This window comes from Sebastes fasciatus, chromosome 21 (genome assembly GCF_043250625.1).
Source record: "Sebastes fasciatus isolate fSebFas1 chromosome 21, fSebFas1.pri, whole genome shotgun sequence".
NCBI lineage: Eukaryota > Metazoa > Chordata > Actinopteri > Perciformes > Sebastidae > Sebastes > Sebastes fasciatus.
This window is the reverse complement of record NC_133815.1, coordinates 5876047-6159415: the sequence shown is the minus strand read 5'-3', so window position 1 is coordinate 6159415 and position 283369 is coordinate 5876047. Positions and strand designations below refer to the sequence as shown.

The 283369-nt window shown below is 40.0% G+C and overlaps 1 protein-coding gene and 1 long non-coding RNA gene across 7 annotated transcripts; both read left to right on the top strand.

The window, feature by feature from the left end:
- Window positions 1-144627: 144627 nt before the first annotated feature.
- On the top strand, window positions 144628-256164 carry LOC141759679 (RALY RNA binding protein like). 6 transcript variants are annotated; one of them, XM_074621953.1, is made up of 10 exons: window positions 144628-145057; window positions 196415-196688; window positions 214425-214469; window positions 240467-240542; window positions 241638-241685; window positions 243747-243922; window positions 249514-249630; window positions 251869-252038; window positions 253809-253847; window positions 256127-256164. In XM_074621953.1, the coding sequence occupies exons 2-9, from the start codon at window positions 196433-196435 to the stop codon at window positions 253839-253841; spliced, it is 921 nt and encodes a 306-aa protein (XP_074478054.1). In that variant the 5' UTR covers window positions 144628-145057; window positions 196415-196432; the 3' UTR covers window positions 253842-253847; window positions 256127-256164. The 6 variants fall into 6 exon arrangements, with proteins under 6 accessions (XP_074478054.1, XP_074478053.1, XP_074478055.1 ...); XM_074621952.1 differs by having other exon boundaries at window positions 144628-145751; XM_074621954.1 differs by having other exon boundaries at window positions 144629-145751; window positions 251872-252038.
- A 3320-nt stretch (window positions 256165-259484) lies between these two features.
- On the top strand, window positions 259485-264302 carry LOC141759705 (uncharacterized). The gene is made up of 5 exons (XR_012592177.1): window positions 259485-259695; window positions 259819-259859; window positions 259983-260269; window positions 260844-263115; window positions 264288-264302. It is a non-coding gene; the product is annotated as an uncharacterized LOC141759705 (long non-coding RNA).
- The last annotated feature ends 19067 nt before the right edge of the window (window positions 264303-283369 follow it).

Below are 283369 nucleotides of genomic sequence, written 5' to 3'. Positions count from 1 at the left end.
GTGAGGTGAAGCTCTGCTCCTGGCCGGAGGAGGAGCCGCTGCTGCCAGGGTGCAGAGCTCTCCACCTCCCGCCAGAGCTCCAACTGCAGTTCGAAGGTGGCAGCAAAGCCAGACCTGGGTGTGTCTGTAGCTGGCCGGTCGCTGCAGTCTCAGCTGAAGGAGTTTCTGGTCAACCTGCATGATTTCTCTGGAACCCGACCCGGTGGCACAGATGACAAGCATTAAGAATAACTAGAAATAGCCAGTCTTGTCGCTGATAGTCTGGTTTACCTATGTTGGTCATATAGAGGCATCAGTATTACATTAAGACTGTTTCATAACCAGTGAAAAGTTCCTCACAGTTACTTTAATAAACATATTGAGTTTTCTCCTTGGACTGAAAACTGTGACGTCAAACCTTTTGCCTCCCTCGTCCCTGTTATGTGAGCCATCACAGGCTAATTTGTAAACACCGGTATGCAGTGTGAGTCTCCATCAGGTTACATAAATTCTGCATATTCACATTTTGCAAACATCTTACCTCCTGCTGCCATCTGGAGCTGCCAGTGTTCAGGGTGCTTTGTGCAGATTTACAGGTAGTCATGAGTGCTGAACTGAGAAACTGTCAACAGAATTATCAGAAAAGGTGGCTGCAGGTGAACCGCCAAATATAATGAGCGCTGCAGCGGAGGAAACGACTTTTTAAAAAGAGCGTGGGGAGGTTTCATGCCAATATGCTAATTAAGATATTTTTTCATAGTTCTTGAATGGACTTCATGTGTAATCTTCCACTACATGGCATGCTGTTTTACTACCTCTGTCACTCTGCCCTGATTATTTCTAAGGCAGCCTGCCAGGCTGCAGGAAGACTGAGGAAACCTTTTAGCAGAAAACAACAATGGCTGAACTCACCTCTAAAAAAGTACTCATATTTTCACGCCAGGGTACGCTGACAGAAAAATAAAAAACAGAGCAAAAACAAGAACATTCTTGTATACGAGATATTAAAGTGTGAGGGATTTGAAAAACAAGAATGACAGTGTTGCAGACTCATAAACTAGGGCCGCCCCCTCTTAGTCGATTAGTCGACTAATCAGTCATTTTGGTCTTAGTCGACTAAGATTTCTTTAGTCTATAAGTAATTTTTTATGTTTTTTTCATGCTGAATGACTTATTTATAAGAAACTTATGAGCACATCTCTGGTAAAGACAAGATTTAAAGTGGTGCTTTTGTGGGATTCTTTGTGGAGAAACTCAGTTTTACAGATCTGTCGATTAAATCAACTAATAGATTAGTCAATAAAATCGTATCAAGTATTAGTCGACTAAGGATTTCTTTGGTCGAGGACAGCCCTGCTATAATCATGTAAAATTCTACACGTAGCAACTTTAAAATGTATATTTTTGCAATGATAAGTTATCAGTCCTTTGCAAATAAAAAGCATGTCCATAAAAGACATTGGCATGTACAACTATTTTACCATTATGTAAGGCATAATCCATGACGTTTAAATATACTGACGTTATGCACACCAGTAGTGGGAAGACGTATGAATTGCATGACATTTTAAGGACATTTTACGTGTTATGATAACCCATTTTAGGCTTTTCATTTAACACCACAGGATTAATGTGAAGCGGCAAGTCGTTACTGTAAAACGGTTCGAGATTAGGTTTAGGAAAAACGTCATGGTTGGGCTTACGTAAACAACGTAACAAGAAAGGAAAACACATCACATACGTCACTAACTTTAAAATAACACAACAACACAAAGGGAAAGTGATTGAAAGTCCTGTTTTTTGTTGTACCCATTATCTCCCTCTCCCACTCAGCCACCATAAACAGTCTCTCTCACTCTTTATTCTATACGTCACTAGCTCTGAGTGTACCATATTTACGTGGATGCATTGTTATTGCACTCAGTACAGACCACATGGTGTGAAATGTGAGGCAAAAACAGCATTGTTATTGCACACAAAATGACTTACAAATTGCTGTGTCATTCATACGCCATTTGGCTGGCTATAGAGCAGTGTTTCATGTGAGCTGGATGAGACAGGAAGAAGCAAAATGCAAAACAATGCAGGTTTCAAAATACTTTCAAAATTGGCTTTGCAGATGTTTTACGGAGGAAGGAAATACATTCTATGTATTTGTTAGACATCAAAGATAAACACAATGTGTTTTGGTGGTAAACACTGTATGTTTCTCACCAGAATTGGTTTGTTTACTACAAACACCCTCCACAGGGTACCTTAAGTTCCCTTTAAATATAGCTTTGAATATTAATCAGTGGGCGACCTCCGGGTCTGAAAAGTGAAGGCGATGCTTAAACCTGCATTATTTCTAACAGCCAGCAGGGGGCGACTCCTCTGGTTGTATAGAAGTCTGATTGTATAGAAGTCTATGAGAAAATGACCCTACCTCTCACTTGATTTATTACCTCAGTAAACATTGTAAACATGAGTTTATGGTCTCAATCGCTAGTTTCAAGTCTTCTTCAATACAGCATGCTGTTCATTTAGTAAATTATGGTCCCATTTACAGTCAAATAGACCATAAAGCAGAGGATGCTTTAGGGCGTGGCTACCTTGTGATTGACAGGTCGCTACCACGGCGTTGTACGGTTTAGAAATTGTCCTGTGTTTTCGTCTAACAACTTTCACAGTATGTTTTTAGTTCATGAAAGTTAAAAGCTAAAAATGTCTTATTCACCGTTTGGTTGCACGTAGCTCCACCCTCTTGTGTCACTTCTGGTTGCAAAAAACCAAGATGGCGACGGCCAAAACGGCTTCAAAACAGCAGTCCACAAACCAACAGTGACCACGTCCACTTCTTATGTACAGTTTATGATATTAGTTTATGATATATGACGATAAGGATGCATCATAACTGCACTGTTGTCTAAAATTGACTCATCTGAATCCAGCGTTCTCCATGACCACGATATAAAGGACACAATCTCCTCTTCTGACATGTAATTAATTCGCTGTAATGGTATTAAACATGTCATATACAACCGTGTGTCTAATGCGCTGAATTTAAATTCTGTGACACATTGCTGCGTCTGGTAGCATAAAATCTTTCAACACAGAGCTTCTCTGTTTCTCTGCAGGAGTTTTTCTCTTCACCTGAAGCAAAGCTCATTTCCCTGGAAAATTGGCTCTACCACTCAGCTCCCCACTCCCTCATTCTCTCCGCCTGCCTCTCTAAATTCAGCCGTTATTGTAGTGCCTTAAGCACTAATCCAATTAGCTATATGAAGCAAATGGAGCTATCTCTCATTTTAGCTTGTCACCTGCGTGTGGTGGAGGGGAGGGGAAGCAACGTGTTTTATGGGGATTGGGACTTGAGGGAATAGATGATACCTAGCATGCAAATTTTTTTCCCAGCCTGCAGACGGGGAGTTTTGACATTAAAGTGAACCATCATCAGAAAATGACTTGGCAGTTGTATTAGAGAGGAGAAGTGTAGTAAAATCACAACATGGCTCCACCACCTGCATTTGCTCGTGGCTTGAATTTTTGTGGTCGCCCTTCAACACTTGACTGCTCGGTGATTAAACCTCAACATTTCACTCCGCTGACTTGTTTGACCCTCGTCTGTGGCCTCAGGTGGACGGTCAGATTCTTGGCCCCGTGCCGATCTATTAGACACTGTAAACATATCTTCGGCTACAAAGCACTTGCCCCAGGTCGCCCTTGGCAGTCAGACATCCACGCAGAAGCCATATTTCTCAGAGTGCTTCACTTAATGCCAGATGGTGTCAGCGCTCACAATGCCTGGAAACAGTGTGGGTGGTGAATTCAGAATGTACCTGCAGCGATAATTTAAAAATGAGTAAATGGATGGGCTGACTACCACTTTACAGTTTGGAGGCACACACTGAGAAACAACTGTTTTAGGTCAGTAAAGTGGTAGAATGTGTTTGGGTTTATTACGGCATAAATCAGCTTCTCCAGGGCGGCTTGTGACCGCGTCATTTGGATGAAGAAGGTAATAAACTACATAAAGTTGTAGGTAATGAGATTTGAGTGACTCATATCTTGCTGAAACACTTTTTATATGGCTGTCACAATCTGAAAAAAGTTATAAACTCTGATAGATAGTATGGTATCTATTACTATCTATAGTATAGATAGTAAAAGACTCTACATTTGAAGATTTTCTCTATGTTAAGGCCTTTACACACCAGGGTCGTGACAAATAAACAACACGAAAATGTGAAATATTGCCTGCGAGGGCTTTTATTGTGAAAGGTAAGAACGGAAGAAGTGGATCTTGTCTGCAGGTCGTGCATGAGATGGTTAAAGTTAGACATTAACCTTGAATAGTTAAGGTTAGTTAAAGGGTAGTTAAGATCTCGCAAGAGTTTTTGCAAGTGACCTTGATCTGCGCTGCCTTTGTCAAGGTTGAAAGGAGCCGTCTTGGTTCGGACTACGGAGCCTCCGTGTTGTTTCATAAATACAGGTGCAACACAACCCGTTCAACTTGATTGGATTATGCCTTTATTCGTGGTGCGAAAGCTCAGAAAAATCAACCCTGTTCCGAAAGAAAAGGATGCTAAACCGCTTTTTTGATGCATAATATTTGAATTCTGTGTGAAAGCTTTCATGACAAATACAACAGTTCAAAAAATATATATCGACGTGCGAATCAATCAACTGAAAGTTCACCGAAGTTGAACTGCATTTCGAATGCAAAGATGCAAATTTGTTGTGTTTTTTGCGCCTTCGCTCGTATAGAATGGAAGTAAAGGGGAGGCAAATGTTAAACTTTGAATAATAAATTAGTTTTGAGTTTTGATTTTTTCTTCTAAATCATAATCATTAAACACCCAACGCTCGGCACACAGCTTTTTTTGTGTTTGTTTTGTGAAACCTCATTAAGAAACAGTGTTAGCTAACACTCAGTGAGACCAGAAGCGGCCACAAATTTCAGTCATATGTCCCTGTAAAAAATAGATGCCAGGAGCTCGGTGACATAGTTTATATTCAGTGTTACTCAGCCGAACTTGTTGTGTGCATCTTTGAGGTTTAATTCCAATATAGCATTTGGCCAGTGGCCAGTCGGGAGGCTGCAGTCCATCAAGACCAGAACCTTCAAGACGCCGCAAGAACAGTTTCTTCCCGTCTGCAGCATCAACAAGACCTGGGACCCGGGACCCCCAGAGACACTGACTCTCGACCCCCCCCATGGACACTACACATTACATTAACATCAAGTCTCCACATCTAACTCAACATGTTACATTAACGCACAATTGTTTTTTCTTGGACTATCATCTCTGTAGGTTGCACACTCCTACTTAATACTGTACACCTTATTTCATTTACAAAACAGACATTTTACATATGTTTATATATTTTTTATTGTAAATTTTTCTGTTAACTATTCTTGACTTTTGTAGTACTTGTTTTCTCTTAGTATGTTTTAGTGTTTACACAATACTGGAATTTCTTTGATACAAAACCTTGAGAAATATTGATACCATTTTCGATACCACAGGGAAAAATGTACACAACATTGAGGACATAAAATGTTATATTTTTATTAAAAGATAAATAGCTGTGTATGCTGTCGGAGAGAGGAGAGAGCAGAAAGCAGCTGCTACCTGAGTATCGATGATGCGGAAAATGAGTATTGAAAATATTGATATGCATCTTATCTTAGATATTTTTGACAACACTAGTGTGCTTATTGAAATGCATCAAGATATCAAGGCAAATTCCTTGTATCTGAAAACTTGGCGACAGACTAAAAAATGAATTCTGATGGCGCCATTTTGCACCTCGCAAATTTCCTTCTCCTCCGTGAGCGATCCACTGATTGTTGTGGTTCCACTGAAGAGGAAAATTGAGTTGATTTTAGTCCAACATTTTGCTGATTTAAATGCTAGTAAAAAAAAAACCCCCACAAAAAACACTTTTCATTTTTATGCTTGTAAATGCATAATTACTGCCAAAATTGCCAAATGAAGCAAAGTATAGCCTTGACTTTGATAATCATTTTGGCAGTCAATATGCTTAAAAAACTTCAAAATAAAAATACAAACGGGGCTGTGAAAAATGTTTCAGTTAATATTACATGAAAACAAAATGGACTGTTTGCATCTTTATGCATTTTTTATAGAAACACCAGAAACAGAGGACATCTGGTCAGCTTCTGACCAAAGCTGCCATATGTTCTTTGGAAAAGTGACAGTCTTTTTTCCCATTGCAACACGTAAAAACACCTCAACTCTGCAGGGCCTACCTGAGAATGGACTGAGCTCCATTGTAGGTGACAAAACAGATGTATTTCCATGTCAAACTCTTCCCTAATGCAGGTTTTCTGCTCCCTCTCCACTCTCTGGTATTTTTGCATGAAGGGCTGCTGAGACATTTGTAGCTTTGTGCTGTTCTGACTGTCACCGAAATCCTTGTACAGCAGTGGCAGACCTTGCCTGTAGTGCTGCCTGCCTGTTTGACACCCCGGTGCCCTGTCAGGACGACAGCTCTGCTTTTTGCCCTGTGAGCGTTTGTAACCGTATATAGCTGCTGGTGGGTTGGAACATGATGAAATGGACGCACAGGGAGCAAATACCTGCTGGTGGTTCAGTCTGTTTTAACACGGCTACATGACTGTAAGGTGTTCTGGAGAGGTCAGGTGAGGCTGCCTCCTCACTTTTCCTGATAGCATTTTTAAAAGTTTATAATACTCAGACAAGCACTGTGAAAGTTTATCTTCCACTTATTAGATAGATAGTTTGGTTTCTACTACTATGGCACGTAGAAAGAACATTCAAATGTACACTAGAGCAGTTCCCAACCGTTTTCCTTAAGGTCCTGACGCACCAAGCCAACGGTCTGCCGTCGGTGAGCGTCTGTCGGCCTAGTTTTTGGGGTGTGTCCCGAACTGTCGGCTCTAGTCTGCCTGTGTCAAAGTTTGTTTTGCCAATTCAGCATGTTGAATCGACGGCGGAGCCCATTGGTGAAAGAAATCACTCTGATTGGCTGTTAAGATTAAGCGAATCAGTGCACGAGAAGAGAAATGGAAGTGAGGAAAGCAAGCAAACGAGTAAATTCAAGAAGGCTCTTCCTATTTTTCATCTTCATCCCATCTGATCATTCCAAACACGGATATTTTCACAACGACAGGGCCGTCTGGAAGGAAGCTAAATGGTGAGTTAGAGTGGTGCCAAAATGGTCGGCAGACGCTGCTTTGTTTCATGTACGTATCATAACAACGGCTTGTATATCTGCCGTCCTCGGCCTTCCAGTTTCCCTTTTTGAATGACGAATACAGTCTACAGCGACCTGCTGGTGTGGAGAATTATTTAATTTCATGCAGGCGCAGAACGTACATGGTAAGTAGCCGTCGGCTGTAGTCTTTGCGATGTGTTCAAATGCAACTTGTTGGCCATGACAAAGGCAACGTGAGGCGACGCAACAGTCGGCCTTCACTGTCTATAGTTCTTTGATGTCGGCTTGGTGTGTCTGGCCCTAAAATCAAGAAGACCTTGCGACCCATCGTGAAGCTTTAGCGACCCCTAGTTGGGGTTGGGACCCCCAGGTTGGGAACCAGTTCTCTAGAGCAAAACACCTGTTTGATAATGACAACGAAGCTGAGTGTTGGCTTGTAGCCTTCACCAGACTGAGCATTAATTAGAACAGCAGAAACAAACAGTGAAGAGACAAAAAAGACAAATTGTCATAAGTGACTTATGAAAAAGCTGTCAGCTATCAAACCTCTATCAGAGGCTGCGTTCACAGACGGCAGCAGATGCTACTGCTGAGTCCCTTCATCAGTAGAAACCACGCAATTTGTTTGCAGATCACAAACTCAACTGTAGTGCCGTGTCGGGCTTCAAAACGAACGCTTTCACTTCAAAGAGAGTGTTTCCTGTTTTATTCTGTGACATTTTTTCCTGTCGTGTCAAGGAGAGGCCGGGCCCACCAGCTGTACGCAGGACAAACGCCAATCTCCGTGATGTCTCTGGAGGGAGAGGGGATGAAACAGAAACGACTAATTGAGACTAAGTCCACCCCCCGCCTGTGCAGAGCTGCCATTCTCTTGGCTGAAGACACTTACTGTCGGTAATTACAGTGCTGGAGAGCACCAGTCTCTCAAGCTAATGTGCAATCACAGGTTGGAACCTGACATTAAAGACAATCTTACCATATTTGGTTCACATAAGCATCCGTGTAGATATAGCTGTGTTCCTGCTGCCTCCCTGCAATCACTCATTTGGGCCCCATACTGGAAATAAAAACAACCGCTTTCACACCAAATCTGCTAAACACTACATTATCTGGCACCAGCATGACTGTATACTCAAAGACATGGCTCTAAATATTTGATAGCTGTCTCATAATGTATGAATCTGGCAGCAGAAGGTATGCCGTCCATGGCAGCGAGCGCTAAATTATTTAGCATGAGTTGACTCGTAGTGCAACAATGATTTTAACAGATGGCTAAATCAGGCTGGGATCATACAGTAAGTGCTCCCGCATGCAAAGTCATTTTTGTTGCGCCATTCCCTTTTTTTTTTGGTGCCTTTAACCCATTTTTCCTCCTTCATTCATAATGAAACAGGACTGACTGTTTATTTAGCAACCACACGCCAAACACTCAATGCTGTGACCATCAACGCAGCAGCCTTACACGACTAACAGCCCAAAAATGTTTATGAGGTTTTGTATGCAGCGAGGCACGGCTCAGTGGGGGGTGGGAGGGATATGGATCCCTTGAGCTCTCTAAACAGTCTCTGGTGCTTTGTAGAGCATATTATTCTGGGATTTCACTGATGCTTGTCCTCTGTAAAGGCGAGCTCACTAACAGTACGGTCTATAACAATACAAATCTGTGACAAAGCCCACGTCAGGCTAAATGTCTGAAATGTTTTTTCCTCCAACTCCAATATTGTCTCCTATAATGTCACAGGAAAAGAAAACCATATTCTTCTTATTTTTCTTTGCATTTATAACTGTGATTCTTTATTCATCTTGATGGACAAGAAGTGGTGACAAACATCTATTTTGGATAGGGCTGCCAATCGATTAAAAACACATTTTTTATCTGTTCAAAATGTACATTAAAGGGCGATTTTTCAAGTATTTAATACTCTTATCAACATGGGAGTGGGAAAATATGCTGCTTTATGCAAATGTATGTATATATTTGTTATTGGAAATAAATTAACGACACAGACAATGACAAATATTGTCCAGAAACCCTCACAGGTACTGCATCATGGTTAACTCAAGCCCAACAGGCAACAACAGCTGTCAGTGTGTCAGTGTGCTGACTTGACTATGACTTGCCCCAAACTGCATGTGATTATCATAAAGTGGGCATGTCTGTAAAGGGGAGACTCGTGCGTACCCATAGAACCCATTTTCATTCACATATCTTGAGGTCACGGTCAAGGGACCCCTTTGAAAATGACAATGACAGTTTTTCCCCAACAAAATGTAGTGTAACTTTAGAATGTTATTTAACCTCCTTCGCGACAAGTATGACATGTTTGGTAGTATGACGTGGTTGGTACCAATGGATTTCTTAGGTTTTCTAGTTTCATATGAGGCTTATATCTTCACTCTAGTTTTAAAACTGAGCCCACTACAACCTAATAATTTCAAGTTACCCTTTGCTTAAGTGTAACTGTGAGAATGTAGTGATTACAAGCAGTCAAGAGTTCAACAACTGTGTTCAACAAGAGATCAAACTTGACAAGAGTAGCACAACGCTGGTCAAAACCTGCACTGTAGCAGCAAGTTTTCAAAGATTTCCAATTTCAATAACCTCGGGTTGTTTTAAAACTGCCTTTAATATCTTTGGCTCAAAAGAAACTTTAAGGTCTATAGTTATTCGTGAAGTTTGAATTTCTTTGTTCAGTTTTCAGTCTAGTTTTTGTCCATGAAGCCTCAGCCAGATGTAAGTTAAAAATAAAACTTTTATTCCACAGATGTTAAATACTAAAGCTGATTGAACTCTGTGCTCTGTACCACAGAAGCAGCTGGTTGATTGTGAATGTAGATTAGGTTGTGGACAGTTGTTTCCTAAAAGTTTTGTGCATACCAGAGGGAAAATGGTTTCAAAAAATGAATCGCTTCAATGAGCAGCTGAACTTCTGCTATATTAAAAGATACACTGACAAATGGGAGCTCATAATGACTGGCTGAGCTTTTGTAAGAAGTAAGATGTAAGACTAGGGCTGCCAAGAGTTTCATTTTTTTTGTGCAGATTTAGGTGAACCAACGGGGGATTGTTTGTCTCTCTAGATATACTGGGGAAAGTTTCATTTTCAAAAGAGTTTCATTTCCAAGCGCTGAGCTACTGATTACATTGGATAACAGTAATGGGCCATGGCAAAAAGATAAAAAAAGAGAAAGTGGTAGCAGAAGGCCTTCTACATGCAGATACTGTAAAGTTCGACCTTCATCCCGTAGCGGGAGCGCCGTGTTGACTGCTGGCACGAGCAGCAGTCGATTCAGCAGCCAAGTTGCTGCAAAAACAAACAATTTGAGTCAGTTGGAGCTGGTGGGCTCTCCGTGGTTCACTGTGGGCTCAGGGGGCAGACACACCGGGCTTTGGTGGCCCAAGTTCTTGGAAATTTCGTTAAAGATATTGACAAGTCAGCAGCAAAAGAAGCTGATTGTCAGTGCATTGGTTCCCCCAAAGCTAGGCAACTAAAACTAATTGGTTAAGGTTTGGTGAAAAAAATACTAGATGGGATAAAAAACAAAGTACTGTATCATGCATTCAGCTCAGTCAGTCATTCTCCTCCCTCTCTCTCTCTCAGCTATCTAATAGAGACAAAAACTACCCCCAAATATATCTAGAAGTAACCTTTTAGTCTGTCTACGCTAAAGACAAAAATGTAACTTCACTTTTGGTTTCAGAAATAAGTTTCAGAATGCCCTGCGTCAGGCTGGCTAAATTCAATTCAAAATCATCATTTAAATCTCAAAATCCATGAAGTGCTAAAAGGTTCAACGGCCATTGAATGCAACATAAAATCACTAAGTGAACAGTTAAGGCCCCTTTAAGACCCCAGAGAGGGCCTAAGATGTTAATAATAATAATATGAATAATGATAATATTTTAAAAATCAATTTGCCAATCAGCATCTAAACTAAATATTTGGGAGGAAATAAACCCTTCAAACCTGCCTATTCAGTTTGTATTGGAATGTGTAAGGTAAAAATAATAAGGAACTTTGTCAACCAATCAGAATTTTGCTCCCTCTGTTGCTAGGAAGAAAATGTTCTGCTTTCAGCTCTGTGATTGGAACTGTGTACAGAGGGCTTAAAATTACAGTAAAAATTGACCAATCATATTCACTCTTTTAATGGGTGGGCTTTGTCATCGCTTACTTTATGACAACTCCTGATTGGCATTGAGAGTGGACCCTGGACCAAATAGAGAGTTCTGATTTAGGACGTTTATTTAAGTTTTCAAGTCATGAAAATCATCAAAGGGTAAGTTAAATGTGGGAAAACTGTTATCAGGCAGAATTACAGGTGTTGTTTCGCACACCGTTTCCTTTTCAATATGTGTTTTCCCTACCTAAACCAAGTCCCCAGGAAGTGCAAGTTTTAGAAATACAGTAATGTGGTACATGGAGTTGGGACACAGTTTAGGTTCTGTACTCAAGCGAAACACTAAATCCCAGAGAGGTTGTGCCTTCTGGAGAAGGAGAGCAGAGAGATATTTAAATAGGCCAAACAGCAGGTGCACCAAATCATCAATAATGAGCTTCAATTAGCAGAACTACCTCTCCTGCCAGGAGGGCAGGACCCTGAGCCTCCTGTCACAACCCACCACATTCATCCCTCCACTGGCATGCTTTTCTTCTTCTTTTTTATCATTAAAAGGTGCAACATAAATAAGGTTTATTACTTCAATTAGTTTATCGGTTTTTACTGTGACCCTATCAGGCATTTCCTGTGTGTAAGGGTCAATAATAAGACAGAAAAATGGTGTATTCTCTCTAGTATGACCACCAAATGACGAGCAATACATGTGTGTATATGTCACTTTACCACACACAGAGATTGAGCTGGAATATTTTTAGGCTGCAAGCTTTTAAATTAGAGCCGGTCCGTCCAGCTGTGATGACTGAGAGAGTGAAATGCCCACAAGCATGTAGATATGGCACATTGTATCAGCGTCTAGTGTTGGATGATCATTTTGTTGAACATGAGTAATTATCACGTTCAACATGACTAATTTAATTGTGCATGAATTAGCGTGGTCCTCCTCCGGCATTAAACACCATCGATGTTCATTTATTTGAAGCTAAATTCTCCAATGTTTTCAGAAAAGATCTTTTTCTCAAACTCAGGTTGGGGATTGTTTTATATCCAAGTCTTTCTGGTTCTTAAATACATCTTTTTCACAGCAGACGTTTTGAGCTGACATTGCAGTAAAAGCACATAACGTTAACAATGGCTCAGCCCAGGGATTTCTATTACAACCTCATAATCCACGATGGCACTTACCTTATAGGCAAATCAGATAAAAACTACGGCTGAGTTCTGTGCAGCAGGTGCCATCATCTCTTTGACCTTTGTTTAATAGATGTTGTAACTTGTAAGACTGAAATCAACCACAAAAAATTAACTAGATTTGTTGGGAAAAAGGTGTTCTGCCATGAAAAGAAATGTTAATATGTTATGACGTGAGAAACGTTTGCACATATTGACCTTTCTGATGCAGAAAGGTTGAATTTCAAACCACTGAGGCTAAAACCCCATCCAGAAAGTTCTGGCATTAGAGACTCACAAAGTCAAAAAAAAGCTGAGGCTGCAATATACCTTTTCAAAATCACTCACTATTTACTATATAGTGCATTATTTTTACTGTCCGACATTTCATTTTGAGTATTGGAAATCAGTGTGGAATTTATGAACTATATAGTACCCTCAAAAATTCCCATAAAGCAACGGAATAAAGTACTTGCTAACAGTTCCACTATGCAATGCATCTCACTGTAATCAGTGTTGCAGCACTGCGTAGGTCAGTGATGACGCAAAATTATGATCATCATCAATAACTGAAATCTCAAATTACTGCTTCTCTAGAGTAGTATTTATTATTAGGGCTGTCCTTGCCCAAAGAAATGATTCATTATTCAATAAGTTGATTTAATCGACAGATAGGGCTGGGCGATATGGTCAAAATCGCCTATCGCAATATTGGTCATTTTCATATCTCGATAACAATATATATCACAGTATGGCATGTTTTCTGGTAATTCAATAAATAAATAGACAAATGAATAGTTTCTCATTTTAAGGATTTGAGTGCAAACTGAACATAACTGTTTTAAGTGATATTATAGAGAAAATAAATAATATAGGCCTACCTATATCGATAGAAATGATATAGTAAAATATAAACAATAGACATTTTTATATTGTTTTATTACCCGACCCTATCGACAGATTATTAAAACCGAGTTTCTCCACAAAGAATCACACAAACGCACCACTTTAAATCTTGTATTTAACAGAGATGTGCTCATAAGTTGCTTAGGCTAAGTATTTAGGCTTTATACTTATTTATAGGAGTACTAAAAAGACTTAATGCCACACAACAGTCTTTTTCCGGTGTCTTTACATAAAGCATTTAAGCAGCGGTGGGATAGAAATGTTCAGTAGTTGTAACTGACTCACTATCTCATTTAGGATAAACTAGCAGAATGTAATACAGTGCTTCTAACAACAATTCATTCTAAAGCTTCATCACAACGTATCTGTCCTCAGCGTGATTACTCGTCTATGAAAACACACAGAGAAAAGAGATGAAGATGTGGGTTGAAAGAGGTGAAATGAATGTCGGCCTCAACGTTATATCAGCCATCTTAGTCCAAATGTCAGCCAGGCTCTTTTTTTTTTTTCCTGATAAAGAAACTGAGTTATCAAACTGCTTCTTACTGCTGCTGCCATGGTGACAGGAAGGTGTATAGAAGAGGTGAATCAGAGGCAAGCGATAACGCTCGGAAATAGATGTTACCGCTACACGCTTCGCTGTCGTGTTATGAAATAACATTTACCCGGAGCCGACGTGGCTTTTAAAATGTTTCTGTATTTGTTAGAAAAAGATTAGAGGAGAGACGGCAATCTGAGTTTGTAATTTGTAAGAACACATTAGCCTTTTTTGCAGCCAGTATCCTGTCATGTTCAAAGGCTTTACATTGTGTGTTGCACATCGCATGTCTCTTCAAAAGCAACCTGTTTTCTTCATGTTGACCAAATTGCATTTGTTTAGTTTATCCAATGGGATTTGAGAGGATTTCACAATATCCAGGAATGGCAAAACTGTCTAAACCCACAGCAGAGCATTTAATCCTTTCAGTGGAAACACAAAAAAGAAACAATGCCTTCATTCTCAGGTTTATAGAAAAATACAACAGGAAAATCCCTGCTGTTTCTTACTTTAGAGGGTTTTTCTTGCAGCTTTGCTACAGATTAGGGCTGTCAATAGCTTAAAATATTGAATCGCAATTAAATTAATCTCATGATTGTCCATAGTTAATCGCGATCAAACGCAAATTAATTCGACATTTTCTATCTGTTCAAAATGTACCTTAAAGGGAGATTTGTCAAGTATTTAATACTCTTATCAACATGGGAGTGGGCAAATATGCTTGTTTTATGCAAATGTATGTATATATTTATTATTGGAAATCAATTAACAACACAAAACAATGACAAATATTGTCCAGAAACCCTCACATGTACTGCATTTAACATAACAAATATGCTCAAATCATAACATGGCAAACTCAACAGCTGTCAGTGTGTCAGTGTGCTGACTTGACTATGACTTGCCCCAAACTGCATGTGATTATCATAAAGTGGGCAAGTCTGTTAAAGAAAGTAGTGGCGTTAAAACAAATTTGCGTTAACGCGTTATTATCGCGTTAACTTTGAAAGCCCTAGTAGAGATATAGAGAGAGGATAGAACTCTTTCTTTAGCTCCATCTCACAAAATTGCTCTTTTTCCCTCTTTATGTTCAGTGATTATAACAATATTCAATGACAGACATGTATTTCAAACTTTTATAATAAACTGGAATGATGCAATTTTAGCAAATACTCCCCAAGCACTGCAATAACTGATGCAAATATTACACTATGTACAGAATAAGTTCTATACTAACATATTCACAAGACATCATTCAGAAAGCTGCGAAATCAAAAGACTTTCAGCCATCACAGCTAGAAAACTTCTACCTAAAGGTGTCATTCTCACTGCGTCCTTCACTATTTTCCCATCATTTGCATAAGAATGAAACTCACTTTTATGAATTATGTCATCAAAGTTTTTCACTTTAACATTAAAGTCTTTAAAAAAAGGTTCTGTAGGCTGGAGATTGCATCAAGATTACCTCTAAAACAATGACAGTTTAATTAACTTTTCCAGGCAAGAGGCAAGTTAAACACTGATGATACAATCGCACATGGATTTGCTGCAGTGGGCGGATTGTTATGTGAAATATTCGGACACAAATGCTTGACACTCTAATCACCACACTGTTTCCAGTTGAGTAATTGTGTTTGTTAAGTGCTGGCCGAACAACAAAGGCGTTATTTCATCATGTATGCTCTCTCCTCGCACTCACGCCTTCCTACACTCTTGTTGTTAACGTTCACATACAAGCACCCATAATCATGCCCGTCAGTGCCAAATAAAGTTTACAGCGGCTCCCTTTGCGGTTTTGACAGGAATTCAGTATAAACAGTGCCCTCATTCCTTCCTCTTCACTAAGTTATCCCGCCTGACAATTTACTTTTGCTTGAACCTACAACTTCAGCTTAGGAAATAAAGCGGTAAACATGTTAACATAAGAGGGGAGAGCATGGATTTGATTTATAACACAGAGAAAAATGTGTGTGTAGCCTGAGGAAAAATACATATTCTTTAATGATTGTTGAAAGTGTGTGTCTCAGCTGGATAAGGCACATACTGTACAATGCTACGTGGGATGAATCTAGCCTGGGACCATTGTCACATGCTGTCTGCATCTTTTCTCCACACTTTTGTGTTGCTGTTGAAGCGTCGGCTTACAGAAAACAGACTTTGTCACCGTCCTTTAGTGGAATCTCCATGGAGATAGTTCTGGTTTAATTGGTCCAGGTTTTAAAATATGTCTCAATGTAATTGCTGCCTCTATTTTTGGAGCTCACAGCATTGAGATAATAAAAGAAATACAACAGAAACTAAGTCCCAGTTGGAGCTGCTTTCTATTAATTGTCACTAGATATGCAGACCTAAATCACAAACTAGATTGTCAGTGTCTCCCAAAACAATTAAACAACATCTGACTGTAACATATGAGCATTTTTATGATCTGTCAGCTCTATGGTTATGGTCTGGTTATGGTCTGGTAAACCAATATGCACTGTTGTTATGAGACAGTTAAATTCACATCGCTAACTATGGCTAATTACCGAGCATAAAATGCCCCACAAAAGAGGAATGGGTTGCAGACAGTTATGAGACAAGAGTCGATGGCCTTGTTGATGTATTGTTACTTTGTCACATCAGCAACCAAGGTAGCTTATGTGACTTATCTGGCTAGTGTGTTGGTATAGTTAGTTTGCCAGCTACAGTAGTTCACCAGCTAGTCCTGTGAGTAGCAATGGTGGAAGAAGTATATAGATGTTTTACTTTAAGTCAGACTCAGATTGCAGGAGTTTTGGGCCGGTTTATTAGTGTAGGTGCCTTAAAGCCCCCCTCCAGTGTATTTTGGCATTTCTATGATATTTCGTATTTATCTGAGTTGTTTCCTGACTAAGTTGATGCCACACAGTTTGCCTTTTTTTATGATAAATAACTTAATTTTGTACTCAAACTTAAGAAAAGAAGGTTGTTGCTAAAATGGGAATATGACGTATGACTGTAGTAGAAGTTGCAGGTCAGACGTCATCCTCCAAGACTGCACAGGTGCACTCATGCTTGTTTGAGTCTGAGCAGCAAACCGATAAATCTGTTTATCTGTCTGTCAGTTTGTCTTTCTAGTTAGGTGTAATTAGCTAGCCCAACTTGTTGCATTAGCTAACTGAGAGTTTTCATTTAATTTTTTAGGTTCCTCCACCTTACTTTAGCGTGTATATTTTCACTATGACATTTGTGTGTGCCGAGAACGGGTACAATCAACGCAGTGGATTAGTCTACGTAAAATCCCACCTGCAGAATGAGCCCAACACACTGACTGTCTTTTTCACTCGCTCTCTTCTTTACTGTCTTTGCTGGAGATAAATTACCAGTTTGCCGGCCTCAGGTCCGGAAGACGGGGAGCACACAACTTTCAGACATAGAGAAAACAAGAAAAAGTCCTGTTAGAGAAATAAACGAGTCACAGTGTCGGTGCTGGGAGGTGGCTAGCTTGTGATTGAGGTTGTTACCACGGCGTTGTCCATGTTTTTGTCTTACAACTTTAAGCCTTTCACAGTGTGTTTTCAGTTCATGTAAGGTAATTATAACATTTTGGTCGCCTAAAAATGTTTTATTCAATGGCAAAGTACTCGAAACCACTTCAGACTCTCAAGGTGAAAACAAGTCTGCGTCGCTGTCGCGGCTGGTAAAAAAATGTGTGGATGAATTTTGCTGTGCTACTTTCCAGTCTGACCAGACATCAACTATGTCACTTCTGCCTTTGCTACCTCGACCTACAAATGAAATGACAGATGATGTGTTTTTTTGTAAAGGAAAGTCTCATTCAGTAGATTATCAAGTGTAACTAGGGCATTGTTTCTGGGATGAGATGTTGCTGTTGAATTCTTTAAATGTCATTTTAAAATGTTTTCAATTCACCTTAATTGTATAGCAGCGGCACGAGAACTGTGAGACGGATATTTGAAAACCTGGGCAAATAAAACCAAAACTATGTGCATAGATATAAATCACTAGAGGTAACTGACAAAATGTGTTTTCTGTTTTTTGTTTTAGAATACATAGAATTTTTTAAATATCAAAGGCAACAATACCCATAAAATTAGGGCTACCCCCTCTTAGTTCATTAATCAACCAATATTTCATCTGTAGGGATGCACCAATCCGACTTTTTCAGTCCCGATAGCGATACCTGGGCTTTGGGTATCGGCCGATACCGAGTACCGATCCGATACCAGCTGATAATCTGTATGCCTCACTGTGTGGAAGTGAAACACACGAATGCAGAGTTGATCGGTGTCTTATTTATTCTGCATTAGTGAACACATGCTGCATAATGATGGAGAAGGAAGCAGACCATGATGAAATCTATCCTCTCCCTCAGTCGTTGCTGCATATTCATCTTCCCTCTCAGCCAGTAAACCAGGATGCTTTCATTGTTCTCAGATGCCGATAGACAGTCGAGACCTTCGGCCGGCTGTAATACATTTTGGAACGGACCACAGGTTTAAAAGCTGTGCTCTAAACCCGAGGCATGAATTCAATGAGTGAGTAAATGCAGAATCTTTTATTCGTGTCATATATTGATGCACTGCCATACAGCCCATTGATCTGATACAATGAGACCACATTAACAAACAGCAAAAGTACATTAAACACAGCTCGCTCTGCAGCAACCTTGGTCCACAAGTGATTATAAACGTGTCATGAGGAAAGAAAGAAAGAAAAGGCCTTTTCTCTATACAACGTTTTCTCTTATGAATGGCAATTAGATATTCGCCAAGGCTCTTTTCATCTTAAACAATAACATGACCTTGACGAGCCTCACATTTAAAAAAGGTTTGTCATGTTTCAGACGTGGCTGTTGAAAATGGCAAAGGTCGGCTGTTCTTGTAGCTGATTTGTTCGGTCGCGTTAGCAGGCCGTGACTGCCTCTTCACAGATCAAAGGTGTGCGACTCCTGTCTCTGCGAGGACATCGTAAGAACACAGCATCCAGCAGACTAATCCAATTAAGTGTGTTTGTTCAGGTCGTGATGTGACCGAGCCTCAACAGCGATGAAAGGTGTGCCGTCGCTTTGCAGCTGCAGGGGGCGCCGGAGCCTGATTACACCGACCACCGCCGTATCCTCGGTCCACGCACGGCCTGCCAAATCTGAGTTTATGAGCATATTTACAGTGAGCGCACAAGCAGCTCAATTATTCAGCATGCGGAAGAGATGTAATGACTTTCTCCTGTTATTAATGACCCACGCCTAGGCTTATTTATGAAAGGATACTTGTGTTTATTAGGCAGAAGATGAAGGAGCATGAGATTGAAGATGTTCGCCTTTATAGTGATTCAGGCTTAATTAAAAAGTTTTGTGAAGTCCAAACAAATAGATTGCCTCTTTACACTTCCTCCAGCTTACATAAAAGCTATTTTCATTTCAATTTTAAAATGCTAGATTGCCTAATTTCAATAATTTATGAAATATATTACTTCGCCGTAAACCAATAATTTGATCAGTCGGTATCAAAATCAGTTCCTACATTAACTTGCATGCAGACGCAACTAACTTTTAGAAGAAAATAACTCCTATTTATGTAAAACAGTGACCTCCCTTTGAGTAATAAAAGGAGTATAACACGCCATATGCAAAAGTGATTCCCAGTCCTTCTCAGTAAAATAAAATGCAACCTTGAAACCGAGGTGTCCTTGTGTTAAACCGGGGGATGTTGAAAGGTAGCATGTTCAAAACTGCATTAATGAATAGAGTGGTGCGATGAAAGCAAAGTTTTCCTCAAGGCCCGAATCCCCGTGCGACTCTGGAAATATTATTTCATCTCGCAAAATTGTCTGGTTGCATTTGAATAACTTAGAGCCCACATTAGTGGCTGCTTATAATTCCTGTCGGCGAAATAAACCTTTTCTCCCTTTTTAATTTAAGGTGAAAGCATTCTAATGAAGTTGAAATGATGGTTCTCGCAGGACTTGTAGAGCTGGTTGGGATTCACTTTGTCTCCTTTAGATGGTCACTAAACATCCCGGTGGAAATGTTAATTAAGGAGTCACATGGCCTCAGATATTGCAGCAACAAATCCACACACACTCACACAAGCTGCTCTCTAGAAATGATCTGCTGAATCAGAAGATATGGTGCTGTAAGCTGAGGCCAGTGAATGAGGCTCATTTATCAATACGTATCGAGCCGTGGCTCTAAACTGGATACGTTGCTGAGTATCTGAAGGATCGCCCAGTCATCAGCCTGCTTGTTAAACATGTATGCATTTATGTACCAGCTTCATAGAACTGACGGTGTGTGTGACGGGGAATATTTGATAAGCAAACACCATCTCTGCATCGACGGTGCTGTGATCTGTACGTTTCAAGGGTCTCAGGGTTTTGCAAAATGTTCTGAATTTTAAACGTTGTAAGCAATACTAGAGAGCACTTATCGAGCACATGCCTCTGCCAAGGCTGCACAAAGTTGGTGATGTTTAGACATTTTTAAAGGGGCACTCCACTGATTTTACATCGGAGTTACTTGAAAGCCCGGTACGTCTCATACAAACACTAAAGAGTGCCTTGTTTCAGACGCTGAGGGCCGTGACAAAACATCTGTATTTATGGGAATGAGACCGGGCTAGAATATCAGTCTACTTGTCAAAAGGACTGCCGCTCAGCCTGTGAACAGTTGTATAATGTCTTCTCTGGTTAGTAGCATGACATCAACTGAATTTAATGAAGTTGTGGGCTATTTACTAACACAAAAGCACAGGGCACAACCTCTTATACATCCATGGTCTGTGGGTCTATTGGACATCGATTTTTGGAGGTCATTGATATGAAAAAGTTTGAGATTGCTCTCAAAATCCATCGCTCACTTTGTGCCCCTCTGGGAAGCAGCCGGGCAAAATAATTTAATAAATAAATAAGTAAGTAAATAGTTAATAATAGTATACATATTCATAATATTTTTATTAACACAGGCCATTTTGGTAGAGACTTTAGAATTATGAAAATAGAATAGAAATCATTTTGTTTTACTTTTGTACGGCACTTTGTATGCAGACGTTTTACTGGCGTGCGGTAGTCGCTTTCAGTCCAAAATGGCAGAAGTGTAGCTTTGCTGCTGGTCGCTGATGGAACGGGTGTTCAGCTTCAGTGTCAGAGTAGCCAGGGATGGTGGCACGTCTAATTGCACAAATCTCCTCCCCTCTGGGTTTTCATTCTGAGACGAGATTCTGTAGAAACCCAGCCCAGGCTTGTCTTCTCTTTCGGTTTGTACATCCAATTGAACAACAATTATATCGAACATTTGGGCACACCGTGTTGTAAAAGCTAAACTGTTGTTGGTCGTTGTTGACAGTGGAAGGCAGCTTTGTTTTGCCCTGCAGGTGGGCGTTCCCATAGGGACGTAAGTCACATGAGAACTATGAATAGGTGCTGCCCTGGCCTGACTAAACGACAAAGCTCATGCTCACCGACTGTCTCCTCTCTGTGTCAGAAATATCACCTGAATAATCTCTTTTTTGTTGCTAGAATTTGATAAATTAAATCTTCCAATTCTCTCAGGTGCTGTCCTGAACGTCCCGCTGTGCACTCAGTCATATACAAATTGAAGCGGGTACACAGCTTGATGTGTGATTACCAGCACACACAGGAGATTGCTGCAATCAAACATCTCGAGGAGACTCGCTGCAGCTGACCCACCAGGTTACCGTTTTGGTCTGTGCATCAGACGGCCCAGTGAATAGCAAACGCTCACTCCTGCACCAATAATGTGTGATCCATGGAGCTAACCTCACCGGGGTGAAGCATCAAACCCCGCAAAGTCAATTTCTCTCTGCTCATTAAATCACCCGTGGTACAATCAGCAGCAGGGTGTTGGAAAATAAACATCCTGCTGATAGTGTGTGATAGAAGGTGTTCGCAGGCTCCTGGGGAAGGGATTTTCTGACCGAGGAAATGTATGTTGGCTCTTTACTGTCACGGGGGGAAAACTCTCGGTGAGGATTGTGATTTTAAAAGTATTTAGGAAGGTTGTTGTTGTTTTTGATCAACAAAATCCCATCAAACCTATTTAAATATCTCATAAAAGCATGATTAGATTAGATTTTTCAGACGTCACAATGCAGTTTTCATATACAAATGTTATTACTACATAAACCTTCTTAGAAATACTTGATTAATTAGTAACAAATGCATATTTTGGTTGCATTTGATTAAACTTACTAAAAATAGAGCGCACACTCTCAGTTCGTGTTGCCACCACTTAGTATTTCTCTAAATGTTTCTAATAAAGTCGCCTGAAGATGTGTGCTTTCCTTTAACATTTCAAGCATAAAACAACTAATATTTTGGTGCTGGTTCCATTACGGATCCTTCCTTGAGCCGGAAACTCAATTAAGATACGATTTCCACATCAATTTTCTCTCAGAATGCTTCCTCAAGAAAAACGCCACAGGCAACTAATCTCGGCGTAATAGCAATATATCTGTTTTCATGATTAATATGCATAAAAAAAATCACATATATTTCCATTTCCCAGTTACCAGACGTTACGTTTTGATAGGTCAAATATCTAATAGGTTTTGTACAGGCAATCAAGCTGAAGGCTTCATTTCCTTTTCTTGGCAATTTGTACGAAAGGAGTAAATTTACATCCACAAACTCCCAAACATATTAAGAAGAAGAGATTGGACACAACTCTGATTTAATGGAGCTGGCAACAGAAATAACTTGATGACAAATGCCTTTAATAGCAAGTATGCATGTTACTGCTTTGTTAAAATGAGAAATCAGCGTTGTTATTAACGTGCATGTACAAATAATCTGCACTACTTGTTAAATACCAGATAACTGTTACAACTCATTTGTTTATAGACTTAGATAACATCAGGATTATTGTACAGTGAGGGAAAGACAACCGCCAAACACAAGGATTATCTCATTAATTACACTGCAAATGAAATGTCATTATTACTGTAGTTGTTTGATTAGAAATGTGTAGATGAGATATGATGAAGAGGAGCGTAGGAGTATAATCCAATCGTTCTCTGTATTCACAAATATTTGACATTTTATTTTATTTCAGCGGTTATTATCAATCACTGGGTTAATGTGTTAAGAGAATAAAACACACTTGGGAAATCACTATAATTAATATAGCCTGGGCCTATACTATTAATATACAGATTGCTACACGTTACTGTCTTGCATATTTAATATTAATTGAAAAACAACTTTCTCTTTTCATGCTGCCCTTGTGACCAGGTCTGTCATGTCAATGCAAATCATTTCAAATTGTATATATACAGTATATAGCCCAATATCACCAGGCTTTACAATCTGTTAGGGGTGGGGAAAAAATCATTGCACCTATGTATCAATTTTTTTTTTTTTTACGATTTTGAAATTGATTTTTTTTAAAATGCCAAAATCTATATATTTGCTTCCTTTGAGTCTATGTGGAGGTAGAAGGAAGTTACCGCTTTTCTTGTTGTAGTCTGAGTAACGTGACATCATATCCGTTCCGTATCCGTCAACCAAAAAAACACAGCAGTTAGACGCAGCGAGCCGAAATGAGGAAGTAGAAAACGGCGGAGGGTCCGCGTGGATACGACCTGCACCCTCACATGTTAAATCCAAAGAGGTAAACACTACACATCCAGTAAAGTATGGAAACACTTTGGGTTTCACACATTGCCAGGAAAAGCAGAGCTAGACATCACGGATAAAGCTACATGCTAACTCTGTTAGGGACAGGAAACGTTATCGTATTGAGGTAACGTGCGGTCAAGCCAGCCGTCCCTCTCATCTCTGTGGTCAAATCGGCCAACGCATGGGGATCCTGGGGAGTTACCCACTTTGCCCAGTTGGTAATCCAGCCTCGGTCATTATGGCTGCACACTGTCAGTTGCAGCTGCATTTCTTGTAGGTTTCTAGCAGGAAATAGAAATTAGCTGCCATGTTAAATTATTTTCTACAGAATATTATTATAAACTTAATACCATACCACGGGTGTTTCAGATATATATAATTAAATAAGGATCTTGTTAAATAAAAAGAGAAGTTCAGTGATAGATGCTGATTAAGCTAACAGGCTTCAAACTAAGGCGTAAAAGTGGACAGATCTCACAGTAACCATAATAAATGAATCCACAACTACCGACCATGAATAGAATAACGCAGTAGTTTGAGTGTAGACTCATTATTATAGCAATTACTTTAAACTAGACAATAATTGATGAAGACTTATTATAAGGAGATTGATTCTGCAGTTACTTCCATTAACAGTGAAATGATTTAAAGGGTTACCCATAAACCAATAATTACATTATAATTTTACGACTTTTGATGACGGCCTAATAGTGTGCTTGCTCAAGGACGCTTTGCGGAGAAAACCTGTGACATCCTATGTCATTATTCTGTGAATTTAAAATGTAAAACAGTCACCTTTCTTCTCCCCTTATTGTAATTATTTGGCCGTGGGCCAGAGACCGTTATCCCGGTGAAGCTTTGTTGATTTGTTGTGCTATGACCCACTCCACTTTCCTCAGCTTCAAAACCTCATTACGGACCTCAGCTTCCTCTGTTTACAATAAAGCGTTTTCTCTTGATGGGCTCAGCACACAGCATGAATCTCCTGGACGGACAAAGCCCCCTGGCACGGATTGAAGTGAGCGAGCAGCGGAGCCGGCGAAGCAGCAGACGGTGGCTAAGCCTCGCTGCTGAGTGAACAAAATAGTTTCATTTAGTTCCGGTTCATGTGAACGGGGGAAAGACGCAAACACAATGAGTCCGTTCAGAATCAACCGCTTGGTGTGTTGCGTCGCAGCAGCGTAGCTTGCTTTGTTTATTTACAGTCATGCATCATGCTGTTGCCATTGTAGGTGGGTTTGCTTTCATGCTTCCAAATCAATTCCCACGCGGTAAATCTGAAACCTGGTAGAGACATCCATGTCCCCCTCAAAATGAATTATAGTTTGGCGTTCTTCTGACTTTTATCAATTCAATTTACACTTTGGTGTTTGACTAAATACCTGCAAAACTAATGATATTCCCTTCAGCCATACTGTACTTTACGTTTAGTGGCAATTAGCAAATGTTATCCGGTTAACATGCCAAACTAAGATGGTGAACATGGTAAACATTATACTTGCTTAACATCAGCATGTTAGCATTGCCATTGTGATTATGTTGAGGCAATCATAGCTCAAAGCACCGCTATACCTAAGTACAGACTCACAGAGCTGCTAGCGTGCCTGCCGACTCTTAAGGTGGGCATACACTGTACGATTTCAGTCCGTTTCTGTCCCGAATTTTGAGCCGCACGTTTCATTTTAGAGTCGGACCGAATTTCAGCTTCGTCGGCCGTCGATTGCCGTGCGGTGTACCGGTTGGACCGAGAACCGATAAACTCCTCCCAATCAGCTGTCGGACAGTCAGATGAATTTTTGGTCGGCCGTCCACAAGCTCTCGCACAGTTGAAGCAGAACCACGAGCCGATTCCCCAACGTCAGTGCCTCATTTCTGCTTTTCATACATTAATCAGAGCGTAGATATCAAGATAACAATGTACAATAGATATAGTACAATATAGCTGGCTTACCTCCAATTATCTCTCCAAAATGGGCAAACCATACTTTCCACATCCTCCTAACCAACTGTGAGTCCATATAGGCTGGCGCCTCTTTTTTTAGACGTTTCAGCAAACAGAATGGCACAGATGATCAAGGCAGCACGTTTCTGCCTTGTTAGCACTGTGACCCGTACAGACCTCTGCTAGCAAACAAACTTTACCTGCCTTGGAGCTTTCAAACAAATCTTTATTGACCACTGTCAACAACCGTATCTCTTAATATTATCTTTTATGCATGGCTGCAGTGTTAATTCTACATTTTTTTCATGTATTTTAAAAGCCATATATGAGTAAAGTATAAGTAAATCAGGTTTGTGCATCCTTAAAGGAAAACATCAGATTCATAAAGGGAGCTTTGGCAGATGTACCCTGGGGCTGCAACACATTCACAAATTTACCACAAAACTGAGCGCCAAACCACATCAATTTGTGAAAAAACACATTTTATCAGTAAGACTTTAGAGATCTCCCGTGCTTTTGAATACATCAGAGGGTCTTGAAGATGTGGTGGTGTGGATTTGATTCAGTGTTATTCAGTGTTAAACTGCTCTACTCCTGGTGCACAGATGGTAGCAGCAGGCTGACCTCACCCCATATCCACACAGGTTCATTTTTCCAAGTGTTAATTATGCAGGGAAAGGTTTGCTGAGCACACAAGCTTGTTCACAGCATGGCTATGGTTTCTCCCTGATAAGGTTACACATATTCACACATGGGAGCTGCCCAGTACAACCACAGTCTTCTGCTTAATGCCCAGTAGTGCAGCACAGGGCCAGGTGTCTTAAGGGCACTTTGACTGTAACGCACTCAACCCCACCAACCAGATTCTCCCGATTGGTCGGCGAACTGGTAGGATTTGAACTCCTGACATTACAGACACATCTCTTTGGGCTACAACTGTCCCTAATGTGAGCTTTTTGTTTTCCTAAAGGGCTGGAAGAGGAGTTATTATTAGGAAGACCTCATTCACCTCCTCCCGCTCCTCATCATGTTATCCTTAGCTGAACAAAAAGACATCACATACAGAATGATAGAGTGCTCATTAAACGCTAACAAGCGCAGCCAGAGGGCAAAAGAACCACGGCAAGAATTCACACACTGCATTTCTCCGTTCTGCGTTGCTATTTTAATGTAATGTATGCAAGATGTGGCCCCATTACAAACATTCATCTGTCACATGAGGAGAACTCTCGGATTAGCCAAGAGAGAGCTGCTCAGGGAGGATGCCGAAGTGGTAAAGGAATTTAAAGCTTGTTTAGATTTCAAAACAAAACCGTAAACTATTCATGAATTATACTTGACGTGTCAAAAAGGTCTTAGCATAACACAAATCCAAGCAGAGGAAGAATATCACTGCAGAAAATGCATGTATTTTGTCTTGAAAAATGTTCCAATGAAGTTTGGCATCTTTTCAGACATCATCCACATTCTTATATCTAGGTTTGCATATTTACCATTGAGAGAAAACCACAAGGTCCAATATAGTAGTTGTTCTGGAGCTTTCAGTGATATCGCATAACTTTAATCCACAGATGGTGTTTGCTTTAAAGACTGTCCTTAATGTGCTTAAGAAAAAATGAGCTGTCACCTTGGTGCCGAGTTCAGCGAGGTGAGCACGAACAACGTCTTCCCCTCAGCTCAGCTGTCACCTTGATCGCTGAATACATGATTAAATGCTAAAAGACTGAGGCTAAAGCTCACATGTCCTCATCAGCTGATGATCCATGTAGAAACATGAAGTTATATAATGATGTGCAACTTGACCTCCGAAGTAATGCTCCGTTATACTGTGGGTGGTTAGTAAGTTAGCTGGATATGCTACTGAGTGCAGTTTAAGCCATTCCTTACACTTTTTCTTTTGTATTTGGTTTTTGACTTAAAGACACTACCCTTTAAATGCTGAGTATCGCTCTTATTCAGCCTCATTCACACCGTGGAAAAATCTAGAGCCTGCCAAGTAGGGATGTTACGATACCAGAAATATAGTGGTCGATACCAATGCCAGTGAAATTCCACGATTCTCGATACCAATTCAATACCACAGAAGTGAAGTGGTAGGAAGTGAAACAGGTCATGAATCCCTCTGTATTATGTATTTTATATTGTAGTGAAACATCTCCTTCAAACAACTGGATTTATTAAAGTTTCACACCACAAACTACATTTTACAAGATTACATTTGAACACATCCTGACGTTAGAATTTACCTTAGCCTAATATAATTTTTACTGAATAGAGCCTAAACGCACCATAATTATATCAATGATACCTCCCTTGTTGAAATCGGCAGGATGAGAGCTAGTTAACAATAGCTGTTAGCAGCCAGTAAGCAGCACAGTCCTGCACCGAGCTAACAGCTAACGTTAACCGGCTCTCGTCCTGCCGATTTCAACATCGATTTGTTTTCATGTTGCGTTATCAGGGAAAAATAGGGCGCGTCGACAATGAGTTTACTGCATCCAAATGCAATTTATATCATCAACGGAACGCCGTTAGTCTCGAGACCTGACGGTACCTACGGTACCTGCAGTAGCCTACCGTAGACAAATGAGAACCGTCACGTTTTCAGACATTTGGCATCGACTTGGTATCTATCAGTTCTTGTAACATCCCTACTGCCTAGTCGGTTGCTAAACTATGATTGCCAGTTGCTAAGCTATGGTTGTCGGTTGCTAAACTATAAATGGAGGACCACAATTTGGGTGAGAGGTTAGAGACCTGTCACTTGAGGACTAAAGTTCAAAATTAGTTTCATGTGCTCTGATACTCAGCAAAAAGATTGGAAACAAGAGTGGAGATTAGGAAAAAAAGAGATTAGGTTGGATAATCCCATAGAAAATCACAAATAGTGTTTAGAAACTGATACTCATTCAACAGAAGTATTTTTTCTATTATTTTTTCTTGACACCTCTGTTTTTCAGTTTGTATTATTCAGGGGATTTGCTGCTTTCTTTAGTGTCTAAATCTGAGTCCCATGGAATAGACGACACCTTGGACTAAGAGAGAAAGATAGACAGACAGAGAAAGAAGGGGTCAGAAAGCTAAATGGCCCAGCCTCCAGTATTGGTCCAGTAATGGAATATAATTGGAGAATAAATGGAGCAAGTCAGTGGGCGATGGACAGAAGGAAAAAGACAGGTTAGTGAAGTCAGGTAAAGCTGCTGTTGGAGAGACAACCTTCATAAGAGAGGTGAAGTGACAGAAATGGCAAAAACGTAAGGTGCAATAGATAGAGAAAGTGCCATTTGTGATGATGTGCAAGTACAGAAAAAATTTATAATTTGGGGAATATCAGCATGTAGTATCCTTGCTGTATTTCACAGATTTTTCCCTACACCATATGCCCTGTATAATACAATACATGACAAAGTAAAAGTCTTTTGTAAAGCAACCAGCAGCCATTAAACCCGCAGCTCCCAGCAGAGACTTTAGCTTGAGAAAATGTGCACAGTCTTATTTCCAGATGCTGTAGTTAGGCTCATATAAAGAGATTCCCGACTCCAAATTCATAGCACAGCGTCAAACTGAGATTTGTATTTCATTAGTTAGATGCTGTGTAGCTGCTGAGCAGCTTTTTATCTGACAATGTACAATTCACACTTTGCCCTTGAGACTATTTGAAAAATCACTTCTATTTCTGCTCCACAGGAACACTGCACCAGAGAAAAAGATCCAGTGATCTCAAGATATTTTCTTTTTTGAGTAAACATGGTTCCAGGTAAGATGTTCTGCATGATACGAGGGGCTTTTAGTAACTGGCAAGATGTTTGCAGTCCCATGAGTCAAGCAGATAACATGAAATATTTCTGGAGAAATGTTCTTGAAGAAATTGTTATTGTGCAGATTGATGATGCACCAAAGTTTGAGGGCACAAACTTTGCCAGTAAACAGTTTTTGCTATAAAGCCACTATGATTACACACGCATTACATGAAAACAAACACAACAACTAAGAGTTTACAGACATGCAAGCGGCTCTGTGAGGCGGCACTTAAAGAGAGATAAGACTCATCCTCTTGGGATCGTCTGAACCAATTTTCCTGGCAATCCATCCAATAGTTGCTGAGATATTTCAGTCTGGACAAAAGCGATGGATCAGACTAACAGACATCCCTAGAACCGTGACACTAGCTTGGCTAATTACAACCAGACTGTAAATCATTAAAAAGTTAGTGGTTGTGTTGAAAAAGAACTATCAAAGTGCATTAATTGAGTTTAAGCATTGCACTGAAAACCTGGTTGTACTGAAGATTCTGCAGCCCACCTAAAAACCACAAAGGAAAACTAATATGTGCATTGGCTGCTCTGCTATAGCCTTTACATGAAGGACTTCAAAGTGGGTACCAGAGAGATGTGAGAGTTGAAAGACAGAGCGCTGATATAGAGAATGGGGAGCAGAAGGCAATTTAACTATGAACTCACCCTGAAAGAACCTTCAGTCTGTCAATCAGCCGACCCACCGCCTTCAGAGAGCCTCCGCTGGCAACACTGAAAGTGTAATGCTTAGCGTCCCACTCCAGACCTCTAATAAGATCTCTGGGCAATCTGATTGAATTATTCTGATGGTTTTCAGTAGGTTGGTGCCTCGGGCCCTGACACCCCTCACTGATAAAGCCTGGCTATGAAAGAAAATAAGCTTAAGTGATGGATGTACAAATACAATCTGAGGATGGTCTATCTACACAGGATTGTGGGGGGTCCTCAATGAACGGCCAGACCGGTGGGGGTTCCCAAATTAGGATTAACCTTGCAATGTGTTCTTTTCGCCCTCTATTTTCTATCTATCCTTATGGATTTATTAAAAAAGTGTTACTGTAATATTCTTCATCTCTGCCGCCAGGTGTTCAACCTTTGAACTGCCTTTTATTGTAGCGTCTAACTAGCATTGATAATGAGTCTCTGAAGACCAGAGCGAAAGACATAAAAGTTAGTGTTGCTTGATAAACACTGAATAGCAGCCATCTGCCGGCTGCCTCTGGATGCTTTTTTGGAGGCTGAAAATCGTAAGGAGCTTTAAAAATGCAAATGAACAGAGGCTCACAAACAAACTTAATCAACAACTAATAACGCAGCTGTTTCAAAGACTGAGTATGCGAGCCAGAAATAGGTTTTCGCCTTTTTAATTGGATCAAATTAATGATTTAGCTGAGCATTAGCTGACTCAAGGCACTCATTGTGACTAATCTTTATCAAGCTATGCACTGATGGATATGGAAATGGTAGTATATGAATGAATAGATGAAATACGTAGATGCATATTTAGATGGGATGCATTTTCATGTTTAGTCTTGGCATGTCTTATGGTTTATAATTCCATTTGATTTATGGCTGAGGCAATGTGCAGTTCCCTGGCTACTATATTAGGACCTATGAGCTAATTGAGAGCTGTGAATCATTATTTGCTTGCAAAGCAGCGATGGTGTCGGAGACGTCTCCCTGCTGCTTTGGCAAACACAGCAGAATTGATCCGTGATCATTTTAGACCTTATATTTAATAATAATTCATATACACCATACATAGCAAAACAACAGTATTTTGGGATGTTAGTCCATCAGTTTGTCATTGAGCCTGCACAACTATAAGGTATGGAATTTGGTTGCAATATTCATGGTCTCCAGAGGAGGATTTTTGGTCATTTTCTTGACATCTTGACCTTTTTCTTGAGCAACACTTTGGTCCATGACAAGTTATCTCAAGTATCAATGGCCGCATTTCATGAAATTTGCTGTGAATATCAATGGTCCCCAGACGATGAATTGAGACTGAGATGAGACTGAATGGAAGAACAGGCCCACATCTTCACTTCATCAATATCCAAGAACCACTAGCATGGCTGCAGCATCCGAAATCACATACTATGCACTAGATACCCAATATGTGTATTCTTTGTATCGTTCAACATACTTTTGTGTGAATAAACAGTAGCATGTATCTTTTCAGACGCACTGAGCAGTAATTTACTCCTCCTTGCCTGTTGGAGACGTGTAACCATGGTAACCCGTGCCAACCTCATGTGAACAAAACGACGATTTGTGAGAATCAAAGTCTGAATTCATTTAAAACATATATTACGCCTTGCAAAATGGAATATTATACTTAACACTTACATCGAAGCGTTATTGCCGTTACAGAGCTGTCTGTCAACATCTGTTATGAACGTTGTCGTCACTACGGCATTGTTTTGTGGGATATTTATGCCCCTGTAGTGTCCACTGTTGGCATACTGTAATTTTTGTACCAGAAATAGTATGCAATTTGCGTACTATTAGTTTCATACTAATGTTTCGGATATACAAAAAAATCTCACATACTGTTTTAGCGTACTAAATAGCATGTTAGTGTAGAATTTCGGATGCAACGTTGTTAATCTCAGTGAGGCACTTTCAAAGTTATTTATTTACCACATTTTTCCCGAGCACATTCATGATGAGTTTATTCAACCAAATTTTGATGAGATGGAGACTGAAAGACACCGCTGTCAATATCTCTCACTCTCACTCTCTTTCTCACTGGAGGTGATTTACTTTTCAAGGTAGAAGTACTGAAAATGTTTGTTTCTGGAGACCCTGCTTTTCAGTCTTTCATTTTTCAAAGCTGGAATAAATGAATGTAAAATTGACACAATTTCTCCATTTTATTGGGGGTAGAGGCAGAATTCTCAGAGGCAGATACAGTATATGAAATCCCCAAAGCAAACTGTGGCCTATTACCAGATACCACATCACGTTCTCATCCCATCTCTTCACATACTGTCCCTTGGCGTCACTTTATTTTTTGGCATCAAAACCACTGTAGTTAGGTTTAGCAAAGAAATACATGGTTGTACATCTGTACAGTGAAAATGACACTTAACGTTGTGAACACGGGATACGAATGAACAGCTGATTGTAACGTGACGCACGGGACACAAACATCAGTTTTCCGGATGAAAGCCATGTGTTTGTTGGACCCATTCACCGCCCCTCCCGCCCACCCTGATGTGTGTCTTGATTGGTTTGAATTAAAGTTAATGAACCGTCTGGTGGGTTCCATACTGGCGCTGAAGGCTGCCTTGTGCGACTGTACCAAAAGAAAGCCTCGGTATTTGACGCCCTGGGAATGAGAATGGGCTGGATACCACTAGTGCTAAGTGGGAAAAAATGTTTTATTTTATAAAATTTGGGTGAACTGACCCTTTACAATCACTACAATATAGTAAACATTGAAGAAATAAACAAAAAAAGTTATTAACAACTTGTGATAACCTTTTAATTTTGAACTTGACATCAATTATTTTACCCATTAACTGAGTAATTACTACGGCATGACATGTCGTATCACCCAGCCTTTCTCCATTGATTGCCTTCCCATATGCTGCGCTTTATAAAAGAGTGAATGTGTGAGCAATTTCATTCACCTTCAACATCAGTCGCTCCATTTTCAACTCCTTTGGATTTGGTTTCAGTCAGAGAAACTTCAGAGGCACAAATCCGGTGTTTGATCATATGCAGCCAGGGGCCGTTACTTTGGTGATAATGGGATTGGATCATGGGATTGGACACATTCCTACAGAATACAGTTCATTCAAGGATTAGGAGCTGTAATATCTGTGCATTCATCGCTCACCTGCGATGCTGGAATTGATTAGGTGTTGTGAAGTTTGAAAAGAGCAAATCTCCATTTTGGCGAGATCCATCAGAGGATTTAGACATTTCCACGCGGTTATCAGTCGCTAACGAGCAAACTGGAGACTGTAATTGCTTTTCAGATTGCCTCTTTGAGCACTGGCTGACCCAATTAGTTTTGGGATTGTGTTTGTTACAGTATCACTGTCTAACTCGTCTGTATGAATATTTCAAACTCACATTGGCAGTCAATTACATCTGTATTTGTAACGTGTCAGCCAGCATGATTAGTTAATTATGTTTGCACTCTCTAACGATGGCACTGCCAAGTGTCTCTCAGCTGAGTCTCCAGCTCTCAAGTTACACTTCTGGCACATACACACACCTTTGGTTTCCAATGTTTAAGCATGGAGAAGGGGAAATCAATAGTAAAAATGATTTACATTTTAACATGTGGACTGTGGCGAAATGAAAAACCAAATGAAAGGAAAAGCAGAAAAAAGATATTACACTTATGAAGATTCGTCTGAAGATTGAGTATCTAATCCGTATCGATTATTGGTCATAATTAAGCCTGTAAGCCTCCGGCCATCATCATTTTTGGAAATTACATCGATACGCAAAATGACCATCATAAGCCATAATCATCAGTCCCTCAGTGTGCAGATAGTCATGTACCAATTAGGTTAACAGTGTTAGAGTGTGGTAGCTGATGAAAAGATAGAGGCCTCGCTGCATGAATCAGAAATGAAATGTTTCCAATCAGCAGCCATTAACGAATAATCTCTACTCTCTACTCTCTTATCGGTCAGTTTTTAGAAGTTTAGTCAGATAATTCTTAATCCTGCATATAAAAGCATATAATCATTGAGGAAGAAGCACAGTTTTATACTCTTTGACGTGAACATTTTAAGTCAGTTTAGACAAAATGATTTCCATGAATAAAATACAAACAAGTTGATAAAAAATAACAATATAAAACACCAATGAATTGAACATGTAAAAAAGATTGATGAAAAAGTTATTCCTAATTTTTTCTGCGTTCTCCTACGGATGTCCAGCTACACGTTTCAATATATGCTCGTTACATGCATACACTCTTTTCAAAATAAACTTCTGTCTTCAAAGGAAACATCTTGGTTAGGTTTAGGCAACAAAGATCGTGGTTTGGGTTAAAGTAACCACGTAAGTGGCGTAACTGAAGTACAGAAGTTACGTGACAAATAAAACAACATTGACTCCGGTCCGGTCCAGTCCGTTTTTTTTGCCACCCATTTAACCCGACTAGGGAGGACCCTATGCGGACTTGTCGCTGTTTATACTTCCTGGTTCATGATTACGTGGATTACATTGATTTAGTGGGTTATATACAAATTACAGTACATTACTTTTCCTACGAACAGTGTATGAAAACAGCTGTAATAGTGACATGTTCTTCCATTTTGATCAGATGTACATTAATCCGCTGCTGAAAATAGTCCCCCAAAAATGCACTATTTACATCTGTTTCCGTAATGTTTGCTAAAAAATAAAGGACCCAGCTGTTTTAGATAATTATTTAGACCCATTTAAATATGAAACTGTATATTTTGTGACCCAGTTTAAAGATTTATGCTTTCAGTGGGATCAAATAAGCTTAGGGCTGAGTGCCACAGACGGGGTAACAAAGTTGGAAATGATTAAGAAATGGTCTAACGCATTTTTGAATAAAGCCTTTTCAACTCTTTATTTTGTATTAATGAAGATGCCATAACTTACAGCAAAATTAACTATACTGTGTTGAACTATGTAGTGTGCAATCAAGATATTTGAAGTGGCTCAAATCCACAGAAATTATCTTGTCAATTCTGAATATTCTGTTTAATGCAGCCACGTTCGCTGAAGCTGCTTACAAACCTATTAGAATGAGTAACATGACCGGTGTATTCAACCGCATGGTGCTCTACCAAGGATAACACAAACATGGGAGTGTAGAGTCTTCACTGAAACACTTGACTGGCTCCATGCTAACTTACTGCTACGTCAACAGGAAACCAAGCAAGACAGCAACAGCCACGCAGTTTGACTGACAACATGCATCTAAGAGCTGCAGCGCAGAGACGCGACTACCTAACCGAAAAATCTAGCATGTTAACCATTGAGGTGTTTTTTGATGCGGCAGAGTGGGTACTTACTTAGGAAGAACCATTTCCCTAAATGGACATGTTTGAAATTAACATTTAATTTCACTACACATAAAGATGTTTTCAAACCTGTGTGTTTCAGGACAGATGAGAGCGCAGACCATCAGAACGACAGTGGGAACAACTGATCCCTGCAGAACCAGCTTGGAGCTGACCCAGATGAGACGCTCCACTGTAATCAGGCCCCGGAGGTAATCTAGCCAGGACATTATCTGCTTCGCTGCTCCTCTGCAGCATCTGGACGCCTCTGCCACCTGCTCAGGAAGGCCTCACGCCTCTCCTCTGCCTCTTTTTCACATTGTTTGTTTTCCTTCTCGCCCTGATTTGCTAAACATTACATTTAGCCGTGTCAGATGTGTTCTCAAGAATCATGGATCAATTCTGTTATTTTGGGGCATTTTTGTCTTGATTTATTCTACATACCAGGTGCCATTTCTTGGATTACAAATATATTTTTTAACAAGATCTTTTTTGACTTGACATTGTTGAGGTGATCTATCAGTGTCATTGTAGATTCAGTGATTTATTAAAGACTATAGTGAGAATACATGCAGAGTATTGCAAGCAAGAATGCTTTATTTTTAATAATTACTTGCCGTTTAAGCAACAAAAACATGAAAACAGGCATTTGCCTCAATACAGGCTACAAAAATGAGTGATGAAAGCATTTTTCAAGATCTTTTATTGCCTTATCTGCAAAATAACAGACTGTATGACAAATAACAAATAATTGCTCAGAAAACTGATGAGTTTTTGAGGGAAAAATATATAACTAGAGTACACCAGCCGCAACGCCAAATCAGGCCTTGGGGCACTTCATACCCCCCCTACTTCCGGCGCCCTTGCTCGGACCACACCCATCTTCAAACTCTGTCTTCTTTTTGATCTTAACTACACACCTGTAAAGTTTCATGACTGCATCTTGCACGGTTGTGACGCTATTGCGGTCACAAAATCTGTCCGCAGACAGACACCTGGCAAAGTACTCAAAACCTGTGGTAGTTGCCATGGTGACACACTCAGAAGGTGACAGCAAGCCTCACAAGGTGATAACAATACCTGCTGTCATTGCTGGTAATTAAAGGTTCTTCAAACACTCCAGCCCACATCGCGAAGACAACATCTTCTCATCTTCTTCAACATCAATATGAAACATTAGTACGACAATGTCTAACTTGACACTTTGACCTCTCTAAGGTGTCTCCTGACTTTACTTTAAGTTTTATAAAACTGTTCTTACTTTAACTACTCTGAAGCTTTGTTTCATCAATCAAGTGTATTAACACCCGGTTTAGCAAATGAGGACACTGACAGTGAAGTTAAAGGCTATCGCTAATTAGCATCATCGGTCATGACACCGGAGTAATCAATGCTTTCTTCTAAATCAATCCTTGTTTGTCCGACTCTAATTTTAGCTCACCGTCTCTAATCTGTTCGCGAAAGTAATTGCACGAAGATATTACTCAACAAGTCACCTCCAAGCTTTTGCAAACTCCTTTATATCTTTTTAATTATAAAAAGCATGCTGAACAAATGAGTGCAGGGCTTGTTTTGAATTTTCAAGTCTTGCAGGGCAGTAGTCTGAATTTTAAATATACTGTGGTTATGAGTCCAAATCGCCTCGAACACATAACCAACACATCAGACAATTTGGACCAGACACCACAAATTAATTATCTAAAATGTTTTAGTTATTTGGATTCGTCATGCTTTATTAGTTCAGTTTGGACTTTCTAAATATCAGTTTTAAAGCCTTTTCCACACTGCCAGGAATAACTCTCTGGAGGGGAAATATTAAATATGTTTTTTTTGTTTGGCTTTTTATAGTCAAAATTTCAAATACTGGATCTAAAGTAACCAACAGCCATGCGAATGCTTGATAATGTCAACGTGCTCACAGCACAGTGGCAATGCTAACATGCTGATGTTGAGCAGTGAACTCCGTGCTTTCAGTGATAGCTGCGGCCTTATATATCCCTGACTGTTTTACTTAAAACCAGGGGTTCTCAAACTGTTTTGGGCCAGGGACCCCTTAAAGGGGAGAACATTTTCCAAGGACTCCCTCATAATTGTAACACAGACTAAACATGATTTTCTTACTACCATTTTTACTCTTAGATAGCATTGGAACTAGGGATGTTAATAATTAACTGTTAACCGATTAACACTATCGGTTAAACGGTTGAAAGAAATATAAAAAAGCTGAGCAAAACTCAGAGGAGCGGCTTGTCACTTAAAGGAGAAAAGCTGATCCACCTTAAGTGAGTCTGAGCTGACATTACAGATACAGGAAGTCGGCTCGGGTCTTGTGGAGTTAAAGCATTTATTCACCGACAAAAACACTGCTACTGCTACATTCACAGCTATAACGCCACCGACACACGCGGTCTGTCGGACACTCCCTAGCGTTACGCTGCGCCAACATCTGAAGACACATGACACATTTAGGTCTCCCGTCGCTGTCGCTCGATATAATCGTCATCATATTTTCTCAATTTAGCTAGTTTGGTCTTAACTTGATGATGTTGACTGACTCAAATACTTCTCCATGCACGAAGTGACTGATTCATGACAGATTGACGTGATGTGTCACAATCATATCAGAGTTACTATTGACCCAGAGCTAACGTGGGTTGCAGTAATAGGACACAATTTGCTTGTCTTATTGGCGCAAATGGTTCCTCTCTGTAGACATGTACTTTTTAATGATACAGCTATAGCTAATTATTTTGCAGACCCCACTTTGGGAATCACTGCTGTAAACACTTACAATTAGCTCCAGATTCATAACATTGCTCGCTTCAGTTGAACAGCTCTATATTTATCAATCTCTGATAAATACAAGGACATAAAAACATGTGCCCATTTATGACAAATTCGACATTTCAGAGAAAGCCAAGCGACGACATGTTTCTGTAATGTCACCATTACTTCTGCTTCCTGTCGGCTTCAGGTGGCAGACACAACGTCAGCATGCACACAGACAGGGAGCAGTCAGCGTCAGCCCGAAAATCTGTCAAAACAACAACCGCCTTCAAAACAAGTCAGTCATACTTATGGATAACTTGGGAAAGAATAAACAGCCCCGATTGTTATTTGCTGAAATATTTATAGCCGCTGCAGCTCGAGCAGTGAGTTCTGCAGTGCTTCCTGACAGATCCGTACTATTTCCACGTCTGTCAACACTACAGAGTGTGAAAAGTGACTGCTGCTGTCATCCGCATCAATGCCAGCCCGCTCTCCCGTGAGACCCATCGCAAGCCTTTCACGCTAATAAAGATTTTCCGAGGGCAAATATGATAAACTGAGGAGTGTAGGTACAGTACGCGGGAAAATGCTTGTGCACTCCAAGCGAGGCAAATCATTCCCCCAAAATGACATTCAGACTGATCTTGCAGGGGATGCTGCTGTAATACACTGTGAAATTGATTCCATGAAGTGAATCATGATCTAATCTCGTCTACCAAAACAAGGTGGCTTGTTCCACGGATAAAACACCTAGACGGAAACAAAACCACAAGCTGTGCCATTCCATTTCTCACAGTGTTGCAGAGCTCGTTTAAAGATATCACAGAAAACAGTCTGAAAGAGTTTCCTGCTCTGTTTTAAATGACCAAAGTTTGACTTCCTGTTCAGATATGTAATGGTGCGATTATTAATGAGATCTATTTTTAAATGTAGACACAACTGATCAATTCTACAAGTATTGCAATTTGATATTACGATTTATTGTGATTTTTGTTAACTTTTTTAACATTAGTCCATGGGAAAAAGTTGAATCATACACTTCTAGGGACTTTGGTAAAATATCTAAATTAATACAGTAAAAATGTTTGATTTTCAGCATGCATGTAGTCAGAGATGTCCTGAAGTCAAATATATCAGTCATTGTCAGGCATTATTTATTACATTTATTACATCAATTAATTTCAAATCATTTCCCTCACAAATTGGTATTTCTATTTAATTTATAAGGGGCATGTGATGTTTTATACTTCTTGTGAATACAACCCAATCAATCTTATTTCCATATATGTATTTTGTATATACTCTTTGTTGAAGTCACACGTGTGTATACTTCCGCTAACTTCTCCAAGTGCATCTCTAGCTCTCCCGTCAGCTCCGTTCTCTCTTATACATCCATGGTCAGCTCCATCGAGGCCGTTTGAGTGCATTTAACATAAATGTCGGTATATGGGTGCTCTACAGTTGTAGCGTCAGCCCATTTGACCACGGAGATGGAAATGGCGGCTGGCTTGACCGCACGTTACCTCAATACGATAACGTTTCCTGTCCATGACAGAGTTAGCAAGCAGCTTTAGCCATCATGTCTAGCTCTGCTTCTCGTGGTGATGTGTGAAACCCAAAGTGTTTCCATACTTTACTGGATGTGTAGTGTTTACCACTTTGGATTTAAAATGTGAGGGTGCAGGTCGTATCTACGCAGACCCTCCGCCGTTTTCTGCTCTGTCGAATCTGCCGGTTTCTGCTCGCTACGGCCGGCTACTGTTTGTTTTGAATGACGAATACAGAATGGATATGACGTCACGTTACTCAGACTACAACAATAAAAGCAGTAACTTCCTTTTACCTCCGCATAGACTCAAATATATCGATTCTGGCATTAAAAGTTTTATTTTAAAATCGTAAAAAAAAAAAAAATCACGCTACATAAATACCTCTAAACTGCTCTTTGTTTTGTAAACCTCCAACCTCCAAATAAAGCATCATCTTCAGTCATTAAAAACATGTCTCTTCTAGGAGCTGGTTGTAATCACAACATGCCGCTCATCTTTTGAAAAGCATCGAATGACTAAAGCTCACATCATGAATGTCTAATCCGATCGGTCAATGACATGCCCGCAGAGTATCTTCTCCCACTGAGCTGTGATCACACAAGTGACTCACCCACTGCCGTCAAATACACTCAAAAAATAAATAAGACCAATCACTCTGAGGCATTTTGAGGAGCATTCGAGAGTCCAAATATAGCAACAAACAATCTTTGTATAGTTTGTTGGCTCGAAACTTCATATCAGTGCAGGGGAAACATTCATCACTATTACATGAGACCTGGCCGACCCGGCTGTCAGGAGGCGATGACGTTTGACTGATCTCTGTGCACTGTTGGCTCCGCTGCCTGTGTTTATCCAGCTGTTCAATAGCCTCATAGTTCTTCATTTGTCATGTTGGGACAGGGGGAAGGGGGTGTGGGTGGTGGCTTTGAACTCAGGTCGGTCAGGTCGATGTACCCACGAGCCTACCTGCTGTCTAACTACATTAATCCAGGGAAGTTAACGGAGAATTCTTTCGTTGTTGGATCTTTACATTTTTACTTCTCACTAGTTTTACCATCACTCCAATGTGACATGATAACATTTTAATCTTGTGATATAACTACAACAGGGCAGGAAATAGAGGTCTTGCTGGTATCCGAGACCCAATCTGGGTTCGACTTGGTTCAAAAAACGACGTCAATGTATCGGCGATGTTCTCTCAGACAACAATGGCTCATTTCAACAGAATATTAGACATTGAGACAAACGGTTCCACATAATTGGCAGTAAAAAGCCCTCCAGACAGGCGCTATTCTTCAGATATGGGTTTAATTGTCCAGAATATGATTGCTAAGTGAGAGATCCCCTCACTTATCAAATTAATGGCTTTGAAAAGTGGGACAGTGGAGTACTTAGTGCTTATTAAAGTGGAATGGGTCATGCCAAAGGTAAGCTGTTTATCTGTAGAAGGAGAGCATGGAGCAGAGGAGGAACGCCTCATGGAGGGAATGAAAAGAAATAAAAAGAGTTTTTCCTCCACAATCCAACCCCTCATTAAGATGTGATCGGAGAGCCGGGGAGAGCTATTATAATACAAAATGGGAGTTTGATGCCAAAATAATTTTAAATTTGGATGTGTTGGGGAGAAACGGGAACATCGCTGGTGATAAACACGCAGACACACAGAGAGATACATGGAATTGGGTAGACCCGCGTGTATTTCTTGCATAAACGATCCATACCTCCTCATGTTTTATTCATAGACGAGTAAAGGTAGTGTATGGCCACACATGAGCTATCACATTTGTCAGTGCTCATTTACAGCTCTCCTGTGTGAGCCTGGCTGGGACCAGATAACAGTGAAACCGCCTGGAGGGCAGACACAACACCCCAAAGAGTAATACAGACCCGTCATAACACCCAGCAAGAAACATGGTAATGCAGGTAAACTCAAAACTCTTATCAAAATGCCGTACAGCTTTCAACACGGTGAGTGAGCGGTGTGGACTGGCTGCCAGCTGGCCTGATAACGGCCGAGACATCTCAGGTCCAAGTGTGCCGTTTTTACCAATACTGGTAGGAAGAAAAATGAAGATATTAGTGCCTTTTAGTGCATTGATTTTCAATAAAAATCTCTCATGACAGGAACCTGAGGTTGTTATTCTGAAAAATATTCCCCCATTGGCTCTTGGTCTTGTAGTTTAAAGGACTGGTCGTACTCCAGACTACAATTTATGCCCCAAAACAGCTGTCTGACCCACTTTATACCCAAAATGCTACATTAAAATGCCTTAATATACAAAACAAAACAAGATCATACCTCAAATGTTCTAAAATGAAAGGATCACATGAACTACACTGTTTATACACAAAAACAAACAAGAGTTTTTCCTACATAATGTGTGCTGCTGTTGAATGTAGCTTAGCTTCTACTGCTAGTTCCCAACTAGTGACTGCCTGCTTGCATGCATGACGGCTACACCGTTGCGCTCCACTCCTCTCTCTCTGTATACAGATTAGGGGTTGGGTCTCACTGCCTGTCTCTTACCACATCCATGTCATACACACACATAACACGTAAAAAGCGTCTCAAGTGGAGCTATTTCTGACTGTATCGGTTTATGATGGGCGTATCCATTTTTGACCGAATCCCCTCAAAATTTCGGATTCATAGTTTTGTATCGATGTAGCCGTATCTAAGACTATTGTATTGATTTCCGAAATGTATCGGTTAATCTTTACACCCCTAGAAAAAAACAACGTGATCTCACAGAAATACGTAAAATGACCACGACCTCATAACAGCTCATTACGTGGTGGTATGTAATGTGTTAAAATTACGTGCCGCCACCGCAGGAAACAATTTAGGTTTAGTCAAAAACTTGGTTAGGTTTAGGAAAGAAAAGATAATGTTTGGGGTTAAAATAATGTAACTTTCGTAGCCTACGTAATTAAAAATAAGTCAACATTGACTTTTGGTTTAACACGGGGCATGAACACCGGTCTCCTGGGTGAAAGTCCCGTGTTTGACCCATCCACCCATCCACCCATCCACCCTGACCTCCTCCCTACGTGGACTCTGATTAAAACGTGTTTCTGTATTTCTGTACCCTATGTATTAGTGTGTCCACCACGACAAAGGGTCCTGATTCACTTTCCATTGTTATTGTTTCCATGGTGTCAGGGTTATTGAACTAAACTAAAGCTGAAACTAAAACAAAAATAAGCATTGAAAAATATTTTTACTAAACTGAAATTAAATAAAAACTATATCCTTTAAGAAAAATAAATAAAACTAAACTGAAACCTTATTGCCTGGGTAAAAAACGAATAAAAATAAAATAAAATTGAACCTAAATTAATTTCAGTTTTGGTTGTTTAGCTGTAATATATCACTACCAAAAGAAGGAAACAACATGAATTTCCATCAACTCTCGTGACATTAAACCACAGAAATGGAACAGACTGAAGCTAAGATAAAACTGGCAAACGCACTAACTAAAACTAAACTAAAATTAAATTGAAAAGTCAAAAATATAATAAAATAAGTACTAATTGAAAATTCAAAACTATTATAACCTTGCGTGGTGCCAGCACTTAATACGATGTTAACAGGTCGTGGTCATTTCAAGTGTTTTTATGAGATCAGTCTGGTAAAAATGTAAAAAAAAAAAACGATGGGGGCAGCTCTTATGTGCAGGGTTAATGTGATTGTTCATTTTTCCCTTTGGGTCACACTAAAGGGGCACTTGAGTTGACCAGGGTGTCTTTAGGACAAACCGGAAGGGCACTAATGGTGACCAGAGGGGCATTAGGCTGCCCACATTCCTCTACGGCGAGACATGTGGGCGAAAATGAGGTTTCTAAAAATGGGACACTCTGGCACTCAGAGCAATAAGGGCACAGGCGGTCAGGTTTTTACTTGACAGTGCAATTTCCCTATTTTCACACTTTTTCCGACCCCTGAAGGTAATCACAGATCAAAATGCTCTGGCATTAGCACAGACAACACTTAGAGTTTGACCAGCTTACAGAGTGGAGGACTCAAGCTAAATATTTTGGAATAAAATTCCTTGTAATACATTTGCATTCTCTCACCCTCATGCCCTGACAATGATTTAAAGCAGCCGCTAATCTCTTTCTAATATTAACCATATGTTAAGAGAGATAACTGTTTGGCAGGATGGTCATTTGGAATCTGTAATGCTCAGGGCACATTTTGCCCAGTGGGCTGTCCCGGAGTCATCTATCTTAGAAGAATTCTGCCTCTGAAGCTGTTTGCAGACCCCTCAGTGTCAAAACTTTAATGGATGCAAGGATTTGGTTTCCTCTCGCCCCAGTCCTATTTGGGTGCAGAGCATCAACAGCGAAGGCAGGGAGTGTAAACCAGACAGCGAGAGGTTTCCTGTAGTGATGCAGCAAGATGAACAAAACCAAACCAATCTATTCCTCGCTTTTCTCTGTTTTTCTTTTTCATACATACTTTACTGCAGCTGTGGCTGAATAACTAAATACGTCAAATACGTGGCATGTAACTATGTACATTTACTCGAGTACTGTGATTAAGTACAATTTTGACATACTTTACTTGAGTTGCACTTATAGTTACAACATACTTTTTAGATAAAAGGGCAGTCAAAGTTAACGCATTACTTGGGATTTTTAATTAACCTCTTAAAAATCCAATGGGCCAGCGTCGGAGCCGGCCGCTATTCAATGTTTCTGAGGTTGTAGCGGGCTCAGTTTTAAAGCTAGATTGAAGATACAGGCATCATATGAAACTAGAAAACCTACCATTTGTACCATGTCATACTAACTTGTCACAAAGGAGGATAAATAACACGCAAAACTTATGCTAAATTGTGGCGAAGAAAAACTGGCATGGCCAATTTCAAAGGGGTCCGTTGACCTCTGACTCTAAGATATCTGATTTGTTTTGGTACCCAGGAGTCTCCCCTTTACAGGCATGGCCACTTTATGATTGCCATGCCATGCCGTGTTATGATTTGAGCACATTTCTTTATGTTAAATGCAGTACCTGTGAGGGTTTCTGGACAATATTTGTTCTTGTTTTGTGTTGTTGATTGATTTCCAATAATAAATACATACATACGTTTGCATAAAGCATATGCCCACTCCCATGTTGAGTAGGAGTATTAAATATTTGACAAATTTCCCTTTAAGGTGCATTTTGAACAGATCAAAAAATGTGTGATTAAGCACCTCATTGTCCCGAATTTGCCGAAAGCTTTTAATTCATGGCGGTTTTGCTGCAGCAGCATCACTCTGTATGGATATGACTTTGCAGGCCACAGATATGAGTAAGATAAAAAGCGAGAGGTGATGCGATTATCTAAGCAGCCGCTCACAGGTTCAGAAAAAAATCTATTATCTGAGTGAACAGGGAAATGAACCCAGCAGTATCTCCTCATATTTCTTTTTTGCCTTCTCCTTTCAGGTGCATGTAAGGGCATCTGGTTCGTTAGCTGTCCCTCAGCACTTTGTCAAACCGACAGTTCAGGGATTGAGTGAGTCCACTGCATATCGGTAAGATTAATTTACATTCACACGGTAGCACTTTGACCAATTAGGCTCCAACAAACACACTAAAAGAAGCTCGCGACGCACTTTTACGGTGAATAAAATTTCGGAAAGTCGTCACTCCGGATTGATGCTTCCTCTTTAGATCATGTCTCTGACAATCAGCTCTTAGTCTATAGAGAGGACACATTCAGTGGGAGGGAAAAGGATGGAGGGGGATGAATTATATTCACAGTGTAACGGAGGAGGGAACACTGTCACACTAGGATAACAAAGGCAAAAAACAAATCTGACATGCTAGTTTGCTTTGGGGCGTCTCGAGATGTCCCAGATGCTGCATCGATTGTCTTCTATTGTGTCACAGTACATAGGATAACATAACCAACTGTCATTTGGTACACTCATTTTCTCATGTCTGCTGCATTTTGGGCATTATTAGGATGGTATTGTGTAGTCTCATCATGGCACACAAAGCCCAAGAAGCTCTTTGTTAGTGGAAATTATGCGTTAAATGAAAAGAGACACCTTCCATTTTTTTTTAGAGTTTTTTGGATCACCCTCATTTATATTTGATTTGAGCAACAGTGTTGTGTTGATAACATGTTATTTTTTTCCAAGCAAAAAATAATACTGATTCAGGAGTGTATTTCAGTACATAAGAAGAAGTCAGTCAGGTTATGTTTCCTATAGAGATGTATATATATATACGAGGTAAGCCTTCAAACACAAAAGATGTTTTACTCTGAAACGTATGTTGTTAATTCATTATAAACACGTTGTTAGAGTTACAAGGCGCTCAAATAGAAGTCACGTATTTATTTAATTCGAATAACGTGGAGATAAAAAAAGAATTAGTCAAAGTGCCACTTTACGCCTCAAACCATCTGCCTGCGACTGCTGCCTTCTGGATATATAAACCTATTAGTTATGTAGTGAGGACTACTTTTAAATGCTCACTTATACAGGAGTTGCGTTAACTGATTTTTTTTTTAACAATGAAGGAAACGTCCGTCATTTTGGAGGCCTTGGAACGCATCTACACCAAGGCCTATGGAAAGGAGGCTGGGTCACACGTCATCAACGCGTCATATCTTCTGGGTACAACACATGCACAGTAAAATCTGGTCTGCACTCGCCGAAAATGAGCCAATCACCACGCATGACCGCGGTTTCAGTTACACTGCGCATGTGTTATACCACATACCCCAAGACCCATGTCTGCCCGTGACCCAGCCTCCTTCAATAGGCCTTGGTCTACGCCTGATTTGGTTTGAAAGCTCAATGCTGTTCTGGAGCCAGATTGGTTTTGAATTGCATTTGTCGCGCCTGGTGGTTGTCCTGTGTAGTTTATCTTGTTTACCCTGGAAACAGGAAGAGCTTCACTTCCTCTCCAGATCCAAGGCCTATTCAAGGAGGCTGGGACACGCGTCACATCTTCGGGGGTATAACACATGCACAGTAAAATCTGGTCTGCCGAAATTGAGCCAATCGCAACGCACGATCGCAGCTTCAGTTACACTACCCCATATCCCAAGACCAATGTACGCCTGTGACCCAGCCTACTTTCCATAGGCCTTGTCCAGATCTTACCTGAGGCAGCCATATGTTACTGCTGGCCACAATCTAATGCCATCCTCTCTTTCCCAGTTTATACATGGAATCATCTGTAAGTAGCATCGTTTATTAGCATAAAAGTGATACAGATCCATCGTTATTTGTTTGAAATTGTATTGTGTTTAGCCAGGAATGGTTGACTTCATTCTTTGTTATTTAGAACAGTAAAAACAGACTTACCTTGTACTTTGACTATAACAGCTTACAGAGTGCTCCAGGGATGACGTATTTTTGCAGGCCAACTAGGAAGTTAGCATCGCCCTGGTTCCCTCGACAAGAAGCCAATGAGATTGTTCCATTGGGTTTTGGATTATTGCAGAAAATAAGCTCTGTAACAAACAAACGTTTATGATACTTACATGTTTTGTTCTGTAAGATAATCTTCACCAATGAACACCAGCTTTATGATTTTTGAAGTGTTTGTAAGGATGGAGTAGAGAAGCGTGCCCAAAAGAAAAACCCACATTTCTGGTCGGAAGGAGAAACACACCTACATGGGAGCAACATGACTTCAGTTGAAAAAGGAGGGAAATTTAAGTAAATTAAAGGACGTAGCCATAGGACATACGTCTTGGGTGCATTTTACGTTATTTGGAGTATACACAGCTGCATTTAAACGGGAATATTAGTAGTATATTCATTCATTTTCAGCTATGTAAACAGCTTAGTAGGAATATTGTCTCTCTCTGAATAAGGGCAAAAACTTGAATGCATGTAAACGTAGTCAGTAAATCAAATAACTTAAATAACATATTTACACAAGGGAAATGAGGATATATTATGATATATTATTATCTAGTTCAAATGTAAGTCCATTCACAGTTTTCAATCCCCTTTCAAAGGTCACCTCCACCAGCTCTTTAATCACAGGTGAGATTCCCTCTATCTCTATTTTAGTGCAGCTCTAATCTCAGCTGCCATCAGTTTAGGAAGCTGAGCAGGAAACTGCATTGCAGCTCACATGAATTTTATTTTGTTGTCGTGTGGCTCACAGCCAGCCTTAAATGACACCTCCACACTTTCAGATCCCAACAGCTGGTCCCCACTGTTTTTTTTTGCCTCCATCTGACCGTTTACTGTCGAGAGAAGAAAGAGGAGGCAGAGTGGATGGGGAGGATGTGACAGATTTAAACCTCAGCCAGATTCACACCCCGTGTGTCGACCATATCGCCAGCAGAATGTTGATAGAAAAGAGTGGCTTCTGGAGATGGCGATGATTGTCGTCCACCACTTTGGTTATTCCTTCGCCTTTGATATTGCGCCACCAGCAGGTCATGTGAAATATCTCAATATTTTCAAGATGGATTGGCAGAAATTTCGATACACAAAGTCAAGGATTTATTTTAATGGGTTTGATCTGCTTCAATCCATATGTTTTGGCATTTAGCCTTTCAAAATCAACACTTTCACTGCGGTCAAAAAGCTCTCCGGCTTGGAAGGAAGACCCACACCTGTATTAACAGGGCGGTCTAGCAGCAAACTAACAGTACCATAAATCACATTTATATAACCACAATAGCACAAGATCATATTTTTTTTCCATTTTTGATGACATCATAAAATATGACAACAGTAAAAAAAAAGACATTCGGTACAGCCCTAGTATTGACTGTCATTGTATAGCCTTTTCTACAGCATCTGTGACTCTGCAGGCAAGAATGACAGACACAATATCCCCTTTACAGCTCTTTATTACACGGCTGTGTTGAATACTCGATTCTGATTGGTCAATCACGGCGTTCTGCGGTCTCTAATTTCTTTATAACAGACCGTTGCTATGGGCGCAGCTCTGATGTCGGACTCTGGCGGACCGTTTTTGCGTCAAAATATTGATTTCTTAAGTAAGTAGTCGTGTAATAAGCGGGATAATGTACAGCTTGCGGGTCATTGTTGTGAAAGAATCCCTTACTTATTATGTAGAGGTAGCTAGCAAATGTCTTTTCTATGGCTGTCAAAGTTAATGTAATAATAACGTGTTAAAGCTAATCTACTAACGTTGTCTAATGTTGCGGCATCACTAACCAAATCTGAAAGCAGCGTAACTCATTTAGTTCATAGCTGATTGAATTTCAAAATGATTATTTGCCAAACAGGTTTACAAAGTGACTTTGTGTTATCAAATTTATGTGCATATTCTTTGAACCTTTAGCGAGCCACTCAGAAACGAGTAGGGAGCTACTCGTCGGAGACCCCTGAGCTACAAGCTCGATAACTGCCCCTCGGAGTGACAGCCAGAAGCTGTTGCTGTTTTGGAGCTGTAGCGTCGTTCTCCTCCTCGATGCACCTCGCCACCCACCGGTGTTGTGGAGCTGTGTGTGTATCCAGGTGCTTCTTCAAATTTGAAGTAGACTTCTTTGCAGCTGATGGACGCTTATCCCCTCAGGCACAATTTACATTTCATTGTGATGTTCTTGTACTCTAACGCGTTACACCCAACACTAGTCACATACAAAACACACATTTAGATCTTCTTTAAAACTGAGGTGGTTCTCCTTGGGGGAAAGAAAAGTATTTACCTAACTTAAGTGTCCATGCCACTTCATACAACAAAGTTTGCTCCAGGAAAAGCATCAGACAGGCCTTGAGGGCAGTGAGCCAGGGGCTAATGAGGGAGTGTCTCAATATCTGCAGTTCCAATTGAGCTGACATCACTTTCCGATCGAATGACTTTTGAGACAGCCTTTTGTGGAAGCTTCCGAATATCCATGAGACAGCAGAGCTGCCCATCAAAATCATACTGGAGAGAGAAATCAAAGTCAACTCTTGGCCTAAGCTTGTCTCTCATTAGGTCAAATTGCATCATGCGCTGACCGAGGCCGTGCTGTCAGCATCCTATTCAAAGCTACAGTATGTCTTCCACTGTGTGCACTCGGAAAATGAATATCTGGCCCGTCAACTGAGACAAGAAAGTGACCGTGAAGAAATTATTAATTTAATTTACTGAAATCTTTTGTTTTTTAGAAAATAACTAACAAGGACATGATAAGGATTAGAAGTTAGTCAACGTACAGTAAGTTGTGTCCAACAAACTCTACCTATATTTGCACATATTGTATTTAAATATCCTGTTCATGAACATTTTGTAGATGGAGAAGAAGAAGAAGCCACTGAAGCTCTAATTTTTTATCTCTCATGCCACTGCTATAAATTGTGGTTGTATTTTCAGGTGCAAGCAGTGTTCTATAAAATATACTAGATTGGAAGATTGAGAGATACAATACGTCTCCATTTCTGCCTCTCAAAATTGGGAAGAAGATTAGTCTCCGCTGTCTGTTGCAGTCGTGGAAGATAGATGCAGCAGGATGGAGGAGCAGCTTTGATGATTTCTGAAGTTCACAATAGCATACGGTTATATAATCCTCACACCATTCAGACTATACTCTTAACCTTAGTGTCCAAGGATCTTCAGTTGCTTTCACATAAAAAAGCCTGAATATCTAATCCTTCAACGTCGCCCGCCGCCATTCAGTAGCAGTTTCATAAGACTCATTGTGTGTCGCTCTCAAGAAATCCATCGCAACCTTCACTGGAACACGTGCAACTAGATAATAATGTTTCAGTGGGGACTGAGAATAAGCTATAGGACATCGTTTCTTGGAAAATTTCTAGTTATACCCCATCAATAGACACCTGGGGAAAGTGGGTAGTGGCGGACACTTTCATCCCACTTTGAAGTAGTGGTTTGTGATTGGCACCCTGAGCTCTGCTGGTTTTTATTCTGGCCCTTTAATCAGGCATTCACACACCTGGTATGCGAAGGGAATGACATTAACTAGGTTATGTGAAAGGGAAACAACAGGGCGTAAAGGTGGAAAATTAAGGCCTTTGTACTTTAATGACAATTTTTTTCTTGATCTTAAAGGAAACAAATGAGGTTAAGAGAGTATGTGAAGGTGTAAGGAGTTTGAATTAGACAAACACGGCGCTAAGAGAATTCAAATGAACTTTCATGAGATAAAATAAATATTGGCCTTTATTGATGAAAACACATTACACAAGATCGGACTAAGAGCCGAGGGCCCTATTTTAATGATTATATGCTATTTTAGCATATCATTATTAAATAATGTTTATAATAAAGTAATTTTTGATAGATTTTGAGGTAAATGTTGGGGTACATTGGCAGTAATTCCAAAGAAATTGTGAACCAGTAAAATATGTGGTGTTTTATATAATATTTATATATATTTATAATATTTTATTAATATAGGTGTTACCAAATATTTCTGTAATTTTAGTCAAACTTATTTTACATGAAATTTGATTTTATTATCTGTAGAAAAACACAGGTTGAATGATTAAGAATGCAGCTTTGCAGTTAGTTGGAGTCCTCCTCACTGCGTTCATTAATGATGCGCAGTTCAGTAGCTCCCACCGGCCCATTATGAGAGCCAATCCGCCCACCCAACATGTATAAATATGTGATACTCAAACAACCGAACCCGACCCGCAAACCGCCACCAACTTTATGCATTATAGTAGCACAATTGTCAGGATTGAGATGAGACACAAGAAGGGCAGTGAGAGAGAGAGAGAGACAGAGAGAGGGGAAGAGAAGGTGGAAGGTCAGAAAAATAAAGAGAGATTTTGGTAAAGTTATTGTCTTTTTTTCGACAATATTGCATCTTCGATATCGTCACCATTAATGTTTAATGATGTCTGTGCCGTCTCGTCATCTTCTCGTCTTAGTCATGGAAAAAAAAGGTTGTTGACGAACATATTTCGTAATAGTTTTTGTTAACGAAAGCAACACTGAACTGGACCTGTTTGAGTATTAATTGAATACCCATGCACTATATTTAAATACCATAATAAAAAAGGGAGTTGTGCCACATTGGAGCTTAAGAAAGATCATACACATCCACAAAAACAAACACCAGAGGTCAACATTAGATATTTACTTAGAACCTTACACTACCATGATTGCACGGTTCTAGTGGTAATAAGACCTGTGATGTTGGCGATGGAGCTACAAATGAACAGATGTACAAACTAACATGACACAGCCAGGAATAATAAGCTGCAAAAGCTGCTTTGATTAAAGGAACAAACAAACAAGTCACAAACAAAACAGGAAAATAAAGAGCTTTTGATAGCGTCGGACAATTTGGTGATGAAAGCTGAAATTCATTGGGGTTTTTGAAACGTCATATTCTATCAGTGGTACAAGGTTATTTTTTGTCTTTTACCTGAATTGATGCGTTAGATATATTTTAAAAAATTTCATCTTATTTGATGAATGAAAGGGAATGAGTTACTAAACCGTCAGAAAGCTCTGCAGACGGGGGACAGTACGTCTGTGTTAGTGTTTTATAGTCTCCTAACATTTGCAGTTACTCAGACATAAATAGAAGGACATGTCCTTCTGTGGGGGCCGCTCATCCCTTCAGGGAGCAGCCAGGTAAGAGTATAGAACATGACAGCCAATCACATGATGACAGGCCTCAACATAAATCTCTCAAAACCCTTCACCAACTTATATTTATATCTGACCTATAAAACCAGTGGCAGTCTCTCCTGAGAACTTAACTTGCACAGCACTCTATATTCTACTTTAAAAGATTGCAGAGACTTTTTTTCAACCTATCCCACCAATCAATATCTAATAGTCAAAGGTGATCTGCATCATCCAACACCACAGATAGTCCATTATGAATAAATGGCACAAACTACAGTAAAGCTGAGCTGAACTTTGCTCGCTTTCAGTGCAAGTTATGCTCAAAGTGTCACAGTAAGAGAGATAATGTATATTGTATATTAGCACTAAACACAAAGTAAAGTTGAGGGTGACGGGGTTGTTGCTAATTTTGCAGGCCCTCTCAGATGGCTCGGCCACGTTCGCTGCATGGGAACAGGCAGACTCCCCAAGGACCTTCTTTACGGACAACTCGTACTCGGCACCAGACCCATTGGCCGCCCTCGGAGACGTCTGTAAGCGCGACCTCCATGCCACCTCCATCAATATGGACACTTGGGAAGAAGCCAGAGCAGACGGACCCAAGTGGAGAAGACTGGTGAATGAAGGCTGCGAAAGAGCCGAGGAGGAACGACAGAACCGATTGGAAAGAGATGAGGCAAAGGAGGAGAGTTTATGCCAGCAATCCCCAAGCCACAGACTACATACTGTATGCAGCAAGTGCAGCAAGGGTTGCCGCTCAAGGATTGGACTCCACAGCCACTCAAGGAAGTGCAACCCCCACCAACCGATGTGAACCATTGTCTATAAGACAGACGGAGGCCGAGATATCACTCAAAACCATAAAAGTCAACCTCATGGTGGCGCTAGAGGGAAGGTTAAGAGATCACTAAAGTTAAAACAATGAGTTGTCTGGGAACCATTAATGTTTGATCAAAATGTCATGGCAGTCCCTCTGATAGTTGTTGATATATTTCAGTCTGAACCACCTGACATTGCCATCCCTAGTAGCCCTTGGAAGGAAGCGTATTTTGTCGCGGATTACGCTTGTCTTTATCGTGTCACAAATACGCTTGTAATGATCTGTGGAAGGCCGCAGCAAGTGACGTGATACAACGCAGTAAATAACATAACAAACATACTCATTTTAAGACAAATCATGATGTTTTTTATTAAACCTAACCAAGTTGTTTTGTTGCCTAAACCTAGCAAAGTAGTGTCGTTGCATTTTTTGTTTTGTGTTGTTTCAATTGACAACGTTAACCACACGTTTAAAACTGTTTAAAACTGTTTAAAACTGTTTAAAACTGTTTAAAACTGCGACCGTAATCCAGGAAAAAATACTTTTCCCTCGAAACGTAATTGAGAATGCAGTATTTCACATGATAGAAATGTAGGATATCACCGGCTTTATCCTTTAAGATACAGCATGTTATGCTAAAGCACCAGCCCTCCCAGTAGACAGAATCATCTTTTGGACACTTCTTCTCTTGTCGCATATTGGACCAAATTCCCCAACAATCAGCGTGTTTTATTAACCAAAGGCTGCGTAAACCAACATGTACAGTGTGTAGACTATACTGTGGATAATCTGCAATGAATTATCCAATGCACACACAATGATACAAGGCCAAAAATATTAATGGTAGATGGAGGCACACTCTAATGATATGATAATTAATCCTCCAAGAGCTTATAATTGAATTTCCTTCATTTCTAATAATAATAGATAAACCTTCCTTTGTCAGGTACTAGTAATTTATCACACCATATCATTTGTAATTTCACGGAAACACTTTCACCTGTTTGATTGAGTGTGTACGTACTGTAATGTAAGCATTTTATCAGTCATTTAATTGGTTTATTTCGACAGTAGCGAGACATAATATGCAATCTATTACTATAGGCACGTAGATTATGAAAAGCCTTGAGATTTAACTGCAGAGGCTCCGTTTGATTTAAGAACCACAAGTTGCTGCAAATGCCTGTTCACAGCAGGAAAAGAGAAGTAAGCCATTTTCAGCTTACAAAGATTTACGTCACCCTCGCTGTTATCTGCTTCAAATTTATTATTTTTTTCAAAAGCGCTCACTCAATGTAAAAAAAAAGACACCTTTAGCGAAATAAATTGAGCATAAGCCGAGCTAGAAACTCGGTGAAAAGTGACACGAGAAGGTCTCAAAGCTTTGATTTTTGCTCCGTAGAGACACTTTTTAGATGTACACTTCTAGACTGTAACCTTCTGTGGGTGCACTCAGGAGTGGTGATGTATCATCTTTTCTCCAAAAACCGTACTCATTACTGTCAGGCTCCCTTTGACTTCGTTTTAATATAAAGACAGGTGAAATCAGAGCTGTCTCATTCATCATTGTTGTGTGTACTTTTACCTGAAAGTGTCTCATCAAACTATCTCGAGTGCTTAAAATAATACGCCTTTTGCTTCAACGTGTTGAAGCAGGTGTTAGTAAGGCTGATATTTGTTTAAAATGCATAAATTAGCATTAACACAAGTCCTGAGGAACAGATTATTCCACATGACTGACACTTAATATACTTTTTTCAATTGTAACACCATCGAGGTCAAATTGCAGCACATACTCAGGTGATGAAACCATTGCCTTTTTAAATTTACACTGCTATAAAAACACTAAGTGGGTACTCAATCACAGGGGCTCATTTTAAACCTGCAGAACTGATGAATCCACATAAATGTCTGCCAACACACACATATACTGTTTATGGATCCTGTGGGGAATCTCTCTTTTTTATGATGAGCAATTTAGGCTTGTAATATTGACAAAAGTGCATTTACATCTCTGGGCATGATATCTTTATTTCAATCCTCCATTAATCCATCCATTTACTTGCTGCTTAGCAAAAGGGGAAACTGGTCTTTTTCCAGCTTCTTGTTAAATTTCCGGAGGCCAGCTGGGAGACGTTTTGTGCTGGGTCTGCCTTGGGGTTTTCTCCAAGTCAGCCAAGACGCCTCGGGGGAATCCTTACACGATTTAGAGGAGCAGCATTTTGAGTCAAAAGCCCTCCTGGGTCATTGAGCTCCTCGCACATTTATGAGTGAGTCAAGCTGCCATATGGATAAACCTCATTTTGCCCTCTTGTATCTAATTTTTTTCCTTTCTGCTTCAAGCCTCATGATCACAAACCGACCTGCGCTTTGTGACTAATCTGGAATGATTACAGCCACCGCACACAATCCTTTTTTTTTTTTTTTCCTTACATGATTCATGACACATGTAATGAAATACTGTCCAATGAGGCCAAAGGGACAACACCATATTCACACCATGTGTCGTGTCGCAGTCTTTGGATCTCAGCGGGGCTTTAATATCCTGTCAGTGTACTTCACAAAGAAGAAAGGGAACAAAGCACATTCCTGTCAAGACTATAACAGCTAACTTAACATTTGCTGTATAATATCTTTGAAGGAATAGTTCCACATTTTAGGGGAAATGCTCTTATTCGCTTTCTTGTCAAGAGTCAGATGAGATCGATGCCACTCTTAGACATGAGAGTGGTATCTAGTTTCTCATCATCACATTTCTAAAAGTAAACTATTTCTTTAAAGCGTCTTTGCTGCATGCAGATTAGCAAATATAATTAAAAACAGAATTAAAAGATCAACACCTAAAAGCACCGTGTGCCACGAATTTGAAGATGGCTCTTACTCTGAGGACATAATCCTAGCAAAAAGCAGTGATGTAGGTTACCGAAATAAGCTAATCAATTAGGTTATAAATAATGTGAATGTTGGCACTAGCTGAGTCAAAGTTAGCTGTGCTATGTTTGAAAATAACTTAAAGGGTTAGTTCTGATTTTTTGAATTGGGGTTGTATGCAAACCCTGTGTTATGCGGGGTAAAATGACTGTTTTCGTCAATGGAGTCTGGTGGCTTTGAAGAAGGCGATATATTGGCTTTAGTTCCCTGTGGGAAAGGGCTGTACGGGAGCAGCTGAAAAACGCATTTTAGTCACCAAAAGAAAGGCCCACCTAAAAAAAAAATTAATATCAGTTTGTACACTATATTTTAGCTTTTTCTGATGGGGAACTGAAGCCGTTACCTATGCTCTCTTCAAAGCCACCAGACTCCATTATCAAAAACAGTAATTTTACCTCGCAGAGCACGGGAGTTGCTGGTCTACCGCTGCATGGATCGGTTAGTTTGTTCATGTTACTGTGTGACTTTTGGATCCAAACTAACGTGGCGTCCACAGCAGTACATTGCTTGGCTTCGGTGGCGGTGTCTGTTTCTCCAAACTAGGAGCGCACCGACTACCATCTAAGTTACTGTATGTAATACACTGACTATAAGGATGTTTATAGACTTTATATGTAGCAGCGTCATCATGCAGAAACTTACTGGAACATTTTATTTATCAGGGCCTGGGAAAATAGCATTTTGAGACTAAAACATACGCACTTTGACCAAAAGTTGAATGTTCAAATTTTAATACAGAAGGAACACCACTGGGAAGCTGCAGAATTATATAAAAACCTTTAAATAATATATATAACTAATGGACCCGCCCTTTAATTGGCTTGCAGAGGTGGATCTAGAACCCAGTATTCCCACAGAAAACCTGATAATACTATTATAGCCCTTTTCCCAACCCACACAGCACATACTGCATATATTATAGACAGCATTAACAAACTCCCTTGGTCCTTATTTTATCTCTTAAAGGCTGGTCTATTCTTCCGTGAACAGGACGAAATCTAAATTTTTTTCCCTCTTGAATCTGAGGCTTTGCCATCAGGCAGAGTCTCGTCCTGGCGAACCATGACAAAGGATTTCCCAGGGAGACAGAGCAGCGTGATCCTTTAACAGTTCTAATGGACACCTGAAGAGATATGAATGATATTCACGTGAAATGGTGGAATTAATTCAAGTGCTGCTTGTTAACAAAAGGTTGTCATGTGCTAGAAACCATATATATCTTCAATACCAGTTGATTGACAGTCTGACTATCTCCCAGGAGATAATTAGATCAGTCCTGTATGTGCGTGAGTGTGCTTCTCTGTGTCTGTCCATGGCTAATCTCGCATACTGCTGCACTGAACTGCATAATATTTTGGGTGCTCATTCATGGCAGCATGCTCAGGGACCTCTCATGGATGCACTTCATCAAACCACCTTTTATTGCCTGTTTGATGCTGCCATTGAATGACTGCTGTCTCCTTACTCGCAAATTTACAAACAGATGTTATTTGGATAGACTGACCACATATTGGGAATCTAAATGATTACTTTCTCACATGAAAACATATTAAAACTTAATAAACTGACATATTAACAGCTTTTAGCACAAATACACAATAAATACACAATAAATACACAAATAAAATGGTAATCTGCATGAGAAATAAAGAAAAACAAAAACAAATTTGACCCGGACAGACGTGATCACTATAAGCCGTTTCCACTGTATGCAATTTCGAACACAGCCACAGTCGAGGAAAACAGTTTTATGTTTTGCATGGTGTGTTTGGCTATCAGCTATCAGCTAACAGCTAGCTGAACTACACACACTGCTGGCTGCTGAGCCGCTCCAGAGACACAGTGGGGGAAAACAGTTTGCTGCTCAGTCGACTCGAAGCCTAAATAAATGCTTCAAGTTGTGGTTATGCCCGTGAGACGGAGTTGACTGTGGACTTACATCATCATCAGTCAATGCATTCAACATACTATGTGAGGAGAACAACTTCCCTCACAACATACCGCAGCCTCTGCCATCCACTCAGAAACTGGATACGTGATGATGCTACCGAGACAAAGAAACATGGGTTCATGTCATTTGGGGCCAGCTGAATCCTGAACTGTTCCCCGTTCTTTAATACATAATGTAAGCAAAGCAGCTGCGAGAAAAAGGTCTGGTGTGTCATGGGAAAAGTTGACAAAAACACTAGAGCTTCACGCCAGACTGAGAGAATATCTGTATCCACACAGTAAAACAAACTGTTGTCGTTGCTGTTGCTGCATACAAAGGGCTTCCTGTTTGTGTTGGAAAAATGAAAAGCAGCAACTGATTCTTTGATGAAAAAAGCTGTCAACAAAACTTCTATTTTCTCTCTGTTTTTCTGCACTTCTTTGCCAGTTTTGATTTTTGTTTTTTTCCTAAGCCACAGCTGATGCAATTGCAAGGAAAATTTGCTTCAAGGCAACAGGCAATATTTATTTAAAAAAACAAGCGCTGTATAGCTTCACATTTCATGTGTTTTTTTTATGGTTGCAACAACTTCACGATCGGAATAACTTTTATTCTGACAAAACTGTGTGTGTGTATGTAAAAGTTGGTCATTAAGTACAATTATCTCAGTTTGATACGATTTGAATGAATGATGCATTTTATTTGTATGCTTTTGTGGGAGCCTTTGGCAATAAGAGGGCCTCAAGGCTAGTTTATTGATATAGCACATTTCTGCAACAAGGGAATTCAAAGCGCTTTACATAAAACATCCAAAGCATTGAGACAAAGTGCAAAAGAAATACATAATAAAAGGACAATTAAATACTATTCAAAACACTCATTAAAAAAGCTAAGATAATAGAAAAATAAATACAAGCTAAAATAGAATAAGACAGGTTTATTATACAAGAATAAAGAGAATTTAATAATTATTTGATTTAATAAAAGGCAGCACCAAATAGAAAGGTCTTCAGCCTTGATTTAAAAGAAGTGAGTGTTGCAGCAGACCTGCAGTTTTCTGTGAGTTTGTTCCAGATTTATGGAGTATAAAAACTGAGTGTTTCTTCTCCATGTTTAGTTTTGACTCTGGGGACAGACCTGTCCCAGACGATCTGAGAGGTCTGGATGATTCATAATGTAGCAGAAGTTCAGAAGTGTGTTTTGGCCGTAAACCATTCAGTGCTGTATAAACCAACGGTAGTATTTTATAAACAGAAACAGAAATATCAATTCCGACAGACAGGAAGTCAGTGTAAAGACCTCAGAACTGGAGTGATGTGATCAATTTTCCTGGTTTTAGTGAGGACCTCTGAATAAGCTGCAGCTGTCTAATCGATATTTTAGGGAGACCTGTAAAGACACGGTTACTAGGGTTGGGCATAGGGACGCACCGATACCACTTTTATTCAGAACGAGTACAGGTACAAGTACTTACATTTGGGTACTCGCCGATACCGAGTACTGATACGAGTATTTCTCTGTGCCAAAAGACCCTTGTTAACTGCCAGCTGGAGGGTGTGAGCGACACACGGCAAGCTGTGGAGTCCCGCACACGAGGCGGTGCGCCGCAACCGGCTCTAGGTCGGCTTGGAAAGGCTCGGGGCGTAGGTGCTTCCCGGGTCCGTGGCCAAAGTTTCACCGGGGCGGACTGTCCTCAGTGCGCCCCAACCGCGTCGGTCCCCCCAGGGCGGGGCTCTGCCCACGTAAAAGGCGCCACGGGTCTGCGGCGATATCTGCAACCAACCCGACCCGTCTTGAAACACGGAACAAGGAGTCTAACGCACGCGCGAGTCAGAGAGTGCAAGCAAAACACCGTGGCGCATTGAAAGTGAGGGCCGCTGCGTGCCGGCTGAGGTGGGATCCCGGCCCCGCGGGATCGAGCGCACCACCGGCCCGTCTTGCTCGCACCGTCGGGGAGTAGGAGCGTGAGCGCGTGCGATAGGACCCAAAAGATGGTGATGAGTGGTTAACGTCACGCTGCCGTAAAGTGGTATCGGTGCTATTGTATCGGAGCCGTTTTGCGAGTACGAGTACTGGAGCACAGTATCGGACCCGATACCCGATACTGGTATTGGGTATCGGGTATCGAGTCCGATACTGTGCATCCCTAGTTGGGCGATATTGAAATTTCCCTACTGACGATATTGCTTTCAGAAAAAAAACAATAATGATATTATCGTCAAAAAAAAGCTGAAGAGAGATGCACGTAGGTATAAATATCTATGGACTGGAGACACATACATTGCAATACATAAGTGGCCACAATGTATAGACAGTTAGCGCTATTTTACACAATGACATGCTCAGATCAATAAATCAGATCAATCAGCTGATTGAAGGCTGAATGCTCACCGTGGGAGGAGTTTCGGTCCGGCTATATAATGTTTTATTTTCTAATTGGAAAACACACACACACACACACACAGCGAGCTGGGAGGAAATCTGCACAACTGGAGGCACGCAAGAAAATCAGTTCTCTTACCTTTCACCTACAAATCTCTTGATTGTGAGCCTTCACACCACAGAGTTGATTTAAAGGTGCTTCTAATTGCTTTTAAATCACTTCTCAGTCCGATCACATTAATGACCTCCTCCCAGTTAATGTCCCTAACGGATCTCTGTGTTCACCTGAACTCTCACTCTTCCTCGCTGCAGGGCGTAAAGCTTTTGGTGATGCTGCAGTTACTTCATGTGCCCCCAGACTCTGAATCAGCCTCCCTGCAGATCTGAGCACTTGTCTTTAAACTTTTAAAAGGAAAAAAAAAACTTCTGTATCCAACTTTTCTTCGACTCAGGATCTTTCACTGCACCTTTCCTCACCTCTATGTTTTATTATTGTCATTTTTATGTCTTTCAAAACGTCTTGTTTGTCTAGTAGTCTCACATATTCCAGCGCCTAACCTTCAAACTGCGTGGATCGATAGTTTTATATCAACAAAAAGTCTTACTTTTCTTCCTTAAATATCTTTACTTTGCTGAAATTGCAAGAATTATATGTAAATATCACACAGAGTTGTATTCAGAGCTCTTGAGAAGGGAAAAGGAAACTGTGTTTTTTAGACTCTTCCAGTCTCAGTAGGGGTTGTAGTAAGTGGGATATGACAAAAATGGTGTTTGACATTGGAACATGAAAAAACCTGGAAATGATATAAATAAAGAAGAGTGTAGGGGCAGAGTGTAGCAGTAGAAACAGACCCTCGATGATCTACGGTAGAACATCAGACACATTTAACACTCCTGACCGGATTTTCTCGCCATCCGTTCCCTAATGTGACACTCTCGAGATGACGCCACATGTGATGTACGAGCAGCACCGTAACCTCTGTCTTCTCCTACCTGATACCCCCCTCCTGGGTGTCAAAGCCATGTTCTTCAAGCAGCCATCTCTTCCCATCCCCCCAACCTCACAATATTCACTGGCCTTTAGGTTACCATGGTAACAGGCGGAGGAGTTAATATGAGGGCAGTCATTGATTTGATTTGCTGAAGATTAATATAGACATAGCATAAACTCCACGGGGGATAAAAGGAGGAACCTGATATGAAGTAGCTGAGATGATGGAGGCGGAGCGGACTGAACTCCCTTACTGTCACCAAGATGACAAATATTGGCTTATAATTGAATAAATCTCTGAACAGCATATGTTCAATATTTGATAGCATAAAAATAGATTTCTCTCTATGTTTAATACCAGGAGATGAGGGAGGAGGTGTAGCTGTTTATATTACTGGCTTTAATTAAGAAGCTGTAAAATGGGTTTTTAGTTCACTGAAAATTACCTTGTTGTAATATTTATACGCAATTATTTACTTGTAATTGTTACCTTGAAATAAGTATTATGGTTGCCAGGGAATACAATGCAAATATAACCTTTTCACCACTCTGACAACACAAAGTGTATGTTGCATTAAACGCTTCAAATTAATAGAAAACAGTTTGCCAGCCGACAGTGAAAACAATATCCAATATCCTCCAAAAAAAACCAATATATCCAGTTATATTGGGACCATGCATCAGAATGATTCATTTTAGGGACATTTTTGGCTTTTAATTTTTTGAATCATTTCTCTGTGTTAATGCATACGGCATACATTTTGGCAAAGATGTGATTTTTTTTCTTTTTTTCATATTTTGGAAGTTCAACCTCAGCCCCTATAAAACCACAATTTTTGATCCCACTGTCATTATAGCACAAATCATGCATTATATTACATCAGGCTTTCAATAATAGCCCTGGCTTCAAAACTGTAGTTTTTACTATTTTCCACCAGACTGAACCATTTATCATGTTTGTCCTATGGGACCATTACATGCTATTTTTCTGGTTTCCCGGGGCGTTGCTGCTGTATTATGGAGCGCTGCAGTATCTGATGCAATGCATCAGTGTTGTTGCTAATCATTGACATATGCCAGACTGTGAAAAAGAAAAAAATCCCTTTAATATTTAGTTTAATGAAAATAATATATATTTTTGTAATTTTTTTCAAAAAAACAAAACAAAACATAAAACAGTGGCATTATTTAAACAAATGATCAGGACAGTTTTGATCAGGACTGAATGTGATTAAAAGATTTAACTGAAAGTGGAAAATAATATTGATATACATAAATTTGATGCCAGTTTTTTGACGCAGACATTTTTGTCCTCTAAGGAAATCAGAGCAACTTTTTTAAGGAGAGGCACAAGGGTTAAGGTAAGGGAAAGAACGTGGTTGTGAACTCCAGAAGGGGTGCACCTGTCCGACTTTTTCAGCGATACCTGGGCTTTGAGTATCGGTCGATACAGAGTACCGATCTGATACCAGTGTTTGATTAATAAACTGTACGCCTCACTGTGTGGAAGTGACTGGGACTATTTATATGTAAGGCAACATCAGGCTTGACTTAAACATTGCTTCCTTAACTTTGTAAAACAAAATGTAATAAATAAATACACTAGATATAAATTTACTGAATTGTTATTTATTATTAAAATAATAAATCGCACACCATCAACTTGGTAAACAATCTTCAAAATGAACAGCAATTACACCTCAGGATTAAACCTTTTATAATGCAGCAACAAATTGGTCAATACTTAAACAGGAAATAAAATATCAGTATATAATGTATATAATATATAAACATAGAATTAAATTGAATAGATCGACCCCATCGTCACCGATATCTGATCCAGTTATTTGAGTCAGTATTGGTCCGATATCTGATCTGGTATCGGTATCAGTGCATCCCTTAACTTCAGTCTCTTGAATGAAAGTCTGACACACTCAAGACAGATCACACTCGTACTTTCTGCCTCATTACTATGCAGACATCATCCTTGGGATCCTGGGGTGAAAAATACACTGCTAAATCTATGGCTGCATGAATTGATCTATAAAGTTGCATTTGAGGGAGAACAAACTCCAAAACAAAACATCTGAATTAGATTCAGTGTTTCTAAAGCACTTTTTGATTACATGTTTTGCGCTGCCTATAGGATGATGTGACCCCTTCTTAAATCCGGCTTCAAAGAGCTCAATCCCAAAAACTTCCCAAAATCCCCAAAAGCTTTGAATTACCATAGAAATGACAAATCATCGCTGAAATCTCCTGCAGCTTTTCCACCCAACAGTCCCGAGCACATGAAGTGAATGTTAGAGTGATTTCGCCTACGGTCACAGTCTGATCATGCCTACGAGGCAGCCGTCTTCAAAGGAAATCGCAGCTGAAGTTTAGGTAATTAGAAAGAAGAGCTATCTACAGCAGGCATCATCATACAGTACGCGCTGTTGAAAGCCTGCGTTGTCTCATCTCCTCTCTCCTTCTCCTCTCGGTAACACATATCAAAGGGAATTTCAAGGGTGATTAAAAGTTAAACTGGATCCTTAAAGGGGAATGCCAGGACTCTTCAGCTTCATCTGTTTCACTGCTGTGCCCCCGACGACAGCTCGGTTCATTAGTGCAAGATGTATGGCCTCCGATAGCCAGAGATGAGAGAGAATACACACACACAAACTGTACATGTGATCCGAGCTAACAGTTATTTAACGTCAGCGCACTGCTCTATTAGGACCCAGCATAATTCTGCTTTTTAGGTGGAATGTAACGTTTACTCAAGTATTGTACTTAAAGTGGCAGTAGGCAGTATATTTTTGGCATCATTGGGCAAAAATTCCATAATAACCTTTCGGCATATTGTAATTCAAGTGTTCTGAGAGATAACTAGACTTCTGCACCTCCTCATGGGTCTGTTTTCAGGCTTAAATCACAGGTCATTTTATTGAAAGAGCGTTCCTATTGGCTGTGCTTCGGTCATATGACCGGAACTTGGCGTTCCTTCAACAGATTTCACAATGGCGGCGGCGTCACAAACTTTCTGATTTTACAGCTAAACCGTGCACTACAAGATGATTCTGAAAACATTTGAGGAGAGAAATAGGCATTAACGTAACATAATATTGATTCATATTTGATCAGCGCTGCCTAGTTTGACCATTTGGTTGGAGTTCACAAGTGATTGACAGCTGGCTCTCATAGATGGCAGCTGGACAGCAGATCCCAGATCATCTCTTACTGCTTGTTTTTCTCCGGTATGTGAAATCTTGCAGATGCCGTTAGGAGCACCGGAGGACACAGAGGCACATGATTTTTTTCAGGTTACCTGTTTCATGTACTACTATCAGGATATAGCGAACTTTTTATAAAAATATTTTTTTCCCTATTTGCTCCAATCTCGCCTACTACATCTTTAAGTACAACTTTGAGGCGACTACATTGTCGCAGGGGTCATACACTCTATCATACACTTTACTTTGGATAATATTTAAATTGATACATTAAAATGTTTAATTTTCAGCATGTATGTATTCAGAGATGTCCTGAAGTCAAATATATCAGTCATTGTCAGGAATTATTTATTAAATTTTTTCCAGCAACCGAAAAATCAAAGAATAGATATTTCAGTTAGCATGCAGCTTTAGCTGTGATGTCTAGCTCTGCTTTTCCTGCAATGTGTGAAAACCAAAGTGTTTCCATACTTTACTGTATGTGTAGTGTTCACCACTTTGGATTTAAAATGTGAGGTTTCAAGTCGTATCCACGCCACCCCTCCGCTGTTTTGTTCTTCCTCGTTGTGGCCGGCTGCTGTTTGTTTTGGTTGACGGATACGGATTCATTCTACTTCCACATAGACTCAAATGAAGCAAATATATTGATTCTGGCATTAAAAAAATTGTTTTCAAAGTCGTAAAAAAAAGAATCACGATCCATAGGTGAATCAATTTGTTTCCCACCCCTAGGAGGAATATAGTGTTTTTCAGAATAAGGGAAAAAACAGAATATTTTGTTCATGTAAACGTAGTCAGCGTTGGATAAAAAAGTGGAATAAATCCACAAAAAGCTTCTGCTTATTCATGTGAAAACACAATAGTCTTGCTTTACAAGTTTCTGTACTTTGCTGGCGTTATTTTGCTCTCATTTGCACACCACCAAAACAATTTGCCCTTCAATTCCACTGCCGGGCAGGACGCTCAAAAATGCTTCTGTTTCCATCAGTAAAGTGCACTCAATACCACATTCTGGAGGTAATTTCCCCAAGGATGTGATTCTCCTTCCCTCTTCCTCTCGCTCTCAAACACACACACACACACATACATGCACACACTCTCTACATGCATGCATGCATGCTTATGAGCTTTATTTATCTTTGTGCTGAGCAAACATCCCGCTGTGTCTCACTTGTTTCTCGTGTCATGATGATGAAAGGCACCTGCTGTTCTCAGCAGAAACCCCTCTCCACCCTATGTTACTGACATCCTGCCTGCATTATTCACAAGGCGAGTGGTAATTCAGTCACTTCTCGGAGAGTCTCAACTTTCGTGACGTGGGCTGGAGGGAAATGCAGGACAGCCAAGTGGATCCGTGCCCTTACGTAACCTTTCGCAGAGAGAAAATGGGGCAATAATGTGGATGGCTTCCTACTCACTTTATGTTCACCTTATAGAATATAACAATTACTCTCCCCCTTGCTGCCTGAGATAAATCTTCTTCAGGCCGTATAAAATGTTTTTCCAATAATTTTATTAGGCGCCCTGTAACTTAATTACTTTGTTGTGATGCAGTGCAGAAATAGCAGCACAGAACGTAGACTCACCAGTTTCAGTGTGAGATTCACTGTGTGGCTGTTTATTTGTGTCAGAATCTGTCGAGGAAAGAAGTGCAGAGGTGCTTATGAAGGATCTCCACAGCAGCTCACTCCTGAATCCCCATTTAATGAATGTGTTTTTATGTAGCCAGCAATGTAATATTTAATTTTCTGGTCTTAAATGGTTGCTAATGTTGCTGGTGTGACCCTAGTTACTGTATCTCTTGGCCCTGAAAACCCATTTCCTCCATTTCCTCCATCATCTTACAACGTTTTCTACCAAATACTTTTGGTTGTTTCACAGGAGATGTTTCTGTGAGTGTGCAGCTCTCTTCTTGCTGTGTGTTTGTGACGGCAGCATCTGTGGGATTCATATAATTTATACAGCTCTGTATTTGACTTGGTGATGTTTTATTCTGCTGTTCATCTATAAGAAGCTTCAGGCTATTTCATTTATGTGGTTTAATAATGTTTGTTAGACTTTTAGTTTGTTGTTGCTCATTTTTTGTTTAATAGTTTGAGTTTTCTTTTCTTTTTATGGTTAATTCTAGTGAAGCTACACTGATGAAGGTGGTTGTATATTTATAATTGATAGATTTGCACTTGCACAGGCAGCAAAAAGAACCAATTTTCATTCACATATCTTGAGATCAGAGATCAAGAGACCCCTTTGAAAATGGCCATGCCAGTTTTTCCTCGCCAAAATTTAGCGCAAGTTTGGAGCGTTATTTAGCCTCCTTTGCTACAAGCTAGTATGACATGATTGGTAACAATACATTCCTTAGGTTTTCTAGTTTCAGATGATGATGTATTTTCACTCTAGCTTTAAAACCGAGGAACCTCCGACAATCGGTGGCCCGTAGGATTTTTAAGAGGTTAATCAAAAATCGCATTGCGTTAAAAAAATTAGTGGCGTTAAAACAAATTTTGACTTGACACCCCTACTAATATATTTTTAAACCCCTATTAATAGTTTCGTTATAGTGAAACACTTTTAATTGTTGCTCTGTTAAGTCGTTCATTCATTTTAGTTCCTCTCTGTGTGTATAAACTTGTGTGTAACAGGGGAGTGTGGTGTGTGAATCCAGAGAGATGTGTTTTACTGTCCTCAGGCCTTGACTAAAGAAGAGAAACGTATAATTACCCACAGCCCAGAGTGACTGGAGTGTGTTGAATTCAGGGTTATACCGGTGCAGCGAAGCTTAACTGCCTTTATTACACGGCTTTGTAGAATACTCGATTCTGATTGGTCAATCACGCCGTTCTACTCTCTGTTATTTCTTTATAGCAGACTGTTGCTATGTATAACAGATCGTTGCTATGAGCGCAGTTCTGATGTCGGACTCCGACGGACCGTTTGTGGGTCAAATGATTGATTTCTTCAGTAAGTAGCCGTGTAATAAGCGTGATAATGTACAGCTAGAGGGTCATTGTTGTGGAAGAATCCCCTTCAGGGCGATGCCGCATCTCTTACATGGTAGCCAGTAAGAGAAGAGAATCTGTGCAGTTGTTTTGTTCGTTGCTCTTCAATATGTTGTTATTAATACTACATACTATATTGAGTTTGTACAAGTGCTCTCTCCTACACAAATCTAATTTTAAAGACTTCTCAAATAGCTAGCATTTAGGGATTTATTATTTTTTTATTTGTTTGTTTTTTCATTTTTTTACTGCTGCGTGTAGTTGATGGATGCTGACAGTTTTTACACGTATTTACTTTTGTAATTTTTTTCCCATATGAACGCACCACATACTCCCTCATCCTACCTGTACTATTTCTATGTGTACCGGTATAAAAGTTAGATTAGTATGTAATTGGGGCACAGTTGAAGATTGTACTCAGCCTGGTTTCTCGGTTTGTTTGACTGTTAGCAGATGTTAGACAGATCACACAAAGTCAGTTTATTCTTTCCAGTTATGAGTCTACAACCTCTTCATAAGACAGAAATAAGAAAATCAGTTTTGATGTCAGAGTCACATCTTTTCAAATTCACTCTCCACAAAGCTGCACACTCGTACCGCAGTGGACTGGGGGATTGAAACAGACTCTTTTGTTTCACACTGTGAATGCTGAGTGACAGACCGAGCACAGCAAAGAAATAGTGAAACTAACGTTCAGAGATGTTCCTCTTTGACATTTAAATAAGGTGTCAAGGACTGAAGAGAGGTTCATCTGTCCTTCTGTCATCAGGGGGTCGGGCTGATATTAGATATCTCTCTTATGTTTAGCAGTCAAATAGTGGGATGTGTGCATCGTTGACATGTGTCCACTTTAAAGTCAATCAAGAGCCTTACAAAACATTTTGTGCAATAATCTCCACCTCCTCAAAAATAATGTGATAGTGCTTAAAATCTTGAGTGTCAAATAAATCTAAACAGCGACCTTATTTTTCCTTAGTTGACATGCGACACGTAGTACATGACAAGCGAGTGGTTTTTGATTTGCACTCATGTTGTAGGTCCATGTTACCACTTATTGTCATAACAGCGGTGATGCATGCAGCCTAATGTGTTTTTCTGCTGTATTTGATGAGATTCTCAGCATGCTGCAAAATGACTCTCCCACCACCTCCGCACCTACCTTTCACTCACTGCTATGCTTTTTCCTCACCAAGAAAAAAAAAACTGCTTTTTTTCTCATTTAAATGTATGCAAAAATGGCTTAAAGGCATGCACCAGCAGACACAGTTTGCCACCGGTGGAAATGCAGGTGGAGATGAGAGAGCAGCTAATGTGTAATTCTGTCCTCTGAGGCTTGCCTTAGGGAAGAGACAAAATCAGACTTCCCTGGCAAAACAAGTCCATGAAAAATATCTATCTATCTATCTATCTATCTATCTATCTATCGAGCTATCGAGCTATCGAGCTATCTGATTAGCATATTTGATAGAAAAGGTATTCATTCAGTGTGAAGGACACACTGTTTGTGTCCTTGATTAAAGTGATACTCTGCCCTAAATCTATCAAACACGCCCCCTCACAGGCTTTAAACGTGGCTGTGAAAAGTTAGTAGTTTTGTCCTTCACACTGCACGGCCATCTCTGGTTCTGAATTAACATTAGTTTCAATGCATTATAATGTTTACTAGTTTTTACGGTGAGAAAAAAAAGCAGCCTGATCTCACAGAAATACAGTACGTGAAATGACCACAACCTCTTATGGGGCCGTTCACATGCCGTGTTTTTTTGCACCCTCAAATCCATTGTTGTCGTCCAGAAAGCGAGAGCGACGCTATCGTGGTGCACAAGTGTTCCCAAGCGCTTATTTTTGACGGCGCGACGGATGCGCCCCGAGATAAAAATTGATTTTCAACTTTTGGAACGCAGCAACGCGCACCGCATGACGTGACGAGGAACAACCAATCACAGTCATCAGATATCTTTTCTTTCTTCCGTAAATATCATTCTACGGTTAATATGGAGGAGAAGTTAATTATTGTAGTGCAGGGCTACCCAGAGCTTTATGATCTGTCCCACAAGCTTTTTTACTGGCTTCACCCTCTCCGTCCAAAGATGTCACAACATCCGGTTGAAAGGTAAAGGCCAAATTGAGATGGAGAAATAGAGCAGTAAAGCTACTGTGAGGGATTTACGGTGCTGTTAATCCATTTCTTTGTTTTGACTGTTTAGTTTAGTCAGTGAGGCTTTTACTGCGAAATTACTACAACTTCATCATCATTGCAGCGCACAGGTTTTGGCGGCAACAGGAGCACAACCCCCCCAAGCACCTTGGATAAAAAGATGAAAGCGGCACGGCTGGTGTTTTCCATGTGAACGGCCCCTAACAGCGCTTCACGTGGCGGTGGCATGAAATGTGTTCAAATTACGTGGCTATGGAAACAATGCCAATGGAAAGTCAATTAGAATCCTAATGTTAAATTCTCTCCTTGGTGGCGGCAAATCATTTTAACACATTCAGTGCCACCCACCGCACAGTGTTAAGAGATGTTAAGAGGTTGTGGTAATTTCACATATTTCTCTGAGCTCACGTTGGAAAATTAGCAAAATATCAACAGAAGCAAACTACTACTGCAGAAAATCCACATTTCCGCACTTTGTTTACATAGAGTCAGGCTGCAGCTTTCAAATATTATCGTTGGTAATTAAGTTGCTGATTATCTTTTTGATTCTGTGATTATTGGTTTGGGTCAGAACATTTCCCAAAGCCCAAGTTGATGTTTTCAGTCCAAACAGTCCAAAATAAACATAAGAAAATAAATGCAATGGAGACAGCCAATGCATGGACCTCGACTACAAGCTCGACTGGGCCGTGTGGGAGAATGGAGATGGTTGATGTTTGTGCATTTGTTTTAATAAAAATATGTGTTTGAGCATATCCAAACAGTGGAGAAGAAGGTTTTACTCACTCGCTTTGTTGCTTAAATCTGGAAATGTGACTTCATGACAGGCTAGTGAACCAGTATATTGAACAGGAAAATATATTAGTAATATTAGAATAAACACTATTCTATTTGAAATGCTGTAATAATCGTTTCACAACAAATATTTAAAGTTGTGTGACTGCAGTGTGAATGCTGCTGATTTGGTTTGCAAGCCAACATTAGAGAGAACTATAGTCCGCCTTTTTTTTAAATCATGCTCCCATGGTGTAGTTTGTTTATATTTGCATTTGTAATACGTCATCCCTGCAGCAATCTATTTCTGGTAGATTCTAGTAGAGTAGCCGCTTTGTGTGGTACGGTGGAAAACGTGGTTCCAGGTGACAGTAGTTCCACTGCAAGTATTTATTTAACATAAAAAATGAAATGCTAAAAAAAAACAATAAAATATGCAAAGGCCGGACCCCTCCATTATAGTAGTGGGATATCACAGCAGGCAGAAGACGCCTGCTCCATGTACAGGGGATAGAGTCACCAAGTTGTTTCAGTGTTGTTCACTTCTCCAGACTCCTCATCAATGCTCACAGATTCCCCCGTGAAGAAATTCACATGCAGCGTGGGTGTTATTATTACTGCGTGTTGAAAGCATGTGCTTCAATCGCTTTTCGAGTTCAGCAGTTGAAGCGTGCTACGGCCCAGCAGCACACATATTCATCATGAGAAAAATGGAAAGAAACGAGTGGAAAATAACCAGAATTATCCTTGAACACCCCAGCCACGTAGTAATGCCTAAGTGCAAAGTTTCTCAGCAGTCATTGGTGAAACTTCTGAATATTTATGACAAGCAGCAGCAGCAGCAGCAGGTGGAGGAGGATATGTGACATTTTTGTGACATTAACTTAAAGCTGAAATCTGTAATTATATCTTTTATGTCATAAAAGATATGACAATTATGTCAATCTGTATGCAGCGTGGTGAAGCAGTAAAACAGTGCATTTGCTATGGTTGGAGATGATCTCCCTGCCGCCGAGATCAGGTTTGTCAGGTCCCACCTTTCTGGTTGACATTATCACTGCTGTCTCACCTCATCACTTCAATATGGATTATATTACAGTTTACATTGCCTAGTTGCTCACTGAAAGTAATGATTTATTAAATAATTCAGTTTCACTTTAGCACATGCAAGTAATACTAATAAACATGCAATTGTTATATTGACATTGTTAGACATTATTATAATATAATGTGTTAAAAAAAGAGTATGTTGTGGTCTACTATAAGCACATGCATTACAATAAATAGTTAACATCTTGTTATGACAATGAGTTTGTAAGTGCACTCATGCATGCCTGTGTAAAAAAACATGAAGGCAGCGGCCCTACAGTAACATTAATTAACTGATCTTCACTAGAAAATATATTAAAATGACAAACAAATAACACATACCTCCTTGTAGAAATGGATAGTTTTCATAAGTAGTAAAAAAAAACACCCAGTTATTCACTTCAACACACTCTGATTTTGATGCCACACTTAACCTAACGACGTGGTTTTGTGCCTAAACCTGACGTTCAATTTTTAACCTAACGGCGTAGTTTTGTTGCCTAAACCTAACGTTAAATTGTTTAACCTAACGATGTAGTTTTGTTGCCTAAACTTAACGTTAAATTGTTTAACCTAACGTTAAATTGTTCAACCTAACAATGTAGTTTTGTTGCCTAAACCTAACATTAAATTGTTTAACCTAACGATGTAGTTTTGTTGCCTAAACCTAACGTTAAATTGTTCAACCTAACAATGTAGTTTTGTTGCCTAAACTTAAAGTTAAATTGTTTAACCTAACGATGTATTTTTGTTGCCAAGACCTAACGTTAAATTGTTAAACCTAATGGCGTAGTTTTGTTGCCAAAACCTGACGTTAAATTGTTTTACCTAATGGCGTAGTTTTGTTGCCTAAACCTAATGTTAAATTGTTTTACCTAACGACGTAGTTTCTTTGACTAAACCTGTCGTTAAATTGTTAAACTTAACGATGTAGTTTTATTGCCTAAACCTAATGTTATATTGTTTAACCTAACAATGTAGTTTTGTTGCCTAAACCTAATGTTATATTGTTTAACCTAACAATGTAGTTGTGTTGCCTAAACCTAACATTAAATTGTTTAACCTAACGATGTAGTTTTATTGCCTAAACCTAATGTTATATTGTTTAACCTAACAATGTAGTTTTGTTGCCTAAACCTAACATTAAATTGTTTAACCTAACGACGTAGTTTCGTTGCCTAAACCTAATGTAAAATTGTTTAACCTAACGACACCCAGTTATTCACTTCAACACACTCTGATTTTACTGCTAGACTCATTTTCTATTGGTCTCATTTTAATCTCCAGCTCAGGGGAAATGCCACTGTTGAACTTAACGTTAGCTAACAATAGGATCTGTGCTAGTTCAATGAAACCAAGTGTATGATTACAGTATATATTATATAGTATTAAATAAGGGTGTGTAGGTTCTTTCCAAACTTATTTCCAACATATAAGGCAATGCAGTGGAAGAGATTTCAGTCCCCCAGCACACATTTATCCTGCCTCAACCTACTTTAATGCTGCTGTCAATTCATTTTCGGGCCAAATCAGTATGTTGCAACACAAAACCCTACTATCTCTCAGCTGACTAGTTACCCGACAATTCGGAAAGCTGCAAAGATTTCTCTCTCTGAGTTTCTCTCAGGGGTAGAGTCAAAAGGGCAGAGCTAGTTCAGTGAGATTGTATTAAAAGTGGAACTTTTACAATAGTCTCATCTGTATGTAGCCATGTATCATTTGTTCACACCTATTGCAATTGAATCGACTAGCAGAGAATGAGCAACGTTATTGCCTGGCCTAGTTCCTCCAGAGGCATGCTAATGGAACTATTTGGCAGCTCGCCTCCGGAGGCAGGAGGGATGGACTTGTTTCACTTGATGTCAGTGTGGGGATCTGGAGGAGAGAAGAGAATTACAGGGTGGCATTGCTTCAATTGGCAGGAAGGGAGCAAAAAGAAAAGATACCATGCAATGTTTCTTTGACCGCCAGACAGAGAGGCGAGCGCAGATTATTTTGGGGATTGTTTCACTTCAATTGTTTTGGTGGTTTAAGGTTATACCACCGTGCAGGACCTGTTAGATCCCTTCCCCTTGACCAAAAAGACATAAACACCTCAATTTAGCTCCAACTCCACCATCTGTTGGGGATGTGTCGGTGAGGAAATTTTCCCACCTGTTAATAAACTTGTGACAACATTTTACAAGACAAGACGGCGCTCTGCGGTTGAGCTTTCACTGTGAGGTGGCAGGTTTCCACCTGGAGGCGCTGCGCCGCGCACACCGGCTGTGATCGCTCCGTCCTCTGCACGGTGATTGCCTCATCCACATTATGGTTCCCTTATAGCGTTCGGTTTAAATCCTAAGTATTGCCAAATAATAATAATAATAAAGTAAGGCGCTTTTGCTTTTCGCTTTGACAACAAATTCTCCGCCATCTTCTCGTCTGTCAATTCTCTCTCGTCCCGTGATAAGTGTGTTAAATGTGACTCCTGCTACTCTGAGCTGAGACACCGTACGGAGCAGACACTTTCACTTTCAGTTTATAGCGTCCCTCGTTCGACTATGTATTGATAACACGCCACTGATAGACCAAAATGAACTAAATGGGTTTTATTTCTATAAAAAAAAGCAAAACGACGGCAAGAAATGTAATCAACCGTGTAACACCGCTAACACAGACTACCGCGGCGAGCCTACCATCTGTTACAGGTGAGCCAGGAGTGTATATATTCACGTGTCCCGTCCCAGCACGGAAACGCTGCTGATTTGTACAGTAATTAAAACATTGAGCGCTAATTTCTCACACATATGGCGCTGGCTTGTTGTTAGTGCCACTTGGTGTCTTCTCTGGAGCAAACAGCTGTGGGTGCTGATTACCAGGAACGGCCTTGAAATGCCTTGCCAGGACGTTTTTTATTTCCCCCTGCGTGGCTGTCACCTTGTTGCTCGGTTGTCTCCATGTTGCCCTGTGGAGTGTTGTTTTCACCAGCTACTTTGTCAATCCGTCTTAATTTCAGTAAAATGCACAGAATTTGCAATGCCCTCCAGTTTATGATGTCCTAAATGAGCCAAGACTAATGCCCGTTCATAAGACTATTGCTGGACACAAGGGTATTACGTTGGCTCGGTGGTGAGACCCGCATGACTATGACTGGCTGTGACAGCCATGATGTGAATATTAATACATAACCTGTCTGTCTTCCCGACAGCACTGGCACTGTCTCTGGATTTAGCTGCATATATTTTCATTTAAAGTGCACCTCCTGGATGTGTGTTTCCAAGTACTATTCTCAATGGTACAAGCTTGTAATGGCATTATAATCTCTAAGAAGACTGGTAGTGCTCCAATAGCTCTCCTCTTTGGCAAGCATGAGACCGGAGTGAGCTGAGCGCTGATGCTTGGCAGTAGATGCCTGCAGCTCAACCATCTATCAGCTCAGCTTAGGTGGTTTCCTCTGGTCAGCACTGTGGCGCAGACACAAACTGCCCTGACGGGAAATTCAGGGACCTATCACTCTTATACATGTTAAGTTTTATTACCCGAAAGGAAGCATTGTCCTGAAATGGCCTGATATTCTTCTTAGAAAAGCGACATGGTGAATGTTTGAACACGGCAATATCTGTCGGTACACTTGTGAATACATCTGTTGTCTTTGTGAATTGACAGCGCTGCAGAACTGCTTGTGATTCAGGTCCCCCTTTTTTTGAAGAGGTCGAAAAAAGTCATAGTACAGTGTGTCGAAAAGAAGTCAGAAATAAGTGATAGTATAGAATGTGAAAAAAGTCACAATAAAGTCATAGTATGTTGAAAAAAGTCTTAACAAAATCAAAGTATAGAATGTCAAAAAAAGTCATAATATGTCGAAAAAAGTCATTAAATAAGTCTAAGTATAGTATGTTGAAAAAAGTCGTAAAAAAAGTCAAAGTATTTATGTTGATAAAAGTTGTAAAAAAGTCATAGTATAGTATATCAAAAAAAGACAAAAAAGTCATAGTATATAGTATGTCAAAAAGTCATAAAAAGTCAAAATATAGTATGTCGAAAAATGTCACAAAAGTCATAGTCTAGTATGTTGAAAAAAGTCATTAAAAAGTCATAGTATAGTTTGTCGGCCTGATATTCCTCTTAGAAAAGCGACATTGTGAACACTTGAACACAGCAATATCTGTCGGTACACTTGTGAATACAACTGTCGCCTTTGTGAAATGACAGCGCTGCAGAACCGCTTGTGATTCCGGTCCCCTTTTTTGAAGAGGGTTAACACAATTTGTGTGAACTTCTGAGTGACGTAGTATCATATCATCAAAACAGACATTTCCTTTTAATGGTTTGACAATCAATCCCAGCTCCGACTGTCAATGCGCCAGAGTAAAAATGCCAAGTTCATTACTAACAGCTGCCACAGCCTGAAGAAAACTAAGCCTTGATATCAGAGGGAGCCGAGATAAGAGCGGAGGATTACTAGCCTGTCGACACGCTGAGGAGAAATCAGACGGCCCAGTGAAGCTGTCTGTGGCATCAAAGGTCGTCCTTATTAAAGATTATTATGAAAAGGTTTGAAGATACTGTCAGATGAGTGGATTACTGTGAAAATAAAGTCCAAAATGGCAAACAGGAGGCAGGTAGGTGCGGGAAGGTCAGGTTGTCTGGCTGATCAACCGGGGCGAGAGGGTTTCATCTCGGGTGCACACGCTGTCAAAGGTGCCCCAACGGTGCTCCTAAGTATATTTGTCACTGATGATTAGGGATTGCCGGATATGGAGCCGGGTTTATGAATGCCAATACTGACTGCTTAAGGTGCTTCATCACTGTTTACTTAGAATCCAATTTATTATCGACCTGCAATAGGAAAGTCAGCAAAATTGTCCACTTACACGGAAAGTGCTGCATCAGAGAAAGTTTAATGGTCGCTCTAATGCCTGCAGCCAGAAAGTGGCTCTATCATCGAGTATTGATCAAGATGGACTAAATATAGAGAACTAGTAACGTTGCTTAAATCTGAGCCTATTTCAGCGACAGATGATCAAACTCCACGGGATATATCATCCCCTTTTGTGAGTTATAAAATTGCCATTTGGAGGATTTTTTTATAAAGATCTGGCAGGTTTTTATCTGATTCGTTCAGTTAGAAGATTTTCCTGCAGGTGAGTGAAGAGAAGAACAAAGTTAATCCGTTATGATGTTAGCCCGTTTGAGCAAACCACTGATTCAAATCAGAGTCCTAACAGTATTTTCCACTCTACCTCCTTAGGATGCCTCCGAAATGCAAAAGAGGACTGGAGGAGTGTTGCATGGCGGCTTTGTAGAGATTATCTGGGCTGTAAAAGGTGATAGAGGATATTTTTTCCCCCTCGTCTTCCTCCTGTACGGTGCTGTGCTGCGGCTACAAATTGGAGCATCTGTAATGGGATGCAGAACAGTGACAAATGGCTTCTTTTACAGTATATAGGCTCATCCCTCTGACTTTGCCTCTGCCCTTGACATTTACTGTAAGGGAACGATGTTCAACACAGTTTGACTTATAATGGCAAGAGTGTTAAAACACTTAGAGTATTCCTCTTTCCCTCGACGTCGAGCTAAACATCTCAATCAGGAGTATGCTGACACAGAGCTGTCGGGGTGAAGGAATATCCCCTGCGGCGATAATGATCGGCTCAACAGCGGGATAGGCGGTATTATTGATATTGTTACATCAGAACTGGAGAGCATTTCTTCATTTAAAGAATAGTAAAGAACATTGAATGCTTTTCTCGATGGAAAAGATGTTTTCGCTCTTCTCCTGACTGGCTTCGGCAAGAGTTTGATTGGCAGATCCAATCACCTGCCAAGTAGTGCCCTTTTCATCGTGTCCAACGATGGCTTCTAAGATGGTTCTATGTAACAAACCATCCGGCAGGTCAGGTTAACTTGACCTAACAGGAAGAGACTGAATTTGGTGACATTTCAATTTGTCGGGTTGATTTTTTTTCCATTTTGTTTCATGCATGCAATCATAATCTCTTTAGGCTAGAAGGAATATAATCTGTTGAATACTGCTGCAGAAGGATTTTCAAATGTGATGCCTTATTGTAGTAGTATCTGGATCTGAAAGAAGAAATAATGTAGTTTATAAACTCTATTTATAAACAACAGTTTATACTGTAACCATTGATGGGACTACATTACACTCTGCAGCATGATTTGCACGGTAATTATTTTACTTCACTATACATGTTTTTTTCATTATTTAACCTGTTAAGCCTTATCCCTCAGAAAAGAACGCCTAAAATACCTACCCAGAATGAATCAGGACTTGCTCCTCAACTATAAAGCTTAGCTGCATAAATCTGGTCTCATTTGAAAGGTTAGAAGCTACGGAATAAGAATAAATATATATAGAATAAAAAATGTAAACTCAACTATATTACCATGGAGATCACAATAATTTCAAAGGCAATGTCACCATTATAATAAGATCCCATATATAATGATGCAACTGAATGTATTCTACTACTCTATTACTATAACTGGGACTGTAGATTTGATGAAAATACACAAAAATACACTATTTATGATACAGTTTAGTGTGTGCAATGGCCTTATTGTTTAGCTCTGCGAGGTTGGGGACGAAGCAGGTGGAACAGTACAGTAGAATGGGCTGAATAATGCAAGTAAGAGTCTTTGGTGGCTCATTTTTTGGATGTCATTAGTGCGCTGGTTGAAGCTGACTCTATTGTTCCAGTGTCCCTCTGAGGTATTTGAAACTGTCAACCATTTCAACTATTTGGTTATTGATGGGGATGGGATGCTAAGGTGAGGGGATGGGGCAGTTATTGGTTTAATATTGTTTTAACAGGTGTTTTCTTTGTATTTATTGGTGTGATGAAACAACGTTGACTTCTGTTGTGTTGTTTATAAAGAATATTAAGTGTTTATTTAACTGCTTTGGCATTTTAATTATCCCCTGACTAAATAAAAAGGTTTTACCAGAATTCGTTTTCCTTGCTGTGCATAAGAGAGACTAAAAATATCCTGTTCTGTACAGATTGTATTTACACCCAGCTGAGATCCCATCACAACACAAACCAGCCGATCCGATAGCGTCCTGATTGCAATGTGTATTTACACCTCGCATTAAAATGTGTTTCTCCCTACACATATAGAATATATGAATATATATAAGTCAAGCTGTACTGTCTGACTGAGACTGTCATGTAAACATGTACAATATCAACTTTAACCAGGTTATCTTGATTCTATTAAAGTTAAATTGGAGTAAATTAAACATGATTAATGCAGCCAATTTACTGATCACTTTGGCATCATGTGAGCACTTCAGTCTGGTTTCTTTAGGTGTTTTGATTCTTTGCCACAAAGCCTCAGTTTCCCTCTTGTATTCTTCTTTCTTTTTATCATGTAAGCAATCGCACATCCTCCCAAAAAACACCTTGATTATCAGGCGACTGATATGAGTTTATTGCCGGGTTGGGGTTCCTGTGAACCACATTAATCCTTTAATCAAGCTATTACCTTAATTGGGGTACAGTAATGCTGGCGTGTACACTGTAATAAAGTCATTTTCTGCTAAGGGAGCATAGAATTGGCTCTCCTACTTGCCGCTTGCTACAAAACTTCAAGGAGGATAAGCACTTTTTGAGCAACTCTCTGCAGCACTCCACAGTATTTGCACATTATTCAGCTGTTCAAATAGCCTGTTGAATGATTTTTGTGATACCCTGGGGAGGCCCTGCGGTCGGGTGTTCATGTATTCTGTACATAAAAAGAGCAGTTTCTTTTAATTGTCTCTAAGTTGGCCATTTGGCTGACCCGAAGGAAGACGTGGGTTGTAGAGTCCTTGTGGCAGTGCTGACGGGGGTGGTTTCCATGTATCGCAGGCTGCAGCACTTTCGCTTTTATGAAAAATGAAAAGAAGAAGATCACATTTGTGGACGTTTATAGTAGGACTGCAGCTAACGATTATTATCATTGTTGATATATATCATTAAATATGATTATATTATAGATACTGGCATCACATGAAACTATAAAACCTAAAGAATCCATTGGTACCAACCATGTCATACTAGCTTCTCGCGAAGGAGGTTAAATAACGCTCCAAACTTGCGCTCAATTTTGGAGAGGAAAAACTGGCATGTCCATTTTCAAAGGGGTCTCTTGACCTCTGACCTCAAGATATGTGAATGAAAATGGGTTCTATGGGTACCCATGAGTCTCCCCTTTACAGACATGCCCACTTTATGATAATCACATGCAGTTTGGGGCAAGTCATAGTCAAGTCAGCACACTGACACACTGACAGCTGTTGTTGCCTGTTGGTCTGCAGTTTGCCATGTTATGATTTGAGCACATATTTTTATGCTAAATGCAGTACCTGTGAGGGTTTATAGACAATATGTGTCATTGTTTTGTATTGTTAATTGATTTCCAATAATAAATATATACATACATTTACATAAAGCAGCATATTTGCCCACTCCCATGTTGGTAAGAGTATTAAATACTTGACAAATCTCCCTTTAAGGTACATTTTGAAGAGATTAAAAAATGTGCGATAAATTTGCAATTAATCGCGATTAAATATTTTAATCAATTGACAGCCCTAATATCTGTCCGCCCTGTGATTAACAACAACAAGGTTGATTACAAGAACAAATGCAGTTGATAACTGGCTTCCATTATTTACATGGAATTTGCATTGATCTACTTCATGAGCTATATTTACCAGTTACTGATGATGATCAGAACCAGATACCCGTCAGATATGAAGCAGTCAAATGATACTTCCTGACTTTATGAGTCAACTTTTATTCCCTCTATTCAACAACTGACACACACAATGGATTATGGGATATGGAGGATAACACCAGTGGTTCCCCATGGGGGACTTGTTGGGATATAGTGTTCTACTGTCAGCGTGCAGTATTTTTAACTCCACCGTCTTGACTCGTCCGAGGAAGTGAAGGCACAAACATTGGAGTCTCTCCAATCTGTACTATCCATCACGTACTTTGCTAACTTTTTGGGGCTTAAAATTAGTCTTTTAATGTCAGTATATCTTTGTGTAAGTAGTCAGTGAACTGCAAAGCAATCAAGCGACTGTTGGACATTACCGTCCTTAGAGTTCCACTCTCTGGCTAACGGGCCTGAAAAGTGTCAGTTGCACTTTTTCTTTTCTGTTGTTCTTTTCTACAGTAATCCTTGAGATTCATCAAGTCGCGTTCCCACAGTGGATACAAGAACCAGCAGGCCTTGAACATCTTCGCTTTCTGTCCTCCCCCCCATCTCCATATCGCTGCCTCTGTCTCTTTTCCTCCGTCTTCCCTCAGTTTGGAGAAATGTATTCCCGTGGTGGCTTCTGCTGCTTCAAATGCGCTGACTTCAGCATCTGATCTGAGAACAACTCTTGTGATCAGGCAGGATTCGTGCTTGTCAGGATCGCCTACTGCTTCAGTACCCCTTTCTTTCTACCCCCTCTTATTTTTTATCACATCCTCTTTCTTCTCTCCCTCAGCATAATTTCCTTTTATTCTCAAGCCGCTCGCCTGCAGTCTGCTCTGTCTGCCTCTCCTTCTTCTGCCTTATTATTACTTCTGAGCTTTATAACATCAGCTTTACAACTTTTCATGACGGTCCACTCTTATGAAAAATCATCCAGCTTGAATTTCCTCTCAGGCTATACAGAAAATATGTACCAGTCATCCTACAGTGTAGAAGCGATTCGTCATATTCTCGCAGCCTTTCATTGCAACTGTATGTACAGACAAATAAATGATTGTGTTTTGTTCTGTCAAGGGTTTGGGGCCAAAGATATTTCAGCTAATCAATTTTAATAATGTCCACATTTCCAATAACTTTCTGAGCTACACAGAAGTCGTGTCACAAACCAGAGCAAGGATTCATACAGCAGGCGAATGCAGATATTAAAAGAAAGATAAATGAACCCAGAGAGGATAAAGTGAAAGACATCAGGCTGTGTAACCCAGATCTTTTTGGGCATCACAGTGGCTAAGTGGTTGGGCTGTCACCTCGCATCAAGAACGACTAGTGCTTGTCGCCACGCTGCTTTCTGTGTCACATATTCTCCATGTCGCTCCCGGTTCTCCAGTTTTCCTCCTAGACTCTGCAGACATGAAATTCAGGGCGACTGAAGATCCTAAATTAATTTTATAGTTAAGAATGGTACTGCTGCAAGTTGGTTCCCTCCTTTAATCCAGTATTTGCCGGGATAGGAACATGAACATGCTCCAGTACACCTCAAGACTAAACAGTGCATGATGGAACCACTTCCATTTAAATGTTCCAATTCTTTCAGCAGCCTTGACACAGCTTTGTTGAGAACGAGGCCTATTTAAGGAGGCCTGGACACGGGTCTTGGGGTATGGGTATATTTGGCTGTTGTACCCCAAAGATATGACGCGTTGATGACGCGTGACCCAGCCTCTTTCAATAGGCTTTGGTTGAGAAGAGGATGTTTGTGCAGATGATGGAAGGGCAAAGGGTTTGTCGTATGGGTCCTTTATTCAGCCTTATCTTCAGAGTTACATATATAATTCTGCTAATTTACAACAGTTAAATGCATTTTTAGAGAAGTGTACTGTCACCTGAAATCTGCCAAGATGCAACATGTACAGTATATACAGATCTGCAAACATTTACTGACAACTATAGGGCTGTCAAAGTTGCCGCGATAATAACGTCTTAATGCAAATTCATTTTAACTCCACTAATTTCTTTAACGCATTAACCCAACTTGCGATTTTTAGGTTGTAACAGGCTCAGTTTTAAAGCTAGAGTGAAGATACTGGTATCATATGAAACTAGAAAACCTAAGGTCCATTGGTACTAACCATGTCATACCAGCTTGTCGCAAATGAAACTAAATACAATCCAAACTTGCGGTAAATTTTGGCGAGTCATGCAGTCATACCTTCATTTGCATAAAGCAGCATATTTGTCCACTCCCATGTTGATAAGAGTATTAAATACTTGACGAATTTCCCTTCAAGGTACATTTTGAACAGATAAAAAAGGGCAATTCAGTTGCAATTAATCGTGATTAACTATGGACAATCATGCGATTAATCGCAATCAAATATTTCAATCGTTTGACAGCCCTAGTTGTACCCAATGATATGACGCGACATGACACTTCCTCTGTTTTAGCCTCCTTGACTGGACTCAAGTTTCAAAATCCTGCACTTTGTACACCAACCATCCACCCTGACGATCTCTTTAGATGCAGCACAAAATCGTAGCGCTTTCTTCTGTTAAATCATACAATGCAGCTGAACATTAATCCAGGCAGCAGTTATGTTTCCATAACTGACATATCAACGGAGATACGGAGTGCAGCAGCAATCATTTCAGCTCCCCGTACAAACCCCTTAATCATTCGACGCTAGGTTTTCCTTTGCTGACTTTCTATTCCAGCGACCAACATCTATGTTCACCCTCTGTAGTTTATTTTGTACTTAACATTTGTATTTTTGATTTGATTTTGATTATTTTTGGGTCGTTGTCTTTGCAATGATATTTGACAATTCCATTTTGAGAGTTTAACAGCAGCTGAGGTTAAAAGGTGAAGTGTGTCTGACGTGCAATGTCATTTGGGTTGTTTGTTTGGGTTTTGGAGTGCTATCAGAGCAATCCTAAAATGGTTTCCGTCTAAATTTTGAGATTTTCTAAAACATTAAAAAAATCCGCTCCTTGCCTCAGGCAAAAATCATACAAACCTTGATACCAGCAACAGATAAAGTTAAACATATATGCTGCCAACATATACCAACACACTGTATACCTGCATTTAAACCGAGAGAAAGACATAATACTATCCAGAATCACATCAAGATTTTGAACCCTAACTTTCATTAAGGTAATCTGCATTTATTATAACTAAATCTCATTAATGGATATATGATTAAGATGATTTTATGCTCACATTTCTCACCACGTGAATATGACTATTAATGTAGTCAACTTTTTTTGTCAACTCAAGTGCTATAAGCTGCTTGTGGCCTGATCTCCCAGATGGAGGGCGGCTCTTACAGTGCTGTATAAACTCTGAGAAATCAATAGGGTTTTTGAGTCGTATTATTCTGCTCGGTACAAACTGAACCTCCAGCAGAGAAGAATAGCATGGGATACTTTCTAAATGAGCCTTGAGCTTTTTACAATTACCCCAAAGGCAGCTGCAGAATTAATTCAGCCTACAGAACTTTGAAATTACTGCTGCAAGTTTTAATTTAAATAAAGATTTTAGGGAGTTTTTGAAAAAGTTTTCCTCCTTCCCTTCTACATATATCCAGTAAATTATTGTCCTTTAAAGAAACAGTGCGGTTATCTCAAATGTTTTTACTCTGCAGCTCAAACCTCCCTCAGGTTGTTTCCTGTGATTGGGTTCATGGGAGGCCACATATTGAATCGTAACCCCTGTATCGTGATACATATCGTATTGCCAGACTCTTGCCAACACACAGCCCTATTAATAATATTAAATTTGGTTTGTATGGTTGTTTCTGAGAGAGAAAATATTGATCAATTCTAAAACTTTGATTAATGCTAAAACATAACCTGTTAAATCCTGATCCATTTAATTCAGATATCATGCCGCAGAGTAAAAGCACATTCACAGTAATTGAATGTATTTTATGGCACAAGGCACCAGCCAAAATAATGTCATCCTCCTCCGCCCTCAACTGCCACAGTAACTATATTCACAGTTTTTAAACATCAACTCCCTCTCCGGTCTGGACGTGCTCCAGAAATGAGCTGTATGAATGGAAGAGAGATTTTTGTGGATGCACAGGATGTTTCAGGTTTTATGCCCAAATGAGCTTGTTTTACATAACAGCCTTTATTCTGCACTTGTAATGCACACTCATCGTTTGTAAAATGCTCAGTGAGTGCTCTCTTCCAGTCACCTTCACCATCATTTCCTATTTAGTCCCTACATTTTTATTAACAGGGACCAGACTGCAATGTTATCCCTGCTTTGTCTTCGGTCCCATTCTGTTATGCCAAGCTTTATTGTACATTTACACGAGCCAGAGAACACGCACAAGCCACAACTATGATGTGCCATTTTATATAATTTCTGTTTTAATAAATTAAGAGTATTTTTCTGTGTAGTTTCTGTTCTATGTGAATATCTGATGTTATTGATTATTCGTGCTGGACTAGCTAACCTTAAAGATACTAATGTATTGTTAGAGTTGACCTAATTATGTGCACACCTACCTGCTTGACTGCACCTGTGTCAATTATCCAGCGCTACCCTGATTGCAATTGCCTGGCAGCTGACACCAGCCGTGGTGTGTCTGTGAGCTGCCTTGGCGCTAAGCCTTTTTAGTAAAGGCTTTTTCATTTTTAGAAATTTTTTTTGGTTATTGTTTATTGATCCTAAAGGTCCTGACACAACAAGCCGTCGGACAGTTTGGGGCCGTCGTTGAACGTCCGTCAGCCTAGTTTTTGCGGTGTGTCCCGCACCGTCGGTTCTAGTCTGCCCATGTTGGAGGTTTTTCGGCCAATTCTGCATGATGAATCGGCAGCGGAACTCGTCGGTGAGAGAAACCACTCTGATTGGCGGTTCAGCTTAAACAAATCAGTGCACGAGAAGAGAAACGGAAGTGAGGAAAGCAAACCAATGAGTAAAGTCATCTTCATCACATCTGATCATTCCAGTACACGGATATTTTCACAACGACATGGCCATCTGGAATGAAGCTAAGTGGTGAGTGAGAGTGGTGTGAAAATGGTCGCAAATGCCACTTTGATTCATGTACGTATCATAACAACGGCTTGTATATCCGCCGTCCTCGGTCTTCTGGTTTCCATTTTTCAATGACGAATACAGACTACCGCCGCCTGCTGGTGTGGAGAGTTATTTCCGATCACGCAGGTGCAGAACGTACGTGGTAGTTGGCCGTTAGCTGTAGTCTTTGCGGTGTGTTCGAGTGCAACTTGTCGGCCAAAACAAAGGCGATGTGAGGCAACGCAACAAGCGGCCTTCATCGCCGCTAGTTCTCTGATGTTGGGTTGGTATGTCTGGGGCTTAAAGCTAAGTGCATGTCTAACCTTTCTCTTCTTTGGTCTCATGATATGTCCTTGGATCCAAAAAACACCTGTTTTTTTTTTTTATACCTGCATTTGTGTAGTAACACTCCTCGGCTAATTTCCCTGCTTTGGTGTCCTCTATAAGCATTCTGTGCCGTTAGACAACAATCCATTTTAAATAAAAACTGTAGTCTTTGTCATTGTAATAGTGGAGAAACTAAAGTGGTTTGCTTTCAAACCCCGTCCCTTGAGGTGTTTTACTTTCAACATGGCACTCCGTTGCTACCCAACCCATTTTCAAATCCTGGTGATAGTCTGATTTTATGGGTTAGAGACCCGGAACGATGACATTTTGAGAGCATGTAGTTTCCTTAAATTGATGCACGGTGTTTCCTAATTACACAGGATATCAGGGCAGGGAAGGACACGGGGAGGGATCATTTATAGACATTAAAAATGATGGCTTATCAGGTATAGAGACGCACATAAATTAGGTTTGATTGGTAAAGGTCATATGAGCTTACCATTAAAGTTATAATCCTTAATATCCTTATGAAATTAAACCCTATACTACGTGGTGGCGGTGTTTCAACAATGTCATATGTGTACATTTTGTAATTAACTCTCTATAGCTGTAGTACTTTTCATTATAAGTGGTGGAGTCCGCCATAATCAGGGTGAAAATTGCCTACCTACACACAAGGGAAACCATGCATGCAGTTTTAATTTGACCTCAGTGATATCAGCCTCACTGTTTACTGTTGTTACAGCTACAGCGATGTCAAAACTCTATTAACTGCAAACTGAACATTTCCTGCCGTTGCTGCTTCACATTAAAAGAGTTGAACTGGCCAAAAACGGGGTGACCTTTATTGTGAAGCAGTCACAGTTGAGGTTGGCCAATTATTGACTGAGTTTTTAAAATAACATGGAGTATGTTTGGCTGAGCTGAAAACAGATACAGCAGCTGCTCTTCTGCTGTGTTTCTGACCAAGTAGCTGCTCAAGAATTCTGGGACCTGTAGTTGGTTATTAACCCGCCGCTTGCTGTTACCACGGTAACCACAGGTGATAACCAGGACTAAAAATCTTAGGAATTACAACCTTATCACATTTGGAGTCATATGCAAGTTGTCATTACCAAAATACATTAAGCGGCCTAAATGTCATATAAGAAATAAAGTCCACATTTTATGAAGATCATGTGATATGACTGAAAGCTCCAGAACTAGCAATGTTCCCAACAACTAATTTCCCTGAAGTTTAAGTGGAAGTTTAAACTTAGACTAGTGGACTAGTCCAAAAGTAAAAAAAACACTCAGAAAACAGTCAACATTAAGTGCAATTTAATATGTAATGTTAAACATTGTCAGGAAAAATTTTGCGTATATTATAAGAGCCATTTCAAATCATTAATCACATTTTTTAATAACCAAATCATATTTTAAATGCTGCTGAAATCAATGTTTTCAGTGTTCGCTCCGGTCGTCCGGTTAGGAATGTGCCCAAGAACCCATTGTGAGGTGTAATATTTGATGAAACTTATACCTTTAGTATCTTAGCGTACAAGTTTGATTTATCAACCTAGCTAGTGTTAGCCCGCTTTGTTGGTTCATAGCACGCTAAGTCGCTAGCATGTTTTCTGGTAATTCAAAAAATGAATAGTCTATATGAAATAACCACATAGTTTTGTATACTCCTGTGTGAATTAAATACTTTGAGTATTTTCTCATTTAATTAAGAACTTTAGCGCAAAATGATTATAGTTAGTATGTGCTTGTTATTATCAATTTAACTGATGTAATATGTAGTCTCGATGTATGATTTCATCACGATATGATTCCATTGAAAGACGATAAATTATCATATTGAATTATCGCCCTAGTCTGTAGCATACGTGCTAGCAGGCTAGGTAGCTAGTCCTCAGTGTACCGATGCTGCAGGAGGAGCAGCATCTCAACACAACAATATGTTATTTAAATGTGTACATTACAATAATAATAATTAACCGACTAGTATTCCTGGAGTAGAGTAGCGAGGGTAGCAACTTTTAATCGACTAATCGCGCACATCTCTATGCAGAACAGTGACTGTACTGAATGTCCTTTGTGGTGAGGTGTTCTTTCCTCAGTTGTGATCTTTACAGCTACAGAGTGGCTGAGGTTTGGTTAAGGTTAGGGAAGATTCACGCTGTTGGTTAAATGTCAACACTCACTTATTTATGAGACTCACATAATGTTTTGATAAAGTGGAACAACTGAAGCTGCAGCCTCATTTTCCAGACTCTCACGTAAAGGTGGAGTCTGCGATTCCAATCCAGTGCACTTTAAAATTCAGCAAATAGAGACGTTAAATCTGGTAAATGCTAACGGTCTGAAAGAGCACTGACTGGAGGCGTGTATTTGTTTGGCTGTTGAGTTCAAATATCAACAGAATCTCAAACTCCACCTTTAAGGACTATTTATCTCGCTGCTGTTTCACCTGTAGGCGACTATCTTTGCATCTTTGTGTTTGTTTCTGCCGTCGCCCACAGCTGTCCTTTCATTTGTAACTTGCCGGCCTCGAATAAGAGATTACACGCCGCTGATTAATTGAAACAATGGAGAACATTTCTTACACAACGTGAGACCGTTCTGCTTTGTGCTCTTTTCCCAATAAACCACAAAGACATGTTCAAAGCACAAAAGGCTGTCTTGGGGGGGGGGGGGAAGAACAAGCGAACTGTATTTCCTCCCCACAGGCTGTTCAATACAATGTGTAATGGAAGATCAGAGTCTGGCCTACCGGGGGATTACTGCAACCTCTGGCTGAACCACACACAAGCAAATGCAACTGAAGCCTTTGTGGTTTACAAAAGACAAAATCCATGTTGTGCTGGTTCCTGACATAGAGTCATGGATGACACATGATTATGGCCTTTTATTATTTCAATCCTAAATGTGATTTGAGAGCTTTAAGCACTGTTGCAGCTTTGAAAACTCACTGAGGCTGATGCGTACTCTAACTGAGAAATTAGCGTCTTAATAGCCAAAGATAGCGGCGAATATTTAAATATTTCATTCAGTTGAACTAAAGTTGATTTCTTAAAGGTTTTTGAGGTCATTCTTGCAGTCGTACCTTCTCTTTCTTACACTAAAAGCCAAGGATTTTTCACACGAGTTAAAGAAAATTGTGTCTTTAATTGATTTTTTCTTAACATCGAAGCAGCGCGGTATCTTCTCTTTTATTCTGCCTCAGGTTCACTGGACGCCATTAACCTTCGATTGGACATTAACACACATCGCCGACCTCAAGGGAGCTCAGGAGGATCTCCAAAAGATTGATTTCATTATGTGTGTTTTTTTTAGCTGAAGTGTACTTTAACTTATCAAAAAAAAAAGAAGTTAGTCTAACTGCTTCCTCACCTTTTTCAACTCCTCCACCTTATGAACCGTGAAAACTCCAAAACACCAGACAGTATAGAGATGTATGAGGCTTTTTAAAAGGGCTAATTAGCCCTGAATTAGACTGATGCACTAACAAATACTTGTGGTGCACATCCACAAATTGCAAGGAAAAGTTTGTTTACAGAGGAAATCATTTAGAGGAGAATATTGTTTCGTTTCAACTCCGTTTGAAGGACTACATGATTTATGTAAAGCAGCAATCACCATGCATTGGAGAGTGCCAAATCCTCGACCGTGGTGGATGTGACCTTTCATACTAATTCAAAGCTATTCATTATAGAAAGAAAAAAACAACAACTTGCATCTAAACAAGACAGACTGATTTCCATATGCAACACTTAACCATTTATCATTTAATTGTGATCGGAGGATTCCTCGTCAGTGGAAATTAATAAAGGCTCTCAGGAAGCCCGGCAAAGTCAAGAGAATTCCTTTGCATAATCAAATATGCTAATTAGAAGGAAAGTGGAATTAATCCGCAGCCGTAGACCGAGCCCCTAGATTAGTGCAGGAGAACAATAGGGTGGGAGATGCCAGAGAGTTCCATTGTACGGTTGCCGCTTATTGACGCGAGCCATTTTTGTTCTTTATGGAAATGTTTGCATCTGAAAAAACAGCCGTTAAACACAAACCTGTATGTTCTGTTTGTTCCTACTTTAAAGCCTAGGAATAAAATATTTCATCAACTTTCTTTATTCAGGAAATAACTGCTGTGTCTGCTGATTTGGGGCTTTCATAACTGACAGTTTGGCAGCAATAAATCAATCAGATAATAGGAAGACTTTTGCAGCCGCTAAACCTGTAATTCTCAAAGCACCCGTAACTGCGCTGCCAAGCAAATAGAGTCAAGGTGCTCATGTGCTATTTGCATGTATTTAAATTAGGTAATATGTAGGGTTGTGAATCAATTAAAATATGTCCATGTTGTTGTCCATAGTTAATCGTGATTAATCGCAAATTAATCACCTATTTTTAATCTGTTCAAAATGTACCTTAAAGGGAGATTTGTCAAGTATTTAATACTCTTATCAACATGGGAGTGGGCAAATATGCTGCTTTATGTAAATGTATGAATATATTTATTATTGGAAATCAAATAACAACATAAAACAATGACACATATTGTCCAGAAGCCCTCACAGGTACTGCATTTAGCATAAAAATATGCTCAGATCCTAACATGGCAAACTGCAGCCAAACAGGCAACAACAGCTGTCAGTGTGTCAGTGTGCTGACTTGACTATGACTTGCTCCAAACTGCATGTGATTATCATAAAGTGGGCATGTCTGTAAGGGGGAGACTCGTGGGTACCCATAAAACCCATTTTCATTCACATATCTTGAGGTCAGATGTCAAGGGACCTCTTTGACTACGGCCATGCCAGTTTTTCCTCGTAAATTTGGAGCATTATTTAGCCTCCTTCATGACAAGCTAGTATAACATGGTTGGTACCAATGGATTCCTTAGATTTAGTTTCATATGATACCAGTAGCTTCACTCTAGCTTTAACTTTACATGTGAAACAATCCGGTCGTTCCCGTCGTCTCTCAACTCCAACTCCGGTCTCGCATCTCAAGTTGCTAATCAGACAGTCCGGATATCCGCTGGCTACACTGGAACCCCAGAAGTATAGCCCCTTGACCCCAGAGGTTTATCCATCTATCCAGACTGATAGTCGATGGGTTCTGAGATAGCAGTGAAATTATTAGTGTCTTCAGAGAGTTGGTGGTAACTGAAGCACACTGAAAGACTATATGGGATATTAAATCCCATATACGGTTTCTGTCTGTCACGTTTAAATTCCTTCCCTGAAGTTTTGATGAATGCCTCCACACCTCGTCGGTCAGGACCTACCTGACCCTCACACTCTGAAAATGTCATTTTTTCTTTTTCTCTCTGCCTCTTTGTTCTGCTACTGTGTTCCTGTTTATACTATACATGGATGATTGCAATCAGACACAAAAAAGGGCAAATTGCACTCAGCTGCAAAACTTTACGGGCGTGTTTGCGCTGTAATATCGTTAGCGTAGTATCTCTTGTGAATCAGCCCTTGGGTCGGGACAGATAGAGTTTGCAAGGGTGCTATCAGCTGCCGCCATCCATTCTTTGTGTGATGGAAAAACAAGCTGCATTTATGTTTATTGTGGTTTTGTTTGTTTATCAATCAATTAATATGTATTGTTATGGTGAATTTCCCATTCCATTAATCATTTTGTTGCATGTTTGCAACATTATATATGCTATTATAGGCATTGTAAAATGATGTGATTGGATAGAGGTGACTTGAATACGTAAACTATCTAAATAAAATGTGTATTAATTGTATTGTTTAGGCCGCAGGAGTTGCTTTACATAGTTAACTCACAATGCAAATGGCCTACTGGTAAATATCATAATGAGATTCAAGCTATTTATTTATTAACTGGCATGATACTTTGCATAATAACCCAGATAGCTTAGTCACCAATGGCAGAACTGGTTTCAGGTACTATACACTTTTTAAGAAGTGGAACTGCAAACTACCCTCAAGCTAGATTCTTGTGTATTCTCCTTGGAGATTTTAAAGCCTTAATATGTGATATATAATTGTTTTTAATAACTGTATTTGTTGCCTGGGAGCTGTTTGTGTTGTTGTCTCAGGTTTTTGAAAAGAGATTTCAGATGCAAAAAAAGTTTAAATATTATTTGCTCATATACAGAAAACATTTGGGTTGTTTTGCTGCATATTGAATTTTACTATAGTTTAATACTCCAAACTGCATGTTGAGATGGGAGTGTTTGTAGTCGGTGGTTAAATGTTTCTAGTCACTTGATAAATACGGGCTCAGAATACCCAAACGTGTAGAAAGTTCCACTATTTAAAACAGTTCAAATGTGTAGAAATGAATTCGGTGTATGCGCAAAATGCTATAATTCAGCACGCCCTCCGCTCAGCTAAGAATGTAACCATAGGGAGATAAACACTCTTATGAATCATCTCACACACACACACACACACACTTATGCAGACAGACATTAATGCGGAGAGGTCAAATTAATCGTCATCTAAATTACCAAAGGGCGCTCCTTTTTCTTCTCCAAAAGCTGTTTCCTATTCTAGCCCACAGTGTTGAAGCGATCTCCGTGATGATTTCTTATCAACATGCGCAAGTTCCTCGACCTTTGAATGCGGGAGAATAACCCACACACCCAAAGAGAATAATGATGATTAACTGCAGGCATTTCTGTAATTAATGAAAATTACCAGAGAATCCATAATTAATGTGGAAGAGCGAGAAAGTCGTTGCCAACTCTTGATGTGTGATTAGAAGTGAGAAAGGGCCACTTATCTGTGGATAAATTAACTTTTTTGAGAAAATGTAACTCAGTCATGTAATTCAGCACCTCTTTTATTTCCATTTGGTGGCAGAGGTGAATGTCAGATTCTAGAAAACAGAAAAAGTCTTTTTAGATACATAACTTTTATACAATTCCACATAAAAATATTAAGGTCATGAGCCCACATTTAAAAACACCAGTATATGTATTCATTCTGCAGCTTTAATTAAAAAGATTAATTTACAGTTAACCCATACACTAGTCTATAGACATTCACACAGAGGCGAGGGTCCTTTCTGTTTGCAGAGCTGTCGTTATCACATTTAACTGTGACCGGCTCAGCTGTTTCAGAGCTATGAGACTAGTGATGTAGCGAGTTAATATAACCACGTCCGCTGATCTAGTCCCGAGTAACAAACTAACACATTAACATAACATCTAACATTACACTGACATACAGTAAACCTCCGCTAATGAATGCACTTTGATACGGACTGAATATAACGTCACACATCGTACTTTATTTGATATAATTTACTTCACAGAAGAGCTGTTTTTCTTTCTTTTTCTTTCTTTAGGAGTAAGTCTTTGCCAGCTCTTGATATGTGATTAGAAGTGAGAAAGGGCCCCTCAGTCATGTAATTCATCATCTGGTGGCAGAGGTGAATGTCAGATTCTAGAAAACAGAAAAGGTCTTTTCAGATACATCATTTTTATACAATTCCACATAAATGTATTAAGGTAAGTTTTAAGGCAATCAATTAAAATATTTAATCGCAATTAATCGCAAATTAATCACACATTTTGTATCTGTTCAAAATCTACCTTAAAGGGAGATTTGTCAAGTATTTAATACTCTCATCAACATGGGCGTGAACAAATATGCTGCTTTATGCAAATGTATGTATATATTTATTATTGGAAATCAATTAACAACACAAAACAATGACAAATATTGTCCAGAAACCCTCACAGGTACTGCATTTAGCATAAAATATATGCTCAAATCATAACATGGCAAACTCAACAGCTGTCAGTGTGTCAGTGTGCTGACTTGACTATGACTTGCCCCAAAACTGCGTGTGATTATCAAAAAGTGGGCATGTCTGTAAAGGGGAGACTCGTGGGTACCCATAGAACCCATTTTCATTTACATATATTGAGGTCAGAGGTCAAGGGACCCCTTTGAAAATGGCATGACAGTTTTTCCTCGCCAAAATATAGCGTAAGCTTGGAGCTCTAGATCTTCACTCTAGCATTAAAATTGATCCCGCTACAACCTAAAACTTGTTTTAATGCATTAAAGAAATTAGTGGCGTTAAAACCAATTTGCGTTATTATCAATTTAACTTTGACAGCCCTAGTTTTAAATACATTAGTATATGCATTAATTCTGCAGCTGTAATATAAAAGACTAACTTACAGTTAGCCCATACACTAGTCTAAAGACATCAAAAATCATCCCACACACAGAGTCGGGGGTCAATGGGATTTCTGAGAGCTCTTGACAAAAGAAAAACAGACTTTGCATGTTTCCACTTCTCTGAGCGATGACCTGCATTGTAATGACTTGCTGATTGTTTGCGTCTCCCCCTTTTTCCGTTTGATTTGACACTCTCCTGTTTGTACCTTTGTCTCCCTGTCGACAGGATCCGTTTCCACTCCACGGGCGTTTGAGGAGATCCCGACCAATCAGGGGAGCGACGACAGCTAAAATCACGGCGAGGTGAGGAGGCTGAGGCCGGCAGAACTTTGATTGACTTGATATTGTTTCCTCTCAGACTGAACACTTGGTTGCAGGGGCTAACTGTCAGGATTACAAGGTAGGAGAAAAAAAAAAAGGGAAAAGAAAACGCTCTGAGGAACCAGTTCAGTAAATTAAATGGATTTACGGAAAGCAGGGAGGCCTCGCAGAATGATTTTCAATAAGGAGGAGATGGATGAATGTGGTGAATGGCAAACGGCTGTCGGATCCATTTGTTTTGAACCCTTTCTGTGAAATTAAATCCTCAACTGATTATGAGAGAATGGTATTACATGGTTGAGGAGGCAGGAATAGAAATATGAAACAATTCCAAAATGTAGAGGAGCGCAAGTGTTTTCTCTTACCCGCTGGAAATAACGCTCCGTGCTGATGCTACCCTGTGTGCAGAATTGGCTCTCGCTGATAGAAATCATCCAAGAAATGGCTTCCATGATTGCAGCTAATGTTTGCATTCAGCTGTTGGCCAGTTTGGATGTAATCTCTGCTGCTCATTTATGCATTTCTTGAGTCTAGATTAAAAATTCCTGCGAGAGATATCATGCACCTGCATTCTGGAGAGTTGTAAGGTTGACCAGGTGTTTGTTTGACTTACAGAACGTTTAAAAGGTATCGTGTAATTGCTTTCTTATCAGCAAAATCTGGTGTTATTTTGACAAAGCCGCCAATAGACTTGTTATTTTCAGACGGTGTTCTTCTGTGGCGGCGCTGGCAGCATCTCAGAGCTCCAAATCCTGGCCAGGAGGCTGGTGTGTACATAGACGGTATTCAGTGCTAATCTGATTAGGGCGAGGAGATAGGGATGCCTGGACTATATGTCATCTGAGTACAGCATCACCGCTATTGATTAACTGAGCAAACATCAGATGGAGACTCCAAACATTTACACAGAAATGCACACACACACACACACACACACACACACACACACACACACACACACACGCACACGCACACGCACAAGCAGCTATTCTGGGCTACGGCAGATGGTGGTCAGATAGACTCCCATACAGTATAGGGGTTCATTTTCGAAGGGCATCTTCCTGTGTATTTCCTGCCAAACGGGCACCGTGTGTCCACTCTACCAACCGGCTGCTGGTGATAATACATTGGAACTGAGACAGATGTCTCTCATCAAACAACCAGCTCACTCATAATGGGGTGAAAATTAGCACCCTGGACGACTGTAACAAGCCATGATTGTGAGGGCGAGTGTCTCAAATCCAAAACCAGATCATAAACCTGTCAGCGGGCTGACAATAGCGGATCAAATTTTGATCAATGAGTCCCAGATTTCGAAAGGCATCCTGCCATCACACCTCATTGATCACGTCAACTCGGTTTTCTGATTAAAATCCATGTCGCTTTGCGGAGAAGCATCCATCTGTTGCTGCTGCGAGGAGCCATGTGTGTTTGGACAAAGTTTGTTGTGTGTGCAAACACTGTCACGCTTATTTGTCCATGTGAGCCGCGAGAGAGCGTCGACTGGGATTACAGAACAGAATAGACAAATAGGAAGTAATCTGTCGGGGAGGGGGGAACAAATTCCTGCCCGGGGGCCAAATGTCCTGACTGTGTGTGCTTTATGTGTGTAACAATTAGGATTCACATCCCCTCGTAATTACCAAATGTTGTTGACTCCCAGATATTACATGGCTTCAAAGTTGTTCCAGATGATTAGCAACGTGTGCACATCAGAGAGGTTGGGACAGACAAAAGTGAACCATTCCGTGCAGATCTCTTGCTGTATGTCAGTGGCTTGACTTTATGGATCGCAGTGACAGACGGTCAGTTTGTTCACCAGTGTGGTCCAGGCTGAAATATTTCTATAACTGTTACATGTATGAAATCTTGTACAGACTTTCATGGCCCCAGAGGATGAGTCCTACCGACTTTGGTGATACCCTGACTTTCGCTCTGGGGTCACCATGAAGTTGACATGGATTTTAGTGAAATGCCTCGACAACTATTTGATGCATTGCAATGAAATTTGGTACAGAAGTCCATTTTCTCCAGAGTAAATCCTAATGACTTTGGTGATCATCTAGAGCAGTGGTTCTCAATTACAATTTTAAAAGGTCCAGTTACTGAAACTTCCTCACAGCAAATATCTGAAACTCATAATGTCTAAATTGCATCTGATACCCTACCCCTATGTCTATCAAATGAAATCAGCAACGTAGATATTATTTCAATAACACTTAAAGCCGTTTCACACCAAGCATGGATTTTAGTCCGAAAAATTCACACAGAAATTTATAAAAAAAATATATTTTGTGGGTTCCTATGAATGCTTGCACACTCCTGCATAACATCTGGAGACATTCATGCTCCCTGGAGGATGAACTGTAATGACCTTTGGGTGACTTTTCATCTAGAGCCACCAGCATGTCAGAATTTGGTTTATTCTGACCAAATACCTACAAAACTACATTCCCATCAGCCTCACCTGTAATTTGTGTTAGGTATAATTAGTAAATGTTAGCATGCCAACACTAAGGTCAACCCGGTAGACATTTTATCTGCTAAACCTTAGCATTGTTATCGTTGTCATTGTGAACATGCTGATGTTAGCGTCTAGCTCAAAACACCACTGTGCCAAAATCCACTATCACAGAGCTGCTAGCATGGCTGTAGACTCTAAGTCTGGTTGACTTACATTTTAGATTTCCATCTGTCTGCAATCATCATTTTAATTGCAGTTAAGTATTGGACCAAAATCTTCAACCTCTTCTATCTCCTCTATTCCCATTCCATTTGCTACTTCATATGTTCAAGGTTTGTTTATACATGCTGTTAATATTCAGTAGTTGTGGTATTTGAGCGAGGCGAGGAATTGCAATTGAAGCGCTCACTAGACGTGTTGGGAGCTGCTCGTGGGAATATGGTCAGGGTTATGGCGTGGCAAAGAGAAATCGGGGAATGAAGAGTAAAGGTTAGAGTGAGTTGAGACTCTTCAGACTCTGCAGGGAATACTGATCTCATCACGTGAGCATTTAAAACCATTATGGAAAAGCTGTTTTAAAGCCTCAGCTGCGTAGATAACCTTGATGCTTACTCCTGTACATCCTCCTGCAGTACAGCTACATGGACTCTGTTTCTTCTTGTTTGCAGAAAAATGAGGATATCAAATAAAGTTTTAATGATCCTGCATTTCTGAGTCAGCGAAGATGGATGCACTGTAGATAAAGAAGTGGTGGAAGGAGCCAGGGCTGTATGGAAGAGTGACTATCAGATAGAGATTCACTTTCTCCTCTAAGGGAGGGGAAGTGGCCATTAGTCAGGGAAGTAATCTAATCAATGTTGTTGTGCACAACAGTGCAGACAGCCGCAACGCATCACCGAGCGCTATTATTCTTAGTCGTGTTCTCATTGAGGGAGAAAACGCCAGCTCCCGACCGCCCAAATCTCCTTCCTCCGTGTGTGCAGGTCCTGCAGCGGGAGGCTGGTCGCATGCGGCGCTACAGATAGGAGGAGAGAGGCAGGAAGGAGCTCTACTGACCGTTAATATCATATCCCCGTTAATGCATTTGAAACAGTAATATAAATGTAGCAGGTAGCAGTATATTATCAGCATCCCCTCCTGTACTCAACCGTCATTTTCCCGCTGTGCCGGTTTATGTTCCGCTGCCCCTCGCATGTGGTGATAATCTCTGACTGGGCTGCAGGAGAGATAGGTGAGAGATGAAAGAGCAGAGGAGTGGTGTGCGGCGCTTTGATGGCCAACCGCCACGAGTTCAGCCGAGGTCAGACTGCATCGCACCACACTTCATAAACTTTTGGGGCTACAAAGCTGCTGGGAGTGTGAGGATTAGACAATAAAGTTTAGTGGCAAAAGATGCAAATGCTTCATCTCTATTCCTATATTTAATGGCATTCGTCATTAGTTATTACAGCATTTTTACATCTTTCTGCCTTTTCTCTTGCTGTCACAGTTATATGCATGAGAGAATGAGCAAGAGGGAAACAGAGTATTTATTTAAATTAGGGGCTGTCAATCGATTCAAATATTTAATCGTGATTAATCGCAAATTAATCACACATTTTTTATCTGTTGAAAATGTACCTTAAAGGAAGATTTGTCAAGTATTTAACACTCTTATCAACATGGGAGTGGACAGATATGCTGCTTAATGCAAATGTATGTATGTATTTATTATTGGAAATCATTTAACATCACAAAACAATCACATATATTGTCCAGAAACCCTCACAGGTACTGCATTTAGCATTAAAAATATGTTCAAATCATAATATGGCAATCTTCATGGGACCTCTTTGAAAAGGGCCATGCCAGTTGTTCCTAAATTTAGCGCAAGTTTGGAGCGTTATTTATCCTCTTTTGCAACAAACTAGTATAACATGGATGGTACCAACGGATTCCTTAGTTTTCCTATTTTCATATGATGCCAGTATCTTCACTCTAGCTTTAAAACTGAGCCTGCTACAACCTAAAAATCAAAAGTTGCGTTAAAGAAATTAGTGCCGTTAAAAGAAATCTGCGTTATTATGGCGTTAACTTTGACAGCCCTAATTTAAATAATTTAAATATTATATTAATTGTAGCAAATTATGATTGAAATTGTACAATACCAAAATAATTATTGATTGAGACATAGTTTCAGTCCAACTAGGTTAAGAAGCAAACAACTACACATATGTAATACAGTATTTAACACATCTCCTCTCTATAACAGAATTTAACGGATGCTTTGATGGATGCCTCTCATCACCTACTCACACCGACCCGGTCTTTATCACAGTTCAAACCTTCACGGGGTTAAGTGATTTTCTTTGATAGACAATTCATTTGGAATATATGCTGCGCTAAATTCCATTGGAGGTCTGCAATATCACCGAAAGCACATTTATGGCAACAGTAAATCATCGGGGGCTCTATCATAAAATCATATTTGGAGCCTGTGCAGGCCCGGCCCGTGTTAATGGTACGCCAATTTCTTGTCCTTCATTGTGCAACCCTGTCCTGATGAGAAGGTCAACCTCGGCATCCTGAGCAGCAATGTGACATGTGAATGACGGCAGCTTGAACACATGCAGGGAATTCACAATTGGGTTAATTGTATGCTCTCTGTGCCTGACTGAAGGGGAAGGCCGGGATCGTTTTTTGACATGTCTTTTCATAAAGGAACAGTGTAGCAATTAGGGATATCGGCAGAAATGGAATATAATATTAATAAGTATGTTTTCTTTAGTGTATAATCAGTCGAAAATAAGAATTGTTGAATTTTCGTTTGCTTAGAATGAGCCGTTTATATCCACATACGGAGTGGTCCCTCTTTACAAAGCTGGCTGCCATGTTTGTACAGTAGCCCAGAACGGACAAACCAAACACTGGCTCTAGATAGGACCATTCCTGTTTTCGTGTCGGCCAACGTTGTTCTCCTACATGCTTGGCACACAAGAGAAGTTTCAGTTGGTTGCAGTCTTCAACCTCACCGCTAGATATCGCAAAATCCTACACACCTTTAAGGAAGCTAGAACCTTTTAAAAGGTATGGATGCGATTGAAAAATACTTTCTAAAAAGGAATTTCACAACTGTAGAGCACCCATATACTGATATTTATTTTAAATACATTCAAACAGCCCCAATGGAGCTGACCATGGATGTGCTAACCAGCTGCTGGCTCTAGCTTCGTATTATCATCCTAAATCATAGAGTACGGTCTACACCCGCTCTATATGAAAAGAGTCTTGAGATACATTGTGTTGTGATTTGATGCTATATCAATATAAATTCAATTGAATTGAGTATTTAGCACACAGATGAGAGTATCGATTGTCTTATGTAGTTTTCGGCGAGAAAGTGAATAAGTATTTTTCCCGAAATGTCCAGGTATTATTTGAAACTGTAAACCTAATAGAGCACCGATAGCTAAAGGTATTGGTACATTGTCAGTCCAAGACAGTGCGAATAATGGTAAAATAATGTGTTTACTTGCAACAAAAACACAGAACTGTTTTCAAGCTTAGAGCACCAGGAGACAGTAAAGCGGGCAGTACGCTGCAAATGAAACCGACTGCTACTAACATGCTTGTGCTGGACAGGTCAAAAGACCAAAGATTCACATGCTGGATGAAAACCAAACAGCAAGTATTCTATTTACCCACCACTTCTTTGACCAACAACGATGCATTTTTAAAATGACACCGGCTTTTCAAACCATCCGGCTCTGCATGCTGTGAGAGCTCTGAATTTTTGAACAGCGCCTCACTCTGTGCTGCACTCAGAGTTTTCATTTCCAGACGGGCTTTAGAAAACCAGAATGACCTGGAACATAAAAAACATACAGGGTACCAGAACAACAAACCAAGGAGAGGACAGACAGATTAGAGGTTTCTCATTTCTACCATTTCTTTAGACTGACCGAGAGGACTGCTGGCTGAATTACACTGAACATCTTACAAGGTTGCTTTTAAGGCTGAGGCTTAAATGGGATATCGGCCTGTACCGATGTCCTGCAGGGCCTTTCAGTCCATTTTTATTCACCATTACGCTGAGATGCAAAGACAGAAAGTAACAGATGAAAAACATCAGCTGCTATTCTTGGTCTACAAAGTAAACTTGAAAGCTCGCCAGAAAGGGAAAGTGATCGTGGCTAATGTCCCTCATGGTGCTCGTTGATGCAACGGGCTTGTTCGCAACGCTGCCATTGACAGAAGTGATCAAATCATATTCTTGACTAATGGCCACTTCCCCTCCCCAAGGAGGAAGCAAATCTGTGGCTGATGCATGCGCTGTTCCCATCGCCAGGGACGTAACTTTGATCTAATTAATTTATTCAAACAAGACAACTGTCTGGGACAATCGACACATGGAAAGCCTGAGAACTAATATCCATTCTCCTAATCAGCCTGATTAAAATGTTCAATTCATGGAAACAAGCCGACGTTTAAAATCTAAAATGTATAGTTCTTATATACATGGTTAGGGTTATCTTTAGTCTTCAGATACATGTCAATCTGCTACCATTACAATTTATGAATAATACTATTCATTTAAAGGGTTGATTAATTCATCCACAGAGAAAAGAGATTCATTTCAGTACCAAAGTGACTTGAGCTTTAGAACATAGTGAGTTTGAACGTCATAAGTGGATCATGCAAATCAATCGCAGCCTTATCACATTTAAAGCTGGAGCATGTTGGCTCTCAGCACTGGCGGGCCACTCGAGGATTCCTGAACGACCGCTTTACCGTTCACCCAGGAATAGAAGTGGTAATTATTCTTCCACTGTCTCTGGAGAATTTCTCTGAGTCACTGGCTCATGTTAAAATTGTTCCCATGAAGTTGCATTTATAGTGATGGCAAATGGGTAACAGCAAAGAACGAATGAGTGTATCTGATTCCCATACTTCCCAAACTGACAAAACATTGCAACCCAATTCACAAAAGGCCTCCGTGAGAAGACAGATTTGTGCGTAAATGAACGTTCCTGACCATTTTTACTGCCATTTCCCGATTACCTTATGTTATCTTGAATAGGTAAACCAGACATTTTTATGCATGTGTTACTGAAAACATATTCACATGTTAAATACTTTATAAATGAGACCAAATAAATGCATTTAGGCAGAGTTAACAGGCTCTTGTTTTTTTTCCTCTCATCAGTAAAACCATCACCATGCCGTCTCCCTTGTTAGCAAAATGATCAAAATGCACCCCCCTTGTTAACTTGCCATCCTCCCTCTCCATCCATTTGTAGCAGAGAAAGAGTGTAGAGGCCGCGGGGCCGTTTGGTTGAATATGTTAGTGTAGTCTGCCTGACTCATTGATCCTTTTATCTGACTGAGGTTTGTGCAAGTTAGTAGCCTCCACCTGGCGCAGCTCCACCGCGGCTGCCGGAGGTGATCGCGACTACTCTAGACAATGCTTGTGATTCCACTAGACGTGCCGCAGTGCGTTTCAGAAGCGTCCCAGAAGCCACTGGGTATTGCTAAATGTGTATTTTGTTAAATGTGATGTGTACTGATAAATCCATTGCGCTGTCCGTGGTGCCGAAGTAGCAAACGGATTAGGAATTGCGGCTTTTCTCCGAGTCCCGCCCTTCATCCTACGGGTGGAGGGGGGCTTGAACCGTCTTCAACCCTCTGTTAAAAATTAACAAATAGCCTACTGCATATAGAAATCCTACTTTGATGATGTCGGGTTATATCTTTCTACTATTGTGTCACAATGATTTATTCATATGTTTTATGGTGTGACGATTGGAAGACGGTGATTGATTAGCCAATAAAAACACAAGCTTCCCGTTTAGCTATAGACAGTAATCTTTGGCTTATTTATTAGATAATCAGAGTGAGTTATTCAGACATCATGTTCATATTGCTATGGCCTAACCAATTGACATATCAGTCCTGTTGACATCACTTTCAGTCAACACAGAAGCTGGGGATAGGAGCTGCTAAGAGTAGTTAACGTTTACCTCCAATAACTGATTTTCTGGTAACTTGGGGGCAGAAACAACAAGCTGCAAACACTGACATATTACCACCTTTTCAAGTTGATATGGCTAATATGTTAGCAATATTTACACATCCAGCAGACTTTGAGCAATGTTAGCATTCATTTGGTATCGTGTTTCTGGCCACCTGGCTGTGTTAGTCCAATGTTTTCTCTTCTTTTGTCTCTGATTTGGTCTCCACCAACTCATGGGAAAAATATGTGCTTCTTTAGCTGCTAAATGTGTCACTATATTCACCAACTAGTTGCTTCTCTGTCTGCTGTTTGGTGCTGGATTACTGCATGATGTGGCAGAAAACAACGCTAATGAGAGCGGTGAGAGTTAATCAAAACATTAAAGTTGCGGCCTGAAAAGCCAAAACAACGAGCTGAAAGATGCTAATAAGCTCTGTAAAGCTGCCGGGAGCTCAGTAGTAGTCATGTGATCCATTGTCAATAAACATACTGATTGAGTTTAATGTTTGTCATGTCTTTTAGGAGTTGTTATTTCTGTGAGTTTAGTTACAACAACCTGTATAGCTGCGTCAGTCTCATGCCAGTTTGTCCGCACTTTCGTGGCCATAATTATATCTGTTGCTATTTTCCAGCCTTGGCACAGGAAGATAACGTCTGCATGCTTATGAGATTGGCTCAGTTGCTTTTCCAACTGGGGAATTAGCTGTCAATGAGCACAACGCCAAGCATATTTAAATTGCTGAAAAAAATCTTAGATGTGGACGGCGATTCAGAGGTCTGGCTCGAGAGTATTAACTTTATTGTATGAAAACTTCCTTCATGTGGGACTTTATTATGCTTTAATTTGATTTTCTTGCCATTAAAACACCTCAAATGTTCAATATTCTTCAGGCTTATCTATGAAAAACCAACAGTTGTGCTTTGTTCTGCTGCAGCCCACCCGGGTTAACACCAGCATAGAAAAAGAGTAGCCTGAAGCTGAAATCTCTCTCCCAAAACGTTGTAGTATACATCAGTATAAATATTGTATGAGCTGTGTTGTTTAGCCTGAAGATAATCTGGAGGTAGCTAATAGTAATGTTGAGAAATAACAACCTCGCCATTGATTTCTGTCTGCACATTCATTGTTCAGATGGGTGAAGCCTTCCTTTGACCCCCTATTTCTTGAGTTCTTCTCACATTCCCACAGCAGGCTCTACTAATTAAAGGTCACAGAAATACCTGAAAGTATTTATAGCGCTGGTCTTTATTCTTGCAGCTTGTATTCTGCTTATTTTCCAGTCACAGCAGGAAGCATTTTCACATCCAAGCTCCTCATTTTCCTGCTCTTACACTCTGCTCTACCAAAACCCACCAAAATGATATATGAATCCAGCAGTCTTTATCAAAAAAAAAGAAGAAAAGTGCCGAGATGATTGTTAAAAAAGACAAAGTCTGACAACTATTGGAAAGTTAGAGCTTGTGTAAAACACTGGCTTTTTGATCTGGTTTACTAGATCTCTCAGTGAATGTTGAGCCTATACACTTTGGGGTGATAAGAAAGTAAGGAACACCAGATTAAATGGCCTCAGGGTTCAGCCTGAGGCTGCAGTGGCGCTCATTGGTCACTGTCATCCACTAAGTCTTCTTTTTCCTTACTGCCTTTTGTTTAGTGCAGCTGGCCTCTGTGGTCTCTCTGGCACAGAGAATAATTCTGAAACAGTGTGATTAATGTGATGCCAGAAGATCTTCTAAGATGTTTTTCCTCAAATCCGCTTTTATTCGCTGTGATTAGCAGGCTGAAATCGATTGCAGACAAGAAAATAACCAGAATGCGACTGCTTTACAAAAACAAGGAAGGTTTGATTAATTGTGTGACATTTAATTTCATCATATAGAATAAATGACCTAACATTGGCAAGAACTGAGAGGCTCTTCAGATGTAAAAAAGGGCATAATGTGAAAAAAGTGACCATCATCAGCAACAGCTTAAGCCAACCATACACCAAACGACTCTTCAAGTGATTTCACTGTCGCAGACATATTTCCAATGTCAGAATAAAATCACGAGACAAACAATGTGACTAAAAACTCTGTGACTTTAGACACATTGTCTTTAGATGTGAGAGGGTGTCAGACTTCAGTCTTCTCAAAGTCTCCTAGTGTATGGTAGGCATTACAGAGCATGTCAATCTAGAGACTGAAGATGAGTAGAAGGCAACACACACACCACTTGCTATGTCTCCTTTGTCGTGCAGGGAATCAATACCCCCAAAGATCCAATTCCAAAGAAAAATCCAATTCCTGCGGGTGATAAGTGTGAGGGAATTAGTTGGAAAATGTACTGAACATATCTGCCAAGATATTGTATTTAATTTCAATCAGGAGAGACAAGTGAATGAGGAAAAGATAATTGTTTATTATAACAGAGGATGTATGATATTAAAGTCTTGACAGAAAGTCTTTGGCGCTTAGACTCTACAGGGAGATTTGTAATCGAAGGGCGTCTGCCCTGAGCAGCAGCGAGATAAATCCCCCCGTTGAGTCCAGACACTTGTGGTGGTGATGATGAGGATTCTGCTCAGACTGGTAGGCTGAGGAGGCTGAGGAGGCTGATGAAGCTGGGCGGTGATGGGGAGGTGGAGGGGCGGGTGTAGCGGCAGCATGAACGTACTAAAGGCAGAGAAAGAAGGAGACAGCAGCAAGATGATAGGCTAACAATGTAGGTGTGTCACAGTGCTATAAGGTGGATGTGACCAGCTGATGAGAACAGCTGATATCTGATATATACAAAAGTTTAGTCTTCCTGACTGAACTTACACTAGTGTTTTATTTGTTTTCCCTTTTTGTAAGGCTAAACACCAACAAATTTAGAGCGTGGAGAGAGTTTGGCGCGTTATTTAACCTTCTTCATGACAAGCTAGTATAACATGGTTGCTACCAATGGATTCCTTAGCTTTTTGGTTTCATATGATGCCAGTATCTTCACCCTAGATGTAAAACTGAAATACCAAGTTGCATTAATGCTTTATTATCGCGTTAACTTTGACAGGCCTAATTAATACATAAGTAAGAACAATAATGAACAGAGGGATCAGAGGAGAAAGAAAAGTCTCGCCCATGAGAATGTGTCTGTTTATCTCCGTTAGCCCTCTTCACAACCTGTCCAGGGTATTTCCCTGACTTCTGCCCAGCACATACTGGGACAGCCTCCAGCCCCACAGCACCATGAAAAGGATTATAGAACATAAATGTGCTCTCCTGTGTGTGTGAGGTTGTGTGTGTGTGTGTGTGTGTGTATAAGCATGCGTGCAGGGTTTGAAAGATCAAAGAGTGACATCAAATTCATCGAGTTGCTTTTCAGTCAGGCTCTAAACAGTCCTCTCTCTCAGCATCCCACCGTGTTATTAGAAGCATCCAGAAAGACAGAGAGGAAGGAAATAGGAAAGCCCTATAACTCAAATTGCCACCCAGAGAATGCATCTCAGACTGAACGTGATCAGATAGAGGGAGGACATTACCATTTCTATTACAGCTATTTTGCCTCCAGCAATGCAGTCCGTCGTCTGTCTCCACGGAAATAATCTTTTTTTTTCTCCACCAGTAAAATAAGGGCGCTTTCTCATAGATTTGAACAAAAAAAAAAAATCTGGAGTGCATTTCTAATTCATAGAAAATATGTGATTTTGGAGAGCTTGTTTGCATGCATGTTTCTCTCTCTGTGCAGCCAAGAATAGCATTTGAGTCAGAGAGGCAGTGGTGGAGCCAACAGTGAATGGGAGGTCCACCTCAGTCTTATGCTCCATTAGCAGTCAGTGTGTAATAGCACGGGTGGACATGTGTTCAGTACAGATAACAGAGAAGTGGCTGAGACTGTGACAGAGAGAGACAGCCCTAACAGACTGGCCCTGATGTTCCAGCACCAATGACATGTCTGCCTCGTTCTCTTCCCACTCTCTCCCTCTCCCTTTGAGAGTCAGCTGCTTTCAAATACCTGTAGGTATGACAGAGCCAAAGAGAAAGATGGAGAAAGGGCAGAGAAAGCTCTCTGGGATGGAAATTATCTGGTTATATTGCAATTATTAGGCCAGGCTCTGACTAATTGATTTAACAACTCTATGCAAATCTTTTTTACCTCATTCAACCCAGAGCAGCTTGTGGGACTACTGGATTATGCAGTCTGCACTGAGGCCTCGCTGCTGCTTTATTCACATTGAATCTTATTCATATTAGATATTCTGTTGTGCCGCTGCAGTTGACAACATGCCCACGCAGGATCCACTTAAACAAATACATCTCGTGCTTAAATATTTATAGTGGGGGTATTATTAAATCAAGAAATTCATGAAATTAAAATAAAGGTTCGTTGGAGGGACAAACACAAACAAGAGTTTACAATTCAGATGGGTTTTCTTGTGATTGCTGCAGAAGCTGTCTTCATAAGCCAGTGTTTTTAGTGCAGTATTAAATTTGACATTTCTACCAGTCAACATGGAACCACCTACACTGACATTTAAAATGAAATTACTGAGTGATCAGTGCGTCGAAGTTTGGTGATCAGGGTGGTGAACATGAACTGGCACGGCAGGTATTCAGCTAAAAAGACCGTCTATTTTAAGAACTTGTCTCTTACTGAAACTCAAAGCTCCATGGTAGGTTAACATAGAATCAAATGACTGCCTGCGATGTAAAATGGTCGCTAGCACCATTGATCCCCCTGAGAATCAACACCCTGGTCTGCACAGCTTTGCAGCTCTCATCTCATTGTTTGATGGTCCATATGGTTCAGTCTCAGTGGCTCTTAACATGGGCAGCTCTGAGCTCATGAGCTCCCATAACCCTTCTTGCCAAGGCATTTCAAAGAGCCAAAGTCAACGTGTAGCTGGGGACGATTTCAACATCTCGCAAGCCAAAGATACAGATATTTCTCTCAGGAGTTGGTGGCCCAAACCAGAGGTAAAAAGTGAGGGAATATTGTGCTATTGGAATAAAAAATGTTGCTTGGTGTCTATGGTAAAGATACAATAATATAATTTCTAGGTAATATTTGGCTTATGTAACAGCCATAAGTGCTTCTGAAGCCTTTAATACACAAGCCTCTAGTGCTACACGATATTTTTTCTGTTCCCTTATGGTCAAAAATAGTTTGATGCAGTTTTAATTACTTGCGTTTCCTTTGGGGAAAAAAAGTCAAATGGACAACTTAAACACATTTGACTTCTTCATCGTAGGTCTGCCAATTTCAACACCCAAACAGTGAATACACCTTAAAAAGATACAGATCATTTTTGGTGTATTTTGGAGTTTCTGGTATTTCTGCGGATGTCCAGAAATGTAGTAGTCGATACCAATGCCAGAGAAATTCCCCAATTCTCGATCCTCAATTTGATACCACGGTAAAAAGCAAAACCAAAATAATAAACACAGACATCCCCTCTCTATTATTTATTTTATATTGCTGTGAAAACATCTCCCTCAAACAACTATATTTGTTCAAGTTTCTTGCCAAAAACCAAATTTTACAAGATTACATTTGAACACATCATGATAATGTTATAATTTACCTTCCTTACCTCATTTTTACTGAATAGAGATTGAACACATCATAATGAACACAATGTCCGTTAACGTTAGCTCCACAGGACTAACAGCTAACGTTAACTAGCTCTCCTCCTGTCGATTTCAACACAGATTTGTTGTTCACAATGTAGCATTATCAGGAATGTGTTGCCTGGACGCCTCAATAGTGAGTTTACTGCGTCCTTTTGGATTTTAGACGCCGTTAGTCTCGAGCCCCCTGGTACTTAAGGTGCCTGTGGTACTGTAGAACAATGAGTACCATCACGTTTTCAGAATTTTGGCATCGACTTGGTATTGTTTTTTGTAACATCCCTAGGTATTTCTACTGTATTTGTAAGTTTGTAGCAAAGTAAAAACGTGTGGGAGAAAAGAGAAACAAGACTCAGACTGGATTAAATCCAAATTCCAGTAGACTGAGCCCCCAAACGAATAAAAATTGTTTAAACATACTTTATAAGAAATTCTCACTGTGAGGTCCATTCATTTTGGTGAGTGCACAATAAACTCGTTGGTCAGCAAAATGTTGGCCAACAGCCATCATCAGCCAGTAACATTTCTGAGCTCCTGTCTTTTTCCATCATTATGACTCCGTTTTATGTCGAACTCGTTTGAAGTGAAATACATATTGTTATAAATCTACTATAAAGACCACAGTAAACTGATGTCTGTTCTGTATTTGAGCAAATTATATACAGTAGTAAATGCTGTAATTACATTTGATTATATGAACGTACAATGCTTTAGTCATTGGCTTAGTGCAAAGGTATACAGCAATTAGAAATGTACCTAACATTACAGTAATAATGGGTCTTTATGGGTCTAATGGCTCTCACTAAAGTCTGCAGGAAGATTAGCCTGCAAAATTGCACTCATTAATGGTAAATTAGCCATTTAAAGCCCCGTGGCGGAAGGTTTTGGCCTTCTTGCTCGTGATTATAATCTTCTGCAAAAGTATCCAACAGAATTGTCTTTCACTCTCAGGAAAAGTACTCTCTCCTCCATAAAGAAGGTTATTTTTCTATCCATCCTTTATTTCAGGTTGTCTGTCAGAGGGAGATCTAAACAACTGGTGAACAGGGTTTTCCAGGAAATTTGTCAGGCGGTAGAAGGCTTTTTTTTTTCTGTCGAAGGACTTTCAGATCTCACATGTCATCCTTAAATGCACTGCTCTCTGCCGCTGCTGCTGCAGCGAGACAATGACTGACAAAAATTCGACAATAAAAGGTTTACTGTGATGAATTACTTATCAAGCAAGGTAGTTAGTCTCTTCTAGTTGATTTTTATAGAAAGACAAAATCCCACCCACAATCAGGTTTCTTTTGTCATTCGAAATATCTCAACATCTATGAGATGGATTGCCATGTCGTTTTGTACTGACATTCATGGTCCCCTGAGTATGAATCCCATTGACTTCGGTATCACCCTGGCGCCAATCATGAGGTTGACGTTTGTGGTTCAGAGTGAAATATCTCAACAACTAATTTATGGATTGCCATGAAAATTGCAAGAGATGTTCAAGGTCTGTAGAGGATGAATTCAAATGAGTGGTGATCATCTGATTTTTTCTCTAGTTCTACCATCAGGTCAAAGCTTTAACCAATCCTGTGAGATAGCTCAACATTTACCATATAGTTTGGTGCTCAGACGGTGTGTCCTACTGTATTTAATGATCCCCTGGCTTTTCCTCCAGCGCCACCATTAGATTAACAATTTAGCTTTTTATTGTCTCGACAATTATTGGATGGATTGCTGCAAATTTCAATGACCAAATACCTGCAAAACTAATTACAGCTTCGGTTGTACTTTGTGTTTCGGGCTAATTAGCAAATGTTAGCATGCTAACATTATACCTGCAAAATATCAACATGCTAGCATTATCATTGTGAGCATGTTAGCACGCTGATTGGAGCATTTCGCTCAAGGACAGCCTCACAGAGGCTTCAGACTCTTGTTTTTCAATAGTCTGGTTTCCTTAAAAAGATAAATTGAACATCAATCAAATGCCAAATATTTTGTAGTATTCAACTCTGACAGCTGTCACAAGGCTCTGACAGTGCTTCTGTGACTAAAACTGTGTTCAGACTGAATGTGAAGTGAATTTTGACCTTGTGTTGCACGCACATGATCACGCCAACTTGCACTGACGTGTCTTTGCCCTAATTCATGCCGCCTAGAGCTAATTCGTGTCTATTGGTGCCCTCATTCCATTGACTTTGTATGCAGCCGTGCCACGTCTAAAATTTGTCCTAAAATCAGAGCTTTAATATTCATAGTTTTGTGTTGAAATTTGAAGAGCCCCTTCGTTCAAGGGTAAATGCACATAGTCCTCTTGTTTTTTTACAAACCTTCCTTTGGGACAAACACTATCGTCAACCACAGGCACTATGACGTCCTACAGAGTTTGATCTTTTGGTTTCTTGATATGAAATAAAACAAAAAGTAATGCTGTTTTGTTGGCCTTAGCATTGTCCTGACATATTCCCACTCCATTATGAATCTATTTCCTTTCCAGAAATTACATTTAAGTTAACCTTGGACATTTAAAAGCTATCAAAGTAGGTCTACAGACATATTTTGCTTAATCTGTTTTTGTTTCAGTAATCTCCCGGCACTTTAGTCGGATATTTTCCAGGAAATTGACTCATGACTGGCTGCTATTCTCCTACTGTATATTGTAAGGATTATAAACTCATCTGCCATACAATACCAATGAAGATGTTTTTTTTTTTTTACAATGATGAAATATCCAAGCAGGTCCAAAACGAAGATTCACAAGAATAGTTTCGATGGATTTTCTTTACTGTTTTGGACCTACAAAGATTAACACAGTATAGATGGGCTGCATTGGAGTCCATTGAAAGAGACAAACAGAATGAGAGGAGGAAAATGCTCAATTATTCCATTATGGTCCTTAAATGGGAGCAAACAGATGAAATTACATTTCTGTTTGCCAGAGTACATTTTGATTAATTTAATTTGGCGTACAAGAATTTACATTTATATTTACATTTATCTCTCCTTATAGGGAGTGACTTACACAGATCTGCCCAGGGAGCCCGTATGTCTCCTCTGCAGTGGAACCAATATTGAAGTAAGTGGAATAATTGTTGCCAATATATGTAATACAACAAATAGCATTTGTTTCGGTGTTTTGATCAAAGTGGCTGGAAGGCACTTTTAAGTACCAGCACGCTGATTAAATGGACTTATTCTAATAGAGCAGTGAGAAACAGTCTGTTCGGAGGCGTCACAGTTCAGGAGTCAGGTCCAGGTCACATTCATTAGCAGTGACAGAAACAATTCATGCCAAAAGAATGTGGGTCAAGAACACACATCAGGAAATGTTGTAGTGTTTTGGGGTGAAAGAGCATGTCGGTTAATTGGTGATATCTTTTAAAATTGTGGTTATAATTGGCTTCAAATGACATTTTTGTTTGCGGTTACTGGGTTTGAGCGTACATTTCTACAATCCACACTGAATTGTGCTACTAACACACAAACAAAGTGTGAATTTATGATACTGCTCATCAAAAGAAGTATACGTCTGATACTGTATGTCATGGTGACGGTTGATGTGATGCTGCAGGTTAATTGTTCCCACGGAGGTTTCTTCCGGTGATATTTAATACAATACACAAGTCACGTAATGAAACATGTCAGTTTAATCAAAGGCTGTCGAACTCTTTTGTGTATCAGGACTTTAGATTTAATTAGCCATCTCAAAGGACACAGGATATTTCTGTACAGGCAGTCTCAGCTTCCCAACTGTAAGATTTGTTTATTTGCGGCTTTATTGTAGCACAACCAATGAGCTTTTCTTCTTCTTCTATGGGTACATTTTTAGCAGGCTAGATAGCTGATACGACATATATATTTTTTAACTTACATAACGTAACAAACATAGTTAGTTTAAGCCAAGCCATTATGTTTAGCAATTTTGTTGCTTAAAACTTTGACCGTAATCTGGGAGAAAATACGTTTCCCTTGAAACTGAATTGAGAATACAGTTTAGTTGTATTGGAGCTTAATTTTTGTAGGAGACAAGGTTGGCATATGAACATATTTTCCACTTTCCTTGTTTTCACCGTTCCAAAAGGGAAAAATTAATCAATCGCAGATTGGACTGTAAAGCTTCTAAATAAAATCACTAAACAAACTCTAGTTAAAAACACCCTTTTAGTCATAAAAAATAATTTCTGTGTTAGTATTGGCATTGTGAAGAAATAAACAAAGTATAAATATATGAGGTTGGTTGGTTTCTTCCTTCATTCTTCTTGCCAGTGCATTAACAGGACTTGATGAGGCGGTAGCTACTGACTCTGCCAAACAGACTCGGTGCTGCCGGCAGTCGTTGTGGGCATCGATTGTACACTCGGTAATTGTAGATGCTTTAAAAATGAGCCAGTTCCGTCCGCTCTGCTTGGAAGTTGGAAGCAAAGTGCACACATGTTACTGTATTTTTTTTTCTGTTTCATTTTCCATCCAAGGAAACTGTTGCTCCCCCAGGAAACAAAAACAGCTTTTCACTTTCTAATTCAAAGTAGCAGCCACCGTGTGTGCTCTCCTGCTAACTCGGATGTCCAATCTGATGTGTCAGAAAAAGGCAAAAACAGAGAGCAGAGTGGGCGCATGGCAGAGCAGAGAGACGGATTAATGAGCTTTTAACTTGCTTAGAAATAAGACCCCCAAAGTTTTGTTTCTGGCTTCGGCACAGTTTTACTGCTGACTGATCATCTGACCTCAGACATGATGTCGGGATCCTTTTATCAAATTCTTCACAAACTTACTTTTTCATTTTTGGCAACTGTAGGTTTACAATGAGCTGAATTGTTTTACTTTACATTTTTTCAGTGTTGTACAAGTTGTTCAGTGATTTTACCTTAGTTAGAAATAGTACAGAAGTTTAAAACACAGCAGTTTATAGTGGGTAATGAAATAAGATACAAAAGGACAAAGTTCATACAATAAATTAGAAAACAAGAGGATATTATACTAGGGCTGTCAAAGCTAATGTGATAATAACGCGTTAACGCAAATTTGCATTTAACACAACTAATTTCTTTAACGCATTAACGCGTTTTAAAGCCAGAGTGAAGATACTGGTATCATATGAAACTAACCCAAACCTAAGGAATCCATTGGTATGAACCATGTCATACCAGCTTGTCGTAAGGAAGGCTAAATTACGCTGCAAACTTGCACTAAATTTTGGCGAGGAAACTTTGTCATGGCCATTTTCAAAGGGGTCCCTTGACAAGTCAGCACACTGACACACTGACAGCTGTTGTTGCCTGTTGGGTTTGAGTTTGCCATGTTATGATTTGAGCATATATTTTATGCTAAATGCAGTACCTGTGAGGGTTTCTGGACAATATTTGTCATTGTTTTGTGTTGTTAATTGATTTACAATAATAAATATATACATACATTTGCATAAAGCAGCAAATCTCCCTTTAAGGTACATTTTGAACAGATAAAAAATGTGCGATAATTTGCAATTTATCTTGATTAACTATGGACCATCATGCGATTAATCACGATTATATATTTTAATTGTTTGACAGCCCTTAAAAAACAAAACCAAAAAAAAACAATATCACTATTCAGCCATTTTCAAAATCACATTATACACATGAGAACTTCTAAAGGGCTTGCGAGATGTTAAAGCTTTAGTCAAACGGTGCACCAGTTTATCCACTTTTGAACACAGACCAGCTCGCGGAGTGTTGAGATGCTGGATGCCTGTCCTCACAACTGGCATAAATCACCGTGCACATGCCTCGTCCAGATGGAAGGATTTAGACGTGTGGGAAAGGAATGAAAGAAAAAAAAAAAGGGGGAAGACAGTCTTGTCAGTCTTGGAGGAGGGTGATAGGATATGATTTCTGGACGGAGAGCGCGCTGACACAGATGTGAGTGATGAACAGGTGTGGGGAAGATAGGACACAAATATAGGGAATAGGTCATTTTCGTCCAGATATGAGCTGTCAGAGGGTTTTTCTTTTCTTGCACATGGAGGGATGATAATGTGCTCTAACTTCTTGATGTCTAATTAAACCTTTAACAGTGTGAGGGCACTTCCTCGCTTCATCATTCTCACACAATGTTCTTTTTTTTTTCCAACTTTCAGCGTGTTAGGTGGTGAAATTGCTTCTTATAGGCGGTCAGGACTACATGAAGCGTATTAGCATGCAGTGCGGCACACGGTGCAGTCTCATCGGCTTGTCAAACAAAATTACAGGTGCCGAATACACAGTGAATCATTCATCACCTCACAATGTCCTCCCCGGTCTCCAACTGCTTCCTCTTTGTTTAGCCGTGGTGCTCTATTGGAGATTCATCCAATCAATGTAATTGCGGGCGATTGTTTGATTCAATCCAGTGCCTCCTCACAATCGCTGCTACGATCAATGGCCATTGCTCCCCGTCTTCCTGCTGTCACACTAAAGGATTATCCAGGCACGCTACAGGAAGAGAAATTATTTGACGTGAAGATTTATCTGATTATTTCTGAAGGATTAAGCTCTTTTATACCTCTAATGTTAGGCATTATGAATTGACTCCATTATTTAACAAGCCATACATGAAGAATTCAGATTGATATTGGAAATCAAGGCTTCTTCCTCTTTAATTGCCCCCGTTGTCTTTCCACATTCAATATGTATTGGCCCCAGAGAATGAAGTCTTTGTCTTGTGGAAAAATTGCATTAAATACTACATTTGTCTGTGTGGTTTTACTGCTTTTTAATGATTCTCCTCATCAAGTTTTTCACATTAGAAACAAAGGATTTGAGTGATCAGCATTAACATCTATGTGAGATACGTGTAGCTTTTTCATGATGAGCTTTGTGATAACTTTGGGAAATTAATCACCAGTGGTTGCTGCTATTTATGGCCCCGCGATTATGATCAATGAAGCTGAACTTGTCTGAAATAATGAAAAAAGATTTAAGAAAAGTGGCGTTCGAGCTAAATATTTCTAATCTGAGGCTATGGCTCAGAGTCAGAGATTTCTATTCTAAAACAACTTTGTATCTGCATCATTGATCATGTGTGATTTATTTGATGCTGTATTTGGAAATCCTCTCATTAGATTCTTTAATAAAGATGAACTTTGATGCCACAGACAGCTACGCGGGGCTCTGTCTGAGTTCTCCTCCAGCGTGCTGACAGCCTGCTAATCCTCCCCTCTCATATCAGCTTCTTCTGAAATCACGGCTTAGTTTTCATCAAGTCGGGCCGGTTGATGCTAATGAGCTTGGCATTTTCAGAGCCGCACTGATACGGGTTGTAGTACATAACACCGAGGAACTTGTTTCCCCAAATATCCATCACATAGGTGATGATTTTATACAGACAGATAACATTTTTTGTATTTATTTTAACCCTCTGAGACCCACAATAGTCCGGTTCTTGTCTTTTTTAGGGGGAGATAGCAGGTCAACAGTAGATGTCACATAGAAGTGGTGTACATCATCTGAAAGCTGAGAACCTGAAGATTAATCTGAGGTTGGCACTGTTTTTTACCACTTGAGAATTGATAAAAATGATCAATAATCCCTCCAAAATACCCCATTAAGACACCAAGACCTTGAGGAACACCATAGAAAAAGCCATGCTGTGATTTGGAATCAAAAACCTTTGACATTTGGAGATTTACGGCGATTGGATGGCGAGCACTTCTGTTCTGGAAACTGCTCAGAAACCCCCTTATTGTCAATCTACCTAGGAAAGCCATCCATCCTCTGAATGCTCTAGGTCTCTAGTTTGTGGTTGTAAAGTTTCATGAGGCTGTGATTATCCTAGAGGTCACCACAGGTCATTTTATACAGTGAGGTCACGTTTCAAAAAATGGTCTCCATACAATGAAATGGCTACTATGGGGACTAACTTCATCACACATGAATACAATTGGGCTCATTGGATCCACAAGAGTCTCAGCTTTACAGTGATACCCAATTTATGTAATTCCAAGACTGTTTAGGGACCCCAGTATGCAGAAATATTCAAATACATCATTTTTTGTATGGGCGAAAATAACACATTTATACTGCATGCTAAAAACTGCATGGTTTTTGCCCAAAACTGCATGTGATTATCATAAAGTGGGCATGTCTGTAAAGGGGAGACTCGTGGGTACCCATAGAACCCATTTTCATTCACATATCTTGAGGTCAGAGGTCAAGGGACACCTTTGAAAATGGCCATGCCAGTTTTTCCTCGCCAAAATTTTGCCCAACTTTGGAGCGTTATTTAGCCTCCTTGCCGATAAGCTAGCATGACATGGTTATACCAATGGATTCCTTAGTTTTTCAAGTTTCATATGATACCCATTCACTCTATCTCTAAAACTGAACTTGCTACAGCCTCTGAAAAACAGTAAAGTCAGGTCTCAGAGGGTTAAATTACTGTATTCTTTAAAAATCAAACTTCCTCTCTGAAACCTCTAATGGGCTGGGCAACCAGCAATAAAAAGCAAGTATTAGTCTCAGGGGAGATTGCAGATATTTTTGGAGCATATTGAAATATAATATCAGGATATAATAGATAATGAAACTCAACATGTACTGCATAAGTGCGATTTGCCTCTGCGTTTTTGCAGCCGGGGCAGTGTGTGTCAGCCCGCTCCTCTGCCACGGTGCTGAGCAGTAGCGATGGCCTAAGCTGTGCTGATGGATGGCTTGGCTGCAGGCTGCCAGGCGCTGGTGCTCGCCTCGGCTCCCACCGACGCAACGCAACCCTTTAGCCCAGGGGTATGGCTTAGAATGTGGCTATTAGAGCAGTCCGGAAGATTTCACGAGCTCATTATAGTCAAGTGTCGAGCACACACACACATTCACACACACACATACACACACACACAGAGAGGCAGCTCCACGTACAAAACACAGCGACCACTTAGGATGCAGGTCCATGAGCACTGAGGGCAGAATTCACTGGAGCTTCACAGAAAAATAAGAGGTGAAAAACCACGAGATTGGGCACAATCACCACGGTGTGTTCGGAAACATTTACAGAAAATTGCTCGCCTTTTACACAAAACCGAGACAATGGGACAATTTTACAATTTCAGAACGACGGCATCATTATAGAGGGAGCAGATCTGCAGCAGATTTACTCCTCAGGCGGGATGGATTTGAAGGACTATAACAGGTGCACTGTCAGATTCTGTCCCTGTTAATTGTGTTTGCTTGCGTAAGTAGAGCTTGTAATTTTTGTTTGCTTCTTCCAACGGCATTCACTGCTTATTCTGCGCTCGCTCAAATAATGTCGAGAAATAGATTTTGTCGGTATTGCTTAAATGGCTAGACGTTGCTTACAATGGCACCATTTGAAATCATGGCTGTAGTTAATTCAGTTAAATCCCATTTAAATTAACAATACATTTTTACTTTATTAACAATTATCGTAGTATAATAAACATATATAGCATTTGATATCTCTAAAGCACATATACAATAGCTCATATGCATATGTATGAACGTCACCAGAGAGTGTTGGAGAGACAGCCAGGAAGCGGAGCGAAGCCACAGAGCAATTAAGGGTTTAGTGTCTCGCTCAAGGAGACTTTGAGAGAAGTTGACACTCGCTGGGGAACTGGAAGACCACCTTTAACCCAAAGCATGTCCCAGTTATGACCATTACTGAGGAGAAAGAAATCCAAGACGCTGCAGTGATACTGTATAGGGTTGAATGCCAATTCAAGGCTCATTATTTTCTTTTTTTTTACTGTAATTCTTTCTTATCCTGCTTTCCAAAATGTTTTTCAAAAACTTTTTTTTAGAACCAGCAAATATACCGTTATAAATTATGTTTTATTATCAGCAGAATGAGGAAATATTTATTGAAAGTATCTACAAAACATTCATTATGTTTTTACCCAACAATATCCGCTCCTTGAAACCAAACCATGACAATGATTTTATATAATTTGGACACTCACAGCAATTAGTTAAAGTGGCTGTAATTGCCATTTTTGAAATAACATTGCGACAATGTGAAAAAAGTAGCTGGTGGTGATGAATCTACAGAGAGTTATTAGCTGAATCTGCAGCTCCCATCGACTTTACAAAGCTTCATACTGTCTATCAGGTTACTTTTTAGCTATCCGGCTCACGACTTTACTGTTTTGGCTCACTCTCACCGCTCTCATAGCAACTTGGTCTCACTCCCAACTCGTCAAATACCATCGCTTGGTCAGTGCCCCTTGCTGTCAGATATCGAGGCACCCGTTAGAATCTCTATGAGACGCACCAGGCTTTCAACTAACTCCAATGAAAACCCATCCATGTCATTATTAAACATTCAGAGCAACTTACGTAGTATAAAGAGCAAGAAGGGAGGAGTAATGAAGGTGGGAGGGGAGGATGGACGGACAAACAAACACAGTCCACCAAGAAACCAAGTCAACGTGAAGTTATTTTACCTACATTTTGTTACATAACTTCCGGACTTACTAACTAAAAATGTGTACTTATTTTAACCCATACCACGATCTTTTCCTAAATCCAACCAAGGAGTTTTGTTGCATAAGTAAAAACCTAAAAGCTAAGTAAACCTACGTTGGAAATTTATTTGGAAAAGACACTTTACGCATTTAACGAACAAAAACTTCACACGTCGTCCCAAAACGAGTCCAAAACTGATGCTAGAGGGGAACCTAGAGCGTCATAGTTTGAAGCGTAGGGACCAAGCTGTCGTATTTGACGAGTTGGGAGTGAGAACATGTTGCTCCTAGCGTCATAATCCGGCCGTAGCAGAAGAAGAAGCTCTAAAAACCCCACAGAGTTGATTGTCTGGTGAACATGGTGGAGCACTTAGCAGCTAAAGAGACTGATATGTTTTTCCCAGGAGGTGGTGAAGAGCAAAACAGAGCTAAATGGAGATTGAATATTGGACTGGCATCCATCAGGGGGCCAGAAAAGCAACTCCAAATGAAAGCTAATGTCGGTAATATGTCTACTGGGGAGGTAAATTGTTTGCTAGCTTGTGTTGAAGGCCCCAAGTGGACAAAAAAAATCTTTAATGGCAATGGTGACGTGAACCACAACATTACAATTTTTCACAAATGTTTACATACTGTACGTCATGTGCTTTGAACGCCCGATCATCCACCTAGACCTCCACCAAATGTCTTCTTCTGTACTTAAAAATATTTTGTAGGAGGGTTTCCCCATTCGATGACTAAGAAAGGAATCTCCATTATAAACTGCCTCTCCACCCATCATGCAGTTTAATGCTCAGCTTGTATTCTTACATTTCTGCTTTTATTGAGGATTAAATCTAACAAATCGTATAAATACTTTATGCGATTGAGCTCTTCTTTTCTGGACTGTTGGCTGCAGAATTTGCCAAAGAACAGGATCGTTGGCTAGAGCACTCACAGATCCTGCTGCGGGCCTGTTGTGGACAGAAAATTCGAAACAGGTTTCACTCTAAAGACAAATCAAAGGGGAGTGTTGATGCATTGTGTGGAAAACGGGTAAAGTATGGAATCTGCAGTAAAGTTGCTTACAACGTCGAATGTGCGTAGATTATTCCCTGGCTCCTCTCCACACTGTCACTCAGCTCTTTGTTGACTTACCCAGTTGTAATGAGAAACACTCAGCCGTGGCCACCCCGTGAGTCCAGTTAGCTTTTTGATTTATTGAAATCCACTGCTCGGCTGTGCTGAGTCACCAGCTCCGTGGTGAAAGCCAGACTGATACTTCACAGTTCCTGTCCCTGCTTTGACTCTACTTAGTATCATCACACTGTCAGACATTTTTCTTTTGCCTCTACTGTAGCAAAGGGTGCAGTCATTAATCCAGGAGAGCCACAATCGACAGGGGGCACTTGAGTCGGGCAGCTGATGCATAAACAGACATTATTACGCGTATAAATCCACTGCTTTTTCTGGGTATAAAGAAAATAAACCATATATTTATGTATTCCCAATCCAATTATTTTTGAAGCGAGTGTGAATGCCAAGTTATTTCCCACCAATATACTTAATGTACCACAGTTTAGTAATTTCTCATCATAAAACACGGGGTGACATTTAGCCCAGCTGGCTTTGGTCATTCCACAAAGCATATCACACGGCATTAATTCAGGCTTTTCTGGATGCTTTTGTGAAGTCATTCTGAGCCTTTTATTTTTAAACATCGTGCTAATGGCATTTGAATATAACTAAAAATACATACGGAGCGCAGATGAAAGAAGACCTGAAGAGTAACCCTGTCTCATATGATTTCATTCTTTTGCAAATTTGCAACGGGGATTTATATTTATACTGGCAACATTTAGTCCCAATGCAGGAAAAGTGTGATGTTGATGTGCTGACTGCTGGGAAACGTAACGGTGACGGGTTAATGTGTCGTATTTCAAATCAGTGTAGACTTTTCCACATGAAATCGTGACCTTAATTTTTCCTAATCTTAACCAAATTATTTAGTTATCTAAACATAACCATAAATATGTTATAAAGACTTTAGTTGCCATGCAGATATTATCTGGAAAACCAATGGAACACAATGACCGGGAACATTTGGCAAATACATTGTGTTCAGTAAAAACCTTATATACCCGATCAACCACGTCTGCATTATTATTATTTACTGAACAAATACGTATTTTACTCAACAAAGGTCATATCACCGGAGTCATTTTTATTGTTTTTTGCAAAGAAAAACAATATTTGTTTTTATAATAGAAGCCTAACTTCACCCTGAGTTTCTTCGTAAGACGCTTGATATGATGTTTAAAAGATCCAGGTATTATTGAGTTGAGACTCGTTCAATCACCTTATTATTTACAGTAACAATCTAATATACACCATCAGCTGCCTTGAGAAGCACATAATTTTGGTTTTGTCAACAATTTAGTACAATTTCCAGAGATTCCTCTGAAAAACATTAAAAGCAGATTGGAGTTCCTGCACTAAAGATGAGGCAGAACAACACATAATGTATATGTGTATTTTCCGGCCCGATCTCATGTGAAGGCGTATAAATAGCACCAACATTACAAGGACATTCCACGTGTCATGAGAACACAGTTTAGCCTTTTTGCGTACCATTTTTACACCACGCAACAAAACTACGGTAACGGCCGCAGTTCGGTTTAGGCAACAAAACCACTTAGTTAGGTTGGTCTTAAATAAGTATGTTAACTAAGTAAAATCCATACGGAAAACACATCACAAACGTCACTTGCGTAACTTCAAAATAATTCACTTTGGGACACGGACATCGGTCTCGAACACCGGCTTCATGGTTTAAAGTCCTGTGTTTGTTGGACCCGTCCACCTCCTCTCCCGCTCAACATAGGCTGTCTGTAACACTTTTTATTCTATGTCACTACCTCTGGGCGTAGCATATTTACGCGGATGCGTTTACATTGCAGACAGTACAGACTACATGGCGTACAAAAAAGCAAGAATGGTGTTCTTATTGCACGCGAGATTACAGTGTCATTCATATGCCATGGAGTGCGACCGGGCTGGTATTTCATTCCCCTAAGAAATCTAATCTAATCTGACCCCTTTCATTTTGCAAATCCAACACTAACCATCACAGAAACCTACAAATATCTACGAGTATTCCTCGATCACATCTCACTCATCAGAACCATATTCATAACTTAACGAAGAAGCTGTATGTTTATAACAAGATCAGACCATATCTCATCCATACCGTCTCAGACACATATCTACATGCAATCATTCTTTCCACAATATCCTACTGCCTCCCAATTTGGTCCGTCACCACAATGGAAACCATTGCAATAGCAGGACTGTACAATAGAGGTCATAAGATCCATGGCTACCTTCTTCCTTGGACTCGCCGCTGCACTTTCTCATTCCAACGCCATGACTTTTCAGAACTACACCAATAATCTAGCCATTAAATTTTACTTTCCGAAATTAAGATCCAAAACAATGACTCCCCTCCAACACTTACTGCTCCACTTCCTCGCCACAACACAAGACAGGAACGCTTCACTACATCAATTTCACATGCACTTATTCCAGTACCGCCTTACAAAAACAATTATGGTCGGAGATGATTTTTTAACACATACACTAAAATGTGAAATGAGATCTCATATTACATTAGAGCAATATCCTCTATTGCACACTTCAAACAGGCATATAAACACTATTTGATGATGGAAGGACATACCACTGATTCAGGCCTGACTCATTCATTGAGTCGGGCCACTCTAACTGTAATACGTTTAATGTTACTTTTAATCTTTTCCTGTATAATAATGATAAAATTAAATGAGCGCTGTACATATGGTAACGAATGTATCTAATAATATAGTTACATATGCATTTTATAGTTATGTTTAATGTGATTATTGTGCAGATATTTTGATGAAAACGATCTAAGAGGCACTACATTTTCTCTAGAAGTTAATCACCGGAAAAATGGTTGCATATACAGTATGTACAAGAAGGGATTAACAATGATGAGAAATATATATGCAAGCAAAAATGTTCTACTGTCATTGCCGTCCTTCTCTCATAACAATTTATTTCTATACAAATATAAGATGTAGTATAAGTAAATGGTAAAATGTTGTGTTTTTGTCATTACTATTCAAAATGATATACACTCTATTGATATTAGGTAGGAATAAAGTATGTGCATATTATCAGTCTATTATTAAATTATATTATATTATTGTTGGTCTTATTTTATTATTATTTAAATAATCAATTTTGGTGCGAAATTATGTCCATAAAATCTGACTATATGATTGTTATTTTCACTCACTTCACTATTTTAACTCACCCTGCAAATGCGTATTCTTTTAGATAATTAAAATATTGGAAAATATATATATATAAACTATACATTGCCACAATTTCAGCTGCCATCAGACATTGGCCTCATGATATAATATTTAAAAATAAACAAAATAGTTGCTGCTGGTGGCCACTGATGTGCTTAAGGTATTATAATTCAAACCTCAAGAAAATAGTTTAGAAATCGCATGTAATTTCAAATATTTTCAATAGTTATGAACATAAAAGTTAAATCTAAGAAGAGCTTGAAAACACCACAGTTGCTCTTTCAGGATTAATTCCATTAATTTCATTTCCTAAATATTCCTAAACACTTTGTTTTGACTTTAAATTGTGTGGTGTTTTAAGTTTGAATCGCTGCAGTGGTGAGATTGATGCTTCTATTATGTTATGGCTGAAAGAATAAAAGCACGATTATTTTTATAGCTTATCTTTCCTTGTCTTTTATGATTCCATTTTCGCCACAGTGCAAGTCCTGGCAAAGACGTATACGCTTAGAAGCCTTATCAGAGCTTCCTTTCAGCCCTACTAGGCCTTTGTAGAAAAATCTCTCTCTGCACTTGCGTCTTCCACTCGCTCCATCTTCCTTTAGCCTGCATCTCTGGAACATTGATGATAATCGCTGAAACCTTAGACATATGCCAGCGCCGTCACAATCTCCGGACATCCTGTTTTTCCATGTTGACCACATAAACATCTCTCCTCCGTCCTGTTGCTTACACAAGTTGTCAAGTAGTTATTAATCACTTTTAGACGAGATACTTCAAAGTCCTCATTTGTTAACCTTCATTTGTCATAGACTCCCCAAGCTGATCCCAGGCAATTACTCATTGTTGAAGATGGGGGAGATGAGCAGTCCATAATCAAGCAGCTCGGAGTTAAGAAACTCTTTGTGATTGATAGTGAGTTGTCATTAATGGCAAAATAATAAAGGCGCAGCGCGCCACAGGGATGCCTGACAGCCAATGGAATTGAGAAAAGATGAATTAATTACACATCTTCTCATTGAAACAGTCTATGGACCGCACTGCCTCTACTCACTCATTTTAAGTGCTTTCTTTTTTGTCCTTGAGAAAGTTTCCTTTCAAGCTTTGCCGCCTGCGGTGAGTCAGGCCTTGGAGAAGATACCGTTTGACACGCATTCAAATATCGTGTTTGGGCTCCTTTTCAACCTACTTTAATAGATTCTGTAAGCAAGAGAATAACGAAAAGTCAAGGGAAATGCAGAATAAGTGGGAGGTTTTTAAATAATGATTGGGAAGTTGAATCCATATATTAAGTTTAATCATGATAAACCATTTATTTCTCCTGTCTAACAAAATGCTATCTAGTATACAATAGACAAAAGACAAACAGCCCTCCTCTGTAACTGAATATGATCTTTAAACTCTTTATCATTCAACACATTCGACAATGAAAGAAAGGAATTGAGGACATCTTTCCACTGCCACACATAACACTGTGACGACTGCTGCCTCCAAAAAGCCACAAAATGATCTTTTTTAATTTCTAGTAATAACGCAGCAAAAGTGTTTTTTGGGAAAAGAATAACAACAACAAGATTCCTGCACCATGCTGCATTAACTGTCGCTGTTGTGATTTTCTCAGGAGGAGGTGGTAGGAGAAACATTCATTAAAATCTGAGCACACACTGAAACATAAAAGAGATATCACCTTATGTTTATCAGAAAGACAATCAGTGAGCACCAAACGGGTATCCCAGAGGGCTGCAGTGCGTGAATGTCAAAACATGTAAAGTCGGTCTGTGAATTTTGCTAACATATCACACAATACCTTTTTTTTCATTGAGACAAACAATATACACAACATATAACATATACAGTACATACATCCATATCTGGGGATCACATAATATCTCCCCCTGGCCACCAATCTAGACACACCGTGGGATTGACATGTCATGACCAAGGCAACCAATCTAATTCCCCGAAACAATTACCATAACATATACAATACACAAATCCACATACATCCACACAGATAATGAAATGTACTGTATAATAATACACACATAGTGGTGTTTCCATCACTTTAGAGGACATTACATTGACTTATATTTATTTCCTGGAGACTTACCCTAACCCTAACCACAGCCGCTCCTTGCCTAATCTTAACCCTAACCCGAAACTTCACCCTAAAATTTAATGATTTACGTTAGGGTGGAACGGTACGTGAACTTGTCGGTACGGTACAGGACGTTTGGTCCTTGATACCCTTTCGGTACGTCCTGTGACTCAAACAACTACTCGCAGGTGTGGAACAGAAATTCTGGAGCGCGAGTTTTACCCGGAAAGTTTTGACAGCGCACCCGTTGTTGTCAGCTCAGCTGTACCTAGTTGTTTAGTTAATCAAGCTCAATGGACAACAATATGTGTCAAACTGTATGCTGACATTGTTCAAGTGAAGTCGGGTATATCTGTGGATACACTGCAAACATTTAATTTGAATTTAAGCATCACCCGAATGTGTCGATTAGCGGAGCGGAACAAAAACAGACTGGACAGCGAGCCTTCTCCCCACAGCGTTCAGGCAGCCTCCCATTGCAGATTCAGTCCGTGCCAAAGTAACTAATGCTACGAGAGTGTTTGTTGTTGTGTATGCAACCACACTTGATAGACAATACTGAATTAAAGCTTATGGTCAAAGTGTTTTTAGCCCCGCTACAGTCTGCCTTTACATGTGCATTTTAGTCAATCTGTTGTGCCTACTGTATGAATCAGCATAAGCTGCAGTTCCTTAATATATTACACTAAGAATTATGGCCAGTGAGCCACAGTTAGATGTTTACATTTTTAAAATAAAAAAAGGCTATTATTATACCGTGACCCCAAAACCGCAGACACATACCGAACTGTGAATTTTGTACACCGTACCCATATTGGTTATGTTACAATACCTGTGATTGTACTTGCGCACATGCATACACAATCCAGCGACTAAAACCATCTAGACTTCCTAACAACCCCCCTGGTCCTCCATGATCTTTTGGCTGCAGCACTACGCTAACAGAGGGGCGGGGGAGGGGAACACAAGCCTTTTGGTTTTATTAATGCTGAAGTCCCTCCAGTGATGCTGTCGATCACAGAAATAACTGACACATTACACCTAGAGAGAATTAGACTGATGTTGAATGATAAACAGAAGCACACAAACTGGGTGGTGCGACGGGTATTCTCCCCCTTTTCTGTTTTCTTCTTCCTCTCTTTCTCTCTCCGTCTCAAAAAATTTAAGAAGTTCCCTATTTTGTACAAATTCCAAAGTTTTGCACGAATGCTTTTGTTATTTTATTTATTAATATAAGTATTTCTTCTCATTTTTATCGATATATATTTATCCTTTTTCTTTTTTCCCATCCTTCCCCATAGCTTAGTTGTTTCCATCCTTTTAGGAATTTCTAGGTTTGTAGTTTTCTTTCAGATGTTAATCTTTCTGTCATCCAGTATGTTTAAGAATAGGCTTTGAAATCTAAAATATTAAGCTGTGTGCATCTTTTCCGCTTTATTATGAATGCTTTGGATTACAGTGTCACTGTTATCTGATTTGCTGTTACTTAAGTCTCACAGTTTCTAAGTTGATAGTATATTTTTTATTATAGCAAATTATCCACTTTTGGACTTGATCCCAAAATAAAGTGCTGTAGTTACTGCTCTTTGCCGAGGGCAGAATGTGTAAATAGTACTTGATGCCGTCAGGAACAGGCTGTCAAGGTCACATATTCTAGGTCACATTTTCATTTTCATCACAGTTCATCACTGACGCTTCTCATCATTCTCTAAGTGAAAAAAATAACAACTGCTTATAATAACTGGCTGTGAAGTGGAGAAGCACAACAAAGCATTAATACATAGCAGAATTATGCCTCATTGTTCGCAGATAGACGTAGTGAAGCCGCTGTCGTACCAGAGAGCCACTAATGAGCTGTTGAGGTTTCAAAAAGCCAAGAATTTACACGCAAAAAAAGAAAAAGTCCACGAAAACAACAGCGGGTTTGAGTTCAGCATGTGCCTTTCATTGTTGCATGACAAACAACTGAGGCACAGCAGGGGGTAAAGCAAATAGTAATGTGTGTGCCAGGAGGAAGAGCAGCGAGGAATACAAACTAGGATGAGAGCAGAGACTTGTGAAAGGAACGGAGGTCGAAGGAAATCTGTTTCAATTATATCGAGAAAGGTCAACTGTTGTGATGACAGATTGTTAGACATGCAATGGGAGTGCACATTATTAATAATCCATACATCTACTGTATATAATGAACGGTCATGAATAGTAATTGTTGAAATAAAGCATTGGGAATGCATCCCCTTAACCTCAAGCTCCTTTCTCTTCCTGCTTTCTCCTGTTTTCTCCTTGATGATTTCTATACCAGGATACTGTAAAGGCCTTTGACTCTAACAGTCACAAAGAGATACACCAATTATTTTGACTTGACTTGACATGTAGGTCACACATCAAGTCGCAAAAAACTCCAGTCCTTGTTGTTGAAGAGCCCTGATGATGATGATGTGCAGAGTTTGGAATAGATGGAGTCTTTTCAAATTAAATGTTGTATTTTAGGTTACATACAGTATACATGAGCTGATTATTTATTAATGCATCTACGATGCTATATCTTTTTTCCCTTTTCTTTTCTCCCTTTGCCTTCTATTTTTCTCACCTTATTTTATTTAATTTTAAAAGATTTCTTTGTATTTTCTTTTGAATTTTATTTATTGTCTTCTCGCAAGTTTTCTATCCATTGCATGATGGTGTCATTGAAAAAGAGAGCTAACGTCTGTCATGCATGATGAAGGCTTCATGCCGATTTGCGTCAACATGTTTCGTCCGTCGACTAGTAAATAAAATTCACCAATTTTATCTCGGCAACAAATAATAATTCTGCTCTTCTTAGCACTGAATTTGAATTGCGTTGTTTATCTCATAGTTGTTATACTTACTGTTGCTTACCTTTCACCTAGTTAAGATGATATTAATTGGAGACAAATAATATTATTTTTTTTTACATTGCAAAGCTGAAGTAGTTGAAGACGATGTCATTCGGCCCCATATGGTGTTCCACAAGGCTCAATTCTTGCTCCACTACTGTTTTCTGGGTGCATTCTCTAAGGCTGGACCCGAATATTCGACAATTCACATATTCGTTCGTTGGGTAGGTATTTCAATTTGGGGAAACGCGCCTAATTTGTTTTGCAAATGTTTGCTTAAAATTTGCTTTACAATTAAATGGAAACACGACTATTGTTATGCACAAATACTCAAATTTTGAGGGGAATTCTAGCAATTTAGCATTCCACTTCCATAAAGTTGTGGGACTTCCTACACTTCCCTTAATGAAACCCATGACATCATGGGTTATTTCATTTTTAATTTAACTTAGCTTGAAAGTCTATCATGATATAAGATTGGGGGAGTGTCCCTTTTATTATCTTGCTCAAACCCAGCAAAATAATCTTGCAAAAACGAGTGGAAACCTTGCCACGTTTCCAGCGTGTGACACTCTGCTATAGTTTGTGATGCTAAGCAGAAGATATCAGAGCCTATAAAGTAAACAAATACCCAGGGGTACTATACGTATCACTACCAGGCTCACATTTACACATTTCTCCAGGCAATGTTATGTGATGTGAAGACAGCAAAATAATCTTTTTTTTTTAATGATTTGGTTAATTAATTTACTTTGAAACACGCTGTTTTTTCTACTTGCTCACTTAGCTGTCTGCTTTGAATAAAAGTGAAGAAAATGCCCCAAAACAAAACCAATTACCAAAGTGGTCCCTCAGCTCAGCATTAATATGACATACAGGCCTAATTATCGGCTTATTGGAACGTAATCTCGACTGTCTGCTTCTCACATCCATCAGTCGCCTTCATTTCGTCTCTAGCTGCTGCAGTTAAGCAAAGCCTCGTTGTTAGTGTTTTGTCTCGTGAATGATGAGCTGTGATGTACATTTTAACATAAAACGCAGTAGTTCATGTAAATATTATGATGAAATGAGTCATGGTGCTGTGAATGGAAATATACAGTCGAGAGATGGTTACAGGAATCATGTGAACATCTTTGTGTTGTGCCTGTCTATTGTAACTGGTCTGAATCCGCCTCTAAAGCACTATATTAAAAACAGATTTTCAGATTATTTGCAGGATCACACGCTTCTCAGTAGGCTCAGAAATGTTATACCTCATACCATTGGTTCATAAAACCATTTCAAAACCCATTCAACAGTGACAAAAAACAAAATAAATTCTTGAACCTTTTAACAAGGCTGTTTTTGTTTTCTCCTTCCCTTTATATTATGGGCTTTTCACAATGGTGTGGTAAAAACCCATCGAGATGGAAATAGCGATGTTTATTTCATCAAACCATGGAAACTAAATACATTTTTCCTGGAAGACTCGGAGACATGATTGGACAAAGCATGTTAAAAATACAAAAGGAGTGTTCAAGTGAATGATTACAGATATGTTATTAGAGAAGGAAGTGCATTAGAGCATTTGCAAATATTTTTGTTGTTTGTTTTCACGAAAATACAATAGTGAATATGTGATGGTCGTCCTTGCTGTTGATGCTGATGTTGGTGAAAGGACACATTATAAAACCACACAGTGAATAACATATGTCACTGCTGTGGATGTAAGTAGTCAAGGTGGGAAAAGCTGGTCTCTAAATGTGTTTGTTCTCGTGAAAGCATTGAAGTAATATTTGCTTTAACACCTCACTTTTCCAAAAGTCTGACATATGAAGGTTCACCAGTAGGGACTGCAAGGCAAATGGATCCTACCTGTGGATGTTATAAATAAAATATCAGCACTTTCCACCCATATAATGTTGCACAGGAGCTGGTTTTCTAACATGCAAACAAGATTACAAATATAGCTTTCCTTCCCGTTTCCTTTACTTCTCCCTCATCTGCTTTTGAGATTGAATTTTAAAACAAATGTGAATAGAAATCCTTCCAAGTGGCTTGAGAATTAAGCTGCAAGCGATAATTAGATGCAGGCTAAGCCCCTTGTGTGAGGCATAATTAATATTCATGTTGTTAATGTGTATGCTACAAAATCCCCGTTGAGTAAGTGCAGCGTTCTAGTCACAACCGGCTGTTTATGTGGAGAGAACGAGTGAAGAAAGAGCCACAGTCAGCATTCGCCTCTTCATTCTAGTGCTTATTATTACAAAACTCAAATTATGAGCAGCTAGTTATCTGTAAACAGAGTGGGAGAAGGTAAGAAACAGTCTCCTAGAAGATTTCAGATTAGTATTTTCTAATGTTTTGTGTGAAAATTACAGCGTAGACAAACAGAAGTGGAAGAATAGCAGCTGAAATACATTCATCTGGTCTTAAAATGTTCAGAAGACATTTAAAAGTGCAAGTATTTTAAGATTGCCTGTATATGTGAGGTATTAAACTGTTTCTACATCATGACCAGTAAAAAAAAAGGAGCATTTGTTTCTATTAGGAACCGTCATTAATTAAAAGTTAAATGCTTGAATGGAATTTGGTCAAAAATTAGTTTTTGTTTCATTTACATGCTTTTTTGTTCCCTAACTGAGTTAATGGAAGAGCCCGAGGTAGCTTTGGTATAATAATAAGATTTATGATGAATAAATGCATGAATAATTCATTTCTGCGGGTTGAAAAACAATAAAAAAAATGCTTTTGAGAAATTTCTCCAACAAATAGCTAAAAAAAGTATCCACAAAGAAGTTGTTCATTGATGTTGTAACAGTGTTCAGGTGGGTAAAGTACAGTGTGTAAAATGTGTGAATAAGATGTGGAAAAGGCAAGGTCAAGAGCCCTGATACATTAAATGAAAAACATAAATCTGAGTATTTGATTTACAGTAGCCTTTCAGTGACTGTCTGTAACACAGAAGCTGCAAGAAGTAACACTGCCCCTCTGAACTTACTGACACATTATATCACATAAACAATCGTCTCACATCCCATTCGCTATTCAGCTCGCTACTTCAGACTGCGGTCGACAAATGTTGATATTGATTTTGGGACAATGACATGGCAGGATAGCTAGCTCGTCTTGTTCTTAAACATACTATTAAATTATATGTTTGTCAACCGTACGCAATGTTATTGACTTTGAATCCTACATACCGTTAGCAGCGTGTAAATAGCATGACATATCCGCATGTCATGATAACGCATTTTGTGTCATTTATACACCACGGGCTTAACGTTGTGAAACGGCTTTTCACGTGTCATTTGCCACGTTGTTACCGTGAAATAGTCGCGGTTATGTTTAGGCAATAAAACTACGGTAACAGCCGCAGTTAGGTTTGGGCAATAAAACCACTTAGCTAGGTTTAGGAAAAACATCATGGTTGGGCTTAAAATAACTACGTAAACTAAGTAAAATACGTACATGAACAAAATAACATAAGTACGGAAAAACTGTTCACAAATGTCACTAAAGTAACTTAACCCAGGTAGCTCAACAACACTTTGAGAGATGAACACCGGCCTCCTGTTTGAAAGTCCTGTGTTTAAATGATGCACACATGACACACCAAAAGCAACAAAGACGTTGTTTAAGCATGCAAAATGACTTACAAATTACCGTGTCATTCATACGCCATTTGATGAGACCGGACTAGAAATATTTACTGTTGCCAAATCGTATCTAAGGTTCGTCCTATTTACTGGAGTAGTGAATAATGTTTCCATTGCAGGATGGTAATGATTGTTCCAGGTATTAGCAAACCCTCAGGTGTTACCAGAGAAACAGAGTTATAGCTTGAAAAACTTTAGATTTTGATTATAAAACGCATGGAAATATGAAGTAATGGTCTTCATTTTATTTCATTGGCAAGTGACCATAGTATAAGGAATTACATATAGTACAAACTGCCATATTATTTTGTACCTACAATAAGAAAAGACAAAAATGTCCCTGGCTTTGTCCAACATTCGCTTCTTGAAATCAATTCACCAAGTTCTCGTAATCTTACCCCATACTTTGAGTTTGTTGTTTTTCTTTTGCTATCCTCTCTTCAATTTTCAAATAATCTATCCAAAATTATAGTTTTTTTAAGAGAGTATGTTTTTTTCAGCTGATAATATCTAAAAGTCTCTCTGTCCTCCAAATCACAGGATTCTTTCAAGCTTTCAATAACAACACTTTTCCCCCCGTCTCCAATATTAAACCAAATACCAAAGTATTGACCCTATACATTTTTTGTACTTTCCATTCTCACTTTCATAGAGCGTGTGATGTTGCAGGATAGTGTCGTGGAAGTCTACAGGTTGTGAAATTTAAATCATGTCAGTACAACGTGATCCTGCAAGTCCAAGTGGCCTTGCAGCAGCACTATGAGCAGTGCGTTTTAGAGCCAAGAGGCTCGTGGCACACAGCTGGGGCTGGAAGCCCGTCAGCTCGCTGCAGGCCTCACGTGCCAAAGGCACCAGAAAAAGCCATTCACTACCACTGCAAGGTTCAATGGGAAGGAACAATAGCAGGCAAGCTCCCGTAGACTCTTTCTTGCCCTCTGCTTTCAGGAAAATGTGTCTAAGGAAGCCCAGTAGGGCTGCCAAAGTACTACTGGCCTGTTCTCACTATCAGCTTCTGCAGAATCTGATTAAGAAGGATGACCGCGGCTTCTGCCACGGCCGCTGGGAGCCCTCCTTCCAGAGGCACCTGTGCCTACAAAACTGAAACCAAAGACCTTCCAGTTTGGCTGAAGCAGGAGAACATGTAGCCTTGCTTAGAGATGAGCCTGGTCCACCATTCAAATGCTGAACAAGATCTTCAGTTTCTATTGCCATAAGCCATATCAAAAAACAACATTTACTCTACATTAAAGGTTTCAAGTTAAAAACAAAAGCCAATACATAAAAAAATATACACAGTTCAAACAAAAGAAGATATATGTGATAAATCAGTACAGTATCTGAGCCCTGTAACAACTTAAAAATCACATCTAGCACAATCCTAAGATGTACTGAGAAAGCCATCATCTATAGCGGGTTTGCATAATTGATTAGCTTACCCTTACATTTCACCTTCGTCTAAAGAACGACGTCATTATGACTCCCTGCCTCAGGGCTTGTTTTGTTAATAGATGTACATGTACAACCACTGGGCTTTTAGTGCTTTACCTTAGAGACAATACAGTCACAACATCAATAGAATGAATGAAGATGATGATGATTTCATAAGAAGTAAGGAGTATGATGAGGAGGTTGTTCTCGTACACCGTTTGTAGCTAAATGCATTGTAACTCGTATATATCCCACAAAATCAATGCGTATTTAATCCATGTAATCATGAACCAGAAAGTATAAAGAGCGACAAACGAAAACATTTCCAGACTGTTGCCCAGGAAACTACTGTTTGTATCCCGTGGGAAACCAGAAGTTAAAGTTGATTTATTTTACATGTAACTTCTGTACTTAAGTAACGCCACTTCCGTAGTTATTTTAACCCAAACCACAATCTTTTCCTAAACCTAACCAAGTAGTTTTGTTGCTTAAACATAACCAAGTTGTTTCCTGTGAAGATGGAAGTTTATTTTGAAAAGACTGTATGCATGTTACGTGCGGACATTGACACGTGTTGCTGGGCATTCATAGTAGAACGCACAAAAAATGTGGAATAACTTTTCGTAAGATATCCTATTAACCGTTGTATGAGGATACGTTGTGAGAAACGTGAAAAAGTTTTACTAAATTAAGCAGAGCTTGAATACAAAAACAAAATCAGGAATGAGTTGCGGGACACAACACCACCCAACACAGAAACAAACTCAATAGCCACCATGTTTGGTATATTGTACAGCAAATAGAAACTGAGCAAGGAAGATATACTTAAAATGGATTCTTCAAAAACATAACTGGCTTCAGTGACGCTTCACTCAGCTATGAAATTGCAGTCTAATGAAGTATTTAGTTCCCAATTTTAGATTATATACCACAGTGTCCTGTCTGGTCTTTTATAAGTTTTAGCCTTCATTCATCAACATCAACCGTAGCTTGAGAAAACTGAGCTTAATTTAATTGAACAAACAGCTGGCCTTTGTTTTTGTAAGTTAGTTAATTAGCAATCAGGCTGTTGTTAATATTTTATTTGCTAGCATCAACTGCACATGCTAGCTTGTGGGCTAATCAGATGACAGTGATGATTAGAATAATAGCTGTTGGGCAACTCTGGGGTCTGAAAAGTGAAGCCAATGCTGAAGTGCCTTGCATCCTTTCTAACAGCCAGCAGGGGGCGACTCCTCTGGTTGCAAAAAGAAGTCGGATTGTATAGCTTTGCCGTTGCTTGGTTGTGCTGGATAGATAGCACCTGGGTCTCTTTAAGGATGCCCAGGCGTTATCTATCTGTGTTTCTAGCTGCGTAAGGCATCTGTTTATCCAATCACCATTGATGCTGCACACACAATAAGCACTGATGACGTTGCTGAAAATGGTCTGATTGAAATACTTTCACATTTTTCACCCTTCTGGATGTGAGCTGTGGGCAACCTCCGGGGTCTGAAAAGTGAAGCCAATGCAGAAGTGCCTTAAACTTGCATTCTCTCTAACAGCCAGCAGGGGGCGACTCCTCTGGTTGCTAAAAGAAGTCTGATTGTATAGAAGTCTATGAGAAAATGAGCCTACTTCTCACTTGATTTATTACCTCAGTAAACTTGTAAACATGAGTTTATGGTCTCAATCGCTAGTTTCAAGTCTTCTTCAATACAGCATGATGTTCATTTAGTAAATTATGGTCCCATTTAGAGTCAAATAGACCATAAAGCAGGGGATGCTTTAGGGCGTGGCTACCTTGTGATTGACAGGTCACTACCACGTCATTGTCCGGTCTGGGTGTTGGATCTTTAACTCTTTCACAGTGTGTTTTCAGTTCATGAAAGGTTAATTATAACGTTTTTGGTCACCTAAAAATTTCTTTTTCAGCATTTGGTTGTACTTAGCTCCACCCTCTCGTAACACTTCTGGTTGCAAAAAACCAAGATGGCAAACTCGAGGCTTCAAAACTGCAGTCCACAAACCAACTGGTGACGTCACGGTGACTACGTCCACTTCTGATATACAGTCTATGCTTTTTGGCAAACAAACTGCCGCTTGCCACACATAAAAGTTGATCAGCCAAAAAGATTTCCCCGTCAACAATAGTAAATACATAAAAAAGTCCAAAGTCCAACATAGGAGGTGTAAATAATACAGCACCTCTACCTTGAATACGGATTAAAGCTTTGCAAGATAGATGCAGCTTGATGCTATATTAGGTTTGTAGTTAGTAATAAAATACACCATAACTTGTACAGTATACTTTTTAAAAGGTGTGACAGGATCCCAGTGGTTAAAGCAGCCAGTGTAGTTTCACAGTGAAACTGTGGACAGGCATTTATATTTGTTTTTACTCTCGACTACGGGGGGACAATTCCTAACTCCTGTTTTCAGCCGAGTTCATTTTTCATTTTCAGCAACACAGAGGCATCAGAGGTAGCAAATCAGAGGTGACAAAGACTTATGCAGAGGTCTTTAATATATCAAAATCAAAGACAGCCCTGGTGTTTTTCTTTTCCACACTTGCAGGCAGACATAGAAATGAGACACACACAGGTCTTGAATACTAAATCGTTCTCCGTACTTTTCATAAATGGCCTTGAAAATCCTGAGGACGGATTGACAATTTCTGGTGGGTTTTCTTTCCCCCCCCACATCTACTGCTGACAAATAATGACACTAGCCATTACATAATCTCACTTTATGCAGTGTGTTCAGTCGTACCTAGCAGCTCCTTTGCGATTATGGGCACTCAGAAAGGAGCAAAGGAGAGGAGGCATCGATTATGTCCATCAATATAGACATTTTTACCATATTTTCTCATCTGAAAAGTTGTATCTAGTATTATATATATATTTGGAGTGAACAATGTTTATTTTTAACTAAAGTATTGTGTGTTTTTTCATATTTAATTAGGTACAGAAGTGTGGTTTGAAATCTTTATGGTAGTAGAGTGTGTCTCTTTTCATGGCTAAATACGTTCTCTTGTGAAATAACCAAACTGATATCACTTTGGCGGAAAATCATCTGTTCATGTAGGACCTCGTTGCTCATAATAAGAAGCTGGCCTTTAAGACTTGGGAGAAGAAAAAAAAAAAAAGACGTTAGCATTTTGAGTATCAATTCTGGGGATATTTGAGACTCAGCCATGCACAAAGTGACATATGCTTCAAGTAAAGAGACTTTTAAGTAAAACATTAAAAACCAGTTAACTGATATAGTTTTGGCCACACGCAATTTAGTCCCAACAAGTCACAGTTGGACCAATTTCATGCTCCTGTGATCGAACAAAGTACTTAAATGGTTTAACATCTGCGGAAAAAAAGGTCCAATGATATGTCCAACATCAGAAATCCAAAAGCAATCCTGTATCTTCAGCCACACACATACACTCTAATGTGAGGGAAAAGGGCATGGCTCAGAAGAACAGTAACGCCGCGTGCAAACAAATTAACTGTCATGTATTATGTTAGTTAATTATCCAAAGGGCTCGAGCAGCACACAGCACAATCAGCCTGTCTCCGTCCCACAATGCTCCTGGTCGTGTAGTGGCCAGGAGAGTCCTGCTAGAAAGGTCATCGTGCCTCAGCCTCCGTGGGGGCCTGAAATGGAAATGTCCCCATGTTGAAGTGACAATTAATCTGACCGCTGTTAACAAGGTATGCACATCAGATGCATCTGTTGAGCGGGACCTTTCTCATTCCTCCGCTTCCGCCCTTTTTTCTCTTCCAGTTGCGATGGAGCCGTTACACTGTTTACCTCCCTTTTCAAAAGCCAATTATTTTGTTCATCAGAATGTAACGATGTGAGCTATTTTTTTTTTCTTCCCAGCTCCTTGTCACGGACCGAGCACAATTAATTCAATGCAGAGGCGAAACATTTTCCTCGAGACTCCTCTTTCTCTAAACTTAATTGGAAGCGTAAATGCTTTGTAAGATGGCACTGCGGCGCGCTGTCAGTAAAAGTTTAGTGTGTGTCAGTGTGTGCGTCTACATGTCTGTCTGGCCCTGCTATTTGACTGTCTGTGCGTGCCTGAACCTTTGACCTGTCAATTCAGACTTTTGTTTACCTCTTTTGACAAGACATCAAAATGAGTATTACGTGGATGGTGGGAAAACACAGTGTGAGTGAATACAGAACGGCTGTAATTGGGTCTTATTTCGCAGCCAGACAACACAGACGAGAACGCCTTGGTTTGCATGAGAATTACGACAACTGTTGACTCTCATTTTGATGAGAACGGCTTTGACTATTCAACTCCAGTATAGCAACTGAGCAAACAAGACAAACAACCAAATGCAGTCCACAGGGGCACAGGTACAAAACATCTGGGCCTTTCAAAAGGAATATTAATCTGTGTTTGGGATGTCTGTGTCCTCTCCAGCATCTCAACAACCATCATTTAACTCCAGAAGTGAAGCCCTGACAATTCATTAAAAGTAACAATAAATAAATGGAGACATTTTTCAACCTTGGTTTTATTCGTTAGTGTTGATGATCTAGTGGATTATTTAAATACGAAACTACAATCAGCTGTTGACCATATAGCCCCTTTCAGGTACAAAGAAAACCCTCAAAAACATAACAGACTATGGAGAAAACAGACCAACAAACACGTGATTTTCAACCAGGAGACTGGTGTTCAAGACTGTTTGTGTCCCAAAGTGTTGAGTTATTTTAAAGTTACATTGGTGACGTTTGTGACATGTTTTCTGTACTTCTGTTAGGTTGTTTCTGTACATATTTTACATAGTTTACGTAATTATTTTAAGCCATGATGTGTTTCCTAAACCTAACTAAGTGGTTTTCTTGACTAAACCTATATGAGTGGTTTTGTTGCCTAAACCTAACTGTAGATGTTACTGTAGTTTTGGTGCGTTGCATAAAAATAACGTGCGAAAAGCCTGAAAGTCGTTCTCATGACACGCAGAATGTCCTTGTAATGACGATACCGACTAGCCAAACATTTACTTTTAGTTTCACACAAGCCACAAACATCAGTCTCCTGGTTGAAGTCTTGTGTTTGTTTGACCGATCCACCATCCTCCCCCACTCCCTGAATGGAGCCCGGTTCATCACATGCTGTCAGTAAAGGGTATCTCTGTATGTTGTTTCCAATGCCGAGGGGCGCTGCCCAATCAGTGGTACTTGACCTTGACCGAGTTGGGAGTGAGAACAGGATGCTTTTTCCTGTAGCGTTTTTACTTGATGGTTGTTTTATCTTGTCTTATCCTGCTGTTTTAATTCAATTTTATTTCATATTATTTTCCTTGTTTTTAGTGTTTCATCATAAATGTTATAATAATAATAATAATTTTGCACTTGCCACCTCAATTGTATAGATTAGAGAGACAGATTTGAGAAACGTGAGCGAGCAATGGACTTCCACCTATTTATCCCGCTCAAAATCACAATGAACAGTTTTTAAAAAAAGGGGCAAAATCAATGCAATCTTTTATTCAACACATTCTTCTTCCTTGTTAAAACCTGGCGCCTACATTATCCACAATGCAACTTGGGTGTGTTATGCCAGTAGCGGTTAATGTAGCCTCAAGCCACTATAGCCTCGAGCAGAGATGGTGAGCGGGCTACTGAAGTCTGGAAAAGTCACTGCTTTTAACTCCACACCCCCAGATGTTTTTCATTTTAAAACTTGTACTCAGCCTCAAGTGAAGTTATCAGATTTTGCGCGGCTCCCTCTGGAGCCACAAACAGCTTCTTACAACTTTTAATACATATGCAGTCGTACTCCCCAAGACCTGTGAACAGACCTTTGATGTGTAAAATTGGTGGAGTTGTCCTTTAAGGAGAAAACTAAAACAGATAAGAAAGACAAAACCCTTGAAAACACAGCATTTTGAAGATGTTTTGACAATGTGTTTTAGCCATTACAAATATGTCTACTATTAAACTAAGAATTCCCTCCCACAAATATCAGGCCAAAGTATCTTTAAGTATGCAAAGTCAAAGTCATTTAGTCATAGTAAGTATATTAAACTTATTACGATGAAAACAGACGTGTGACCTTCTGAATGTCAAGTTCAGTGTAACATAAAAAAGATCTTGCACTTGCGTAGTATAATACAGATCTTGAACTGAAACTACATCCCCTGAGATTTTTATTAATCAGCATGGTATAATATTACCACTGCCGAGTTCCACATAAAAGGCTTTACTCTGTTTACCTGACTTGAGGAAAAGATTATGGATTAATGAGAGCTTGTGTTTCATATCTCCGAATGCTGATACATCTATCTGAGTTTGTGACTTTGATGACGCTGTCTTTTTTTACTTCAGTTTGTACATCAGAAAGATCATTCAAACCCTGTGCTGGTTCTAACATCTACTTTATTACTACATAGATCCGAGTTCAACATTTAAATAAAGCTTTAATGTACAGAAACATCCTGTAGAGCTGCAGCACAACCACAGTGTATCTTGTTATAATAGGAGCATCCTCTTGTTATAATGAGATGCTTTTTTCACAAGACTGTACGTACTAGATCTCACAATCCCCAGCTGAAGGTTAGACAGGAGGAACAAAGATAGTGTACATGATGTTCAGCGAAGAATAATGCAGCTCTCATATTTCACTTTGCTTCTCTCTCTGATCGAGTACACAAAGTCCTTTGTAGTATCCGTATACTAATGACAATCCCAATAACTACTATACTGCTCAAGGAGACAACAATCCCATTGTGTGTGTTAGATCTGATAGGGAGGAACAAGTCGACTAGTTCATTAGCGGAGGAATTGCAATTGGCATACCGCTTCTCCATAATAAAAGCCTCCCCGTGTTTCGCCAGCCGAACGCTTTTAATGTGAAGCAGTCGCAGTAGGAAATGTTGGGTTTGCATTAGCAGTAATTTCATGCAGCTCTGACACGGTGTAAAGAGGTTGAATAGTAGCTAGCGAGGCGTGAGATGAATTAAAAAACAGTAAAACGCTGGATTGCATGCTTCCTGTGAATCCCCTCTGTATGTGAAGGTAATTTGGATCCTGTTCGAGAATGGCGGGCTCCGCCAGTAACAATGAAAACTAGGTAATATAAATATATTGAATGACTATTAAATAGTATTGAAAACTTTGAGTGGTTTGACTTTCATTCGATTTCATGAAATGCTTAAGGATTACAGCTTTAAAGGTGCAGTGTGTCGGATGTGGCGGCATCTAGCGGTGAGGTTGCAGATTGCAACCAACAGAAACTTCTCTTGTGTGCCAAGCGTCTAGGAGAACTACGGTGGCCGACGCAAAAATGTAGTTGTATATATAAACGGCTCATTCTAAGGTAACGAAAACACAACAATTCTTCTTTTTAGGTGATTATACACTAAAGAAAATGTACTTATTAATATTATATGCCATGTCTGCCAATAGATCCCCCTCAATGCTACACACTGGCCCTTTACGATAAATCCAGAACTAGCCATTTGTCTCTAGTAAATCGTCTCCAGTATCATTTCAAACCTTAACTGTTAGTCTTAGATGGAACCGGAGGCTGATGGTTTTTAGTTTTTTAGACCTCTCAGAGTCAAACATGAGGATTTTCTGCAGGGTGACTGCCGTCCGTGTCAGTAAGCCTTGCCTTATGTCCCAACAGGCTGCTGTGGGTCAGTCAGCTCGGACAGAGTGCATCCATTGACAGGGACAAAGGGAAGAATGAAAATGAAGGTACCACACACACACACGTGGTATAGCCATTCAATTGAGCCTGATACCTACAATGCATTGGTTGACATTTTTCTAACTGACCCAGCCCACACAAGCACATCTCCAACCTTTAAAATATGCATGATGGTGAAAAAAAAAAAGCCTTCACCGCAATGATTTTACTAAACCCGTATATTCACTGCTGATATTAGCAAACACAGGCAATGCAACAAAAAAAAAAAAGGCTTTCAAGTATATTTTCATTTTGAATTATTTGATATAGTCCTTCCACCTCGAGCTTTAGATTTGTAAATGTAACCCATTTATTGTAATGAGCATTAAATCCCCTTACAGTTATGTGTGCAGTGCACACTCCATTTATTTTTGATTAAAATATCCTGCACGATTTCTGCAGACTCCTTGACAAAATGGTAATTAAAGAATACAAATCCTCTCATTCCTTTAATAAAGGAAATTAATTCAGTCCGCAGTTTAATTTTGTATTGTCACAGGATGCTGTGGACTACGGCCACACATTGAAGTGGCCTTTCAATCCTATCACTAGTCCATCTAATTTAACACAAAATGTCATGCAAAAAGCAGAAAAAGAGGGATGTAATGTATTCTTCTTTAAATGGTTATATCCCTTCACAGATTAATAATAATAATGTATTACTGAGAGGGGTCCTTCATATAACTTTGCAATGAAAATCAATGTTTTTTTCTGCGTTGCTGCATGTTGCGCTTGATTCCAGCTGATAAATAATGTACTAACAAATATAGATTAATGCACCTCGAGAGGCAACCCTTTGGATATGTGGAAAGGCCCAAAGGCCCACATGTTTTGAGCTTTGCCTCTGATTGGCTCTTTATGGCCAAAGGCAACAAGAAGGTCTTTGCATGGTGCTATACTAATGGGGATACTCATACTAGGCGATGAATTATGATTATGTTTAGCTTTGCACCTTATTTAATATTTAAAACGACCAATGGCAAGTACACAGAGATTCATGTTAGTACGAGAGAAATGTGTGTTTTCGTTTGGCCGTGCCGGGGCTGCTGATGAACACAGAGAGCCCCAACATGTCAAAGGGTTGATATGATTGATATTTCTTATTTCAGATATTCATAAAGGGCATTCCTTTAACCTTGCTGGTCTCTTTCTGATGCACCGGCGTGGCTGATAAAAAGCACAGACCTGAACCGTTGAGTGCGTATTGCGGCGAACCTGACAGCATCTCCCGTGTTTATGATCACATGTGTATAAATCATGTCGGGTGTTGACGTAAATTTCTTTATTTAGCTGTACATCTTCCACAGCATGCGTTAAAAAGTCACGCAGCATTAAACTGGGAGAAAGGTTGATTTCAAGCCAAATGACTGTTTGTCAATAACGATGTCATGCATTAGTCATAGTTTATTATAGAGTGTGGAATTGGATTACAAGGAATTATCCTGGTTGTGGTTTAATTGCATTTTCTTTGTCACCTCTGCTCTGCCCATGTGTTGGCACCCATCTCTATCTATTTTCTATCCAACTCTTAAGTTAGACCTCTGCAGCTTTCTGAATCACCTCAATGACAGCGAGTTAGGTCATGGACGCCTCCCAGGCATCGACAATTATGGACTGACATGTCCTGCGCGGCAACCCGCTGACCGTCAGGTTTAGTTTATAGGCACAGAGGCCAACGTGCTATGACTCTGCTGACATATAACCCTGAATGAGATTAAAAAGCAGCGCCGTACAGTATGTTGCCAAAGTGACTTAACGTGCTCTGATGGCTAAATGAAAGAGGTAAACACGCTCGGTGATAAGGTGCGAGACTTTGCTTCGAGGAAAGTTTTGATCGCAGTTCTTGGACACCCGATGTATTCTTTAGAGTCTGTGAAGCATTGTACATTGTGCCTCCCAAAGGCTTGGATGTGATCTGGAAAGTAAATTAAATTAGACAGTGCTTAAGGTAGAAACAGTGCACCAACCGCCGTTATGATGAATGAATGGTGACAGTTGTCTCCAGCGCTGTGTGTTACATGGACTCGTTCTGAATTCTGTCTGACAACTGCAGTCAGACGCTAATGCATCAATAACACATTATTACTTTGCTGTCTGGCACAATCAGCAATAACCTACATTTTTCAGGTATATTTATCAAACAAACGAGAGAGAGTTATTTTTTTACAGGCATCATGTAGGTTCTATTAATCCAAAATGCCATTAAAAACCAAGCACGAGAGTCTCCTCTTTGGGTTCTGAGCCATAAATAAATATATAATTGCATATTTCTATGTTTGATGCCTGAAGAGGTTTTTTGGCACATTGAGTAAGGATAAAAGAAACAGCCAATTTCAGCACCATGGACAGAGCTGGGCAACATTAATGTTGCTGTTTTGTTCTAAGTAATGCAGCACATTCTTCCAGTTTCAGCACCATGGACAGGGCTAATACTGTTGTTTGTGCTAAATGTGCTAAGTTCTCTTATTTCAGCACCATGGACAAGGCTGGGTGATTTTAAACCAGAGTGATAGTGGTGGGCATTTGTCCTAAATGTACTACCTCAGTTTCAAGGCTGGGTGATGTTAAGACTACGATTCTATTGTTTTGTTTGTTCTAAATCATGCAACAATCCCTATGTTTAAGCGCCAGGGACAGGGCTGGGTGAAATTAACAGTATGTCAATGTCTGAATGTCTAATAAAGCTTATGGTATACCCTATGTAGCGGACGAAAACGTATGCAACGTAAAAAGTAGTGTACAATCAGTGGTCACGGACCATGAAACAGCGAGCGTTATATGTCTACATAAAATTCCCTATGCAGTGAATAGTGGCCTACTGTTGTTGCCTACTGAGTTTATTTGTGCTAAATGTGTGCCAACGTCATGATTACGTCACGGTGTTAGCTGGAGGCAAAACAAAGGAAAGACTGGAGGCAAACGTGAATCACACATCGTTACACATCGAAAACTTCATCTCGCTGTGTTGTTGAGTGCAAGAATCGAAGGAGTATGGCTCTGACTGGAAATTTTGAAATGACAAACTGTGATGCGAGGTAGGGATGCTAATTTTGAAAAAAAAAATTAACCGATAACCGACAAGATTTGTGCCTCGCATGCAGCGGTGTACCATCTGGAGCTGTTATTTTAATACATCCATGAAGAGACCGTAGCTAACTTCCTGTATCCTGTGACTCCGGCTCCGCCTCTTAAGGTGGGCTGTTAAGGTGGAACAGCTTTTCTCCTTAAAGTGACGAGCCGCTCCTCTGAGCCGCTCAGCTTTTGAGTTAATCATTAACATTTCTTTTAACCGTTTTAACCGATAGCGTTAATCGGTTAAAATGCTTAATGTCAGTTAACGGTTAAACGGTTAATTATTGACATACCTAATTTTTGTCTCTAGCGAGCTACAATATTGGCAAAGTGTTTTCAGAGATGGAGAGAAAATGTTGCTAATAATTTATCTTAGCCGTCTGCTAACCGTAATAAGTCGTCAGGGAAGCTGCACCGCAGCGGTGAACTTAACGCTCTCGCAGAAGGCTAAATTATTAGCATCTTGTTGGCCACCGTATTTCTGCTACACGCTTGGCACATGGGAGAAGTTGCACTTGGTTGCAATCTGCAACCAAACCTTACACACTGCACCTTTATTTTTTTTTCCAGCCATCAAGGGAAGATAGTGTCCATCAACAGCCCATTTTAAAAATCAGTCATTTTTAATATGCATACTGACTTTTTGAGTCTAATCAATCAGAATTAGTATGTAGTATATAGTATGGTATACGTCTATTGATACTGTTGTTTTGTTTTAAATTGAACATTTCAGCACCATGGACAGGGTTCATTCTTATTATTAGTGTGATATTTTTGTTTTCTTTTACTCAATTTCAGCACCATGGACTGGGATTATTGGTATTGGTCATTGGTGTGATACTTGTGTTTGCTTGTACTCAGTGCATTAGATTGTGTTTCAGCAGCATGGACAGGGATGCAGGCTGATCATGATTCTGGTGCTTGTTTTGTCATATTCGCACAAATATCAGTCACATGGACGGTGCTGGCATGATAGTATATGGATATTTTAGGGTTGTGTGTTTGTCCTGAATGTGCTGCATGCGTTGACCAGCCCCACTATAATAACCCACAGCGCCCGTCCCCTTCATTCCTCATCATAAGAGAGCAGAAACATGCGGTGCATACAGTAGCAGCAGCAGCAGCAGTATAGCAGCAGCAGCATCCTCTCTGTGCTTCCTCTTCTGCTTCCAGTGAACGGAATGAACGCGTGTCCGGATCCCTCCGTGCATGCTGGCTCTGACACCCTCAGCGAGCTCTGCATCTTTAAAAGCGCAAAAGAAAAACACACACAAGCAGCCTCAGTCATAACTGTGTGGATGATAAGGACTACCTCTTTTTGACTTTTTGGAGAGAGCCCAGGCGTTAGGAGAGCATTGAGCATCAGCTGTTCAACACTGCTCTCTCATTGCTGGAAGTCGAGGCTGAATGAGTCACATGACACAACTGGAGGCAGAGATCTAGAGAAAAGGCACAGCATTGTGGCTTTGCACCGCCATACTGTATTTTGAGCCATATCACATTTTTATTGCAACATTTTACTCCCGCTCGGTGAGTACATTTCCAATGGCTTTTTTGTAAGCATTTTTTGTCTTTTTAATTGCCCCCTTTTTTTTATTTTTCCTCCTTTTGCTGGTGTTTGAAATTTGAGCATTGACATGGTGGTTTGGAGCGTTTTTCACATCCAGGCTTCAAGTTTTTAGCATGCAGTTTATTCTAAGGAGGGTGAATCGGTGTCGGTCTTTGAGAGAGAAGCCTTTACTTGCTTGCAGTTTTGTTTCGATGGGGTCGAAACCAAGCAGCTTTTGTCAGTATTGAGTTTTTTGAAAAATTTGGTGGTTTTGAAACATTTTTAATTTTTTTGTTTCTGTCGACTTTTGCTGTTTGCTAGATGCTTTGGTTTGCATTTTGCAGTGTTGTTTGTTGCCTTGGAGTTTTGTGATTTTGAAGTGATCTTTGCTTTCACTTTGTTCCCTTCTTTTCTTTATGAGAAGGAGTCTCTTTTTAAACACCTTTTAACGTGATACTTTTCTTGCAGCTGAGCTCTCAGGTTTGTTGTTTTTTTGTGTCTTTTTTTTTCTCTCGATTTCATTATACTTTTGGCTGGTGGCAGTGTCAAGTATTTTTGGATGTTTTGGACTAGATGATGCTGGGTGGACGAGGGGAGTTTTGATTCTTGGGGGAGTTTCAATGCGTTTTTGTTTTCTGTTTCAACGAGGATGAACAGACATTTTCCCTTCTGCAGGTATAATATGAGTATGGACTCTGTATTTACAAATAAAGAACAAAGGTGACAGAAATATGCACCTGTGGCTGACGTGTTATTTCGTTATAAGGCTGGCCAGATTGCTCATTATATGCGATTATCTTTATCAATGTTATCTGAAGGTTACCTGATCGGATCGATCTGTGCGTATAATGCTTCTTTAAAAACAAAAAAATCAACAATTGAAGATCGAGGATGGGAGATCACACGCAGGTCGTTTGATCACAATGTGCTCTTTGTTTTGAGTTCAACAATCTTCACGCCGTCGCAGCTGAGGAGTAAAATGTAAGTAGCATGCAGGTCCCTCGGAAGGATGCACTGTAATGATCATAAAGTATCTAAACTACATCAATATATGTGCACTTAAAGGGGCAGAAATCATCATTTCCTTTGCTGCAGCAGGCTTTAACCTGCAGCAGGCTGAGCTACCAAGTTGGGGAAATAATAATTATAACCACCTATATACTATATGTCTAAGTATAATGCTACATTTAAGTGCCCTCCTTAATGCTGGACAAACTCAAATCTGCTTTTGTAGGCCTGGATTCATGAAATACTTCTTGGATTTGTCAAATCAGATTTTGCAGTGAAGTGAATAGAGCCAGTGACAGGACTAAAAGAGGATTTAGGGTGAATTAATCCTCCAAGAGGCAGGTTTAACTTCAGATTATTGGTGTGCTGCAAACATGAGTAAACAGTTGTCATGTAGTCTTAAGAAAAAGTGGATTGCATTCTGTGTTTTGTAGGCCATGCAGGGACACCTTACAGGGTAGATTCCAAGGACCTCCTCATAATCATAACAATTAATCGATAATTAAGCATAATGCTTACTACCATTTGTACTCTTAGCCATTGGAACTATTTGTATTGCATTTTGTTTAACCCTGTAAAGCCCAAATATAGAAACAAATTGAAAATCTCTCAGATGTTGTTGTTCGAGGCCTCTGATGCAGAAATTAAAGAGTTTTTGAATTATTTGTGTACATTTTTAGGAAAATGTTTTAATATTGCAACGTTAGTCCAATAGGTGATAACAGAATTTCTGTATTTATACCCATTTAGCCCCATAACAGTATATATTATCATGAATGATAATCCCACAACAGTCATATTTTTATGAATAGTCATTTATTATTAAAAGAAAAAAAGACAGGATAAATTGACCAGGATAAAATTTGCAATGACGTTCATTGTTTTAAAGTTGAAGCATGCTGAAAGTCAGTATTAAACTGGTCATTTTAAATGTCATTAGGACTTTGGCATTAACATGATTCAAATTAAAATGTCTTTCTGTTTATCGCTATGAAACAGGTCGGAAGTATCTAAATGTTCATCTTTGCTTTACAGAGGAAAAGATCTCTCTTTGAGACTGTATTGCTCCTTATTCAAATAACTGGCAGAAAGCTCTGAGCAAATCATAACAGAAGTTTCATAACAGTGTTGCAAAACACATCATAGTAATTCAGCATATTACTTCAGACGATTTTGATTGGAATATCTGCAGTAGAGTGAGTGAAGTGACTGATTCATGGCAGATTGACATAATGTGTCACAACTAGGGCTGTGTATTGGCAAGAATCTGGCGATACGATACGTATCATGATACAGAGGTTACTATTCAATATATTGCGATACCGTAAGTGAGGCGATATATTGCAATATGTTTTAATCTAATTTTAGAAAAACTGTCATAGGATAAAGAACACACCAACATATGCATAAAATCTGAGTAAAAAAAGGTTACTCTTTTCATGCAATCAGGATAGTGGGGTCTGCATTTGCATTTACCACAGAGGATGCATATATTTGTAAATGAAAAGCAGCATTGACTGAGTTAACCTTTGCATATAAACTATTAATTAAAAATCAATACAGTGTTTTTGAGAATCAACACAGTATCACAAAACATAATATTGCGATACTCGCTATTTTCGATATTTTCTTACACCCCTAGTCACAATCATATCAGATATATATTGGCCCAGAGCTAACGTTGGTGGGAGTAATAGACACAATATGCTTGTTTTATTGGTGCAAATGGTCCCTATCTTTAGATCTGCTCTTTTTAATGATACAGCACAATTTTATATTTCATAGCAAATTATTTCGGAGTGCCACGGACCCCTGGGGGACCCCGGACCCCACTTTGAGAACCACTGTTGTAGGCTACAATACCGCTGTGTGTATTTTCTGGGAGTAGTTTGTGCTACTTTAACATTGCTGTCTAAGTTTAGTCTTTGAGGAGTCCTCACTGCTCCACAAACCTTAGCTTTCTGGACTATCCCACGACTAATTTAAATATCTGTTATTATAAGTGCTGGCTTCAGTATTGGCTTTAAGAGAGGATTTCACTTTATGCACGACATCCCATGAATCCGCTTCATTTTGACCCATATGTGTTCACTTTAACAGAACACAGGTCTCTTCAGGGCAATATTGTAGGTCTATAAAATATATTGAGAGGACCATTAAGTCTCTGTATAGACCGTTAAGCGCCCGGTGTCATTAAACAAGCTGACGTGCAGAATCAGTACAGTTTAATGTGGTGAAATGATAAATATTAGACGCAGAACTAGGTGGGTAAACTTTTAATAAGGCAAAGTGATTAAAGCAATTAAGTGAATACAGTTTTATCATGTATTGAAAAGCTGTTATCATGTATTGATCCTCCTGTCTCCTGTATAACCTATGCAGCTCATAAAGCGGATGTAGATAAAGAGCCACATGGAGACTTTAATGGTTTTTAAGTTGTGGGACAATTTAGAAACAGTATGTATAGACAGTGATTTGGTTGTATCCCAGTCATTAAACAGGCTCAAGGTGTGAATTCATCATCGTTAGTCATTGAGAGGAGGGATGTGACAAATCAATCCAGTGGTTTGATTCTGCTGCAGTGATTCAATGAATTTATTTTACCAACGATTAGATTTGATTAAATCTGATTAATCAAAAAAGCTACTAAACTGATTCAGTCGTGAATAATTCAACACATTTGAGTTTTACACTTTAATTTTCAAGGCCTTCATTTTTAGCCTCAAACCACAGCGTCTCATTTTGCTATTTTCATCAACTTCTTCAACACACTTTCCTCCTTTATCTCAGCACAAAGAATCACAAACATCCGCTTAATTCAATCAAATCGTGGCTTACTTATAATACTTGTTTTGTTATTACGTAAATACAACACAGTCTCATGGCAGTTTGTGAAGTAGTCACAGAATTGAATCTATTTGATACGTGTACATAGACTTGGGTTTTACCTTTTATTTTGTGACGCTCAGCATGACTTTCAACAACGTATTTTTAGTGCAACGAAATTTCCTACGAATGTCCAGCAACACGTGACGTACATGTCAATTTCCGTTCCAGTCTTTTCAAAATCAAAACTAATCTGTTAGGTTTAGAAATAAATCGACTTGTTTCGGCTTAGGCAACAAAATGACTACGTTAGGTTTAGGGAAAGGTCGCGGTTGAATAACACCAGCAGTGGGGTAACTACATGCCAGGATCAGACTACAGGATATTTTTGACGGTTACGATGGTCATTATGTCAGATTAGACAATTGAGAGTCATATATTCTTGTCATGACTTGGCCGCGACACATGACAGACAACGCGTCGGTCCGCTGTCCCGACAATACACACCCTCCCGGCACCGCCGTCTTAATATACGGGCTTACCAGGGCTCAAGCCCTCGGGCCCGACCATGTAAAGGGGCCCGCGAGGCTCCAGGGGAAACAATGAAATTATAACTCACAGGGTGAAGCGTGTCGGGCTATTTTCGGGCTGATATGGTGTAGACTGAACCGGGCATACGTATGGAAGTTACTTGACAAAAACTACTTAGTAAGATTTAGGTAAAGATCGCAGTTTGGGTTAAAATAGCACTGGAAGTCGTGTAACTTAAGTACAGAAGTTATGTGACAAAAACTACTTAGTTAGGTTTAGGAATAGATCGTCTTGGTTAGGGTTAGGCAACAAACTACTTAGTTAGGTTTAGGAATAGATCATAGTTTGGGTTAAAATAACTCTGGAAGTGTCGTAACTTAAGTACGGAAGTTACGTGACAAATAAATCAACTCTGAATTTTGGCTTCACACGGGACACGAACAGCGGTCTCCTGGGTGAAAGTCCTGTGTTTTTTGACACATCAGTCCACTCCGACCTTCCTCCCTACATGGCGGTGGCTCTGCTCTGTACTTCCTGGTTCAGTATTAAGTGGAATACATACAAATCGATTTCATGCTGTCAAAAAAAAAGAGAAATTTGTGTCTATGTACACGAATCAATACATTCAATTTCGTGACTATTTTATGAACTGCAGTGGGCTGATAAATAGAAACATTTTATTTTAATCGATTCAAACATTTCAAAGCTGGAATCGTTGCATCGCCACACATGGACATGTCTTCACGCTCCTGGTTGAGAGGTGTTTTTGCCACTCCGCCACAGTCTGAGCTCCTGGACATCTCTCCTGCTAAGCATTATGATAGCTTCTATTACGTCCTGCGGTGTTGTGTCTCCCCTCCAGGCAGGTTTCCTGTTATCTAGGCCAAGCCAGACCTGCACAGGAGACTTCCAGAGAAATATGATAGCGCATGAATGGATATACCTCCGCCACCATGAATAAAACATCATGCCAGAGCAAATTATATACACTAAGCATGTCCTTAACTATGGGAATGTCTGCATGTTTGTTGGTCTGAAACAACAGTTTAGGTTTCAGCACAACAGACTGGGACAAATGGAAACATAATTGATATGCCGTGTATTGCATATTTCATAGACATGTTGTTTAATTATGATGGGATGTTTGAGTCAGTAGCACGTGGTGGTATGAACACTGTAACCCACATAGATTAATGAGCCCAGATGCATCTCCTGTTATATTTTTAACCAGCTTCGCCTCAGCTACATATACTGCACACGTTACAATCAACATGTCAACTATTACGGCTGAAGAATACGCAGAACAGAACCCAATTTTAAGATGTATTTTACAGATAATCTGTAAGATGCTGAAAGGGAGTGTGAAATGAGTTATATAAGAAGCAGCAGTGGAGCTTTAGGGGTTTATTGACCTTCCTTGTTCCATATATGCACAAAGGTAGTTTAAAGTTTCATTGTAAATGCCCTTTTGTGACCTAACATCTATCGAATGTCTGGTAGCTGCAAAGTCAATCTAAAGTTTACGTTCTTTTTTAAATTTTTTCTGATTTAACAGTGAACCCACGAATTTCCTTAATCAATTGCTCATATATTAGTCATAACTAAGAGAGCAGGTTTGGTTTCAGAAGAGGGGGAAGAGGTTCTTCAACTAAAAACAAACGATAAAGTAAAGAAAGAAACCAAAAACAGGATATATTTATATCAATCTAGAATATAATTTTGATGACTGTTTATCATGCTTCCCATAATAATGTTATAACAAAAGTAAATAAATCAACACAAATGCAAATTGCTGCAGCATTAATACGCTATATCTACTTAAAATCATGTTTAGCTTCTACTATGTTACTTGCGCTCGAAGGATCCATGAGCAGGGCGTGTGCCTCATGGAACCTTTTGCTTTTTATTTTGGTGTCCATGTTTACAGGTTAGAGCAGCCACATAGCCTGCGTGAGCAGCGCGGCGGCTCAGCGTCACTTTTAGAGATTAAAGGTCTCGCCTATTTTTTTCGCGAACTGTGCGCGGTTCACTGCAAAGATAGACCGTGAAAATTACCTTCTGACTGTATATTGACATCATACCAACAACATTGCTACAGTTTCATATCTGTAGAATATTTCACAGACATGGAAAAAAGTTAAAATGTATTTTTAACTCAACACTTCCTGTTTCCATTTCAAAATAAAAGCCCTGTAGCGTCTTTTATAAAGGGGGGGAGGGGGGAAAGGCTAAAATTATGTATGGTTCTGCACTGACCAGGTAGGGCCTTGCAGAAAAGGTTTGGGAACCACTGTGATACCACAAGGCTTTTATTCTGAAATATTTGCAGACAGTGTTGTGGAAAATGCAGTGACTTACACGGCTCCATAAATTAATAAAGTGCGGGGTTTTAATTGTGGATTATTACTATTATTTACAAATGAGCACAGGCTTCTCAACCTTTTTCTGCCTAAAATAAATATAAATGGCATTTATAATGAAATGAAATGTCCATTATGAAAGGCAAACGGCTGACAGTAGCAGCGCAGCAGGAGAAATGCCGCAGGCGTGGACACCAAACGCGTGACAGACGCAGGTAACCGTCACATGCTGCTCATGCATCCAGTGTGACCCGGGTGTTAGGACCACTGAGAGAAGATTATTAATTATATATAAAAACATAGATTAGATGATAGTTTTTCTGTTTGCTAAAAACATTCAGAAGAGGTGGACAAAAGACAAAAGAGAGACAAATTCTGGGGCAAAAAACAAAATGAACAAATGAGTCGTTGATGCTCCTGAAGCTTCATTTCTCAAATTAACACATCAACATTTTTATCAACTGCAGAGCTTCTTTCATGCAGATTTTGGCAGCTGGACACACTTACCCATATCTGCATGACCCAGAGTATCAAACTAGAAACTGGCATGTACATCATGTTTCACTCTCTCTTCCTGCTCCCCCCTCTAACAGATAAACAGCTTACCTCTGGCAGGACTCATTCTCCTCAAACACGCGTTAAGCACTTTACTGTCCTTTTCTGAGCTGTTAATTTGATAAGTGAGGGGATCTTACTCTTCATATTGGGGGTAATTAAACCCATATCTGAAGAATAGGGTCAGGCTCAATGACTTCCCAGTGTCTGTTATGGGAACCATTTGAGTTATAGTGTATCGCTTAAATGAGCCGTCGGCACCGACATGCTGAGACCTGATTGGACTTTTAGAAGTCCACCGGAAAGTTTTATTTCATTAACAGTTAGTCCTTAATGCCTCAATCTCTGTAACTTGATAAGATGTGAAAGAAGACATTCAAGGAAGTTAGAAAGCATTTATGACTAACTATTTTAACCTTTGATTACAATTTAGAAAAGAGTGTGAGTTGGTGTGTTTGTGCATGTGTTTGTGTAAAAGTCACAGCAGTTTAAATGCAGTTTAAAAGTGGCCAATTAAGCAGCAATTACTTCCATTTCCCCTTATCAAGAGCTCACAGAGGAATTACTTTTTCTAATTTTAGAAGGCATTAGGCTTCCTGCAGTCTGATAAGGAGTGTAACCTTAACTCACCAAGATAAATGGATCACTTTACAGTGACACTAAAAGAAGTGGAGTTAATGCTGTTTTACTACTTTGTCAGCTCCGTGTGCAGATATCGATCCGGCCAACCTGATAGCTTCCAGGCTACGTCTGTTTCAGGTCCACTTCTCATATTCAATACCTTTTCTAATCACATTGTTAGTCAAAATTACATTCAGCAGCACAGCATCACATGGGATCAAAACATCCAGAATTAGTTTTCAGATTACATATAGATTCAGCGTCGCTGCCTGATACACATGTGGATTGTTTTTCCTCTTCGACAAGAATAAATCAAAATTCACATCATGACATTTTCTGCAGCAGCATCCCCTCCTGTTATTAAACCATCATTTTAGAAAAATGGTGAGTCTCCCTGTTTGTACACAAGTTTGTTTCATCACACTTAACTTTTTGGCATATTAATGCGTGTTTTTCACATCCGTCAGTGGAGAATCGTCATTAAAGTTTAACCCTCAGGCAGGAGGATGACCGCACTAAAGATGACTCGCCCATTTTCTGCTTGCGTCTGTCTGCTCTGAAAATAACGGAACGTCTCAGCTCGGGTATATATATAGAAATATGGAAATGTGGCTGAAATGTTTAGGCGACAATGTTGCTCCATAAAACATTATGAATATAATACATACATAAACTCGCACATATATAAATACAAATCATCAGATGAGGAACAGGACAACGAAACAGAGGCAAATCCATCTTCAAATGCAGATTGAATAGTATGATGTTTCTTTGTTTTCTGACTTGTGTGTGCGTTTTATTTTTATCCCAGTCATAAGAAAACATCATCATAGTTGCCTGATGCCTGGTAGCATCAGATTAGTTCATGAAAATGCTATTAAATCTCCAGGAAATAGACAGAAATTGCAATATGTTCTTCAATGCTCCTAATAATTTCTCCCCGCCAGGGTAAAACATGTCTTAACCTTTTTTTGAAACATAAAAAGGCACCAAACACAGAACATAGCAGAGCAATTAATAGTAAAAGAGCACAAAGGGCACCATAAAATGCTAAAAGCAGCAGTTAAAAGACAATTAACACTAAAGATAAAACATAAAACAACATAGAGCAGGTCATACAGGTCAATTGTAGAGTTTAAAATTGTGATTGCACTTAGAATAAAAGGCTTAAAAAACATTTTTGGTTGCCAAAGGCAACCTGACGCCCACTTAATTAATTTAACATCAAGATGCAAAAGCGAGCAGCACTTGCAGCTCAGAGATGACCCGGGCATGAATATAATAAGTGTAGAAACATTGTGCATAGGGAACATTTAATTAGAGAAATCATTGTTTGCTACTAGATAAGTGGGCGAACATAGTGTGACTCATTTATTGGTAAGATATCAGGACACGGTGGCCTCAGTGAGGAGACAAAGGTCAAGACAAACAGACGATCCATACTTCAGACACATATCTAATGTGTCTAAGTGGCTGCGTGGTGTTCGCTGAGTCCTGCAGAGAAAAGTAAACAAACAAACCTGAAATAAAAAAGAGAGGCAGAGGAGAGGCGTGAGGCCTTCTTCCAGAGCAGGTGGCAGAGGCCTCCAGATGCTGCAGAGGAGCAGCGAAGCAGATAATGTCCTGCCTAGATTACCTCAGGGACCCCGATTACAGTGGAGCGTCCTCATCTGGGTCAGCTCCAGGCTGGTTCTGCAGGGATCAGCTATTCGTCCTGCTGGCCTCAGCTGTCTCTCACCTGCTGGTGACCAGTTATGGAGGCATTGACACGCTGAAATCCACAGTCTCAACAGACATTATATACTCTGCTATGGCTCAGCCATATCTGCAAGCTTATTGACTGTATGGATATCGTTTTGATTACATCTGAGACACTTTTCATGAGCATGGAAGGATTGCTGGGTGGGCCTACTGTGCCCTCTGACCCCTTGGACCCCTGTCCCCTGGGCCAGAGCCTCTATTTGAAGTGATCGTGACATTTCTTGTTGTAAAGTCAATCAAAAGAGATGCAAAACGACTGCCAAGAGACGCAAAATGACTACAAAGAGACACAAACTGACTAAAGACATGACAAACAACCAGAAAGAGACACAAACTGAATATAAAAAGGCTAAAAACAACTTCAAAGTGCAAAACAATGCAGAGACGCATAGCAACTACAAAAAAAACACAAATAACCACTGACACAAGATGACATAATGACTACAAGAAAAAAACGAAACTAAAACTGACTACAGAGACGCAAAACAACTACAAAGTGATGCAAACTAATTATAAAAGAGATGCAAAACAACCACAAAGAGACACAAAACAACCACAAAGAGACACAAAACAACCATAAAGAGACACAAAACAATCAAAGAGTTGCAAAATGAACACATAGAGACACAAACTGACTAAAAAGAGACACAAAACAACCACAAAGAGACACAAAACAACCATAAATACATGCAAAACAACCAGAATGAGACACAAAATTACCACGAAGAGATGCAATGCAACTACAAAGAGACACAAACTGAATGCAAAGAAACACTAAATGGCCATAAAGAGAGACAAAACAACCAAAAGCCCTGCAAGAAAGAGACACGAAAATCCACAAAAGCACAAAGCCACGCTGTTTGTACTGCATTTTTCTCTTAATCATTCTGGCTGCATCGTTTGTAGTTTTTGTCTCTTTCTGTCAGGGTGTCTTGCTCCTATGTAGGACGGGTGGGAGGGCTTTTACATGTCTGTGCCCAGAAGCCCATTGCTCATTATCCGTCAATGTTCATAAGGCAGTTTGAGGCAGGAGTCAGAGGTTTAAAAACTTTGAAGTTTATATCCATAAATAGAGTCACATCACGTCTACACACAATTTAATGTTCAGCAGCCTGGACAGTCTGTGGTCACTTTATACAAAACGCTGCCAAAGGGCTGAGAAAAGTAAAATATGTAATGTTGATTTGCTGTGTCTGGACACAGAGTCCTCGCTTGTAACTACTGATGTCAAGGAAACAGTTGGGATTTCAATTCCTTAACTTACAGAATTTAAACTGAGAGGGTGAGATGATTCTCTTTAATGCTGCATAATGTTTTTAAGGTGATTTAAGCTGATAATCAGGTGTTTTTACACTAGACTAAAAGGACATTAGAGTGGTTTCAGAAAGTATTCAGACCCCCTCCCCTTTGCACACTTTAGTGTCTTATATATTTAATTTAAAATGCATTAAATATACTTTTTTGCCAATCAATTCTACACACAATATTCAATAATGGTTGGTATTCAAGATATGCTACTTCTCCACCATTCATTTACAGCCATATAGCAGTGGAATATGCCTCCAGCTGAGTTTAAAACTTGCACAGACTTTCATTCATTTTCCCCCATGGTGCAAAAACAAATATATTGAGCAACCAGTCATGTCGACATTAAATTGGCCGTGATTCAAGTTTTTAATAGTAATGAAAAGTAATTTTATAGTTGTACCGGATGAATGTGCTGGTATTCATATGTTGATGTGTGCTTCTAGATCTGTCTGCTTAATTGTTTGTGCAAATCAATGTTTTTAGTGTCTGGTGATTGTTCTGTGTGTAGCCCAACCGGATCTCATGGTAGTGAGTATTTTAAGGATATTCTTTGTATCATGAAAACGCATTTTAAGCTTTTCGCATGATATTTCACGCCACAGGGTCATGGTTATGTTTAGGCAACAAAACCACTTAGTTCGGTTTAGGAAAAACATCATGGTTGGGCTTAACATAAGTACTTAAACTGAGTAAAATACGTAGTAAACAACGTCATATATGTATGGAAAAAATGTCACAAACGTCCCCAAAGAAACTTCAAAATAACTCAACAACACTTTGGGACACCAACACCGGTCTCCTGGTTTTAAGTCCTGTGCTTGTTGGACCCATCCACCTCCCCTCCCCTTCCACCCATCATCTTCCTCACTTTTTATCTACGTCACTATCTCTGAGCGTTGCATATTCACACGGGTACGTTTACATTGCAGTTAATACAGACTACATGGCGTGAAATGACACGCCAAAAGCAAGAACGGCGTTGTTATTACACGCGAAATGACTTACAAATCACCGTGTCATTCACACGCCATTTGGCAAGACCAGGCTGAGCCTTCAGTACCTGCCCGGGGACTCCAGATGGAAATGAGATAATAGCTAAATCTGGCACAAACCATCTTTTCTCATTTTGAGATTAATGTTTTTTTTTCATGGTCCTTGTTTATAAAAACTCACAATAATAATGATGACAAAAACCCATTTTTAGAAATAAAAATTAAAAAAAAGGATCTAAATTTACATAAGTGTACAAACTCTTTGCTTTGGCATTCCCAAGTGAGCTGAGGTGCATCCTGTTTGTATTAACTTCATCAGTGTAAAGTAGTATATAGATATTAATGCATAGATGATACATAGATGCACTGCTGCAGTATTAAATCTACATTATACACAAGATGTAGCGAGAAAAAAAACTCTCAATTGTGCAAAAAGAGCTTCAGATTCATGCAAATAAAATACCTTTTTTATTCTCAGTAACAGGGAGACGGTCTTCAGTATATGAAGAAATATCCAGAGTGGATATTTCAAGCAGATGTACCCAGAAATAGAAAAAAGAGAAAGATATTTCAACACAGAGGCATCTTGACTCACATACTCCCGAGGATCATGACCTCAATTTTCAGTGTCTGCCACTAGGAAAGCACAGGTGCACTCAAGGAGAGACGGCTAGCTAGCTCGCTAGCTATTGAGTTTGTGTACCCCCGAGGGCAAAAATATGTCCACCGAGCAAACCTTTTATGTTTCTCTCAACAAACGGTTCACTCAGGGGTAGCGAGGGACCGTCGGTGATGGCGAGAATGTATTCCGCTCCACATTCAAACTTTGATTGAGCCTGACAGGGAATCCTTAACTGACTACAGCATATGGACGGACTTGGGGCTTTCTTTAGTTATTTAAATGTTCTGCCTTTGTAGAGCTGCTTTGTTCTGCACAACTTTTACTAACTAGGAGAAAGTAAAGCTTTATTACACTCTTGGTTTATCAGTATGGGACACAGAGTGAACCCAACCCTTATGTGGTAATCCCAATTGTGTGTTTTGTGTGCACGTCCCTGCAATTATGCAACCCTGAGCAGAATTGCACGCTCGCCGGATTGGGATTAAGAATGGCAAATGTCTGTCTGATTACACTCTAAAGGGCTGCAGAGGCCCTCTGATCTAAATCTGAGTTTAAAAACAAAACAAAACATCTGTCTCGCTAAAACGCAGCGCTACACACTAGTGTGTTTATGTGTAAAAATAGAACTCCCATCATTTAATTCCCCACTTAGCCTCAAAAAGCAATCTTCTCCTGCAACATTAATAGCCTGTTGACATCTTGCAGTGAGCCACAGTCAATCAGGTGGAGTGTGTAAATAAGGCTTCATTCTTCATATTGATTTTTCCTCCAGGTTTTGACATCAGAGGAAATCATGGAGCTCATTGCCGTGTGTTCTCGCAGATACCGGCGGCTATTACAGCCTTTACTTCTGTTTCCATCCACTCTCTCTAATAAACATCATGAGCCTGCACTCAGCACAGTGCAGAGACGTGGTTTGGATTTTTGCCTCGTTCATTGGGAGGTGGGGGAAAAAAAACTTCCATTTATTACACAGCACCTGCATCACTCAACTAGCCTGGTCCGGCATCATTAGAGGATTTCGATTTTACTTACTTATGAATTCCCATGCCTCTTAATAGTAATGTGTTTCTATGTGTTTAATCATTTTGGTGCCCAGTTCGTGTTCACGGTACATTGAGCTTCCAGAAATGAGAATAAAATGAGAAGCACATTTATAATACCGCAAGAGTTGTCAGTTTGTGTCACATGCCCCATAAACTGGTGGTTCCCGCCATTTTTGCCTTTGTGACCTCTTTCCTATCAATCATCTCACAAGATTTTTATTGTGACCAATTTGGCCGGTCTCAAACCCCAGGTTTGGAACCTCTGCCATAAACACAGACAAAAATGTTTCCCAGCAGGACAAACCCACTAGTGGAACCTGGGTGCCCCATTCAGCCCCATGTGTTCCCCATATTAGTTAGGCTAAAATCATAGACTGTATATATAGATGGATGATGCGTCTCCACTTCCTCACACTGTACAAAAGTGAAGCCAAAATATTGAGTGATCGGGGGCCTGGAGCCGCGGCCTCGAGGTCCCGCCCACACACCTGCCCGAGCCAATCACGAGCAGAGCACGGCTGCAGCTTGGTAGCGTGAAGCACCTAGCTGCTACATTAGCACCACGGTAACCATCACATCTCTATAACTACATTTATCAAACTGACACATGTTCTATTACACAGACTCATCAAATAACTAATTAAAACCAAACTAATCAGAAAAATTAACACTTGAAGATACAGCAGCATGATAAGAACTATAAAATGACAGAAACCATTTTTGGAAAAATTTTATTTGACTTTGACTTTGTCCCATACACTAACATGGAGGAGGCGGGCTCTATGAGCTATACTGCAGCCAGCCACCAGGGGGCGATCAAGATGTTTTGGCTTCACTTTTGGAGATCCATCCTGTTGTCCATCTTTATATACGGTCTATGGCTAAAATTGATTAAATGCTTATTTCTTTAAGAATATGATAACAAGTATAAACACCACATTATGAACTAAAACTACATTTTGACACATGACAGGGCCTCAAGATCGGGGCTTTTGGGGACCCTGTCTCCAGGAAATTACGTTTGTATATACTACTAATTTGTTTTGCCAAGTAGGTTTGGGGGGAAAATGTAATTACTGCCTTGATTACGTTCTGTGGGAAATGTTTTCTAAGTGACGGGAATGTACATATTTATACCGTACGAAAGTTTTAGGGAGGTGGTTGAGGTGGAGAGCGGGGTTTGCATCTTGTCTGTGAACATTTCACTGATGTGTTTGATATCAACATATTTTGCGACTTGCTAGATGCGTTAACTAACAGCATTTTCCCATTATATTCATAGAAATATTTCTTTCAAGTGTTTTGAACATTTAGTTGTATATAAATATGTAGTAGTGTTTAGGAGACAAGGATGGTTAAATGCAGCTAGAGCCAGCTTCTGGTTTGCTTAGCTTAGTCTGGCTCTGTCCAAAGCTCACTAATTAACACATAATATCTAATTATTTCATCTGTACAAAACCTAAAATATAAATCAAAATTTTTAGTTTTATGTCGGTTATGTGAAAGGACTATTTCTTGGAAGGTGCAGTGACTTTATGCTAAGCTAAGCTAACCGGTTGCTGGATACAGCCTTATATTTAACAGACTAGATATAAGAGTGATATCAATCTTCTTTCCTGTGAAACTACTGAAACTGCACTGCATTTAGGCTACTTTGTTGTCCCAAGTCTTTGACAAGACAAGAGTCCAGATTTGAGACCAGATAACTAAAATAGAAGAAAGATTTGTTGTCTATATTATTTTAATACTTCAAAGCCGCGGGGAACCAACTGCTAGGAAAATCCATTTCTGACAGCTTCTGACAAGTCAGTGGATGACAGTGAATATATTTGTCAGGGGGAGATGTAAAGTCGTTGCGAGCCACAGGAGCTCGACAACTCCGCGATGCAGGTAACGCCGCAGTTTGTGTATGCAACCTTCGTACGACATGAATGAACTAGGACATCTGCTTGAGTCTCTTCTTATTTCACCATCCTCTAAAAGACACCTGTCAGTGACATCATCGGGGAGTACAAACATAATTAAGTAATCAAGCCGACACATTACATATGTAAATGACATTAATTGCAGACATGGGTTTGAAATATTCATTCAAATTAGTCACATCATTTAGGCAGGGATCTCTTCCCAGCGAGTGTAATCATTGAACTAATTAGGTCAGTCAATGCAAGTTGAAACAATTTGAAAAGCAATTCCAGTTTCCAATTAATTCTTGACTAAGAGAATGAAAGTGATAAAGGATGCAAATGTGTGAAGTAAGAAAATACAACACACCACCGTGAACAGACGGACGGAAACACGCCGAAACACTGAGAGAAATTTCACCTTTGAGCTTGAACCTCAGCGGTTATTATTTTAGTGTATATAGATGAAAGCCAAACACTCTTTCACATTTCTGATACAAAACAAACCACTTAGGAGAATTCATAACCACCTGAGTCACCTTCTTCAGAAATACACAAAACTAGAAAAGTGCACTCAGTAGAGTGAAGTGTGTCTGAATTGTCTAAACCCCCGTCTAGACCGCAAAGATGTAAGACACGATTTTCGCATGTCTCAGCAGATACTCTCATTTTAATCCATGCAGCTGCCTCACCGCCTCCCTGCAGGCCATAGACTGTATAAAATATGGATGTAGTCTCTGTGACGTCAGCCAAAGGTTTCTGAAGAGCGAAAGTGAAGCTCAAAGTGGGTGGTCCGAGTGTCGCCATCGTGACAGTGACGACTGCCTATTTTTGGATTAGCTGGGAGAAGAGGTGGATGGCCTGGGTGATGAAGCAGAGCAGACAGCAGCTAGCGACCTGAGACTGCACCCACCTGTCCTTTAAAGCGCCTGCGCCCTCAATAATGCCGAACTTTAAGAGTAAAACAAATTTATACAGATGAGTTGTATAAAAGTTTACCCCCCTCAAAGTTGTCATGAATGGGAAAATTAGCTTTAAAGACCAAAAACATCTTTGTACCAGGCTGTAAACATGTTTATTTCTGCTGTAAAGTTGTGCATTTTAACATGGGGCTCTGTGGGGATTGACTCGCTTGTGGAGCCAGCCTCAAGAGGCCATTCGAAAAACTGTAGTTTTTGCAACTTCCTCATTGGCTTCATTTCTCAGCACCGGAGGTTGCCTCTTGGTGTGGCCTCGTGTCTCAGCTGCGTCTCACGGGTGTAACCACAACCTGAAGCACCTATTTACGCTTCAAGTCTAGTTTTTTCCATAATATGCACGTAAACATGAGATTGATGCCCAATAAAAAGCACTGAATATATATATATTTATCTACATTTTGTAACCTATAGGCGGAGCAGTGTGCTGCTCTCTGGCTCTGTCAAGAAAATATCTTTACACTTATTCTCCTTATTAAACAGAAAAATACAGCCGTACACCTTCTGCATTCAATTTTTTTTTCGCCAAACTAAAACAGGCTTAATTTCCTTGTTAACTCATCATAAAGCACTTCATTCAGACTCAACAGACACAAAATAAAACTCTGGGGGCATGGGGGCATGGGGGCATGGGGGCATGGGGGCATGGGGGCATGGGGGCATGGGGGCATGGGGGCATGGGGGCATGGGGGCGTGCCGACTAGGGCTGTCCTCAACCAAAGAAAATCTTAGTTGACTAACAAGCATACGATTTTGTTGACTAATCCATTAGTTGATTTAAAGGACAGATCTGTAAAAACGGAGTTTCTCCACAAAGAATCACACAAAAGCACCACTTTAAATATTGTGTTTACCAGAGATGTGCTCATAACTTTCTTGGAAATAAGTCATTCAGCTTGAAAAATCATAAAAAATGACTAATGGACTAAATAAATCTTGGTCAACTGAGACCAGAGTGACCGATTAGTCGACTAATGGGCTAAGAGGGGGCAGCCCTGGTGCTGACCGTCATCTACTGTAGGTAATACACTGAAGTACCTGATACAACCCCTCTTCAAAACACCCGAACTATCCCTTTAAATGTATTTTTGCAAAAGGTTGTTTGTCTTTCTTTTGCTGCATCGCTCAAAGCAGATTTACAATAGTACACCAGTGCCCTGATGAGACTATGAGACTATGTGAAGAGACATGCCCTCAGTGCATTACCTCCATTCTCACTTTCCACCTTCCCACAGCGCTGCTCATCTCTCCATCCTCAGAGATCCCACCAGAAGCCTCCAGAGAGACAGATGCTTTGTCCATTCATTCGGTAATTACATTCCACCGCCAGATCTTTGCAGGCTGATTATTTAGCTGTCTGTCTCGTTCTCTTTATCTATTGGCAAGCCACTTCTTCCGTGTTTGCTCTGATTCAGGCGCATTTGCAGATAAGACTCACATGCAGTAACATCATCCTGACTGCGTGAAACAATGAAAAGAGTTGGGAGGGATTGACCTGCCAGATTTAGGGTTTATTTTAGCTCCCATTCATGGAGGGAAAAACCATAATCACTTCATCACAACTGACGAACAAATCCAAAGTGTTTAACAGCATTGGACGTAATGAATTTATTAGAGTGATACAATATGGGAAGAATCTAAACAGTAACATATGGAGGATGCTTGCTGGTGAGCTGAAGCAATTAATCAATTTGTGTAGCCTATACTATCACAATACAGCATGTTTACTGTGAAATCATAAAGTTAGTTCTCCGAAAAATGGGAACAAATGCCTTTAGGCTTATTTCTCGCCTTTGTTTTGTGTTTAAATCACAGTATCAACAGCTGGTATTGCAGATGGGCGAAGCAGCAATTTAACTTAGAGTTGTTCCGATACTAATATCAGAAATGCGTCAGATACTACCCAAAATTTGGTGTCGGGTATTGGCGAGTACGCCAGTCTATGCACCGATCTGATATCATCATTTATTAACCCAGAAAAAAACTTGTTTAATCAGAAATCAATTCTTCTTCACCACTCAAAAACAGTAGCCTTCACTATCCTGTCACCCTGGATGTATCATGGCTGCCACTGGCAACTACTGTTTTAGAGCAGCAAAGAAGAACTGATTGCAGGTAGTTTGTCACGTGACGATAGCAAACAACAACAGAATGCTACAAGAATGAGTCCTAAAACCCAGAAATGAGTTAGCATTTTAACACATCCGGTTCCATCGTCTGGAAGTCAATGGGTCTTTAGTTAGATGCCTGAAATAAAGTCTGTGATTATAACAAGCTTAAGAGATTTATTACATCAATCAATACATCAATACATGCCTCGCGAATTTTGAAGCCTTTATGTGTCTTAAAAAGGCGGTTGCTAACAAGTGGCTAAATGAGACTAATAAAGGTCATCACGTTGACTCGTCCTCCTTTATAGCCTCGTTGTGTATTATTCACATTTATGTGACCATGGTGTAGTTTGTTTATAGCTTAACGTTAGCTTTTTACTTCTGGTGATTGCATTCACAGTTCAAAAATCATAGAAGTGGAGTTCATTTGTGGAGATCATCTTGCTGAACAAAACGTGTAAGTACGATAAACGTTTGTTTGCCACAGAGCTTATTTTCTGCAATAATCCAAAACCCAATGGAGAAATCCCATTGGCTTTTTGTTGAGGGAACCCAGGGCGATGCTAACTTCCTAGTTGGCCTACAAAAGTACGTCATCCCTGGAGCACTCTATAGTGCAGTGCTAGTGGAAAGTGTAACGGTAGTCAGAGCGAGGAAAATGTCAGCCATTTGGCAATATTTCACAGTGGAAATCAGTATCAGTACAGTATGTAAGGCTTCTGTTTTGAGGAGTGGCACTAGTGTTGCAAATTTCAACACCAGTAATTTTATAAAACATTAGAAGACGCATTACACGAAAAAGCCCGACGACTTCACCAAGGCAAAGAGGGAAAAAAAGGATGAATCACAGCAGCAAACATTGCCTTCCAACGACAAGATAAATTCCACAGAGATAGCCCAACAGCAACGAAGATATTATATATATCACGCTGGTATTGGATTGGTACTCAAGTTCAGGTGTCCGAATCGGTTTCGGGAAGTAAAACAATGGTATTAGAACAAACTATAGTCTCCTGTGTCGCTGCCTGTCACTCACTCTCAGGCTTCAGCCGTCTCATCTATTCCCCCTCTTTTCTGTGGAGGACCCTGCTCTCACCACTCTTTGATTTTGACAAACAGATTTGCCAACATCAGCATTCAAGTGAGATTGTTAGCATCCGGTGGCAAAAAAGGGGAGCGGTGAGGTGCTACAGGAGGTGTTGAAGAGGTTGAAAGTAGCTTGAGATGCTATTAAAGCGAGCTGTAGTGGCAGGAGTTAATAGCAGGTAGGGAGGAAATGCTGAAGGTGATGCTGCTGTGATTCACAAATTGCTCGGATCAATGTTTAAAGAACACAGTGTAATTAGCGGGAGCCTTATAATTGTGCTTCTAAAATCTCTTTTGACTCTTTTATGCATATTCTAGCGTTAAACACAAACAAGCAGCTGCACTATATGAGACAGCTACTGCATTAACCTGTCTGGTTACTCACTGCTGTGGCAATAATGAGAAGCAATGTAGGCGCCCTGGAAACTCCTTATGGTTATTAGGAAAAGGGAAATTAAAAAGGCAAAATATAACCCCGTATATATATAGTCGGGCTGGATGTTTTGCCATCGTTTTATTGCTTTCCTTCTGCTGCTATTGGTGGCATCTAATAAGTTCTGGCTCACACGTGTCCCCGTCCAGACACTTGGCGTAAAGTGCATGAGTGGGAGGGAGTGGAGAAGGTCACTTTAATAATGTTTGTACTGACTACAGCCTGTTAGTGGGAAAAAAAAGGCTTTAAACCCGATGACACTGAGTTGTTTTAATCAATTTCAACTCAGAGGCACTACAGGACATCTCCACGCCGGCAGCTGATGGAAGGCCGTCGCTTGTGCTTCGGATAAGGAGCAGAAAGTGTGACCATGAGGACTGCATTGGTCTAGGCTGCAATACAGTACAACAGCTGTTACAATGTGTACGGACAACATTCTTCACTCAAGGCAGTCTTCTTCAGAGTTTATTTTAAAGGGAAACTTGATTGACACATATCTGTGATAAATGCGTGTCTGGCCCTGTAAAAGCTGTATATAAGCATAAGCATATGTCCACATGACTGAAATACTTTAAGTACCTGAACAGAGGAGGATGATGATAAGGAAGGTTTAACACACAACTTACTGCATATTAGTTCCAAAAATAAATCATAATGTCAAGGCATGTTAGGAAAAGTATAGGACAAGTTTCTTCTTGCTGTGGAAAGCAGTGAAGTGAAACAACAGTAAATGAGACAAATGGGACAGTCGGGGGGGAAAAAGTGATTCTTCTCTGATTTTCTTTTGTGACCAGTTCCGGTAAGATGTTGTCATAAAAATCAGCTGAACAGCCCTCAAACATAGGGGGTTTTAAGACTGGAGTGCACTATGAAGGAATGATTCAGATCAACTGGAGGGTCATTATGTTTTCTGAGTGGTGTGTGTTGAAATTAAATAGACAGTCATTTTTACCCAGGGCAGTGTGCTATAGCCAAGAGCAGGTCCAGAAATGTGCCGAAGGGGTTGCTGGGATTGGCTCTGCCTTCCAGAAATCTAGAGCTGAAATAAAAAAAAAATGTTGCCATAGTATTTTCTTTTTCCTAAATATGTTATATACAGCACTGTTTATTTATTTATTTATGTAATTAGTTGACCACCACATAACCTTAAAATAAAAAGCCAAAGGGATATCGTATATTTATATTCTGGGTTGCAAACTTTCTCATTTTACAGCTAAACAGTACACTGCAAACATTTGAGGCAAGAAATATGCTCAGCGCTGCCACGTTTGACAAGTTGATCGGAGTTTGCGAGTTTCGCGAGCAGTGATTGACAGCAGCCCAGATACTGCTCGGCTCTGATTGGTTGTTTTCCTTCGGGGCTCAAAGTTACCGACTGCAGCTTAAAGTAAGTAAGTTACTCCGAGTCCTCCTTGCTGCGCTCAGTGCAGCCCGTTCACACGAAAAGGCGTATAAATGCCACAATAATGGTGTTTAGTGTGCAATAAGTACGCCTTTCTTGATTTCTGCGTGCCATTAGTACGCCATGTATTCTGTACTGACTGCAATGTAAATATAAATGCTGTGGTAAGAGTTAGTGACGTAGTATGGGTTGGTGGGGAGGTGAGTGGGCCCAACAAACACCGGACTTTTAACCAGGAGTGACGTTTGTAATGTGACGATTGTCACTTGTTTGTGACGTGTTTTCTGTAGTTGTGTTACGTTGTTTCTATTTACTTAGTTTACTTACTTATTTTAAGCCCACCCATGATATTTTCCCTTACTCTAACTAAGTGTTTTTCCTGCCTAAACCTAACTGCGGATGTTTGCATGGCGTACAAATGACATGTGAACATCGTCGTACAAATGATGCGCGAAAAGGCTAAAATGTGTACTCATGACATGTGGAATGTCCGTGTAATGTCGTGGTATTTGTACGCCTTCTCGTGAGACCGGGTTGCTCATTGTGTGCTGCCGCTGTAGCCCTGATATGGTCCAAGGACACAAAACTGCTGCATTGAAGAAGAAAAATGAGTCTATAACATTCTGTCTCCTCTTATTTGTCAAAGAAAATAAAGACATTTTTATTTTTAAAACTACATTTTAGTCTCGTCTTATAGAATACTGCATGTAGATAACGTCACAGTTGGTGACCTTGTCTTAGTCATGGAATAAAAGGTTGTTGAAGATCATATTTAGTCATAGTTTTGTTAATGAAATTAACATTGGCTTTCATTTGGTTCACCCCATAAAATAAAACATTTGATTAGAATATGAGTCAGCTTGCTGCACAAATGTGCATATATTAGTGTAGCTTGAACATTACACAGGGCAGAGTACTACTTCTGCTTCATTGATTCATTATAGCCAGTCCACAAAGTGACCCAGAATCAAGTGCAGCAGCGACTAGACTGTATGTCAGGATTAATATTATTATACAGAGGTCCCTTTAAGAGAGGATAATGGTGAATAAAGTCTTGAATTAATTACTTAATGCAAAGCTATAGCAGTGAGATGACACTTTCTTTTGATTATATTAGTATTAGAAAGGATGTTTTCAACATGACATTCTTGCCTATAGAGTTTAAAATATCTCTTCATTGCAGGTCAGGACATTATAGGAATATCAGGATGTAAATTATGTCTTCCATATCTTGCACTGGCCCACGATGGGTAAAGTAAATGTAAAATGTTGCCCACTCAACATCCCGTGTATTCAATCTATAACCAGACCTGCAAACCATGTTTGTGCTCTACACAAAAAGTTTGACTTTCACTTCCTCTAGACACACATTCAGTGTCATTGTACATGTAGCGATGCATATTTTACAGTTCTGGTCGGAGACGGCAGCTCCGCAGCCCACATTTGTAACCAAAGCAGTTCCTCATTTCCCCGACAAACCGTCTCCGAGGCGAGGTAAAAATGCAAAACATTTTGGAGCGGTGCTGAATCATGCTGTCTCATGTGGGAAATCAAGGTATTAAAAGCAACAGAAATCCTCCATGTAAACTCTCAAGATGCTTCCCCATGTCGTCCTTTCAAGTCTCGCTTTGGATCTCAGCCGGTGTCATAGTAATGTGTCAGGATGTGTCATCGTCTTATCCGGGCGACACTTTTCAGGAGGAATATGTTAAGGGCTCCCTGTTTGTGAAGGATTGGCGGAGTGCGGCATCAGGAGGGTGTTTATTTTTAGACAGCCCGACGCTGATTGTGTTTTGAGTGATTTAATAAGTGCCGAGAAATGTGGAGAAACTTTGCAGGGCTCGAGACATCGACCCGGAAAGGTCAGCAGGAATTAGCGGAGTAGGAGTGAAACTTAACCTTTCCCTGGGTTGACTGACAGAAAGACAGAAGTGGCTTGATTGCAGCCATTGTGTACTCTTGTGTTTGATGATAATTACACATCATGTTGTTTGCCCGGCTTCATAAATATTTCATGAGCTCCTCTCATGGATTTAGAAAGACAAAAAAGATTTTTACTATCCTATAGCAGAAAATAACTATAATATATTAGCGAGGGGGAGTTGCTTTGCTTCTTTTACAATACTAATGACTTCTCCTGGGGCCCACATATGGGTCTTTGTGCCCTGACTCCTGCTCGCCTTGGGAAACCTCTGTACTGTAGCTGTTGTTGCACTTGGAGCCTGTTCAAAGTTAAACTTAAACACTCTTTATAAGAACTTCTCCAAATGATTGCTAATGTGAATCAGATCTCCAGATAAACTGTAATGTCAGTTGTTAAAGGAATATTTTGATTGTTTGGGAAATACGTAATTCAGAAAATCAACACCACTCTTATGTCTGTGTGTTATCTATTGAGCTAGAGCTGGGAGTTTATTAGCTTAGCTTAGCATAACGACTGGAAGCAGGGGGAAACAGCTAGCATAACTCAATCCAAATTAAAAAATACACCCATACCAACCAGCACTGCTAAAGATAACCCTGTCTACCAGATGTCCTCGTACTTTTCCACCTGACTCCCTCATCACATGCTCACCTGTTTCCACTTTCCCTCATCTGCCCTGCAATAACCCGTTCTCTCCAGTCCCAGGCTGTACTCAAAAAACACCTACTACATACTACTGACCAACGCAGTATACAATATACATACTGCATTCCTCAGTAGTATGCAGAATGAAACAGTTAAAGCAGTTTTATTTTGCAGTATGCTAGACCAGGCTTCAGCTTTTAAACAAGCTCTTAAAGCACTGGGAAAAAAAAGAAACTCGTACCAATATTGCAATATTATCAAAAAATACAACTTTGATTTTGTTTATGTTATGTTTGTTTACTTTATAAGATCCTGCAGGTTTTAAACAATTTATTCTAACAGCTCATAATGAAATAAGACCAACAGGATCATCAACGAGGGGAGACAGTAAACATTGCTCGACAAAATTTACGCAAACTGCTTTTTCAGTTACAGCAACAACACAGTGGACTGATCTCCCTACGGATGTTAGAGTGATGTTAAAAACGGTCATGTTGTCTCAGCAGGTTATCTCTCTGCCCCGTCAGAGGCTGCTCTTTCCCTCGCCTCTTCCCTCGCCACTGCCTGCTGCTCGGTCCATTTTATAATGGACATTTTGGTTGTGATACATAAACAAACATCTGTCAACAAGGAAATAAAAGCTTCTTGTGTACGGGACTGGTCTCTAGAGAGGAGCAGAGAGCTCCAGCCAGCGGTGTGTGAGCGTGACTGACCGGCTGGCAAGGTAGTAACCCCGGCAGGCGTTATCTAACCATCACGGCAGTTTGTGGAGCTTCTAAACTCTGAAAACGTTGGAGCAAATGTTTGGTTCGCCATTTAATATTGTAAAAATGTCAATATTCAAAATCTACACAGTTGATTTCTCGCCTCAAAAATTTTAATTTAGTGATGAAATAGCTTTTTGGTTGCTGTTGTTGTTGTGACCATAGCCTGTACCGTTACAGCGCTTTGCATTGTGGGATAAAGTAGGCGAGGTAGACTGGTCCGATGCATACTGGAGATTTTTTCCAAATCAGTACATACTACTAGTAGCCTATAGTATGCAGTTTCGAGTACAGGCCAAGTTACCTGACCTTCCCCGCCCACCTCCTCACCTGTTCCCACTCCCCCCTCATCAGCCCTGCAGTAGCCTGACCTTCCCCGCCCACTCTCTCACCTTCTTCCCGTTCCCCTCATCAGCCCAGTAGTACATTTTCACTCGTACTCTGCCAGATGGTCAAAGTTGCTATACACCTCGTGCCTTTGTGTGCTAGCCTCTGTCATCTGAAACCTGAAATCTATTACCTGAGACTTGTTACCTGCCTGTTTTTGAACCCTGCCTGATCTCTTTGGACTCTCTGCCGGCCCTCATTTCTCCAGAATGTCACAGTATTCCCTTAAAACCAAACAATTGGTGGAAAAGTTCCGTACCAGCACAAAGAAAACTCTGATGTTCAAGGGCACTTTCTTGCATGTTAACATCTCAGGCAGCCTTTTAAAACTAATCCCTTAAAGGAAGTCTGAAGTGTCTGAATTGACATTGACTTACAATGTAAAATACCACAATTAAACTGTTTATCTGCCTGAACCAAGAAACAGAAAAATGAAACAGTTGAAAACACTTTCACCTCAGCCTTTTTTAAACAAGGTCACAATGACGATGTTTACATGCACACCAATATTCCACTACTTTTTCCGAATATGACAATATACAGAATTTGATACGGGTCATGTAAACAGCATATTCCCTTTGGATATTCTTTATTAGGTCTTATTCTGAATGGAGCATTTTCGGATTAACAACATGTGGGATATGCCGATATTATTCAGGTTTTAGGAGCATTCTTTGGACATGTATACAGCTCATTCAGAATATGCATCTCAGTCGAGGTTTTTACGTCAGTTTGCGACACGTGGCATCTTACCCGTTTACGGCCAGATCTGTCAAACCAACTGGCCGATAGTTTGCAGATACGCATGTCCAAAAGAAAAGCTCACATTTCAGGTCGGAAGGAGAAAAACTCCTACTTTAAACATTCTCAAAGACTTGGGTATCAACAGGTTTTTGGATATGCTCAAATATCGCCAACTCTGACTTTTTCGAGGAGGTGGTTGAAGGAATGAAAGAGGGAGGCTGTGTTCGCCACCGGTACGAGTATGAACAGCTGCATGTAAACGGGAATATTAGTGGAATATTCATTTTCATTAGCCATGTAAACAGCTTAGTAGAAATATTGTCTTTTTTCGGATTAAGGGCAAAAACCGGGAATATTTTGTGCATGTTAACGTAGTCAATGTTTCATATGTTAAAGCTGAAGTAGGCGAGATGGGAGCAAATATGATTAAAAAAAGTTATTTCTATAAAACGGTCACTATATCGTGACAGTAGTACATGAAACAGGTAACCTGAAAAAAAATCATGTGCCTCTGTGTCCTCCGGTGCTCCTAACGGCATCTGCAAGATTTCACATACCAGAGGAAAACAAGCAGTCAGAGCTGATCTGAGGTCCGCTGTCCAGCTGCCGTCTATGAGAGCCGGCTGCCAATCATTCGCGAACTCCAACCAAACGGTCAAACTAGGCAGCGCTGATCAAATATGAATCAATATTATGTTACGTTAATGCATATTTCTCTCCTCAAATGTTTTCAGAATCATCTTGTAGTGCACGGTTTAGCTGTAAAATCAGAAAGTTTGTGACGCCCCAGCCATTGTGAAATCTGTTGAAGGAACGCCAAGTTAATGAAATGGCCTGTGATTGGTCAAATGTGTTCGATTTTTTAAAGCCTGAAAACAGAGCCGTGAGGAGGTGCAGCAGTCTAGTTTTCTCTCAGAACACTTGAATTACAATATGCTGAAAGGTTATTATGGAATTTTTGCCCAATGATGCTAAAAATATCCTGCCTACTGCCACTTTAAGACGAATAAATGTTTAATAATGAAGTTGCGAAAAATGAAAGCTATACTAAAATCCACATTGAAAACCATAGAAAATGTTTGCAGTGTAATTTTACTTTCTGTTCTGTCACATAACCTGTATTTCTATTTCCATTGCATCATCATGTGTGCCCTGAACATGCGCAGTGTCGCTGTAACATTACCATCTAGTATATGTGATCTCAGGACAATTGCAGTACTTACCAAAACACTGAACTGCAGAACGTCAGCAGCAGCAGCATCAGTTTCTGCTCTCTACTGCTCAAAGAGAATTCTTTACACCAGCAACTAGAGGTTTGTCTCTGCTATATACGCTGCATAGTAAACATGACCCAGCGGCACAAACCAGCAGACTTCAGCACTCATATTGATTACCGGCGGAGGGATAAAGAATGTAGCATCTGGAGACACAGTTGGGTTTTGATGAACATACCCCCTTTGGACACTCGCTTGTAAATTCAGCTGAACATTAAGATTCACTCCCCTTTCTGATGCACTGTACAGCACAATAGTGGCGGCTTTTCAAAACGTCCTCAGGGAAGTGCTTATTTTATCGTCATCCATTTTCAATTAAAACCATTAACATTACCTTTGAAGTGGCTAAAATGTTCATTTTTACCAACATTAATTCCCACTGAAATGGTATAGTGCCAATTTAATAGTTATCAAGTAGTGATGACTCTTTGGGGGCATAGCTTTCCATATGCTGGATGTATAATCACAAGTAGGAGCTTATATGTTTGCAATGACCGAGCCAATGGTTTTCTATCCATATTATGTCCTTGTAATAGGAGTAAAGTTTTTTAATGCGCACCAAATTGGGGGAAAATTACAGATTGATTTTCATTATTCTCAAAAATGTATACCTCCAAAATGGAAGACCAAATCACATATAATTGTTAGATCTTTTGAGTCCAATAATAAGCCATGACTAGAATCTTGGCAGTGTGAGAACTGCTGCTACAATCCACGTCATGTATTTTTACTGTGAATACTCAAACAAGCAATATTTTCACTCTGGTTTTCACACAATGTAACTGACCTTTTTGACATTTCATTCATTTCATTTAGTGTTGGTATATGAAACTACATGTAGTCTGAGACTTTGTGACCTAGAATCAGATTTATTTGTCAAGTACATACAAGGAATTTGACTCTGGTTTTATGCATCTCTCTCAATGTACTAAGAAATGGAAATAACAGCTAAGGCCAAGGACAACAAAGCTGGATAAATAAAGGTAGAGAATAGACAGGCCATTGTGTACACAAGTATATGAAAAATATTATAAAATATTGTCCAGAAACCCTCACAGGTACTGCATTTAGAAATAAAAAGATATGCTCAAATCACAACATGGCAAACTGCAGCCCAACAGGCAACAACAGCTGTCAGTGTGTCAGTGTGCTGACTTGACTATGACTTGCCCCAAACTGCATGTGATTATCATAAAGTGGGCATGTCTGTAAAGGGGAGACTCGTGGGTACCCATAGAACCCATTTTCATTCACATATCTTGAGGTCAGAGGTCGAGGGACCCCTTTGAAAATGGCCATTTGACAAAATGTAGTGTAAATTTGGAGCCTTAGCTAGTATGACATGGTTGGTACCAATTTATTTTTTTTAGTTTCATATGATGCCATTATCCACACTCTAGCTTTAAAACTGAGCCTACTACAACCTAAAAATTGTTGTGAAAAAAAGTCACATTAACGCACATAAGAATATTGAAATAAGATTGTACTTCCATGATACAGCTTTTAAATGTGTTGTATTCCTGGCTTTAACATACACAGGATGTGATGTTTACGTATAGAGTAAGCTTTATCTTCCTGTATTGTTCTATCACGTCTACATAGACTGAGTTTTTGCAACACTAGAACACATTTTGGATCTGAGAGAAGAAGAATCATCTTGACATTGAGGTGTTTAGAAAACACACAGATAACTCAGAGATTTGAGCACAAACTGGGTGTAATCCAAACCTTCCATTTGGAGACACCGTTAACAACAAGAGCTAAAACCAAGAACAGAAGCACACACAACACAAGCTGAAAGCAGTTAACTACCTGGGTCACAAACAAGGTCGACACGAAACAAAAAACAAATTCAAAACACATCTGAATATCACACAAACACCAAATCACACTTCACAAATTACTGTCCCAAATTGGCTGGAGTTTTCTGAAAAGAAAAGGTAAGTAAGGAGATTGTATTCAAACAAAGACAATAAAGGCTGCATAACTTAACCAGTAAAGTAATGTTTTTGTGACTATTTGCACAATCATTTCACTGCAGAGTGAAACCTATTAGATCCAGACTCAGTGGGCCCATTTAAAGGATAACAAACACATTTCCAAGGATTACAACGCAGTGCTAAAGAAGCCATATAGTGTACTGTATGTCAGGCTGACGGCTAATTGGGTGCTGCAACAATAGTCTGCTGCTTACAACTCTGTTACAACTCTAACAGCTGCCATAAAATCAATACCTTGGCATTTTTCCAACTCGCCCACTCTACCAGTCCGAGGAATCGGGACACGACCTGGAAACGTGACGTGAGAAGGTGACGAATGCAAGCAGGTGTCCTCCACCACGTCCTCAGTCGTGGGTTATTAATGCAGAGGATTTCCCAGCTGACGTCAGATGAAGCCATTTAGGAAGAAAATGCTCTCTACTCCACAAATGCAGTGTATTTGTCCTGATGTCTTACTACCTGGATGACTGAGAGGACTCTACATGACTCTATTGGACTATAAGCCTCTCCTGCAGTGATGAATGACCGGCTGTGTGACTGACTAGTTTCTCCAAATGAAAAGCCCCCCCCCCCGGTAATCTTTTATGTACTTTATTGCACCCATTGGGAATAAAACTTTTAAAAAGTTACCATAAAACCATTTGTGAGCCTTGAAGATGTTTGTGTGGAGAAATTCGCTTGTCTGAGTATTTACAGTGAACACATTACATGTCCTTCACCAGCAATTCTGAGGTTCAGTTTGTATGCATAGGAAACTCTCCAGGTCTTAATATGAACCGCCTACTTTGAGCTTCACAACGGCCCGTCAGAAACCCACGGGTGACGTCACAGAGACTACGTCCATATTTTATACATCTCTATGCCGTGGACACATCTTTGCGTTGCATCTTTCCATTGACTTTGTGTGCAATTGCATGCCTCCAAAACTTGCCTCGTCTTCTGTCTGAACACGTTGTTAGTCTTGTTCTTGAACAAGCGGCGGGCCAGTCATTACAAACTGATTGTTCAAACCAACAGGACTTTAGTTTAAGCTCTAGTGGAGATCCCAAATTTTCCAAAGAACATTTCAGACAAGTGTTTATAAATGATGCACAAACTGTCTAGAACATTTCCATTTGATGAAATAGTGCAACCATAAAAACAATGAGTCTTGGGTTTAAAGTCTCCAACGAAGAGCTGGAACAAGCAGATACCGAATATATATGATACTGTCAGCCAGTGTGGAATTAGATGATTTAAGGGGAAACCATTTATGGATATTAAACCAATGTATTACTCCCACAATGACATGATTTGGGTACAGAATGATTGGGTACACCATCGTGAATATTTTAGCTATTAATTGTGAATGTATTAAGCCAATGGAAAGCTAACGCCCCAAGTATCATGAATGGTAAATGGTGTTTCAGCATCAGGGTGTGAGAAAAAAATTACACAGCCAGACAAATTTCTAAACCAAAGTGGGAAAACTAAACTATTAATTGAAAAAGAAAAAAACACTTTTCTGTTATGTTATTCATGTTGTTCCGAAAGTGACATTCAATTTCAGTTTTCATCATATTCTCTTTCATCTCCCGTCTATTACACCCAAATACACTTTCATCAGTAAGCTCCCGGGTGAGTCATTAGGAGGAGGAGAAAGTCATTACATGTCTTTTGCATACTGAGAAATGGAGCTGGTGCTGGTCGTATTTGTCATTAAAATGTTCATAACCAAGCTGCACCATTGCCAAATGGATTCAGCGGCATACTCCAGATTCTCAGTGAAAACTGTGTTAGGTTTTGTTGTTTCATAACCAAAAACAGACATTCTAATTGACTGGAATGATGTTATTAGCTGTGAGGTTTGCAGACTTCCATGCCAAAAATTGCAAATCTTCTAGGATGTGATGAATGTCTGGAGTGAAATCGATGTCAGAAAGATACATATTAACAACAATACACAGTTCTTTTTGTAGCTTGTCTCACTTGTTTTGGACAATCTTAGTATGTGCGTTCAAGTTTTAACTGCAAGAACCCATCATGTTCTCTCCATTTCTGTGGTTGTCCTATCAAAAAAGTTGCCACTCTCTCTGGTAAGCATGACATCTTCTTATAGTCGCTGTTGACAAAGTTAGATTTATTGTGTATGCATGCGGTATACATCAATTTTTGACAAAGTGCAGTCCACACTTCTCTCCTCGTTTTTTCTTAGCACTCATCAGAAAGCATCATATTTTTGTCACAGGAGAGGACAGCTTCAGTTTGTGTGTGCCGTCGCTGTCTTTTGAAATAAACACCGTGCTGCTGTCATGAGTGACAGACTTGAAAATGTGTGTCATGTAGCCAAGGACTTCTGATGACTAACTTGGAAGACAGACAACAACCAAAACACTTCTGAAGCCAGGGAGCAGTGGGAAATGCGCAGTTATTATTTTTCTTTGTCTGCTCAGCTGGATGAGGGTTTGATAGTATATATGGAACCAATGGAATGAACAAACAACCTGAAAATCATCCCATGTTTGGCCAGCCCTTTTTGTATGATTTTTAGAATCAGAATTAGATGTATTGCAGATTTATTAAGAAGGTTTTCACATACAAGAAAAATCTAAAAATAAAAGCAAGTGTTGCAAAAATCAAGAAACATAAATATAGAATAGAAGAAAAATATAATAAAAATATAGAAAAACTTCTATAAAGATATGAACAAGAAAAATATATATAGAATAGAAGAAAAAAATACTAAACAATGCTATTAATAATGTGTATAAAAAACATAAATATAGAATAAAAGAAAAATTCGATAACAATTTTGTGAAAATACTATGAAAATATGTACAAGAAACATAAATGTAAAATAGAAGAAAAATACAATAAAAATATGGAAAAATGCTATAAATATATGTACAAGAAACATACATATTGAATGGAAAAAAAGAAAATACTAGCAAAAATACTTAGCTGACAAATCAAGATATTCCTCATAAACTGAGAAATGATTTTGCCTGTGACTTGATCTGGTTATTTTGTCTTTGTTGTCTAATGATAAATTGGTGATTCACAGGAAAAGTTATGAAGAATATCAAGCTGATAAAATAATGTTAAGTATGTTTTATGAGCCATTAAAGAAGGGGCAGGCTATTCAGGAACATACGTTTATAAAGATAAATGGAGGCCAGTGTGACCATTTATCTCCAACTGAAGGGTTATCTGTTAATTTATGGCAATTTGAGCTAAATAAATCATTTAAAAGTTGTCACAAAGCTGAAGACATGGTGTTTTTCCTCAGCTCATAACATTTTGGAGATTTATGTTTTTTAGAACAGCAACAATAACTTTTTAAATCATCATTCTTGCCTGTAAACACACTCTTTTAATAACAGCACTCTTCATTGGGGACCACATTGTGTGTGTTGGCGAAGGCGCTGTTCTGTATGTTGATTAGACGCCATATGAGACAAACGAAAATAGCTGCAGTCAGATGGAGCTGTTGGTGTCCCGGTGTAGATGCTGACGGAGGGGTGCAGTGCAGTATAGGTATCAGTAGTGGTTTAGTGTGAGAAGACGCAGAGGTGATGGAGAGGAAAACATCAGGCGTGTCTGTGCGGTACGTCCGAGCTCCTCGGAGAGATGTGAGGCAGTAAACACTAAGCCGCCTGCAGCTCTGTCATACATATTATTGGGTTAGCTATGAAGGGAACCCGGCTTAATCCTCCTCAACTCTGCAAGGCAAAGCGGGGAATCGGTGATTATCACATGACAGTGTTTGTAGTTGTTATTAAAGCAAATCCATAACTTTGCAACCAGGCAAATAACGGCACGTGATTCATTTTGCGGTGATTGTAAAACACTATGTCAAAAAAAAGAGAATCCACAAGGGAAGCTTATTATTGTGTAATACTTGCTATTACTTCACCAGCACGACAAATTAACAGGATTCACTCTTCCATGAAAAAGCTGTTTATCTATGTATTTAAAACTCCCTGAGGTTGGTGTGGCGAGGCAGAAAAAAAACGCCCACGTCTGTCATCTGTATCCTCACATTTCTTTGATCATCGTGTGACCTCTCTGCACCCCTCCTCCGCCCTCCTCCGCCGCCGCAACCACGGCGGTTTATTCACATGACGATTCATCCGGCACTCTATCAGCATTAATAATGCAATCTGACAGATATTGTATGAGGCTGAGTGTGAGGTGTCACTCACAGCAACAAACAAGTGAGGAAATGGATGATGTGATAAGGCTTGAGAGGGAGGCAGGGAGGGGAGGATCAAAGGTCTAGCAGTTCACTTCACCTCAAGTTATTTTAGTATTTGACAGATATAGAGCCCCCTAATCCTCCTGGATCAGATTTCACGTGTCACCGTTTTTCAGATATTTTTTTTCTTCATTATTTACAGATACGTTTGGGAAGAGTCATTTTAAGTAATCGTTATTCAGAATGTGGGGCATGGAGATGGATTTCATTTTGGGAATGAGAAATAGTTGTCACGACGACAGATGACGGCTGTGGGAGAGACAGCCCTGATGGGTTTTTACATTTAAAGGTGTCCCGACACCCTCAAAGCAACGTTCCCCTTATAAGAACTTTCACCATTCGAATGTTTGAGTTCATGTATTCCTCTTATGAGGATGTGAGCGTTCATCCACAGCTAGTAGGTCCTTATGTGTTCTGACTTTAAGGCTTACATGTCATCCACTAAATGGCCAACATGTTCTCATCCCAACTAGTCACATACCGAGGCTTTGTCACGCCCCTTGGCATCACTTTAGGATTAAGCAACAAAACCTCTTAGTTAGGTTTAGGAAAACAGAACATGGTTGGGCCTAAAACTACTACGTTTGTACAGTGAAAATCAAACTGAATCTTGTGAACACAAACTAATAGCTGATTGTAACGTGACGCACGGTACACGGAGAGTGGTCTCCTGGATAGAGTGTCTCTTTCACTCTTTAAACTACATTACCACAGTCACTCCAGGTGCACTTTCCCCTGAGCATTTACTGTTTCCCCGGATGGGTTTACATTATAGTTATTGGAACGCCCGGTGTGTTTCATACCGATGCTAAAGGGTGAAATGTGCGGCGGTACCGAACAGCAACGGCCGTGACAAAGCCTCGGTATTTGACGCCCTAGGAATGAGAAACGGAGAAATGGCTCAAACGGTTTATGACAGGCTGTTCTTATACACTGTTTTTAGCTATACCTACGAAAAGTAATGCACTGCAATTTGTATAGATCCCTCGCAATCAATTTGTGTGTAATTCATGTAATTGTGAACCAGGAAATATATATAGCGGCATACGTCGCGTAGGGAGGAGGTCGGGGTGGATGGGTACTCTATGATGTTTTTCCTAAACCTAACTAAGTGGTTGTGTTGCCTAAACCTAGCTGTGGATGTTACTGTAGTGAAAAATGAGACGAGACAGAGCAAAAAACGTTTAATGTCCTTGTAATGTCGTTCTATTTATACGCCTTCCCATGAGATCGAGTTGCATCCAGTATGGTGCTAAAAGGAAATGAAGGGTTTCAGTCATTTCAAGTGCTTGAAATCCTTTTTTTTTTTAGTTATTACCTCTAAAACACACATGACTCTTTGTTCAGATAAAAATAAATGTTCAGATATGACGTTTGAAAGATTTTTTAGTAACCTCTGAGCCTCATTTTTCTGACAGCAATCATTCCGAGAGAGTAGGTGTCATTTTCTTTTTTCCCACATGATTGATGTCTTGTAAAGAAACCCCTTCAAATGCATACGATAACGCCGCTTTCTGAACCCCGACACTCAGCTGGAGCTTTTCTAATGTCTATTTTTATATCGTGTTTTGTTTTGTCTCATAGCAAGTGAAGTTTCTCAAGCTTGTGTAGTGTTAATGCATAAAGCCATATGGTGCGTAGCGCTTTATTACTCGAAGAGGAGAAAGAAGAAGAAGAAGTGTCGAGGGCAGCAGACAGACTCCATTCTCCTACACAAAAGACAGCATGTGCTGTCAAACTGTCAAAACTTCTACTTCAAAGATTGTGATCGGTCCGCCATGTGAGGTTCTCCATCGCTTTTTGTCTGCCGTGTTTGTGTACAAGCGCCGCGCGTTCTGTGTGAGTGCGTTGGCTTCTCTGTACGCACATGTCCTTGTTTGTGCATTCCACCGGTGCGTCCGCATTTGAGCATGTTGGTGTGTATGTGTATTCAACATGTCCGCTTCTTTTTGACAAACATTGGACTCTGATCCATTTTACTGAAGTCTGCGGCTCTCACTCTGCACAGTCAGTGGACCTGATAAATGGAAATACGCCAGGGCAAGAAGAAGAAGAATAAAAAATACTGTTACACTTCATGAAGCACGATGACGGCTTCATTGCCCAGGGAGGCCCTTAAGGGTTCCCTTGGGCTCCAACTACCGAACGCTTTAAAAATCTCCAACTGTGCCGTGCAATTACTGCCCCGGAGTAAGTGGGCTGTGGTTTGTCTGGTTTAGAATAGGTAGAATTTGCGGCAATTACTACCTGCTGCAATTGTGTTTGCACATACGAGACACAAAAAGAAAGTATCAGCCCCTTTCATCATGCGTATCTCATTGTCTCTGCAGTTCTTCTTAATCCTGAATTATTTAGACAGTGAACTCTTTAAAGAGTGTGGCTGTCAGCAAATATTGAGATTGTTTTAATGGTACTTTACTGTTAAACTACAGTCGCTGTGCAATTAAAGGGAAATGAAATGAGGGGGTGTGATGAAGTGTCTATATACAGACCGGGAGGATGGGAGGCATTTTTAATGGAGACCCCACACGCAGCCAGCCAATTAAATAAATCTGTTGAACATTCAATTTCCTTCTCTCTAAAAGACACGTTATTTATTTCCTCCCCGTGTTCTTCAGCACAACACTTCCAATACTTTTGGATTTAAATTTGCATCGGTGGGAATATGTGATGCGTCATATTCTCAAGTAACAAGTGTTGTGGCTCTCTTCGGGGACTCGTGGGTTATTGAGATTCAGCCCTTAAATGCAGCGGCCTGCTAAGTCTCCTTTGATTTTTAGAAGCTCTGACCTTCGCTACAAGAGGCTGCTTTGATATGCACATTTTAAATGGAGAGAAATCAATTGAATTGAACACCTAGCGAGCTCTGCTTTTGTCTTGAATTCCTTCACGCTTGCAAAAAAATATTTGATTTTGCACACATAGCCGTATATTTTCAGATCTATAAAGCTAAAGAGGGGGTAAACAAGTTCATTGGTTATTCCTGGGATATGGTAACTAAATAAATAAATACATTAACATGCACACAGTGTACACTGTGTTTGACCTTCTGGACTTATTATAAACATGAAGTCTATATATTTCTGTATAGTGGCTCATATTTATTATCTCGGCCTGCCTGTGTTTGGGAGGGATGAATGGAGGACGGCTGATAATGAAAGTTGCATAAACCTTTAGGACATCAATGCCTCAGTTTCTGAGTGCATATTGCTCTTTTCACCAGAGCTCTCTGCGCAGTAAGCTGCAAATGTTATAATGTATAACCCTTGAGATTTTCTTTATATAAAACCCCATATTGATACTGTTTATGACAAGTGGTTTTCAGCAATCACCATTAAATGTATTTGCATTCAGTAATGACCTCTCTATATGGTCGTTTCCATCGTGACTAGTGGAGTCCGCCACTAGTGCATTGGTATTCAAATTGCGTACCTACTCACGAGGGATTCTCAGGAAACGATACATGCAGGAACTGGAAGAAAAAAGTCATATCATGTGCAACGAAATTGAACAAGTGGTCCAGGCCTTTCGTACAAGTCCTGCACAGATAGTCTGCCTTTCTCCACAACGAGAAAACACTTTTATCTGTGAATTAAAGGACCAGTATATAGCATTTAGGGGGGATCTTTTGGTTTCTTCCAGGCTGTTCTCATACACAGTTCATAGCTATACCTACGCAAAGTAATACACTATAATTTGTATATATCCTAAGAAATCAATTTGTATGTAATCCACGTAATCGTGAACCAGGAAGAATAAATAGTGACAAACAACGGGTAGGGAGGAGGTCGGGGTGAATAGGTGATTCAAAAAATACCGGACTTCCACCCAGGAGACCGGTGTTAGTATCCCGTGTAAAACCAGAACGTTGATTTATTTGTTACATAGCTTCCGTACTAGTTTAACGCCGCCTCCGTAGTTATTGTCACTCAAACCACCTATTACTATGTCAGCTGATTATGGGCGTATTTCTTTTCAGTGACCAATCAGAGCTTGCCATATCTCCCTGAACCAATCACATTGTTGCTGTCAAAAGTTTAAAAAACGTTCTCCTCTATGCTGTTTCAGTGTCAGTATCGGCACAAACCGACGCGACCCTCCATCACCCCATCACCTCCAGATTCATCCAATCAGAGCAATCCTGCTCTACTTCATTCATCGGATCTGCATCAATCTTCACTACCACCATCACCAGTGTCTAGACCCGGGGGAATAATCCTAAATCCTACTACGGCATCACTTCCTCCTTATCATGTCACATCGGGTCTAAATCGCCAAAGACTGTTACTATTCATAATTCGTGCACTTTGTAATAAATCATCATTCAATTCATACGAGTCTCTCCTGATTGAAATGTATTAGAATTCAGTAATGACCTCTCTAGTTTTCATCGTGGAGTCCGCCACTAATGAATTGGGATTTGAAAATGCGTAACTACTCACGAGGGATTCACAGGAAACTCTCTATTTATTTGTCATTTAGTCATTTAAGAGAATTTCGCGGATCTCTGACAGAGTGCCACGGACCCCTGGAGAATCACTGCCTTAGGATGAGCTGTTTACACCGATCAGCCATAACATTAAGACCACCGACAGGTGAAGTGAATACCATTGATTATCTCGTTACAATGGCACCTGGCAGTGCGTGGGATATATTACACAGCAAGTGAGCATTTTGAACTTTGAACTTTGTATTTCCAATTTTTCTCTTTCACGAGTGTTCCAGGCCTTTCGTTCAAGTCCTGCACAGATAGTCTGCCTTTCTCCACAGCGGAAAAACACTTTTATGTGTGAATTAAAACAATTTCCAAGGACGCCCTCTCACCTCTGTTAATCATCACTGATTAAGTGTATGTTTACCACCATTTGTACTCTTAGATGCCATTAGAACTATTTCTATTCTAAAGCTTTTCAACCCAAATACTTCAAACTTGTTTCATAGCGATAATTAGAAAAACATTTCAAATTGAATCATGTTTATACCACTTATGAACTTTTAAATAGAGGGTCATTTTATTCAAATTGCATGTCTACTCAACTTGACAGCATTTATACTTCTCAAGTATTAGATCTTAAAAGAAAATGAACAGTAGCAAGACTGACATAATAAATGTGGGCGTTTAAACTTACCAGTCTGAAGCTGACTTTCAGTTGAAGTGCTTCAACTTAAGAATAATGAACTTATTGCTGTGTGTTAGCTAATGTGGGTGGGAGTAATGGACACATTATGCTTGTTGGTGCAAATGGTTCTCATCTGAATCACTGCCTTAGGATGAGCCGTTTACACCGATCAGCCATAACATTAAGACCACTGACAGGTGAAGTGAATAACATTGATTATCTCGTTACAATGGTACCTGGCAGTGGGTGGGATATATTAGGCTGCAAGATAACATTTTTAATTTTGAACTTTGTGTTGGAAGCAGAAAAAATGGGCAAGCGTGAGGATGTGAGCAACTTTGACGAGGGCCAAATTTTGACGGCTAGATGACCGGGTCAGAGCATCTCCAAAACTGCAGCTCTTGTGGGATGGTCCCAGTCTGCAGTGGTCAGGACCTACCAACAGTGGTCCAAGGTGAACCGGCGACAGGGTCAGACCAAAGGCTCATTGATGCACGTGGGGAGCGAAGGCTGCCCCGTGTTGTCTGATCCAATAGAAGAGCTACTGTAGCTCAAACTGCTGAAAAAGTTAATGCTGGTTCTGATAGAAAGGTGTCAGAACACACAGTGCATCGCAGTTTGTTGCGTATGGGGTTTCGTAGCCGCAGACCGTTCAGGGTGGCCAATGCTGACCTAATGTTATGGCTGATCGGTGTATATTGACATAGGGAGCGGATCCTCTTCACAGAGCCTGCTATGTTGCACTGCCATGTCACTGGCTTTAGAGAGGGCTAGACGCGTTTTCTCGCCGTCCACCATAATTCTTGCTTGCAATCTGCAACCTCACCGCTGGACGTCACCAAACCTGAATGAATTTAAAAAAAAAAAAATCATCAAAATCATCAAAATAAACTAAAATAAACGTTGAAAAATAAAATAAAACTTAAAGTAAAACTAATATTCTGATGCAAGGTTGACTGAGAGGTCACATGACTTTCTTTTCTAATTTTTGGGTAAAAATGACGATTGGAATTTTAAGGAATATTAAATGTCCAGTATTTGCATTAAGCAGTAACTCACCATTTAGTTACCACTCAGTATTAACACAGACAGTCACAGAGAAGATTTTATTTGCTGTACTACTGCAGGGTCAAAGCACACAGACATTAAAAGTCCTAATAACAACTAAAGTAATTTGGTGGTGAGTTATGTCATAATCTTTTGGTCAAAGGAAACATGATATCAATTAGGAATATTGACCTCACAGGTGCAGAAATAGAAGTATTTCAACCATTTTTCTCCAGATAGTTTCTTGAGATCACTGTGATGCACAAGGCAGCAAAGAGGAAAGATAGATCTACAGAAAGCCCCACAATGACTGAGATAAACCTCCAGGATCACCAATGATTTACCTTTAATGTGCGTCTGCAACCTCTAATGACGTATTCATTTGAATGATTGGTTCTCTGGCAGTCGTAATTACCAAATGTCTTCAGCCAGTGGCTTTGTATTCACACAGGCGAGGGACAGACTTTGTCTCAATTAGCTCTCGGTTTTATCCCTTCTCCCTTTCTCCACACCTCACACCTCAGTGGCGCTGACGAGGATGTTTGTACCTGCTATACACAGCGGCACTATCAGTTCAATCCTTGGCATGACTTTGAAGATTAGTCACCGAACCATGAAGAAGCTTTTGAAGTGTTGGGGATTCTTTGAAGTTTGGATGCGTGTGTTTTTTTTTTCTTCTTTTTTCTCCCTCGTCAATGTGTTACATAAAGTTTCTGCTACCTTTTGAACATTTAGCCTGGCAATGAGAGGAGGGAGCAGTCACAGGCATAAACATAACATGATGGAGATTTGTATCATCAAAGTCCGTCTGAGGGGTGTTTCAAACCGATGTCTCCGGCATACGTAGGTCCCTTCACGCACAACTGTCGGCGCTGTTTGCTGTGATAAGCATCTTCTTCTTTGGGAGTTCACGAGGAAACAAAACTATGTGGATACTTTACCGTATTATATTTACACATGTTCACATATTGTAGTTTTTAAAGAGATAGTTCAGGTGCTTTGAAGTGGGGTTGTATGAGGTACTTATCCATAGTCAGTGTATTACTTATAGTAGATGACAGTTGGCGCGTCTCCAGCATTGAGAAACAGACAGGAGCACCGGCACCGGAGCAAAGCAATACAGAGCTGTGGACGGGGACGGCAGAAAAACATACTTTAGCCACCTAAAAGAAAGGCTCACCTAAAAAATCCATTTCAGTTCAGTTCCCCCTCGGAAAGGTCTTGTCTGACGGCAAGATAAAGGTTGAAAATATTCTAAATACAGCGTACTGTAGTGGCCATTTGTTGCAAAAATCGAACTGAAATCAAAGGGTGACTGATGCACCATGGGTATGTGGTTTACACAGGCAAAAGAGCCCAAAATGTGTGTTTCTGATGATTTATTTATCCAAAAAGAACAGCAAACAAAGCACAAAGAAAACATGGATGTCGCTGCCTCTCTTGTTCTGGTAAAAAAACATGAGCCCACCCAGGTGCATGCTGGTCCTACCTGCCAATATAACTGCAGGTGCCCATGGTTTTACCCAATTCATGAACAAAAGAAAACAAAATAGTAATTATGAATACAAAAATACTAAACAAGAAAATAATTAAACTAAACAAATAACTAAACAAAAGAAAACACTATCAAAAATTGAATCTAAATAAAGAAAACATCTAGAATAATAAATCAAACAATAATACTTATTCTTAGTAAACCAACAGCTAAATACTAACAACAAATAAATAGCTCCTACAGGGACACTTACTCGTTCACAGCAGTATATTGCTGTGAACGAGTAAGTGTCCTGTTTCTTCAAACCGGGGGCGTGTCGACCGTCATCTATTGTAGGTAATACACTGTCTATGGATGAATACCTCATGCAACCCCACTTCAAAACACCCGTACTATCCCTTTAAGTTGTCCTGTTTGACACGTGGTTTTAGAAACTCTCATTGTGTGAACAGACTTACCCTGAATACCAATTACTCCTGAGATGTTTATTCCTGTCATGTGAGCGATGAATGACTAGAATAAACTTTGCATCCATTTTACACTTGGCAGGCGGAAATGATTATGAATAAGAATGAAATTGACATTGGAAACAGCAAAGCAGGAAAAACCTGCTCATTGAAGCTTGATGGCCACATAAAGGAGAGCCGTGGCCAAATTTCTTTCTTGGCCAACTCTGCATGCGTAGGCTGACTTTCCCCGGCTGCTCACCTCAATATGAAATTAATGAGTTTCCGGTGACTTGATTGATTGTGTTGCTAGAGGTGTGAACGCGTGGTCGGGTCAGCTGCACATCACAGCATACGTGGCGCCACACCACCAGCAGAAATGTGTACACAAACCCGAGGAGAGGGGATGATGCGAGCATCTTGTTGTGAGTTTCAAACGACAGGCGGTGCTACAGGCAAGAGCAGCTGCTGCCGGGCGAGGCCTCTGCTGACACATAGGTCATGGCACGGCTACAGATGGTCGACCGGCCCCTCCGCGCAACGCCACCAGAGAAGAGGCAATGCCAAATATACCGTCCCTATAACCTCTCAAAAACAAAACACACACCATTTATACTCATAGTCCACAATACGAGCACACACTTTGAAAGATGTGCTTATTTTGATGACACCATACAGTAATATTCTTCTGCATAATATCTCCATAAATGAAACCTGTGAATTTTAAGGTCATTTAAATTCCACTGAGCCGTTGCCAAGGCTTTGAAGCCAAAAAATTCATCCTCTTACAATACAGGCTATTGAGCACAGCGCGGCTCACAGGGGCTCCAATAAATAAGAAATATCCTTCTGCAAACTGTTAATTGTGTGAGCTGAGAACAAGATTAAATGCAATGTCCCCTACTCTGACCAAACACGCTGTTTGGCTACATGACTGTTTCAGACGCCGGCTGCAGTTTGTGTTTTCAGCACACTTTTTTCAAAGTGTGGATTAATACTCGTAATGAAGAGTTGGGACTTTGTTTTACCTCTCCTGCAGAGTAGATGTTAATAAATGCTAATTTGCCCCCATTAAAAATTTGTCCCAGCTGCAGCTGCAACTTGGAGCGCTAATGATGACACATCCAGATTTAATGAGGAGAGCAGAACGGTCAACGGCCAAATACTTTAGACCCACCAAATCAAAGCGTACCGCGACAATATTTTAGCATATTTAAACACTTTGGTTTCAGTCACATTTTACATTAGTTTCTCCGTATGGATTTTAATGAAGTTTGGGGATCATTATTAGTTGTAATGTAATTGCACCAGATAGGATATTCATTTGCAGAATAGTAAGCAAGAGGCAACCACCGGGACAGCAGTGTCCCAAGTGTCCAATTGTTTTTGTCCTGTTAACATTTAATGAAATGCTCGTGTGGTGTTTCTACGGTGTGCACACAGAAAGGTGTGTTGTGATTGCCATCATTCCAATATTCTGTGATTTAAAGTGGCTATAATCAACACTTTTATATTAACAGATCAAAGGATTACTTGTGTGTGGAAGAGGTCTCTCGCTGTAATTAACCCACAGAGAATAATCACACGACTTTGTGGACTCGTCCAATTGTTTTGGTTTTCCACCCACATATTTTCTGATTTGGTTTTAGCAGCAGACGGATAAAGTTAACTGTTAATAATAATAATAATAATAACATGTCAGTGCTGTGTTTACAGCTTGTTTCCACTCCCCGCAAGTGGTGAAAAAATTGTTATTGTAGGTATAAAATGAATGAACACACACTATTTGAGCCGGTAAGCACCACATTTGACATTTATCTAAGATAATTTTGTCATAACAACATGCAAAGTATGCAAGTGTGTCTTACAGTTAGTTTTACAGCAGTTCTAGTTATTGCACTCATATTTTTAGTTATTTTACTGTTATAATAATACTGCTGCAATCTGTGTATAATATGTAATAAGTGGGATAATGTACAGCTAGCCGGTCATTGTTGTGAAAGAAATCCCTTCAGGGCGATGAAAGACCCCTCCGCATCGCCCTGACCTGCTGGCTGTACATATTCCTGCTTATTACACAGTTACTTACTGAAGAAATCAGTATTTTGACACGAAAACAGTCCGCCAGAGTCCGACATCAGAACTGCGCCCATAGCGACGTAATGACGTCACATGCATACGTGACAACAGATGTAAGTAAAAATAACTTTGTTTGACCCATCCGCCACCCCTCCCTCCAACCCACCCAATGTAGACTTTATATACATTTTACTTTATCTATTTAAACTGCTCTTTATACTACGTCACCTGACTTCTGGGTTTGCTCCCGTCATAATTATTACGGCCACTAGAGGTCGCTTCCGAACTAAATGTAAATATGTGTCATAATAAGCTGCAGTACAACCGACCTATGGGGTCATATTTTGCAGGAAGACAGGCTGGTTCCCAGACATCTAGACTGCATTGTCAATTACGTTTGGAGGGAAACATTTTTCTCCCAGATTACGTTTGTTTTTGATGTATTACAAATATGTTTCTAATCATATTCCGCTGTTTGTGTCCCGTTTGACACCAAAAGTCAATGTTGACTTATTTTAACTGATGGCTGTAACTTAAATAACGTAACAAACGTACTTATTTTAAGCCATACCATGATGTTTTAAATAAACCTAACCAAATAATTTTGCGTTTTTTGTTTTGTTTTGATTCTGTTTACAATATTAACCACGTGTTTAAAACTGCATCCGATATCTGGGGGAAAATAAGACATAGTTGTATGGAAACATAATTTTGTAGGAGACAGGGTTGCAGCAGAGCTGAAAAGTCTCCGGTTTATTTTCAGTTTATTCCCAGGAGAGTGTACTTCAGTACACTTTGCGCTGGTACTTCTCCATCTCCATTTTGTGATCCTTCATTTACACTCCACCACGTCTCAGAGATAATCATCAGAGCATCTGATGAGTGCATAAAACATGATGCATTGCTATAGTAACCAACAGTATGGAATAGTGAGATCCGGTGCTACCTGACCTTGAGTGTGTTTCATATGTTGTTTTGCTACTAATGAAGGATCGCACCACTGTTCCACCGCTGCCGTAGTGTTTTTATGTTGGACATATGCCTGATGTGCTCATAAACACCCTGATTGTATTTGGTAACTCAGAAACAGATGCTATTTGTCTCATTGCCCTTTGAGAAGATGGGGATATTTCACTGCATTGTGGAGAGTAAGCTTTTAAACGTCCTGTGGAGCTATGTTCTATAGTGGAGAGGAAACTTTCTAAAGAATGTGTCATAAACCACCTCGGTGCTATCCTTACCAATCAAATTGGATTAAGAGCAGACAGAGATTGATCTATTCCGCGCTCGACAGCTCACTGTGTTTGACCAGATTAGTTTCAACTCTGTGCAGCTGTATGCCGCCATTAAAAGAAATGAAATCTTGTTATTGCAGTTGAAGTGTTCCCCTGTCCATCACAAACAGTCGACTCCCCCTGGACAATAACAAATTCCACTCGTTTATCATCCCATGTCTGCCGTGCCCCGGCACACAGGAGTTTCTCCCACCTCATTTTACCCATTTCTCCTCTGCAGGTGATTGAGGGCCAACTGAGAAATGGCTCCATTTGCATCTTAGCTAATTGTATCATTGCTCCGGGCTTTCTGATAGTTAATGTATTTTTCTGAGAACATGAGGTTTGCTGCAGGAGACTGAGAAAGACGGTGGTATTGAAGTTAGATATGGTTTAGTCTTTCTCCAGTTAACCACCCAAGTAAAAAACGTATTCTCAAGAATATAAAAGAGCATTTAGTAAGTATACCTTTATGTTTTTAAATAGTATAATAAAGTTATTTAAAGGTAAATGTAACAAGCAGTATAAGCCAAGAAAGAAGGGAAACCCTTAATTCTTATTCCCTTAACAGAGCGCTCAGTTAACACTGTCTAGCACCAGTAAATGCAAGCTAGGGGAAAAGTGAGTGACTAAAGCTTGTGATTCTTGAGAACATGAAGACTTCAAACCAATATTAAAACCATTATTTTTATCCTTTAATTAGAATATGTTCCTACCAGTTTAAAAAAATATTATAGGTTACTAATTAAAGATTTGTCCATGAAGCTTACTGGACAAGGAGTGTCGTAATATCAACAGAAGTCTGTGCTAGTTCGCACTGATGATCACAACCTTAAATATGTCATAACTTGTGTAGCGGTATTATATATGACAAGCTGTAAAAACATTTTCCGTATCACGTTTTAAAGTTGACGTGCTAGCAAGTAATTGCCTATATACATTATATGCTTCGCAGAAACACAGAAATGGTAGTATTTATTTGGCGTTGTTTCCAATCACCTGGCCGATATATATCTCCAATGTTTACTCTCCTTTTAGCTCTGATTTGGTCTCCACCATCTCATGAGAAAAATATATCCAATATGTTGGTTCAAATTGATATCATGGATGTCGCATAAACATTTTAAGGACATTCCACATGTCATGATAACGCATTTAGCGTATCATTTAACGCTACATCATTAACGTGAAATGGCCGCAGTTAGGTTTAGGATTCAAATAAGTAGGTAAACTAAGTGAAATACTTACGTGAACAACATAACGTAATTACGGACGACACACCACTAACTTCAAAATGGCACAAAAAATGTTGGGACATGAACACCGGCCTTGAACGCCAGTCTCCTGGTTGAAAGTCCTTGTGTTTTATGGTTGAGGTCAGTATACAAAAGCACATAACCCCTGATGCCCTCTCACAACATTATAGGTTTGAAAAAAAACACTTAACTCAAGAGATTTTACTGTCCTTCTCTATACAAGTCCTCAGAAAAAGGTAATCCCCCAGCTATGACTTGTGATAGTCGTAAATAGTGATGCTGTGTAAATGTCCCACTCACTGTAATTCATTTATGCTTTTACAGCGCTTCAAGCACCCTTGGCAGGCAAAATTAGAGTTGTTTCGCTTCCTTTTATAGGCCCTCTCTGCTGTAGCTGTCTACTTACTGAGTTGAATTCCAGCTCAACACTGTGTACTCATAAAGCCAAAGGGCAGCGGCTGATTGAAAATGTGGAGGGAAAATTAGGTTTTATCTCTCTATCTTGAAGATTAAACACATTTTCAATGGGCAGGTAGAACGGTGGATATGGCATTTAATCGCTTTAAGGCCACTATCCTGTTCACGTTGAATTAAATCTATTTCCCCTTCAAATCAGACAAAATGTTGTGACTACAGTTTGTCTTTGTGAAGCAGAAAAGCTTCGCCCTCTGACCACCCTTTCACAAAAGTGCACAGATTTCTGGTTGGTTGCACCGCAGAGACGCTCCGCAGCTTACGATACAAACAGCAGCATTGATTTACAAATAGAGGGAATTTATTTCTCGGTTGTTGCCGTTGCCTTCACCGGCGGAGAGACACATTTTAAGACAAGATATAAATGGAAGGAATCCATGAGGCAATTATTCCACCCTCTGCAGTACATGGCAGCAACACTGTTGGAAAAAGGTATATCGGGCTATACCTTTCTCTGTTCTGTCTCGCTGAGCAGCTTCTCCAGCCTTTTCCTCGGCCCGTCGAGCTGCCTTGGCAACAATCAGAGCAGAGTGGCTGAGGCATGGCGAAGAGAAATGTACAGTGGTGGAGTGGTAGGAAATTACAAAAGGAATCAATTCAATGAGTTCCCTCCCTCCATGAAAAAATGTCTATAAATCAGGCAGGTGGCCAGACCCAAACAACAACCTTTTAAGAGCCTGTCTACCGAGGCACAATGCATTACAGAGCAAGGCACAACCCCGTAATATGGCTACTTCTCTACTAAATCCTGTCCCTTTTTTTCACTTTCCCAAAACAGCAGTGCCGTCAACCACATGACCTTGCTGCCTTTTCCGCTGCCTGACCTTATCCATATTTCTTTATCAATGGCATGAGATCGCTTCTCTTTTTTTTTTTACATTGTATTCAAGGCAAAGCATGCCAGGATTTGCTGTAATGCCACAAGAGCAAAGTGTTTCATTCCAAAAGGAGACATCCACCTTTTGAAAAATGTGACACCTATTCTGACACGACCACGCTGGCATGAAAGCGAAGAAATGAAGACTTAACTGTCTTCTGCTCTTTACTGACAAAAAAGGCAGTACCGTAGAAGCTGTAATCATTTTTAAAGAGCGGTGCTTTGAACACCCAGGTCATCATTTTTCCCTCTAAAAGCCGTTTGTAGACTGCATTTCTGGGATGAAGCTCCTCTTTGTGCTTCTTTTTGATAACAAACGTCAAGTCTTCGGGAACAATTATTTTGCCAATTACACTCCTGGTGCCTATCACTTCCTGTGTTGTTCCTCCCCATGACGCTATCACCTCATAGGATGAGAAGCTTAATGGAGGTTGTAAATAAACTAAACGGCAAGGTCAGCAGGAAAACCCCACTGATGGAATAAATTAGTGTCCTGCTCTAAAGAAAACAACAGGGAAGACAACATGAAATATAACAGTAAGGAGCGGTAAAAGGGCCCCGTGACCGCTGGCCGCTACTGATTTATCTGACGCGAGAGGCAATCTAACGCTTCTCCACTGATTTGTCATGTTCCCTGTGACCTGTCCACGCACATCAATATGGGATGGGTGTCAGATTGTGGGCTTAAACCTCCGTTAGGCGGCTACTGTGGTGCTCGTTTGAGTTAGCACACGTATGTGTGTGTGTGCCGGCGTCACATTAATTCCCAGTGTCTGCTGCTGATAAATGTCAAGGCCACTTGAGAGATGGCGAGCAGCAGTTTATTCCCACACATGCACACCCACGCGCAGAAACAACACACGCCAAGGCAGCACTGTAAACAGCAAATCGCCAACACACCCGTAGCTGAATAGTCAAGCATACTGTACGTGATGTAATGCTAAAAACATGTGCTGCCAAGTGAAATAATATGTGTTCATCCATGAATGAGCAGCTGAATGTCTAGCATGATCTCGGTCTCAGGTGTAATGGATGCCTGACAGAAAATCTCTCTCTGTAAATCACATGGCCGCTCTCGTATTTCCCGGATGGCTGGTCATCATCTACTGCAGGTACAAAGCAGGCGACCTCACGACGGGATTTAATCCATCATTCAGCTTGTGAATTACATCATCTCGCTGTATTTTAGACGTAATCTCATGCCCCGCTATAATTAGCTGAATAAACCCATTATGGTGTAGCACTTCACAATAAAACTACATCATGTAATTGTGCAGATATTGAGGCCACACGGTGTCAAGTCTGGGAGGCTCAGCTGTAAGCATCTACAGCCTCTTGCAGTGGAAAATTAAGTTGGATAAAGGATAAGAAAAAGACTGCCTGTGACAAAATGTGTGTGTATGTGTGTGTGTCCACGCGATATACCAACAACATCAGTGTTACCTTGGTTACTAATCCTATTTACTGAGGATTGGATCCATTATTCAGGTTCTTAGTCTCAAAGCTGAATAGTTGTTATCACCGAGTGTCAGGGACAGAGACTCAGAGGAGGCAAATATTGAATATTCAGTGTTCTCTTCACAATATTTCACATTATTTAATGCACGGAAGTGTAATCCATTTTGGTATATAAACTGTCCTGAAAACCTGGATTTCTACAGCTGTAAAAAATGAAATGATGTGTGGGGATAAAAAAGAAAAAGCAAATAGAAATACGTGAGATCTATTTACATATGTTATTAAATATAGAGCTTGAATTGTTCAACAGTGCATCCTTCCCTTGGGAGATATAATTTCCATGATCCTGCAGCCAATCATCTTTCATAAAAACTAACATTCAGGTTATGAAAAGGTCACTTAGAAATAATTGCAGGGGAGGCGTACAAAAGCTGAGGGTAATGTGCGCCGATAACTTGACAGCACAAAAAAGTCTGAATAAAACTGTAACATGAATTACAGCCTCCGCATTCTGTGATCAGTGAAACGGCACACAAAGCATTAGGGATGCAACAATATGGGTATTGAGATAGCAAAGCTTTCCCACTGACAGCTACTGTATTTGGTTTCTCACAAAGCAGAAGGAAACTGCTGCGGCATTCACATATTGTTGCTCCTTCTAATTCTCCCACTCAGCCGTACAGCGGTAGCATTTCAACCGTGCACAAAATGTTGCTTAGGTAAGCAGTTGACTGGCCAATGACCTTGTACATAAATGAGATAAGGTAAACCTTCATCAACAAAAAACTGTCTATTTAAAATAAATTGATTCGATTCCAACAGCATTAAAGTTCAGACCTTGTGTTTTATGGAGCCCTTAAGTGTCCAGAATTAAATACATAAATCAGACATTGTGAAATAAATAATTATATGAATAAATGTAGCCTATAGATGAGCTAATTTAATCCATCTAGTAATTAAGAAATATATAAAATGAATTATCATTCTTCTTTTCATATTAAAATAGTTAATTTTTATTAAATTATATATTTTTTTTATTTCAAAATGCCCTTTCTCTCTCTCTATCTATCTATCTATCTATCTATCTATCTATCTATCTATCTATCTAATCACATGCCCCCATGCAGCCTCTTAGCAGGCTCAACAACTGCCGGCTCCTGTTGGCTAACCTCATAGACTGTATATAAAGATGGACAACGCGTCTCCACTTCCTCCCACTTGTACAGATGTGAAGCCAAATTATTCCCGGATACAGGAGCTGCCATCTTGAGATTTGGAGCCAGTAGTGATCGGGTGGTGGAACCGCGGTATCGAGGTCGCCCGCTGCCAATCATGACATCTCACTCCCTTTTTATAGCATCAAATAACTAATTTAAACCAAACTTATGGGAAAGATTAACACTTGTACGTACATCAGCGTGATAATAACTACTTAAAATGACCATCTTTGGGAAAAAATTAGTTGACGCAACTTTTTAGTTTGGCCCATGTCCCATCCACTAACATGGAGAAGGCGGGATTTATGACCTCTACTGCAGCCAGCCACCAGGGGGCGATCAAGATGTTTTGGCTTCACTTTTGGGGAGCTGTCATGTTGTCCATCTTTATATACAGTCTATGGTTAACCTAGAGACACCACAGAGAAAGAGTTTGCTAGTCAGAGAAACATCTTTGAAATTACAACACTGCTGAGGTTACTCTGAATAAAGCCGTAAACCCAAGCTCACAAACCAGCTTAGCTAGGTAGCTAGCTCGATAGGTAGCATATAAAACCTTGCAAAGATACTAAAAAAAAGAAGTTAGTTGTTGTTGCTCCTCTAGGTAACAGGAGCTAACATGCTAAATGTGGTACAGTGGCAGTTGTTGCTTTCTGCACTCCTGCCTCTCCGGTTAACTAGCTTTAAGTGAGTTCAGAGTGAAGAGCCAGTGTTAATGACAGCAGTTAACTGGCTAATTAAAAGTTTTCTTTGCAGTGTTGTGATTTATAGATATTCATCAAAGGCACACAACTCTGAAGAGCAAAAACATAGAGTGTCTCTCTGTAGTATAGCTAGTTTGTGGGCCTGTAATATGAAGATGAGAATGATAAAATTACTTGTTTTTTTCCGTAAATAATTGGACAGTTGTCATTTATACAATTTACTATAGGACCATTTATTTCATAATGTCTTATTTGTTGATTTGATATTGTAGACTTTGGGGTTCCATAGTGTTTAGCAGGTTTATCTGGAGTTAGGCTGACCCCAAAACCTCTAAAGCTATGTCCTCCCCTCCTCCCTCTGTCTGTGTCCCAGGAGGGCAACTGGAGGAGAATGACTGGTAAACTCCAGACCAGCAACGTGACCAACAAGAATGACCCGCGCTCCCTAAACTCCAGAGTCTTTATCGGCAACCTCAACACAACCATCGTCAAGAAGACCGACATAGAGGTCCTCTTCGCCAAGTATGGCAAGATAGTGGGCTGCTCCGTGCACAAAGGTTACGCCTTCGTACAGTATTTGAACGAGAGGAACGCCCGGGCAGCTGTGTCGGGAGAAAACGCTCGTGTCATCGCTGGACAGCCTCTTGGTGAGTCGTCTTTGCTTTATCTCTCTTTTGTGAGTATTTTGCTTGAATTTTAGATGCCATTAGGGACTCATGAAGGGCCTGTTAGATACAGTCTATACGTCACTTCACAAAAACTTTCCCCCTTGAAATACAGAGTGTTTCGTTAAAGCCTGTTGTTTTTTTTTGCTAGAGGAATGGATTGTCTCTCTCGGGAACACAAAATGCCTCGGGCATCTCTCAGACTTTTAGTTTAGAACCTCCCTGGGCTCCTAAATGCTGAAGTGTCTGTGTTTGTTGTCACGCTGTTTTGGAGAAAATCCCTGCTGAATCTGTTAACTGATCCACTACTGAATGTGAGCACAGTTTGATTTCAACATTTACCAGGCAGCAAAAGTATGTCAAAGTTCTTCAGACATTCTACTTAGAGCAGCAGTTGCTAAATGGCATGGGATGCAGCTACAATTTGCTGCACAAGCATTGATTTTCTACTGTGCATGCACTTTGTAACTGGTTTGCTTTGTGGTTGTTGGCTGTGAAATGTTTTTTTACTCACACTAGTTTTGTTCAGTCAGAATTAGTTTTGTCTGTGAGGAGCATCGTCTTGAGCTTTAACTTGTTAAAACATCTCTGTGAAGCCTGGGGATGAATTGACAGATGCAGCAGAGCTCGTTCCTAGACACTACTGCTTTAAAACATGATTTTAAAATAATCACCAGCGTTTAATACTGCAGGCAGGCAACAGACCTTTTGATTAAAGTATTTGAAACGTGTTTGGTGTTTCAACGAGGGAACCTGGGGTCCAGAGTGTAAAGAGTGCATCACTGGCTGTCAGTATGTTACGCAGTTAAAAATATCAGCGTGAGATGATCAAAGGGAGCGGTGCATGATGGAAGTTAAGAGTGGAACTGCTGGAATGGATTACTGCGTGAATGCAGAATATGTACAGAGTTGATGTTTGGCATTTAGGCTCTGACTTTGTCACTCGACACAGTGATACACCAAGCTCACCCAGCAGGGCGACATGTTTGGTATTTCAACCGGGGAACATGGGTGCCTGGGAGGAATGCCTTTTTCTTAGTAGCTCTGTATGTGTGCGAGTCAACCGGAAGTCCATTCATTCCTATGGGAGCCTCTGCGTTTTTTTTTGTGGTCTGGATTTTGCTTTGAGTACTAACTTCATGTGGAATTAGCAAATGAATAATTGATTGATGAAAGTAATGGTAGCATTGCTAGCTGTGTAGCATATAGAGCGCATGCAAAGTGTTTCATACCGTCTTTCAAATATTTCACAAAACTGGCTACACACCTGGCAGGCCAACCTCCTCACCTATTTGTCACCATGCATTATTGATCCTGTTTTTATCTCGATAAAGGCCTTTACACACTAGGGGGCGGGGGCGTGACGAATAAATGACCGAAAATGCGAAATACTCGCCTGCGAATATTTCGCATTAAAACTATTCATACCGGCAGTGATGCAAATTTGCAACGGTTGCATCACTTTTTAAATAAAAGGTTTGAATAGGTTCGCGCAGTCAGAGGCCAAAACAGGGATCCTATTGACCCAGAGCAGCGTCTGGCAGTCTGTCTGAGGTAAATTGTTGTGTAGCCAAAACTACTGTAAGCTAGATAGTTACCTTTTAGTAAAATGCTCTGCATGAATTTGCCTCTGGCAAGCAGTTGACTTCAGTCCAAAAAAATTACTCCTCTTTTTTGCAGCGTAATATACATTTTCTGTGTGAAAGTAAAAACAACAGTTCGAAAAAATATATTGACCAATAAATGAATCGCTTCATTGTAATGTATTACTTAATTAATAGTGTCTGCCTGATCTTAGGGAAGCCAGACTGTTGGTTCAGCTGTGGTTTTGGTATGAAGATAGCGTCTTACTGTCCTCTGGCTTGAAGATGATCTTGCTAACCGCTCATACACTCTGCTACTCTATTATACAGTATCTTCAGGGCGGATTTTTGTTAGGGTCGGTAGTAAAAGAAATAAACTTTTATACAAGATAATGAACACAACTGAAGCAAACAATCCCAGTTCAAGGGCATTACCCAGTGAAAACAATATTCCCCAGACTGTTAACTCCGGTGTTAATGAACATTAGCTGTAACTAATGTGCAGAATAAAAATGGAATATTTAAAGAAAGAAAATACGGAGCTCATTTAGAGGTTGTTGTGTCTCCTTCTGCATCAACAGGACACGTTATCGGTCCGCCTCTTCTTTCTAGACTGCATTTATCAACCTAAACATCAAACCAATAATCTGATTGGACTGTCCCGGCCTCCTCTAAAATCCATCAGGCTCTCTCAGACACCTATTCTTCATTTGCTTTCCTATTGTTAAGATGATGGCTGTTTATGAAGGCCTGTCTGTTTGGATAGATGTTTAATGTTACCTTTCCACACTTAAAAAGACGATTATCTGATCCGATATCACCGCAGCAATGGAGAAAGGATGGTAAAGACAAAAATCAACCAAGAAATGATGAGCTCTCTTTGCCTGATTAATGGCGGCTAATGTGTTTGTGCTTTTTAAATCTTTCATTAGTTTCTTATTATGGATGTTGTAATCAACGAATACGCAGAAAAACGTTATTAAAACCTAGTCGCAACCAAGACCATCGCCAGTTAGAGCCAAACCATCACTGAGCACTCTACCATATCCATAATAATAATAGGGTTAGTGATTTATTTCTTACAAATCATTTGACTCTCTTCATGTGATTGCTTGTTTTTGGTTGAGGAAGCAGACATAATCAAAAGTATTTTCATTACTCCAGAGTTGACCTCGCGGCGAGGCAACCCTGCCCTCATTGTTATCGCTCAATCTACGAGTCGTGTGGCGGGAGTATGACTGGGAGATACATCCTTAATTGACAATTAAGGACACCCTCAGTCTCATCCTCTCAAGCTGATGCTTTTTATATTAGCATGGTGGAGGAATGAATCAGCCGCATAATGATTCGGAGTTGAGGGATGACCGCCGCCAAGGATCCGTCTTCCTGTTGGAAAACGCTTCATTAAAGCGTTATTACCTGCGAGTTCATTGCACCTCAGTTTCAGAGATCACATCATAGGTGAGCTAATAAGGAACTGCATATAGATATGTTGGTGTTTGGCAGGGCTGCACAATTAATCGAATATTAATCATGATTTTGACTTCCCACAATTAAATGAACATAATCGGCTGCGATACTGACGTCTAAAAATGTGTGCTCCGCTCATAGAAAACTGCATATCATTTCAAGCGCTTCCTAAACTAACTGCCAGCCACCAGAGTAGAAGAGTAATATACTGTATATTACTCATTTTGGAACCTTATTTTAAGTTTGATTTTGATGCATAGATTTGTCAAATTGTAGGAATGTAGCCTAGCCCAATGTGAAAGTGAAAGCAGTGCTCGGTTAATTTAATTTTTTTTTTTGGTAATTACAGTTTTATTTTGCTTCTAAGAGATACACTGTGAATGGGAATAAACATAAGCCGGCGTTGTCAGGCGTAAAGTTGCCGTTTATTGTAATAGTGGTCAATCAAAAGAAACAGAACGGGCTGCGGTCAGTAGCAAACAATGATGCAGCAAACGAGCGAACACAACCGTGTCGGTAGGCAAATGAAAAACAGGAAAGGGCTGCAGAAGGTGCCGAAATCAATAAACAAATAAAACCAAACTGCTACAAACTATAACTTAAAATCACAGCTGACTAGCTGGCAAACAACAAGATATGAACAAGAAAGAAAACTCTATTTTTACTACTCTCACTGTTAGAAAAAAAAACAAAAGTGGAAGCCACCCCTTTACCTAGTGTGTCTGACAACTGAAAATGCACAGCGGTATGTATTCTAAAATAAAAACTAATCCCTGCTCAGTCCCAAACAATGTACAAGTGCCTCTATAACCACGAAGTACTACTACCAAAACTAACAATATGCAAAATATTCACTATCCAATCGAGTTAGTTATTCTAAGCACAATCAAACTGCAGTGAAAAAGCACAGAGGTGGACTGATCAAGCAAAATCACAGCCACCCTGCTGTGAGCTCTGGGCTTCTTTCATAATATTTAAACTGTTTCCGCCCAGCCACGGGAGTGGTGGACAGCACCGATGACGTCACACGATGAGGGAGGGGGATGCGGACATTGAAACTCACCAAAACCCGTAACAAAGAACCAGTCTTATTTTATGCAAATATTTGTACATTAGCAGGAATGAAATAACATGAAAGTGAAAAGCAGTGCTCAGTTTATTTGAATGTGAAAGTGCAATAAAAATATTTTGTCCCTAACATCAATGAATAATCCTGATAAATAATCTTAATATTTATCAAGAAATAGTGATGATCATTTTGGCCATAACCGTGCAGCGCTAGTGTTTGGCTGCTGAGATCATCCACAGCCCACATGAGTAGAAGCAGAACATGCTGTTGTGGAGGCAGAGGAGTTTTCTGCTGGCAGTGGTCACTGGAAAAGAGGTCAGTGGAATAATCACATCATACTGCGACTGCACAGATCCACAGACGCACTGGTGATGACTAATCTCTGCACTCAATGACACAAGTGTCAAGGGTCATAGCCTGCCGCCACCACAGAAGAAGATAAGACTGTCACTCGTATACGGATGAAAAACAGCTGATGAACGAATGCAAAAATTCTATTATAGCACAGCTGGCAGCGGTTTCCTCCCCCCCCCCACCACCGCTCTCAGGGAAAAAAGTGGATGCTCCATTACCCTATCAAATATGAATAGGAGTTCACAAGATCACATCTAGGATTGTGAGCACAGCAATCATTACTAAATAGCAGAGCATGCATTGCTATTCTGAATGGAGTAAGTGCAGTGTCTCTATGCGCAAATCAGAGTTACGAGCATGAAGAAATGTCTCTAAAAGCACTCCACATGAGCACAGATGTTGAGTATTCAGTCTTGCAGAGCAGACATGAGGAATGTTTTCTCTCTCTTTCTCCAAACCCAGACGGTGTCCCAATTAATAATATAAAGTATGTAATTCTGCATAGTTTTGGCAGTTTATATACAAGAAATGTATACATTTAAAATGACAGTGTGTAACATTTAGGGGGATCTATTAGCTGAAATGAAATATAATATTAATAGGTATATTTTCTTTAGTGTATAATCACCGGAAAATAAAAATCATTGTACACTTCTTAGGACAACTTGCATTCAAACGCGCACATATTGTAGGGAGACGCTACTGCAGTAATGGCGACTTGCAGACATGTCTAATATAGTATATAAGTATGACTCACCACTATTCAAAATAATTTTTTATGTTTTCCAACTGTAATCAGCTCTTCCCATTCCTATGCACATTGAGTTGTGGGATGAGAGTGTTATTCAACACCAAAAACTTAGCAAAAATCAAGGAAATCTAGCAGGAATTCTAACTTTCTTTTCATGTTGTTGCCAACTTAACTCTCTCCATGGTGCTGAAACATCCAAACCCAGGCCAGGTTCCAGTTAACGCTATGAGGTTATGCACAGTCTTAGGAGTTAGTATGCACCAAACTGGAATGATACCAGACACGCAGACATCAATCAAACAATTTTGGAGCTTGTTGTGCTCCTAGATTTAATACTTAAATTTAGTTTTCCTAGATGTGTCACCATTATCCAGTTATTAGTTTTAAATCGGTGTTTTCAGTCATTCTGGCTGATTAGACCTCTGCTCAGGTGGGTGGAGCTCACAATAAAATCACTCAGCCGTCATGAGGTCAGCTGCTCTGTTGTGGCATGAGGCATGTTAAGTACAAATATCTCTACCTCTCACTAGTTGTTGTTGTGGTTGTGTGCTCCCTTCCCTCTGGCTAAAAGCTGAGTGGGAGACACAGTGACATGATGATTGCTGGCATCCATGAACCTCAAATGCATGTGAGCAGTTTTCCTTCTTCACCCACTGAGATCTGTCTGCTTTATCTCTGTGGACTCAGTGGACTGCCATAGAGTCCAAAGAGTGACAGATTGTTTTGCCCTCAGCCGTCCCAGCAAGCACTACACCACCATTTTACTGCTGAGTCTCCAGATCTACATGCATATGACACACTGACAGTATAAAACCCATATGCTATACTATAGCTACAATCAAACTCCAGGTCTGAAAGTTTTCTGAGACTCTATGAAGAGTTGGTATCATAAGATGTATTCGCATCAAATGCTTTTGCGATGCATATCACTCTTGCCCTTTATGTGGTGAGATGGAGATCTCTCTTTTCTTGTTTTTCTCATCTACAGACGTGGTTGTTTCAACTGTGTCCTGATGTGGCACCGTGTGCTGGTGTGTGTCTGCCTGAAGGCAGCAGATGCGTGTGATTGGCAGCTGGTGATTGAAGCCCTGATGGAAAAGGACAATGAAATAATAACATCCCGTATTTTTCTAAGAGAGGCCATGTATGAAGATACAAGCTGCTGTGCAGCCGGCGAGCAGGCGAGAGAAGAGAGAGAGGTTAATAACAGAGAGAGGGCGAACTAACAACATCTCTGGAGAGTCCGTCTGGTAGCAACACACCTGATAATCTTCCCTCTGTTGACTCCTGTTTTGAGCAGCCTGACCCTAAGAGATCTGCATTCCCTTCCACCTGGAAGTTTCATGGTGAAGGTCCGTCCCATTACAATATTAATGACCACAGTGAAGGATAATGTGTGATGGATCACCAATCATACTGCCTCCAAATGGCATTGGCAAGAGTTAGGCACATAAATAATAAAGTGATTTAGATGCAAAATCCATCCTAAGCGGATTACAAAGGCAGCGGCACTGCAATCAATCGTCATTTTGGGCCAACATGATGCATAACAAGGAGCACAGGACACAGAAAGTGAAGTATACCGGGAAGAAGGAGAGGACTGAGCAGGGACAGGTGGAGGGAGAGAGTGCAGGGAGTACTGCGATAAACAATCTTGGCAGTGTGAAAGTACACCTACTGGTGGCAGATTGTTGCCTTGATTGGTTGAATGTGTGGATCCATTTTGCTTCCTTATTTTACATATTTTTTATTCTTTTTGATAACTGGCCAAATACAGTTGGTGCAGTGCCATTTTGGAATATATGCAGGCACTCCTACAGGCCTGCCTACAGAGGACTTTGATGGCATACATGTTTTCTATTCTCTCAAAGGCCTTTAACACTGTGCGATTTTGAGCTGTCCCATTTGGGAGTTGACAATTGTGCGAGATACGTGGTAAACACTTTGGAAACAATGGCATTAGATCATCGCTGTATTGTTTTCCCTTGGCTTGTGTAGCATGACACCATGTATGCTGGTTGTCTGCCATGTGTTTCTATTGTGTTTGTTCGATTTTCTACCCACACTGAAAAAAAAACAATTTCCCTTTGGGATAATTAAGTTAATCAATCAAACCAACCCATCAGAATACGACGAGAAATAACTCAGAGTGCATTGGCGAGCGAGAGTAATGCTGACGTTAAAAGAAAGACCAAAATTCAGCGTTTCGTGTTGCCCTACTTTTGCTGACCAAGATTAGCTTCACAATCTCCTCCATCTCTTTTTTTTTTCTGTTTCTGTACGATTCACTAGGCGATCCTCACATGATCTAACATGCCTCAACATTGATATAATGCAGTCTGACACAGATTGTGACCACGACTTTGATAGACTCGTCTCACACAGTGTGACATACAATGAACTTGTAAGATTGTTGTTATCACACTGTAGCTGCCTTAAAATATGAATGATAAGTGCCTGGTTAACTTAGCTTAGTACAAAGACTATAAACGAATTAATGCATATGCTATGCTATGTGCTAGGCTTGTCTGTGTTGAAAAGAAAACCACATTTTGACACCTACGTCTGTTCAAAGCTAACATCACTGTAAAGACACATTACATTACATATAGTGACATCTTATAGCTAATGTAACATCAAGAGGAGTTAGCCTAATGTCAGATCACCAATTTCAATCAGGTTTGCCTCATCCTTATTCCTGTGGTAACATTAAAGACATTTGGGAAAAGGACAGACAGGTTGGTTGCTGACATATTTTTAAGATGACATGAATTATTGTTAGCCAGAAAAAATCAAGGCTTACGTTCCTTTGTTTATTTTATTTAAGGCTACATGCCCCCTAAGTAACTTTTGGTGTTATTTATTTGGGTATACACAACGTCTAACATCCCAACGGGAAAAGTCCAAGTCCTCGCTGTCGGCTTCTTGACTCTATTTTGCCTGACGCCCAGAAATGAAAGTCATACGCACTGCGGCAGTTAAATGGAGCATCTATGAACCGCAAAGGCCCCCAGGAAGAGCGCCGGGCTTTGAAGCTAATTTTACATAGTAGCCAAATGGTAGAATGCCATTGGATGCCATTGGGCCCAAAAATACTTTTTCCCATAGACTTACATTGGGGAGAGAGACGTCCGTAAATCAGTCATTTTGAGGTAAATCAACTTCCCAATACGAACACTTGAATAGCCCTTATTTAAATCATTAGATCCTAAAAGTTAAATGCACTAATAGTCGAAATCCAGAGATTTCCCACAGTTTCCTTCCTCATCATGTTCATGTGAATGAGACCTAGGCTGGATCGAGAGCTGGGAGGCGGAGTTAAAGGAAACGCTACTGCGCCTGCTCTATGGGTCCAATGGATGCGGAAGCTCACCCGATGATCCGGGTAATTTTGTCCTCGGAAGTCAAGCTTTTTTAGCTTTATGCACCACTGAGCAACTCTCGCTGTATCCTGCTGTCTTTATATATCCATGGAACTGCACAGCCAGCGTCGCTATGTTTATCTTAGTAAAGCTTGTTCGACCTGGCAACAGTAACTAAGGGGGGCTGGATTAGGATCGGCCACTTGTGGTTTTCGGGGGGGTTATGAGTTGGACTTTTTGTACTGAAATGTACTATGAGAGTGGTAGCAATCATCTCTTCTCTGTAAGCAAGGGATTAACCACATTTCCCAATATTTCTCTATATTGCTTTGAGTCAGAATTTGGTGTCGGCCCCCCAAGAATTAAAAGAGCAAAGGCTTTTCACTTTTGACTCCCCGTTTTGTGTTCAACTTCAAAGACATTCAGGAAAACGAAGGAAATATGTAACTCAAATAGACGAAGATGAGGCTGTAAAGTAAATTGCAACACTTCCTCACGAAATGCACGCAACTCTTTAAATGCTCTGAATATCAGGGGCTTAACATTATAAGTGAATACCCGAGGGGGATTTTTCCTTTAATGTCTATCCAAACCAATCCTCCTGCATTTTCTCTCCACCTGGCTGCTGTAATTCTCTCCATCATTCACCATTAGTATTCACAGGCTCACATTCACTTTGAAATTTGCATAGATAATTCCAACTATGTCTACAATAACTGCACAGCTCAGTGACTTTATTTTGAGAGCCAGGTTCAGAGGCATGAACAGTCATGAGTGAGAGGCCTTATGGGTATTGCAGTATGCAACTAGATGGGCCAATTCTTCCTGATCCATCGGACTGAGCCTTGCCAAAGCTAACCCCATAAGGCCCCCTCTGTGTCTTTCATGTCCCTGTGTTTGCTTCTGAGGCTGTGAGAGTATTCAGTGAGTCTAAGCATGTGAGTGTGTGCTCGTATGTGGGGGTCTATGTGTGCTCGCAGATGGGAAATGTTAGAGAATTCAGGTTTGTGTTTCACTCAGGAAAGTCGTTTTTTTAACCAGACACTTCACACAAACTGTAATATCAATACATAATGTCTCCTTCTCTTCTCTCTTTGCTCTTTTATTCCCTCTCTTCCCCTCCTTTCCATAACTCTCCGTGTCCTTGTGGGTGATTAGAATGCACCCTGCTTGTCCATCTCCTCCCTCATTAATCACGCTCTGAGAGACGGGGCCGGACGTTGAATGCACAGTTGGCCTGACCCAGCACTCGACAAAAGCATCCATAACAGCAGGTACAGAGCAGCGCGCAGGCTCGCCGTCATACAATAACATCAGCGGTATAGCCAAGAAAGAAAGCCGAGGATTTATCCGAGCTGTAATGCATTCAGAATATAAGAACGTGTTTCTTTTGTGGAAACAATACTGAAGAAATTTAAAGATTGTCATTGTGCAGCTAATAGGCTTTAATAAAGCCACCCAGGAAACCAGGAAAGCACATTTCCCCGGCTGCCAGGATCTCTCATTGTCTCTCTGTCTGTCTCTTTCTCTCCCTCTCTCGCTTTCAAGCATACTGACAAATGCTTTAGTGGGTCATGAGCCACAGTGTGGACAAAGTGAGATGGATTACTGTGTGGATTTTGGCAGGGGAAACTGAAGCTAATTCTCTGATTAGAAACCTGGGTTCAGAAGGCAGAGAAACACTGAGCTGTGAATCAGAGTCGGAGCGCCGAGCTCAGTGGGCTCCAGAAAGCTGTGTGTGGGGTGCTTATGCTCATGTGTAGAATTAATTTATACAGTATGTGATATAGCAGCATCATTAATATGAGCACAAATGTGTTAATTCAACATGCAAAGTTTCCTCGGGATGCCACAGAGCAACAGGACAGTTAATATTGTAGAATATATAAGAAATCACATCACCTTACCTCTTATACAAAGTCTAACACTACATAGCAATTCAAGTTTTTATTGTTTCTAATTTGTGAAAACATAGGTATGAATATTATATTCCATTTCTGCCAATAGATCCCCTAAATGCTACACACTGGCCCTTTAAATTCAGCTAAACGGGGACAAAAAACGATGGATTAAGCATAATTAATGATGAACGATGTTCTCTGCGTCGTCGCATTACTGTACTCTGATTACACGGTAGCTCATGTAACTACATTGATTTTAATTCGAATTGTCTAATTCAATTAAAATGTCGCTACGTTAGAAGTTATTTCTGTCGGCATAAATTAATTAAAAACAGCAAACAAAAACAGAAAATCTTATGTAATCTGGCACAGATGAAAGGCTGTAAATAAGAAACACAATCGCTTGATACAAACAAGACTGTTGGTGTTTTTGTAAGCAGAGCCACAGTCTTGCATCACATTAAACAAAACCAAAAAAAAAGAAGATTGACAAGCCAATTGCAGACAAGCCGTTTTTTGAAAAGGGTAACACAAATGCACTTAAACCCTAATGTTGTGTTTTGGAGATCCCTGGGCTGTATTTCAATGCTTTATGGTAATTTCTGTATTTTGTCACCTTCAGCAAAAGTGCAGTTTGTGGCAAAGAGTGGTTATTATTTCAGCACTTTTCTACATATTGGGTTTTAATAAGGTCAGAAGGAATGAAATATTTGTGAACATGCAGCAGTGAGGTCTGTGAGAATATAATATACAAAACACAGGTTTTAAAGGTAGTAAAGTAAAGTGATTGCCTCCCCTATCGTTGTACCAGTGGTCATGACAGTATGTGAAATATAACATTGATGTGAGTCAGTAAGTAGAGGACACATCCATCTTCATTCCTGTCTTCATATCTTCCATCTGACCGACCAGCCACCTCAGAGTCTGAGGCTACATGTCTTTTCCCTCGTCTGGCCGAGGATCCCTGGAGCTCCTGTCCCCCTTCGTAGCAGTTAGTAAATAAAGTGATGGAAGCCCAGTCTGAGGTGAACAGTGGGGACAGTGAGAAATCGGATTAGCTCGGAGCCTAACAAGCATCCTGGCTGAGATGTGTTCATTAATATTACATCCAGAGAAAGAAAGAGAGGCACACGCAGCAAGGGGAAGTCGACCACTGAAGAAGAACGGAGTTGGATAATTGTTCCCCCGCATAATGAGAGATTTATTACCGAGAGCTTTAGGTTCACATATAGGGCATGTTGATGCAGAGAGGACACCTATTTTGAATGTTATCAGCCTATTGAATGAGCGTTATCAGAGGTTATTACACAGCTGTGTTGAATACTTGATTCTGATTGGTTAATCACGGCGGTGATTTTTTTCAGTAAGTAGCCGTGTAATAAGCAGGATAATGTACAGCTAGCTCGTCATTGTTGTGAAAGAAACCCCTTCAGGGCAAGAGAGACATGTCGGGGTTTCTTTCACAGCAATGACCCGCTAACTGTACATTATCCCTTACTGCACTTATCACTACTATTCAAATGCTTCAGAGGGGCCGACCTGCACCACCTAGGTTATGAAAGTGGAACTTATTAACGTTGTGAAATCAAACAAAAAAGCTTTAGGTTAGGTTTAAGAAAAGATCGTGGTTTGGATTATAATAACTACGTAAATTATGCAATAAAAGTACGGTAAAATAAGTCGTTGACTTTTGGTGAAAGTCCTGTGTTTGTTTGACCCAACCGCTCTTGTCGCTCTTTGTTTTGTGTCGGTAAATCTGTATAGTATACGGATTACGCAAGGAAATGCATCTCTTTACAGATGGATAGAAACACCACCACAGATATAGGAGAGTAGTTACTACATAGTTATAAAACAGTGTTTTTATATCGGAAGGAGTTTTACAAACACATCAGAGCTCACATAGGAATGAATGAACTTCCGGTAGACTCGCATACGTACACAAAAACCAGGCGTTATACTACGTTGCCTGACTTCCACCTTTTCCGTCATAATTACTACGGCCACTAGAAGTCGGCGTTGTCTTCTTGTATTCATATTGCTGATCAACCATGTAAATATATGATAAAGGCCTTTTAACCTACTAGTATGTGTAGCAGACCCCTTCTAACCCAGATCTATGAGGCTGATAACCACTGATAACGCCCATTCAATTGGATAATAACATCCGAAACGGGTGGGCAGGATGGGTTTGAATGATTTGTTTGAAGTTTGAGAAGTAAAACTTTACCATTTACCACCGTTTATGAGTAGACAACTTAGTTGGAATCAGCACACAGAGGCTTCACACATCCCAGCGATGTGTATCGAGAGTAATTGTGTCGGATTAGTGTTCTTACAGATGCTCTACTTGTACACGCTGAGAGATAATACTTGAGTAAGAAAAGCCGTGTGTCGGTGCCAGGTGTGCGGTCTCGCTATGACAGAGACCACTGCAGTGCGACCTTTACAGCGGAGCATCAGCTAAACAGACAGACCTTCATAACACAGACCCCCCAGAATGGAAAACCTGCCCTTTAACACTCCATAATAATTGATCCAGTCAGTCATGTCTGTCTCTTAATTCACGCCGTAATTGTCGATATGCACCTCAGGCTGGATGACAAAAGAGAAATCCAGGCGATAAAAGGTGACGTATTGTGTGAGTAATGGTTTGTGACTTGTGATTGCACATGCGGCGATAATTACTGCGACCCCGGAGGGTTTCTGAGGACCCCTGCTCACAGGGCTCTGCAGCGTAACCCCTCTGACTCTCAGCTTAGTGTACGAATTAAGAATCACTGTGACAGACTCACCGGGGAGGTCTCCCCCACCGAATGAAGATGGACAGTATAAACAAAATAACATTAAAAACAGCCCATAACCTCGCCCGCAGCGATCCCATGCTCTCTCAAGTGTTTACTTCCCCTCTCACATTTCCTCATTTGACTCCGCATTTATTCTCCCTCCGTCTCCATCTCTCACGCTACTTTGCTTCCTCGTTCCTTCGTCCTCTTACTCACAAGGCCTCTTCGCCAATTACGCCGCAAAATCCGAGGGCTTGTGAATTCATCGCTTTCCCGTCGTCGGCGTGGATTACTGACTCACAGCTGGAGGACGGGGGGGCCAGCCTTGGGCTCCACTGTCCACAGTAAAGGTCACGCCGAGCATTATGGCTGTTAACTACCTCAAGTTTATTGCAGTCAACACTTTGCATTAGCTGCAGCCAGGAGTAACTTCCCTGACACCATCCAGACGCAGTTTACAGTCGGGCCATAACCATCCCAAGGTACTCGGAGCACTGTTTAGAGCGCTGGTGCATGACAAAACTGGCCACTTGGCCTTCTCAGACCTCAAGCTACTGTGCTATTTTGGGGAGCAGAGGAGCAGCTACAAGGATTATTCCGCCACTAAGAGGGCACAGATTTTGCTCCTGATAAAAGATCCACATGCAAATTGAATATACAGCGGTTAAACAAAACATCTGTTACATTGCGCTGCTATTTTTTGCAGCCCGCACTTATCTCAAAACTCTTTTTCTCCAACTCAGCTTCTTCTCCTTTTATCTGTCTTCCTTCCTTTGTGACTGGTATGGATTTAATTAGGGAAATCAGTAAGGCATAATGACTTTTACCTGAATTGACCTCTTTTATATAAAGAATATTTTGCATATTCCGTGAAGATTAAAAACACCGCTCGCCTGATGAAATTCTCTTTGGATAAGAGTTAAGTTGCCAGAGCCGAAAGAAGAGATACTCGACAGAAAGGTGCACCGAGCTGACAGGACGACCGAACGTCTATTGCAGCTGTTGAGGGGAGAGGAAGCATAACGCGCAGCTGTCTGCTCCGTGTCTCTAAGGAATAATTGACAAACGCAAGCTTTATACGCACGGGGAGGGGTTGTCTTCAGTAGATAGCAGCTGGCTTGAAGTCCAGGCCTGACCTTGACAACTCCTTGTGGCTTGTTCACACATCCTTATTAGCCTGTAGCCTTGGTGGAGAAGTAAGACGTGGTAAACAAAAGGAGGAACATTAGTTGATATATACAAGGCGGTTTCATACAGGATGCAATGCATGAAAAATATATAAAGACAAACTCAAAGCAGGATTCTTGTGCACTAATGTGATGTCTGCAGCAAGCATCTTAGCTCTCAGGGTGCATAAGTGAACATACCTACATAAAGTGGGCTTTTGCAGCTCCGGGGACTCTGGGAGAGTGCTCGAGCTGTAAAAGTGTGTCACCTTTTTTTCCCCCCGTAGCCTACCTGTGTGACAGAATTATTAATGAGCTGTGTCTGTATTTATGCACCTCATCTAACAGGGGAAGATGGGCTGCCTTCATTACTTTGAGTTGTGGGAGCCGTCCTGTCAGATGAGATTTGAGAGCCTCGGCAAAGACGAGCGCTTGTTATAACAAAAGGGGAAATTCATCAAGCGTTCATTTGGTTTTGGAGATGACGGGTCACGGCGGTGTCGGTCTCGTCTCCTCATACATGGAGTACATGAAGATCATGGAGTCAGAAGTGTGTGTTTGTCTGTGTGTGTGTGTAAAACGGCCCTTTCTCACTGTATGGTCACTGAGCACCACACTGTGGTTCACAGCAGTTATTACCACTTCTGACTGTCATAACCAATACAGAGTGCATTAAGTTGTAATCAAGCCGCACAGATTTATGTAACAGCTTCTTTCTAAAATGCCTTTTTTTTTATTAATTCCTTTCTAATTGGTTTCTTAAATTGTCTTTTTGCTGTTGAGAGGAAATGATCATGGTTAATCGAGGTTAATTCATCTTGCATGTCTATCCTGTCATTTGCAAAAGTTGATCAGATTTAGTGCACATAAAGTTTGTTGTGCAAACTGTGTGTACAATATATATAGAGATGTTACAGAGATGTTTTTATGCATGTGTCTATGTTAATGACAAGAAATATTATTAGTAGTTATTATATGTACTTTAGTAGTTATTATCAATCATTACAGTAAATGAATTTCAGATTTATGACAGAATTACTTGTTTACAAAGAAATGATTGACACTTGAGACCCACTGAAAGTCTCAACAGCAAATTTTTGGGGCGTTTGGGGTCTCTGGAAATTAAAAAATTAAAAGATTTGTCATTTGCAATTGTCACTAAAATATCTTTTAAAGCCTACTATGTCCAGTAGTATTCATTATTCAAATTGCAAAACATTTATTCACAAATGTGAATAGAGAAAAACATTGTTGTGGTGTTTAATCTTATAGTTCGTCTCTTTTAGTTGTTCCACAAAGCAGAACAAAAACATTCGGCGATGCTGCTTTCATTCATTACGCTCCAAACCGCTGGAACAGCCTTCCAGAGGATCTGAGAAGAGCTGAAAATACTGATATTTTAATATATAATAGGTATAAACGTAAACTAAAAACACATCTGTTTAGTCTGGCTGTCATGTAGTGCTTTACAATTTTAGTGGTTTTATTATTTATGCTATTTCATACTCTATTTTACTCATTTTGTTTTATTAACATTTTACTACTTTGAGTAACTGTTGATCATTATGACATTTGGCAATTCATTTGTCAGTCGCTTGTAAAGCCCTTTGATTATATTTTATATATTATATTGATTATATTGCCATTGAATACTCAGTTGTTTCTGATGAGGCCTTCTTCTATGGTTGGTGCTGCTGCAAATGGTCCACAGTGCAAATGTTGTGTAGTTCAGAGAAACGATCCCCTGTATAACATGAAAAGCTGATTATTTTCCTGCTTCGACATGAAGCCTCTGTGCTCCATTCTTTTTCAAGCTAAGATAAGATATTTTTCGATCATTAGCCTGTGTTTGCTGTGACTGAATTGTGATAGACCTGCTGTGCATAATGTGAAAAATCTGTAGCGTGACACACAAGTGTGCGTGTGTCGGGTTAGAGAGAGAGAGAGGCCAGTGTGCTCTGTGGATTCTGTTGCAGGGCGTACAGTAGTTGTTGCATGGTTGTGTGTGAGGGCCTTATTGTTTACGATATTAGCCTTGGTGATGTGTGTGCAGTGCGTGTATATCCTAGTTGATTGCCTTGGCTTCCATCCATGAAATCTTGAAGGATATATTGTGTATTGAGTCTGTGTACGACTTCAGCATAACACTGGAGCACTAGGTAGAGGGGACCCCACGATTACCACCAGTATTTCACACACTGTTAAGTTACTTCATGTGTGTGTGCTCTTGTACAAGCCTTATGTCTTCATGAGGACCATGTTTTTGTGGCACTTCCTTAGAAGGCAGTTCTAGGCTTTAGACTTTTTATGTTTAAGGTTAGGATAAGGCATTAGTTAAAGTGAGATTATGTCAGAAAAAAACACACACATTCTCTAACAAATGAAATGTTGAATGCATAGGCAAAACAGTTCATCGTTAATCGATTCAATACTCTCAGGGATTTCGCTAATACAGCCAACAGGCGACAGTTTCGTAGTCTCACTTTAAGGTTAGAGTTAAGGGCCAGGGAAGGCATTATGTCAGTATGGGTCCACATATGTATACAGCTGGAAATACACATGTTCAAAGCTCATTACAGTCAGCAACAATCTGTGAGGCCCAAACTGTAAATAATTTTTCTGTTTTGACAAAAAGTGTTTTCCTACAGAGCAATTTTGACTTTGCAAATATTTGCATAATCTATTTGAAAACTGATGGATGGATGAACCATACCTGATTTTCATCTCAACTGGAGCTTGGAGGTGTTGTCTCATTACAAGCTATGATAAGGGGACATCTTTGGGATGCTTTTGTACAACAGTGACCCCTTCAGGAGACCAGAGGAGATAATTGTTCATATCAGCTGCCGAAGGGACAGACAATTATTTCCATAATATACAGTAGGTGTGACGCTGATGTGGCCGAATGATTTGAGATCATGTAGACTTCATTATGTTATATTACAGTGTTGGAATTCTTGTGTATATTTCTTTTCCCTCTTTGCCCCCCATGAAATATAACTGTAATCCTGCCTCTTGTTTGTGTTTTTATTTGCAAAAGTGTAATTGATAGAAAAAACTTGAGCTGGTGTTTTAGTAGATTGATATACTTTTTATGCATATATTATGAAAATGAACTATTTCCAACTGTGTTTGGTGTTATGCAGACTTTTCTGTTTTACACACACACAGAAATGTTGCCCATTCCTAAATATGCATGAAGATCAATGAAATGAAAAGTTTGTGGTGGCAACAAGTTAACAAGTCTGTGGTGTTTGCTTCTGTTTCCTCGTCCAGATTTGTCTCTTTCCAGCCAAGAAAAGAAGAGATTTTGTAAAACAGGTGTGTGATGTCAATAGAAAGTATAGAAACGTTGAAATAAGTGATAACAACAGTGCCAACATTCAGTACTCTGAACAGTTTCAGATGTATAGATCATGTATGTATGACAGTCCTCTGAACAGTGACAGATGTATAGATCATACATGTATGACAATGTGTGTCTGAAGTGCACTTTGTCGCTTAAAACCAAAGCTACCATTTATCATCTTTGGTGCATTAATCACTCCTTTCTTTTCTTTTTGAGTGTCACTTTCCAACTCGTGGCAGAGAAATCACAGCCTTGTTAATCTCAGGTGCAGTAGGTAGAATCAAAAATGAAGTCTCTTTTCTTCTACAGTGCGGGCGCCGATGACTCAGTCATTTGTGGCTCCATTACATCCAGGAGACGTTATTGTCTGTGTATCGGGTTCCTTCTAACCGCCGAGGCACTCGCAGCGTCTGAGCTGAATTGGATTTGGCAGCCTTTAATGCCTGTATGAATAGCAATTGTGACTAGTTCAACATTTGAATAGTTCTTAATGTGATTCTTTGCACTCTGTCGACCCTGACAGATGGAGAGAGAGAGGGGAACAAAACAGAGAGAGTGGGAGGAGGAGGGATGAAGGAGGGGAAATAAGGGAAAGGAAGTATAAGCAGGAGGGAGGATAATGCAGATTAGAGACTAAATGAGGTTTTACTTGAGAGGATGTAGGCTGGGTAGGCTGAACGTTAGAGGATGCCCAGCCTTTAGAGAATTATACCTCAATTTAGTGAAGAAAGAAAGTCTTTACATGTGTATTTGCTTATTTGTTGAGGCTTTTAGAAGCATCGAAGCGAGAGTTTCTGTCCAATAAAATGTGATTTCCACTAGAGCTGTAACAATTAATCGATTAGCTGTCAACAATTAAATTAATCGTCAACTATTGTGATAATCAATTCATCCGTTTGACTAACTTTTTAAGAAAAATTCTCTGATTCCAGCTTCTTAAATGTGAATATTTTCTGGTTTCTTTACTCCTCTATGACAGTAAACTGAATATCTTTGAGTTGTGGACAAAACAAGACATTTGAGGACGTCATCTTGGGCTTTAGGAAACACCTGATGCACATTTTTCACCATTTTCTGACATTTTATACACCGAACAACTAATCGATTAATCGAGAAATTAATCAACAGATTAATCGACAATGAAAATAATTGTTAGTTGCAGCCCTAATTTCCACTATTTCAGAAACATGACACATACAGTATACATAGCTGTCATTTAAATCAGCTTTGCTTCAGACATTTGGTAACATTTTAAATATTTTTGAGATAATGATCAATATTGATTAATATTGACCCCTGTCAACTCACTCCAAGAAGCTCTTGGGTTTTTGTTGTTGATCACGGTAATTGAGTTTACATGTTTTTCCTGTACATACTTGATCTTCTTTCAGTTCCTCCAGTTTGCTCCAAAAGTCCAAAGATTCCAACGTACCTATAGATGTGAATGTGTTTGTTTTCTATCCGTATTTTATGCTCTGTAACAGCACGACAATATTTAATTTAAAATGGTATTTTGAAACACATTTCGCCTTTAATAAATATTGCTCCTCCATATTGCGATTTTTATAAAATTTGGATTAATTGTGCAGCCCTAGTTGTCTGCCTTTGGCCCAAGGCATGCTGGGATGCACATCAGCTCCCATATGCTCCTTAATACAATGGGAAACGAATGTATGAATTATCAGCATTTATTACAATAAAGAAAGCAATTTTGGAATAAAGCTAAATCCACCCTACAACAGAATGTACATTGTTCTGCTCTTGTGATTTCAGACAACAAAAGTCATGATGTAAAAACACAGATAATTATCCTTTTAAACTAAAAAATTAGAGCAAAACAAGAGATGACAGATTTCTGACACTAATTACTTAAAGACGCAGTATCCGAGGGAGGTTTATTTAAATGTAGGGTTTAGTCAGTCGAACGGGAAAATGCACCCATGCATATACAATCACCAGAGCTGCTTTCATACACCATCACTACATCTGCCTCTCTGATGTTCAGCTTATAAAGAAAATTCACAAACTAAGCAGGCAACATAGATCTATTTGTAGTGTAGATGTTTTCTTTAAATGTCTCAGTTGGAAGCTGTCGTGCTGTTTGTTCTCCACTAGAGTGCGCTAGTTTCCTTTCCCAGGTTTGAGTTGCAATCAACACTTGAACCACAGGGATGCTCTTGTTGAAAACCTGTTCAGAGATTTCCTGCAGTTTTTGCTTTCAGAGGAGGTGCTCAGTAACTAGTAGCAACGTGCCTGTTTCTCCTCTATAGTGTTATTTTTGAGGAACAGTCCTCTGGGATTGTTGTTCTTCCTCCCAGTATAATGTTCCCTTTGAGCACACTGAGCAGTCGAGGGTAATCTGTATGCATAAACTCGGTGAAGTAAAGTGAGAAAGTCATAAAATGTCAACGAAAACACTGAAAACGAGGCACTAATGTGGCGCTGGGTTATGATATGGTGCATTAGAGATTATGTGGGCTGAGATTTCTTCGTGAATGCAGAGAATTTAAATGAACCGAATGTGCAGTTTCACCGCAGAAAAACAAACAAACTCTGAGCCTTGTCTGTGTTTTTTTCTTTATATTTTTTGACACCCCTGATCTGTCGAATTGGACCGAATCCAACACGAACGAGTCGTTCAGCCTCTGTGAGCTTAGCAAAGAGAGGCGATTTGCTGTCACAGACTGCTAAGCAGTTGCAGCAGTTGATACGTTTGCAATTACTCAGTGCCAAAAGCAGTGGCCGTCTAATTAGCTAAGAGAGGCTGTAAGTCATAGGCCAATGAGATGTGATGGCTCGAGCAGATTTATATCCATCATGTGGAAAATCTTCCCCGTGGGCATCCTGCAGCATCGCTCCATCTCGGCTATAAATGAGGGTCATTTGTTAACAGGAAGTGTGTTCGCAGAGATTGTCTGAGGATGCCGAGGACTTTAGATCAGGTTGATGCATGGACTTCTCGTAGGAAGCTCTTCGTATCTTAAAAAGGGGGTAATGATGTGCTTAGTGCTTTAAAGACTTTCCCATAAACAGGGTATATCCTTCTTAAGGAAATCACCACGTCCAAGTTAACACCAGTTGGTAATGTCTCTTCAATACTGAGGAAAATTCAGCACCCGGGTTATGCATTGCAGTCAGTCTAACTGCAGTTAAGTAGCCCCGTGGTGAAGTATAGCAGGGGAAATAACAGTGGCTGCTTAAGAGAGGCGTTAATATATACCAGCAGTGATGGATAGTCACTGTGGAAAAATGACAGCACTGTGGTCCTTTGGGAAGATGTGCAAGTTTTACCCTTTCTCCCACATAAATATCGGGTATTTGGATAATGTAATACATGGAACAAAATTGAGAGTTTAAAGGGCAAGTGTGTAGCATTTCGATGGCTATATTAGCAGAATATAATTTTCATAACTATATTCTATTTGTATATAATCACCTGAAACTAAGAGTTGTGTTTTTGTTAGCTTAGAATGAGCTTTCTGTTGCTCCTAAAGTCGTGTTATTATGGTAAGGATGGCCTCTGAGCAAGGCAAACGGCGTTACCACGGTTTTTGCACCATGCAGCTCACGTTACAGCAGTCTTGGAAAGGGGGGAGTGAGCAGAGGGGCACTCAGTCGATTGCAATCTGCAACCACACCACTAGATGCCGGCAAATCTTACACACTGTATCTTTAAACTTGCAGTTAACAGATTTTTATTGATTTTCCTTGGCCATCAGGGGGCAGTGGAAACACGCTGTGATCATTGATATATTATCAGCTTTTTTGTTAAAGGCAGGGTTGACGTTGATGTTCTCCAGTATACACTATTTGTTATGATGGCTGAAATGATCTTTACACCCCAGCAGCGATCCATTACTTATGAGCTCTGAAAGAGGACCGAAAAAGAGCCGTCATCTGTAGCTGCTGCAATCCTGTAAAAACGTCTACCAATCACTTCCTCGAGGTGCGCTTGGAAAGAACCAATCAGATGCCTCCCTGCCGCGGTTACTTGTCATGAGGTAGCGTTGTTGAGTTGAGGTCCTCTCTCCGCTCTGTGTCTGTGAAGTAGTTAGACGGAGCTCCTGAGGCATGCTACTTTCAAATTATGCTAGCTTTCCAACATCGTCAACCCTATCTTTAATAAGACTCTCACCTGATGAATGTAAGTCCAATATTCACTCTACTTTTTAGCTCTGTTTTTGGTCTCCACCAAGTCCTGAACGAGGTATCTTTCTCTTTAGCTGCTAAATGCTCCACGATGTTTAGCTGCTAGTCTCTATAACCTTGTCAGTCTGCTGTTTGGTGCTGGGCAGGGAGTTTTTGAACATTTTCAATAAAAATAGCTGCCTGCTGTGGCTGAAAATGTTCTAGTAGGAACCATAAATACAAGTCTGAACCTGAAAATGAGCATGATTTGTCCCCTTCAATATCAAACTGGTTTGAAAATCATTACACCAGCCCAACTCTAGCTATTTGATCCATTGTTGATTGATTATAGTTGCTTTAATAGCCTCACGGAGATCACAGAAGTTTTGTTCAAGTCAATGTATCTGACAGCATCTGCCTTGCTTGCTTTAGATATTCACTATAAAACTTGTGGTTAGTGGAAAAGGCAGCGCTTCTTTTCTCCGGACAGTCGTGATGTTTTTTCAGTTAGATGTGGAATATAAAAGTGCCGTTTTCATGTTGGAGAAAAAATACATTTCCTCAAGGTTGCTAAACCCAACGTTTAATCAAACCAAATCTACATATTTCTGAAAATGTAAATGTAAAACACTTCTAATGAGGAGTCTAGTTTTGCTCAGAGATTTATTCTGTCTGATGCTCATTAAAAGAGTGCCTTGAGTCAGGTGGGAGTTTTAAACACAGCTGGCCTTCTGTAAAGTAATTCATTAATTTCTCATTTTTGAGAGAAAGAAGTGGCGAAATGAAGCACAAAGAGTTTTAATTATGAGGGATTCAAACGTCCTCACTTCCAGGTTGATGCCTCCTATTGCATTTTTGAGGCTGGTTGTATTAATCCATCATGGACAGCAGATGTCCCTGCTAGACTTTTAGATAAAGATTTGTTCTCATTGCTGGTTGCTGATGATTGTATACCTTCTTTTTGTTTCCCTCATCCAAAGAAATGTGTTTTAAATGTGATGAAAACGGTACTAAAAAGCCAATTTTACAACATATGACTTTGACCTATCGCCTAGTGCATGAACCTGTAATCGTATCCGCTCTGTTGATTTATTTAGTTTTCACAAAATTCAATTTCTCTGCTTTTTTTTAAGTTTAAAAAGTAAAAGCATAAAGACGACCATTTGTCATTGTGGAGCAGGTGAGAGCAGCAGCAGTTTCAGAGGAGAGCCGTATTGATTGAATTCCTGCTTTACTTCCATGCAGTTGTTTGTTTCCACCGCACAATTCATCTCAGGCCAAAAAGAAGAAAAAAAGTGTTGTTATTCAACCCACACAACAATAATGTAATATAGTGGAATAGATCGCAGAAAATCAACATCCCGGCCGCTTCCTTATCCTTGTCTCCGTAGCAACACAATCCCCTTTGCAAGTAAGATGAGATGCACCTTTTTCTCGAGTGTGCCCAGAGGTTCTCAAGGGAGAGGAATATTATTGTTATGCCACAGTCACTGTATGCACATATGGGGTAAGATAATAACCAGACAGTATTACGGTGGGTCGGCTCGCTGCCACCTCCCTTCTTGAAAGGATCTATCACCGCTTTATAGAGCGAACCACACAGAACACCTTCAAGGTCACAGACAGTACTTGATTTCAGACTTTGGTCCTTTTTCAAACGTTGGATTGGCAGAAAGTAAAGTGTGTGTGTGCCATGAGTGAATTTGAATTAAATTATTCCCAGCATAAAATCTGAATAAATTTGAAGCACTTTTGAAGAATAGTAAGTACCAGAAATACATTTGGTTGACAACTCATTTGGTATTGATGCTGGCGATATGGATGGCAACGTCAAGTCAGCCTGAAGTATCTCAACAACTATTGGATGGATTGACATTAAATTCATATCAGACATTAATATCCCCCTCATGATGAATAATAGTAACTTTGGTGATCTTCCGACTTCATTGAGCGCCATCATCAGGTCAAAATCTTTGACCAAATACCTGTAAAACTAAGGACATTCCCATCAGCCTCAGCTCGGCCGGCAATCCCAGCCGATATTACTGTCTTTAAGGGGCTGTAGCGGGCTCGGTTTTAAAGCTAGAGTTAAGATATTGGTATCATATGAATCTAGACGACTAAGGACTCCATTAGTACCAACCATGTCATGCTAGCGTATTGGGAAGGAGGATAAATAACGCTACAAAGTTAGGCTACATTTTGGTGAGGAAAAACTGGCATGGCCATTTTCAAAGGGGTCCCTTGACCTCTGACCTCAAGATATGTGAATGAAAATGGGTTCTATGGGTACCCACGAGTCTCCCCTTTACAGACATGCTCACTTTATGATAATCACATGCAGTTTGGGGCAAGTCATAGTCAAGTCAGCACACTGACACACTGACAGCTGTTGTTGCCTGTTGGGCTGCAGTTTGCCACGTTATGATTTGAGCATATTTGTTATGCTAAACGCAGTACCTGTGAGGGTTTCTGGACAATATTTGTCATTGTTTTGTGTTGTTAATTGATTTGCAATAATAAATATATACATACATTTGCATAAAACAGCATATTTGCCCAATTTCATGTTTATAAGAGTATTAAATACTTTACAAATCTCCCTTTAAGATACATTTTGAACAGATACAATTTTTTTGTATTAAATAGTAAATATTTATATATAGTAAATATTTTAATCAATTGACAGCCCTAAGTCATATAATATTTAAATATAGGCTACACCTATTTGTTCACATACTTGTGTACATAACTGTCTTGTTTATTCGTGATAGCAATACTTCTATTATAATGTTCTAAGATAGAAGATAGAAATTATAAGGGTCCTAACAAAAACACAATGTTTATTACAGATTTATGACTAGAGCAACTTGGACTGCATCTCAAATTAATCTTCAGGTTCCCAGCTTTCAGATGATATACACCACCTCTATGTGACATCTACTGTTGACCTGTTATCTACCCCCTAAAAAAATAATAAAAAATGTATTGTATTAGTACATTTAGATATAGATGGAACATTTTGTTTGACTTAGATAATCAGCTCAGATATATTTGACTTTTAAATGTTGAATTATGATAATAAAATGTGGTGAAAATAACAAATAAATTAATCTTGAGAGGAAGAACTCCAGAATCCAAATGGATTTTTCTAAAGTAATATTTATATTAGGGGTAAATGTGATCATAATTAATCCTGATAGAGTACTCTACAATTGTTTTGCAAAATCATGGCTTATTTTCTCCTCATTTTCTGGTTAATGCATCCTATTTTTGTTGATATGTGATCCCCACTCCACTGCTGTGTGTTAGAGATACTGTATAGTCCGGTCCACCCCTCCCCAGTCTCTGAGTAATGGTATGATCCATCCTCTGCTGGAGCAGCAGCTCAGTCTGAAGGGCTAATTTATCTCTGCTGCTCACTAAGTATCAGAGCACCGCTGAAGACTCTGTAGCACCTGAACCTGAACCTGAACCAGGACCTGGACGAGAGCAAAGCTGGACCCTTATTATACCATGACCATGTACAAGGGGAAGCGTCGCAACCACCGATGTAAGTTTGCACAGCATCATTAAAGGGAAACATGATAAAAGATGATAATAATGCTGATGATGCTCGATACAAGTTGCAAATATAGATTCATTCAAGATGCATTTTTATTCCCTTTAATCTGGGCTGCAGGCCTGTTTAAGTTGCATGCAAAGTTAAATGTAAAAACCGCCCCTATCTGTTGTCTTTTGTCTGTAATATAATATTATTTTAATCTTGCAAAGTGACCTGCTGCGCACTGTTTGCATGCATGAAGCTATATTAGTTTGTAAAAGGCATCCTTTGCAGCTGCTCTGTTGTCTGTTGTGTGATATATATATTCATTCTGTGGCAAGTTTGCATACATTATCACGAGATGCGTCGACTCATCGAGGTTATAAGGTCGCAATGAAAACAGTCAGTTTTAGGTTCAGTTCTGTTAGAATACAGCATCTTATAATTAGAAAATGTCAATTACAGTAGACAGGAATTGTGCTCCCAAAGTGATGGTTCATGTGCAACTTGTCCTGCTGGTGCTTTAAAGCACCAGCAGGACAAGTTGCAGTTAATTAACTGTACAAACACATATTCTTCTGTAGTGAATACACACAGTTGGGTCTCCATTAATGAGTCCACTCATATGGTGAGAAGGTAACTGTTTGCAGGGCTGGCTCTAGCCCTTTTGGTACCTGAGATGAAATCTGGATTTTGAGCCCCTCCTAGCATCGTAAACCACAACACACATCAGACATCACAATGGTTTTAAGACAAAAATTATGGTTTTTATTTTCATAAATAACTGTATTTATTAAAATATAAATAAACACTTGGTGCCTGATATTGTTGGCTTAAAAGTGTTTAGTCAGTTTCACTACAATTTATGCTTTTATTAACAAATAAACGCGGCTGGGCAGATGAAAAAGTGTGAGAAAGAGAGTTACAGGGGTGAAAAGTGTATTTCTTTATTTGTTCATTGTTACCTCAATGAAGAAAATGAGGAAGGGCACCCACTGGCATTTTTTAACAAAAATATTATTTTTATTTTAGAGGGCGACCAGTGCCCTCCAGAAGGTGGCGCGCTAGGCGACAGCCTATATGGCCTATATGCCTTGAGCCGGCCCTGAATGTTTGTGCTGATGTACATGAATATGTATATATGAAGTCTAAACCCATGGGGCAATGGTGGTCTTGAAAGCACCACGAGTGGGATAAGAAGTAGTACATTTATTAGTTGACGAAAGATTAATAAGCAAATCGTCAACTTTCAGTTGTTTTTTCAGGTAAAAATGTCGATCATCACCCAGTTGAAGCTTCTCAACTCTGAGATTTTACAGAAGAGAATTTATGGATTGTGAGTCAGACATAACAAGCACTTTGAAGATGTCACCTTGCCTGCAACCAACATTTATTTTCATTGTCGATAAATCTGTTGATTATTTTCTCAATTATTATTAAATGTCAGAAAATGGTGAAAAATGTGAATCAGTGTTTTTCCCAAAGCTTAAGATGACGTCCTCAAATGTCTTGTTTTGTCCACAACTCAAAGATATTCAGTTTACTGTCATAGAGGAGTAAAGAAAATATTCACATTTAAGAAGCTGGAATCAGACTTTCTCTTAAAAAATGACTCAAACCGATTAATCGATTATCAAAATAGTTGGTGATTAAATTAATAGTTGACAGCTTGTTGCAGCTCCTTCGTCTTAAGGCAGTTTGTGACTGTGAAAAATTGGGATTTTTCAATATTGTCTGACATTTTATGGACCAAATGGTGATATTATTAATCAATGAATTGATTAAATAGCCAGGAGATTAATTGAAAATGAAATTGTTTGATGCAGCTCTATAACTTTATAACAGGGATGGTATGCTTCCAGGATGCAAGTCTGTTGTGCATGCTCTGATAAGCTCTGATAATTAAAGCATATGGATATTGATGTTCACTAATTACCAGTTAGATAAATTGTTGGCACAATATTCCACAAGTGCACACTCTACAGTCAGGTAAACCTGGCTGTAGAGTAAAACAGCAATGATAATCAATTAGTTGTCAACTATTAAAGTAATCTGCAACTATTTTGACAATCGATTAATTGGGTTGAGTCAAAATTCTCAGATTTTAGCTTCTTAAATGTGAATATTTTCTGGTTTCTTTACTCCTCTATGACAGTAAACTGAATATCTTTGAGTTGTGAACAAAACAAGATATTTGAGGACGTCATCTTGGGCTTTGGGAAACACTGATCAACATTTTATAGACCAAACAACTAATCGATTAATCAAGAAAATAATCAACAGATTCATCGACAATGAAAACAATCATTATTTGCAGCCCTGCTGTAGAATGGGATACAGGCTTTGGAGAGCTGGTTTGTGGTCTAGGACTTGATTTTCTTCTCCTCTGTGCAGTGCCTATAGGCCACAAATAGGCCGCACTGCATAACTTTCTGGATGCACAGCTTGTTATATAGACGAGGTGGGAGGAAACCCAAATGTGGACGCCAAGCACAGAAGAGTCAGTGTCGAAGGTGTGAGTGACATGTAACTGTGAAGAGGTTTGCGTGGGTGTGACTTCTCTCTTATTTTGAAATGTGCTGCAGGGATTAAAAAATGCAACACATGAAAAGCTTTTTACAAATAGTGGTTGCTTCTTAATTAGGAAGTAATCATCTAGTATGTTGTAATGAATGTGCTGTGTAGAACCCATCCATGTTCAGTTAATATTAGGGCTGTCAGTCAACTAAAATATTTAATCACAATTAATTGCAAATTAATTGTAAATTTTTTATCTGGTCAAAATGTACCTTAAGGGGAGATTTGTCAAGTATTTAATACTCTTATCAACATGGGAGTGGACAAATATGCTGCTTTATGCAAATGTATTTATATATTTATTATTGGAAATCAATTAACAACACAGAACAATGACAAATATTGTCCATAAACCCTCACAGGTACTGCATTTAGCATAAAACATATGCTCAAAGCATTACATGGCAAACTGAAGCCCAACAGGCAACAACAGCTGTCAGTGTGTCAGTGTGCTGACTTGAGGTCAGAGGTCAAGAGACCCCTTTGAAAATGGCCATGACAGTTTTTCCTCACCAAAATTTTGCGTAAGTTTGGAGCGTTATTTAACCTCCTTTCTTGACAAGCTAATATGACATGGTTGGTACCAATGGATTCTTTAGGTTTTATAGTTTCATATGATACCAGTATCTTGACTCTAGCCTTAAAGCTGAGTCCGCTACAACCTAAAAATCTCAAGTTACGTTAATGCGTTGAAGAAATTAGTGCCGTTAAAATGAATTTGCGTGAACACGGTATCATCGTGTTAACTTTGACAGCCCTAGTTAATACCCATGGGCATCTTTTGTGCCGCTTATCAGAAGGTGAACTCTGAGCGTGTTTATGGTGTCGCCTATTGTGATTAATTTAGTTCGGAAAAGAGAGCCTCTTTTCTTGGGAGCATGAGCTCGAGTGTTTGACTTGAAGTCCATAAATATTTAAGATTTTGCAGCTCAGGAATCGTTGGAGATCAAATGGGGTTCCAGCCGTCTGCTCCGCTGGGGTTTGTTCAGTGTGTTTTCCATCCGTGTGTGTACAGTACGCGATTTCATCTTCAAGCACAGGACGACTTTGATGCCTGATGCGTGCAAATGAAAATTGATCATACAAAGAAACTTCCTTCCGGACACGTGGCTCTTTAGACTTGCCGCTTTTTTTTTTCTTCCTACATCTGGGCCTTCTTGTTTCAGTTGCAATTTGTGTGGTGATGGAAGGCTGCAGCGCATGACAAATGAATGTGCCTCTCTGTGCCGCAGATGTTCGTTTGTGGCTGTTTGTGTGCTGCTGATGTTGGAAGGAGACGGGGGGGCACAAGGGGCAGGCTGTTACATCTTCTGTCAGATGTCCTCCATGTATCTCGAGCCATGTGTCAAGGGCAGTCGTGCTTTTATGTGTGTGAGAGTGTTTTTCTGCCTTCCAGACTAGTAGACTTCTTTTCAGCTTAGCTCCATTTTGCCCCAAATTTCAGTTTGCGTGTCCATGGGAAGGAATACAAATCATGCGCAACACAATCCTTGGTGGAGCTGTTGGGAGTCTCTGCTTCTCTTGAATAAATCACAAGCAATTACAGAATATAATCCGTTCCAGATACTTAAAGTTGATGCAGTCGCTACAGTTTCACCAGCTGTGGTTGCATGTTTTTTTTTGTTGTGTGTGACCTGGACAAGCAACCACATCACACTCCACTCTGTCCTGGAAAATGTGATTTTATCTGTCAGAAAGGACCTAATGAGACTCCTCGATCGATGCTCGATGATGAAATAATGTGACAGAGTTGTCACAAGATGTCGCTCCCCAGAGTCCTCGTCTCTCTCCCACCAGCAGCAGCTCCACAGTTTGGACCGTCGCCAGGAGAAGCGCCAATCAGTGTGACATAAAGACAAGCATTCAGAGACACACACACACACACACACACGTACGAGCGCTGATGCACAGAGGAAAAACACCGGCACTCGCAAGCAAATGACACCTTATTATCTATATTCCTGTGCGCAATGAGCTTTTGGGGGAAAAACATGTTGCAAAATGGCAGATTTTTTGTTTTTGTCTTATCGTGAAGAAGCAGAATATTTTAGAGCAACAGGCTCTGGTGAATGGCGTGTATTAATATTGGATCTAGTGCACCGTCGACAGATACGACTGCAGCCGTGGAGCAGTTTGAGGGCGGTGGAATTAAGGTCTGTCAAGTGTCACAGCAAGCACACTGAAATAATTAGAGAAGTTGTAACATCTCACTCTTGTCTCGTGTCTCTGTCTCACTATCTCATGCACACCTTCTGTACGCAGGGACGTGTGACATGGCATCTGAAAGGCGAGCGCACAATTGCATCACGTTTTATAGGCCGGCAATACGCCTGTCAAATCTCTCTCAATCAGTAATTCTCTTTATGTCCTGGTTTAAATGAAATATAAATGTCTTAAGCAGCATGATGTCTGAGCAGCTCAGAGATTTTGTAGATTCATCGCTAAAGAGGCATAAAGGGGCCTATTTTTATTAGTGAGGAAAGTCAATGCTGATAACCTGATTATTAGGCCTTTACACACTGGCAGTGTTTTTTTTCCGCGTGATTAATTCGCACGAAAATATAGTTTTTACTTTCACACAGAATGCAAATATTACGCACCGAAAAAGCAAACTTTTTTGCCAGAACGAGGTCGATTTTCTGAGCTTTCGCACCGCTAACCGCAACCAATCACGATGTGCAGATCTGGTTGAGTTGCGCCTAATGTATATTTATGAAACAACAACACGGACGCTCTGTAGTCTGAACCAAGACGGCAAACTTTATTACCCCTTTTGAACTTGACAAAGGCAGTTCAGATCAGATCCACTCCTTCCATTCTTACTTTTCACAATAAAAGCCCATAAACATATGATATTCGCTGGTGAGTATTTAGCATTTTTCGTGTCATTTATCTGTCACGCCCCCGGTGTGTAAAGGCCTTCAGGGGTGTAAATCAGAAGTTTCATCACGACACAATGTCTCATCGATTCTTTGGACGATATGGTATTTGCAGATATCACAAAGTCTGCCACGATACGATTGTGATCCAATTCAGGGGATCGATATTAGACAATATCATATCCCTATTTAGCACACTCTTTTACATTTATATAAATTCACAAGAAGCAACTAATATATGATTTGACAATATTATTGTCTGGCTCTGTAGGAAGAAGGTGCTCTTAGACGGAAATGGTGACACAGACGTGCCATGGGAATTTCAAAATAAAGGCGCATCTTAAAGGGTAACCTTTTCAACCTGGACCCTATTTTCCCATATAAGTGAGTAATGGGGACAAACATTTTAGAAATTGGTCCAGTATTGAGGAATAACGCTAAAATCGGCAGCCGCGAAACAAACTGCGAGGGCAAGTGAGCAGCATCAATGTAATGTTACGTCGTAATGTTAAAAGTGATTGTTTTTGCCACTGACAGGCTCAGATTGCTATTATAAGTGTCTGACAGCATTATGGAAAGGAGCCTACATTGTAATAAAACCTTTTTCTTACCTTTCTCTTGATCTGGTCTGTTTGTTATTGTGACCGAGTCCCGCTCAAGGAAAAGTCTCGTTGTGAAATCTGAATATCCGTATACTCTGAATCAAATAAATACAAGCGGCTATCGAATTCAAAGACCTCAGCCACATTGTGGAAATCATCTAAATATTCAACCATGACATTGAAACATCTTTTAGATAACACTTAGCTACTCTTTCTGTACTCAAACACAACAAACATTCACATTTCCATCATGGATGTAATCCACTGTTGTCTTTGGCAACACGTCACCTCGCCAGATTTCAGAACGATGTAATGTTGTCAGACACTTAAAATAACAATCAGAGCCTGTCACAGCAAAAACAAGCACTTTTAGTGGATGGAAAAGACGGTGCCAGCTTTCCCCCAATAGCTCTCGCTCAATACTGGAACAATTTCAAAAATTGTTGTTCCTGTTACTCACTTGGACACAAAGACATGGGGAAATGAGGTCCTGGTTGAAAAATGCTAAAGTTACCCTTCAAAGATGATGATATGTATCAATGTTTTCACTTTGCATTGACAGTATTGGATTGTAGATCACTGAATTGATGTATCGTTACATCCCTGCTGATTATCAACGTGATTGTTTCTCAGAGGAAACACTTGTTACTGCCACTGACTGTGAGGTGTTTGTTTTCATGCCTCACTCCCCTTAAGTTAAGCTTCTCCACCTCGCCATGTTCAGACGCCCGAATCGTCCGCTTCCTGAAGTGCATCATTGTTGACTTGTGTGAGACGGCTCGCTGGGTTTTACAGGTCACACAGAGGGATGTGATCTCAAACCGATGCCATGCCTTTTATCTGTTCTGCCGGTGCCTGAAGGGGGCCGCGGATTATGAGCTGATCCCCTCGGACTCCGGTCCAGGCACCGAGGCAGAGCAGGCACACTGACGACGGAGAGATGCTCCGGTTTTGTAATGGGATGTTCACTGAGATGTTGTAGTCACATATCATAAAATGGCTGTTTAGTGAACTCTGGTCTGTATTATAGAGTGGAAGGATGGAAGGCAGATGGGATTTTTAAAGCATCGTTGTCAAACCAGGGAAGAGGATGAGTTTAGAAAATTCTTACAATATAGAAGTAGACATGAATCCGCAACTATTTTGACCATTTATTTTTAATTAGTTTCATTCTTTTAAGCAAAAATGCCCCAAAAAGTCAGTGACTCCAGCCTCTCAAATGGCAACATTTACTGGTTTTCCTAGTTTTCTATGATGTAAAACTAAATGTCTTTGGGTTTTGTACAGTTGGTTGGACAAAACAAGCAATTTGAAGATGTCAACTTGGGTGTTTGGTTCATATTCAATAGATTACAAATTGGCAGGTGATAACAAAAACAATCATTAGTTGAAGCCCTACAACAATGTGCCATTCAGTGTTCATTTTGCTTGCTATTTTAGATTTAGTCTTAATCTTACGACGAAAATGCTTACTAGTTTTAGTCACCGAAAAGTAATTTGATTTTGGTTAAAATGTTTTCTCTCTTAATTTTGTCAGCTATTTTTTAATTTATTCGTAGTCCTGTTTAGGTGTTAGGGTCAGATTATATCGAATATTTTTGTCACTTTAGTCAAACTTATTTCACATAAAATTGTATCTTATCGTGATCTGATGAAAAGGTTGTTTGAGACAGAGAGAGAGAGAGAGTGACAGAAAGATAGGCTAGAGAAAGTGGAACGTGACAAAGATAAAGAGAGATTTTGGTAAAGTTATTATGTTTTAAAACTACATTTTAGTCTTGTCTTTTATCGTCAATGATTTTGCATGTTTAATATCGTCACAGTTAGTGTTTAATGACGTTGGTGCTGTCTTGCCATCGCCTCGTCAAGGTCGTTGATGAACATATTTCGTCATAGTTTTCATTAACGAAATGAACACTGGTGCCATTAAAACCACAAAGAAAGAATTTCAAAAGTTTCTTCACTTCTCTTTACTTTTTTTTTAGTTTGGAAATAATTACTGAATTAATCAATTTCCCAACCGCAGTTTTGTTAATTGCTTAATCATTTAGCAAAACATACCAAACATTTGTTGTTTTGGAGTTGTCAAATATGAGCCTCTTCTCTGTTTTATATCATTGTAAAGTGAACCTCAACTCCGGGTTTTGGACTGATCTATTTTGAAGACTTCACCTCTGGGCTTTGGGAACTTGTGATTGACATCTGTGACATGTTGCTTCACTTTCTTACAGTCTTTTATAGATGAAACATTTTAATGTATTGTCTGAGAGTGAAGTGTCTGATTCAGCATGGAGCAAGAAGATCCACTGTGAACAGCTTATTTGATTTTAATTGACTCTGAGATTTTGGGGGAAATCTGTCAATTTAGTTGTCAGTCTGTATCTGCAATATGGCCTCTGTCAGTCCTTGGAGATATATCAGAGAAGCAAAGATGAAAGAAGTATCTTCTGGAGTATTATGATGCCCAGGGCTTCGCCTGCAGGTCATGATGTACAGCGCTGGACATTCGATACGACAACTCCTTCATCTCAGACCACCTGTCTTCCTCACAGACCGGTCCAGCTTCTCAAGGTGAAGCCAGATCTGAGACGAGTTTCCCACATCCCCTACCTGTCCCTCCTGCACGTCCATCACCTGCTTGATTCAGCTCCTTCACTCCCTTCTTGTGTCTGTGCTTTCGTCGCTCCCGCTGAGGAACAATTTACATGATTAGTTACTTTGTTCAATTAATTAAGCCGTTGCGGAGATTGCCGCCAGAGTTCCTCGTTCCACGAGGAGATGAACGGCAGCTCCCTCGGCGTCCCGCTCTCTTATTCTTTCTCTTTCTTTAATGTTTATCTCATCAAATAGACAGTTGGCGTTTGCGAGGAGAAAAACAATGAAACATTTGCTGGTTCTTAAATAGGAGGATTTTCTGCTTTTCTCTGTTTTATATTATTGTGGATTGAACCTCGTCTCTGGACTGAAGGTTGGACAAAACAGACTATTTTGAAGACTTCACCTTGGACTTTAAGAACTTGTGATTGGCATTTGTCACTCATGTTTTCAGTCTTTTATAGATTAAACATTACATGAATCATATTTTCCTTTTATAGATTATTCAGTAAAGAGAATAATACTTGGGATGTGGAGTTTATGACGGATATTTGATGGTTGTGCAGTGAAGTAATTCTCTGCATTTAGCAAAGTGAAGTATTTGAACATTATCCATTGCAAACTTCAGATAATAAAATCGAGCTGCTGAGACGCAGCCTTGTTTTGAGAAGAGATATTTGGAGCTCAACAAAAAAAGCGCCAGTGTGTTGAAGCTGGTGTCACCTTGAAAGTTGTTTTATACGGCGGCAGCAGCAGGAATGAAAGGCTTGGAATCTTAATTGTCTACTTACTCTTGCAGTACATTATTAAGTGCAACTCATGATGCACAAAATTAACTAACAAAGTAATAATGTGATGTTTCACATCGCTGTGCCTTTCATAATAACACCTTGAAGTAGGGGTGGATGATGTGGTACAGTATATGTAATATAGAGCTGCAACTAACTGACTGTTCTCTTGATTAATCAATTCATTGTTTTTGCTATATAAAATGTCAGAAATTAGTGAAAAATGCTCAATGTGACAACTTCAAATCGCTTGTTTTATCTGACCAACAGTCCAAAACTAAAATATATTTAAAGGATGGGTCCATCTGCGTTGTTTTCCATTTTTTTCAAATGGCATCGTCCACTCAGGTGAAATATTTTCACCGCTTTACCTCGCCATCAGACATCCCTTTCCGACGGGGAACTGAAGCCGTTATCTATTTTCTCTTCAAAGCCACCAGACTACATTCACAAAAACAGTAATTTTACCTCACAGAACACAAAAGTTGCTGGTCTACCGCTGCATCGATCGGATGGTTTGTATTATTGTGTGACCTTGAGATCTGAACGTGGCGTCCACAGCGGTACATTGCTGAGCTTCCATACCGTGTCTGCGTCTCCAAACTGGGAGCATGCCGACCGCCATTTAAGTTACTGTATGTAACGTTAATACGCTGACTATAAAGACGTATATACAGTATACTATCAGGTCATGTGGGGAAAAGTTTTAAGAAAGGCTTGGGAAAACTTGCATTTTGATGCTATAACATACATACTTTGAACAAAAGTTAAATGTTCAAATATTGCCAGAAAGCAGTTAATTGCTTCTCATCGATTTGCAACATTGCTCCCTTTGTCTTAATACCTTTACAACCAGAGATATTAAAGCAATACATCGTCTCGTGGTTTATATCATCATAACTTATAGTCCATTAAATGAAATGGCCCATGTAATGAACTTCTGATTGTGCCCTTACTTGATGCAAAAGAATTCTATGCGTCTAAAATTTTGAATTCAGACAAAGAAATGTAGAGAGACACTTCACTGCACCTTGAACTTCACGGTTCTCCTGAAGAGCCACGTTTGATGTTTGATCTTCAAGAAGAGCACCTTTGATATGCAGATAGCCTCTCGGGCGCCTCGCCACTCTTTTTTTTTATTAGACAACAGCCGTCCACAGCGTTGACCTGCTGTTGTTGAGAGGTGTCAGCAAAAAGGCTGTTTTTCTGCCGGTGTTGAGAGGGAAACGTAAATGGCTATTTCAGTGTGAAGGGACCGCAGTGCCACGCGACCTTGATTGAGGGCTACATTGCCACAGAAAAGTAAGAACAAGTCTGATTCAGTCTGGAGCTGGAAGATCTTCTGTGAGCGGCGTATTTGATTGTAATTCACTCTGAGATTTTGGGGAAATCTGTCAATTAAGTTGTCAGTTTATACCTGCAATATGACCTCTATCTTAAATATATATATATATATCAGAGAAGCAAAGATGAAAGACGTATCTGGAGTTTTATGATGCCCGGGGCCTCGCCTGCAGGTCATGATGCACAGCTCCGGGTATTTAATGCAGCAACTCCTTCACCTCAGAAGACGACCAAGCTGAAGCCGGAGCTGAGACGAGTTTCCCACATCCCCTACCTGTCCCTCCTGCACGTCCATCACCAGCTTGATTCAGCTCCTTCACTCCCTTCTTGTCTCTGTGCTTTCGTCGCTCCCGCTGAGGAACAATTTACATGATTAGTTACTTTGTTCAATTAATTAAGCCGTTGGGGAGATTGCCGCCAGAGTTTCTCGTTCCACGAGGAGATGATCGGCAGCTCCCTCCGCGTCCCGCTTTCTTATTCTTTCTCTTGCTTTTTAATGTTTATCTCATCAAATAGACAGTTGGCGTTTGTGTGTTCTTTCATTTCATTGTCCTCGCAAAGAGAAAAAAAGTGACAAATGTGTTGTAGAGCCATCAGCTCTTGTCTGAGGGGAATTTCCGCCTGTTTTTCGAAAAGAAAGGAACACATTTCTCATTTGTTGAAGGTCCTCGCTGATACGTCTGAAAGGGAGTTTATTGCAGTCATTCAACTGATCGCTGTGCTGCACGTCTGAGATATGACTCAAAGGGCGACATAGAAGCTTTTTAAGTAATCAGTGCTTTTGTACTTTGATGGCGACAGGGTGTTTTAGGTTAGCAAGACTGCCCTATAAATTAAATATCACAGGTTTCATCCCTTTGACTTAGCTGCATCACTAAACTTTAAGTGACATTTCTGTTCCAAAATTCTCTTTTAATGAGATCATCAATGCTTCTGAGCATAGAAATGTGGGGCTTCTGGATGATTTAATGATACTATTGGTTTACGCCATGGCCATCAGTTTTTAGGGTTGTCCCCGACCAAAGTAATTCTTAGTCAATATCGTCCCAGCTCTATCCGTTTGACATGACGGATGGCTCTAAATACTCCAATACCCATGAGCCTTAGCCACTGCTGCCATGGCCACTGCTATGGAGAAGAAGCCAATCAGAGGTGCTGGTGAACTCACAACACTTTGACGCAGAAATTGGATCAAAATACAGTGCCATTGTTGCCAAATTCATCCAGATTTGACCCATTATCTGAAACTAACTTTTAGTTACAGATTTTACCAGAATTGTATCCACTCTAGCCACCAAAGTGAGACATCTCAACAACTATTTAATGGATTGGCACAAAATTTAGTGCAGACATTGATGGTTCCCAGACAATGTACGCTAATGACTTTGGTGATCCACTGACTTTTCTTCTAGCAGCATCATCGACAGAAAACTAATGATAGAAAATGAACTTCTGGAATCCTAAATGGCCAAGATATCTTCCAACTCACAATGCAAATTTATTTCATAATGATGCAGTAGTATCTAAAAATGTTCTCGTGGGTAAAAAGCACCAATTGTCAATCCTAAAATATTGACTTATTATCAAAGCATTCTCTCAAACATATCATATCTATCAACCAACTCTACAGCAGCTAGTAAATGGCATGTTTGTTAGGAAAAGCCTGAATCCATACCTGTTTATTTTCAGTCCCAGACATATTCAAGGTGATAATGAACCCTTGTGAGTTGTTGTTTTGTCAATTATAGCTTCTGTGCTGCGCCACAGCAGGTGTTCAGACAGGTCATTTGCAGCAACAGAAACCAACTAAAAATCAGCTGTGTTTTGGTTGCTGTGTTTTCTGTAACTGCTGAGAGAGTTTGACATGCAAATTACTGCTTTTAGTGTGTTTTCAGCCGTATAGCTGGTTTAATTTGGTGTAGCTTTGGTCTAAGGAGCTTGTACCAAATTCCTGCTCTGGATGTTAATGGTATATTTATTAGTGAGTAAAGCAGTTTGAATGTTTTATCTTGATTATGACTGATGGACGTGGCTTAGACGATAGTCTTTATCACCACATTTTAAAGAAAAACCTGTGCAAAATGAGCTACTTGAACTGAATTGTCGTCATTCCAGAAACACAGAGTTGTAGTTGATGAGAACAGCACCTTACAGAAGAAATTGATTTTCAAGAATCTGCCCTTCGGTCCATCCACCAACACTCTGCCTACACTAATACAAAGAGCTTCTTTGGCTGTCGTGATACAATCTATCTGTCAATCCTTCGCTCTGACCTTGTGGTGACCCCTGCTACCTCTGAAGCCTTCAGCGATTAGCTGGTTTTCCCTCCTCTGTGAGAGGAAGAGAAAAGGTAGACTAAGGAGAAGGTAAGATTACAGTCTGATTTGTTGTGGCTTCAGCCGGAGCAGCAGGTTTTGTGGCTGCTCCAGTAGTTCGTTCATATTCCTTCCAGGAATATAAGGTGTCTTCCTGTTCCCTGCGTTCTCACAAGACTCACGTCTCCTTATGTTTTGGGGTCTTGTTGATTTTCACAGGAGTACTTTTCTCATCCCAGTGATTCCCCCGCAATATGTTGCCATATGGCTGAGTTTATAGCCTTGATTTATTCAAAACCTCAACTCATATTGCTCGGCTGCTATTCATCCCTCGCTAATGAAAGGAGGGGAGGAATGAGACTCGCAAAGCTTTCGTCGCCGGCGCGGGTGTCGGAATAGAAAAAGGCCCCACAGGTGATGCTCGGCACTGAAAAGTCTCATAATGAGCTTCCTCGGTGCACACAGAAAGACACAGGAAGAAGCACGGGACGTGAGAGAAAGTGACGGATGGCGAGGTGGGGCTAGATACGAGGGGAGGGAAGGTGAGGGAAGTGAGAGCAATGAAGACGGAAGAAAGAAGATGTTGAGAGATCGGGTGAGACCGAGGGCAGAACAGGAAGCATGAGCGAGAGTAGTCGGAGGGAGACAAGAGATGTAAGGCAACAAATGAGACCAATAAAACATATGGGCAGGCTGCTTCGAGGAGTCACGGATCCTTGTTTTCCTGACAGAGGAACACCGGTCTGCCCTCAGTGATTACTTACGCTCTGTGCCTCTGTCTTTCCACCGCAATCTACCTCCAGAACCTTTTCTCCCCCGGTTCCTCAGCCAATAACACTGTTACCTTTTAAATATTTATTCTGGCTTGTGTTTGTTTCAGTATCTATAGGCAGACACCCAGAAAAATCCAGCTCAAACATAACTATAAATAATTTCACGGCTGCAAAATTCAAATTGCATCATTTGTATGTCTACGCAGCTGCAAGGTCGAGCCCTTTTGTTTTATTCGCTGCCCAGACAGAGCAGTGCAACGGACCTTAAAACCTCCACCTCATCCCCGTCTGACCCAGCTGCAGATTCAGCAGCAGACACGGTACGAACCAATGTAAAAGAGGAGAATAAATGAATAAAGCACACAGATTTGGTCCCTGACCCGGGGTGCATCTCATTCATTCCAAACTTCCTTACACGTCCTTAGAGCTGCTCAGATACAAAGTGTTCTGCTAAAAGCTGCTTCAGAGATAATCCTTAACAGCATCTCTTGCAATTAGTTCCTCTTCGGCCCTTTTCACACAAACTGAAGTGATAAAATGAAAACATGCCACCCATGCTCATAAAATCCCATCTAAAGTAGTGTGCAAAGATTTTTTTTGAAGGAGGATGGCTGCCATGGCTGCTGGTAGCCATTATAATGTGCAACAATGCCTTTTGTTTTTATAAACACTTTTGTCTGAGAAAAACATGTTTCTGCTTTTAGATTAGTATTGAAACGATGAATACCCACAGTTTGGATGGATTGTTTTAGTCATTTATTTACTTTTTAATTAATATCTTTGACAGACAATCATACTGACTGTGTTATAGTATATCACACAGACACAGTCTTTGTTTTAGCCATGCAAAAAATTACAAACATTTACTGGTTTCAGCTTCTAACAGATGAAACCAAAATGTAATATCTTATGGATTTTGGTCACATTGTTAGGGACTTGTGTTGGGTATTTTTCACTATTTTCTGACACTATATAGACAACACATTCTGATACCAACTCGTCACATACGGCCGCTTTGTCACGCCCCTTGGCGTCTATTTACACTTAGGCAACAAAACCATTATAGTTAGGTTCGGGCTTAAAACTACTACGTTTGCAAAATTAAACTGAACGTTGTGAATACGGGAAACGAAATTTACAATTTTGTAAAACAGAAATGTGGAGAAAAAATTTTGATTTAAGAAGCCGGTAATAGCAAAAGTTTGGCTTTCCCATTGGAAGCGGACTTAAACGAATAATAATTAATTTTCTGTCCATCAAATAACAATCAAAAAACCTAACTTTTACCATGCTGAAATGTGATATTGATTGCTCCCGTGGACTCTCTTGAACTCTTGACTCAGACTTATCCTGATAGTATCAATCAAAGTGGGCTGAAGCTCTCCTCTGGCGGATGCAACACCTGCCAGCTTTAGGACAGAACAGCCAGGATTTGGCTCAACGGAGAATTGAACCAGATAGTAACACTGTCTGTGGTCAGAATTTTTAGATTGCTTGAACTTTTGGATGCCAATTATATTTAGCCGGATTGATGTGGGCTAATGAAAGGGTTGGCCTTCCTCTCCAAGTAAACCTTCAGGTTAATGAGCAAAATTCTTAATAATTATCTCCTAAATCAGCTTCATGGTCAATCCCAACAAGCACACACACACACTTAAACACTCATTTGGTCATGCAGCACTGCGTGAAAGGTCTGCGTTTTAGCATGTCTGAGTAGGCAGTATACAAACACACCAGGGTTTAATCCTATTTCTCATGAGAGCAGCCACTGGGAGAAAGAGGCCTGAAGCTTATTTTCACCCCAGTGAAGTTCCACTCGCAGGGACTTATTTGGAGGGGAAGGCGGGGGAGGAACAGTGCAGACGCATACATTATTTAAGCAAATGTGTATTGCTGAAAGGGACAAAATGATAGTGAGAACATGGCTGCATGCAAAAAACAACAACTTGTCAGTAAGTACCTTTTAAAGTGATCTATGTACCTATGAGGCTCTTAGCCGAGGCTAGGTTTGGGTTTTATCTCTCAGGGGCACCTTGTTGACTGGTATATTGTTCTCAGACTATAAATTGGCCCTCCTGAGTACCTCGCTGCATCCAAATCAGGCAGCAACCTCTGGTTCTGAGAAGTGAAGACAATGCTGAAGTGCCTTACACTTGCATTCTTTCTAACAGCCAGCAGGGGGCGACTCCTCTGGTTGCAAAAAGAAGTCTGATTGTATAGAAGTCTATGAGAAAATGAGCCTACTTCTCACTTGATTTATTACCTCAGTAAACATTATAAACATGAGTTTATGGTCTCAATCGTTAGTTTCAAGTCTTCTTCAATACAGCATGATGTTCATTTAGTAAATTATGGTCCCATTTAGAGTCAAATAGACCATAAAGCAGGGGATGCTTTAGGGCGTGGCTACCTTGTGATTGACAGGTCGCTACCATGCCGTTGTCCGGTCTGGGAGTTGTCCGTGTTTTCGTCTTAGAACTTTAACATTTGGTCGCTTGAAATTGTCTTATTCAGCATTCTGTTGTACTTCGCTCCACCCTCTCGTCTCACTTCTGTTTCCAAAAAACCAAGATGGCAACCAAAGAGTATAGATGCAAGGAGACGAAGCTCCGGTATATTTGTGCCGCCATTTTGGACTGAAAACGAATATTATATTTATAATATTTTATTGTTCAACACAGGCCATTTCGGTAGAATATGACAATATAATAGAAATGATTTAGTTTTACTTTTCTACGGCACTTTAGACGGACGTTTTCTGGCGTCTGGTAGTCGCTTTCAGTCCAAAATGACGGAAGCGTAGCTTTGCTGCTGGGCGCTGATGTTACAATGGAACAGACAATTGACTTTCACTTCTTGGCAATATATGTTCTTCGGGTGTACTTGGCTCCATCCTCTCGTATCACTACTGGTTCCAAAAAAAACAAGATGACGACGGCCAAAACCAAGACAAAAAGCTGAACTCAAGGCTTCAAAATTGTGGAAAAAAAACACAAAGACAATATATAGAAGAACAGATTATGGGATTTTGCTGACTTTTGGGCAGAAAGTCAAAAGCTTTTTCCTCACTTCAGGTGATCCATATTCTTCAGAATCCCCGGCGCCGTCTTTTTGTTGAGAATATTTGTATAGCTCATACCTGACCTCGGATATGGATGTGAGTGCTACTTTTAATACTAGAGCTCAGTTAAGTGTTATTCTCCTGCACCATCCTCTACTTGACATCATGGATATAGCTTCATGTCCACATCCATAAAGTTTACTGGACCCTTTTCCCTACCTATTGAGTGTTTTACTTTTGGACCGGCTGCTTGTTTTGACCCGCTGGCTCCTCTCCCGGAAGCCACTCAGACTGTTAACAAAACACAAGGACCTTGCAACACCCTTGGCAACGCACAGATAGCAGATTCTAAATATTCCGAATCGCTGACTGGCCCGGTCACAAAACTTTACACCTGATTTTACACAAAGAACCAACAGCCAGCTATAAATCAAAGCTTCCCGATCATCCGGCTTTTGTTGGAGTTCTTCCTTCGTATGCTGATTCTTTTTCATTGTTTTTATGCGTTCAAGGATCCTCTCCTGCCTCGCAACAAGAATTCTCATTTTGTAATCTTTCCAGTGCACGGTAGAAAGGTCTCCAGGCTTGCCTCAGAAAAAATTGGCTCTCGTAGTGCACCTTGACATTCGTGAATGTGTCCTGCAGTACTGCAGCTTTGTGTGTTGCTTATTTTAAATGTCTCATGAAAACGTTTTTTAGCACGGAGCTTCCAGAGAGCTTGAATTGATATTTTACTCTCTTTTATTATGGAGTAGTACTTTTATGCTCCCTTGTGCTCAGGCTGGGCTTTGAGCTATAATTCAGCACCATCATGAGCCGCCGCTCTGTTTGAGGGAAGGAAGTTGTTTCACTTTTATTAACACAGTTCTTTTAAATCAGGTTACTCTGCAGCGCCGGAAACAGCGGTGTTGGTAGTCATTGAATGAAATCCTATTAATAATACCCCTCATACTGTACGGTAATGTTCAGTAGAGAATATTCATGAATTCATATAAATGGTAACACTTTACCTTAACCCTCCTATTCAGCACTAATGAGCAGTATATAGATATCTCTTTGTGTTTCCATAAAACAGAAAATAATGTCAACAGCCATAAAAAAAAATCAATTTTCACTGTTTTTAGGAATAAGATATTGTATAATTCAGGCTATGGATCCAGGCTATTGGGTGTTTTCTTTCCACTAGTCTGAAAGAAGACATGTTATGAAAGCAAAATAGTTTTTGCCGGGGGTGTATCCCCTTAAATGTCAATTCACTGCTCATCAATGCTAAATGAAGTGTTACCAGTAAATCTTTATTTATGTAGAGTTTACTGTAATACAGGAATGACTGACTTTGTTTTGTGTGTTTGTGTTTTTGCAGATATAAACATGGCGGGCGAGCCCAAGCCATACAGGCCCAAAGCCGGCTCCAAACGGCCGCTCTCCGCTGTTTACGGGTAAGATTTCCTTCACATGCAAAAAGGTGCATCCATAAATATTAACGATTTTTCACATCCTGCTGCTCCCGCTGATGTAAATGTGGAGTAATATTTTGAATATGATTATTATGTTCTTTTTTTTTTTTTTCCTTTTGAACCTTGAATTTCTAATTGACTTTTTGAAGCTCTCCACATTTCTCAGCCACGACTGGAGTTTGTTCGGTACGGGGCTCGTAAAGCTCAGAGGAGATGCTGTTGTGTAAGCTTCATTAAGCATGACCCTGATTTTCTGCCCCGTACACATCTCCTGGTCACAACCAGATCAAAGCGGTGCTTCTTTACTGCAGTCTAATGTGACAGAGGAGCAGACATGTTGTTTCTCTATTCACTGGGACACTGTTTATGTGTACTCTGCTAGTTTGTCCATTGGCAAAGTTTATATTCGCACCAATTTACTCCTTTCTGAGTTGTTGGTTTGTTGCATTGCACGTCGTATTTTACAAATTTATTAGTTTGTGTTTTGTGTTATTATAAACCCTCATTTGCATTATATAGCTGCCGCTGAAAGCAGCCAGGATGTAATATGGTAATTATCAAACAGGAACACGGGAGGCAGAAAACCAACACTACATCGCTCGAAATTCAAAAAGTAATACATTAATCCTAATTAAAATTCCTGTGAGAATAGCAGCATTTCAAAAACAGCACCTTCTTTTCTCCTCTTCTCTTTATTTTATCTCTCTCCCTTAAATTATAAATTAGTTGCCATCCTGAGCGTGTAGCCTACTTAACATTGATTTTCCTCTCCAGGGTCGAAGATAAGATATTTCTTTCATTCTGCGACTGTATTTCTGCTCTGAAACTTTTTTCTTTTTTTTCTTTGTTGATCCGTGGTCTTTGCATGCCAGCGTGGCTTAGGCTTGCTGCTCAACCCGCGGTGAGTTTTAGGCATTAAAACTAGAGCGTGTCCGTTCGAGTCAAAACAGCTCGAGTGTGATCTGCTTACATTTGACAGATCTAACATGGCTGGTCTTAATACAACCCATCTCTTTCTTTATCTGTCTCTCCTGTCATCCTCCCCCCTCTGTCTCTCTCTGTTTGTCTCTCTCACAGCGGTTATGAATTTGATTACGAGTACTACAGGGAGGATTTCTACAGCAGGTATGTATCATTCAAACTATGTTATCAAATATGAGATTGAACAAGGAGAAAACTGACTGTTATGGTGACCTTCAAATGAAATTCATGAGCTCCTGTTTACAACATGGGAAGCTGTGTACACAATATGCTCGGCGTTCAAGTGGTCATGAGATCACTGCTGCTAAGCAACGGCAATATTAACGTTACTGTCGGCGTCTAGAAGCCACAGAGGATAACAATTTAGCAAGTTAGCAAGCGGGTAACATAAATGCAAAGGAATAGTGACAGAGGAAGAAAGATGAGGCCGTTGGGAATATCAACATTTTCCTCAGACCTATTATAAAATTACGAAGAATTACAATATACGACTAAAATTACAATATATTAACTTTACTATGTACTGAAGAGGGGGGCGTTCATATGTGAACACGGCAAACACAACCCCATTTGAAGGCACCAATAGCTAAGCCTCATCCCCTTAGTTACTGTTGCTATGCCTGTCTAGCTGTCCGTTCTACACTGAACAAATGCAGTTTACAATGCTAACGGTGGCAGATTTACCACTCCAAATATCTAGTATTTTTTATAAACAATAAGTTCTTGATTTCAGATAGAGGTAAACAAAAGCAGGCTTCACATATATAACAGTCAACTAACTTTCTCTAGCAGATTTTGTAAGCTATAGCCAGCTAGAAAATTAAGATAAAGTTAGTTTGCGTTGGTTGAAAACATCGTCTTTGGCTGACGTTTGAATATTTCCAACTCACTAGATTTGAAATGCGAATCTTTTAAAAGCGGGTCTTAAATATGCATTTAATAGAGAGCTCCAGGGATGACGTGTTTTTGTAGGCCAACCAGGCCTTTTGTCGGTTCCCTCGACAAAAAGACAATGGGATTTTTCCTTTGGGTTTTGGATTATTGCAGAAAATAAGCTCTGTGGCAAACACATGTTTATGATTCTTACACGTTTTATTCAGCAAGATAATCTCCACAAATGAACACTACTTTTATGATTTTTGAAGCATGAATGCAATCGGCAGAAATAAAAGCTAACGTTAGGCTATAAACGTGAGCCTAACGGTCGCATGACTTCAACGTCATCACCACTAAGCTGAAGGCAAACTATTGTTAGGCGTGATGACGTTTAGTAGTCTCATTCAAAGGACACGTAAAAGTTTAAAAATTCAAGAGAGGGATATTTACAGATGTATTTTATTTTACGCAGTTGCTAACAAGTGGCTAAATGAGACTACTAAACGTTATCACGCCGAACACTAGTCCGCCTTTAGCTTAGTGGTGATGACGTGAAGTCATGCGATATTTACTTCTAACGATTTTACGTTTAAGAATCATAAATGTCGTCATTTGTGATTATCTTGCTGAACAAAATGTGTAGGTATCATAAACGTTTGTTTGGCCTATAAAAATACGTCATACCTGCATCACCTCTGTAGGACTCCCCTCTAGATATGTGACTCTTCCTCATTAAAAGTCTCCCTCGTCAGATTCAGTAACCTTCCCACAGAGGCGGCTTCAAATAGTCAACTTGTCAAAATGGCTGAAGAGATCAAGCATGCAAACTCGAACGCGCTGATGAAGGAAACACTTGTTTTCTCTCTCATTTATCTGCCAGTGTTCTGACTGCTTATCTGCGGAGACATTTTCTAAATGTCAAACTCGTTGAGAGCCGTGACGGACGACTACTGTCACCGGAGCACAGTCAAAGCTGACACCTTCATTTGACATTTAGCACCCTCTTCTCTTCATCCCCTTCACTTTCAAAAGATATGTGAGGGGATTATTTGCATGCGTGTAATGGCCTGGGTAGTCGTACAGAAAGAGTCTGCCTTTTTGTTTTATGTGTGCCGTTTGAGAGAAAGAACCCGAGAGAAATTCTATAGAAAATCTATCTTGAAATACAATACCGGGAACAGATAATAGGCTTTAGAAAGAGGTGATGGTGAAATAAACGGAAAAACCTTTTAGCTCTAGATGGACATTTTCTGAATGCTTCAGGGCCTCTTTTTAAAAGAAGAAGTGTAAGAAGTGAATTGTAATATTATACGTTTTTCTTTTCTTGAGGCTCTTTGACTACCATGGCAGAGTGGCCCCCCCACCGAGAGCCGTGATCCCCGTCAAACGCTCCAGGGTGCTCGCTCCTTCCTCCCGCCGCGGGAAGACATCCTTCCCCATCAAAACAACCTCCTCCTCCTCCTCTTCATCCTCCAGACCTCCCACATCCTCCTCCGGGCTCAAACGTACGTACAATAAGGTGCTTTTTTACTTATCTTGTGTTTACTACTCAGATTTTATTTTTATTTTTCAAAAGAACGCTGCCTAATTACGCTAATGGCATTCTGTCCTTTTCAAAATAAAAGGCTTAATGCAGATCTCACAGCTCTGAGAGAGAGAAAGCGGTGGCATGATTCAGCTGTGCTACTTACGCCACGCCACTATAAAAAGCTATTTAATTCACTAGCAGCTCAGAACAAGCCACACTGCAATGTAGAGCAAAACACTAAATCGCAAACACAAATATAATCCGAGCTTTGCGAGCAGCACCCATTCAGCAAACAGCGCTATTCCTGTCACCCAGGATCCATCTGGATCTCGTTCGCTCCTCTGATTAACTGGTGATGCATTATAACGCCCTAAATGTAATTAATGTGAGATTGGGGCCATCTCTGTGGAGCTGTGGTCAGCCGTGTTTCCCTAAACGTTAGAATCTCTCTGTGTAGCCTGTGTAATTGGCTACAGTGTTTATTCCATTGTTGCCTGTCTGGGCCGGTGTTATCAGCGCGAGCAGCTTGGTAAAGTCTGTGAGGAGGACCCAGTTGCAGTTGGTATTATGGCGAAGGGAGGAAAAAAAAGCTCCCATCCTCTTTCTGGACAGAGTCAATGAATTCTCTCCTCTGATGCTGTATGTTTGGGGGACTAATTTGTGCCTGCCAGTGCTGTGAAAAATCACTGTTTGTATTGACTTTGGCCTAGATAGATGGGACAGCAAAATAAGGTTTGCTCGTCCAAACAGCAGGGAGGGTTGGTGCCACTCGGTGCTGTAGTGATAATTCACTCTGGGGGGGGGGAACAGCCGTCAGATGCACGGATCACAACGATGGATAGATTTGTGTTTTCAACATTAAACCCTCTTTGACGCACAATGTTGAATGTCAGTTTATAAAGACAGGATTTGGCTTATTTTGTCTATTAAGGAAAGATTGTGAATGATGGATGATTTTTTTAGGCTGCATTGAGAATGGGATATTGTGGTATTAAATACTGTATTTATTCAGCCTGAATGTTCACCAAAGTTCGACTCGACTCGATGCGTAGATGCATACTGACCTGCTGCCTTCCTGGTACAAAGAAAAAATTGCGTTCTGCAGTAACGCAGCATTACTTGGATTAATAACTGCAATAAAGTTACTGTTTTGGAAATTGTAATCGCGTTACTGAGTAAGTAGGTGTACATAATTGCATGGAAAAGTCATAAAGATGGTTTAGAAATCACGTTTCTCTGCATTATGCTTTAAAAATCCGTTCATTCGTCCAAGCTGGTAACTTTTCAACACCTATTTAACTATTTAGAGTCTTTTTTGACATTTATAATGATTAATATTTTTTATTTATTCATTTGTTTGTACTTTTATTTTTACCTTTATGTATATAAACATATTTATTTATTTTATTTATTTTATTTATTTTATTTATTTTATTTATTTTATTTATTTTATTTATTTAAGTTTTTATATTTTTATTTATTTATTTATTTATTTTTTTCGGGGGGGGGGGATATTAAAATGATCCATGTCCACTATTACAGATGTATGTAAATGCTGATGATTTGCTGTTATAGTTAATCTAGCCCCCAGTATTGAAAAGTAAAAATTTGATAAATTAATTTAATTAAGTAATTAATTATTTCATCATCAGCATCATCGGCCCTGAAACTCCTAGTCCAGTTTAATTATGATATTCAAGAGATCCTCACTATCCCCGAAATAGCATTTTTGAGGTTCATCATGTAGTCCTAAAATTAGACCCATCACTCATTCTTATCTAAATCTAATAAAGCTTATTAAATAACAATGACTTATATCCCCCTTTTCCTTTTAACGCGAGCTATTTAAAGCCGCTGTGTTGATGAAATGATGTGGGATTAGGACGTGTATGTTGTCTCTCTGCAGCTTATGTGACTGATAGCACAAAAGGAAAAAGGCCTGGAGGCGCCGATAAATTAAAAACCGTTCCACACTTTCTTATCTTCAAAGTAAGCTGCCCAGAGCGAAGCGCAGATAATGTTGGAATAAGGAAGTGAGTGTACATTCATGGACGCTGGTTTGTACGATACTGAGAAGGAGATAGAGACACTTCAGCGTGTTCCCACCATCCAGATATCATTGTATATCCACTATTTTCTCCTTTTTTTTGACCCTTCAGAAAGCTGGATTTTCTGCTTCCCCGTAGCTTTAGGGTAGACGGCTGCTTTACAAAACGACATGAGACTCGCATTACCTATGTGTTGCCTTCAGTGTGGCATTATACACCCCTTTTTCTCCCTCTTTCTCTCACACATTAATCATCCTGCTCTATTGGCAAATACCGTACAGGATGCATGCATTGGATCTCACCTGGGCTGTTTTGTTTTCAGTATGAATTCTTGTGAAAGATTACAGCGAGCTAATATGTCAGAAGTTTTTATCATGCGTTGACATCCTTTAGATGTTTTATTCATTGGTTTAGCTCATACATATATACTGTATACTAGTGCACGGACATAGGAGTGGATCTGCATTGTGATGTGGTGTGGGTGTAAGTATACATCAAAGAGGCACATGTAGACATGATATCACACCAGTAATGTTCTGATTCCACGCATGTCTCCCGCCTCTGATTTTCCGGCTGCAGCTTTACAGGAACTCGTGGGTTTGTTTACCGAGCGCTCATCCGTCCTCGTTCCAGCCTCCGACAGAATCTGATAGGTGTCAAAAAGAATTTTATGTTTTCTTCTCAACTTCTGGAGTCTGTTTTTCCCCCCCTTTCCTCTCAAAATATGACATGTTTTAGCTGCCGAGGGTTGAGGAATGAGATTATCTTATTACTTTTATGGTCTTTAATCTGCTCGGTTCAAGCTGCTAAAGAGCACACCCCTCGTTTCTGCAACCGTGAGACGGGCCAGATTGAATTAATGGTGACGTCCTACAGATACATTTATTATTTTTGTTATTTTCGGCAGATGTTATTTGCATATGGCACATAAAGGTTAAGACTCAAACTTTGGCATGAAGCGGTCACGCCTCATTTACCCAGAGCTCAGATAATGTATTGTGGAGTGAACACAGAGAGTGTAAGACCCAAAGCAAAGGAGGAAGAGGAGAGCAATTATTCATAAGGCAGTAAACAGAAGCTGTGGGAGGGCAAACTGAGCCCCTCGTTTCTCATGTGGCACCGTTAGTGAGGTAATGATTAGGCAGAGTTGCAGTCAGTGTGTGACATTAAAAAATGCAATTAAAACACATTGATATACGTTTTTTTTTAATCCAGTTCAGTGTCCTCAACACAAGTGTCAATCATCAAAATTAGATTTTAGTCTTTCTTTAATCACCCTGGATTAACAGACATGCTGGTTCTTCATGCTCCCGACTGCAAAATAACATTTTAGCAAGTAAAGAAAAATGTATGTGGGTATTTCAGAGCTGCTTTTCTTCCCGGAGTTTCAGTTAATTTTGCTGTGTTACATTTGAATTTGTTGTTTGGATTTCAGTCGTGTTGAGTCAATATGGTAATGGTTTATTTTATGGGTCCCATAATGTTTTTATAATTTCCTGGAAAGAAGAATGTAATTTGGTACCACAGAGACAATATTCTCAGACAGTTGTTTGGAGTTCATTTGGCTGTGTTGAGTTTATAAGCAGCTGTCAATTTTTAGTGGTACTGCTATAATCTTAAAGGCTGGAAAAAACAAACAAATAAAGACAAACATTTATAAACCGAGGTCAATATTCATGTATATTTGGAAACCATATTATTCGTGTTTTTTGATTGTATGCTTGCCTAAACAATGATTTTACCTTTTTGTATGTTCAGCTAACCTGCTGTGCGCTGATGAAAGACTCATTATGCTACCAATTAATTAGATTTACTTAAGGAGGTGAACCAATTGAACACTGTCTCCATCACAGTGTAAGTAGTTACAAATGACATAGTCCTTTCCAGAAACATGATTTACAATCGTATAGCAGTTCATTTCTACTATCATCAGTAAAATAACGTTTTATAAGAAGAAATTCTTAATAATACACTCTGCAATGGCAATCATGCTAAAAATGAATGATAATGTATTAAAGTAATGAAAATTACTTTTATATTTTTTAAATCCTTGAGATTTCAGTTCAGGGTAGTTTGGCGACACTCGTGGGTTTACTGGTGAGTCCTTGAGAAGCTACTTTATTAGAAATACAGAAGACAAAGTGGTACTAACAGAGCATTTCTGTGACTGCTTCAAAAATAAAAGCCAGGTACTCAGTGTTTCACCTGTTGAATGCTTTTAATTTGATTAATAGAAAATGATTGTTTTGTAACTTAATATCATTATAATCTGGCTGTAGGAGAGTAAACAGTAAACAGTGAGGCTGAAATCAAAGAGATGAAATTTAAAACAGTAACGCGTCATTTCCTGAAAATCCCTCGTGCATGTGAAGACAATTTGCATCCAGTACGGGAATGGCGGCTCCGCAACCGACAATGAAAACTACCATATATAGAAGTAATAACAGAATGTAAATACTCGGGATGTCACGAAATGTTCCCACCGGTTACTTAAGTTGTGACAACACCGGTGTTACCGATTACACCGGACATTTTACAAGAAAAGACTATACTCAATATCTGTAGAGCGCTTACTTTGACCTTAACTGTTGGATGGCTGTGTGTCTGGCCTCTCCGGTCCAGCTTTCGCTGCAGGGTCGCAGGTTTCCACAAGGCACCGTGCACACCGGCTGTGACCGCTCCGTCCTACGCACGCCGATTGCTTCAATAACGTTATGGTTCCCTTATAGCATTGGGTTTAAATAGGCGCTTTTGCGTTTCGCTTTGACACCAAATCCTCCGCCATCGTCTTGTCCGTCAACTCTCTCTCGTCCCGTGAGTGATAACTGTGTGAAATCTGACTCCTGCTACTCTGTGTTGAGGCTCCGTACAACATTTTCACTTTCAGTTTGTAGCGCCTGTCATCCGACTATGAGATGATAACACGGTGCTGACACACAAAAATTAACTAAATGGGTATTATTTCTATTTAAAAAAAAAAGCTAATTACATTTAATGGCTATTACTGAAAAAATGGAGATCATAAGTACCATCAAATGAATAAATAAATAAAATAAAATCTTAAGGATTATAACTTTTAACTGACATTTACAATATTCGCTAACCAAGCAGATACTATCCTAAAGTCTAAACAATCTCCACGCTTTATATAATCACCTAATGCTGACTGAAAGATAGCTTACAGTTTGTTCAGATATTGGCTTTATTGAGCAAAACTTGAGCGGCGCTTCACGTGGTGGGCGTAAGCTGCGCGCTAATCTTCAAATTGAAAGCAGCAGGTCCACATTCCCAGCAGGGGAACTTTGCAGTCGGCCAGATTGAGATGTTGTTCCCTGAGGAACGCATGACTCACAGTGATGACACGATATCCAAAAACTAAAAACTAAGAGCATTAACAGATGACAGCGTGCAGTCTGTGATAAAACCGTATGAAGCAGCATCATTAAAATGAGTGCACAGATGAAATTAGGACAAAGTTAAAGTAGTTATAAAATGTGTTTTCTGTGTTTCTGTCCCTCAGCGGTGAAGACGAACCAGCTTCAGACCATCAAACGGGAGCTCACTCAGATCAAGTTGAAGATCGACTCTTTGCTGGGACGCCTGGAGAAGATCGAGAAGCAGCAGAGAGCCGAGACCGGTGAGCAGCACGCAGACGAGTCAGAGCTAGGAAAGGGGAACAGGGACGGCCACCACTGAGGGAGGGAAATTAAGAGCACACGCTGGTCATAAGTCTTAGTGACACTGTGGGAGATAAGAGCAATAGAGCTCTCCGTCATAGCAGCAGACGGGTGTCAACGCCACGCTGACTCAGTTTATATGGGAGGTCTTTATAGATGCCCTCCACTACAGGACAGTCTGAGAGCAGCTCACTGTGAAGGTCATTTAGACTTCATGTCATGTTGTGCATGTTTTGCAGACGTGCTTGTGATAGTTTGTTCAAACTTTGGGACTTGTTTAACTCCGTGACACCAGACAAGTCCCACCAAGTCTTGGTCGTCCTCCAGGCAAACTGTGATTTGTTCAAAGTGAGAAAGAAGTGTTAACAATGAGAAATCCATGTTTTCTGGTTGGAAGGAGAGGGTTGTTTATATCGAGCAGCTAGCAGCGAGGAGCATGCAGAAGTATTAAATGACAACAGGCCCTTTTTTAGCAATGTTTGGCATGGTGATTTACCATAAAATTATTTTTAATTTCCCCTAAAATCTTGATTGCTTGATATGTTTTGTCTCTCCCATCTGTATCTGAGTATAACTCGGGGCTGTATCCCTCTGTGAGATTTTGTAATCAATTAGAGAAACAGCAGGTATCAGTGCAGGGAGGCCAGGCTGGTGATATTTGATCTGTTTTTCTTTGGTTTAGTTAAGGCGGCTGAGTTTTTAATTTGCTGTAAACAGGATAGAAAAAAGGATTTGAACCATAGATTTAACGTGTTTACCTGAGCTTAGGCTGCAAAGATGATTGATGATTTCTTCAGGAAAATAAAGTATGTATTATTCAACAACATTATGTGGTATATATCGCCCACAGTAATACTTGTCAGCTCTTTACATGTTTTTTATCAGATTTACTCTTTATGTACCGGATATCTTTTAATTAAAAACAAAATTAATGAGCCATAAATGTATTTAAAGATGAGAATTTGCCCGACGCCGTGCAAATTCACATGAAATTTTTTTTTTAAATCACCATAAATATATATATAAACGTACAGATAAATAAAATAATCAGGAGTTTCTGCTGAGTTCTGAACACAAACAAACAGAGAAACTCTCCCACAGACACAGTTGGTGGGTCAGTTGCTTGCTAGATTACAGTTTATGTACATTTGGTGCATTGGCTGTTTGGAGCAAATAAACACAAACTGTCAAATTCATGAAAATCGCACAAAATTTGCTTAGTTTTTCTGTCTGAAAACACCTGACTAGTTTCTTGTTTCCCCAAAAACTTTTGTATTTAGTGGAATTCCAGAAATTTTAGCCTCGCTTAGCATAGATCGCTAACACCTTGGCTACACGGGAAAAGCATCACATCAGCAACTGCAGTCCTCCGTCAGTGGGCTCTTCTTCTTTCTCCATTTTGTGCCTCCACGTCTCCTCGCTCCTCTGGATTGTGACCTGGAAATTTATCTCTGTGCTCCATATTGAAGGATGTCACAATTCCTAAAATGTATCCCGAGGAGCGTGGAGGCTTGCTGAAGGAGCTATAAGCGAGAATACACCAGTGAATCCTTTGCGAAAGTCTTTTCGGCACCCGTGACGAATAAAAGAAGCGTGACGATGGACAGCTGATGCAACTGTACCACACGTCTTATTTAATTGACGTTACTTTAAAAGGACGGCTATGAGGCGAGGATGTCTCATTTGGTTGAATGCTTGTTGCCTCAACACCTCCGCTCGCATCTCTCGTGAGCGGGACTAAGACAGAGGAGAGGAAGCGAGGAAAGGAAATGAGGACAAAATGGGAAAGGGGAAAGTCTACACTTCATTCAATCATGTACTTATTTGGGTTAAGTGTAAAGCTGGAAATAGATGCTTGGGGTTGATGTTGTGCTGGTATAGCTTATGTGAAATACAAGAATTTGGCAGCTGCTGTAGACGGCTGCATTGGTTAAATTGAGAGTGTGTCTGTTCTGTTAGATCATAAATCACAATGCATTTGGTGTTGACAGGGTTTATGTCGCTCGGTCACTTGTTGAGGTCGAACCACTTCTATCCGGCTGAGCGTATGGAGCAGCACATCCTCTGGGGATCGCTAGTGGAGGCAACGCTTTGCTTTGTTTCTGCACAGATTTTGAAAACAGAAAAAGGCAGCTAAGTTTTCTACTGCTGTGTGAACTAAAGAAAAACAATTCTTTGTGCCCTTCCTTTTCACCCAGAAGCTCAGAGAAAGTACGAGGACAACTGCGACTCCCTGCACGAGGAGTCCGTGTCAGAGACGGCGGAGAACTCCGGGGAGGATGGGGGCATGGGGGCGCTGGACGTGGAGGCGGGAGAGATGACCGACGGAGGCGAGGACGACTACGACGAGGAGGGCAACCACCATCTGGTAAGAGAAACGCCTGACAGTTCCTGACAGGGAGGGAAAGAGCAGGGCACTTTGGGAGATCTCAAGTGGGCAGACTGTCTTCCCTTTGGAAAGTTAATTTTCCAGAATTATTCATGGCCACAGATCTGAGGGAGCGAGGCTTCACATGAGTGAATGGTGAGAGCGCCCGGACTGACAGTTTCTCCCTGTCGACCCCGGCTCAAACTGTGGAAGCGAGGCTCTTCACAGGCCCACACACACACACACACACAGGCTATAATTAAAGCAGAGGGCTCAAGACACATAGACGGAGCGTTTAAGACCAGACCTGCATGGGCTGCTGTGGATCTGAGCATGAAGCGGTGGACGTAGAACAGTATGAATAGGTTTCCTTTCACAAGGTCACTGAAGAAGTAGCAGCACTATAGAAAAACCAACCGGAGCCAATGTGTTGAGAAGATTATATATTATATTATAAATAAATAGTTATGTAATCTATTGAATGTCATGAAATAAAAAGAGTCCCACACATCTACTGTACTGGCAGTATGTGGATTGCTGGTCTATAAACGTTGATTTTCTTGCTGTATAATTGTTAGAGAAAATATGGATTTACTATTGTTTGGCCTGTGATTTCTTATATTTTTCTCTATACCGTCCACAATCAAAAAGGTTTGGCCACCCTTGTTGTAATCTATTATTATTAATCTAATCTATTATCTATTCCTACACTAATTCTTCTCACAATGTTTGGTATGACAACACAAAATAAGTCACACTGTTCAGGATTGCTGATTTGAAGTTTGTGACTTTAAAAAATTCAGTTTAGACTTTTGGGGAGTCGCCTTAAAAAAAATGTGGTTAAATTGTATTTTTCTGATAGTCACTGGTTTAATTCACTCATATTTTACTACAACTTGTGTATTTTTCTTACCTTGAAAGACGCTGAGTCACTCACAGATTACAAAGGGTTTCCCAATATTTCATCCAAGGCGGCGATTGACTTTGATACTTTCATGAAATGTCTATTTTCAATGGAAAAAATGTGCCGTAAGATGTTGGGTTGAGCTAGAACTTAAAAGACAAACCAGTGTTTCATGAAGTCTTTCTGTTTTTTTTATTGAAAAGAAAGTGTTTTTCTTCCATTTTGTGCTTTGAATATTAAAAAACTGAATGTCACTGAAGCATTTAAACTAAAAGATCTAGTTACAATCTTCTTTACACTGTTGTGTTCAGATGTCTGGCCTTTCAACTTGATGAAATAATGTTTTAGTTTAATAACAGTTATCTGTTTGCTGAGGGCTCCGTGTTATACAGCAGTTATTTCCCCATAATGTTTTCAGACATAAACCAGACGGCCACTCTGTTTTCTTTCACACCGCAGACTTTTTCAAGTTCAACCATCGAGATCAGAGTAATTACCCTCAGGTTTCATCTGGGTTCAGTTGTGCAGTGTGGCCGTGTTTTCTCTATTATGCTATATATATTTATTAGCCATTAAACAGGTGAGCGTGGCCATGCTTTCCCTGATGAAAGCTCGGTGCCCCCGCTAATGGAAGACATTATTTTTCAGAGACATGGTGGAGGAGATTTATTTGTTTCGTGAAGGTCACGTTGATCACAGATTGTGATAATGTACCACAAAGACTGTTGGCATGGCTGCTCCTGTTGGAGCGTATATCAGCGATGACCTTTAGAAAAGATTAAATACAACCTGTGTGCTCAGATTAAAGCGCTGCATCACATCCATGATTTCAACTTCTTCTTCTTCTTCTTCTCTCTCCTTTTCAGATAGAGAACCATGTATCGGATATCGACAACTGAGATCAGGTAAGGTTTAGTCCATTACAGCATAGCCAGTCTTCATTAAAGGCTTTACATCCGGTCCTCATTAACAAACTGAACTGCTGAACTGTGTCTGGAGCATCTCTAAACATTCGTTAGTCATCTCCTAAATCAGAAGCTCTATGACATTTAGAAGACCAACTCCACTGAAGGGCAGCTAATGCTGAATTCAACAGAGGAGCAATAATGGCGTTCCAATGGGCCAGAACTGCCCATAAACAACATTCATCTAATTGAATTGTGTGGAAGGGGGTACGAACGGCGAGGCCTAAGGTGCAGAGTTTCCTGCCTCTCGCCTCTCAGGGTGTGGGTAATGATGCAGCCACATCATCACTGGCTCGGCGGTGGCTGGCTTTTAGTAGCGTTGATGTAACTTTGAGTTAAGACGTCTTTTTTTGCTACCGGGTAAACAAAGGAAATCTAAAAAATGGCAGTGTTCATATTTGCACCTATTTCATTTTAGTCTTAACAAAATTGTTTGTTAGTTTTAGTTTCTACTTTTAGCAGTCAGCAAAAACTAAAGACATTTAAGTGTAGTATTCACCGGTGAAGTTTTAGTCTTGCATTGTATGCAGACATTTTTAATGTTTGGTTTTTAAGCCTTTTTTTAGGCTGTCCCCATCTTTACAGTGTACAGTTACCATGGTTACAGGTGTTGTTCTAGTCTATTGAAGTTGGCAGAAAGGGCACCGTTCAAATAGTTCACGCTCTATGTTGCTGTGTCACTTCCTGTTGTAATAGTCCTTCCCCCAAACTTCCCTTTCATTCCTAAACTCTGGTCTGTGTACACTCATTTGTATTTCATCAAAGAGTAGGACTGTCTGCAAACAATGTTCTGTTGTACTGTTTATTCTCACTGCTGTTGTGATGTTCTGTGTATTCAGACAACAAATGGAGTTACTAGTTATTCCGACAGACACATGATGGCTGAAGAAAGAGGAGCATGTTTGGAGCTATTTCACAGCTGTGAATGTTGGTTGAGGGTAGTTTGTGCTTTTTTAAGTTATTTGCACTAAAACAATTTTAAAAATTCATTGTTCTTCTTTGTTTATTAAAAAAAAAAATGTCATGTTTGCACATTCAATTTACAATATATATTAAAAAAAATAGAAATTTTGCTATTTGCCTTTAAAAAGTGTCATGTTTTTAACATTCATGTGATAAGTAATGTGTAAGTACATAAACCACTTTCAATTATGAAAAGTACCCTATCAGTATCGGCGAGTTCTGCCCTAATTTTGCGGTATCGCCCACCCCTAATTGGTGGCGGAGCTCGTCGATGAAAGAAATCACTCTGATTGGCCGTTCAGCTTAAACGAATCGGTGCACGAGAAGAGAAACGGAAGTGAGGAAAGCAAGTAAAGTCACACCGAAGACTTCTCATTTTTCATCTTCATCTCATCTGATCACTCCAATACACGGATATTTTCTCAACGACATGGTCATCTGGAACGAAGCTAAGTGGTGAGTGCACTCATTTCATTTCATTCACATTCATTTCATTTTATCGTCACCATTTTCGAAAGTGGTGTGAAAATGTTCCACCTTTATCCTTCTAATTGATAGATGAACCCAATAAATTACCATCAAAACTCTGGCCCACCTTCAACCTGGGCAGAGGTCTAATCAGCCAGAATAACAGAGGCTATCCTCTTAGAAAAGCTGACTCATATGTTTTCGTGTCCGAGCTGTTTAGTTGCTGCTTGTTGTTTAACTTTCAAGTGGGATTATGGATGCATTTATTCCATAAATCTCTTCCTTTTTACCGTCAACAAACTGTCAGCTGCTCTTAACTTTTAATAGCAAAATTGTCCACAGCTTTCTATTTCCCATCTGCCTGTCCAGGCGTCCCAGTTCTATCCACCTCCTCTGAAACCACGTTACACTTCAGTTTTCCATTTCCTTTCCACATGTCCTCCTTCTTAACATTCTATCCTCACAGCACATACATTTGGAAAACCTGAAAATCCCACTCGAGGTCGTGGAGAATATGTGAATGCTTGCAGGCCTACCGTGGATAGAAAATCACAGTGAGAAGAACCTCAATAAGTCATGTCCAGAAGGATTAGAGAGGCAGCTCCGGCTACCAGCGAAATGTTTCTGCACTTTTCCCGAGATATTTCTGAGGCCATTCAAAACGGACAAGCTTTAAAACTCAGCTTAATCCCCACCAGATTTACAGCATTATAAATAGCCACCATGTTTGAGGAGGATACACGGTCCTATAATGTGTTTTCATCACTTTTTCTCCTTTATCACTTCAGGGTGAGGCAGCAGACGCCCCCGGTCGCTGGTATTACAATTCATCATCACCTTCAGGAGACGGGAAAGGATCTCTGAGGGATCAAGACTCTCATTCTGGACTGTAAGTTGTGTTCAAGAGATGCTGAATCACATTTAGACGCCCAACTGTGCAGCACAAACCGAACGTGATAAAGAAAATGTATTCAAGACCCATTTTAATGCATCGGCCTCATGGATTTTTCTGTGCAACTTATATTTCATTGCAAGAGGTTGACAGTATCGTGTGCTAATCCTGTTCCTGAAAAAAATAAAACAGACGGGGATGAAATGAAGGCTTTTACTCAGATTTATAAATTGAATTACGTGGAAAGAAGGGAACATGACATTGTTGATCAACCGTTGCTGCTTTTATGAAATGTGTTTGCAATGTAATTTCACAAACTGTTTTTCAATGAATTTCTGTTGTTGCTCCAAAATCAAATGAATAAAAGGACAGTCGGAACAATCTGCGACCGCAGTATGATATTCACAACATAAATGAAACATCGCTGGTTCGGATTTGATTCATGCATAAGCCAATCGCTGCGAGCATAACTTTATCCAGCTTTATCCATTTATCACACAAATGCCCTGTGGGGCTGTTCCATCATATATTCCAACTCCTGCCAAGTTTCAGAAGTAGAAAGGGCTTCCTGTGGTAGAGAGCCAACACTGGCACAGGCCTCCTGCCAGGGAGCAGTGCCCTAACGTCTCAATGCGCTCCTCCCTGCTCAGCCTGTGCATCCCAACATGGACCGCTGCTGTTCAGGAGCCAACGCCCTTTCTCCTTCTCCTCTTCCTCTTCTATCTCCCTCTGCACCCTGCATCGATTCTGACTTACGTAGGCAAAGGAGCGAGGCAAGGTTTTATAAATTATATATAGATGCCTTGATATTATCTATGTGATCCGTGATTCAGATCGCTTTAAGGGCCAGTGCGTAGCATTTCAGGGGATCTATTAGCAGAAATGGAATATAATATTCACAACTATGTTTTCATTAATGTATAATCACCTGAAACTGAGAATTTTCATTAGCTTCGAACGGATCACCTGATTCAACTGCTATCAGCTCATTCAATGTGCGTTATCAGCCGTTATAAGCCTCATAGATGTGGGTCAGTAAGGGTCTCTGTGACGTCAACCATAGGTTTCTGAAGAGCGGTTGTGAAGCTCAAAGTGGGTAACTCCGACCGTTGCCATCTTGGCAGTGACAACACAACTTGACTCCAAAAATGGGCGAAGAGGTGGATCGTCGGTGGAGCGGAGGCGGCCCGGGTGACGCAGCAGAGCAGGCAGCTAAAAGCTAAATTTAAGCCTTAATATAATTTAAATTGGGGATTTTGTTTTAAAATTCACTACCCGTAAAGTTGTCATGAACAGGGAAATTAGCTACAGTATAGAGACCAAAACCGTTTTTTGTACCAGGCTGTAAACATGTTTATTTCTGCTGTAAAATTGGGCATTTTTTAATGGGGTTTAACTCAAGTGGCATTTGAGGAACTGTTTTTAGCACTTCCCGGTTGGCTTCATTTCTCAGCACTGGAGGTTACCGCTTGGTTCTAAGATGTTGTAAAACTGAATGAAACGTTAAGTTTTGAACACAAACAAAACAGCTTTTTTAGGGTTTAGGCAACAAAATCACTTTGTTAAGTTTAGGGAAAAAAATATTGTGTTTTGGCTTTTAGAAGTTTGAAAAGTGGAAGTGAAATTTAATGTTTGTGAACGGCTTTTGCTGCTGCCATAATTACTACAAGATGTCGCTGACGTCTTATATTCTTTCTTTCAGTGGTCGCCCATGTGAATCAATGATAAAAACCTATTAGTGGGTGTAGCAGGCCCCTTTTGACCCACATCTAACGCCCATTTAATTACCTGATAAGTCTAACCGGCTGAACAGACAAACCAAACTCTGGCTTCGCATTTTTACGTTACCTGATCGCCACCGTAGTTCTCTGACACACTTGTGAAACTGCGGTAGCATGAGCAGCACAGAGCGAACGGCGTTACTGCAGTTTTGCACTCTGTTGTTCACGTTATCACACTCTTGGAAAGCGAGGAGTGAGCGGAGGGATACTCAGATGGTTGGAATCTGCAACCACAGCACAAGATGCCGTCAAATCCTACACACTGAACCTTTAAATTTCTAAATCAATATGGAATAATCTATCATGACAGTGGCTAATGCTGCCTTAAAACAACCTAAATAAGTGGCGAGACAATACAAAACCCGTTAAAATACCCATGAATGTCAATATTAAAGTACAACCTGTGGTCAGATGAAGCTGAACATTGGATTATTTTGTCCACTCATTTGGTGCATTTTACTAACATGATGATTTCTACCAGTTCATTGCCGCTAACATGCAAACAATGTCAAATGCAGCTCGAGCTTCAGCTGAGAGATTTTAATTAACCTGATTATAAATAAATTGCTGCAAAGTGGAGGATGTCACAAGTGACTGGATGTCAGCATGTTCTCCTATTAATTATTCTCATCATGTTTGGCCATTTTCCCCAGTATGTGCGATGACATGTAGGCGTGATTGTTGTCTGATGCTTTCCTTTAAAGCCATTCTCAGTAGGCGGTATTTAGGTGTTAGGAACTACAGATAATGTGCACCAGGTGTTTCAGCTGATTGGTCAGTAGTGACAATTAGCCTGCTGATGTGTATCAGCTGGCTACTTAGGTTGTCAGTATAACTGTGGGAGGCTAGGAAGGCTAGTGAGCTAACAACATTCATCATAGCTGTAAATTATACAGCTTCTTATCAAACACTTTGCTGTCATTAACCTCCATCATTGTCCTTGCACTCACTGCAGCCAAGTAACATCTCTCCTTCTCTGCTGCTGTGTTGAACTCTTCCTTTTTTTGCTTCAATTCGCGTTCAGAAGCATGAACACCCAGCTGGTGCGACCACACCTTAACTTCTCCTGGGGGTGTTTTTAAAGTATGAAAGCAGACAGGCCTCTTGTCATTGGAATAACGTTATACTAAGTCCCTGAATTGATGTAAAAGCTGAATCGTGGGATTCAGTGCTGTTATTCGTTTAATATGTTGTTTCACCCAAATTACTAAAAACCAATTGGTGTCTAGTCGAGCAGATAGTTGTGGTTTTATTTGCACAGGTTTTGAGATACTGTATGTGCCCTTGAGACTTGTAGCCAAATAAATTTCATATGGCATTAAAAAATGGCATTTAATAAAAATCAACAGCAGTGTTTCTTTTCAGACACAACATGCAGCAACATTCTCTTGAATATCTCATATTTTCTCTTAATTTTCTGTTAAGAGAAAAAATAAGTCAACTCCAGATGCACCAAACATTTTTAACAATCCCAATCCGCTTTTACCCAGGAGTGCTGAATAATGAATCCCACCTGATCATAAATTGGAGGCGTGTGGCCAAATGTTTATTATTATCATAGGTAACGCCCCCTTAACACTATAAGGGCAGGTATTGGCATAGGTAACGCCCCCTAAATGCTATAAGGGCAGATATTGACATAGGTACTGCCTCCTAAACACTATAAGGGCAGATATTGGCATAAGTACCGCCCCCTGAACGCTGTAAGGGCAGATATTGACATAGGTACTGCCCCCTAAATGCTATAAGGGCAGATATTAGCATAAGTAACGCCCCCTAAATGCTGTAAGGGCAGATATTGGCATAGGTACTGCCTCCTAAACACTATAAGGGCAGATATTGGCATAAGTACCGCCCCCTGAACGCTGTAAGGGCAGATATTGACATAGGTACTGCCCCCTAAATGCTATAAGGGCAGATATTAGCATAAGTAACGCCCCCTAAATGCTGTAAGGGCAGATATTGGCATAGGTACCGCCCCCTGAACACTATAAGGGCAGATATTGGCATAGGTACCGCCCCCTAAATGCTTTAAGGGCAGATATTGGCATAGGTAACGCCCCCTAAATGCCATAAGGGCAGATATTGACATAGGTACCGCTCCCTAAACGCTATAATAGCAGATATTGGCATAGGTAACGCCCCCTAATCACTATAAGGGCAGATATTGGCATAGGTAATGCCCCCTAAACACTATAAGGGCAGATATTGACATAGGTACTGCCTCCTAAACACTATAAGGGCAGATATTGGCATAAGTACCGCCCCCTGAACGCTGTAAGGGCAGATATTGACATAGGTACCACCCCCTGAACGCTGTAAGGGCAGATATTGGCATAGGTACCGCCCCCTGAACGCTGTAAGGGCAGATATTGACATAGGTACCACCCCCTGAACGCTGTAAGGGCAGATATTGGCATAGGTACCGCCCCCTGAACGCTGTAAGGGCAGATATTGACATAGGTACCGCCCCCTGAACGCTGTAAGGGCAGATATTGACATAGGTACCACCCCCTAAAAGCTATAAGGGCAGATAGTGGCATAGGTAACGCCCCCTAAATGCCATAAGGGCAGATATTGACATAGGTACCACCCCCTGAACGCTGTAAGGGCAGATATTGGCATAGGTACCGCCCCCTGAACGCTGTAAGGGCAGATATTGACATAGGTACCACCCCCTAAAAGCTATAAGGGCAGATATTGACATAGGTACCACCCCCTGAACGCTGTAAGGGCAGATATTGACATAGGTACCGCCCCCTGAACGCTGTAAGGGCAGATATTGACATAGGTACCACCCCCTAAAAGCTATAAGGGCAGATAGTGGCATAGGTAACGCCCCCTAAATGCCATAAGGGCAGATATTGGCATAGGTACCGCCCCCTAAATGCTATAAGGGCAGATATTGGCATAGGTAACGCCCCCTAAATGCCATAAGGGCAGATATTGGCATAGGTAACGCCCCCTAAATGCCATAAGGGCAGATATTGGCATAGGTAACGCCCCCTAAACGCTATAAGGGCAGATATTGACATAGGTAACGCCCCCTAAACACTATAAGGGCAGATATTGACATAGGTAACGCCCCCTAAACACTATAAGGGCAGATATTGACATAGGTAATGCCCCCTAAACGCTATAAGGGCAGATATTGATATAGGTAACGCCCCTTAAACACTATAAGGGCAGATATTGACATAGGTAACGCCCCCTAAACGCTATAAGGGCAGATATTGACAAAAGTACCACCCACTAAACACTATAAGGGCAGATATTAGCATAGGTAACGCCCAAAATAAGAACAAATCATGCACACAAACAAAAATAAAAGGAAATTTATATTGCTTCCTGCATGAGGCCCATTGTCGTTATTACTCTGGGAAATCTACGCATTCTATTTGACCTATAAATTGCTGCAAAGTGGCAGTTTAATGGTTCCCATGAAAACTGTGGGTTACTAACCTGAATTATGGTGTTGTTTATATGTAATTGTTCAATGAACTCTATTAATTTCTTGTACCTTATTAGCACAATACCTGGGCAAATAAAACCAAACCACCTGGAGTAAGCAAGAAAATACTGTTTTGTGATTTGATGAACTGACCCTTTAAATAGATTATTAATTAAATGTGAAGGACAGGTTGCCTTGCACAATTTCATAAACACAACAGTCAAACCTGGCAGTGCTGCCTGAAAAAAGAAATCCCTAAAAATAAAATGTCTGTCCTGCAGCTCATTCAAAATAAATGTCTGGTGAATGATGATAATGTGTAATATTTAGCACTATTTTTGTATCCAAAAACATGTCTAAGGGAAATGGCTCTGCTACATGTTTATCTTTTTTGCTGGTAGCCTGTTATTTAAAAAGCAGTATGGTGATGTGTCAAATATTTTGCAAAAAGACTAAAAAAAGAAAATCATTGCTTTTAACTGTTGTGATTTATCTGGGTCACTTTAAAAACTCACTTTTCGTTTGCCCTGTAAATAGTCACGTTTATTTCAAACAGACTGAAAGAGACATTTTATTAAGTTTAAAATAATGCTGAAATAATGTACTGACAGTTTGTTGGAGTCGTTGCAGGTTTTAACCAGAATCGTAGTGTCACTGACAACTGTTGTATAGAAATGTACATTTTTTTGTAAAGATATTTTTATCAAAAGGCATGTTTACTGTAACTTTGTATTTTCAGTTCATGTATAAAAACGTTATATTCCAACTGTTGTAAGGCTACAAAACTCATCGTCATTGTAGATAACTATTTGTGTTCTTTATCAGTCAATAAAATGTTTGTGTCCTATATTTAACTAGTCAAATGTTTCAATGATCAACGCTTTATTTTACAAATAAATATGAACTGAAGGACAAAGAAAACCTTTTGTGCATCATTGTTAAAGTGCAGACGTGATAATTACTTACAGATTGTTTATAGACGAGTGTAAATATTTGGTGCTTCGTTAAGTAAGGCGTGCCACTTAAAAATCCATTCTCTCCTCTCATTACCATGCATCTTTTGTCAACGCAGGCTGCTCATTTAATCATGATTTATATAGTTGATTATGCAGCGCATGTGCCACCGTTGCCATAAAAAATGACACTTTAACAAGTTACACAGCACAGTGTTTGAATACTTGTCAAATTAACGTCAGTCAGCGGGAGAGTGGACACGGTAACGGCAGCTTGTCGTCTTGTATTTCACTAATAGCACCAGTCTCGCTGGCTGCCAGCTGATAACACTGTGTACCTTCAGCTGTGAGTCTTGTCAAAACACAATGTGACCGTTGCAGCATGTCGGCCTGTGGCAGGTCATCCTACACCTGAATAATGACAGTAGGTGATAATAAGAATGCACCAACCCAATCAAATCAATCAGTGTCTATCAACTTGCCCGTCCTTGGCTAAATCTGGCACATAATGTACATTATATTGATTTCAATTAATGTGTGTTGTCCCTGATATTTAAAGGAATAAAGTAAAGTAAAAGGTTAAAGGGCGGGTCCATCTGCGTTGTGTTCTGTTTTTTTCAAATAGAAACGCTCAACCGTTAGCAAAAAGCAAGAGAAGTGATGATGAGCGGCGAGGGAGGAGCGTACCTCTTAAATGGAGGTAAAACATTTGCCGACAGGAGGAGGCGTCGCTTTAAACAAAGCATTGATCTGTCAGAGCGATCAAGGTTTATTGTGTCATTAGTTGTTAGCGAGATATCGATGCCACAATGATACCAGCAATCACCTGCTGACTGCTCTGCTGTATGTTAAGTATATACCAACTCCATTCATCAATTTAAGATTACATTGTTGCTTGGCATCAAGATTTACCTTGTTGTGTTTGTATCAACCATGTGATCGAGGTAGGCGTACTCGCCGATTTCGCTGCTTGAATTGAGCGGGGCATCCAGTGTATATACCGGCTGATACGTCTTTTAAATGGTGTGCAGACTCCGCCTACTTGGCGCACCACAGGTGTATACTGGCGTTGTAATGGTGCAGACCCAGTGATTACCAAAGCAAGCTAATGATGAAGCTAATCAACGAGGTTATGAATAATAAGAATGCTAGCACCAGCTGAGTCAACGTTAGCTGTGCTAAGTTTGGAAATAGAGTTGGTCCAGATTTTTTGAATTGGGGTTGTATGAATACACCCAAGTTCTGCGAGGTAAAATTACTGTTTTTGTGAATGTAGTCTGGTGGCTTTGAAGAGAGCGATAGAACTGCTTCACTTCCCCGTCGGAAAGGGCTGTCTGAGGGCGAGGTAAAGCGTCTGTGGACGAGAGCAGCAGAAAACGTACTTTAGCCACCTAAAAACGCTATATTTAGAATATTTACAAAGCTTTACCTCGCCATCTGACCGCCCTTTCCAATCGGAACTCACGCCGATACATCGCTGTCTTCAAAGCCACCAGACTCCATTAACAAAAACATTTTACCTCGAGGAACACGGGAGTTGCTGGTCTACCGCTGCATCGATCGGTTAGTTTGTTCGTGTTATTGTGTGACTTTAGGATCCAAACTAACGTGGCGTAATAAATAATAATAAGTAATACCTAAAGATTCAGGTAAAGTCAGTAAGCGACAGTAGATATGGCTACAAAAAAGATAATAGTGTGAATATGTAAATTATGAAAATATATGAAACCACAAATTCACAGTCCTCATGAAAATCCATTCATCATTGTTTTTGACAGTTAAACCAACATGCTTGACAGAAGTAACAAATGTAGGGTGAGAGTTTTATTGATCCTTGTGGTGAAATATTGTTTTTGGTTGCCGCCTTTACAGGAAGGTCATGAGTTCAGGCTGCCTCGAACACAGACCTGCTGGATAACCACTGTTATGCTTTAAGGACACTTAAGCAGGTAATATGGGACTTGTACTGGTGTCCTCTGCTCGAGTAGCCGTCTCCAAACTCATTACACTCTCCCTCAGTCAGATTAACGGTCCAGTTCTTGTGCTTCACTTGGGAACACACAACGTGATCTAAAGGCTGATTGTGACCCTGATTCGGCCTTGTTTTAAAGACTGTGGCGAGCAAAACACAGCAGAGCAGAACTGTGAATGTTCATCACGTTCTCATCTCAACTCATCCCGGCTGTTCTCATACAACGTTCATAGTCATACCTACAAAAAGTAATGCACTGTAACACGTATATATCCCACAAAATCTATTCATATATAATCCTCGTAATCGTGACCCGGGAGGTATAAAGGTCAACAAACGTTGCGTAGGCAGGAGGTCGTGGTTGTGTTGGTCAAAAAGCACCTGGCAGGAGACCGCAGTTTGTGTCCCTGTGAAACTAGAAGTCAACGTTGATTTATTTTTCATACTTACATACTTAAGTAACGCCACTTATGGAGTTATTTTTAACCCAAATCCCGATCTTTTCCTAAACCTAACCAAGTTGTTTCCTGCAAATACGTGGGGTTTTTTTTGGAAAGACGGTATGCAAGTAAGGAGCGGAAATTGACACATGCGTCACGTGTTGCTGGACATTCATAGGAAAATGCACAAAAAATGAGGAATAACTTTTTGTAAGATGTCATATGAACCGTTGTATGAGGATACGTTGAATCGTCACCTACTGACGCTTTGTCAGACCCCTCGGCTTTACGTGCTTAACATTGTGAATTCGATCAAAAACACTTCAGTCCAAATGTTACATGATGGAGAGGAGTTCATGCTGCTCAGGCTCTATCTGTTTGGCAACGCCTGGAAAGCCGATTGACATCCTCCTGGATTCATCTCTTCATATAGTTCACATTATATGAATAATTTTGTTTCTATCTATTGCACGTCTGTCCGTCCTGGAAGAAGGATCCCTCCTCTCTTGCTCTTCCTGAGGTTTGTTCCATTTTCTTCCTCTGTTAAAAGGGTTTTTTGTTTTAAGTTTTTCCTCATTCGATGAGAGGGTCGCACTGTAAAGGACAGAGGGTGTCGTACCCTGTACAGATTGTAAAGCCCCCTGAGACAAATTTGTGATTTGTGATATACAAATATAATTGACTTGACTTGACAGTTGTTTAGGTTTAGGTAACAAAATCACTTAGTTATGTTTAGGAAAAAACTACATGGTTGGGCTTAAAACTACTACGTTTGTAAAGTGAAACGTAACGCAACTACGACACCTCACTCCCCGACCACTTTCTCCGAGTGTCTAATACTATAATATTAATAATAATAACTAATATTGTAGTTAATGGAAAGCCCCGTGCATCTCATACAGACGCTAAAGGGTGCCTTGTGCGACAGTATCACACGCCAAGGGCCGCGACGTCTGTATTTGGCGCCATGGACTTTTCTGTTTTGATTGTGTCTTCTCCTGGAAATCATATCTTCCCCACTTTCTGAGCTGCTATAATTTCAAGGCTGTCAGTCTAAAAATAACACAGTTATTGCAGTTGATAAAAAAAAAAAAAACACGTGATAATAAAAAAGTGATTTATGCTGGCTTTTTCACAACATAAGGTGCTTTGTAGAGGATCTAAAACATCAAATCGACAGCTGCTGCAATAAAAGCAAAAACTATTACAAGACAGGAAGCCAAAATCAACAAAAGGCTCCTGAATTTAAAGCAAACCATTTCATAAAAGTGACTTTAACCAGTCAGAGACTCCAGCGTTAATGTCCTTGAAAGGTTTCGGAGTGTCACTTCCACTCTGTTAGCGACTCTGTAAAGGTAGCTGGGCGGCAACAGATGGCTGATTTAAAGCCCCCCCTCCATTTATCCGCAGTAAAAGGTAATGCGGTGAGGTTAATGAGGGCCAACTACAATGCCACACACAATTAGCCCGCCGTATCAAGTCCGCAGCACCAGTGGCGGGCATGATTGCTCACAGCTGTTCCCATTTAACCTATATATGGGAACACGTTTCACCCCCTGCTTAATGCACTGGACTTTATTCATTTATACAGAAATGACTGAAGCTTCTGAAGATATTCAGCCACGATAGGATGAGAATGACTTCACAGTTCTACTTCCACTGGAGCTGTGAGGCTGCTGCAATATTGAATTTTTTATTTTCACAGCTGTGGAAATAAAAAATAGATTAAAATTACTGCTGCTGGCCAGTTGGTCATCTCTGGAAATGTGAATTTTAAATTTAAACTAATTTATTACTCCGTCTGGTCCACAACCATCAACTGTGTGTTTATATCAGCTGATAGATTTAATTCACAAATGTTTTCTTATCTCTCTCCATAAGTTAGTGTTTACATATAGACTTGCATCTTTTAATTATCCCATGGATTTCTGTGATGGAAAATAAATTTGGAGCCAAATTTACAGCATATTTAGTAGAGCTGGGACAATACACCTATCTCCTGATTCAATACTATCATGATACTCGGGTGCCGATTCAATATGTATTGCGATTTATTGCACTAGACCATGGGAAAAAGTTGAATCATACACCTCTAGGGACTTTTACTTTGGAAAATCTCGAAATTAATACAGGATGAATGTTTGATTTTCAGCATGTATGTAGTCAGAGATGTCCTGAAGTCAAATATATCAGTCAATGTCCTTTTCCAGCAGCCCAAAGATCAAAGGATAAAGACATTTCCCTCACAAATTAGTGATGTTTTCTTTTTAATTTTTAAGTAACATATGGTATTTTATACTTCTGGTGAATACAATCCACTTAATCTCATTTCTATATATGTATTTTGTATATACAGTTCCCTTTGTTAACACCTTATTTTGAAAACCAGACGTAGTCACACGTGTATACTTCCTCTAATTTCGCCAAGTCCTTCGCTAGCTCTTCCATCAGCTCCGTTCTCTTTATACATCCATGGTCAGCTCCATCGGGGCCGTTTGAATGCATTTAACATAAATGTCAGTATATGGGTGCTCTACAGTTGTAGCGTCGGCTGATTTGACAACAGAGATGAGAGTGACGGCTGGCTTGACCGCATGTTACCGCAATACGATAATGTTTCCTGTCCATGACAGAGTTAGCATGCAGCTTTAGCCATCATGTCTAGCTCTGCTTTTCCTGCAATGTGTGAAACCCAAGTGTTTTCCATACTGTATTGTATGCGTTTCGGCTCGCTGCGGTGTGTTTTGGTTGACGGATACGGAACGGATATGAGGTCACGTTACTCAGACTACAACAATACAAGGGGTAACTTCTTCTACATCCACAAATACTCAAATGAAGCAAATACATCCATTCTGGCATTAAAAAATCTAAATCGTTGGTGAAAAGATTTTTTTCCAACCCCTAATATTTAGAAGCAGCATTTGTGTGAACTCCTGCTCCATCTTAACTGTATATTATAACTCTTATCTATATATATATATATATATATGCATCCTCAGTTACACAAATACATGTACAGTATAAGAACCCCTAATACTGTATTCCATTTCACAGGTTGGAGAGCATCTGTTTCATTGCAAGTATTCATTTCCCCAGCTCACTGCACAAATCTTAATTAACATTTATATTATATTAGCTCGGGCGCACGATGAGCATATTTTCCACGTCTGATTTGAAAAATATTTAAATGAATCCACATGTGTTGCCAATAATCTGAGTGTCAAGTTGCAAAATTAGAATAAAAGAGTCTTGATTTTCATCTCAGCCCACGCTTTAATGGAATCAGTCGGATTTATGGCTGCGGTGAAGGATGAGGTGTTGCATAGTCATTACGTTCGGTTAGAGGCCAGAAGGCTAACGTTAGCCTTTAGCTCTTCACGGTGGATAATATCAGCTTTTAAGATTGATATTTTTTGGGGTGATTACAAAGTCAAATGGTCGTAACAATCCTGCTATGAACAGACATTTACATGCAGCTCCTTTAAGGGAACGAGAGCATTTGAATGCTACAGTGCATCTTCAGAAATATTATCAATATGTTATATTGCCAGTGCAATCCTGATGATATTACATTGATTCAGGAGCGGAGGAAGAACAATCACTCCTCCCGTCCCCGAGCTGCGACAGTCATCAGGTTTTTTCGATGGCATCCATCACGGGGTAATTTAAGATTGAAAACATGTCCCAGTGATGTATAGGATGTATGCAAGGTAGAGCAGAGAGAGGGATGATCGTAAAGGTTAATGCTGTTAAATCTGAGTCAGAAACAGACAGCCAGGCTGTGTGTGGTTCGGATCTGCAGTTTCAGCAGAAATGAAATGTCACAAACCTGAAAATCAAAAAGAGGAGACGAAAAACTGAAAGTTTGGAAGAGTGAAAGTAGGAGGACTTGGAAACTTCAGGAAAATAGAATATAATCACACCTATAGAATATAAACTTTATATCTTCCTTTTATACTCTTTTACTATTACTCTATTACTAAGGCTTAAAATAGTTAATCACAATTAATTGCATGATTGTTCACAGTTAATCTCGATTAATCGCAAATTAATCACATGGAGTTTTTTATGCTAATACCACTAAATTACCATTTTTAGTAGGTTTGTAAAGCTAATATCACATTAGCTTAAAGGTGCCCTGTGATGCCATGTATTTAAATATATCAAATCATGCATTGTTTACCTCGATATTTACTTGCTAGCAGCCTCCTTCTTCCCTAGCTTTGTTGGTGCATCGCTACGTTATCGCCACCAACCGTAGATCAGCCTGAAACCAACAGCAAACATGACTCAATACAGTAACGATACTAGTGGTCAAAACATCCACAGAGTACCTTTAAGGGTGCTAATGCAGTTTTCAAGTGTTAATATGAGACTTTTCTCCGTGCTACGTTACATAATTCTGTCGGTGACTGCTGCTCCAGTAATTGCAGTTAAGACAGTCTGGTTTCTAGCAACCAAAGTAACATCTTGTATTTGTTGCCTTGAAAACTTTCATAGATAAAAGTGATTCTCAGACCTGTCTTAAAGCCGACTCTAACTGCTAATTGCTATTCAACCTGATATGACGCACTTGCATCTTTGCAGCCTTTGTAATTTCTTTTTCTTTTGTTGATGTCTTGTGAGCATTACAAGAATATGCAGTGTGGCATTGACAAACTCTTAATGGCACGCTGTCAAAAAGCAACGCACAACAAAATGAAAGACACTTCAGAGATATTTTCTTGTCATTCATTCAAAGCCTGAAAAATTCACACTTGAATCAACAAATCTACATTCAGCAAATTGGTGTTTACTGCAGAGCTACTGCAGTTTTAGATATTCCTGTTGTTTTGTCAACCAGTGTATGGATGTATTTTCTGCATATTTTCTGTATATATACAGTATACATCATAGGAGGCACCCTTTAGCGACTTTATGCGACCTACCGGGCTTTCAACTAACTCCAATGTTTATTTTGACTGTAGTCTACAGTGGAATTATCAAAATACAATACAGAATGTAAAAACTAAACATATATGAAATCAAAAACAAAAGCCAAATGTCAGAGTCAAATGTGACAGCCAGAGCAAAAACAGGACAGAGGATGAAACACGTCTCCCCATGCAGAGGAAGATGTGACTGCTGGAACCCAGAGGAGTAATCCTCATTACCTATGCAGCTGTGTGGGCCCAGTTATCCCTTCAGTTCTGCACTAATTGCTCTGAATCAATAAAACGGTTTAATCCAAAGGAAAGTCACATTCAGGGCATCATGACCTTCGGAGTCCGTATGTACGAGAGAGAGAAAGAAGAGTTTATCTGTGTTTTATGCTTTCCAGAGCGACACATTAGGAGTCACTGACTGGAGAGAGAGAGAGAGAGAGACAGGCAGACAGACGGAGAGAGATAAAGGAGAGGAAACATTTTGAGTGATCTCTTTTGAAGCGGCGTGGTTTTGCTACATGCCTCAAGGTGTCACTTCATAATTGAATCCCTTCCTTTGTGCTGCAGTGAGGCCGAGGAGGGCTCGAGGACGGCGGCGTGAGCACCTCCAGGGGCCCGCGGGCCGCGGTTTCCCCCCGCTGATAACACGGAGCAGTATATCGCCACCTGATAGCTCTCCATGGAGACAGACTCCTAATGGGGAAAAAAATAAGTTATTATGCATCTCAATGGGGAAATGATAACATAGTACAGAGAATTGTCACATTATAATTATGAGCAGAGAATGGGTAGAGATGGAACCCTTCAGGTTTCGTGACTGAATCCGCTCCTGCTCCAATTACGCTCTCGAGAGGCCGCCGTCCATTCATGCACAGCCACAAATTATTGTCATTTTAGTCCCAACTGTCATAATTATCATTCACATTGTGGCAAAACTTTAACCCTTTACTGCATCGATTATAAAAGAAAATGTATTTCATCCTATTTTTCTGACAGATTGAGGCTCTGATTGAATGTATCAATGATTAAAAGTCCCACTTACCCAGCGGGGCTATGTATCGATAAAAGGAATAAACATTAAAAAGGCCCATAACTCATCTTTCTTTGCAATTCTTTGTTTTTAGATTAACATGCATCCTCAGTGATCTGATCACAAGTGGACAGCTCTAAGTACAGGTGTGAACGCACTAGGGATGCACCGATACCGATACCAGTATCGGGTATCAGGTATCGGGTATCGGGTCCGATACTGTGCTCATGTACCCGTACTCGCAAAACGGCTCCGATACAACGGCACCGATACCACGTTATGGCAGCGTGACGTTAACCTCTTGTCACCATCTTTCGGGTCCTCACACTCCACCTCCCCGACGGTGCGGGCGAGACGGGCCGGTGGTGCGCCCGACCCTGCTGGGCTGGGATCCCACCTCTGCCAGCGCTCGCCGGCCTTAACTTTCATTGTGCCACGAAGTTTTGCTTGCACCCTCTGACTCGCACGTGCGTTAGACTCCTTGGTCCGTGTTTCAAGACGGGTCGGGTTGGTTGCAGACATCGCCGCACTTCCCTCAAACTCACTGTCCTCACTGTCAGAGGATCCTAACTGTTCATGCGACCATTACCTGGGAATTTCAGCGGATATGTTCATTAAAAACATTGACCAAGACCTTTATTTTACATCACATTACAAGTCCTTCATTGAGCACAATACTACTCTAAAAAGTATTATATTTATAAATATTTTTTGTATTGAGGTAAAAGAGTAAACAAGCTCCCTTTTGTTACAAATCTTCAAATCTTTAAAGTAACTATAGCTTTCTTGTACATGTAGTTTATATTCTAATTATTATTATATTATTATAAGATTTCTCTCTGAAATGTTGCATTGGAGTAGAAGTAAATAGTAAAATCAAATGGAAATACACGGGCTCGACGTGACTGAATTTGAATGGAAATAGTACAAATACCTCAATGTATGACTTGCATGACTTTTTCTGAGCACACAAACCTAAACTGCAGATCACAAAAAAGTAATCTTACAGTCGTATCTGCTCTGCCAAGGTTATTCATAAACCGTGGATGAATGACTCACGTCTTTACTGTTCTAGTCAGGAGAGTTCATCATACTTTTCCTGACTTCTCCCGGCTACGATGTGGAGAATAAAATGAATTTTCCTTCGTCCATTCCAGCCTCATTCCAGGGCCAAATTGGCTATTGATCTCCGTCTCTTTGTCTATTAAGGGAGAGTCTTGCATGCCAAAATCGGTCACCGCCGTGACGGCTGCCCATATCTCAATGCTGATTGATTCTGCGAGCTGTGGTCGGCGGGGCCAAGCCAAGGTTGATGGGAGAGGGGATGAGGGTGATTGTCTGAGGTTGCTGTCGGCCCGGCAGTCGATGCACATGATCAGTAGAGCAGGAATCCGCACGGGCCGATCCTTTTACCTCCACGCTGCCCACACCCTCTGTGTTTCTGCCATCCGCTGAAAAGGAAGTGGACACAGAGAGGAAGGTTATTCCATTCATCCGTTTGGTTTGGCTTGATGCAATCAATACTGGCAGAATGACGGCACGGTGGCTCAGGCCTATACTGCGGTATTGTAAAAGGAAGCAGAAGAAAGCTAAATCCCCCCCACTGTGACCCAGCCAGAGAACAACAGGTGTTTTTTCTCTGAGCGAGTTTTCAGCTGTGCCTGGTGGCTTTCACTGGTTTGAATGAGAGTTGATTGATTTTTGGAAAAACCCTCTGAACTTAAAGCTTTTTTTTTGCCTGTTCAAATCCAACTATCGGACGAAGTTTGGACATGTGATTGCAAGGACAGAGATTTTCTAAAACAGTTTTCAAAATGTTCTACACAGCACATTGGTTTTTGAAAGTAGCCTGGCTCCAAGGTTAGAATAGATTTGAATTTTCAATGAGTTATTTAAGTATTTAGAACTGCTATTATTTTTCTTACGCCTGGAATACAATACACTCATCTTTTTATGTAGCACATGTTTTGTTTTGTTTTGTCTGGCGCCCTTGACATGATACGGGCTGTTCTCGTACACTGTTGGTAGCTATAACTACTAAGAGTAATGCACTGTTATTTGTGTATATCCCACGAAATAAATTTGTGTGTAATTCACGTAATTGTGAACAAGGAAATATAAGGGTGGAGGTCAGGTGGATGGGTGTGTCAAGAAATACCTGACTTTCGCCCAGGAGATCGGCATTCGTACCTCGTGTGAAACCACGAGTTAACGTTGATTTATTTGTCACGTTAGTAATGTCATTTCCGGAGTTATTTTAAGACAAACCACTATCTTCTGCTAAACCTAATTTAGTAGGCTAGTTTTGTTGCCTAAACCTAACCAAGTAGTTTTGCTGCCCAAACCTAACCAAGTAGTTTTGTTGCCCAAACCTAACTAAGTAGTTTCGTTGCCTAAATGTAACTAAGTTGATCTTTTCCTAAACCTAACTAAGTAGTTTTATTCCCTAAACCTATAGAAATGGTTTCCTGTGAATACAGAATGTATGTATGTATGTATTGAGCAGAAATTGACACGTGTTGCTGAACATTCGTGGGAAAATAAAAATAAAAGGAGGCATAACTTTTTCTATATGTTGTGTACACACATATGAACTTATGTTATATTATGGATACGTTGTGCTTTTGGCTGCATGTTTGATCGTTGTTTATGAGATTTGAAAAGGTCTTATATGGGTTGGGCTTCATCTGAAGCATGACACTAAAATAACGGAATAAATCAAATCATATAAAAATATTAAATTGTAGCTGTTGTGTTACGTTTTATCTGAAGTTCAATCAAGATCAATCAAGGACGTGGTCAGATCTTGTTTTCATATTTTCCTTGAGCTATTATGATAAAAGACGCATATTTTGTGAATCAAAGTGTTTCACTTCATTTAAAAGATGTTTGTTTTTTGTACATAAGCTGCTCCAAAAACTTCAGTTCAAACTGGTGCAATTAGAAAGTGTCTGTAAAGAGCTGTCATAGCAATGTAGCCTTGCTCACAAAACACTCAGCAGGAAAGAAGGCGCTCTGGAGTATTGAGAAAAAAACATTTTGCCTCTTATTTTTTTACCTACAGTATCCAGTAAATTCTTGAACTATGATATTTCATCCATAAAGAACATGAGTCACCAAAAATACTTTTCAAAGTGCTTTTAAAGACTCAAAATGTTTCTCTTGTTGCCGGTTTTGCAGCACGTGGAAGAAGAAAGAGGTTATGTCAGTCAGCGACGGCGTGCCTGTCGAAGCAAATGGGCCGTTTTTGAAATGTCAGACGAAACGATGCAACCTTTCTAAAGGTTAGGCATAACAAGGGAAGCCCCACTATACAAACCCCACTGCCTGACAAGCAGTGTGGTCCCAACACAAGATGAACCTCCCTGCAAATTGACGGAGAGATAATAAAGACATGAGAATGGGAGCCGATCATAAATTGAGTCGGATGAGTCTTAATCGTAACGACAATATTAATGTCTGCTCCAAAGTATCAATAAATCATGAGTTACACTGAAGGTGGCTGCTGAATTTAAATTGTATCTCCATGCATAATTTGATTTTCCCAAACAGCTGCTCGGGGTAATGTGGAGGACTTTATGGGAGGCTGATCGAGTGAGCTATGCGCAACCCAACGAGGGAGGAGGGACGGCCGGTGAGAACGTCTGGGTCTGATTTAATGACTTTTTAAATTAAAGGATGTGGTGTGATCGATTTCGACGGCGTCTACGTGTGAAGTGGCTGCTGTTTTAAATGAGGTGGGATTTAACCGCCGTAGTTGGAATTACTGAATACTTCAGGTCAAATACGCACATTACCCCTTCCGATTTCAAAACAAACACAGCTGCAATCGCTTTGCGGTGTCACGGCGGGGATAATGAGGTTTGTTTTCAACCTTCCAACACTGTGGAGCATGTTTGCAAAGCACCTAGTGGAGAAATCAATCGCCTTGTGAACAAGTGCTCTTGCAAAGTGAGAGCAGGCTAAAACTTATTTTAGCCAATTAACTACTTTAATGCTGCACTAATCAATATTTTTATGTTAACGGTGGGTCTAATGCAGTGGGCAACGTCCGGGGCTGAAAAGTGAAGCCAATGTAGAAGTGCCTTAAACTTGCATTCTTTCTAACAGCCAGCAGGGGGCGACTCCTCTGGTTGCAAAAAGAAGTCTGATTGTATAGAAGTCTATGAGAAAATGAGCCTACTTCTCACTTGATGTATTACCTCAGTAAACATTGTAAACATGAGTTTATGGTCTCAATCACTAGTTTCAAGTCTTCTTCAATACAGCATGATGTTAATTTAGTAAATTATGGTCCCATTTAGAGTCAAATAGACCATAAAGCAGGGGATGCTTTAGGGTGTTGCTACCTTGTGATTGACAGGTCGCTACCACGGCGTTGTCCGGTCTGGGAGTTGACCATGATTTTGTCTTACAACTTTAACCCTTTCACAGTGTGATTTCAGCTCATGAAAGTTAATTGTAACATCACCTAAAAATGTCATATTCAGTGTCCGGTTGTACTTAGCTCCACCCTCTCCTGTCACTTCTGGTTGAAACAGAGACCAAACAGAGCTAAAAGGAGAATATTGGACTCCACACGACTCCAAATTGATGCTACTGTTCCTTTGTGTCTGCTGAATATGTAAATAGGCAGCCGTTTGCTAACATGTTCCCCACAACAACTTTATAAGGTATTAATGTTTTGTTTACAGTTTGTGCGCTGCACCCAAAACAGACATTTAGGCTGGAAACACCTGTAACTTGTATGTTTACATGACAACTTTCAAGTATTTTCCACCAAGATCACAGGCTTCACAGAGGCTGAAGTATGTTGCATGTTGGATAAACTTTAATTAATCATTAATTAAATATAACCACATATGTGTTGCACTGTGTGTAAACAAAATCTTGATTATGTTTTGGTTTTTTTGCAATGATGCATGAAGAATTGATTTTCTGTCATCATTAAAGATAAAGTATTGCCTCACTTGATCCAGCTGGACACAAACAAATCAATGTCAAGCGGTCGACTCTGGGTCATTTTCAGCCGTCTTCAAACAACAGTTAACTTAGAAATAGAACCACAGCCACGTTTTCATATTTTGGGTTATTATGAGGTTTTAATTGCTATTTAGTAATTTGTTTTCTTGCACTCCATATACAACCCTGTCTCCTGCAAAATTATGTTCTCATAAAATTAACTGCATTTTCAAATACGTTGGTTACACCTGGTTCTGTGAACTGTGAAAAGATTAATACAAAATTTGGTTAATTAATCAGTAAAACAGTCATTTGTTTATGTGAAAAAATTTAATCAATTATTACATTATCTAACACTTAATCCAACGGCTCCTCCTTATGCTGATGATACCGACTTATTTTTCTCTGTTAACGAATGTCGCTGTTTAGAATAAACATAACATATTTTTTTTTATTTCAGAACTATTTCATTGTGTTGAAAAAAATGTTTTCTAAATGTCTTGTTTATGAAGATATCACACCACAACTTTATTCCAAATCCCATCCTGAGATATGAATATGTTGTGTGGTGTGAAAAGATGCTCCATTGCGAATCACGTTGCATACAAATGTGTCTGCGAGATCATTAATAGCGTCGCAAAGATGAGCCAAATTGAAAATGGAACACAGATGGGTTTTTGCACAGTTCATTACTTAGATTGTCTTCTGAGAACACAATTGTGGAAATACAGTGTGAGTGCATTGATGAGTCACGAGTCTGTAGGGCAACAACAAGCGTCTGCTGTGGCTCTGAGGACCGTAGACGGACCGCTGTGAGGCACGGAGACCCTGCTGCTGCTGCTGCCTGTAGTGGAACATCAATGAGTCTCTTTCTCTTATTGTTGCATGTTGCACAGTTTGATAATGAATCATCTGTGCTCTAGATTCACTATCTGTTGATCCTTACGATTTAATTGGGGGGCGCTGATCGATACCGACAGGCTGCCGAAGAACATCACGGAGGGGGTAAATCAGAAGTTTATTATTTGATGAGATGTGGGAGAATATTCATGCTAGTTCAATCAATGCAAGACATAATTTGATATAATTCAAGGTCGTACACAGATTACAGTTTTCTCCCTCCAGACTACAGAAAGAGACTTTACCACCTTTGTGTGAAAAGGATTAAGAAACTTTGTTGATCATTTTGGGGTTCATTGTTTGACTTTTTTGCCAACAGTTAATCCATCCTCACTAAAGCTTAGATTATACGCACGGGAGGCACCATGGCGCAGGCCTCCACTGAGCATGCACAAAGGCGTTTATGCTCAACACATTGTTCGTTGCAGTGTTCTTCGAAACGCCAGAGGGCGTACGAACAAGGGTAACACTTCATTTTACAGGTCCGCAAATTTCATGGTGATCAGGTGATAATTAGCAAGTAACCTATTTGAAATTTCTTTGGAATTGCTGCCAAATTACCCCAATATTTATCTCAAAATGTATCGAAAATTGCTTTATTATCAACATTATTTAATAAGTATATGCTAAAATAGCATATAGCGGAATATAATTATTAAATAATGTTTATAATAAAGTAATTTTCGATAAAGTTTGAGGTAAATATTTTGAATAATTTGGCAGTAATTCCAAAGAAATTTCAAATAGTTTACTAATTATCACCTAATTACTGTGAAATTTGCGGACCTGTAAAATGAAGTCTTACCCCAAACAAGCAAGAACCAAGGCTTATGAAAAGGAGGCTGGGTCACGCGTCATCAACGCGTCATATCTTAGGGGGTACAACACATGCGCAGTAAAATCTGGTCTGCACTCGCCGAAATTGAGCCAATCGCAACGCACGACCGCAGCTTCAGTTACACTGCGCATGTGTTATACCCCATACCCTCAAGACCCATGTCCGCCCGTGACCCAGCCTCCTTTCCATAGGCTTTGGCAATAACGCCATAAACCAAATTCCTCAATACCGGTGAGGAATTGCAGCCCGTTCTCATTCCCAGGGAGCGTAAGTTACCGACGCTTTGTCACGCCCATCGGCGACAATGCAACCCCATCTGCACCAGCAGTCAACGCTATTTTACAAGGTCAGATGCCTCTATTTGGAATGATACTCGTGGAGAGATAAACAGAAAATATTCAGACCACTTCACTTTTTCCACATTTTGTTATGTTGCAGCCTTATGCTTAAATCATTTATATTCATTAAATTCATTTTTTCCCCTCATCAATCTTCACTTAATACCCCAAAATGACAAAGTGGAAACAGGATTTTAGAATTGTTTACAAATTTATCACAAAGAAAAAACTGAAATATCACATTGACACTCTTTGCTGAGACATTCAGCTCAGGTGCTTCACGTTTCTCCTGATCATCTTTGATTAGAGTCCAGCTGTGGTGAATTCAACTGATTGGATGTGATTTAAGAAGGCACACACACAGCTGTCTATATCAGAGTGAGGGATATGAGTGAAAAACATTTATTAAAACAAGTTTAGCACAAGGCTGCAACATAACAAAAAGTGAAGGGGTCTGAATGCACTGCTTGTATTACAATTAAAAACGTTTCACAACCAAACTGACCCTGTTCTGAATGAATGTCAGAATCTATTAGAGAATAAAAAGAAATTCATCATAAAACAGTCTGCTGCAGGTTAAAGACTAATAGTTTAAATGTGCTGAGTCGTGTTGAATGTTAACAATAAGACAAAAGGTCAAAATGTGTTATGCAAGTAAACACTTGAAAGTCAGTTTGGTAATTTCAATAAAGTAGACTTCTTATTTTAATGTCCTTTTGAAAATGACATTTTAAGAAACCGCACAGCTTTGACTCTAAATTGAATGAACGAGCACTGAAACTAAATCTTCCTTAATTTAGTTTTTTCACTCAAACCGTCTCCCTTAATTTAAAAACGTATTATATGTAATTATGTTTAACTACTCCTGCTGTCACTCAGTGATATATTGTCATTTTTCCTCATGGCTCTGACTCACAGGTGTGTGTTGTTTGGCTAATCAAACCTCTCCTCAGGAAACTTGTGCAAGAAAGGGATTTAAACCTGAACTCTCTATAAACACGTGTGTTGGTTGACAAAGATGACCCAACCACTTCACCTTATACATTTGAAGCTGATTGAATACAGATTGTCAGGTCTTCTGTCCTTCAGCTAACACAGAAGCACACTCGATGTTTCAAAACACTTCGACTGTGTTTTGGATCCTGACAAAATCTTTTTTTAATCATGAAGAGGAGACACATTAATCAACACGTTCTCATCCCAACTCGTCACATACTGCATCTTTGTTACGCCTCTTGGCGTCACTTTATTTTCGGCAACAAAACCACTATAGTTGTTCGGGACACGAACAAACAGCTGATTGTAACATAACACACGAGACACAAACAGCGATCTCCTGGATGAAAGCCTTGTATGTGTTTGTTGGAAAAATCCGCGAATTTCTGAGATAAAAGTCGTAACTTTACAAGAAAAAACTCTTCAGTGTGTTGTTTTCTTCTGAATAATCCCAGTTCACTGCAATGTCTCTTCAAAGTCTGGCTGCTTATGATAATATGATTCTAGGCTAAAATCATATTTCCTTATTACTAAATCCGACTGCAAAGTATAATTTGATTTGTTCAGGTCATCCACTGCAGGCGTAATACACAGCAAGCAGCGCCGAGGTTGAACTAGCCTTGCAAAGTGAAGCGATGTGGTTCCTTGACATGAAAAAAAAAAAAAAAAATTCCGAGTTTTCTTTTTTTTCTCTCGGAAATTTGTGACTTTAATCTCAGACAATTTCAGACAATTTTTTCTCGCAAATTCATGACTAGAATTTCAGAGAATATTCAAGTTTTTATCGTGAAATTGTGAGTTTTTCCTGTAAATTTATGACTTTAATGTCAGAATTTTCTGAGTTTTTTCTTGCAACTCTATGACTTTATAATTTCCGAGAATATTCAAGTTTTTCCTCATGAATATGTGAGTTTTTCTAAAAAATTTACAACTTTAATCTCAGAGAATTTCAATTTTTCTTTCACGTTAATTTATTATCTAAATTGTTTTTATTGATTTTTGGCAGGGATTTACAATAAACAGGCACAGACACAGAAAAAGAACAGAGACTGCAACCAATCATGCAAATTTATGACTTTATAATCTCAGAGAATATTTCAATTTTTTTTCGGAAATTTCCAACTTTAATCTCAGAAATATTACCCCCCTCGAATCGGCTGGCCCTAATTTGCCATCGTAGATTAAAGATTGGAGACTGAAGGATTTGTAATTTTAAATATAGCTGATGTATGGATGGGTTTTTCATATTGTGTATATAGTGAGTCTATGTGTGTATCTTTTTCTTCCTCTCCATAATGAGTATCGATCTGAATCTTCCTCCTGTCCTTATCTGCTCTATTTTGTCTTTGACGTCAGCCATGTGTGCACCTTCACTTTCCCTCCATTTTAGTCGTCTCGCTGCACAGCGGCGCTGCTGAAATCATTTCTTCGCAACACCTCTGGGCTCCTCACCTCCCTGGGGTGAGGTGAGCCCCGCTGTCATCATCTTCGCTCTGCTCGTCTGCGGGTTGAACATTTCCCTCTCTTATCTGCAGCGTCTGACGAGGCCTGAACAGCCGTCAGAGAGACAGCATTTTAAATCTGGCTCATCGAGGCAAACATCCTCCAACAGAGCCTTTCTGCTGTCTGTACGAGTGTCTGACTTCATCCGACACTTCTGTAAAACGGTGAGAGCAACACAACACGCTAAATATTATTTCTGTTATTAGCCAATATTCTTGTTTTTCAAAGCAGCGAAGCAATCACTTCTCAAGTATCGCCTGTCAATCAAATGATGTGCAATATTGTGCAATCTCCACCTCAGTTTCTCTGTTCTCTTGTACTCCTCTTCTATTTATTCCACCCAAACAATGTGGCTGCTGCTGCTTCTGGTAACATGAAAAGAAATATTTCCTGTGCACCAGAGGACTTCTCCCAGGAAAGACCGACCCAACAGCAAGTCTACAAGCTGACACAGATACCAGCCTGACATTTATTAACAGGATTGATTGTCATTTTATGTCATTTTTTGTCTTGATAAATTATTATTCTGTTTTGATTCTTTGTGTTTTGATGGTTTGAAGGTAAGTAAAGTTTATTTAATATAGCACCTTTCATAGAACAACATCACAAAGTGCTTCACAAGAATAAAAATATATTAAAAAAAATAAGAGCATAAAAGCAGTAAAAGAAACAAATAAAACAAAAACAGTGGTAAAGGCTTTTTGTATTTGTGGAAATGTGTGGAGGTTTGTTTAATTAAAGGAAAGATATTCATTCCAACAACTCGTCAACAACATGAATTATTGGGTTTGAAACAAATTAGGTTTAATTATCATATCTCTTGCCGTCGGTTCTTTCAGTTATGATAATCTTGTACTCTCCAAGGTAATTGTTGAACTCCATGACGTCACCAAAAAAAAAGCCCAACAGGCCAACAAACACACACTCTCTGATAACTAGAAGGACATTCAGACAGCGCAGACCTCTGCCAAGACCATGCCCTCTCGCAATATTGGAGAAAGAAAATTATTTTGTGTATCCGATGATTCGGATCAGCTCCAAAATGTAATGGGTTCTTCCTTGGCCCATGCTACACCCTTCCACCAAGTTTCATGAAAATCAGGCCAGTAATCCTGCTGACAAACTGAAAGCATAACCTCCTTGGTGGAGGTAATTATATCGGTTGTAAACAAACCAACACTTTCAGTGAGTGCACCCGAAATGTCAGATATAATTCCTCCACTATGGGGCGTCCTTGTGGCACATAGTGGTTAAGATGCATATTGTATACTGCGATCGCAATCTCCCCAGTATGATTCCAGTCGTTACTCCTCTCTCCCTTCATTTTTCTTAACATGTATCCACAAATAAAGGTAAAAAATGTCTCATTACCAGCCTGGTCTCGTTCGCAGGGCGTCAAATAGCCTACCGATGTTTTGTCACGGCCCTCGGTGTTTGATACCGATGCACAACGCACACTTTAGCATCCGTATGAGACACACCGCGCTTTCAAGAAAAGCCCAAGTTATGCTTTTCGTACAGACGTGAGCTGACGCAGAATGGTGACAAGGAAATGTTTGGATCTTTTATTACTCCGTGCAGTTTTCTCCTCGCAGCAAACCAATATTCTCCTCTAAACTATAGGGGGCAGTGTATCAAAACCTCACATCTACAGCATGGTTTCATAGAAAACCCAAGAAGAAGAGCTGCTGTGTTTAGTATTGATAATGAAGAGGAGGAGATGGTCCGTACGGCCACTGGAGTGCGACATTATGAGACCGATGCGTGAGATGCACGAAGACATAAAGGTTTTTGTCTGAACTTCCACACTTCCTCCACCAGTAGCTCCTCAAAGTTCTCCATTTTCGTTCCGCCCGTCCGTGTTTGCGTAGTTATAAAATGTCGGATGTGCACACATTAAATACTTCCAAACACCGCCAGCAAAAGTGTTAATTACTCAAATTCTTTCATCTTCATCTTACATGTTTCAGGATGTTGCAACATGACCAACGTAATACTAACTACAAAACATAAAAGCCTTGCACCACCTCCCCTCTAGTCTACAGTCCTCCACGTTGTCTTCCTCCTCAGCTCCTCCACCTCCTGGATCCCCGACGGTCCGCCGACCTGCTCACCCCGGTCGGGACGGCGGAGTCTCCCTCTCTTCCTCTAAGACTTCCTCTCATCAACAAGCACCTCACGTCCGTCTCTTTCTCTCCTGAATCACAGCCCTCGCTGCCTTGCTGCTCTCCTCCTCTGCTAACACTGAGAACACTGCTGCCTTGTTACACAAATGTATGAATAACATTTCCCTTTGTCCTGATCCTTCGTACGACATCTCTGGCTGCTTGTAATGTTGGCATTGATTACTACTGAAAATGCAATGTAAGCAAGTCTGACTTAATATGCTTGAAATGCCCTGCTAAGAAAAGAAGAAAAATACAAACATGGTTCTTCTGACTGAAATATGAATGCAAATAGAAGCTGAACAGAGTCGTGACTTTTCGTATTGTTAGAACGAATCGGCGGTGAGAGATAAGGAGCATCATTTATTTCTCTTTTTATACATTCTGGGAGGTTTTGCTGAGCGTGCATGTTCTTACTCAGCACCTTTTGCATTCACACGCTTATTTACATTTGTACTCTCCCTATAGCGCTATACAGATATCCACCGGCTGCCGCTGAAAGGATCCAACAACCGGGACTCGCTGTGCTGGAGGGGACGTCCGCAGCAGCTGTTTGGAGGGAGAAGGAACAACAACAGAAGTTTGTTGGCTATAGGTTATTCCAGGGAATCAACACAGTGACCACAAGCCAATCATTGTTCAGCTATATAGAGAAAGAGAAACTCATCAAACCTGGACCGAACCGTGAACATCAGTTAACCAAGGTGACCAGCCGAGATGATGAGATCTGAAACCTCTGGTTTGAAATAGAAAATGATGAAACAACTTTTCCTCTGTGCATCATAAAAGCTGAGAGAGAAAACAAACACCAATAAGATCTTATCAACCCAGTCGAGCCACATATTTAGTCTTATGATCTTGTTTTTCATATAAAAAAAAATA

What these genes read in the sequence shown, in the direction of transcription:
- LOC141759679 (XM_074621953.1), top strand. Translation starts at nt 196,433, where the DNA reads ATGACTGGTAAACTCCAGACCAGCAACGTGACCAACAAGAATGACCCG. An exon ending in CATCGCTGGACAGCCTCTTG is followed by an intron (nt 196,689 to 214,424) that starts GTGAGTCGTCTT and finishes TTCCTCGTCCAG; the next exon opens with ATTTGTCTCTTTCCAGCCAA. An exon ending in ATCCTCCTCCGGGCTCAAAC is followed by an intron (nt 243,923 to 249,513) that starts GTACGTACAATA and finishes TCTGTCCCTCAG; the next exon opens with CGGTGAAGACGAACCAGCTT.